The following is a 251,615-nucleotide window of genomic DNA, read 5'->3' on the forward strand; positions in this document are numbered from 1 at the left end:
ACCTATTCGGTGCAGTAGGTTATTGCACCGAATTCCAGGAAAGTTTTTGACTAACCTACTTGGTAATGGTTGAACGGGTGGTTATTATAAGGGTTGAAACTTAAAAATTATTCAAGTATTTAAACAAAAAAGTCGCCTACCGCCAATAAAAATATTTAAACAGGTACATTAGACCTACCTGCATAGCATGTGCTGCATAGGTAGAGCTATGTAACAGTGCCGGCAAAGCCAGCAAACATTTACACTGGCGATTGCTGGCGCTGTTTATATTGTCACGGGGTGAAAACCACCCCGCGAATGCCGTAATATACTCGTAGTGGACTTATTTTGTATATTTTTTGTTAGACCACTTTTTTATAAGTATATATTTTTTTTTAAATTAACTTTATCCCATATCTACGTTATAAAGAGAACCTCTGACCAAAATTTTAGCTTTCTAGATCCAACTAATGGTTTGGGCTTGGCGTAGATGAGCCAGTTAACGAGTTAGGACTTTTCTTATTATAAGTATAACTAGCTAAAACCTGGGACTTCGTCCGTGTGGATTTAGGGTTTTCCAAATCCCGTGGGAACTCTGATTTTCTGTGATAAAAAGTAGTCCTTTCCCGGAATGCAAGTTACCTCTGCACCAAATTTAATCAAAATCGGTTAAACGGATGGGATGATGGGAATGTTAAAATTTCAAACTTAAAATAAAGATGATAAGGGTTCAGGTTACTTTGAAACTTTACGGGTTTAGGTGAGCCCAACATATTCTATGCTAGACTAACCTTTTATCCCTCGAAGAATGGTTGGTAAATTTTCAATACTCACTTTATTAGGGGCGAGAGCGGAAAGAGGGTGGAAACGGTCTTTATTAGATTTTCTAGAAACGTGAGTATACAGTCAATTGCATAGGCTGCGACCGACACCTTGATATTGGAAATTTCTATGACCTCTCAATATTTTATAAGCACACTAGATGGTATCCTCGAATATGTAATAATATTTCGTTTCGATGCTCCAAGTTTCAACATAGGTACATTATAGTACTTTTGGAAGTTAGGTATTTGATAATAATTTGGAGTTTTGGGATAAAAAATATCGACTAGTGATAAAGACGTCGCGTCGCGTCGGCCTCCTATTAGGGAGCCCTTTTGTCTGTCTGTCTGTCTATCCTGTCGTGTGTGTCACTTCGAGGGAATCGTTCGAATTACGATCTAATTAAAAGTGTTAAAGTTGTACGATGGTATAGAATACTTCATGTGCGAGTTCGCCTCGCAATTGACCGGTTATTTTAATTACTAGAAAATGCCCGCGGCTTCGCCCGCGTGGATTTCGATTTTTTAAAATCCCGTAGGAACTCTTTGATTTTCAGGGATAAAAAGTAGCCTATGTGCTAATCCAGGATATTATTCTATCTCCATTCCAAATTTTAGCCAAATCCATTCAGTAGTTATTGCGTGAAAGAGTAACAAACATATACACACACACACACACATACAAACTTTCGCCTTTTTAATATTAGTGTGATAATTTTAATCATCTAGGTCATCTAGCTCTAGTGAATCAGCTGAATTTGTGGTTTTTAAAAATAATAATTATTCTACATATTTTTTATTTTTATTTTTTATACAAAAGCGTCCGCTATAAAACCACGTATGAAACTACATGACAAAGTGCTCGACGACATGATAGTTTTAAAAAGACATAATAGGTGGCGCTAGCCACACGAGTATTAGACTTTAATAAAACTATTATTTAGATATTATTAGACTAGAAATAGACCGTAGTCCGTAGGTATGTTATTTTCCATTTTCAAATTGGACTTTTTTACAAAGGGACAAAAATGGGACAAAATGACGCAAAGACTATCAACTTTGATTACCAGATTTTGGCTCTATGGCCTCTAATTTATTTACTATGCTTCTAACCGTTAGTGTTTCTACTTTTGGAATTTCTGCCTATTTTAGGGATAAGATTAAAAGTGCTACACCCGAAAGCTAAACAAAAAGTGATTTTTTGATACTCTTTTTACATTGCAATCCATAATACATTTGGTTTACCTTAAATTCTGCATCTAAATAATGATCAAACACGTTCTTCGTCACAAGAATCGAAATACATGTATTATATAGTTAGTGTGAAATCACAATAAATTCTTACTGATAAAATTACGTTGTTCTTTATTACAGTTATTACATGCATTCTTAATAAGGGTATATAAAAAAACTATATTTTAGGGGAAATCCTACGGAAACTAGGGTAAAACCATGGTAAAACCTAAATGATAAGTGGATACACTGAACCATAGACTACAATTTATTATGCAAACCGTGCAAACGTCAAAAATATGTAAGGTTAGGTTGAAAATTAATTATGTGTCAACGTAGTCAAGATTATCCGAATTAATTTATTAAACAACTTCGCAACTTTGAGTTACTTTACAGTAATATGATGATAATTTAACACTTGAATAATGGCTGTTGTGATAGAAACAACACTCGGTGATATTACAGTGGACCTGTATTTGGACCAGCGTCCTGTAACATGTTTGAACTTTTTGAAGCTTTGCAAGATGAAATATTACAATTTCAACTTGTTTCATACTATACGCAGCGGATTCATCGCTCAAACTGGTGATCCCACTGGGGAAGGTTCCGGTGGACAGTCAATATGGGGAATTTTAGAGGGGCCAGACAAGCGATTTTTCTCTGGAGAGAAAAGACCCAAAATTCGTCACACAGGTGCTGGGTTACTATCAATGGTATGTACTGATGATATGATGGTTGGATCTCAGTTTTTCATAACTCTGGCACCGGATTTGGACTCACTAGATGGAACGCATTGTGTCATTGGCGAAGTCACTGAAGGGCATGAAGTATTAACTAAACTAAATGAAGTCATCTGTGATGAAGCTCATCGTCCCTACCGAGATGTAAGAATAACCCACACTGTTGTACTCGAAGATCCTTTCAATGATCCACCTGGATTGAGAGCTCCATCAAGGTCACCTTCACCTAACCCAGAACGTCTGAAAGGCGGTAGAATTGCTCCTGATGAAGAAATAGATGAGACACAAGGTAAAAGTGCAGCTGAAATACAGGAAATGATTGAAGAGAAAGAGGCCAAAGCTAGGGCTACAATATTAGAAATCGTAGGTGACTTACCCGATGCTGATATCGCTCCACCAGAAAATGTGTTATTTGTTTGTAAACTTAACCCTGTCACAACTGACGAGGATTTAGAAATTATATTTAGCCGTTTTGGTAAGATTGTTAGTTGTGAAGTTATAAGAGACAAAAAGACAGGCAATTCTCTTCAATATGCATTTATTGAGTTTGAGAACAAAAAATCATGTGAAGATGCATATTTTAAAATGGATAATGTGCTGATCGATGACAGACGTATCCATGTTGACTTTTCACAATCTGTTTCCAAAATGAGATGGCTCGGTAAAGGGAGAGGAGTACAATATTTTGATGAGGAACCTAAAAATAAATCAAGGGATGAAGATAAGAGAAGAGGTAGATATAGAGAAGAAAAAGACTTAATAGATAAAAGAGACAGCCAAAGCAATGGTAAACGGAACAATATTAGAAATGATAGTGATAGACAGTATAGAGGTGACACTGAGAAGAATAGACAACGTAAAGACGATAGAGAAGGAGACAAACTAAATATAGATGAAAGGGAAAAATATAAACATCAGCGTAAATATGAAAAAGAAAGAGACAGACGGAATAAAGAAACAGACATGCAAATTAGAGATGATAAAGAAAAGAACAGGTTAAATAAAGATAATAGAGAAAGAGACAGGTATAATAAAGATGATAATAAAAGGGGCGTCCAACATACAGAAGTAGAAAAGAGAAACAGCAATGATAGAGAAATGAGAAGGCAACATAGAGATGATAGAGAAAAGGACAGGCTAGATAGAAATAATAGAGAAAAAGACAGGGAGCCTAGAAATGAGAAAGAAAAAAACCAACAAAATAAAGATCATACGGAAGTGGACAGGCAATATAGAGATGATGAAAAAACTGACAGACAAAATAGGGATGAGAAGGAAATGGACAGTCAATACAGAGATGTTAAGGAAAAAGATAGGCATTATCTAACTGATAAAGGCAGACAGTATAAAGGTGATAATAACCTGAAAAGAAAACATATAGATGATAGAGATAGTGACATACAAAATAGGCAAAAAGACATATCAAATAGAGATGATAGAGGAACAGAAAGGCAGCAAAAAAATGACAGAGAAATGGACAGACAACAAAAAAAAGATGATAGAAAAAGAGACAGGCAAAGTATTGATGACAGAGACATTAATAGGCACTATAGAGATAGTAGAGAAAAAGATGAACAACCTGAATATGATACTAGAAAAGATAGACAGCAGTTAACAGATAGAAATAGACCATACAAAGATGGCAATAACCAGGATAGAAATGAAAGGGAAAGAGATATGCAGGATAGAGACAATAGAGAAAAATGGGAAAGGGACGGGCAAAATAAGGATGATGCAGAAAGAGACAGGCGACATAGAAATGATAGGCAGCAAAGAGATGACTACAGAGAAAGGAGTAGAAGCAGATCAAAAACAAGTCATTTTCATGATAATATCAGTAGAAATGAAAGAGTAAAATATACTAGAGAAATAGAACATGATAAGAGTAAATCATATAAGTCTAAGTCGCCCACTAGGAGAAATCAGGATACATCAGAATACAAAGACAGTAGTGATGAGAGAAGAAACAATCGAAACTCTAGTAACAGCCGTCATACGAATAGAGAGAGAAAGCATAATGATGAAAGCAAACATCGTGAAAGAAGCAGGGAAAGCAAAAAAGATAAACAGAGACAAGATCTAGATCCAAAAACACCTTCCCCTGTAATTGTTGGTAAAAAAAATAAGAATTCAAAACAAAAGAATAGCAAAATGATTTCCAGTAAGAAACAAAATAAAAAGGGAAGTTCTGCTTCCAAAAAGAAAAGAAAATCATCTACATCGTCGGATGATTCATTTGAGTCTAGTTCATCAAGTAGTGAATCTAGTACTTCGAGTGACAGCGACAATAATAAAAAGAAGTTGAGGAGAAAAAATAGGAAATCTTCTTCATCAAGCAGCAGTACCAGCAGTTCAAGCAGTTCGTCGAGCAGTTCAGACAGTAGTAGTGAATCAAGCTCAAGTTCAGATAGTGAAAATAATAAGAAAAAGCGTGTTAAGAAAAATGTGAAACCGCCAGTTAAAAAACCTAAAAAGAAGTTATAGGATCTGTATTTATAATTATGTACTTATAGCTTAATTTTGTATTGTTGTGTATAGTGTGTGAACTTTGTATATTAATATGTTGTCAATAGTGAAGTTAAGTAAATTAATGTAACCACAAATGATTCACTCATTGAATTCTAAAGAGAATCATTTTTAATGAAAAATAGTGAATAGTAAACAGAACAACAATCATGACGTAGTCAGCAATGTAAGAAATGCTGAATGATTTAAATGCTTCATTATTTTATGGTACTTCTTTAATGCTACATAAAAAGCCAAATGTGAGTCGGACTCTCACATCAAAGATCTCATACCATCATACAAGAAATAACACCAATATATTTTATTTCATGGTGGCCATTTTAATTTTTTTACTAATTGTTGTTACAGTGGCAATAGAAATCCACATTCTGTAAAATTTTTAACTCTACCATTACAGTTCATAAGATACAGTCTACTGACAGACAGACAGGAGTACAGTGGAGGCTTAGTAATAGGCCTTTAGTATAGTAATAGTGCCTTTTGGCACTCTTCGGGGATGAAACCCTAAAAACGAAAGAAGTACTAGCACTTCATAATATGTATAGTTTATGAATAAAAACTGCATGCAAAATATCATCAATATGTTGTGGTTATGTTGATTCAAAATTCTGGCATATCCAATTGTAAACTTAAATTAATTATTTGCTATTAATGATAAACTTAATGAAATAACCCATTTATGTATCAAAATAATGAATGAATATACACCATCTTATTTTTAGACTGAAATAAACCCATGTACAGAGCCTCACAATAGGTTTCTAAAGTATTTAATATTCACTTTTTAAATACTTACTTTATTACTTACTTAAGTGGCTGGATGAGGAAGGCCGAGGACCGGGTGGGGTGGCGCTTTATAGCGAAGGCCTATGTCCAACTGTGGATGTCCACAGGCTGATGATGATGATGATGATTTTAAATATGTATTTGCTTTTTTAAAGATCCTATTAGGATTTCCTCCAAATCCTTAATGCATCTTTAAAATCCTCAAGGAATGTCTCCTTTGAAAATGTTAGTTCCACCGGATTAGGCCTGGTTTGGAAGGAATTAGGAAGTGGAGTGGAGAGATGTGTTTAGTCGAACAGTCAGATTCTTAATAGATAACGTGAAAAAATAATAACATTATCTTGTAAAAATCTGACTAGTCAACTGAACATAGACCTACTCTCCGTTCTGCTTAAGTGGAAACTGGGCCTAGGCTGTGTGGTGTCCATTAAGTCAGTCACTGTTGACGGTACTGTTTTATTAACAAACTTCCAAAAAGGAGGAAGTTTTCAATTCTGCACAAATATTTTTTTTATGGATAGACATTGATTTTATTACTTATTATTATTATTATATATAATATTATGTTAATTGAAATGAAATGAGGAACATTACTTTAATTCCACACATTATGACCTAACTAATGATTTAAAGTAAAGCCAAAATTGATGTACCCCGCACTGGGGGTTCTCGTAATATGATTTTTGGCATATTAGTACAATGTTTGTGTGTACAATGTAAAGTATTTTGCAATTTTTTTATTTTAATGAAATATAGTTAAAGAAATGTAAGGTAGGGATGTTTACAAAACTTAATTAGGTATTTTAAGGCATTAGATAAAGTGTGTAGGTATGTAAGTTTTTATATATCAATAACCAGGCTATTAAATTGATATTCAAATGAAATTTTTAGTTCTGATTTCAGTCTTTTACCCATCTAATAATTCACCCGTATATCCACCCTAAAACAGACACCCCAGGGTATTTAAAAAATAAATATAATTATGCATACCACTCGGAAAGGTATATCCACCCGAGACTAAAAAATAATATACAGATTCACAGGGGTTGTAACGTGTACCTTAGCGGTCCCGTTACATTCCTTATTTGGATCGCGTATTTTTATTAACATAACCTGAAATCTGTTTGTAGACCTTTTATACGTCATATCTCAGTGTCCCAAACTTCACCATGACGTTTCTAAGGCGTGACGTTTGGGAATGTAGTTCGGCGATCTGTCAAACCTTCTTTCATATTGGAAAAAAAACTAGTAACATTTTTGACAGCTCGTTTACCGAATGAAGTTGGCATCTTTCGGTGGCCATTTTGAAGGTTCACTTTTTCTTCCTACATAGACACGCAAACATTTGCTCGTCAATTATTAATTTTTAAAAATGTGAAAGTTAAACTAAATAAGTATAATACATATGTATGGGCCAGAGGGCTATAGAGTGGTAGGACACGGCGCTTTTAGCGGTAAGTGTTCATTTTTCTACCCAATCTCGCCATTAGAACATTGAATTTTCCAACAAGAAAATGGATGAAAATTTTAACCTAACATTTCCTTGTTACAGCCGTTGATCCTAGATCTTCGTTGATCCTAGATTGTTATCATTTAACGCCTCATTTGAGCATTTATCATGAGGATTTTCCCGTAAATTTCATTTTGGATCGTACATGTTACGTTTTATATCGGATTCCATCCCGGAATTGGTGTGATGGAATGCAGTTTTCGGCCTGTGGAATTAGTTAGATATTCGACATGTGCCTAGCTTATTCTCTATTTTAACAAATTTTGTGATAATTTGGACTTTATTTTTTTATAACCTAGTGTGTGGCCATGTGGCCCAGGTACTATAAGTTTGTTTATTTTTGATCATTGTATCTATATATATGACATATAAAATTAAGACAAGAACAAAGGGGCGATACCTATTATAAATTGTCATATTTTTTTTTCCTCTTTAATAAATAAAATTTGTATAAAACTTTAGAAATTTAATAAATTAATTTTTAATAATAAATTTTAAATTCTTTGATTTTTATTCACCAATATTTATTTCTTGAGGACATTTGGCGTCCCGGAATAGAGAGCACGGCTAGGTGGACCGAATCTCTGACTTGCGATTAAAAGTCCAGGCCTCGGCAAGTCTATCTGTGGAGATTTCTATCCAGCTGGCTGGCGCCCGAAGGTTTTCCCTATATTCATTCTATATATATATATATTTTGTCAGCTGGAAGTAAAAGTAAGGATTTAATTCTATTGTTTTATTTTTTTAAATAAATTTTATTTTAAATTTTTCACCTATTGGGTGGTGAAAAATTTTCTTTGTTACAATTGGCAGCCCCGAACAGGGACTTGATTTTTATTTGGGAACCTAGTTGTGTTGATTCTCATAGTATTAGTGAATAAATATTTTAATTGTTCTCGTTCTTGTCTTAATTTGTATTTTTTGTAATATTTTAAGGTGTATTGTATTCTTGTAACTTATTTTTTTTCTATTGTATGCCTAGATACTAAGATGTTTGTTCTAGCATAGCTAATTTAAGTGTGCTCGCCTAGTTAATAAGCGTAGTTTATTTTGAGGTTTTTTATATTACTATTATTTATGTGTTACTAGTGAAAATGCTACATACCTAAAAAGGCCATTTCTTTGTAAGAAACGGAGCCAAAAACTTGATAGGTGTCGCTGTGACCAGTTTTCTCTTGAAAATGATAGGTGCACGACGATTGAAAATCTATTTTATTTAATTTATCAATTTTTTTTTAGGCTTTTTGGAAATTTTGTTAGAAGAATCTTCTAGAGAATAGACAGCGTTTGTAGTCCCAGGTCGTGGTCTATTTGTATTCGTTAGGATGTTATTTGTTATGACAAATGCACCGTCGAATTACACAGACTTTCTGATCGTTTGTTTGGACCAGATTTTGATAACGAAGTCCTGTTACCTAGATGATATTATTATTTTACTTTCAAAAGATTTTAAATTCATTCAGCATTTTAGATAAATAAATATCAAAGATTAAAAGATTCTAGACTTGCAAATAACTTAAATAAATTTGAATTTTGCTAAAGAATATAATATTCCAAAAATATTTCATAATATACTCCTCAGAATAACCCAGTTGAACGTTTTAATAACACTATTGAGACTTGTCTAGCATGCTATGTTGAGAACGATCATAGAACGTGGTATAGGTATTTACCCCATGTTCAGGCAGCTATTAATGGCACTATTAATTTAGTTACAGGATACACACCTAATTTTCTTATGTTTGGTAGGGAAGTTTTCCTTGATGGATCCTTACATAAATTTTATTCTATCTCTGACCCTTCAGAGTTAACTATTGGTAGTCGTTCAGATTATTCGGACGCACTTCTTACTTTGAGTAATATTTTTGATAAAACTGTTAGTAATCTGGCCAAGTCATATAGACGAAATGCCAAATACTACAATGAAGGAAGAAAAAGCATTTCTTATTGTGTTGGAGACACAGTTTGGAGGCGCAACTTTGTGCAATCCAATGCTGCTTCTTTCTTTTCCGCAAAATTAGCCCCTAAATTTGTTAAATGTAAAATAATAAAGAAAATTTCAGATAATGTATATTTATTAAAAGATTTGGAAAAAAATAGTACAGGTAGATACCATATAAAAGATATTCTTAAAATTTGACAAAATTAAAACTTAAAATTAATTTTAACAGGAAAAGAATCTAGCAGAAGCTAACACAATAAGGACTCATTATTATTTTGTGTAGGATTTTTTTGACTCCTTTGTCAGTCCTACCGATTTGTAGGTTGCGGCTATGCAGTTGCTCCGCATTACCTCTCCTTTTTGTATATATTGTATATTTTTGATTTTATAGTTCTGTTTATAAGAGATCTTTTGGTAGCGGTTATGCAGTTGCTTCGTTTTACCAGGCTCTTGAAGAACTCATTTTTGGTTGCGGTTTTGCCTTTGTTTGCACCGTATTACCTAATTTTGTTGTAAATATGTATAGTTTTCTTTTAAGGGATTACGGTTTAGCACATGCCCCGTATTATCCTCCTGCTTGTTCTGCTATAGTCAGTCAGGTAGTTTTGTAAATATGTACAGATCTTTTGTGGGATCATGGTTGGCACATGCTCCATGTTATCCTCCTGCTTGTGTCTGTTTTATCGGCAAGTAGATGTATATATTTTTTTTCTATGTGGGTCTTTAGTACTCATCCTTGGCCTTGTCTCACACATGTGGACATGTTCGCTAGGTCCTTGCTTTAGGCAGGACGATGTTTTAGGTGTTGCTCTTTTGTAGCGCATCTTTATTTTGGATGGTTCGACAATGCGCGGCGAGGGTGCCTGAGTGCTTTGTTCGGTTGCATACCATTCCGAAAACCCCTTAGCTAGGTTAGTTCGTCAATACGCGGCGAGGGTGCCTCAGTGGATTGATCAGTTGCATACTAACTCTAGACTCTTTATTTTGGCTTATGTTGTGTTAGGTTGGTTTGCCATTTCACGGCGTTGATGCTTAGTGTCTTGGTCAGTAGTATACCAATCCTAATCACACACTCTTTAGAAAGTTTTCTTCCCTTCTTCGCTAGTTTGGTTTGCCATTTCACAGCGTTGATGCTAGTGTCTTGGACAGTAGTATACCAATACTATGCAAATCTAGTTTAGGAATTTTGTTTTAATGGATTGCTTCTCAATCTGTATTTATTAATGATTATTTGGTTGTTTTGGCTTACATAAATTTAGATATTTAACTTTCCTTTTGTTTGGTAGTTCCCTTTGTTTTGTCTTATAGAATTGTTTAGGGTAAAGAAAAAAAAAAGTTTTTTTTTTCTTTTCTCTAGAAAGGGGAAATTGTAACGTGTACCTTAGCGGTCCCGTTACATTCCTTATTTGGATCGCGTATTTTTATTAACATAACCTGAAATCTGTTTGTAGACCTTTTATACGTCATATCTCAGTGTCCCAAACTTCACCATGACGTTTCTAAGGCGTGACGTTTGGGAATGTAGTTCGGCGATCTGTCAAACCTTCTTTCATATTGGAAAAAAAACTAGTAACATTTTTGACAGCTCGTTTACCGAATGAAGTTGGCATCTTTCGGTGGCCATTTTGAAGGTTCACTTTTTCTTCCTACATAGACACGCAAACATTTGCTCGTCAATTATTAATTTTTAAAAATGTGAAAGTTAAACTAAATAAGTATAATACATATGTATGGGCCAGAGGGCTATAGAGTGGTAGGACACGGCGCTTTTAGCGGTAAGTGTTCATTTTTCTACCCAATCTCGCCATTAGAACATTGAATTTTCCAACAAGAAAATGGATGAAAATTTTAACCTAACATTTCCTTGTTACAGCCGTTGATCCTAGATCTTCGTTGATCCTAGATTGTTATCATTTAACGCCTCATTTGAGCATTTATCATGAGGATTTTCCCGTAAATTTCATTTTGGATCGTACATGTTACGTTTTATATCGGATTCCATCCCGGAATTGGTGTGATGGAATGCAGTTTTCGGCCTGTGGAATTAGTTAGATATTCGACATGTGCCTAGCTTATTCTCTATTTTAACAAATTTTGTGATAATTTGGACTTTATTTTTTTATAACCTAGTGTGTGGCCATGTGGCCCAGGTACTATAAGTTTGTTTATTTTTGATCATTGTATCTATATATATGACATATAAAATTAAGACAAGAACAAAGGGGCGATACCTATTATAAATTGTCATATTTTTTTTTCCTCTTTAATAAATAAAATTTGTATAAAACTTTAGAAATTTAATAAATTAATTTTTAATAATAAATTTTAAATTCTTTGATTTTTATTCACCAATATTTATTTCTTGAGGACATTTGGCGTCCCGGAATAGAGAGCACGGCTAGGTGGACCGAATCTCTGACTTGCGATTAAAAGTCCAGGCCTCGGCAAGTCTATCTGTGGAGATTTCTATCCAGCTGGCTGGCGCCCGAAGGTTTTCCCTATATTCATTCTATATATATATATATTTTGTCAGCTGGAAGTAAAAGTAAGGATTTAATTCTATTGTTTTATTTTTTTAAATAAATTTTATTTTAAATTTTTCACCTATTGGGTGGTGAAAAATTTTCTTTGTTACAATTGGCAGCCCCGAACAGGGACTTGATTTTTATTTGGGAACCTAGTTGTGTTGATTCTCATAGTATTAGTGAATAAATATTTTAATTGTTCTCGTTCTTGTCTTAATTTGTATTTTTTGTAATATTTTAAGGTGTATTGTATTCTTGTAACTTATTTTTTTTCTATTGTATGCCTAGATACTAAGATGTTTGTTCTAGCATAGCTAATTTAAGTGTGCTCGCCTAGTTAATAAGCGTAGTTTATTTTGAGGTTTTTTATATTACTATTATTTATGTGTTACTAGTGAAAATGCTACATACCTAAAAAGGCCATTTCTTTGTAAGAAACGGAGCCAAAAACTTGATAGGTGTCGCTGTGACCAGTTTTCTCTTGAAAATGATAGGTGCACGACGATTGAAAATCTATTTTATTTAATTTATCAATTTTTTTTTAGGCTTTTTGGAAATTTTGTTAGAAGAATCTTCTAGAGAATAGACAGCGTTTGTAGTCCCAGGTCGTGGTCTATTTGTATTCGTTAGGATGTTATTTGTTATGACAAATGCACCGTCGAATTACACAGACTTTCTGATCGTTTGTTTGGACCAGATTTTGATAACGAAGTCCTGTTACCTAGATGATATTATTATTTTACTTTCAAAAGATTTTAAATTCATTCAGCATTTTAGATAAATAAATATCAAAGATTAAAAGATTCTAGACTTGCAAATAACTTAAATAAATTTGAATTTTGCTAAAGAATATAATATTCCAAAAATATTTCATAATATACTCCTCAGAATAACCCAGTTGAACGTTTTAATAACACTATTGAGACTTGTCTAGCATGCTATGTTGAGAACGATCATAGAACGTGGTATAGGTATTTACCCCATGTTCAGGCAGCTATTAATGGCACTATTAATTTAGTTACAGGATACACACCTAATTTTCTTATGTTTGGTAGGGAAGTTTTCCTTGATGGATCCTTACATAAATTTTATTCTATCTCTGACCCTTCAGAGTTAACTATTGGTAGTCGTTCAGATTATTCGGACGCACTTCTTACTTTGAGTAATATTTTTGATAAAACTGTTAGTAATCTGGCCAAGTCATATAGACGAAATGCCAAATACTACAATGAAGGAAGAAAAAGCATTTCTTATTGTGTTGGAGACACAGTTTGGAGGCGCAACTTTGTGCAATCCAATGCTGCTTCTTTCTTTTCCGCAAAATTAGCCCCTAAATTTGTTAAATGTAAAATAATAAAGAAAATTTCAGATAATGTATATTTATTAAAAGATTTGGAAAAAAATAGTACAGGTAGATACCATATAAAAGATATTCTTAAAATTTGACAAAATTAAAACTTAAAATTAATTTTAACAGGAAAAGAATCTAGCAGAAGCTAACACAATAAGGACTCATTATTATTTTGTGTAGGATTTTTTTGACTCCTTTGTCAGTCCTACCGATTTGTAGGTTGCGGCTATGCAGTTGCTCCGCATTACCTCTCCTTTTTGTATATATTGTATATTTTTGATTTTATAGTTCTGTTTATAAGAGATCTTTTGGTAGCGGTTATGCAGTTGCTTCGTTTTACCAGGCTCTTGAAGAACTCATTTTTGGTTGCGGTTTTGCCTTTGTTTGCACCGTATTACCTAATTTTGTTGTAAATATGTATAGTTTTCTTTTAAGGGATTACGGTTTAGCACATGCCCCGTATTATCCTCCTGCTTGTTCTGCTATAGTCAGTCAGGTAGTTTTGTAAATATGTACAGATCTTTTGTGGGATCATGGTTGGCACATGCTCCATGTTATCCTCCTGCTTGTGTCTGTTTTATCGGCAAGTAGATGTATATATTTTTTTTCTATGTGGGTCTTTAGTACTCATCCTTGGCCTTGTCTCACACATGTGGACATGTTCGCTAGGTCCTTGCTTTAGGCAGGACGATGTTTTAGGTGTTGCTCTTTTGTAGCGCATCTTTATTTTGGATGGTTCGACAATGCGCGGCGAGGGTGCCTGAGTGCTTTGTTCGGTTGCATACCATTCCGAAAACCCCTTAGCTAGGTTAGTTCGTCAATACGCGGCGAGGGTGCCTCAGTGGATTGATCAGTTGCATACTAACTCTAGACTCTTTATTTTGGCTTATGTTGTGTTAGGTTGGTTTGCCATTTCACGGCGTTGATGCTTAGTGTCTTGGTCAGTAGTATACCAATCCTAATCACACACTCTTTAGAAAGTTTTCTTCCCTTCTTCGCTAGTTTGGTTTGCCATTTCACAGCGTTGATGCTAGTGTCTTGGACAGTAGTATACCAATACTATGCAAATCTAGTTTAGGAATTTTGTTTTAATGGATTGCTTCTCAATCTGTATTTATTAATGATTATTTGGTTGTTTTGGCTTACATAAATTTAGATATTTAACTTTCCTTTTGTTTGGTAGTTCCCTTTGTTTTGTCTTATAGAATTGTTTAGGGTAAAGAAAAAAAAAAGTTTTTTTTTTCTTTTCTCTAGAAAGGGGAAATTGTAACGTGTACCTTAGCGGTCCCGTTACATTCCTTATTTGGATCGCGTATTTTTATTAACATAACCTGAAATCTGTTTGTAGACCTTTTATACGTCATATCTCAGTGTCCCAAACTTCACCATGACGTTTCTAAGGCGTGACGTTTGGGAATGTAGTTCGGCGATCTGTCAAACCTTCTTTCATATTGGAAAAAAAACTAGTAACATTTTTGACAGCTCGTTTACCGAATGAAGTTGGCATCTTTCGGTGGCCATTTTGAAGGTTCACTTTTTCTTCCTACATAGACACGCAAACATTTGCTCGTCAATTATTAATTTTTAAAAATGTGAAAGTTAAACTAAATAAGTATAATACATATGTATGGGCCAGAGGGCTATAGAGTGGTAGGACACGGCGCTTTTAGCGGTAAGTGTTCATTTTTCTACCCAATCTCGCCATTAGAACATTGAATTTTCCAACAAGAAAATGGATGAAAATTTTAACCTAACATTTCCTTGTTACAGCCGTTGATCCTAGATCTTCGTTGATCCTAGATTGTTATCATTTAACGCCTCATTTGAGCATTTATCATGAGGATTTTCCCGTAAATTTCATTTTGGATCGTACATGTTACGTTTTATATCGGATTCCATCCCGGAATTGGTGTGATGGAATGCAGTTTTCGGCCTGTGGAATTAGTTAGATATTCGACATGTGCCTAGCTTATTCTCTATTTTAACAAATTTTGTGATAATTTGGACTTTATTTTTTTATAACCTAGTGTGTGGCCATGTGGCCCAGGTACTATAAGTTTGTTTATTTTTGATCATTGTATCTATATATATGACATATAAAATTAAGACAAGAACAAAGGGGCGATACCTATTATAAATTGTCATATTTTTTTTTCCTCTTTAATAAATAAAATTTGTATAAAACTTTAGAAATTTAATAAATTAATTTTTAATAATAAATTTTAAATTCTTTGATTTTTATTCACCAATATTTATTTCTTGAGGACATTTGGCGTCCCGGAATAGAGAGCACGGCTAGGTGGACCGAATCTCTGACTTGCGATTAAAAGTCCAGGCCTCGGCAAGTCTATCTGTGGAGATTTCTATCCAGCTGGCTGGCGCCCGAAGGTTTTCCCTATATTCATTCTATATATATATATATTTTGTCAGCTGGAAGTAAAAGTAAGGATTTAATTCTATTGTTTTATTTTTTTAAATAAATTTTATTTTAAATTTTTCACCTATTGGGTGGTGAAAAATTTTCTTTGTTACAGGGTGGATCACACGACCACGTTTTCGGGTGTGCACTATGCACCCTAGAGTGGCTGTTTTAGGGTAGACTAGCCGATGCCCGCGACTTCGCCCGCGTGGATTTAGGTTTTTCGAAATCCCGTGGGAACTCTTTGATTTTCCGGGATAAAAAGTAGCCTATGTGCTAATCCAGGATATTATCTATCTCCATTCCAAATTTCAGCCAAATCCGTCCACTGGTTTTTGCGTGAAGGAGTAACAAACACACACACATACACATACAAACTTTCGCCTTTATAATATTATAAGTGTGATAAACAAAGCCGAATTTTAACCATCACTATGATTACATCAAAGAGTACATTAGTAATTAGCTAATCATGCATACATGCATACCATATATCTACCTGTCATTTGTGTTTGTGGTGCAATAAAAGTGTATACATACCTACAAATATACATACTCATATAATATTTAAAATTCGAACGTAACGAATTTTTCGAAATAGCCGATAGCCACAGATTAGGTAAGAAGTGGATGCATGGAGCTCGGAATCAGCTTAGAACAGTAGAATATGGATGAGGACAAAATATATAGATAGATAGACGCAAGCTACCTCGTTACCAAACATAAAAATCGGTTAAGCGGATGGGTTTTTAGGAGTCCCGTGGGAACTCTTTGATTTTTCGGGATAAAAAGTAGCCTATGTCCGTCCCCGGGATATAAGCTAACCCTGTACCCGTCAGAATCGGTTAAACTGTTGGGCCGTGAAAAGGTAGCAGACAGACAGACACACTTTCGCATTTATAATATTAGTATGGATTAACTTATTTTAATAATAGTAGGATTCCAAATTTGGTTCGTAAAGTAAAAGGAAACCATAAAACATGTCAAAGTTTCAAATGGTCATCACCTGATAACAGTGATAACAGGATGTCGACGACTCGCCGCCCGGCGAGAACATTCTATTGGGTCACTTAGCTTTTGTGTAAGAATTAAAGTGGCGAGAATGGCACTCGTTAAATTTTATTGTATACCTTTAGTTACAGACTAAAGTATAACAACTCAATTTTTTTTATTATATTGCAAAAATAAAAAATAATCTTACAGAAGCAACGCATGTCGCAGCATTCAAAATGTTTATTTAATAAGTTTAAAAAATAAAAACGTGCTCCAGCAATTCCCTTTTTTAGCCCCCGACCCAAAAAGAGGGGTGTTATAAGTTTGACGTGTGTATCTCTGTATCTGTCTGTGGCATCGTAGCTCCTAAACTTATAAACGATTTTAATTTAGTTTTTTTTGTTTGAAAGGTGGCTTGATCGAGAGTGTTCCGAGCTATAATCCAAGAAAATCGGTTCAGCCGTTTGAAAGTTATCAGCTCTTTTCTAGTTACTGTAATCTTCACTTGTCGGGGGTGTTATAAATTTTTAATTCACACTTGTTATTAGGTAAGTATCTACTTAGAGCGTATCATCATGATCAACTCATCGCTGGCCCACTATTGAGCACGGGTCTCCTCTCAGAATAAGAAGAGTTTCGGCCATAGACTGTTTCCCGGGGAGGAGGTGTAATTTTATACAGGTAGGTTTTTTTTTGTTATAAAAATAAAACCTATGATGCCAATAATTTGAAATTTTGCCATAAATGGATTGAACTAACAACCGATCATAGACCTAATAGGTAGTAAGCACAATTTATGTAAATTGAGATTAAAAGCTCATTTATTCCTTAGCTACTAAGTACAAAAAATATTTTAAGGAACGCCTAGTATCTACCCTGGTAGACATAGACGTCATGAAACCAGGGTAGGACTATTCACAAAAATTTTCCTTTGAGAAAAGTTTTCTTTTCAATTTGTGCTACAAATAAATATTACCACTAGAGCTAACTAGGTTTATCCAATATCCTGTGGAAACTTTTTGATTTTTAGGGTTCCGTATCTCAGAAGGAAAAACAGAACCCTTATAGGATCACTTTGTTGTCTGTCTGTCTGTCCGTCAAGAAACCTAAAGGGTACTTCCCGTGGTCCTAGAATCATGAAATTTGGCAGGTAGGTAGGTCTTATAGCAAATATACAGGAATAAATCTGAAAACCGCGAATTTGTGGTTACATTATTAAAAAAAAAATTAAAATGTGTTTCAATTTTCAATATAAGAAACTATACCAAGTGGGTGAAAGGGCTTTACCTGTACATCCTAAAGCAGATTTTTATTTATTTTTATGTATCGTGCAAAATGTTGGAAAAAATACCCGAGTACGGAACCCTCAGTGCGCGAGTCTCACTCGCACTTGGCTGGTTTTTTGAGTATCTTTGTCCATTTTCGAGATGCAAATAAAATTATCCCTGTTCCAAATTTCGTCACTAGGGTTTAGTCGAATCTCAACCACTGCTGTACTAGTGATCTTGCGGAGGAACGGATCGACGTGATTTATTTCATGGATATCAGCTATAGTCAAAGTCCTGCAGAGTTTCAAGGGTTACTTTTTATACCAGGATATTAAGAGTTTCCATGGGATTTAAAAAAGTCACGGGCATCGCCTATAGGAACCTGGTTGTTATATCAATTTCCGTTTTTATTTCCAAGGTATTCATTTTTACTATTTATACTGCCCAATGCTTGTCGAATACGTCCCTGTACCAGTCCATTGCGCATGTCGCGAATGTATTGACAGAAACTCGGCTTTTCTCTCCAGTTCGCCCCGGTCCACAGCACTCGTCCTCTGAGTGCGGACCCCACTGTCGCTTATCGGACTTTTTGCCGTTTACTTTACCTTAATAAGCTAATATTACCGGTAAATATGTTAACCACTTCGTTAGCCGCGTTCATCGCGGTCTTGGTCGTGACCAGCGCAGAGTCTTCAACTAACTCCAAAGGTAACTTATCTTGATCAGTAGCAAATAAGGCTTGCTTTTTCTGTTTTGATGCGTAGTATTGATTAGGCGGAGGGTCGGGTCGTTCTATATTTAACAACAGGTGGCTTCGGTGCGCGTTAACTAGTAATCCAGTCAAAATAGACAAAAATAAGTCATAACTTAGCCAAAATTCGCATAGAGCTGAAAATTGCCAGAGACGTTAAATACATCATTATAAATGAAATATCAAAAATCCCCTTCGATCCTACTTCTGCAAAAAATTTTATTCAAGGTCAAAAGTATAAAATTAAGGTTTTTTCCATTTTTCTCGAAAACAGTAAGTATTATCGTGAAAATAGGTCGGACAAAAGTTGTAGATCATACAATTCTCTACAAAAATGGTCTAGTCACTTTTTCTCTTACGACTCACCATTCGTAAGATATCGCGGTTTTAATCATTAGAAAATTCATATTTTACATAATAGCACACATTTCCGCACCACCTATGAGGTAATGTACTTGGCGCATTTTTTTTAACGTGGTTTCCCCAGTAGGTATACTCCACGTTCTATTGTAATAAAGAAAGGAGCAGGCGGGAGTAAAGTTTGAATTGGCTCCAAATAATTGTCTGTTAATTTCCAACCCCATTCTTCTGGGTCCAGCTCATTGCCTAGCCACACTTGAACTTGATAATACACACGATACAAGTGTTGAAAGGCAGAAGCAGATGTTGGAGGCAGACAAGACAACTGTACTGTTTTATTGTTCCATGCAGATTTTACAAACTTCAAATATCTATATTTGTCTATAGAATCAATTTTTTTTGGAGCACCATACATTGCAAGAAGAAAACGAATTCCATTTGTAACGATGTCGTGTGGAGAAGAGTCAATCTTTGTGAATACTTCTGCGCAATGAATTAAATCATTACGTTTTTCAAACAATTTAAATACTGATGTTTTACCTCTTTTAAAAATGGCTGATGTAGTATCGCAACCAGTTATTGCATGTAAAAATAAAATATGAGCTTGACATTTCGGATATGCAGTCAGACTTTGTGATGAATATATTGTTGATTGTACTTGAGCTTTCCCAGGTTTTAAAAAGTAAATAATTTTATCATTTGGAGTCCGTGCAGTCAGTAATATCAACAAATCAACATCTTCCCCAACAACGACAGTTGTATTTGAACTTTTCCATTGTTCTATTGCTGTTTCAATTATAAGGACATCAGCATCATTATCAGCTTGTTTTATTGAAATACCAGCAGCTGCAAATTCTTCACATAGCATTAAAATGAAGCGAGACTTATTGTGAGTATTTGCAAGAAATTGTTGTTGGTTTGTTGGAACTTTCATATATCGATCAAAAACGATATCAACAGATGAAGATGTTTTTGTAGTCCGACGACGTTGTTCTGCAGCTTTAATATTTTTCGTATGATTAGTATAGCCATCAAATACAATCGTACTGTTATGACCAAAATGTCTTTGTACATACTGAACATATTTTTCAAAAATAGTATGAAATGTTTCATCTCGATCCCACACAACACGGTGTAATAGATACCCTCCATCGATGATGTAGATAGCATTTGTGTTATCAATTTCGGAGTTTAAACATTCAAAGCAATTATAAAGAGCCGACTTCATAGTTTTACGCATTCCCACTTCATCAAAGAGTGATAATGGGTAAGGAGCTAATTCATATGCGAAGAATGTTTCAAGTTCATCTTCGAATGCCTTAGTAAGCTTTAGTGCATATTATGTAAAATATGAATTTTCTAATAATTAAAACCGCGATATCTTACGAATGGTGAGTCGTAAGAGAAAAAGTGACTAGACCATTTTTGTAGAGAATTGTATGATCTACAACTTTTGTCCGACCTATTTTCACGATAATACTTACTGTTTTCGAGAAAAATGGAAAAAACCTTAATTTTATACTTTTGACCTTGAATAAAATTTTTTGCAGAAGTAGGATCGAAGGGGATTTTTGATATTTCATTTATAATGATGTATTTAACATCTCTGGCAATTTTCAGCTCTATGCGAATTTTGGCTAAGTCAAATGTCTATTTTGACTGGACTATAGCTGCGTAGTTCTTTCTTTTAGTTTAACTATGACCTTTTGAACTTCATAAACCTGATATCTGTACAGTCTTCAATGAAGAAGCATTAAGATTTTCACAAGTTTGAGGAAATTTAAATTTTTTTTAATTAGGTATAAAAAAACGAAACGGCGAAATGAATCTCTTTGACCATCGCATTTGTTGAATTAATTATTGAAACGCGCCTGCGATTTTTAATGACTTATTTATTATCCTTTAAAACAAGTAATGATTACTTTTGAGAATTAGTGATTCGTATTGATATCTCAGATCAAGAAACACGACTCTTCTGGATTTTGCGATTCTGACAAAAACTTTGAGGGAAAAATTATAAAAAACGCAGTAGGTATCTGTATTAATTTTTCCTAGATCATTTAAATATCCCTAACTAAAATTATTGATGGTCAGATCCAAGACGATCGTTTTGTATTCATTAGGTACTCATAAGGCTGCAAGACCATTTCATTCATAAAATAACACTGTTTAAGCTTAGAATAAATTTTAGATGGAGGTCCATTGGCAGAACTGCCAGAGAACTGGGACCAAACAAAGGATGACACACAATCATTATTTTTGAACAAAAGTGACAAAAATGACCTGGAACCGTATCCTCTTGCACTTAGTGAAGAAGGTAATGATCACTCAAGTAGTCAAAATAATATTGATGTCTTCTTGATCAAAATTATTATTTTCAATCATTTTATTGGCGGGCGTTTCGTTGAAATAAATATGTCGTATTCAAACAATAATGTTCTTCTTCCAGTATCTTTATTAAATAAAAAATATATAAGTATATTCTTTATAGGTAATTCGGAAGGGTATGATCAAACTGTAGAGCAGCGTTATGATTCGCCTCAGGCCACCGGAGAGCTCGACAATTTAATTATGAGGCCAGAGCTTTATGCTGAACCACCAGCGATGGAAGGGTTATCCGCGGGCTATGATTCTCGACGTCGGAAGCGTGGTAGCGGTACCAAAGTAGGTGGAGCTGGCGCCGCTACAAAGGTGGCGACTAAAAACGGATCAGGAAAGAAGAATCTCAAGTAAGCTTTTGCAAATGTAACTTTTTTTTATTTCTTTTACGGAGAGGTAGGGCTTAATAGATTTAAAAATGTTAATATTCACAGGGCAAATGACGCGCCGTTGCCAATTGATTCAGCAATACAAGAACATGACTCTAATCGTCGGAAGCGTGGCAGTGGCACAAAAGTAGGTGGAGCAGCTGCCTCTGCTAAAACTGCCACGAAAAATTCCGGAAGCAACAAAAAGAACTTCAGGTAACTTACTGTTTGCGTTATGGCATTAGTATTTATTTGTTTTTCTTTTTTAACTTGTTTGTTTTTCATTCAGGCCTATCTCAGAACGCCGTAAACGCGACTCCGGTTTAAGTGCGGCTGACGTCAGAGCTCTTTTAAATTTGTGGGAAGCTCAGGAACGCAGAAAGCAGGAATGGAACGCCAATCAATGGGCAGATCGCTATTACGGTCGCGTCAACAGTTTAGATGAAGATCAACCGGAAGTAGATGAGAATGGAGACGTATGGTACAATGAGCCAGCCGTGCTAGGACCTCGGGAGAGAGATTTTCCAAGACATTCATATTTCTCAGAACAAAACCGAATGGGCTTAGGTCGAGGAATGTCTGATATTTATCAAGTGGACCCCAACGAATTAGCACAAGTAGAGGCCCGCCGTAAGAGAATGTATATGAATAAAGTGAAACGTTTCATGGTTGCTCGGAAACGTTCCGATATGCACCAGAACAATTACCGACCTCGGGACGATCTGTATACTCTAGCAGAACTCCTACGTTCGGCACCTCGCGTTCAAGAACAAGACCTCCCTGTTTATCGCCGACTGATACTTTAAAGCAGTTGCTCGAAAATTATTAGTGTCCACTGTCCATAGAACAATCTGTAAGACAGATACATTCCAGAAAATAACATCAGGCTCGCCCTATGTTCCAAATATTTCACTACCTACTTAATAGTAATTTTGGCTGAATACGCACACCCCTTGTCCGTTAGTTCACGGATGGATACATAAAAAATTGGAGCAAGAGATTGTCTAGCATTTATTTCGCAGTGTTAGGATATAGTCTAAATTTAGTTTAGGAAATAGAATTAATTGTTCGTATTTATAATTTGTTTAAATAAAAAATATAAGGCCTAAGATTAAAAAAATAAATTTGGTAGTACCTAGGACCCATGTAAGTATGCAATTTTTTTAACTTTTCTACTCTTTACTTGATTATTACAAAACATGTACTTTTCTACCTCTGTTTTCCGCATATCTAATAAATAGATATAGAAGTAGTTTCATCCATACTTCTTGTATTTGAAATACATTCAATATTACTACCTAAATGTACTGTATAGTGAAGTGAAAGTTCACATTTTATCGTATGAAATGCCTAGACTTAGACCTTATGTGTATAAATGCCAAATGGTATATAAACTTGCTGTATTAAATTAGCATTACAATATTGAAGTTGTTTCTTTTTTAGTAGGTTCCTATTAATTAATGAAGTAAGTAAGAAATCTGTATCACCTAAAAGAAAAATAATGAACACTGCATTTTATTTAAATCAGGAAAATAGTGCTATACCTAATGTAGGTAGGTATATTATATTTTTATTTTAATCCCGCTGGTTCAAACAGAAAACTCACCATGGACGTAAGAAATAGGTAATACATCAACTACATACCCCTATAAAAACTATTTACGATGGGACAGTGACACAATCTAGAAGAAGACAAAATAAGTGATAAAATTGACAATGTTTTAGATTTTTATATGAGGAAAGTGAGCTAATAATAAGATTGACTGGATAATAATAAGATAATATTATGAATGGAGAAAGCAATTCTAGATTAAGTAGAACATCAGAAAAAATATCAATCGCCTCCATTGCATCTGCTAGTACGAGTAGCTCACCAGACGTGGACGTTGAAGATGTCGAAACCTCGACGCGGTCGACGTACGAATTATTTTTTTGTTTGTTAAGATCATTAAGTTACACCAAAATGTTTATATTTCGTTTAGGCCGGGATTTATTTCAATGCGTTATGTTTTACTTTTTCTCGGAAAGTTTTCTTCCGAGCCATATTGTGGACTTAGTCAATGCCCAAAAAAGAATACAATTAGAACATGGATTACAAACTGCGGCATACAGCAGATATAACATCATCAGATGTGGAAATCATTCCTCTGCATCAGCAGACAATGAACAAAATTATTTCTATCAGTTGCAGAAAAGATCATCAATCGTGGAGCGTACAAGTGTCTCTGAGAAAGATCCAAAAACTATTTAAGCCATATATTTTTTTCAGTGAAGACGACATCAACTTACAATGTACATCAGCTAGTATATTATACAAAAATTCAAACAGCAGTGATAGAGAACCGATGTTTGTTATCGTGGATTCAAATTGTGAAAGCAATCCTAGTTCTGTAGAGATGGTTATTAACAAAAAAAATGTGTTTATGGAAAATTCATTAAAAAAATATAAGCGTAATGTAATACCCGAAGATATACCATGTACCAGTAGAGATCAAACAAACTTCACGCTGCCTCGGCGTCAAGATGGCGAGTCTAGAGAAGAATTGGAAATGGTAGATATAAATTTACAAAGTGAAAATGAAATCATTATTGACGAAGATAATGAGACTGAATCAGAGTCCATAGTGATTGCCTACCTCCGAAATAAAGATGCTATCGTAGATAACGATGGAATAGTTACTACCAAAAAGAAATCTTCGATGCTAGAAAATGTGCCGAAAATGGAAACAATTCCTGAAGATAAACAGTTTTCCTCATTTTCAGGGCAGCTGAGAATCGGTGATTCAATAGAATCGCAACATACTGCAGCAATGGAAAAAGAAAATAATCCACACTAAAGTACAATAAAATTGGTGTCTATAAAATGAATTTTGTAGTTATTTTGAAATAAACTACGAAAGTATTTTGAAACACCTTTGTTTTTCTGTTTAACATAGGTAACTAGTAATTTTTTTGTGATACGACAAAGGTAATCATTTATCCAAGGTACCAACACGAAAGTTTGTTGGATTGTACGAAAACTAGTATAGTTTGAACCAAATAATGAAAATGCTTTTTCAAAATATTCGCAGAAGTAGGTACCTACAAAAAAAATTATTTGTGCAGAATTTTCGGAAAATTCATTGGAAATACATATCCCATCCTACCCTGGTTCCTCACGATCACTTAGTATCGGGCCTGCCCAATCTTCAGAAACAATTCCTGAAGAAGATCCCATTTTACAGAAAACCATTGAATTCATACACCAAGACCAGGAATTTCTTATAGCAGCTGAAATCGGGAATGATAGACTTTTGGAAATTTATATAAGGTAAACTAAATAACATAAAATGTAAAATTTTATTCATTGTAAATAGGTGACATGCGAAATTTATATAGGTACATAATATATATAATTTGATATAAGTAGTTAGGTAATATTTTAAAAACATTTAATTGTCATAGGAGAGGCACCGATGTTCAACAAATCGATTACCTTGGCCGAAATGCTCTGCATTTAGCTGTTTGTTCGAATAATATTCGAGCTGTTCAAGTTCTTTTAGATGCTGGAGTAGATCCAAACATAAAAGATAAAGTTGGGATGACTCCACTTTCACTTTCACTAATGAGAAGGTTATTTTTTTATCTAAGTAACATTTGAGCACTTTTAATAATTTTTCGTAGTTACATGCTTTTAAGCAACTTCTCACCACTTGCTTCACTGGTGGAGCAAAACATCGTAAGGAAACTTACATTTCTAAGAGTTCTCCATATTGTTCTCATAGGAGTGTGAAGTCTGCCAACCAGCACATGGCCAGCATGACGGTCCAAAGCCATCTTATTCTGAGAAAAAAGCCGTGCTCAGTAGACTTACAAGTTTCGATGTTCTCAGCCATTGCTATTATTTAGTAGCTAACTAGTATTTTTATTGCTGTAATATTTAGTGTTAAATTAATTACTGTGCTAGAAAATATACTTATATTTTCCAGACCGTCATTTACCGTAGCACAACTTCTCTTTGACCACGGTGCCAGACTTATGCCTAGATCTGATCCTATGGACACTGGTCTTTTTATTCGTTAGTACCTACCTAGTATGTTCATTTTACAATTAAAAAAGGTGTACATGAATCTTTATGCTAAATAGGCACAATTTTTTTATAGAATTTGTAATGATGTGTGTACCAACGGAAGAAGAAAGCAGAATACTCAAACTTCTTATAGATAACGGAGCTACTGTAAATGATTCTCATGCTCCTGGTGGTCGACAGGCCCTTCATTTTGCAGCTATGAGCAACAATACAACATTGATTCGTATACTCGTATCACTTGGTGCTGATTTGTATATGAGGAATCACAGGGACGAAACGCCGAGAGACGTGGCAGAAACGTTTGGGTGTAATGCAGCATACGAGTTTTTGTGTGAGTTAGAGGAAGATGACTCTACATCTTCGTGTAACGAAACTAATATATAACGTTATAACATTATAACTTTAGTACTAAAGAGAATTGCAGGCGGGTGTAGTACGAGTTTAACGATCCAAAATATTTTTTAACTCCCCTGGCTGAATACCTACTCTTTACCGCTGAACTTAAATTAAGTGATTATAACGTACCTATAAATACATATAATGTAGGAAGTTCAGCTTTTTATTATCATGAATTAAGCATTTTAAGTAAGACTTTTTATTTACTTAGATATCTAGAGATATTCATAATAATAATAATTAAAAGTGGTCAACCCTACTACTCCTTTCTCTCATTAGGTACTTACTCGAAGTACAGTACTTCCTCGAAATCCATGAGGGTAACTAGTTAGTTATTCATTTTACATATTAGACAAATGGATGGGTGGGACAATTTTTAATTGGAATATCTCTGACGTGGTTGATTTTATTTGATGATTATCAAATGTAAATGTTACGGTTTTTCTTGTAAAGTAAATTATCAAAAAATTATCTCATCCAAGCATAGACTAATTGTAGGTATAGTTTTTCCGATTTTCAAGACCTATGGCCATCACTATCGCGCGATGTGACATTTGTTCTTTAGTTTCAAAGATGGCGGCCTTGTCGCAGTTGCTATTCTTTGCTAAACAATAACGAGAAAATTGATCTAACCTACTATTTTTATCACTTTTCTCAGAAATTTGGTCAAAAAGCAATATTAATAATAGTTACATATTAGGCTAATTATTTTGATAATGTGATATTAAGTTAACCCATGGCTTCCAATGTGCAAGATTCGCCTGTCGTTCAGCAGACGTTCGTTGAAGAGATAGATTACAATGAAATTCAGGAATTACAGGTATTTTCAGTGTTTACAATTGCGTATGATATTTGGTTAACTTTGTATTAATCGTAAGTTCTTGAACAGGTAGTAGGCAAGGGCGCGTTCGGAGTAGTGTGGAAAGGCCTATGGCGGAACAAATTTGTAGCTGTAAAACATATAAACTCGGAGGCTGAGAGGCGAGAGTTTGCCATCGAAGTGCGGCAGCTATCGCGCGTCTGTCACCCCAATATCGTGAGGCTATATGGAGCATGTACGCAGGGGGCCCAGGTTTGCCTTGTTATGGAGTATGCTGAAGGTGGCTCACTATACAATGTATTACATATTCGACCGAAGCCCAAATATACAGCAGCTCACGCTATGAGCTGGGCCAGGCAGTGTGCAGAGGTACCTTATATCCTATTTTCTTATAAATTTCTTTAACCTAATTTTAATCCTGAATTCTGTTTACAAAGCAATAAGCATTGATAATCTAGTTTATTTTATCACTAAGTGTAAAGAAGAGTCAGTCAGTTACTTCTATCTGTCCGACAGTGTTGATCTCAAACAGTGCTCAATGGTTGTACATAACCTGTCTGTCTAAGCTTTCCATGACCCACCTGTTTAAGTGATTTTGATGAAATTTGGTACTGAGATAGCTTTGCAGCCCAGGAAAGGAGGTATAGGTATACAATAGGTACTTGTTGTCCCAGAAATTCAAATAGTTTCCAGAAGAGTTTAAAAACCTAAATCCACCTGAAGGAAGTCGCTGGCATCATCTAGTGATATAGCTATATAAGTGTGTGAATAATTATGTATAGTTAGTATAATTACCTGTGTAAAAGCTAGATTAGCTGCAATTATTAAATATATAATTATGATAAAAAAATATATAACATTATGCCTCATAGATGTAAAAGTTTTGCGGATAAGCTTCTCTACTTGTGAGTTTTTTCTAGAATCCTATTTTAATTCATGTTTCTTGATAAGAATATTTACTTCAATTAGTTATGCATCCGTAAGTATTAGTTATGCAAGATTTTTCTGTTCTGATAAATATTTTATTTAAACAACAAATGCTGATTATGTGTCAATGTATGACTTATTTGGTTAATATAAAATAATTTCAGGGTGTTGCCTACCTCCATGCAATGAAACCAAAGCCCTTAATACACAGGGACTTGAAACCACCGAATTTATTGCTAGTTGCTGGTGGACAGAAACTGAAAATATGTGATTTTGGAACTGCGGCTGACAAAGCTACATACATGACTAATAATAAAGGCAGTGCTGCGTGGATGGCTCCTGAGGTAATAATAATAATAAGCTTTTATTAAACTGCATACATGCTCCTGAGGTAATCCATATTAATCCAATCCATTTACAAGTGTAAATTAAAAATTTATAACACCCCCCACAAGTGAAGGTTACAGTAACTTGAAAAGAGCTGATAACTTTCAAACGGCTGAACCGATTTTCTTGGATTATAGCTAAGAACACTCTCGATCAAGCTACCTTTCAAACAAAAAAAAAACTAAATTAAAATCGGTTCATTAGTTTAGGCGCTACGGTTCCACAGACATCTACACAGACACACAGATACACACGTCAAACTTATAACACCCCTCTTTTTGGGTCGGGGGTTAAAAAAGAACCAATTTCAATGACCACAAGTACAAAAAATTTAAAAAATGTTTAATTTATTTCTGAATATTTTATGTACTATACAAGAGTTAATGTAGTTCTAGTGCCAATGAGGTGCCATAATTTTTTATTATAAATCTGGATATCATAAACCAGATCTCTACTAAAACATCAGAATTTGACTAAGTACTCCTATATTTCTAATTCCAGGTGTTTGAAGGCTCATCGTATACTGAAAAGTGTGATGTATTCTCTTGGGGCATAATACTATGGGAGGTCCTATCCAGAAGAAAACCCTTCGAGGAAGGGGGTTCAGCATTTAGGATAATGTGGGCAGTACATACAGGTAATAACTATGCTGTTTTTACTCAACTGCGGCAAAGCCAAAAGGAAGGGTTATGATTTTAGCAGTCTAAGTATGTATGTATGTTTGTATGTATGTATGTATGTTTGTATCCGGATTGTGTGTTCCACCATAGGACCTAAACTGCTGGGACGATTTTAATGAATGAGGTGTCAATTGATTCGTCGTAAAGGGCCGGGTGACATAGGCTACATTTTATATGAAAAAAATTTACCTAACGGATGTTACATAAAAAAAAATGGGGGTCCCCAAAAAAATTTTTTTTTGCTACTGTATCGAGTAAGAGGTCAAATGGAAGAGGAAAAAACTCTAAGTTCATGAATATAAATGTACTACAGCATTAAAATATACCAAGCGACAGAAAAACAATAATTTTACTCTAATATTTCAGCATTTATTGAGGCGATCACAGTCGGGTATTCGTTTTCAACTTTATCTTGTTATTTAATGTCCTCAACACATTTATGACCAAGATAAAGTTCAAAACTAGAACCTAACTACTCCTCTTAATAATCCCTGAAATTATTATAGGAAAATTGTTTTTTTTTTTCACTAGATATATTTTAATATTGAACTATATTAATATTTATGAACTCTGGATTTTCTTCTGTTTCATTTTGACATCCCACTCTACACCATAGCATTAAAAAATCGGAGATGAGTTTGTTCATGTAAAATGTAGCCTATTTCACCCAGACCTTAATAATAATCTAATTTAGGCGGTATACGTAGCGCTAATATTACTGTAGATATTTTAATCATTCATTTGCATTCACGTACGGTCGGCCTCAGAATTCGAGTAGCAATTCCGCGTAACTATTGCATCAAAAACCTGTCGCACTTAACCTATTTGCATAACCGTGCCACGCAAATATGATCATTAAGGTGCTAAACGATTTACGGCCTTTGACTCTATCATTTGTATGGGATTACAGAGAGAACGCCATACTAACTAATCCTCGAAACGAAGTTAGTATAGCGCTCTCTCTGTTTGACTCTATCATTTGTACGGGATTACAGAGAGAGCGCTATACTAACTTATCCACGAAATGAAGTTAGTATAGTGCTCTCCCTGTTTGACTATCATTTGTACGGGATTACAGAGAGAGCGCTATACTAACTTATCCACGAAATGACGTTATTATAGCGCTCTCTATGATTTTGTATGGGATTACGTAACAGAAAGCGCTATACTAACTGCTTAAGGGTATAGTCTGACTGAACACATGCTGCACAAACCGCAGAACGCGCTAAGTAACGGGTTAAGTTTTGTTGGAGTCAGTTTTTAGGGTTCCGTACCTCAAAAGCAAAAACGGAACCTTTATAGGATCACTTTGTTGTCTGTCTGTCTGTATTTTTATGTATAATAGTTTTTGATTTATTGTGCAAAATGTAGGAAAAAATACCCGAGTACGGAACCCTCAGTGCGCGAGTATGACTCGCACTTGTCCGGTTTTTCTGATTACTATGAGTCATAGGTATGAGTCAAAGTTTTGACATAATTTATGAGTCAAAGTTTATATCATTAAGGATAAGATTCTGATGCCATTTAAACCATCGGTTTCGTTGTGAGAACGTGTTACTGTGGTGAATAAAATATTGTTCCTATTATTCAAACAAATATTTATTGGAACAAGATAGGACAATCTGTGCTAGTGTGTTTAATTTAAATCAAAAGGGTAAAGTCTAATAAGATCTGTTATTATAAATACTTTGATCATAAGTACACCACTTTTTAACTAGTGACAATCTTTTACTGTAATGATCAGGGTTTTATTACAACAGTTTAATACTAGATTTTTGGATTTTTAATATCATTGTAGTTTAGGAATTAGACTCTTTGCAGCTATTTCGAAAAACTTTTTAAGGAACCACATAAGTTGATTTCAAAACCTTTTCAATAAGGTCCCACTTGAGAGGGTATGCCAAAGTATTTTTTTTATTTTCATTTTAAAACATGTCTTTCAGGGAACTACCTGAATTTTTTTTTATCTGACTACACATTTTATGCACATATTTTTATAATTGTGCCTTTTAACTTTACAACAGCTGTAATAATTTCTTTAAATAATAGCTATGATGAATAGACAGACCGGAAAAAATTATAAGGACTTGTTTTACTACAAAACCCGCAAACGTAGAACTATAAATAATATATTATGTGGGATATACTTTATCTTAATTTAAAATATCTTTTTTATATTTTCAGGTCAGCGGCCAAACTTAATAGAAGGCTGCCCGGAGCCTATAGAGCAGTTGATGACACAGTGTTGGCACAAGGTGCCAGTGGAGAGACCCAGTATGGCAGAGGTAAGTTATTGGTAATGTCTAATAACAATATTAATCTAAGTTTTTTTATTCAATACATGCTTGACCACATTCACACGTGATGAAAAAGACCTACTGATTTTATAAATAAAACTTAAAATTACATACAAAAACAAAAATTCGCCAGTAGATTTCTAAAAGCAGAGAAGGATAGCTTTTTTAAAAGTATCCCTGAACAAAAATATCGACGTCTTCTGGTGCACTAGTAAACTCGTAATAAACACGATTGAGACAGTTTATTGAAGCATTTACAATCCGAGTTTGTTTTGTTTAAGTTGTTACGAAATGTTTTCTTTCTCAACTTCTTTGGAATAGTGAGAGAAAGAATTTGTAGCAGGTCAAAAGCGTCCACTTTACCACTTGCTACTTTATGAAAGAAAGTCGGTACAGCGACGAATCGCTAAAAGAAAACATGCAAGCATAATGTACAGTGCCCGGCAGGAACTATTGTACATAATACTGCCTGAAAATCAGCACTGTGGTAGTCAAATACTGCAGCATCTTGCTGAGGCAGAGCGCTTTTAGCTCACAGACACAATATTGGTCTTAGTATTTTCTTAAGTTTAATTGATAATTTGTATGAATTGTAATTTTTATTTTTATTCTTTTTTTTTGTGATTTTGTTAAACTTTTATTTATTTATTTACATTGAACTTAGAAAGAGATAACGGTTTCGTAGAGCGTTGTCTCTATCGTTAAGGTCGAAACATCACATAGGTATGATTGACAGAGACAATGCTCGGTCACCGTTTTTAACATAATATTACAAAGTATATATAAATACATATCTGTTCAGGTGGTGGAAATAATGAGAGCACTCTGTGAGTTCTTCCCCGGCGCGGATACGCCGATAAACTACGATGACCTTGAAGACGATGACGAAGAGAGCGTAGACGACGACTACCTCCTGTACAGTACTCGAGACAGCTTCGAAACCGAGAACATTGCCCCAACACACAACACACCCTTCACAGACGAAACGTGCTCCAATCCCGTTCTATACAGACACGCCGCAAAACATTCACCCAACATCTCCCCAAGACCGAGAAGCTTCGTCGAGTCCCAAGTCAGCCGCCTCCAGAACTTAATGGCTAACGAGAACCAACCGAAAATTAACGATCCGCAGGAGCAAAGAGCAACCGTCAAAATCCCCCAACAGTTCAGGAGGGACACGCATTTAGAACCGGGGAGCTCAGTAACTATCAACAGAACATCTAGCTCCCCCGTACCATCTGAAAGGATTCAAATGCCGAGTGAAGGAAGCACTCCTCAAGACACTTTACGGGTATTCAGAAGCCCTGTCGTTTTCAGCGAAAGCTCATCCCCTAGAGGAATTTCTCCTATAGTGAATTATAACATCGGTAACATGAATCCTCGGCATATAGACATAGATCAATACTGGAATAGAGAGAATGATAAGCTGTCGCCGGCTAGCAGGACGCCGTCCGCATTGAGTACGAACTCTATGAGGAAGGAGGATTATAATCAGAACTACTGTGATAGACTGAGTGCAGCGAACAGTCCAAATCCATTGCAGTACAATGGAAACACGTCACAGAGGCTGCAGGTGGATCCTAGATATCAAACTCCGTTACAAATTGAAGTTGATCCTGTAAGTATCCCATAGTAAATTTTTAATTTTTACACAAGCATGAAAGGGTCTTAATTGCACTCTTTGTTGTTTGAGGATGGTTATATGGATATAATGTCATAATCATACCACCATTGTCACTCTGGAGAGCATACTACTCTTCTCTGAGCTGTTTTATCAAACATCTTATGTTTTAGTTTAATTAAGTGAGCTAAAACAAACTAATCCCCAAACAGTGCATTGGATTATGACAAAATATAAGATTTTTTTAATGCATAGGTTATAAAACGTCACAACAAATTCAATATGGTGGATATGACAAAAAAATACAAAATATCCAGTTGGCACTGTCCAAGTACTTCAAAATATGCGAGATAAAAAATATTATTCTCTAGGAATAATATTTTTTCCAAAAATATAAATGATTTATGTAAATCTATACTAATAAATAAAATTGGAGTGTCTGTCTGTAATTTTGAAATAACTACCGCATACTAAGGTCACGTGGTTATTTGAACGATAGTATAACTGAATCACACGTTTTTAAAAATTTTGTCTGTCTGTCTGTCTGTTTGAAAAGGCTAATCTTGGGAACGGCTGAACCGATTTTGACGGGATTTTCACAGACAAGTAGAGAATTGACCAGGAAGTAACATAGGCTACTTTTTTAACCGACTTTCAAAAAGGGAGTTGTGTTTTTCTACCTATGTACACCGAAATCTCCGAGATTTCTGAACCGATTTGCGTCATTTCTTTTTTAATCGATAGAGGAACTTTGCGACATTGTTTCATAAAAAATTTGGAGTCCAACTCCTCAATCCTGATGCTGCAGGGATCTGACCAATCCACGCGGGCGAAGCTGCGGGCATCAGCTAGTATAATATAAATATGAGCCATTCCTCCATGGTGGTATTTTATTTATTTTCCTTCATGGTGGAATAGGCACGTTTTTGTTTTTGAATGTTAGCTTTTATTCCGTTTATCCACCCTAAAACAGCCATCCAATGTACACTTGGAAATTTATGTATCTATATCCACCCCCACTAAAAATAATTACAAATTCGCCGTCCAGAAGGGATAAATGTACACACATTTCCGAGTATACATCCTAAGGCTGTTTTAGGGTGGATAAACGGAATAAGCCATTCTTTAGAGCAATATGAAAACACGATGCCTTAATTTCCAGAACACGTGGGAATTAAAGGACTTCCGAGACTCGCTCAACAACTACGACGGATACATAGAACTTAAAAACCACGGCGGCTTCGATAAGTTTATACCAGTGGGTGAGTGCCTTTTGCTTTATATTACCTTTTAAAATTTTTGCCATGTTTCGTGAAAATCTTTCCACAATCTATGATTGCTTTTTTTTTTAACCCCCGACCAAAAAAGAGGGGTGTTATAAGTTTGACGTGTGTATCTGTGTATCTGTGTGTCTGTGTATCTGTGTATCTGTGTGTCTGTGTATCTGTGTATCTGTGTATCTGTGTATCTGTCTGTGGCATCGTAGCGCCTAAACGAATGAACCGATTTTAATTTAGTTTTTTTTGTTTGAAAGGTGGCTTGATCGAGAGTGTTCTTAGCTATAATCCAAAAAAATTGGTTCAGCCGTTTAAGAGTTATCAGCTCTTTTCTAGTTTTCTTGTAGAAAAGAAGGTTAGATAACCGTTAGGTTCTTAATATTAAGTCAATTGACAAATGTCAAGCTGTCAAGATGGACGTTGCCTAGATATACATTATTATTTATTTGAAAATGATGTTTTGGAAAATGTTTGGAAAACTCCAAGTTTTTGAAAGTTATCAGCTCTTTTCTAGTTACTGTAACCTTCACTGGTCGGGGGTGTTGAAAATTTTTAATTTACACTTGTTATATGCGTGAGTCTATCAATAGTATCTATTCATTTTCATGTTTAGACTCATATTTCTCCAGAAAAAATAAAATTTAAAAATGAAGCAAAACTATACTTACTAGTCACAATTGAATTATGTAACTTTCTTTCTTATTGATATTTTAAATATTTTAAAAGTTCGACTGACTATGTAAAGCTCAAATCTGGATCTGGTAACTTGAGATTTAGTGTGTAGTTTCTATTTTTTTAAGAGAATAAAAAGAAGAGAGAGTGTTATTTTGAAAACTTCCAATGGGATCTAAGAAAAACCTAAATCCGTGCATCAGATCAGATCTAAATGCATATACCCCTTATCAATTTATACACAGTATCGGACTTGCCAGTATGGTGGTAAATAGCCACGGCCGTAGCTTCCCATCAGACTAGACCAGAGACAATTTGGAAATTATAAATTCCGAAATGCCAACCCTGTACCGTAAAATTAAACTATCAGTATGATTTTATTACATTCCACCACAAGTGAGTTAGGAATATTGTAATAGTAGCTGATGGCCGCGATTTCATTCGCGTGGATTTTTAATATCCCTTGGGAACTCTCTGATTTTCCGGGATAAAAAGTAGCCTATGTCACTCTTCAGGTCATTAACTAGACCCATGCAAAAAATCAAGTCAATCCATGACGACGTCTCAGTTGCGACGTGATTGAAGGACAAAACAACAAACAAACACACATTCTCATTTATAATATTGGTAGTGATTGTGTCTAAATGTAGCTATGAGTCAATCCGCACGTCCTGGCACAGGACATCGTTCCGATGGCATTGCTCATGCGCATGATGCATTGGTTTAACTTTAGACCACAGCTTTGTACCGTTTTGATAGATGCCGGGGAATTTGTTTTCATATGTCCTTTTGATCTATTTTGTGTGCTTGGTTAGATGCATCATGCAACATTGTTGGGATTAATAATGACGGGAGAATGGATGGGCACAAAATACTATCTGAGAATGATACTATTAATACTTACTTCCCGCGACTTCGTCCGCGTAGATTGAAGTTTTTTAACAATCCCGTGGGAACTCTTGCTTTTCCGGGATAAAAGTTGCCTATGTCAATTTTCGGGACGCAAGCTACCTCTGCACCTCATATAAATCAGTTAAACAGATGGGCTTTTAAGAATCCCGTGGGAACTCTTTGATTTCCTAGGATAAAAAGTAGCCTGTCCTTCCCCAGTGTGTCAGCTAGATCTGCAACTTTCATCAAACACGGTTAAACTGTTGAGCCGTGAAAAGCTAGCAAATAGACAGATCGCTTCCGCATTTATAATATTAGTATGAAGGTATGGATTTGTCAATTTTCTTAAAAATAATTTTTGTTTTTTGTTCTGATTGGGTCGAACGCAAATGTAGAATTAAAAAATTGGGAGTCCGAGGAGACTGCCGGCATTTATATAGATGCAAAGATAGATAAGCATGCATTAAAATAAGATTTACTAATTAGATGCTATCTCCCTTTTTGGCACGAATTAGTATATGACATAATTTAAGCAGTTTTGGCATAGCACACGTCCATTGCATAGTGCATTGTATTTCCTTTTGTTTGGCCAGGTGCTGGTTTACATAATGACACTGTGTGTAATACACTTAATGTGTTAATCTAAGGTCTTTAATCCTCAAAACCAACTCCTTCCATTTGACTAGAATGTATCTATGCTTCTATCTATCTATCTATGCTTCTGTATCTAGTGTCAAAGCCGGCAGTTCGGCTCCCTAAATTGATTTATAGTTGGAATTCCTAGAGTAATGAAGACCTTTGTACCATAGAACATCGAGAAACCGTGAATGTTGGCATTTCTGTGTGATCATCCGCTGAGGTATGACATGTCCTTACGTCGTCTTTTCTGCCACGTATAGATTCCAGGCAAAGGCGCTTTAACATCTAGGCCACATCATTGTTAATAAAGGGAAGTCATATCTCTTTGTGTGTTTTATCACAGTGCAAAGTGCAAAGTGGAGTGTTCCGAGGAGTATTTTAAGCTGATACCACCTTATCTGTTCTCTGATCGCACATTTAAAGAATGTACAGATGTTGTCGGCACTTGCGTGAATATTTCCGACATAGTGTCAGCTACCATTCACAATAATATAGGAGGTTGTATCGCATTGCAACGTATAAGCTAGTTTATATGAAAACTAGTATAAATAGAAACGGTAATATCTTTAACCACACTAGTTTAATGTGGGACATTAAACTGATTGCTTTGGTTTATTTCGTGCAATATTCAGACGGTAGTTCTCAGAAACGCAGCAGAAGTGATTGCCTGCAATATGATAACAAATAACAGGGCAAAATATCAAACGTTACTCATCCGTGTTTTGTCCCATTTAACTTCATTTTCTCTCGCTACTTTCATCAGTCAGTGCCAAAACGTTCGATTTAAATTTGTCGGTCACAATAAACATATAAATCGCCTTTACATTTTAATGTGATCTAATTCTCGTTTGATAAAATCAAACGAGCATCACTTAGGCCGTTTTAAGTTCGTACAATGACAGCATAAGTAATTTTTTTTAAATAAAAATTTGATAAATATTTATGTCAAAGCTTAACATTTTTTGGAGCACCACCCAGATGTCATTTTGCGCTGTACTGTCATGTTTTCTGCGCATAAAACTATACGTGACCTATTTCCTCTGCCCACGCAATTTTTCGTACAGAAAAATGAATGAACGAAAATTCGTTTCTACAAAGATTCGGCCGAATACAAGAGTTATTTTTAGCTCAGCTATTCATACGGTATGACCATAATAGACCGAACGTACCGCTTCAGTTTAGGTGCATTTATAATTTCAGCGTTTATGTAGAGCGGTGTTCTGTCCAGATGTGGCTCGGGACGGTCCCGACATGAGTCACGATTCTCGGAAGAGGCCGCGACTATTTTAGACTGTGTCCGCTTACCTTCTAGGAACCGGGTGCTGTGGGACCAACGACCGATCGCAACACTAAAGTATTGTTAGATCTCGAACGAGGTTCCTTTTGCTTGTAGCAGTTCCTTGTTGTATTCTCGCTACGCCATTTCTGTTTGCCTCCGAGAAACTTTAAACTTCCTCATAAACTTGCAATTCCAAGATCTATTATGTTAGTCAGAATTCAAAGGAGCTTTTTCAGTCTATTTTTCTTTTTCACATTATTTATAACCCGAAGTTGATACCCGATTTTCCGTGCGTTAAAAGCAATGTCTCGCTAATGTCAGAATGGGTTATGCGTACGAGCTTAGGAGGTATAGAGTAATTAATTAGCTTAGCTTAATAGGCTTGACGGACTCTGTCGTTTGCTTCCGAATTGCATCAGGATATTTATAGAAATTAAACTAGAGAATTCGCTTTTGTCCTGCAGGTTAAACAGCGAAAACATGTAAGGCATTTTCATGATAGAAAAGTTACCGATAGTCTAGTAAGTTCTCAGTAATTTAAAGGATACCATAACCATTCGCGTTATAAACTTTATATGTTTATTACTTTCTGGATAGGAAGTTTACGGAGATTTTTAATAGTTTTCGAGTGAAGCAAGCGGCATACCTCGCGGCGCGTGCCCTGCTGAGTCAAGCCCAGGCCGCATACGTCAATGCGGTAAGAACAGCACCGCCGTAAAGTAAATAAGTCGTAATATTTTCATGGGTGCCGCCGCGGCGGGCATCTCGGCCCGTTATGCGCTGCTCAAATAAACACATGTGTTGATTTTTATACAGTAAAACTCGCTTTTGAGAGCCGCTCTACCCTAGCTTTATCGATTCACGCTAACGATCACACAAAACGAATACACATCTATTGAATAGTCCATTACCGCATAAATTCATCGATCTGCTACAGAAATCTTTTTAATTTACTTAACTATGAATTTTTAACGTGAAATTTGTTTTCGGAATGATACTGACTCATTTCAGCATCTATTTACGAGTATTGAGACTTGTCTGCATAAAAGCTTCGCGGCAATCTTCAATCAAAGAGTAAACTGTTTGCGCGAAACTTCCCAATCGATTAGTCACGCTATATCCCGTATTGTTAAATTAAGCCGACACATTTGTCCGATGTCAACAGGAACGCATCGTGAGTGCACGCATGAATCAGCTCGATACAATTAATCTAATTTAAGGTTATCGGGGAGGCATGGGACGGGATCGTCGTCGCACAGTCTCGCGCCGCCGCCGCGCCCGTCGCATCTCCGCCGCTGCACTCTGGTGCATATTTGACGCGCGTCCTCTCACTCCGCTGCTTAGACCGCGGTCCGCGAATGCGTATCCACACGTAACCGAAGCGTATGCTATCAAGGACGATCGATGTTATAGCTTAGTGAGATGCCGAAATCGGACTGTTCTGTTCAAGTTTCGATAACAGTGCAACCGAATCGCAATAAGTTGGAAGTGTTTGTTGACGTTTTCATGAGTGAGTGTTTATTTTTTTTATTAGGTAATATTCAGGCACTTGCTAGGAATATAAAGCAGCTAAATAATACTGTCCTAGCACTAAGTGCATTCAAGACTAAAAAATCAGTAAAAAGTAAGATTTGTTTGACAACAGTTTCGTTCACTTCAAAGAAATAAATTAGTATGTACTATCTTTTTTTTTCTATTCCATTACAAGTTAGCCCTTAACTGTAATTTCACCTAAGTAAGTGATGATGCAGTCTAAGATGGAAGCGGGTTAACTTAGAATGGGTATGATAGTTTTATTAAACCCCCATACCTACCGCATATTGGTTTCTACACGGCATCGTACCGGAACGCTAAATCGCTTGACGGCACGACTTTTGCCGGTAAGATGGTAACTAGCCTCGGCTGTAGCCTCCAAGCAGACAAATCTATTGTATACCTTAAATAAGGAATGACAATAAATTTGCATAATATTTTTACGTAGAAAAAATTATTGCAACGTCTATTTGAAATTATTTCGATCAATTATCCAATATTTGTACAATTTGAAATATTTTTAATTCCCTACTAACTAAACAGCTTTACAGTCTTAAAGGCCGTAAAAAGGTGTAAAATTGATTTCAAACTACGGAAATATAATATATAAATATAGCTCACCCTACTTTTAAATGTCACTGTTCACACTTAGATGTAAATATTATATTATATTCCGTAGTTTAAAGGCAACTTAAAATTCATTACCACCGGACTTACCTTTAATTTCCTACTAACTGCAGCTTTACAGCAAAGGCCGTAATAAAGTGGGAAATTCACCACCAGACCTACCTTTGACGATCAAAAGAGCATGTAAAAGTCTAATTTGATTGAATATATTTTGATTTGGTTTCATTATAGATCTTTAAATAAACGGTTGCTTTAACCGTTCTCGAGATATGTATTTAAATCTGAATCATGTCTTCAGAATAACATTATGTTCTTAATAAATTTACATGTAGGTATAATTTTCCAAACAGAATATGCTACTAATATTATAAATGCTAAAGTGTGCTAGGTTGTCCTTCAATCACGCTGCAACGGATCAACTGATCGATGTAATTTTTGTATGGATATAATCAAAGACCTTGAAAGGAGATTGACTTTTTATTTCGGAAAATTAACGGGGTTTTTTTTTTTTATTATTTATTTAAACCAAAGTATAGTTTCACATATTGTTTCCACTTGACACCCTGAAACTCTCTTGAGTTTATATGGATGTTGCACATTCCTTAAATATTAAATATATTACAAATACAAATTGTTAAACAAATTGAAACTGAAAGGTAGGTACTTATGTTAACTACGTGTTACAGAACACTCTCAATATCGTCGCACCGCGCAACCGAGCAACAAACACCTAAACACCTAAATCCTCTTCCAGTCAAGAAGTAATTAACTGGTTACCGGCATGCGTTGCAATGTCTTTTCAATTTTACGACTCACGTGCCACCTATTGATGGTATTGCAGAAGTCTTCACGCAAGTGTCAATAACAACTGTTCAAAGTTTCAACATAACAATGCGCCGCATTAGTATGCCTACGTAAATAATACACAGACGTTAATTTTATATATAAGAAGATTTGCTCTCGGCCTCGGCTGCGTAAAGTTCGGTTCAAGCCAGGATTCTTGCTTAACCCATTTTAATCTGGGAAAGTCCTTTCTAAGCTGGATCAATGGTTTTGCGTGATTCGCGTACTAACAGTCAGAAAACGGGTAGTCAGTCAGCTTTTCCTTTCATATACATAGACGATAGAAGATGCAACCCTAAAGTAATTGGTCATTTTACACACTAGGCAGATATTAGCAGTAAAGCAACAGATATCCTCTCAAAACCGAGAATCACGCGGCACATTTATAATCCCAACAAACGATAGCCGACAGTGAAATAATAGGCTGTCAAAAGGCATTGCCAAATTTTCTCGGCTAGTGGCTATCTAGCGTCGAGTGACGCTTTCGACGGCCCAATGAGTCATTTCTAATTATTTTATGACGGTATATGAGGGTTAGTATGAGATTTTATATATCTCCAACATTGCGAGCGTCGCAACTCGAATCGCATGAACGTTAAAGTAAATTGGATCTTAATTGCCTCGTTTTAAACTCAAGTTCATCAATATATTAGCTGCAGCAAGCGCTCTAAGCGAAATAATTTTTTTATTCATCATAGGCGCACGCTTGACCACGATCACACCTGATGGGAAGTAATTATGTGGCCTAAGATCACGGTAGTGCTGACTCCATGAATTTCCAATGAAGTTCACTTTACTCTGACGTCACTCTGTTTCGACTTTCGACGCTCGAACTTTATTTACTTTGGCGTGAAGTGAAATCCCATACTAATCCTACTGGGCACTTTGTAGTAAACAATTAGATAGTTGCTTAATTCAAAATGTCTGCGTCGCATACGGCAACATTGAATTGACCGTTGATCAAAATATAGGCCGCTTTTGGAACAAGCAGATTCCTGCTAATTATTCGCCCGCTTACCGGGGAGTTTTGGAACATCATAAGTATTGTGCGACATGTTACTTTAACATTGAAAAAATGCGCCGAATTCAGAATCTCCTTTTTTGGAAGTCATTAATAAGGCATTATATATTATTAATTATTTATTAATACACGCTTATAATATTAATATTTCGTCAATGTTTTATTGTCTCGCCCTTTTATATAATCTATCTATCCATCTTCTTCTAATATTATAAGTGCGAAAGTGTGTCTGTCTGTCTGTCTGCCTGCTACCTTTTCACGGCCCAACAGTTTAATCGATTCTGGTAGAGGGTAAGCTTATATCCCGGGGACGGACATAGGCTACTTTTTATCCCAGAAAACCAAAAAGTTCCCAAGAGATTCCTAAAAACTCATCCGCTTAACCGATTTGTATGTTTGGTACCGAGGTAGCTTGCGTCCCTGTAATTGACATAGGCAGAATGTTAATAAAGCAATTCACAGACATCATGTCATCGTCGCTCTTGTTACATTCACATACAAATAGATACAGTTGTTTACTCTTTTGTTGTACTCACACGAGATCTCAAACGATGTAACAACCGGTCTTTGAAGTTCCCAAAATAATAATATTGTTTACGTGTCCGTTAATCAGATAGACCCTTTTGCTCTTAAAACTTGTTTGTTGATCTCTTCAGATTTACGTTTGTATTCTAAACGACCACTACGGGATTCTGAGTATCGGTGACTCTTAAACTGACTCTACATTACAACCCACATTACGCGTCTGCCGCGAGATCCGCACGTGCATTTTCAGCATGAAAGGTGCGCGTTATTTCTGCATCACATATCGCCTGCAGACACGCGAAAATTTTCGTATTCACTTGAGGTAGCCAAAGTCGAGACAGTGCAGTGAGGTTCAAGTGGAGACACTGCCTCAAACTGCTGGTTTGTGTGTGTGCTGTGATTAGCTGAATTTATGGTAGTCTTGTTGTAACAATGCATTGTAGCCAATAGAGAGCGAACGTTGACCAATCAGGTGATTACAATCATAACACTGTTGTAATTTTACCGTAATCAAGCCGCTGAATCACATCACATCATAAGGCTTTCGCCGAGAGCCGAGATACGGTTTAACGGTTTTTGTCGGGCTCAAAATTGCGTTCTGAGCATATGACTCTTGCGGCCAGCGCCATCTGCCTCTAATATGCGATCAGTTTTATTGCTAAACTTCATTTAACCGTGGAAATGTTTCTCTTACTAAAATCAAAACAATAAGTGTATGGAAAATAAATGGGGAGCGGTGAGACATTTTGCAGACGGCGCTTAGCGTGATTCAGTCTAGAACACGATTGCCTTTATATCGTTTGATGGTGGTGCGCAACCGGCCGTTGGCATCACAGAGAGGAATGACTAACCGGCTCTCTCGGCCCGCTCTACATACAATCAAAATATGTGACAAGTTTATTTCTATTCGGAACAACACATCTATATCTGTATTTTACTATTATAAACAGCAAAACATGTATTTCTGTACGTTGAATTTATTTTGAAACAAATTATTAATGTTGTAATTGATTTAGGCGCAAAGCACTCCGGTAAAGCCGAATCGCTTTCTGAAACTAAGCTTAAGTTTTACAGGTATATTGAGGCGTGAGATAATACCAAGCATGCCCAAGCGCAGCACGCGTCCTCTGTGTTTTGTTTTCAGTATACCAGAATCATCAGAATTTCATCAGTATGTCAAAAATCAAAATACATAAAGCTCAGTTTAGGTGAGTACTTATTATATAAAATCCACTCCGTCTGTTTGCGCTGGCCCCTAGACTTCGTTTATAATTGGCAGAATAGAGAAACCGTGAGAACTTATGAGGTGTTCGGAACTGAACCATATGGTTCCTCAGTATTCCCTGAATATGGCTAACTGGAATAACTACATTTCCTACAAGGTACCAGCACTGCAGCTGTAATGTATACCTATAATATTATGTAGAGATTATAAAAACCTAATTTATTGGCGTTTTCATTACTAATTATAAAGTTAAATTGCACGGACGGTATTGATATACTGAAAAAGAAGTACATATCATAAGACTCCGTTTTATTTACAACGCACAACAGACGGAAACGTTTAAGTGCGGAAACCAGCCCAGAGAGAAGAAGAAGACTCCGTTTTCTGTGCGGTGGAGAAATTGATGTCTTCTATAATGAACGCATAGACAACGTCTCGAGTTTTCACTAGTTTTCGATATATCGCTTCTCAGTGAAGAACATCTGCGGATTTTTTTGACGACATAAGTAGGTCGGGGCTTGCGCCTGCGTCATTTGCCCGGTTGCTTACCAGCGCTTACGTTTACGCGAAAACGTTACTCCTATGACCTCGATGCTCGCACAGCATCTCGTTAACTCGTGCTCTTGCCGACGGAGTAACATCGCCCACCCAGCCCAACAAGATTGTTCTTCCCCTAAACTACTAATTATTTTACGTTTTATAGTTATCATTTTTTTTCTCACAAAAAAAAAATATCGATGATATTGCATTCTGCTAGAAATATGAAAATATTATCTAATTTGTACCAATTTATAAGTTTAATTTTAAATGACTTGTTTAAGAAGATTAAAATATTCGATGCCTCATGCCCTGTTCAATCAACAGTGTATTTTTTTAATTAATTCAAAATAATGATCCCACTTTTCTGTTTAAGGTACAAAAAATATCGGATTAAAGATATGTAGTAGATATGTTTATACACTTTTTAACTATAGTAAGTATCACCTGATCCGTTTCTCGCGGAAAAACCTCGAAAGCGCGTGATACGCGTGCGTGTAAAACGGCATTGAAAAATTCGATCGAGGATGGTATGTTGTTCATTAACCCAACCGCAACATCTTATATAATCGATTTCTTTAATTTTAATAAGGAACTTTTTTCATTTATGTCTTTGTCCTTACTACCTAGTTAGGAACAAAGAAATTAATGAAAAAGTTTTTGGTGCATAATTTAAACTAGCAACCCCAATCACTTTTCTCCATCCATCCATTCATCAGTCTGTATGCTGAGTGTTTCTCTGGGGAATAGGATCTACAAAGAGGTCTAAGAACCAAACTAACCGACATAGTCCTGAGAATTGGCAAGCTAAATTGGCTATGGGTTTTTTCGCCTTCTGGAGTGGAAATCTCGTACCAATTAGTGCAATAAGGGACCTCCAGCCCGCTAATCCGATGATCTCAAAGAAGTGGCGGGGAGTGGGTGGATGAGGAAGGTGAATGATCGTGTGTGGTGGTGCACTCTCCAAAAATACTAGGTAGCAGTGGACTCATATAGGTTCATATTATGTATATCAAAATTTTATAGTGGCTTTAGCTACCTTCTCCCTGTGTTAATGTTTTTGTTACAATTTCAATTGTTAAACTTTCTAATTTGAGTATTAAACCTTAAAATCACAGCCCGAGATTCGTTAACAAATTACACAACGACACGTTTGATTCACCCATCTACAATAATTGGATCTAGACCACGATTCATGAAAATAATTGTCGAGTAATTACCCGAAGTTAATTTATAAATATAGCCATTATGGTTCGAGATGGAATCCTACTAATGCAATTTGCTCCGTTAGTCACAGGAATAACATCTACACAAAGTAGCTGTTATCTATAAGAACAACGGTGAGTCAGTGGGGAGATAAAACGCTAATTTTGAACAATAGAGTTTTAATTTAGCTAAGTTGAGAAGTAACGTGTATGCCTGTGGAACTATTCGGGAGCACACCTCTAAAATACCCGGCTGAGTCACGCGCTGTTTCACAAGTCGCAGCGATACTTTTGCCAATCGGTATAGCTTCCTGTTGGTTTTACTATTCGTGTTTTTTTTAGGGTTCCGTGCCCGAACAGTGCCAACGGGACCCTATTACTAAGCCTCCGCTGTCCGTCCGTCTGTCTGTCAGCGGGCTGTATCTCGTGAACCTAATAGATAGAAAAATGAAATTCTTACAAAATGTGTATTTCTTTCGTCGCTATAATAAACAATAAAAAAATTCAAAATGGTCGCAAAAAAAATTAAAACAAAACAAAAAGTGTTATTTCTACGTAACTACGTAAGTGTTGTTTGTTAGTGTTATTTCGATTGTACGGAATCTTTCGTGTGCAAATCCGACTCGCACTTGACCGATTTTTCTCTCTCACTAAATAGGTGATGAGTGATAGAAACGCATGAGTAGGTTCCTTCTCAATGATTGATTTGTCTATCTCAGAGTGCATTTCACTGAATGATTGTTTTGGATTCAGAGGAGTTGCTTCAGCTTTTCATATTTTTTAAATATAGAAACACTAGCTTATGCCCGCGACTTCGTCCGCACGGATTACACAAATTTCAAACCCTATTTTACCCCCTTTGGGATTAAATTTTTATAGATTCTTTCGTAGCGGATGTCTACGTCATAATAGCTATCTGCATGCCAAATTTCAGCCCGATCCGCCCAGTAGTTTAAGCTGTGCATTGATAAATTAGTCAGTCAGTCAATCAGCTTCTCCTTTTATTACAATATATAGATTTACTGTTGTAGATAGATAGGACCCCCTGAACTCTAAGATGAAAAAAAAGGAATTTGAAATTTGTGTAGTCCACGCGGACAAAGTCGCGGGAATAGGCTGGTATTAAATAATAAATATCTGTATGTATAATGTTGTAAATATTATAGGTATCATTAATTGTTTTCTTGATGAGCGGACATAGACAACTTGCTATTGTTTTGCATTTGGCAAAGTCCCTTCCCTTCATTCTTTATTAATTCCAATTAGAAGACACATATTTGTCTGCTCACTTTATTATTTTCTGTCAGGTGCCATTTGAATTTCCTACCTTTACTGAGTGTCCATCAACTTTCTTGGAACATCTACCAGACTCGTAAATAAAACCTTTCACTTCTAATAACTAAGACCACTATGGATAAGTGAACTTTGAAAGTTACATTGATTAAAATTTGTTTAAGGGCGTTTTAGAGATATGTTCATGTCTGTAAAATTTTAAAAATCTTAGATAATTCTTAAGGATGATTTATTTTATAAGCGACTAGATGATGCCCGTGGCTTCATTCGCGTGGCTTTAGATTTTTGGAAAAGCCCGTTTTTTCCGGGATAGAAAGTAGCCTAAGCCCATCCCTGGGATGCAATCAACCTCTGTACCAAATAGATAATCTCTGCGATTTTGTCCAGGTGAAATTATTTTTTAAACATCCCGAGATAAAAATTGCCTGTGTCCTTCCCTGGGATGCAAGCTGGTTTGTCAAAATCAGTTAAAAGGATGAGCCGTGTAAACCTAGCAGATAAAAAAAAGAAACATTTCGCTATTGGGTATATTAATTAGTATGGCTTGTAGGTTAACAAATTTTTTGTTAATCCTTTTTGTCTAAAAGTCATAGTTTTTTTTTTTATAAATCAAATAAGTAGCAATATTAGGTTTAATTACCTAGGTACTCGACACAAGAACGATCGGTCGTATATCTATACCATCTTGCTACAATCTCAGTCAAGCAATTCTTTGATGTGATCTGGATACGATCACGAAGGATATAGCACATTAACAGAGACTGCCCCAGATCTGATTCTACCGTAGAAGTTGGCACGAAATTGTAAACTGCCCTCTTTACAATAGGCTCTAAATACCATTAGTGCTTTGCTGACAACGAACAGACCTCTTTAATGGGTCATATATTATGAAGACAAGACCTCCGTGACGGTTATGATGAGCTCTTAAGCCGATCAACAATAATTTGCCAGAGTTGAGTGACGAATTTTATCTTCTCTGGTAGTAAAAACTGTATCAAACAGACAATATTAAAGTTAATGGGATTACTTTTTGAATCGATGAAGAATAACAAGTGTAAATTAAAAATTTATAACACCCCCGACGATCCAAAGTATTTGAGTTTTCCAAAACATCATTTTCAAAATAAATAATTATGTATTTAGGCAACGTCCATCTTGACAGCTTGACATTTGTCTATTGACATAATATTATGAAACTAACGGTTATCTAACCTTCTTTTCTACAAGAAAACTAGAAAAGAGCTGATAACTCTTAAACGGCTGAACCAATTTTTTTAGATTATAGCTAAGAACACTCTCGATCAAGCCACCTTTCCAACAAAAAAAAACTAAATTAAAATCGGTTCATTCGTTTAGGCGCTACGATGCCACAGACAGATACACAGATACACACGTCAAACTTATAACACCCCTCTTTTGGGTCGGGGGTTAAAAATAAGAATATTCTTTATTTGCAAAAAGAATGTTCTAACTAACTGTATAACTTTGATCCCAAAAAAAAGTAAAAATTATGTCATGGTAGGTGTAGTATAGCTAAAACCCTGCGGGAACTCTTAGATTAAGGAAAGCCCTCGCTCTTACATTGATTGTAAGCCATGCTATAGTAAAACTACATCTATACTAATCAAACTAATATTATAAAGGAGAAAGTGTGTCTGTCTGTCTGCTAGTTTTTTACGGCCAATCTGGTTAATCTATTTGACGAAAGGTCCAGAGATAGCTTGCATACCGAAGCAGCATTTTTACTCTACTTGAAATTGAAAAAGTTCTCAAAGTATTCAAAACAACCTTTTACGTAAACGCATTCGCGGGTATCGTCTATGTGGTACAACGATAGCTTTGATCCCAGAAACAGATAAAAGCTACTTTTTATCCTGGAAAAAGTGTTTCCACGAGATTTTTAAAAACCTATACCCATACGGACAAAGTTGCGCGCATCATCTAGGTATACTTATGATAATAAGTAATATAAATTTAGTTACGGCCTTTGAACGCGCTAAAAATCTTATTCACATTTTTAGCACCGCATAAATTATTCGCATTGTCTCATCGCTAACTTGAGCTTCATGTATTATCGTCCTTTATTTTTTATTTTATAATTGTACACAAGGACGCCTAAATCCGTGCGGCAGATATTTCCGGATCGAATGAAAGAGTCTTGGATGAATCAGACTTTTTTAAAGGCTTGGATGTACGACGTAATTCCCTGTCACCCGTTGAACGTGATTCAAACATTAAAAGTTTGGACGTTCTGTGGATTTTTTGGCACTCGACTTTAAAGTAAGCAAGACGGCACTTCAATCTCTACTCCCTAATTATACCTGTCATGATAAAATATCTCGATTTCTTTAACTCTATTATTAGTCCGCTCTACGTACATTTCCACTATCAATACAATGTGTCAACGTCGAGATTAGTTTGCTAGACGTGTTCCTCGCCTTCAGCTTCAAGTCTTTAAATATTGTCTAATAGAAAAGAAACTGTCACTTCATGGCCAGTTTCCGCGAGGTGTCAACTTCTGACGTAATCAGAGCAGTCTGCGTCCCGTCCCGACGCCAAATCGAAAACATATTAATGCCACTGATCAAAGAGATCTCTACCTACTTACTTCATTCAATTTACGACAACACTCGATCGATACAACGCACACGGCTCTCGTCGTATTATGAGGATCTTATCCATGACTCGACTTCCATTTCACGGAATCAAATATTTAAAAACCCGGTCAAGTACAAATCAGACTCGCGCACTGAGGGTTCCGTACTCGGGTATTTTTTCCAACATTTTGTACAATAATCCTTTCATATGATAGGTACCCCACTTGATATAGTTATCTTACTGTGAAAATTGAAACACATTTTAATTTTTTTTTTAAATTATGTGACCACAAACTCGTGGTTTTCAGATTTATTTCTGTATCTGCTTGTGCTATGAGACCTACCTACCTACTAAATTTCATGATTCTAGGTCAACGGGAAGTACCCATAGGTTTCTTGACAGACACGAAGGACGGACGGACGGAGGGACGGATGGACGGACAGACAGACAGACAGACAGACACGTTTTTCCTTTTGAGGTACGGAACCCTAAAAATAACCCTTTTTTGTGATGTAGCCCCAAATTCACAGTTTCCCTTTAATTGACCTTTAAGACATTGCTTCCTGCCAAACTTCATGATTCTAGGTCAACGGGAAGTACCCTATAGATTGTGATTCCCTGGACGGGACTTGACAGACAGACAGACAGACTACAAAGTAATCCTGTGAGGGTTTCTTTTTCTCCGGAGATACGGAACCATAATAAACGTTACCCGAATCACGAGCGCCCGGTGAGTAATACGTATTTGATGGATTTTATTGAAACATGCACGATATAATCTGCCACACCACCGCATCTTATAAGCTTGCCTCTTATAATAATTTCGCTCACGTGATTATATCTACCTTCATAGTGGTTATATCAACCTGTATGTTCTCAAGGTATTGTGCTAGTCAGAGATAATAAGAACAAGAGTGCAGTGATTTATGGGACTGATATAAATAACGTCGCTAAACTGCACGATGCGATTGTTTCGGCTATCCATCTTGCCAAAATAAATTTCAGTGTCATTTTCGAGCCTATCTAAATCGTTGAGTGTGTGACACCTGAGGTATTTCTTCACGAATGACGTTTGAATGTTGACGCTTACTATTTGCATCTGGGTTGTAATCAACCAGGTGGCCAATCTACGTAAGTACCATCCCAAAACATGATAAATGGAACAGATCTGATTTCAATAAACACCATTTAAAATGCCAAGTGCAAGACAACTAAAACACTATTTTTTTCCTAAACCGATACTGCTTAGAGCATAGTCGCAAAAACTAGTGTGATATTTCCAAACACTATCCAAAAGTCATATCCAATCCAATAAAAGTATATTTATTCATTCATATCCACACCATGAGTCCATTCGGATGTATTATGAGAACCTCCTCCTTTTTCGAAGTCGGTTAAAAATTTGATTTATTTCTTAATTAAGAGTTTCAACAAGCCCTTATTTTGATAATAGAGCATTATTCAAACTTAAATTTACTTATGTCTCTCATTTAATGTAAGCTGATGCATTTTTATAATCTAAAATTGTCTAATGGTTGTCTAAATTGTCTAATGGTGGCAAGTGATTAAAACAAAATTCATAGTAGGTACTTAACAAAGTTTTGAAAGTTAAAATTAAATAAAATCTGATCACAACTTCTGCCGTTTGATATGTTATTAATTCTGCGAAGTTTGCTGTCGTAAAATTCGGTGCGTATCACATATGAGTCATCCACTATGGCCCAACGATCGTCCGGAGACGATCCATCAACAACACCGCGAGACTACGCCTAAACCCTGTCAGCGGTTAGCGAGTGCGCATTAATTAGCGCACAAGTGTCACAATTATGCACATATGCATTAATTTTGCGAAGTTTAGTGTCGTGGAATTCGGTGCGTATCACGTATTATAAGTCATCCACTATGGCCCAACGATCGAGAAGACGATCCATCAACAACACCGCGAGACTACGCCTAAACCCTGTCTGCGGTTAGCGAGTGCGCGTTAATTAGCGCACAAGTGTCACAATTATGCACATATGCATTAATTTTGCGAAGTTTAGTGTCGTGGAATTCGGTGCGTATCACGTATTATAAGTCATCCACTATGGCCCAACGATCGAGAAGACGATCCATCAACAACACCGCGAGACTACGCCTAAACCCTGTCTGCGATTAGCGACTGCGCGTTAATTAGCGCACAAGTGTCACAATTATGCACATATGCGTTAATTCTGCGAAGTTTAGTGTCGTGGAATTCGGTGCGTATTATAAGTCATCCATTACGGCCCAACGATCGAGAAGACCATCCATCAACAACACCGCAAGACTACGCCTAAACCCTGTCAGCGGTTAGCGAGTGCGCGTTAATTAGCACACAGTGTCACAATTATGCACATATATATATGCGTTTATAATTACATGCAAACCATTGAGGTTTTTAAATAAACACAGCCGAATACGAAACACGATTTTAATGAATGTGATACCAATCGGTTCATTATTAAGGTCCAGGTGACATAGGCTACTTTTTATATGAACAAAATATGTTGGATGTTATATCCAACAAGTGTAAATTAAAAATTTTCAACACCCCCGACCAGTGAAGGTTACAGTAACTAGAAAAGAGCTGATAACTTTCAAAAACCAAAAACTTGGAGTTTTCCAAACATTTTCCAAAACATCATTTTCAAATAAATAATAATGTATATCTAGGCAACGTCCATCTTGACAGCTTGACATTTGTCAATTGACTTAATATTAAGAACCTAACGGTTATCTAACCTTCTTTTCTACAAGAAAACTAGAAAAGAGCTGATAACTCTTAAACGGCTGAACCAATTTTTTTGGATTATAGCTAAGAACACTCTCGATCAAGCCACCTTTCAACCAAAAAAAACTAAATTAAAATCGGTTTATTCGTTTAGGCGCTACGATGCCACAGACAGATACACAGATACACAGATACACAGACACACAGATACACAGATACACACGTCAAACTTACAACACCCCTCTTTTTTGGTCCGGGGTTAAAAAAGTTGGGAAGGTCTCCGATTTTTTTTTGTCATCGTATCGCGTAGGTATGTCAAATGAAAGAGGGCAAATGTTCTTAGTTTATAAATACATATAGATATAGTACAGTATTAAAATATACCAAGTGACAGAAAAACAATTTTACTATTTTAAACCATCGATTAAGTATAAGTAGTCAGGTTTTAGTTTTGAACTTTATCTCGTCATAGATGTACCTAACTTGATAAATGACGGAATCCCATACAAAATTACATCCCTTATTTAACCTGCTTAGGGATGGAATTTTCTAAAATTATTTAGTGAGCGCCTATATTGTAGAACGAATTTACTATCATAATTTCATGTTCGAACCCCGATGGTTTTTAGGCTGTGCGTTGATAGATCAGTCAGGCAGTCAGGACGTCTTTTTTTCGTGGTTAAATGGTTAGTCTTAAAATCTTATTTCTTTTACCCTAACTATTTTGTTGTTCAATGAGAAACGCAAATATGAATAAGTATCCTATTTTAAAAACTTTTTGAGCATACAATACAAATTAAAAACCCTTTCGGTTAGGCGGTTTTATTACGAAAACTACACTGCTTCCGCTTTACATTAAAATTTATGCTTCAGATTATTCTGGGCAGGCTTGAAGACTTGGTAAGTTATACTCCGGGAGTAATGAGCTATTAAAACGGCAAACTTGGCACGCCAGCCGCTCTATTATTTTCTAAGGGCATGTGCTGTAGTTTTGATATAATCATATCAATATACAGCAACACGGAAAGGCAAATAAGGTCATCATATTTACCACGGGACGGATGATAGCTTAGTGGTTAAAACTTGGCGTCCTATGCAAGAGAACTTGGGCTCGATCCCGGCCACGCACCTTTAACTTTTCGGCGTTATGTGCGTTAGCAATTAGATTAATAAAAAAATCATGAGAAAACCTGCATGTCTAAAAGTTCTCCATAATTTTCTTAAAGGTTGTGAAGCCAATCTGCACTAGACTAGCGTGGCAGACTATGGCCTAAACCCTTCTCATTCGAAGAGGAGAGCTGTGTACATTAGTGGGCTGGCGAAGGGTTCATCATGAACACGTTATCAATAGTGAAAATAGTTCATATGCAATTCTAGAAAATAGAGAGTTCTATCGCCGGGGAAGTTCTTTTTTAGTGAGAACCTTCACTAACTATGCAGATATCGAGCTGCTGTACACTTTTCATGGTTACCTATCTCAAATGGTATCCGCTGCAAATGCCAAGCTTTGCCTGTCACATTATTTGTTTTCATTAGGCAACAAAATATTACTCATCTATAGCTCAAACGTTGAGACACTTTCCCTTGTCTTTTACACATGTCATGTGTCGACGAGTTACTCGTTTACGTCGGAAGTAAGTTGTTTTTGCGCACTGCACTTTTGGCCCGAGCGTGCCTGCAAGCGCTCTGAATTAGGGCCGCTTGCTGCAATCGTTTAATCTGTAAATGAACCCTGCGCAATGGGCACGCGTCACGCGCTTTCGTCCAATACGATAAAGTTGTGCCCGTCCGGCACAAACACAAACACCTGAACGTCACGTGTTGTAATCAAATTGTTATTACTCACTCCAAGGTTTAATACGATAGCTGAATTCAGGAACGGAAAAACTCGAAACGTTGAAAACCCGGGACACGGAATAGGATTGCAATCGGATGTCTACGAGTGCATGAGGCAATGACGGAGGAAGCGGAGGTCGTCGACCGCCGCAGAGAGCGCTGCGCGCGCGCCCTACCGACGAAAACGGCAGAAAACCTCACGAAGGGCGGCAGCACACGGTATCCGCATTTAGCTCGGGCTGACGCGGCTGAGTCACCGCACCGCGAATAGCGGCGATTTGTTTGTTGCACCGCCCGCTCCCGGCTCTCCCGCCGATTATTTCGAGCGCGCGGCGTGCGCGGGCAGTGCTGGCCGCGCGCTGCCGGCGAGAGGACGCGCCATGCCCCCGCTGCCCGCGCCGCCCGCGCCCCACGCGCGCCTGCGCCGCCGCGACCTGTGCGACGTCACCACCATCAGGGACACGGTCAGCTGTAGTTGGATATTTTACAGTGAGTGTCGCCCGCCGTACCTTCCTGTCGTCTCCACCGCGTCTACTTCCTACGCGGAAGTGTCGTAGCCAGCTCGCGTCACTGCGCTCCGACCCTTGCTTTTCGTAGCCGCGCGGTTACTACGAGCTTTCGTAATCCAGTGCAACCGAATAGTTGGTTACCGATCGTCGCGCAGTCAGTATCTGAATAAAAATTATATTATTCCCAAACATTGTAAACAGTTTATTGCGTCGACTCTATTTAAGTGATAAATAACAAATTGATCGATCGAGATAAATCTTCCAACAGTTAAACACAGGTCTCGTTAATTGCCCATTGTGCCACAAGTGTTAACAGATGAATCGCTCATCGTAATTGACTGCTTTGTTTAGTTCGCTGCTGCCATCTATTTGCGGGAAAAGGAAACGCTGAAAGCTGAAATCTAGGTGAAACTTCTGACATCAGCAACCCAAAGTAAATTTAACTCCTGACGTAGTGAATGAACCCTACCGTTGTACTGCGACTCGTCCTTTGAGAACATCTAGTATACTCTTAGCAATTTATAACATATCAGTTTCGGTTTAAAACGTGCATAATATAAACTAGTTCAATAATAAATCGGGGTCAAGCGGAAGATTATTGCATAGTTAGAAGCGATATACATAAGTAAACTCAAGGTAAATGACTATTTGAAATAAGTATCAATAACAAACAAGCACTGATAATAAAGTTCGTAATAAATGATAATATGTTAATAAAAGAGCTGAAATCTTGTGTATCTGTACATGATTCATTGCTTTTGTCCCATTTATAAATAGTACAAAAGACAATCTTAAAGGCAAACAAAAATTAAAACTATTTAGTTTAAAAAATCCATATTTGGCTTTTCCTAATCTTTATGCATCATCATCATTATTATCAACCGAAAGATGTCCACGGCTGGACATCTCTTGTAGGGACTTCTACACGCCAAGGTCTTGCGCCGCCTGAATCCAGCGGCTCCCTGTGACTCGTTTAATATCGCCTATCAACCTAGTGGGGTCTACCAACACTGCGCCTTTGGTACAAGGTCGCCACTCCTTGGGACCTCAACGTCTATTGGTTTTTTGAACTATGTGCCTGCCTATTGTCACTTCAGCTTCGCAACCCATTGATCTATGTCGATTACTCCGGTTCCCCTACGGGCGTCTTTATTTCTGAATTAATCACGTAGAGAAACTCCAAGCGTAGCTCTCTCCATCGCTCACTGAGTAGTGACTTAGCTTTCTTATGAGGGTTGAAGTTAGATCCATTATGTTGTCACTAGCAACACGCACTGTCCGAAGACTTTGCTCTTTAAGCGCTGAGGAATTCTTGAAAGTCACCGCATTGTTATCCCAGGAAAATAATATGCATCATAGGCTGCATCATCACTTGCTAGCAGGTGTGGTTGCAGCCAAGCGCTTGCCTGCAAATTAAAAAAACCTACCATTATGTGATTAATGATTCCTACTATTATGTGATTAATTTAGAGCCTCAATAGATCTACGGTTAAATGTGCGGATTGAAATCTGAAAGGTCGCCGGTTCAAACCCCACTCGTTGCACTGGCCGTACTTACTCCTAGCACAAGTTTTGACGCTTAGTAGAAGAGGGGAAAGAGGAATAATAGTCAGTATGATAAACTATGCTAATGTTCTTCCAAAAAAAAAAAATTAAAATGGCTGTAATAGTACGATGCAGAGAGATAGAGAGATAGAATGAACTTTACAGTAGAGATTATTTTGTTACAGGCAACAGTAGTGGGTCGCCGCCCGCAGAGGGCGCCGCGCCGCCGCCAGCCGAGCCCGACCCGGACCTGGACTCCATGCACATGATGCTGGACCCACACCTGCGCCCCATCTCGCCCGACCTCACCAACGAGGAGTCGAAGCGCATCTTTGAGGAGCACAAGCAGTTGGCGCAGGAGTACCTTAAAGTGAGTTCCGACCCAATCCAACACGTCAGCCTGCTGCTTAGACACGGTCATCCACCCACTTCCCGTAATCTTCTTAATGTCATCGATTCAGCGGGCTGGTACACTCTCTCTACTTCTAAAAACGTCTGCACCATCATCTGTGGATTCGGTATTAGACCAGACAGCATTTGAGCTGGATTTTATGCCAGAGAGAGAGACCTAAAAATTGTGACACCACACTTTAGTGTTTCAATGAGAAGCTATCTCGTAGAATTATCTCGTGTGCTGCAAAATAAGTTGAAATCGAAATTAGGCCCTGGAAATGCCTTACAAGCTGACAAATCCTAAATGACCCTCGATTTCTCCTGTTTGGCACAGGAATTTGATTCTTTGATTGAGTTTTTGATTGAACTCTTTGATACCTCAATATATAAAGTAGATGTCCTTCTCCGGGATGCAAGCTATGTCTTTACTTTCGTCAAAATCAGTTAAACGGATGGGCTGTGAAAGCTAGCAGACAGATAGACACAGTTACACATTTATATTAGTTATGGTTGTTCAATATTCAAATAACGCTGTCGTTTTAGTCTATTATTGGCGTTCTTCAAATATTACACATCGGTATTGGGTTATGACACGTGCATTCTAAATCCTAGCTCGCTACTTTGTACTCACATTCGATACAATTGATATAAGCAATGTGCAAAACCCGCTTTTGCTTGAAAACGACTGCGTTGCTATGGAGTATTTTCAGGAACGTTGGGCACGTGTTTAAAGATCTAAATGATCTTGCTCGTAAACTTAAAAATGTATGTCTTTCAAACGAATTTCCACTGAACGGACAAAACAACATAAACTCGTGTCGATCAGCAGACATCGTGCATACAAAATTTCTAAGAACGCGCTATCCCGAAAAATGATTGCAAGGATTGAAAATCGTAGACAAGTGCATAACATACAACGGCCCGCATCATTGAATTTGCGTACAAATACAAACAATACCACCATTTTTATGTCACATTGGCAAAATTCCTTTGTGCAGAAAAGCGACCTAACACCGACTAAAACCGAATGTACACCAATGAAATACAGACCTTATTGCTTGACATTTAGATTTTAAACACAAGAGCAACAGACTCATGCTATCTCGCTTATAATTCGCGCGTACAAAACATGGCGCGTAGGTGACCAATAGCGGAGGGATGCGCGCTATGATAGACAGATGTTTTCGCGCAATTCAAAAATAAGATTTCTGCGCAGGTACATCGGCGTAACCTACAATAGTGGTAATACTGTAGAGTTTTGTTTTACTTTTTAGTATACCAATCTGGTGTTTGACAACTAGTCAAATCAGTATCAAACGTCAAAACACGAGCTTCTGTGAAATACTAGCATGTGACGTCACAATGATTTGACGTGCTTTTTTAGTTTAATCGGTAATTTAAAATGTTTATTGCACTTAAAACTAACAAACGACGTGGATTTTACTTATTTTGGAAGACGTAAACCTTTAGAGTTTAAATTGTCAAAAAGGCAGTTGCTCTCCACTGTTTGCTTTGCGCTGGCCTATACACAGCCATGATAATAATTCACAGTATTAATTAGAGGCTTTATTTTGTATTCCAGATACAGACTGAGCTTGCCTACCTGAGCAAGCACAAGTCGGAGCTGGAGGAGCAAATGGACGACGAAGAGCTCCGGCAGAAACGGGAGATCATACAATTGGAAAATGAGAAGGTAAGAATATAGTAATTTCACGTACTCACACAACTCATGTACCCTTGCCTTCGTTTAGGTAGATATAGTACAGTGGCCGGCAAACAACTTGAGCATTGACGCGAGTGGCTGGCGAGTGGCGCGTGCACGCGATTGGTTGATCAGTCGGTGTGGGAGGACGCGATTGGTTGACACGTGGACTTTCGCTCCCCGGATTCGCCAACTTTCTCCCACTACACTTCTTCAGATCCATGTTGTTTGCCGGGCACTATACGCGACAGTTCGAGGTGGCAACCGCGCTAACCCGGTGGAGAGTGTGCGAGTGACGTGCGGGTGTGCGGGGCATTCCCCCACCTCATACCCCGATCGCCATCTTGACTGTCGCGTCCTATATATAGGTAGGTAGCATTTCAGAAAATCCTTTTTTGTGGGGGTCTATATATTATTATACCTATTCTTTTGTTAATGGATGATTATGGACGTCAGGTTATGTAGGATTTTTAAGGAAAATAGGAACTCTGGAAATATGCTCACTTCGTTGTCTGTCTGTCGTGTCTGTCAAGAAACCTGTAGGATATTTCCCGTTGACCTAGAATCATGAAATTTGGCAGGTAGGTAGGTCTTAAAGGGATTACATTTTCCATTAGCTCCACTCCCTGAACATGTATTGTACTGGGACAGGTTTAGATATCCAACTTTCTTTTCCAGGATTCGTTAGTCAAACTGTACTGCACGCTGAAACAGCAGTTGTCGCGAGCAGACAATGACGATTGGCTTCTACAGGAGGAGCGGCCGCACGAGTGATTGCCTTCACGACACTGGACTAACGACGTCGAACTTTCAAACATCTACTACGAACGACTGAAGATGGGCACATCCATTATCGGTATTTCATAGGATATATTTCGGAGAGTGTGCACAGGAACTTTTCGATCTTGTCCCCCACTCACCGTTTTACTACCGAATCGCAAGACGTCGGGCGAGTTTATATCCTTATGCCGTCGACATTCCATCTACACGCACGAAACGTTTTGCGTCATCATTCCTCATACGCATGGTTAAGGTTTGGAAAACTCTTCTGCGAACTGCGTTTCCTACCAATTACAATCCGGGTATCTTTAAAACAAGAGTGAATAGGCACCTTCTAGGTAAACGTGTTTCATCTTAGACCACACCATCACTTTCCCTCAGGTGTGATTGTGGTCAATCGCTTGCCTATAACGAATAATAAAAATACCTGTTGATGTGAGACAAGATTTTAAATGTTAAATAGAAGCAGGCATTACATAATCCCATACAAATGACAGAGACGAAAATTTCAGTGGGCGTTAACCATTTCGAGTGACCAACTAATCACAAACGAAACTATGTTTTCGAAAATTGCGAATGTTTTTTGAAAACATTCATGTGATTGGTTGGTGACCCAAAATGGATTACGCCCACTGAGATTTTGCGTCTCTGTCATTTGTATGGAATTACGTAACAGAGGAGAGCCCTATGGTAACTTCTTTCCGTGGATTAATACGCTGTTTTTGCCGTGTCTGCCACGCTACGTGCTAGTAGATATGCCAACCTCACGTCGTTCCTAGTCGATAGTCCAACGTCCTGTCTAAGGACACAACTGCGCGCGTCCGCGCTGTGACGTCACGCTCGCACTACGCACACATTCCGCGCTCCATGTGCATACTATGTTTGTGTTGCCATTGTTCAGGACTCAGGTTGAAATCTATAGAGCGCACTTTGACTTTGCTGAGACTGAAGTTTCAGTTAAAACGAGACAGCTTGGTGCCAGCGGTATAACGCTGTCCCATTTTAACAGTGTCTAAGTCTGAGCAAAGTCAAAGTGCGCTCTAAAGATTTCAGCCTCAGTTTTCAACTGTCGTTTATTGATATTCAAAACGGAAATCTGACATTTTCAGAAATACAAGATTTGAAAAAGGTAAGAAACTATACATTTTCTTGCCTTTTTTCCTAAATTTGCGAATGCAGACTAAAATTTGTTCAAGAGCTCATACACTTGTCATTAGAACCTTTGACTTAAGTTACAGCCTGGTTTAGATTATAATCACCTGTATTTGAGATAAGGTTTAAATAAGAGTCTTACGCTGAGTTTTTGAAAATAATTCAAAAATAGAGATTAAATTAATTGAATCCCGAGAGTCCATTTAAATTAGTTTAATCTCCACTTAAATTGAATTTGATTTGAAAAACTCAGCCATAAACCGTATGTTTGTATCGTTCAACAAAACATTATTTACTGATGTGATCAGGTGTACAATAGTATTGATTCTGTTGGCAACTAAATTTTAGAGTATTCGCTTCCTCTTCTTACTAATGAAAATAAATGAAATGGGCAGACACAGTTTGACAGTTTTTAGTTTAATTTAGAGCTGTCAAAACTCGTGACTAACTGCCAGTCCTTAAATTATTAGCGTGCTCTAAAATTTAGAGTTTAAACTTTTGCAAAGTAATTAATTCAACATCAAGTTTATGATATATTTGTTTATGTATGTGATTTGTCGTTTAACCAAATCCTTCTAGTCATAATGTTATTAATTTGACATTCGTAGCTTTTAGTGCAAACAATATCTTTACAGAAAAAAAAGATTCCGACGAATTGAGAACCTTCTCCTTTTTTGAGGTCGGTTAATTAAAAAATTTATATCTCATTGAAAGAGAGAACATAATATTATATACTTCTCTATTATAGTACACTTAAAACGGTATTTTTATGCCACATTTTAATACGTCTTTTTCATTATCCGTTCATTTGATTGCATTAAAAATCGGTCAGTTGCGAGTCGGACTCGCACCCGAAGGGTTCCGTAGCATCGTACAAGAAATAACACTTTTTTAATTTTCATGGCGGCTATTTAGTAATTTTTATTATTTGTTACAGCGGCCATAGAAATTCTGTGAAAATTTTAATTCTCTATCTATAGCGGTTCACGAGATACATCTTGACAGACGGACTGACGGATAGACAGCGGCGCCTTAGTATTGGCACCATTCGGGTACGAAACCCTGAAAACGGCATTGTAGTTATTATTATCGTAAGAGTTTTTTCATTGTGTCCGTAAGCTTTGTTCTCATGTGTAGTGCGGTGCGAGGGTCTTACTTACTCAGTGGAGGCATTCTTAGGGTCTATTTGATTATTGATCTCATGTCGCCAAACGAGCCTTCATCGATATTATTTTAGCTCCCTGACACTAACAATAATTGATTGAACATGTTACATGAATTATTCTGGGAAAGTAGTATTTTGATGAAAAATTCCGGCCCAGAATGTTGCAAAGAAAAAGGTTCGGCAAATATTTTGTATGTATTTATGTCCCGCCGCGCCTCTAGGCGACGCAGTTTCATAGAAAATGTATAGCAGGTGGATTTTTGCGGTGCAATGCATCTCGATCCTGGGTCGACGCTATCCCTTTTAAACGGTAAAACATCAAAAAATGTATCAAGGTATTTAGCAAACCAATACATTCGCTGCAAAACGATTAGCGCCTCCATGCTTAAAAATAACTGCAATATACAAATGCATTGGTGTGCTAAAGGCACAGCCTTTCGATGTTCCAAATAAACATATAGTACAGAAAATACTAATCATCCAGTACAAATTAATAATTACCATGTTGGGGAGTTTTATTTTGTAATTTTTTTTGTGTGTATAATAATGTTAGGTATGTCCGAATTATTTGACTTATAAACGCTTTGATGAACAAGCCCACTGCCTAGTTCATTGTTTACGAATTTTTCTACTAATCTCCTTAAAACTGATCGCACATTTTGCAGTATTTAGAGCCGGCAGGTTGTAGACTGTTCACTATATATATCATGTTGACACCATTGCTGTCAGATTTTTATTGTGTGTAGTGCAATGGTACCAACACGGCGGCAAGGAACAAGTTATAGTGACTTGTCTGTAGAAGACGTTTTCTGCAGGCTTGATACCTACTAGTTTGCATATCTCGACATTTTATTGATTTATTTAATAAATAATATCTCAGTATGCTTACCAAAACGTATACTGAGTCAGACGACACAATATATCCATATTTTGTTAAATTCAGAGATATTATACTAAAAATATCTAATTTTTGGTGCTGATGTCGAGAGACTTCAAGTTGCAAAACACCAGTATAGTATAGTAAAATGGGCAGCGCTCCAAGCGGGAGACTAGTTAAAATCGGTAGTATTGAATAGACTATATTGAAATAATGAAGTTAAACAATTTTACTTTGACATGACAATTGTTTCAATATTCGAAATCTATCAACGTTGTCGAAATGTGCAAACTTGTACCTAATGGGTACAACACTAGAAAAGCGTTTCTTGCGGTTCGTCTCGTAATGTGCGATCAACTTAATACCTACCTACTTATATCACAATTTCATAAAGAGCACGTTTTAGTGCTGTGTGTGAAATACAATTTTAAAGGAGTGTATTAATGCAGGTTTCTAATAAATTCTAATATTTATTAATTCGGCTGTAGGTGTATTTGTAAAAAAAAAACTGAATATAAAGAGTGTATGCATATTTGATTTTATGTAAGACAGGTAGTATTAGTAGCATTAAGTATTGTTAAGTTTAATAAATGATTATAAAGTATGTTTGTGTTTTATTTGTTGCTTCCTCTATTAATTGATTCTTTATGTGAAATCTTACATAGGAATCTGTATCAGGTAGTGCCTTGTTTTTGTAATGACACATGACACACCACGTATTGAATGACTAGTGTGACGTGTGATTTCGACATCAATGCATGTTACGTACACGAAAATGGGAAACGACCCGTACACCCACAGTCTTCTACCAGTGGGTTTACACGTACATGCACTGCGTTAGAGTAGAAATACAATGTGAAAATATGTTGATACATCGTATCAATAAATAAAGAGGAAATATGTCGTTAAAACACAGCACTTTTTAAGAGTTGTAAGTGAAGGAAATAGTTCAAGTAGTAATAGTTATAAGGGCTGGTGTGGTTTTTCAATGCGAATTCCATTTCAGTTTGCGAATTTTATCAACTTTGGTGGCCCCATTTCTTAATAACAGTAAGATAGGGAATATAAAGAGTATTTCTATCAAAACGTCGAGGCTTCGACATCGTCAAATGTTAGTACATTTGACATAGGTAGCCCTATTTGTTAATTCAGGATCGAACCGAGTTACTTCTAGTTTACTCTGCTAATAATTACTACTGATCATCGATGCTGCTTAGCGACAAGTGCATGATCATCCGTGTAATGGCCCATTTACACTAACAGAATCAAAGCGACAATCTAAAATTTTACATAGCCATTGATCTCCACAATAAAATGGCCATACCGGGAATGCACGCATTCGAGAATGCGCTTGCGCGCGTCTTAGTTTTTTCTAGATAGAAATTCATGCATTAGGTACGTTATGAACAGAAAGATCAATATAACATTTTAGATTATAACTTCAGTTCAATTTGACTCTGTGTCAGTGTGGATCGGGCCTTATAGAATTTAGGGTTTTAAATAAATACTTTCCATACGTCGTCAATACGCAGGTTCTATTGTAAAATAAAACAAACTCGATCAGTCATAAAATGTATTTTCAGCTTTATTTTTCATCGTACCTGTCTATTGGAATGGTGAATGAGTCACAATACAAAATTAAGATCCCAGAATTTGGCACTCACAAACGTCGATCAAAAAAATGCATTTGAGATTCTGTGCTTAAAAAATAAATGCTTTTTCGATGCAAGACATCGATTGGACGAATATTTATATAAACAATTATTTACATTCAATCTTTCTGCAAATGACTTCACATATTATTTTGGACACAATATTTGTGTATAAGCTCCTTCGTCAAACATTATTTAAACTATATTTATACATAAAATTGTTTGTGATAAAATAAACATGCCAATTCTCCTAACCTACAAATTATATTATTAATAATCTCCTATTTATTATTGATATGGTAGTAAAATATTGAGTAATAAATAAAATTATGCCGAATTCCAAATAAGAAAGTTAACTTGAAATATTATAAATCTTTAACATAAACAATAATTCGTCGCCGACAGGACGTCGGTCTGACCCTGTTCAAAACAAAGCGAAATTAGAAGTATAATCTTTTTTTTTTTTAAACAAATAAGCGTCTCTGTATCACTGAGGTGGTGAAAATGCAATAAAAATCCCAAGATCCATTCCACTGCTAGTCAATAAATAAGAAAATTCATTTACTAGGAAAAGGGAAAAAAAATGTATGCTGTTACATCACATGAATAAAATAGACATCTACGTCGGGTTTCAATATTCAATCTATCTATAATCTGTCGATAAGTTCCGAAGAAACATTGTTATTTGTCAAAAAATATTTCTTGACATATAACGACGTCACCAAGTAACTGATAGTCTACAGTGAATATAGAAACCGGTTCGATTGTAAGACATAAATCAGTGAAACAGATCTCAAGTTTGGAAAATATAGTAAGGGGAAGACACGCTGGACAGACACTATACATTTAGGATATTAAAAATATTATAATATTATGGATCTACCTCAGCGCTACATTAATACTTAAACATACATAATATATTTAAAATAACATTATGTCTATAATAGTAACACATTTTTACATACTTATTATTCGTTGTGAAGGGCTTAAAATATAATCTATTGAGTCTGGAAGTTCAGAATGAAAAAATAATACCTATTCAAGCCTTAGGTACTATATTAGAGACGATATGCACTAAAATATCATTAAAATTGTTTCCTAGTCTATAACTTTTAAAATGACACAAGGTCACCATAATTATTTGAGACATCAAGTCAAAATACGATGTAAAAAAAATCTTTAAAATGCAGCAGTTAAAAACTGTGGATAGCCCGGCCCACACACGACTCTTTTTCGCCCGACTTTGGAATAAATAGGCATTTACTTAAACAAAATCGGGATGGTGCCTACTAGTCAAATCAGCAACTTTTTATCAGTCAAACCGCTCGCTTAGAGCTTATATGAAATACTACATAGATGTGACCTCATAAACATTTGAGGTACTTTCATAGTTTTTCAGTTGAATCGATAATTTGTAAACTTAAAATAAACATGGGACCTGGATTTTACGAATTTTGGATGAATTACTATTAAAACTCTTTTTTAAACATTATAGGCAATCATCCCAATTATACGCAATAATGCCAAAACAAAAGCATATTAAATTAGTTACATTAGCAATGATATTGTGTTTCAAAAATATTGATGTGGGAAAATAGTTCCCCAAATTCAACATTAACAATATGAGTAAAATAGAAAAACTAGGTCTACATCGATTCAGACACGATTCGTTAATTTAATATTTATAAGCCCTTATGTGATGAAAATAGGCGGCGTGGGCCTTTGCATACACCTGCGACTTTTACGTGATCACTCGGATGTTAGAATTTAATATTGTTGCAACTCGCAACCGCGCCCACTTTTAAACGCGAATAAGCATTAACGACCGAAATTAATAAATAATTTAATCTATCTGTAATAAGTCTACAAGTTACTTAACAACATTGTTATTTGTCAAACGTTGTTTTGACAACTAATTATATTGCTAGATAATTTATCGACAAGTTACAAATAGATTGATTATTATTTTATTTTAATTTAGGCCGTATGTCGATCTGCTGGATCTGCCCTAATTATTATTAATCCATACTACCCAAACTAATATTATAAATGCGAAAATGTGTATATCTGCTACATTTAACCGAATTTAACGGGCACAGAGACAGCTACCCGGAGACGGACATAGGCTACTCTTCATCCCGAAAAGTCGAAGCCTCGACTACGGGATTTTTAAAAACCTAAATCCACGCAGACAAAGTCGCGGGCATCTCTATATACTAATAAACTATTTACTCGGGAACTTTATCAGAATTCCCAACCTTTTTCATAAAATTTATCATACTAAGCAACATAATAAAGACAGAAAATCTATAACAAAGATCTTCTGGCACATTTTATTTGAGGAACATAAATATGGGGAATTAAAATAAAGGACAGTTAAAATAAAGCCTTATTAAGCTAAAATCCTATACAACAAGGTATATTAGTAAAAATAAGCTCCGAAGATAAGAAGGTATATTCGACTGTAAACTGGTAACATGCCCTATCTCGATTTTTGTGGATTTCACTTCATATTAATCCGTATTTTCGCAGAGTCACAGTTCACAGTTACGAGCTTGGAACAAAAATTTGGAAAAGCATCACTAATTAGCTGGAAAAAAACAAGATTTTTCCTTCATCAGGTAAAGTTGTTAAAGTTGAGATAGTAGCGTTTACTAATTCACAGTCGATATATGGCAATACACAGGCAGTTAGTGTCGAGTGAATGAAATCTTATTAGGACAAAAACAGCTACTTAATAAAAAAAACCGGCAAATGCGAGTTAGACTCGCGCACCGAGGGTTCCGTACTCGGGTATTTTTTTCGACATTTTGCCAATAAATCAAAAACTATTACGCGTAAAAATAAATAAAAATCTGTTTTATAATGCACAGGTATCATATGATATTATCCCACTTGATATAGTTATCTTACTTTGAAAATTTAAACACCCTATAGGTTTTCTTGACAGACACGACGGACGGATGGACGAAAAGACAGACAGACAACAAAGTGATCCTATAAGGGTTCCGTTTTTCCTTTTGAGGTACGGAACCCTAAAAATAAACATTTCTACTAATTAAATGAATCCTTCAAAACTGTTATTACTTTCAAACGTTCCGTTCCTATGAGTATTGAGTCACAGACAACAAGGTTGCCCCTATGTCTGCTATAATCAGATGGCTGGTATAAAATATAGTATAATTTATGGCTAAAAGGAGCACCGTCAATAACGAATCCGTATAACATATTATGCTAATCCATCTATTGATTCAACAAATACTAAATTCTTGCTAGGATCTGTTAATCTACGTAATATTGGTGATGACATAGGTACACAAGTGAAAATATACTATAGTAAAAAAATATGACAATAATTTACTGAAAAAGTTACGAAAATCCGTAAGTATTATAATAATCTCAATGTATTAAAATCCAAATGGTCATGGCTAGGGAGTATTGTAACATAAAAATTCAATCAACATAAAAAAAAATTGCCATTTCTGAGTAAAAGGCGACTAAATATTGTTTTTTTTTTTTCAATTTTGTGTTCATATATTATTTTTATCATTTTTATACATATTTTGGAAAAGTAATATTTTCATAAGTTAAAATAAATTATCATAAGATTAAAGCAGTTCGTATTTTTAACCGACTTCCAAAAAAGGAGGAGGTTCTCAATTCGTCGGAATCTTTTTTTTTGCTTTTACTTAAATCATTAATTAATAAGTTAAGTCGCTTCTAAAAGGTGCCGTGTGACAACATAATTTCGATCATAATAATATAATATCAGTAATATTAGATTGAATTTTTTAACTTTTTTTTTTTGAAAAATTTATAAAAATATTATAAGTAATTAAAATAAATTGTGACTATGATTGAGTTGAAACTATGTACCAAATCCAAGTCGTAGCCACCGAGTGTAGCTTCAACATAGAATCTAGAGGGACAATCTATCACACATACAATTTTGTTAAAATGGTCATCAACTTACGCCTAAGTAAACTTCAAATATATACGAGGTGTAACCAGCACGCTAGCAAAAACTTAGGGTTATTATAAAACTACTTAAACACAATCTAATGCCAATAACCATTATTGCATTATTTTGTAGTTTTGCATGCTCGCAATGTATAGCGTGCAAAAAACTAGAGTGAATGCCCCACCTACGACGCGGCATTGACCCCGAGTAGCCTATTTACGTGTCGTTCGTTGATCTCCAGCGTCAGTCAGATGTTTTATTTGCAATATATTGTGAACTTTAAAAAATACAGGGTTTTTTAATTTTTTTTTGGCGTTTTGTTTGTTGTACCTTATCAGTAATCATTAGTACTATTTCCTCTTTTCGTTTTTACTAGCGTTTTGGTTACACCTTGTATTGTATTATTCACGAACGAAGTCTCTTTTGGCAGACTTTTTATCGTTTGTTTTATTAGTAACACACGAATCGTCAAATTTTTTCCATATAACGATTACATTAAAAATATTTAAAGTTAAACTCTATTTATTCAATTAACAAGTAATTCAATATTTTCACTTATGTGTTATGATTATTTTCTATTTTTTTAGTAAATCGAATATTAGATAAAATATTGAATATCACCTTTCTATCATCTGTTGATTCGATATAATGTGAAATATTCGATTTGACGATTAACACCGAAAATAATAACCGATATATTTATATGAAAATATATCGATAATAGGAAAATTATTGAATAACTCGATATTCGAAGATGTCAAGTATGCTAAAAGGGACTTTGTACAGGAAAACCACTATAGCGAAAACATAACTTCTCACTCTACATACAACACGTCAGACACAATCCTAAGTTTGAGCAACGTTTAAGATAAACTTATTACAGCGCATGTATTGTCAACAATTCACAGGACCTTCCGTGTCAATACAATCTAATAGATATAAAATTTCAGATATAGGAATAAGGAAGTAAATCTTTTTTATCTAACGACAGAAGGAAGACTGTTATGGTCTATCGTTGTCGATCCTGCAAACAAAAAAAAAACTTGTATAAATAAAATATCTATCCATTATTATTCACTAACATCCGAAATTAATAATCAACCATATCTGTAATATTTCAATAAATTACTTAGCAATTTTATTATTTAATAAAAATTGTATTATTTTTTTGACAAATAACAACGTTGCTAAGTAACTTATCGACAGATTATTAATAGATTGATTTCAATTTCGGCCGTAAAAGAACATCTTTCAGATTGGGAGCGTGATACCAGAATGACTAGCCAGAATAATGAGAATGAGAAGAAATTAGCCAAAATAATGAGTTTGACGTGAGTTACTCACAAATTAGTCGATACTAAACTAATGTCTTAAACTGGGCCCTTTCAAGTAAAGTTTTTTATATAAACATGTGGAGAGGATACTGCCATTGGCGCCATTAGAATGCCATAAGCCTAATTTGTTGTATTAGTTTACGAATTGCGGAAAACCAAATTAAATTTGAATTTCTTGGACAGACCCGTCTCATGCCCCTTAAGTTAGGCACCATTCTGTGGAGTTGGGTTGTCAGGCACAGGGTGTAGTGTCTCACCTCAGAGGGCTTGCGGAGGCGTGGACTAGCTGCCAAGAGACTGCTGGCGGCGCGCCTGCCACTTGAAGTCCACCTGCATGAGCCACTGCTGAGAGCGCGCGCGCGAGCACGCCCGCAACACCGGCTTCCACACGTCCGACGACTCCGGTTTGTCGAGGCACATGCCCGTGTTTGTATGTTTTATTGTTCGCGTCTGTACAAACAAAAAATGGTAAACAATCATCAATTGATAACCATACCTAAGGCACTGAAATATCATGCGCAACATGAGCAAGCCTCGGACACCAAAAAGCTATTATCATCACACCTAAACGAATGACCAAAATCGAATGATCGATGGAGAAATTTTCTGAAGCAGGCCCGAGCGCACCAAAGACTGTCGTCATTGGTGATGAAATTTGTAACCAGGATAAAACACAATTAATTTAATTATGTCCATAAATTAGGAATGAAATACGGCATTTACCTTAGTATCGTAGGTCCATTCCTGGTTGCCACGCATGCCGTGGCAACGGATGAGTTTGATAGGCCCGCGGGGATGCGCCGCGTCGAGGCAATTGTCGTCTGACATTATCTGTTTGCGCTTCGTGTACGCGAACACCTGGTTGCCGCCCATACCGTGGCAATACCCCATACCGAGAGGCTGGCCTGCCTTACCGCCGAGTGTATCGAGACAGTTGGACGTCTCTGCGTTACGGATCTGAAAAGATAAGGGATTTTTTTAAATACAAAACTTTTCTGCATTAGCTTACAGGTTTGTAAAGACCTTAATGAATTCAGCGATACCTAAAACTAAGTACACTCTTTAACACGGTAAAAATCTGTATCTAGAAATCGGTAAATCAGTCGGGCGATTCAGAACCACTCGATTCGGCAAGTTATAATTCGATAAGGTGTACGATAACTTACCGAATCGAGTGTTCTGAATCGCCCGGCTGATAACATAACATAACTTTATCGAAAATCACCCAGCGCAGTTGTTGAGTTGAAGTTCGCAAATAACAATAAATAGTTTTCAAGATCTGTAGAAGCAGACATTACCTTGCGAAGTCGATGATACTCAAGAAATAAATTATTTCACTACATACTGCCTATACCAGATACCTGTATGGTAACATGCGGCATACGCTAGCTGATTCAATTGTTACATTTCTGTAACCAATCTCTAGAGTACTCACTAACAGTACTGTTGTAATCAAAAATTCATGCAGAAAGATTTGGGAGCCACGCCACACATAATGTAAATATTGAAATAAATGGAAAGAGAAAATATATCATGCACATGTAAATGTTTAATCAAATATACGTACCTCTCCAAGATAATAGTACTCCAATGGCATTTGACTTTCAGGATAAATATTCTCCAGGTACCATCTGAAGCTCTTGCATTTGAGGCGTTCCCGCAACGCTTTTCGCTCAGAGACGTCACCCACGGGCACGTTCAACGCGCCTGAACAGCACAATAAATTTAGTATTCATGCCAAATATTTGGACGAATATTTGTAAATCTAAGAACTATTCAAACAGTTTGCCAAATATTTGGAAAAATATCTGAGTAGGTATGAAAAGCGTTTAGCATATTATTTTTGAATATTGCCTATGAATCGTTCGAATATGTACTCTGATCTACTATTTTAATGTTTCGAGAATGAAAGTTTTCTAGCCGAATCGGGTAAAAAGATGCTTTTCTCAGGAAATTCTCTGTATCTAGAAAACAAAGAAGTTATGTCACATATCAGCAAATAATAAATATGTTTAACAAATAAATAAGACTCTTTAAACAAAAACCTTAAAGAAGTGTGTGAATGAATTGATTTAAAAAGAATGGGATTGTTATTATAGTTATTCAACAATGGGATTAATGGGAAGCGTTATTTAATAATGATTAAATGTTATTGATTATGGTTTTGCGGCCACATTTCCCATAACAAAAAGCTAGTGGTCTCAATAGTAAAGACGATAAAACCTACAAATCACAAATGTCAGCTAACCTTCGCAGTTAATTTGGTTGTTTAGACCTAAAATGGCGGGACTTAGAGTCATGCAACCTTTTCTGCAGCCTTATCTTATCTTTTACTTATGCTATTTCTGAAAAAATAGCATAAATTTTCCCAACCAACATAGTTCAGTATAACCAAATTAGCTTTAATGTCCTATTTAGACTTGGCTGTCATTAACGAACTGTCATTTGTTGCATTACTTTTCTATAAATTATTATTTTATTATTGTTTTTACTTTGTATTTCTTGAACAAGAATTTAAATCTCAACATCAAGAGCCGTATCTTCTCCAAATATAGATAGGACATTAACTCGATTAGGAACAACATATTATTAAAAACACAAATAATATATATTCATAATAAATTATAACGTGTAATAATGTATATACTTTGGATAATATTAAGACTGTTAAAATCATACATAAATAGCAATCAAATTATGATACAATATTATAAATATATATGTATTTGTTTATTATTTAATCGTCTTCTTAATTAAGATTAGTTTTAATAAAGATGCCTGATATCATTTTCAGCCATAAAAGATAATAAAGAAGTTAATGCTGGCGACAAAACGGTGTAACTACACAAAATAAAACTTTACAGGAGGAGCAAAAAAACCGAATGAAAGCTCTTGAAACTTTACTATAATAATTTTATTCTACTTACCGTTTTGATCGAATTTACGAAAGTACTCAATACAGTTTGATGCCTCTTTGCTAGGAAATGTATTGAAGTTTATATTAATTGATCGAAATCATGAAAGGGTTGAAAATTCAAGGCAGTTTTAGAACGTTTTGCTTGGAAATGAGTTCAGATTTATATTCAGGCGGCTATAAACAGTAAAGAAAATAAATTATTTTCTTCGTTTTTTTTTTATAGGTGATTTTTGTTAAAACACAGTTTTGTTTGCCAGCTCTAAATATTATACTACGGTAAAACATTTTATTTTAAAATAATGGTAGAACAGCAAAATCCAGTAATGCACAGTATATTTGGCCAGGTGCCTAGTTTTAATTTACTCTATTAAAGGTCAACTTTATACGTTTATGGGTCAATTGACACAGGCATCTTGAGTTGATCGCGTATTTAGGCGGCCGCATTTGGAATGCAAACATTTTTGCATGACGGCTTACAATTGGCATAGCTCGATACGCTCGATAAACTTGGGTTGTGCCATAGATGAGAGTAATGCTTACTGATCGATTTGTTTTCGAAATGAAATTGCAGCATGAGGTATAATTTTACAAAAAGCGATACTGGTAATAACTCGGTTGTACGCAAATCTCATAACTACATGAAATTGGCAGGTCTAAAAGTAACAATAAGTAGGTCCTTTTCAAAATTTTAGCTGCACAGTTTTAAGATATGTGATAATAAGTAGGTCTGACTAATAAGTTAAGAGAATTATACACCCATTAATTTTTTCCACTGTTCGTTTATTCGATCTTTAACTATGGGTATGATAAATCATACGACTGCGATTGTATTGGCGGGATGCGTCCAGTTTAACCTTTAGGTACATCCCACCAAGTCCGAATATTGTTTACAAAAAAAGCGACGGGGGTGGTGTCTAATCCGCCGTGCATTGTTTCATCAGTCAACCTTTCATCCGCGGGTTGTATATACGAGCACTGTACAACCATACACATACGCGGACACATCCCTGAGTCCGTCTTCATGAGCATTTTATTTGACACCAATGTATCTACCGCCTATGCAGATTTAATTTTTTATGATGATCTTTTTACACTAACATTTGCATTCAGACCGCCTAAATACGCTCCAAGCCGGGACTTCACTAGCTAGCTGTAACCGTATCCATTGTCTGCCAATCCTCACGTGGCCAGCGTGGTAGACTATTGGCCCAACCCTTTTCGTTCAGAGAGGAGGCCCATGAGTATGACGTGATATTATAATAGCCGACCAATCACAGAAATTGTATCCATCGCGCCTCGCTAATGAATCTCAAAAAATGGTTTTTTTTTTTTAATTTGTAAACTAGCGCTTGGCTGCAAGCCGACTTGCTGGCTATTGACGATTATAAGTGGAGGAGAAAACTGATGCCGGAGGGGCGCTCCATATTATAGCGGTTGGAATTAGAAACTACTTGATTGAATTATTTTGAAGGCTTTTAGTTTCTTGACATTATTATACACATTATAGTTACTATCATTTGTGGTAACCATAGCGTACAACGGTTACGGTAACGGCTCACCAGTGAACACCTGGCCTGGGCCGACGCACAAGCGGAAGCGTTAAGGACCTGGGTTAATATTGTAGTAGAAATGCTTCCAGTCGTCAAGCCAGACCTCGGCGAGGCGAGCATTGTTGTGGTTGACGACGCGGCCCGTGCCGCCGGGGAAGGAGTAGGGCGTGGTCTTGCGGAACACGTGCCCCACGTGCGAGCACGGCGCGATCTCCAGCGTGCCGCCGCACATCCACACCTGCCCACCCCCGAGTGTTACACTTGCAGAGGCAATACTTCTGGCCCATATCACTTGGTCACGTGACCCGATGGGTAGGTATATCCCTACCTACGGAGCCGCGACTCTATCCCTTTCTATCTCATGAGAAAGAAAGAAATGAGAGTTTACGTGATAGAAAGAGAGATATTTGGTGAACTTTAGATCACAGTGCTGTGCGAGCTGAATTCTGTATACCGTGAGGTATTTAACCAGAAAGATTGCTTCAGTAAAACATAAACTACAAGATATGATATTGAGGTTTACATAGTAACTACTACTATGTATTAAATACACATGTGAAATGTAAACGGACTTTCCCAGTTGTAATGTTTTATTTTATCAGTAGCTATTAGTCATCTTCTCTCAGAGAAATATTTAGGTATACTAAGTATATTCAAGGTTAATGAGTCGTAAACTTGAAAACAATAGATAAATGGACCTGAAGATTGCCATTGCAAGTTGCCATTTGAACGATTTTAAACCAATATAGGTATAATAATTTCGTATATAAGCTGTTACAACACAAAATTACATTAATAGTTTATCTCGAAAATAGATATCCGCGAATACTGTAAGCAATGAGCAATCAAGTTCTAAGAAAATTCGAAGTCCGTGTTTTTCTTAGATCTTGATTGCAGTATAAGTATAATTGGTTAGTGAAATATAATATGGTGAATACGCAAAATTGTAGGTAAATAATTAATATCCGTTAATATACTTACATCTGAAAACAATTCGATACGGCCATTCATATCCAGTTTAAGAAATATCCTGTTAATATGCAACACAACTACCAAGCATCAATATAATAAACACAACTTAATTTTCTTTAAACATAATGAGCATGTATGAAAAAAAAATTGTATTTATGGATATTATTAGATAGATTTAGATTTTCACTATAATATATTCTCGTGAACATAGTTACTTCTGCTATAGATACAAATAACCATATCGCCAAAAATATGTCGGAATCATAATAATCGGGTTAATTTTCACACAATCTACACACAAAATATGACCGATTAGTGGCATATAAATACGATAAATCAACTGACATTATATATATTTTATATATAATATGTATATATTTAACCCATATTTATTCTATTAAGCCATGATGAGTTGTGACAGACATATTTAGAAATATATTAATGATGAGTGTGTATTATTTAGTTAATATTTCACAACGTAATTTAGGGGTTAAGAAGTCTCACGTTTTTACCCCTAACCCAGTTAGTTCCTACTAAACATAAAATACAAGTTTAACTGACCATTCAAATAAAATGTATTCCATCATAGAATTTAAAATATATTTTCTTAAATAAATCTGCCATCTCATATAAAAAGAATTGCTGTGGATGATCACTCAAGTCAATAGTTTCCTTTTCAAAATAATGGATAATAATACTTCATTGCTTCTGCATCGAGAAGAAGCCAAGTGAAAAGGATATAAATCAACAGAATAGGGCAAAATAATCAGAAAATAAAATGTCATTTACATCATAGTGCCACTGTAAGTTGTTGCTTGTTAGTCTAATTTCACCGTGATAATATGGATCGTAACAACACACTAGTAATAAATCCTATCTACAGATATCTGTCGATAAATTACTTAGCAACATTGTCATTGTCAAAATTGTTCAATCTTTTTTGACAAATAACAATGTTGCTAAGTAACGTATCGACAGGTTCCAGATAGATGGAACATAATTTCTAAAGACATGGAATATTTAGCGATAGTATCGCTAAATGTTGTTACTGTGTTTACCATGAACGACACTAGAATGTAAACCAATGACGAGAAACAAAAACAGTAAATGAAGGCACACTCCTAATAGAACACATAGATAAAACAAAAATAGAATTAAAAAAGGATAGCAAAAAGGGCATGCGTAAGCAGTTTTTAATACATTATGTATTACCGATGTTTTAGTCCTATCTCACCCACTCTTTATAATCGTGAAAGAGAGAAGACTAATCTTTCTGGTACACAAATGAATTTGGAATACAAAGGAAATACGAATGCAGCCGCAATGGTTAATGGTAGTTAGGAAGCCGACGTTTATTAAATTATTTATTAATAATGTTAATGACAGGCGCAAAAAACATCAGATGAGGTTAATTGGTTATCCCAAGCCACAACAAAACTTTATTACTGTGCCACGGTTGCTAAAGTTTTGCACTTCCTTTGCAAAAAAACTATATCTTTAGATGTTACAGTGTGCAAATATTTTTTTTAAGTTTTATTTTATCTTGGAAACACTCGGTGGAAAGAAAATCAAGCCATTTTCGTCAATACGCTGGAAAATACCATTTCAATTGACTGACGAAGATCAGGATTATAAAAACTATGTCAGGACTCTACTTAAACAATACTGAAACGTTAGAATCACTACCTACCTATTCTCTACCTATTGACTGGTTGGAATGTTGTAAACCCCACCTCAAGAATTAAGGGACACTATTTTTGACGTTTGTATGGACAAAGGTCAGTTCTATTTAGAATGCTTTTTAGTAAGTACCTATATGGGATCCCTAATGTCATAGTTTGATAGTTGATAGCTACTGTGAGACATCGCAATCACCTCTGATTGGCCAATCAGTCACAATGGCTAAAATATACTGTCTCAGTAAAAATAAATAAACCCAGCCAATCACAACAATTGAAATTATAGCAATGATAGATGCAGCTTTTCACAACCGCCTAGCGGGACAAAACGCAAGAGAGTATTGACAGTAATTTTGATACATATGCCCGTACATAATAATTTTTATTATATGGACAACGAAACTGTTTATTTAATTCTTTTTGTCTATAGAGGCATTCCCTATCCACCGAATTTCTTGAGTTTACATTTCTTTTGTCCGGAGTAAAAACGCAAAACGTTAGCAAATCCTGCACTACAGTCCAACATCGAACCTGGGTTCATGGCGTAATAGAACTCTCCCCACTCGTCCATCCACACTTCGGCCACGCGGGCCGCGTTGTGGAGCACCACGTTTTGCACGCCGCCGGGGAAGGAGTACGGCGACTTGTCCCGGAACACGTGGCCCACGTGCGAACACGGAACGATCTCAAGCCGACCGCCGCACTGCCACACCTTCACCCCAATCTCATTTTTAGTACCCGATTTCAAATACTACTATTTTACGACGATGTGTGATAACGTAAAAACACCAATGAAACTATTTTTAATATCCAAATTTGGAAGAATACTTAGATTTCATTGACGCAGTTCTATAGATTCATACTGTAAGGCCTCAGCTTTGGCATGGTAAGAGGTGACATACTATATTTCTTTGCTTATGGCAAAAATTGCAACAGTAGATTTACCGCTTAACTGAGACGGTACATAGGGTAGAACGATGCGGATTGCACGAGGGTGATAGCGACGTTAAATTCCTTGATTTTTACGTCAATTGTCACCCTCCTGCAACCCCGTCCACGACGCACGAGCCGTCTTAGTGAAAGGATATTTTTAACTATAAACATTTTGATTATGATTACAAAATCTAAAATCAATCAATCTTTAGATTTTGCAACCCTGCAATGTAAATAAATATAACCTTATCTAAATAATAACGTTCTCCACTTTCTTTATAAAGATTTGTAGCAAGTATACGATACCCGGAAGCTCATTTCGAGGTTTTCTCCGCCCCAGATGTCCATGCCCTGGTCATACGAGCCGATCTTGTAGAAGTAGTCCTTATCGATGGCGAACAATCCACCGGCCATTGTGGGCGTGCGAAGAGGCGCTGTCCGGTCTCCTCCACGTCGAGCCATTTCGCGCTCTGGCACTCGATACCTTCAGAAAACATATCAAAAAAATTTTGAGTAAATAATTTAAAAATACATATCAAAAATTGCGAAATCGGCAGGATTCGATCCTGTTGCGTCTTCTGGGTTCGCGCCCAACGCTCTCACCACTAAGCCGCGGTATCACTTACTGCCAGTGGCGAAATCAGACTAATATTATAAAGCCGAAAATTTGTATGTGTGTGTGAGTGTGTGTACAAAAACCACGGGACGGATTTGGCTGAAATTCAGAATGGAGATAGATAATATCCTGGATTAGTACTTAGGCTACTTTTTATTCCGGAAAATTAAAGAGTTCCCACGGGATTTCAAAAAACCTAAATCCACGCGGACGAAGTCGCGGGCGTCAGCTAGTTTGTGATATGTACGAGTATGTTCACTGAGTACTGACTTACTGAGGCGAGTGTTAATGCCATCAAGTAGCGATACTGCAGCTATCGAGAAAATTACTATTTATGTATACGCAAAATGTCTCAACATTGTGACCACTATCAAAAGTGGTACAAAATGTTGACACATTTGGTGTTTTGACTTCTGACACCCAATACTTTCAGAGAGCTTGGCGGATTTTGAGACTGTTTTAAAAAAACTGTATCGTTTATCAAATATTTCCACTGTAGTATCAGATTTGTTGTATTCAGACACGAACCATTCTGAACCGTCCGTTTTTCCTATCCCGAATATCCGGGATCCTAAAACAAGACCAGAACAGTACTAAGTGTTTTCTAAAGGTCTTATAATTTATGCCACAGCAAAATTTTCCACAAATCCTTTTACCAACAATTTGGTAATCATTCCAACATAACCTCAATTACTGAAAAAACTAAAAATATTTGGGTTAGTAAAATATTTAGGTAATTTCCGATAACTCACGCAATAATACCTATTTCTTTTCGTAATTATTAAGTATATTTAGCGCGATAATTGTTTTGGTGCGAGTGGAATTTGTGTTAATCAATCAATTGTTACAACATTAATAAATTAAGCCGATTTTGATCGTCTAATTAATGTTGTATATGAAACATGGTTCGACAAGAGATCCCATTAGTAGATTCGTTTTATCGCGTTTGCCTTTTAATTTTGGTAGATATATAACACTGATAATTTAGACAACTTACCGAGCAGAAAAACTTTACTATTACGGTAGGTAGACTTTTTGGTTCAAAATCTACTTCTATGTAATATTTTTTTGTTTTTATTGGTCAGTTTTTTAAGCTTGTATAATAGCAGCATATTGTTTCTGTTGTTTACCGATAGCTTTTCCAGAAAGAAGTTGAAGAGGATTCTTCATAAAAGATATCAATTGCATAAAGGACATGCTGGTTTCAGACCTTTTTATTGGTATGAAACTCAAATAGATAACCAGTTTTCAATTAATAAGTCACAACAATGGATATTCAAAGGATGAACTAATTTCTTTTCATGATGTAATAATAAAACAACAATGACATATAATATAATAATAAAATAAATCATTTATTGTGTACCTAACAATAAATGTTTTATTTTTATTGCATATGTTATTGTATGTCACTAGATCGAACACTTCCATATCGTCGGAAACGTTTGTCTCCAACTAGGACGATAGTTGCCAGCAGTTTGGTTTTGAGTTGAAACTATGAAAGCGTTATCAACGGAACTAAGTATCTGCACGTTACAATGAAGCATGCTAGGGGAAAGTATCTCATTAAAATGTTGCGACAGTCGACTGCACTTTTATTTCTTTTTAACAAGCGATATAGTAGCAGTTTGGAATCAAAAGGCACAAAACAAAACTACTTTTACTATAAGTACTACTACTTCGTTCGCGTGGATATTTTTTATCCCGTGGGAACTATGATTTTCCGGGAAAAAAAGTGTCCGATCTCTATCGCCAAGATGCTACCTCTGTAACAACTAGATGATGTCAGTGACTTCATCCACAGGGATTTAGGTTTTTAAGAATCCCGTGGGAACTATTTGATTTTCTGGGACAGAAAATAGCATAGATTCATCCATGGGATGCAAACCATCTTTGTATCAAATTTCACAAAAATTGGTAAATCGGATGGGGTGTAAAAGCTAGCAGACAAACAGGGGCACACTTTCTCATTTACTATATTAGTATAGAATTGTTTTAAAAATCCTATTTTTTTAATTTCAAATATTGATCCAACGGTTATTGTTTTGGAAGTCAAACTGAATAAAAATCACCTTGCTGTAGCGGATTTTCTGAACAGTGTAAAATAGATAACACTGTTTTTTTAAAAACTATTGACTAATTATTTTGAAGTATAACAATAAATTTGTTATAACATCCTTTATAGTACCTACCTATCTACGAATAGCTACTCATAAAATTATCTGTGATGGGAATTGATTGTCTATCGATCGTGATAGGTAATTGCTATTTCTAGGTATAAATATAAGCGTTATCAACGTTAATAGTTGTGTACACACTTACCTACATGATAATTATTGTAAATTGTAACTGACGATCTCTATCTTACCTATTTTATCAGGTAGTTACACTAATAAGTACATTTGTTTTTGTAATCCTTTCCTATAACCTTTTTTATTAAGCCCCAACCCAAAAAGAGGGGTGTTATAAGTTTGAAGTGTGTGTCTGTGTATCTGTCTGTGCCATCGTAGCTCTTAAACTAATGAACCGATTTTAATTCAGTTTTTTTTTTGTTTGATAGGTGGCTTGATCGAGAGTGTTCTTAGCTATAATTCAAGAAAATCGGTTCATCCATTTGAAAGTTATCAGCTCTTTTCTAGTTACTGTAACCTTCACTTGTCAGGGGTGTTATAAATTTTTAATTTACACTTGTACAATACTCAACTAATTTCGTCCTTTACCGCAGAAAACATTCAGAAGAAAAAGATAGTATTTTTAGTAATACCAATTTGTTTTGTACAACACTACTGAGCGTCCCCACTAAATCGCTACATCCTATTCGGTAATAATTATTATCACTAGTCACTACCCATGTTATAAATGCGAAAGTTTGTTCGTTTGTCACAACGGAGCAACGACGAATCGACGTGGTTTTAAGTATGGGTATATAGTTAAACGCCTGGAGCGTGACATAGGCTACACTTTATCCCGGAAAATCAAATCGTTCCAAAAAAACCACGCGGACGAAGTCGCGGACATCAGCAAATAATAAAATATTTCGTTGCGATTGCTACGATAAATTTTGAATGTGCAGACAGACGAATGTATTCTGATTGTGATTCATTTTAATGATTTCTCAATCCCATTCACCTCTCACCTTTAAGTGCAAACTTCTAGTGACCTTCGTTGCTTTTTTTAGACGTAACCCTAACCAATACATGTATTGATATAAATAGACGTTTGTATAGAACATCAGCTATTGTGATCCGATGTTTGTAATTGAATAACCTCTTCCTTACCGTGTGTAGGGTTGTCAATTGTATGCAAATTATGGAAATTAATTAATTAATTTGTTTATTCAAATATAATTTAGCCCTTGACTGCAATTTGATCTGGTGGTAAGTGATGATGCAGTCTAAGATAAGAGTGGGCTAACCTGGAAGGAATATGGCAGTTTTTATTAAACCCACACCTCTTTGGTTTCTACACGGCATCGTGACGGAACGCTAAATCGCTTGGCGGCACAGCTTTAACGATAGGGTGGTAACTAGGCACGGCCGAAGCCTACCACTAGAACAGACCAGAGATTTAAAAATTATAAAATTCCAAAGCCATGCCGGGATTTGAACCTGGGACGTTCGAACGTGTGTTATAATATGCTAGATGACTTGTGGGCAAAACCTGCTTCTATCTGAAATCTTCAGACTCTATTAGGTGGCCCGAGGAATCATTTGCCCAGTCGTGGCGTGGTCGTGTGTCGTGTCGTTGTACAGGCTAATTTAAAGATGAAGGATCTTATTGTAAGTAACTACCAATATTATACGTTGCAACGTCCTGACGGGATTTTTATGATGTAAGACATGAATCCAAATAAAGAAGGAATAAAGAATAATTTAGATTAGATTAGTTCTTCACGGAATATAGGTAGATGCTTATATTGAGAATGCCAAACTGCATTTTTCTACTCTATTAAAGTAAAATATATGCATAATAACTACTAATATACTTTCCTGATTAACTTGACTTGGAAATTTAAAATGCGGAATTATTTACTGCATGAGGACCTTTGGTTTCCTATAGATGGGTATCCAGAAGGAGATACGACCGCTGCACCAATTAAGGTAAGGAATGACGCTAAGGCTCTGGCTAAAATATGCTTAACATTAGACGGTGTAGCGATTACACATGTAAGATGTGCAAAAACTGCAGCCGAAGCATGGGAAGCCCTGAAGGCAGCTTTTGAGGATAAAGGTATGGGCCGAAGGCTAGCATTAGAGCGTAAGCTTTATAGATTAAGTCTTTCAGACTTTGAGAATATTGAACAATATATAGATGCAGTTCTGTCAACGGCACAAGACCTAGCTGATATAGACAAAGTAATAGAAGATAAATCGATTGCAGCTATATTACTAGGAGGTCTCACATCGAAATATGAGCCATTGATTATGGCACTTGAAAACTGCAACATCGATATTACTTCTGATTTGGTCAAAACAAAACTATTAAATGAAATGTCTAATAATGACACCATACCAATAAATACAGTTTTCCAGGCCAAAGGAATGAAATCCAAACCAAAGGAAGTCACGGATTCGATCACAGCACTTACTGCTAATTTTTCAAATAAGGATGTTTGGTATGTAGATTCTGGGGCTACAAAACATATGACTTTCAGAAAAGATTGGTTCCGGGACATTAGGTCAATGAATACTGGAAATATAACTGTTGCAAATGGTGAAAGTGTTAAATGTTGTGGAATAGGAAATATTTCTATTAAGACACCTGGTGATGTATTAAAAACAATAAGTGATGTTGCCCTAGTACCAGATTTAAAGGCTAATTTACTATCAGTACAGAAAGTTATTGATAAAGGTTTTGTATGTGTTTTCGACAAAAGCGGATGTAGTTTTTATAAAAATGATACTTTTTGTGTTTCAGGTGATTCTGTCCTTCATGCTTCGCCCTGTGGTGGACTGTACATAATTGATTGTACTGTTAATATTCCACCTAAGATGAATAGTGAAAATATTGCGTACGAGGTGCACACTGACTGTCTGAGCAAGTATCAGCTCTGGCATAAACGGTTAGGACACTTATGTCGCATAGGCATGAATCAATTGAAGAATCATCAGGTAGGAGTAGATTTTACTAAGGTTGATAAAAATAGTTGCATCGCTTGCGTAAAAGGCAAACAAGCCAGAAAACCGTTTAAAAATGTAGCGTATAATAGGGCGTCATCACCTTTAGAACTAATCCATAGTGATTTATGCGGACCAATGTCCACGACATCTTTTCAAGGAAACGTTTATGTTTTAACTTTCATAGATGATTATACTCGCAAGATTTTTGCTTATTTTTTATCTTCTAAAACTGAGGTAATGAATAAATTTTTATTATTTCGAGCTCTAGTTGAGAAACAATTAGGTTTTCAAATAAAGGCTCTTAGAAGCGATGGAGGAAAAGAATATGTAAATAAAGAGTTTTCTGATTATCTTTCTTCAAATGGTATTGAGCACCAAGTAACAACACCTTATAGTCCGCAGCAAAACGGAGTTGCAGAACGAACGAACCGTACAATAACGGAAAAAGCAAGATCAATGTTGGCCGAAAGCTCACTCTCTAATGCATACTGGCAAGATGCTTTCCAAGTTGCTGTTTATTTGAAAAATAGGTCCCCTCATCGAGCTTTGAGTGGCAAAATACCTTATGATAAGTGGAGTGGTCGACAAAGTGATCTAAGTCACTTAAGAGTATTTGGATGTCGAGCTCTAGTACATATACCTTCATGTAATAGAAGGAAACTAGATTTAAAAGCAGAGGAAGCAATTTTCGTTGGCTACTCGGAAGATCCTAATACTTATGTTTTTCGGGATCCTGCAAATCCAAGACGTATTATTAAGTCAAGAGATGCAAATTTTTTTGAGAATTGTTTTACAAATTTAAAGGAAAATGCATCAAAACCTATAGTTCAAAATACGGAGTCAGTATTACTATTCGAAGAACATACTGAACCTGATGATGATCAATTTTATGATTGTGTTGATTGTTGTAGTCCAGAAGGAGAATCATCTGTTCCTGTGAACATGGATAAAGAGTCTCTTTGTATTGAACAAACGCAAGTAAGTAATGAACCCAGATACCCATCTAGAAATAGAAAGCCACCTGATTTTTTAACTTATCACGTCTCTACTGATGTTGATTCAGGTGAACCAACAAACTATTCTGAAGCTGTACATTCAAAAGATGGTAAAAAATGGGATTTAGCAATGACTGATGAATACAATTCACTAATGAAGTTAAATACCTGGGAGTTAGTAGACAGACCAAATAAAAAAGTTATTCCCTGCAAATGGGTTTATAAGCATAAGAAGGATGCTTATGGCAATATAACCAAGTATAAGGCAAGGCTAGTGGTCAAAGGTTTTAATCAAACAAGAGATATAGATTATCATGAGACGTTTGCGCCTGTGATTCGTCATTCTTCCCTGCGTACTTTGTTTGCATTGGCAGCAGAAGAAAATCTTAAAATGAGACATTTGGATGTTGATACAGCATTTCTTTATGGAGATTTGGAAGAAGAAGTATTTATGGAACAACCTCTTGGTTTTTGTGTAAAAGGGCAAGAAGACAGGGTTTGCCGGCTTCGAAAATCTCTATATGGTCTCAAACAGGCACCTCGTGCTTGGAACAAAAAATTGAATGAAGTCCTTTCAAAAATAGGTTTTGTAGGAACTTCTTCGGAGCCTTGTGTATTTACGAAACTTTTTGGTGATGAATTTGTTATTTTGGGTGTCTACGTGGATGACATAATTGTCTTTTATAATTCTGACGTGACGTTTGACATTGTTAAAAATGACTTGTCAAGATATTTTAGTTTGAAAGATCTTGGCAATTTGAAGTCATATTTAGGATTACAAATAGAAAGGAATCAAAATTACATAAAAGTTAGTCAATCTAATTATATATTGTCCATATTGGACAAATTTAATATGAGTGAATGCAAGTCGGCTAGTACTCCTTTAGCTCACAACAAATTAGAACGAAACGATAGTGGTGAGTCATTGCTGCTGCCTTACAGAAATCTAATAGGATGCCTTATGTTCTTGGCAGTCAATACACGTCCTGATATAGCATTTGCAACGAGCTACTTAAGCCAATTCAATACGTGTTTTTCAACGGAACATTGGAAAGCAGCAAAAAGGATTCTTCAATATTTGAAGGGTACACTAGAGTATTCCTTAATATATAGGAAAACTGGAAAGCCGTTAACAGGGTATGCAGATGCTGATTGGGCAAATTGTCCAATTGACAGAAAGTCTTACACGGGCTATGTCTTTAAATTAGCTGGTGGACCAGTGTCTTGGGAATCAAAGAAACAACCAACTGTTGCTCTGTCATCCACTGAAGCTGAGTACATGGCTCTTACTGCAGCAACTAAAGAAGCCTGTTATTTACGTAAATTTATAGAGGATATTACCGGTAAGATATCTACAATTAAGATATTGTCAGATAGTCAGAGTGCACTAAACTTAGCTCACAATCCTGTGCACCATAGCAGGACGAAGCATATTGACACTCGTTTTCATTTTATACGAGAAAAAGTTAGTAATAATACAATTACTTTAGACTATATGAAAAGTTGTGATACACCCGCAGATATTCTTACCAAACCACTTGGGCCTATCGCAACTAGTAGAATTATAGGTAGTTTAGGTCTTAGTTAGTTTTTATTTTTTTTGTTCCTGTGTGTTAATATGTTATGTTAAGTTTTTTTTTTTGTAAGACAATTTAGTTTAAAGGGGGATGTTGGAACTGGCTGTAAACTAAATTGTTTATATTTAAATATATTCTTATTCTTATTCTTTTTCTAAAATCCTTTTGTTTTTACGTTCGATGACTTTTTAACTCACTAAAAATATATATCTCAAACAGGACGTCCAAGCTTTTCTTTTTACTGATATTTTTCCTATAAAACCAAAATATCCCAACAACTTGGTTAAGAGTTATCTGGTTGAACAATCATAAGCGAAGCGTTTAACACGGCTTATCAGCAAAATAAAATTAGTGTAAATATCTTTTCGCTTATCTGACACACCTTTATCGTGGTTATCTAGAAAAATCGGTCAAGTACGAGTGGGACTCACACACGAAGGGTTCCGCACCTACGATCGCACAAGAAATAACACTTTTTTTTTCATGGCACCCATTTTGAATTTATGGTACGGAACCCCAAAAAGAAGCACAGCGTGTAGTGTAATTGATTCAATAATTTATCTCGACAAAATCAGTTTAGATCACTTCGTAATTGAATTTAATCCGATAAATTCGAGGAAAATCGGTACTCTGTCTTTTATTAATAAATGATACCACTAATTTGTCATTACATAAAGAAATCAAAATCAGCCCATTTTGAGGATTAGTGGATTAAGTTAAACCGCTTAGAAGTAAATATAGGATTTGAAATCTACTCGGTCTATTTCTTTGTGGTTATTATAGATTATTATTAGCGATAGATTCACAAAATTACTAGTACTACTTCAGGTATCTACAAACTATCAAGCGATAGATTCACAACAAGATAAAGTTGAAAACTAAAACCCGACTGCGATCGTCTTAATAAACGCTGAAATATTAGAGTAAAATTGTTTTTCTGTCACTTGGTATATTTTAATGTTGTTGTGCGTTTATATTCATTACATTATATTTCAATTGACATCCCACTCGATACAAGAGCAAAAAATTTTGGAGACCTTCACTTTTTTTGATGTAACATCCATTAAGTCAATTTTTTTTCGTATTAATATAGCCTATGTCACCCGGACTTTTATAACGTATCAATTGACACCTCATTCGTCAAAATCGGTCCAGTAGTTTAGGCACTACGGTGGAACACACAGAATCTGGATACATACAAACATACATACATACATATACATATATACATAGACTGCTAAAATCATGACCCGTCCTTTTGGTTTTGCCGCAGTCGGGTAAAAATACTAGTGCTACCTACTTTAGTTATCTACAAACTATACTCTATCCGTGGAAAGAAGTTAGGATAGAGCTCTCTCTGTTACGTAATCCCATACAAATGATAGAGACAAAAATCTCATCGGGCGCTATTTTGAGTCACCAACCAATCACAAACGACCCTATGTTTTCCAATTCAATTTTGAACTTTATATGCATAAGTGTAAGGTATTATTTGAATCGAGATCAGATATTATTTTTAAATCGCATGAAATTAAACAGCATGGATTCATTCTTTAACATTTTTGGAGTTCCTATCCTGTACCTGCTGTAGGTAAACTCTGAAGTATTTTCCCCAGTTTTTGTTTAGGCTTCTTTTATATTAAACAAGACGTGACCAATATATCAACAATTCTATATTTGCTTTTACTATACACTTTCGGGTCTAGTAAAATTTCGGGCAAGTCTTGAATGCCGGAATGCTTTCAGGTACATTTCGCTACTATGAACACTATTATGAGTACTTATAACAACGTGGGTTTGGCCACCTAGTATTTAATATTTATAACTAGCTGATACCCGCGACTTCGTTCGCGTGGATGTAGGTTTTTTAAAATTCCCGTGGAAACTCTTTGATTTTCCGGCATAAAAAGTAGCCTATGTGCTAATCCAGGGTATAATCTATGTCCATTCTAAATTTCAGCCCAATCCGTCCAGTAGTTTTTGCGTGAAGGAGTAACAAACATACACACACACACAAACTATCTCCTTTATAATATTATAGTGTGATGATGTTCTCGAGTAACGAAATCTCCACCGTGGTGGGCGGTGCTTATATACGCATCTTCAATTCGATAGTAGCTCCGTAATTTAGCTCCGATTGTAATTATCACTTTGATTCGGCCAATCACGGCAGTGACCAGTGTCGCATTACACAGTGCGAACCAATCATAAGATTGCTGTGATTTAAATAGACGTGACTTTGTGTTCTCTTTTCGAATGAATGAATTAGAAACGCACCTTCTATATGCTTTGTCGTTCACTAGTTATACATATTAAGAACGAGCTGATTCGTCCTTCCGCGATGTAGTCCGCGTGGATTTAAGCTTAGAAATCTCTTGGGAGCTTTGATTTTCCGAAACAAAAATTTGATCTGTCACTCTACGGGTCTTCAACTATACTCATGCAAAAAAAGGATGTCAATCTATTAGGCCGTTCCGACGTGTTTGAAAGACACTTCCGCATTTATAATATGGGTGATATAATAGAGATGTGTGATCACGATTGACGACATTCGTTGAATTGGTTTACACTTTACATCATAGTGACATCATTAGTAGGTACCTACGTAGATTAAAAAAAAAACTCTAACACTATGGTGGATGAATACGGAGGCAAGGTTAGGGCGCGATTGTTACGCGAGATTGTTTTGCTTGCATAACCCCCGCGTCGCATTGTTCTCGCCTGCGATACGCGTTGGCAACGCCATGTAGTTCAAGTACAACGAGTTAAACGATGCCAATGCGATTTATTATATAACAAGTTTCCGAGGAAATCGTTTGATGAAAATTGTTTTTTTTTTTTGACAGATTTCGATGTTTGATTTGTATTTTATTAAACTTTTTCATGTTTACCATCGCAGAAAGCTCGCTTTCTTTGGACTCTCAGGTTGAAATCTATAGAGTGCACTTTGACTTTGCTTAGACATAAGTTTCAGTTAAAACCAGACAAAACACCAGCGGTATAACGCTGTCTCGTTTTAACAGTGTCTTAAGTCTGAACGTCAAAGTGCGCTCTAAAGATTTCAGCCTCATTCCCAAAATTGAAGTTGAGTAATGGAAGAATTACAAGCAAAAGGGATCCAGGTCGCCAAAGACGCAAAATGGTTGGACGATAATATAAAGGAGTGAACAGGACTTAGTTACCCAGAGGGACTTAGAGGAGGGTTAAAAGAGGCGACTTTAGATAGAGAAGCTTTTCGAATGATGACCGCCAAACTTGTTTCGAAGTAGGCACGCGATGATGATGATAAAATTATTTCGCTACGCCCCATGTGAAAATATCACGTTGTAAATCAAGTAGTTTCTAACTGCAAAAACTAAGTAACTGAAAAAACTCTAAAGTTACTTTCAATAATTCGCGGTTAAACAAGTTTTTAACCCCCAACCCAAAAATAGGGGTGTTATAAGTTTGACGTGTGTATCTGTGTATCTGTCTGTGGCATTGTAGCTCCTAAACTAATGAACCGATTTTAATTTAGTTTTTTTTTGTTTGAAAGGTGGCTTGATCGAGAGTGTTCTTAGCTATAATCGAAGAAATTCGGTTCAGCCATTTATAAGTTATGAGCTCTTCTAGTTTTCTTATAGAGGTTTCTGAGTCGGGTTTTTAAAATTTTGAGTTATACTTCAAAACTCACCATCTGAAGTTCAGTTTCCAGTTGAAGCCACCCCAAGTCATGTCTGAAGCCTGGATGTACTCGAAGGTAGTGTCGGAAATGACGTCGATGATGGGGCACACCACGGTGCTCCTGTCCTCCACTATCCGCGCCAGGAGTGGTTCCAACCAGCCCTCTACAGAAATAATTTTGTGGTTGAATTTTGCAAAGACTAAGGGCCAGCGAATACCGACGGAGAGAATTAGGGCCGAGTCTTTTTGACACCTAACAATTTAAATTGAACTTTTTGTGCGTCGACGTACGGTTTAAATTGGTATAGTGAAGAAAATTGGCAGTCAGTGAGGACTGCCAACAGAAGCGAAAACTAAAAACTATGAAATAACAATGGTTTTTTTTAGAATATCTTGTTAACATTATGAAATTTTAATTAAACTAAACTAATGTTTAACTATTAAACACTAGTTTAGTTTTTAGATTTATCGGCACTTCGAACATTGTTAACATTTGCATGTCGCGACGCGACCTTTAAGTTTTACTCATCCAAAAATTAGCTGACCTGACTAAAGAAGTTTTCAAGACTTCAAAAATATGGAAGAGACTGAATGATCGCGCGACACACTTGGGCGCTTATTGGCGAGTTGAGCGCCATATCCGTTCTCAGTAAATAAGGCCATTCTTCTCTATTGGTGTGCATTGCGCCTAAGAAAATTGGCTCTGTTTGGACTCAGTGCCAAATTAGCCGCATGTACTGTTTAGGTAGGTTGTACTGTTTAGGTAGGTACTACTGTTTGTGACCCCACACATCCAATCCACAAAAAATGTTATTATAGAACTACATAAAGTCTTGTATACATAATATGTTCGGTAATAAATTAAGTTATTTTTTACTTTTTAGTGTTTGTGGTTATTGAAGTCGGTTTTAATTTTTATTTTTGATTTTTTTGTATGAATGCTACTGCCCACGTCGACCGACAGCGGTCGCGTGAGTACGACACACAAGTTGCTATAGCACGAGACGTACAGAAATACATTATCTATAACGTATTTCTATATAAATTTTCGTCAGTGCATAATATTACAGACGTTTTCCAAAAACTACAGTACTACCACGTTACGGAAATGTACCTGCGCAGAAATCACATATATACACACAAACAACTATTAGTATGAAGTATGATAATTACCTGTGCATTCACAATGTGCGTCCAAAAATGTGATAACGTCGCCCTTCACGTGTTTAGCGCCTAACAATCTTGCTCGGATCAAGCCCGAACGGTTTTCCGTCCGGAAGAGATGCGTAGGGACTGGTAATGTCTTTATGTAGTCTTCTAGTTTCTTGCCCAGGTGCTCTGATCAGAGAATATTTTGATTCATAAATAGTAAGCCCGACTAGCTTCACTCACGATAGTTTAAAGTTTAAACGCTAAAATATTATTCATGGGACAAAAATGAGAACCTTAAATTAAAATTCAAGAGGTTTGAAGTTTTTAAGTACTAATTAGGGTATTATCATCATAAGAATCTTAAAATAAAGATTTGAACTGGTGCATTGATAAAAATTGAAATCCTAATGGAGGTTTGAATGAAATTTGCTTTTGAGATAACATTATTGGCAACGTAAGAATCTTGAAATAATGATTTGAAGAAAAAAAAACGTGTTAAAAACAATATACAAGTGAGTTAGATTTTTAGAAATAAATTAAGAAAAAACAAGAGATTTGAAAGCTTTGTCTAAAAGCCGATTGACAGCAAGCACGTACACGTGAATCCGTAGACATAACTGCGTGCATTACGTCTACGTGAACGTTCACGCCACGCAAGCGGTATGCCACGTCTCATACAGTTCCATACATTACAACGCAAAAGTACGCGCTACGTCTACGCTAACGCGACGCATACGCCGCCTGTATGGCCGGCGCTTAATGTTTGAAAACCATTAGCCGTTTTTTGCAGTTCAAACTAAGAAATAATTAAGAAAGCTCACTGAAAACTAAAACTACCTTTTTCACTAGCATCGTCCACGAGTATGATTTCCTTGAGCAGCGGCCGGGGTGATCTGTTAATGGTACTCCATATGGTCCTGAGGAGGGTGGTCCATGCCTCGTTGTGGAACACTATCACTACACTCGTTGTTGGCAAGAGCTGCGGGTACTGCTTGTCTTTACACCTAGAGCAAGGAGGCCAGAGATATACAGTGAAAGTTATGTTATCTATACTAATTAAATTAAAAGTTGGTTTGTAGGTAGTTAATCTCTGGAACTACTGAACTGATTTTGTAAATTCTTTCACCAATAGAAAGCCACATTACTCCTGAGTAACATACGCTATATTTTATTTTCAAAAAAACTAAAATCTGACTGCAATCTTCTTAATAAATCCTGAAAAGTTATATAGTAAAATTGTTTTTCTGTCGCTTGGTATATTTTAATGTTGTTTAACATTTATATTTATGAACTCAATTTCCGAATTTTCTCCTCTTTCATTTGAAATCCCACTCACTACAATCGCAAAAAAAAAATTTGAAGACCCTCACTTTTTTCATGTACCTAACATCCGTTAGGACAGTTTTTTTTCGTATAAAATGTAGCCTATGTCACCCGGGCTTTTACGACAAATCGATCGACACCTCATTCATCCAAATCGGCCCAGTAGTTTAGGCGCTACGGTGGAACACACAGAATCTGGATACAAACATACATACATAGACTACTAAAATCATAACCCTTCCTTTTGGCTTTGCCGCAGTCGGATAAAAATTAGAGATCCCTACGAAAATTTTAATAAGCTACCCATGCGAAGCCGGGGCGGATCGCTATTGCTACAAGCAAGTCTTCATAGAATTAAAAATATTTAGTTGTCGGTTTATATAACGAAGGGGTTTTCGGAAGGGAAAGAGTGGATCTCAATCCAGTAACACAATAATGTAATTCAACTTGCGGAATCAATAATTTCTGTTAGTTGATGTGAATTCGTTTTATAAAGACTTTTAGGTGAGCCTTTGTTAGAGAAAAGCAAGATTTTTTCTTATCAATCTAGTTCAGCAATATCAAGATAGGTAAAAGTCCATCTTAAAAACCGGTTGTGTGTGCCAACCTTAATGGATTGAAATATTATAAATTATGCATTATATCATTATATATGTATAATTGTTCAATAAATGCATTGTATCATGTTGTTTTTAATTGCTTTTTTATGTAATGTGCAACTGAAGTTATTTTAGGACTTACATTAAAACCATCTTAATAAAATATGTATTGCAAATAAAAAACTGTAACTGCTATTTCTATAGTTAATGGCATTTAAAGTGCAATTAAAATATGATTACTAATCAATTATGTACTGCTCATTGCACAGGTAATACCACTTTTTACTGTTAGATGCATTCATGACAATTGACTTAGGAATTTTAAAAGCATTAATTAATAACCGATAATTGTTTGTTATCTAATAACTCAATGTTGTTTTGAAGACACTTCTTACTTGAAAGTTATTACAGTTTGTTACTTCTGTATGGTAGTTGTAATCGCTTTTATAGCACGACTACGTCCGCGTGGATTTAAATTTTTCAAAATGCCGCGCGAACTCTTTGATTTTTCGGGATAAAAAGTAGCCTATATGCTAATCCAGAGTATAATCTATCTCCATTCTAAATTTCAGCCCAATCCGTCCAGTAGTTTTAGCGTGAAGGAGTAACAAACATACACACACACACACACACACATACAAACTTTCGCCTTTATAATATTAGTGTGATAGTGTGATGTGATAGTGTGATTAGTGTGATTAGGTTTAGGATTAGGATTAACTGATGCCTGCGACGTCGTCTGTGTAGATGTAGGTTTTTAAAATCCTGTGGGCATTCTGGTTTTCTGTGCTAAAAAAGTAGCCTGTGTCACTCTCCAAGTTTAACTATATCCATGCAAAAAATAACAGAGATCAGTAGCTCCATTACAGCGTGATTAAAGATAACCTACAAACCAACAAACAAACACACTTTCACAATTATAATATGATGTCGCTTGGAAGAGATCAAAGATCTGTGTGTGTGTGTGCGTGTGTGCGTATGCGTGTGCGTTTGCGTGTGCGTGTGTGTGTTCGTGTGTGTGTGTGTGTGTTTGTTACTCCTTCACGCAAAAACTACTGGACGGAATGGGCTTAAAATGGAGATAGATAATACCCTGGATTAGCACATAGGCTACTTTTTACCCCGGAAAATCAAAGAGTTCCCACGGGAATTACCGTCTTCTCAGAAGTATTGCAGGTTTAAATTTTTTTTCTAGGACAATAGAATAGAGAACAGCTTACTTTTCAAATCTGACATCAGTGAGAGATCTGTTGAGTGAGATCATGTCGCTGGCCAATAAGTTGAACTGGTTCTCTTGGAATTTGTCCAACATCAGCTTCTCTTGTTCTATAGGAATGTTTACCGCCTTGCCTGAAAATACAACTCAAGTTACTTGTGAAGTGGTAATAATAAAAAGAATACCTGGCTGAAATTGTTGTGGGTTCTTCTCAGACCTGGGCGCGTTTGGAGCCTGCGTAGCTTTAGTTTAAAGTTTACGTAATTAACTATCACCACTTACATATCTGACAATTCTGACCATCCAAAGGTGTACAATAGTACCTACTTCAGATAAATGATTTGGAATTTGAGTTTTAGTTATTGTCCACCGTACTACAAGTCAAATGCATATAAATAATAGCAAACGTAATATAGCAAATAGATTGGCATAATGCAATACAAAGTAAGCACATGATAAAGACCAGATTTCAAAGAAGTATCATAGAAGTAGAAATGTCTATAATCCTAAACAATTATGTACATATTGTTTACTCTATTTAAACTATTAACAAGTTTATTTATTAAAGAAATAGTACAGATCCGTTTCTTTGTCATATTATAGGAGATTTAATAAAAATCAGTAATAAATTGAAATGTTTTTCTTATCTCTCTAGAGATCTCTCTATCAATATTTGCCTTAAAAAAATGAATCTCTGAAAACATCCTGTATAGTCTAAAACATAATAATAACTGATAACACGCATATCAATATAGGAAGAGACAAATACCGGTTTATTAGGAGTTGATGTTATTTTTTCCCATAAAAGCCCCTATTGTGGTTTTATCTTGTTGAAGCTATTTTTTTTATCATGTAGAACAAAGTGGCTTATAGATACTCTACAGTCTACACTAATATTATAAAGAGATAAACTTTGTAAGTTTACATGTAGGGGGTAATCTCTGAAACTATGATCAGATTCTAAAAATTATTTACTACCTACATTACAAATTATATTATAAGGTCATAGTTGTTAGCAAAAGCTAGTATGATATAAAAAGAGAAACTGACTGACTGACATAATATCAACATATACATATAGCGCAAGTCGCTAGGAATAGACTTCAAATTTTGCACAATCAGTTCTTTCTATAACATCCCAACTAGGAAAGAAGTTTTATATGAACAAAAAATGAGTCAGCTTACATATCAATTAAAAACATACCCATTTCCCCTGGTGAATCCCCCACCGGTTTCACAAATGGGGCTGGGGACCACCTCTTGAGCCGAGATCTGGGATAGGGTGGCAGCATCACACCATCTTCTCCAACATTATGCTCTATCTCATTCTCCTCAATATTTGTGTCCTCATCATCTATGTCCTTTTTTAATGCTGCTGCAATTGCAGCTTTTTTACCTCCTACTACTTCAATAGTCTGCCAAAAAATTTGTGACTTATAATAATTTCTCTGGACAAAGTACTTATTTGCTAAATTTTTAAGGAAAATCTTTTACTTTGAGTCTCCTTAGTTGCAAATTCTCAATCTGTGCCAGATTACTCTAAAGTGGTTTGGTAGTAGTTTATTTAAATTAACAGCTTAAAAAAATGCAGGAATCAATTGCAGACATTGCAACTTGTCAACAGTTTTCACACATGCACCCCTAATTCGTTTATAGACAGAACTTAGCTCAAAAAAAAAAAGAATTTATCAAGCTAAGATACCTTAATTATGTAGCCCAGAACATGTAAACACATAATTATTTTACCTCGTTTAATTATAATTTTAATTATATTATTGCACAAAAAGCCTGCATTTTATAAAACTTTCAAAAAAGTAGATCACAAAAATAAATAAATTTTGAGGATCAGACCAAATAATAATATATAAAAAAAAACCTTACCTTTACAGGAGCATAGTCACTATTCACATTTTTACTTTTACTGCAGTCCCATCCTTCACCAAAACAGTCTGAGTAAAAGGTCAAGAGTGCAACATCTACTAATAACCACACTAAGGATGTAAGAAGAATTATACGACATGTGTGTATCCTTATTTTGCTTCTAAACATATTAGCTGAATATAAGACCGCTGAACAAACTTATTTTCACTGCCACATGTCAATTATACAGAATTGACCTTAAGCTCTGCAACAAACAAAGTTCTAATGAAAGTAATTCGTTCGGAGAACTTACAACGCATTCTTACTTATGACATTTATCTCGTAACATCAAATTTACATTTGCATTTAAACTAAATGAAATCATAAGTTCAGGCACGATTATAAAGTAGGCTCCCGGATTCCACCTTGGCTCGTATAAAACAAGTAATAAGTTCTACGTCGTACAGATTAAAATTAGCCGAAGAAATATTACCTAATAAAACCAATGTCTCGTGTTTTTTGTTACTTAATTATTTATTATTTCTAATGACTAATTAATTAATTATTCGATAAAAGGCTAGCGGTCGACAATCTATACGCGCACGTATACGTCAATACGTGATACGTCAATCAAACTTTCTACTCTATTTTTCTCTCTGCTCCAGTGCTGCCAGTAAGCTTTAATCAAAAGTAATGCGGACTTCGTCTGTGATGGCGTTTGCTGGCGCGCGTGCTGTGCTTGTTTGGAGTGTTTTTTTTTGTTAAGAGTGGCTGGTTTTTGTGTTACCTAGTTGGTGTTTTTGGTGGTGGAACTGACTGGGAAGCGCTCTGAAGGGGCGCCGTGCGTGTGTCGGCGGGCGCCGGCGCAGACGGAGTCCACACTTGTATAAATTCAATAACTTGAAAATATCACAAACTTGACATTGGCTAATCAGAGTAAAGCCAGATTTAAAGAAAAAAAAAAAAAAAAAAGTAAATGCGTAAAAAATTAATTCAAATGTCAACTAATATCATGTCATTTTACAAATGAACATGATTGTGGCATAGAATTAAGATCGCGCGTAAGAAGTCATTTTGTACCATTTTTGTACGGAAGTATAGTTACTACTAATTGCGTCCTACTGAAAAGAAAAACTTTCGCTATTATATCAATCTTACCCGAGTCTACTGTATGCTTGAAACCATCGATATCTTGAAACGAATCGAAGAGTCGAATCCAGAGCGGTGAGAAATTCATGTCGTTGAGGTTGTCAAAAGTTGTCAGTGTCACAGGTCACAACGGTCAACGGTGTGTCAACTGTCAAAAATATTTGTGGTTCACTATGATCTTCTTGAACTTGTTGATTTGTCGAATGTTCAATGTTATTTTCGTCCAATACACCAATTAAAAGTACAGTTGCTACAAATGTTTCAAAGTTTTCTATTTTTACCATATACATATCTATTGCATTACCTAGTTTTTGAGTGGCCGTGCCAAAGTTCTAAAGGGTACCTATTGTAACCTGACGGACTGGTGCATTTTGTTTAATTGTTTTTTTATGTCTGTTTTGTAATTACATTTTAATTGATGAGTTCATTTGTGATGAACAGAGTTAAGAGTACTAATCCCAAAATGGTGAACCATTCAAAGACTATCGCTGCATCAGTTATGGATTCGGACGCGTATCGACTTATCACAAATGAAGAAAAACCGCCGGATATTAAATATGACAAAGAAAGTTCGTGGATTACCGGAGTGCAAATGTTTGTGTCTCTCCTGCTTGCTGGATTCGGAATGGTGGGGGCTAGTTTGCTGCTGGACGTTGTGCAACATTGGCCTGTCTTTGAACAAGTGCAAGAAGTGGTTATTTTAGTGCCAGCTCTACTAGGTTTAAAGGGCAACTTAGAAATGACATTAGCATCTAGATTATCCACTCATGCACACTTAGGACATCTTGAAAAAAGTTTAAGTTCTCTAGTTGTAGGAAACTTGTGTCTTATTCAATGCCAGGCTATATTAGTTGGTTTCTTAGCTGCAATGGCAGCTGTGACTATGGGCTGGATACCCAAAGGAATATTTAATGTTAATCATGCAATGTTGCTCTGTGCGTCTAGTGTACTTACAGCATCTTTTGCTAGTTTTGTCCTTGGTTTAATTATGATAGGTGTGATTGTTGTATCTAAAAAGATAAATATAAATCCTGATAATGTAGCAACACCTATAGCTGCCAGTCTTGGAGACTTGACAACATTGGCACTGTTATCTTGGATAGCTTCATTGTTGTTCCGTTCAATTGATACAAACACTGTTTTGCCATCTATTATTATCACAGCAGGTGCTATACTTGTGCCACTGTGTGGTTATATTGCATGGAAGAATCCCTTCACACAGCAAGCGTTAGATGAGGGGTGGGTGCCTGTTGTTTCGGCCATGGTCATCAGTAGTATTGGGGGTTTAATTTTAGATTATACAGTAGTTAACTATGAAGGCATAGCTGTATTTCAGTTAGTTATTAATGGAATAGGTGGAAACATGGTTGCACTTCATGCTTCCAGATTGTCAACTTTGTTACATACTGGTCAAAAGGAAGGGGCTGTAATGGGTAATGCTAGCAAACTGTTATTGTTAATGGTGATTCCAGGGCAGTTGATATTTATTTATACAATAGGGTACATAAAAGCTGGTCATACCTCATTGACTCCAATTTTTACTTTAGTTTACATGACTGCTGCCTTATTGCAGGTATTTCTTCTACTTACCATCAGTCATTACATGGTTATAGGGATGTGGAAATTAGGTTTAGATCCTGATAACTCTGCTATTCCATATTTGACTGCTTTAGGTGACTTACTTGGAACAGCATTATTGGGTATTGCTTTTCACATACTTTATGCTATAGGTGATAAGGATAAGGATGTTGGTGACTAAGTAATGTTTTAAGTAAATTACTCAATAATTTTGTTCTTTATTGTTCAATGTAATTTTATTGTTGTACTTAAAACTATGAAAAGGTTATATTTATATTTTTTATTCTAGATAAGCATATTTTATTATATTTTTCATAAATTGTACTTATGTACATAATATTATTAGGATTAATCTCAATATTGGTGCTAAAATAAAAATATACTTGCATATCTTGAAGATATAAAAAGTAAAAACTCTATAATGTATTTCTTTTGAATTAAAATCCGAGTTATAGCCTCAGATACCAAAAATTGTGATTACACCATTAAGTATAAAGTTCTTTAAATTGTTGTGAATTGTGATATTTATTACTAAGACTAGGTAAAGCCTGCAACTTTGTCAGTGTGGATTTAGGTTTTTGGGAACTCTTTGATTATTATCCAAGACCAAAAGCAGCTATGCCCTTTCAAACTATGCAAGCTATCTCTGTACCAAATTTCGTAAAAATTGGTTAAACGGATTGACTGATAAGCTAGCAGACGGACACACTTTCGCATTTAAGTATAATATTAGTATGAATGTAATGTATAAAAGACATTTTTTTCTACTTTTTAAGGAGATAAACAAAAATCAAAACCCACTAGTGATTCATGTTATTCGTAAATGTTAACTGCAAGTGCTGATAAGGATTTTACCTACCATTGAAACATAATAACTTAATTGGGTTTATCAAAGACTGAAATTCTATAATACTAATAAATAAATAGACATGTTTAAAAACTTGTATGGATAAGTTTATATTAATGATAATAATTGTATGTAGTTAAAATGCCATTTACTGCCAATGTTTCTATCTTAATTGCTTTATCATTTAAATTTATCAAACTCACAAATAAAAGATTTCAATTGTTTGTCACAAACTATTTGATTGGCTTTAAATAACACAATTTTACAAAGTAGTCTAACCATAGTACCAAACCTGTGGATTCCCAATGATCACTGCACTTTAGCCACTTGCAGGGCAGGTACACCCTATCAAGAAGTCTGCAAATTAACTGTCTAAATATGGAGCTACCCTTATCCTGACTATTATTGTACTTTTAACTACTCTCCTAGTCTTACAGTAGATCCAACATTCTTGATAGGGTGTGATGTGTCAACCACTTGGAAATGATAATGATCATTGTAGCTAACTTGTGCTCTGCCCGGCCCTTTCAAAATTATATGCAACTAGCTGATGCTGTCACGTCGTCTGCATGGATTTAGGTTTTTAGAAATCCTATGGGAACTGATTTTCCAGGGTAAAAAGTAGCCTGTCAATATCGGTATTCAACTATAACCATGCAAAAAAAAATTGATCCATAGCTCTGTTGCATGATTGAAGGACATACACACTTTCACATTTATAATATTAATATGACTATGACCTGTTTTGGAAATCCTAGTGTTTTGTGAAATATTACAAATTAATAAGATTATAAATAAAACAAAATATTAAAGAGTTTTTGTTTATTGCCTTAATCTAAATATTCACTTGACTTCACGTAACCGTCTGACAGCTGACCTGCATGAAGAAGCTGCAGTGGTGGAGAAAACCCAGGCACCTCCTGCTACTGTCCTCTTACAACGCTTGCATGACCAGATGCCTACACAGCTGCGTTTCATGGCATCCTAGAAAAAAAAAAAATTACAAAAGTGATAGCAAAATTTAAATTTAAATTGGCTTCTAACGTTTCCGCTCATAGTAAGTGTAATGCTTGTTCTAGGAGTGGTATGACAATAGTGCAACATGTGGTGTTTGAACTTTTGGATTTCAGTCCACTCCTATAACCGTTGAGCTATTGAGGCTTAAACTTTATGATCATGATTTGTCTCTTCTTTTTTTTTAGTTCTATGGACTTGGGTATAGCTTCCTTTGCTTAATCTTTAATATTGAATTTTTAAATAATTTATTAATGATCATGATTAAAGTTGGGAACAGTATATTGAACGAGAATAGAATATACCCAAATGGTGCTAATTTAGTGTAACATAAAATTGGTCATTAATTAGTTGATTATTATGTTTATGAGAATGCATGACTTTCAGTTAAAGTTACCTAGGCTGTCTCCCTAACACTTAAATAAACTTCCAGGGCAATAATAATAATTCCAAGGCATATATTTATTGAATGGATAATATTCACTGTCGAAATGGCACTGGTTAACTAATGAAGAGAATTAGTTATACTTACTATGGGAAATGAAACATTTGCACATTAGACAGCTGAAGACTTCATATATTGTTTGTTTGGTTTTACAAGGTATTTGAAAGTGTGTACAAAGAGTGCAGGGTAGGTATTAGTGTTATCATTTATCGACACATTTGCTTATATTTTAAATATCAATGAAAAATACCAAAACTAACCTTTCCACAGAAAGAACAAGTATACTTGGCGTGTTGAGTAACTTCCATCTTTTTGACCATTTTACGGAGGGAGGCACCGTAACGTGTGCCATATTTCCCAGTAATTCCAACCTTTTTCGTACGCTTTGCCTGTAAACATTGAAGCGACCAATAAAATAACCATAATAACACAGTATCGATACCGGCGAACTATCGATCGCGTATGAAAAATAACTTTGACATATTTTTAGCCAGTTCAATTATACAGGATATAACTTTTAATATTCACTGTTGGTTGTATGATTGCCTTAATATTTTGAAATTAAATTCTCACCATTGTGAAATAACCTGCCTAACACAAGTTCACAGAAAAAGAGAAATGTCACTTTGACATGACAACAGCCATGTTTTGATCTTTTTTTTTTTTTTTTTTTTCTCTCTCGTCTGGCTTTACAAAGATTAGCCAATGTCAAGTTTGTAGTTATTTGTAACAAGTTAGTTAAATTATACAAGTATGGACCCCGTCTGTGCCGGCGCTCGCCGACATACGCACGCCACTCCCTTAGGGCGCTTTCCAGTCAGTCAGTTACTCCAAAAAAGCAGAGCCCGCCCGCCAGCTAACACCGACACGAACGAAGTCCTGTTTTGATCTTGTCAGTGTCAATGTTAAGTCATTGTCAATATTGAGCGTAGCGTAGACTATACCTCTGGACTAGGCGTACACTGGAGTACAGTACAGAAAAAAATGGAAGTGGTTTTAGTTTATACTTGACTACCGGTTTTTTCTGACTCAGTTTTCTGTAATTACCTAGGTAACTAGGTACTCGATCTTTCAATAGAAATTGTAAGGAAAACGGCATAATTTTGTCATGGTTTACTTAGATGTGGTTTAATATTCACGTATAGTTAAGTATAATTAAAAGTAAAATATAAGTAAAAATCGATGTTGAATAAATCGGTATTTACTTCTATTTTTTTTACCTGTGTTTTCCATGGACTACAGTATTATGTCACTGTCAATTTCCGTGTCAGTGTTACTGTCAAATGTCAATAACATTTCCCTTTCGACGACCTACAAGTTGGTAAAGGTCGATCCTTTTGGTTTAAATAATAAAATAAAAAACCGTCCCAATTACCTGGACGGCTTAAATAAAATCAGAAATGCTGCGAACGATTTTAGTACGAAACCAAGTTTTGAACGATAGCGTAAGGAAAGCTATTCGGTGTAACATAACGAGATGTATAAGCACAGAGTTGGCCAGAAGAAAACAGCCAAAAAAGTAAGTTTATTAAGTTTTATTTACTTATCATAAATTAGGGGTCGACTAACATGTTACCAAGATTTCGATTGTTGCATTATACTAATAATTACTACGAGTGGTATTTCAAATAACCGCAAAGTAATAACTCGCAGCTTGCGGCGCGAATTGCATAACCAAACCAAAACGTCAAGTATTACCTTGACGATTATCACGGGCGAAACATGTGCAAAAAGCCGGTCTCTGTATTTAATTTTAACTGCATTGGTTTGTTTTTCTTTTTTTATTTCACACTATAATATCCATAGTCAACATTTGTTAACAAAAGTATTAACTGGTTAAAAATTTAATGTTTTAGGCTTCTTAACCCATCACAAAGGACTGTAGCGACCCCACTATGGAGCATCCAGATGAGATACTACTCAAGTCTACCATCACATGTAAAAGTCAACCTCCCTGCACTCTCTCCTACCATGGAAAGTGGTTCTATAGTCAGTTGGGAAAAGAAAGAGGGTGATAAGCTAAGTGAAGGTAAGAAATCCATATTTATACCTACTAATATTATAAATGTGAAAGTCTGTCTGCCTGATAGTTTTTACAGTCCATGCATTTAACCAGTTTTGTTGAAATTTGGCGCATAGATGCAAGCTATCTCCATTGAAAGGACATATATTACTTTTGATCCTGGAAAATCAAAGAGTTACATCGGGATTTTCAGCAATTTAGATCCACATGGATGAAGTTGCAGGCATCATTTAGATTTATACCTAAAAAAAATCTCAACCACAGACTTTATAACTGGTTATCTTATCTTTGTTATTTATTATGGTCTGTTGATTTAGATCTTTTTCTGTTATAAAAGAATACTTATGTAAATAACAGTATTCATGGTGTGATGAACTTTCTTAAATTAATGTAAAAATCTAATTAGTAAGGTAACATAAGATTATAATAAAATGTAAATAAATCAATGGATGCCATCCATTGTGCCATGATTGAAGGACAAACATACACACTTTCGCATTTGTCATAATATGGATAAGTGATGTAATGATGTTTGTCAAGACTACTGCCTGTAAAGTAAATATGATGAAAAGACTGTTGCAAGGGATTGAACTATAATTTTTATTTCAGGTGATCTTTTATGTGAGATTGAGACAGATAAAGCAACAATGGGTTTTGAAACACCTGAGGAAGGGTATCTGGCTAAAATTCTCATACCTGCTGGCACCAAAGGTGTTGCTGTAGGGAAACTACTTTGCATCATTGTTGAGAATCAGGCTGATGTTGCAGCATTCAAAGACTTTAAGGATGATTGTAAGTATGCTGTATGCTACTGAAGTTTTTAAATATTTTTTTGGTTGGAATAAAAAAAATAACATTGCATGAAGGGTTCCTTCCTTCAATCATTTTTTTAAGTTTTTTATTAAAAAGTTTTAAAGATGAAAAGTGTAAATAAAATTAAAAATGCATGTTTATTTAGATATATGAAGCAACTGCAGAGATTGCTAACTTTTAAAAGCAAAAATTTTGATAGTGCATGGATTTAAACTATGTATGTGTAATAATTTGTGTGATTGAAACACTAATTGTTGGGGCATATCAGGTTCATTTATATTAACAGTTATACAATTTGTCCTGTTTGGAATTTATCATTAAAATAACAATTTTTCATTTTTGGTGAATACTACTTAATTCATTAAATAATTTTACAGTGTGTTTCATTTAATTCTGTTAACATTTGCCTGATTTCATTAACATTTTCAACCCACAGCCACAGGAGCTCCGGCAAAACCAGCAGCAAAGAAACAAGCACCAGGTTATTTTCAATTATTTCATTTTTATAATGTTATCATACTTTTACAATTATCTAGGAAAGAATTTTTAAATGATTTTATCATACAAATATCAGTTACACATATAAAAACAGTATTAACAATGTATTTTTCCTTAGCCTGCTACTTAAAAGGTAAACAATTTGCTTCTCATAGAAATGCTCTAAATATTTATGTTATTACCACAAAGTAACAATGACTATGTCACTATGAATGAATATGCATAGTCTTTTTTTAATATATTCTGATACAAGTTAGCCCTTGACTGCAACCTCAACTGCTGGTAAGTGATAATGTAGTCTAAGATGGAAGCAGGCTAATTTGTAAGGGGTAGGGTAATTTCATTAAACCCATATAACCCTGATCGGTTTCTACGTGCATTGCACCAAAACGTTAAATCACTTGGTGGCACGGCTTTGTCGGTAGGGTGGTAACTAGCCACGGCCGAAGCCTCCCACCAGCCAATTTGTCTGCAGATATCTGTGCCCTGGAGCTTAAGGTTGTATAATGTAAATATGTATATTTAGTCCACACTTCACAGTGACCTGTTAAAGCTTGCACTAATTTTAGTGCATAATACAGAACCCTAATTTATGTATGTTCTCATTCCTGCCGCAATGCATCGTGCAATATCGGGAAGACATCGAAAGGTGGAGGAGGTTTTTAGTCCGTAGGTCACTGCGTAACACCTGCAGTGGAGTCGGCATGCCAAACAATATCCATCCATCTCACTCGCATTTGACCAGTTATTCAAATGACAGCAGCTGCAGCCCCACCAGCAGCACCAGCAGCGCCAGCACCGGCACCCGCGGCGCCCCGCCCCGCCGCTCCCGCCGCTGCCCCCGCACCCGCCCCAGCCGCCGCCCCCGCTGTAGACCAGCACGGCCGGATCTATGCCAGCCCCATGGCCAGGCGACTTGCCGAACTCAAGAGCATCAGGCTTGGTGGTGAGTCACAGCTTATATAAAGATGTATACTTACAAGTCTTTTTCCATGTCTGTCTGTCTGTCTGCACGTCTGTCAGTGAGCTGTGTGTCGTGAACCGTAATAGATAAAAAGTTGATATTACCATAGAATGTGTATTTCTATTGCTGGTAACAACAAATAATAAAATAATTCAAAATGGCCGCCATGAAAATTAATAAGTTATCTCTTGTACAATGGTACGGAACCCTTTGTGTGCAAGTTCGAGTCGCACTTCACCAATGTTTTAATATTGCAGTGACACTTGCCAATTTTTTCCCAATTCAATCAAAGATTTTTGAGCTTACTTTTTGAAACCACTTATGATACTCTAGATTTAAGTTACTTTTAGGGTGCCTACTTCCACTATGCATGAACCCTGTAAATTTTTGCATTAAAAGGGCAAAGATCTAAAATTACTATCTAAGAGTAGACATCAATGCCCACTTAAAATAATCAAAAGCTAGATAATTTAAGGAAAAAGATCAGGAATTGACTTATTGTTTGCAGTAAAAGTAAGGTAGTATTAAATTACCTTTGTGCCCAACCTCTGTATATTGGGAGGTTCCAGGATTTATACAATAATGTTATGTATTCTATGAATAAAGTAATCTCATACTGACCGGCCCACCAAGAGCCCTCTAACTCTACCAATCAACAGGGCAGGGTTCAGGACTGTATGGGTCACTAAAGAGTGGCGATCTCGCAGCGGCAGCCGCGGCCCCCGCCCCTCTGCCCCCGCCGCCCGCGCCCGCCCCTGGAGCCACCTTCACGGACATTCCACTCAGTGGTATGAGGGAGACCATCGCCAAGCGCCTGTCGGCCGCCAAACAGACCATCCCTCACTACCAGCTGTGTGCGACGGTTAACGTGGAGAAGCTGCTGGCTATGAGGAAGGAGGTTAACGAACGGTTGGCCGCAGAAAAATCTAATGTTAAGGTTAGTATTCTGTGTTGTCTGTAACTTGAACTTGACGTGAGCTTGTTGTCAATATATCATCATCATCATCAACCTGTGGACGTCCACTGTTGGACATAGGCCTTTCCTATAGAGCGCCGCCACACCCGGTCCTCAGCCTTCCTCATCCAGCCACTTCCCGCCAGCCACATATCGTCGGTCCAACGTGCTGGAGGGCGTCCCACACTACGCTTGCTTAAACGCGGTCTACATTCAAGGACTTTCCGGCTCCAACGGCCATCGCCTCTATGACAGGCATGGCCTGCCCACTGCCACTTCAGCTATTAATATATAGTTCAGTTCATTTTGGAGGTAATTTTTTTTTTTTTTTTATATAAAAAAGAATATTAGCCATGTTAATCATGACTAATATTCCCCTTTCCCCTCCAACTAAGCGCAAAGCTGTATTAGGAGTAGGTACGACAATAGTGCAACGGGTGGGGTTTGAACCGCCGACCTTTTTTAGAATTCAGTCGGCTCCTCAGCCTGTTGAGCTATTAAGGCTTTAGTTAAATACTACTTGCTGCTACTTCTTTCAGACCTATTAATTAGTTAGATTTGTGCAAAACATGATTAGACATAATTTCCACATTAGTTAGTGTTGTATCAAACCCAATACATTTATTTTTTGGTTAAAATCTAGATCAACTACCACAATATTTGTACGCCGCTACGGTTAATGTGTTGAACTTTGTAATAATTACCAACATCTTTTGTAACCCACATTATGCAACTAAAGAATTTCTATTTCTATTATTGTTTAATGTAATAAAAAAAGGTTTAAGTACAGTTATGTAATTTTACTAGAATTTTTTCATATCTCGTTCTTCACACCACCTTGTTTTAACTACAATCACTTGCAATAATGAATAATATGATTTATACACATTATTTTCCATTGTTCAGGTATCTGTAAACGACTTCATCTTGAAGGCTGTCGCAGCGGCTTGCAAGCGAGTACCCACTGTCAATTCACATTGGATGGAAACGTTTATTAGACAGTAAGTAGCAGGAACAATAAATAAAATTTTGCCAATAGTTGTTGTTCTGCATAGGCTTCTCTTCTTTCTCTTGCCCTTGTCCCATTCCATTTGGGATCTGGCCAACGTAAACGCCCGACTTTCTGCCCTAAGTTTTCATTGGCGAGATGTTAAGGCTTTAACATCCTTCTAAGCATAAGGCCTGCACAGATTATTATTACAAGCAATTTAAAAAGTTTTCATTAAAACTTTGCACTGCATCTTTTTCAGCCCGCACATTAAAGCGCAAAATCCGCCATTTTGATTTTTAATAATTTTATGTAACTATTTACTCGCGCCATCAAGACGAATTTAATGATATCATTGACAAAATCGGTTGAGCCGGTGTGTAGTTACGATGGGCATACATATATATTATGTATCTATCTTCTCTGGGATCTGTGATTCCTACCAATTACAATCTGGGTATCTTTTAAACAAGAGTGAATAGGCATCTTTTGGGTAAACGCGTCCCATATTAGGCCACATCATCACTTTCCATCAGGTGCGATTGTGGTCAAAGCGCTTGCCTATAATGAATTTAAAAAAATACAAGTCAAACACATAATCCTTCTTTGGGCTTTGCTGCAATCGGGTAAAAACAAGTATTTCATATGAACCAGGTACTCAAACGTTGATGTAAGCGTGGCAGTAGCGACGCCGACGGGGCTGATCACGCCGATCATATTCAACGCGGACTCGCGCGGCATCCTCGACATCTCCAGCAGCATGAAGGAGCTCGCCAACAAGGCCAAGGAGGGCCGCCTGCAGCCGCAGGAGTACCAGGGCGGCACCGTCACTGTGTCCAACTTGGGCATGTTTGGTGAGTTTGAATTGCATGATACAATAGTAAGTCGAGAGTCTTTAATGAGTGTGTCCTACCTGTGATGACGTATGGCGCTGAAACGTGGACACTGACAGTTGGCCTTGTCCACAAAGTCAAAGTCGCGCAACGTGTTATGGAGCGGGCTATGTTGGGGAGCTCTCTGAGAGACTAAATTCGTAATAAGGAAATCCGTAGGTGACCGACATAGTTCAACGAATTAGTCATTTAAAGTGGCAGTGGGCAGGCCCCACGTCTGCCGCTTAACTGATGGCCGCTGGGGCAGACGTGTTCTGGAATGGAGACCGCGTATCAGCAAGCGCAGTGTGGAACGACCTCCGACCCGCTGGACTGATGACCTTAAAAGGATAGCGGGAAGTGGGTGGATGAGGAAGGCGGAGGATTGTGCGTGGTGGCGCGCTCTCGGCAAGGCCTATGTCCAGCAGTGGACGCAAACAGGCTGATTGATTGATTGATAGAATACAATAGTTGTAATGTTGAAAGAGGAGTTTTTGGAAGATTCTATCAATCAACCAATGTCTAGACGAAGTCTGTATAAAACTACTGGCATGGACATCTAAAGAGAATGAGAGATGATAATTAATCTAATAGGGGCATGTTGTTGAATTTATTATACTGCATCCAATCCCGGCAGCATGTGTGAATGCACCATTATAAAATTAGTGACACAAAAAGTGATGAAAACTAGTGGAGTCTAGTGGAAAAAAGTGGAGTAAAAAGCAAGAGATGGAGAAAGAAAAGCAACCAGTATTACTGGAGAGATCAAAATAAGCACGAATTCGCTGTATTACATACCTAGGGCAGATTGATTGCATCTTCCCTATGTATGTGAAACATTAACATATACACTAGAACTAGTCCAGTTATATTAATTAAATTTTATTAACGTATGCTCTTTATCATTCTATTTGTAAAGAAGCATTCAAAAGTATTTTTTTTTTTTTAATTTTTTTTTTTTTTTGGAGACACACAGTATTAACAATAAACAAAACAAATACAAAGCACACACACCACAACTGTCTCCAACGAAAAGTTAACACAGAATTAAAACACACAATAGCCGGGTATAAGAAGGTACATAGAAAAAGAACAGAAAATAGGTAGATAACATAAATAATAAAGTAAAAACAAAAACGAAACAAAACTGACTAGTGAAGCTAGTCAGTTTTGGATATAATGTCCCTAATTGCAGATTTATATTTGTGAAGAGAGAGATGAAAAATGTCGTAATTTGAAAATTGCTGATTGAACTGGTTGCAACTTCTTCTAATAAATGTATGCGCCACAAAGTTAAAAATTTAGCCAGTTACTGAGTAGATTTGATCCTCATAAGATGTACTTGATCAGTTACTTATTGCTAAATTGACGCTTACCTACAAACTGGTTTATTTACAGGAATCACAATGTTTAATGCGATCATCAACCCACCCCAGTCACTAATTTTGGCATGTGGAGGTCTCCAGGAGATTGTCATACCAGACAAAAATGAACCACAGGGGTAAGTTGCAGTACATTTTTTTTTAAGCAAACAATACTAAAATCAAAAGTCGAAGAATGATTCAAGATAAACTTATAAAAAGTTATTTGAATTAGCCGATGTTGATGAAATTTGGTACAGAATCCCAGCGAATGATATTGGCTAATTTTTAACCCAGAAAATCAGAGTTCCCACAGGATTAAAAAAATTAAAAACCACGCCGTAGAATTCGTGGACATCAGGGTTATTCCACAAATCCCCAGTGACAATTGCCATCAATGTCATCATTCTGTTTAGTACAAAGATGGCTTGCATCCTGGAGACGGATAGAGACTACTTTTTATCCCGGAAAGTCAGAATTACGACGGGATTTTAAAAAAACGAAACTTGGATGAAGTCACGGGCATCATCTCGTATTGTATAATAAAAATACCACCCATAATGTTACTGCCGTGGGAATTTTAATTTTTTTTACACAAACATAATAATATAAAGAAAAGCATTAGAAGAAACTATACTAGATGGTGCAAAGGCGGCCTTACTGCTATAGTTATCTCTTACAGGCTACCTAATTTTTGACTTGTTTTCCAGATTCCGACTGGCGAAGTTCGTAACATTCACAGCGTCCGCGGACCACAGAGTGATCGACGGCGCGGTGGGCGCGCAGTGGATGAAGGTGCTCAAAGAGAACCTCGAGAACCCCGCCAACATCATACTGTAAACCCGCATTCATCTTATTTATGTAGTACCGTTCAAACTTATTGGCCGCTGAGAAGTTAGTCACAAATCGAGTCGCAGTTACAGTATTACGACTCTTATAAGTCGAATCGGCATAATTCGTTTAGTTTTGATTGAATTGATTGTTTGGTCACTCAAAATGGTTAATTTTGACCAAACAATCAATTCACGCCCACTGACTTTTTGTCTTTGTCATTTTTATTGGAATTACATAACAGATAGCCCTATATTAACTTCTCTCCGTGGATACGGCATAGTTAATTTTATTTTAGCTCACTGTTTCCGTGCTGTACTCTCAAGTCGAAATTCACTTCTCAGGTGCCAAAAGATTGATTCGAACTATACATACTATTGGTACAGTTGAATTTGGATAAGCGAGAAATCTGAGTGAGAGTAATGGGCAGGTTTCAGAATTTTTATAACCCAAAATCTTTTTGAGTGAGAAAGATAAACCTTAAGCAAGTGTCTTGTTTGGATTAGAGAGAACACTTTTGCTCTACAGTGTACAAGCGAGTCTGTACTAAGTTAAAAAAATAAATCATATTCTTTTATATTTTTTATGACATAAGGAAAATGCTATTATTATATACTTTATGACATAAAAAATAAAAAGCATTCATAATAGCTGCAGCGCGTGAGTGCATCCAAGCGACCTTTTGTATAGTTCTTTAGAACATTGAAATGAAAAATTTATAATACCTACGCGGTCAAACAATTAAAACAGACTAATAAACGGCTTTTCTTAAGTAAAGTAAAAAGCTAAGTAGTAAGTAAAGCTTTTTCATACTACCTCTATAAAAAGAGAAAGCGCTTCTTTTTCATCTTTTAAGCGAGAAACTGGACTAGTGAGAAACCTCTATGAGCGAATATTCTTATCCTTTGAACTATGCTTATCCTGGTTCGACTGTATATACATTTTAATTCGCTGATTGATATTTCTAGTGAAAAAGGCTAAGGAGGTACAAGTACTACCACTTTTATAATTCGCATCGGTAAGATTCATTCGCGCAGAAAAACGCAGCCTAAAGCCGCCTAAAACCGAATGTAAACCAATTGAATACAAATCTTATTCTTCAGCGTTAAGATTTCAAGTACAAGAACATAAGCTTTCTCGCTCATAATTTGCGCGTACAAAGCATGGCGCATAGGCAACGACCAATAGCAGACGGACGCGCGCTATGATTGGCTGAGATATTTTCGCGCCATTCAAAAATAAGATATCTGCGCAGGTACATCAGTCTAACTTAAGTGATATTACTGTAGGTAGTACAAGATACAGTGCCCGGCAAACAACTTGGGTATTGATGCGATTGGCTACGCGATTGGTTGATCAGTCGGCGCGAGTGCACGCGATTGGTTGATACGTCGACTTTCGCTTACCGGATTCGTCAACTTTCTCCCATTACACTGCTTCAGGTCCAAGTTGTTTGCCGGGTACTGTAATGCGGGTTGTGGACCAAAGCCCAAGTGCTAGCCTAAAATGTTACTCTAAGGCCTGAGATCTCAACAAACCTGACTTATAAAGTAAATTGAGATTACTTCGCCAGCGTTTTGCTATCGAGTATATTTTAATCAGCAAATTACAATGAATTAAATTGAAGCTATAAATACCTGCCGTATCCTTTGATTCCATTGTTTTTATTTACGAACGACTCATGTATCTAGTTGTATACACATTTTTTGTACACTTTAACATGTAAGGATATTATAGGTACACATTTTTATACAGAAGACGTGATAATTTCGAAGGATATGCGGTAAAATTAAGGGATTATTTATTTAGTATGTTTAAGTTATGCAATCAAAGAGTTCAAATGTATGATTATCACGAAGAAAATACCTCATAACCTAAATACTACGTAATCGTGTTTGGTGTTTGTGAGCGATCTATGAGATCGATTGGTGATTTTTTATCATAATTTATTTGGACTATGTGCTGGTCAATTTTTTTTCTTTAAGATAAAAATGTATGCTGCCATAGAAAAAAATTAACAAAACTTGACGAAGATTCATAATTGTTATTGTTACTTCTTTCCTGTTATGTGAAAATCATCATAACTTATTGCATTTTTAGTAGTTTTGTTTTATTACTTTTGGAGTAGAGATCTATTTGAATATATCATTATTTTTGTTGCTTTATATTGTTGAATTAGTATGGACCTTTGAGAATCACTGGCTTAACATTATTTCGATGTAAATAAATAATTGTTACCATCTATACTGTTTGATTTAATGATGCTAGATGATTTTATGGACGTTAGTGAATATATATTATTTATAAATAAAATTTGTTTTTTTTTACGTTCCATTGTACAATAACAAATCAATCCTTGTAGTTTGTTCCGATCTGTCTGTATGTGTGTCACATCCATTTTAAAATTAAACTATGAGAGATGTAAACTTGTTTAGCACAGCTATTAAAAATTGTAACCGCTACAAAGAAACGTTGAAACTTTGAAAAAAAAAAATTTTCTGGATATGATGGAGTGAAAAAGAATTGGTTTTGAGTGATACCTCGTTAAATGCGGATTTTAAAAATATTAAAATATTATTAGGTTTCTTAGATAGTTTTGAAAAAATACTATGACCGGTGTAGCATGTTGGTAGGTCTAGTACGGGACAGGTCGAGATGGCAATCGGAGTGGGGATGCCCCGCACACCCGCATAGCCCCCGCGTTAACCCGGTGCAGGATAGCGCGGGTGTGCGGGTCGTCCCTCATATCCCGATTGCCATCTCGACCTGTCGCGTGCTATAACTAGCAAGTCAGAACCTCAAAACTATATTATGCGTGTTATATAAGGTACTATCTGAGGTGTGTTCTAAGTTCTCAACGCATTTGACCACTTTTTTTAAACAGATACACACGTCAAACTTATAACACCCCTCTTTTTTGGTCGGGGGTTAAAAACGAAAACTGTTAGGTGTACCTACTATTTAAAGCAGTCTGAAATTTCGAATAAATATCTACACACTAGTGCGCACAGGGAAAATCATGAAGCTAGGAATCAGCTTAGCCGTTAGCCTAAGCAGTTAGCTGCGGAGGAAATATAGAGCTTATAAACATTTGTTCAATGCACTGATTTCCATCTCTACTGAGGCTCACGCCTGCATCACCGACCTCTATGCCTGCATAGATTTTGCTTGGTCCCATGATGAAATTTTCTTTCACCAAAGCTGGCCTGGCATGATTGCTTTAGCAATACAGCCGCCTTTGCACCCTAATGTATAGTTTCTTTCTGTATATGTATGTTTGTGTGTGCAATGAAGAATTCTAAAGAAATAGAGAATATGAACACTAGGTACTTGCTATGGTGGTTATGTCATTATGTTATTCCTCAGGGTATCATGACAAAAGTTGTGATTGTAGCACTTATCTAAATTGCGACCTGTTTGGGTCATGGCCGAAAACATTTGTTACAGTTGCGTGCAAAAAGAAATGGCAGGCGCGTCAGCTAAGTCACGGAAGAGCTGTCACACCCCCGAAATTGTTTAATTTGATTAATAAATAGGTAATTAGCCACTTTACTCTATAAATACTCGTAAATCATTGCAATTAGTGTGTTCTCATTAATTAGATTTTTATATATGTATATCTTTACTTATTTATAACTACGCGTCCGCTGTCCATCCGCCCGTCCATCCGTCTGTCTTTGATACTTGCCTACTACGATATTAGGCATACTAAGTACTTAGTTATTTCAACAAGAAATAATAAAGATCGACCAAGTGCGAGTCGAACTCGCACACAAAAGGGTTCCGTACCATCGTACAAGTTCTACACTCTTCCTATTACAGTTCTCGAGATACAGCCTACTGATAGACGGACGGACAGCAGAGGCTTAGCTTAGTATGGCTTAGGTCCCGGTTTCTGGTATAGCACCCTTAAAAGGCAGGGGCTTGCAATGACGATGAAATATAGGCAAAACAGGTACAGGCAACTTAATTTCTTGTGATGTAGATGATAGTAGATTATGCAACGTGGATGTATTTGCCATGAAGTTATGGCCATAACTCAGTGTCGTCGAAAGTGTCTATAGGCTGGGTAGGTACGTTTTAAACTTCATGGCAAATACATCTATATCACAATAACTATCATCTATATCACAATAAATTATCACCCAAAGAACCTAGGTACTTAGTATTTTCTGTAGATATTATATATATATATATATTTATTTTCATGTACCAAAATTGTAGTTACAAAGTTAAGTATTATGTAGGTCATAGAACCTTTCTATCTATAAAATTTGTTCCATTTAGAATTAATCGACAAATAATCAGAACAAGGGAACAAAATGGCCGAATCAATCACGGAAGGGCAGTCGGAGTTGGAATCGAAACCCCCGAAAGACCTTCCAGTTATCAATGATCAGGGTTTCTTTCAACACGACACTGGCGACACCTATGATGGATTCTTCGAGGCTAAGAAAAAGGATAGGAGTGTGAAAATGCATGGTAAGCATTACGGTCTATTTTTTTTTCTCTCTTGTCTGGCTTTACAAAGATTAGCCAATGTCAAGTTTGTAGTTATTTGAAACAAATTAGTTAAACTATACAAGTATGGACCCCGTCTGTGCCGGCGCCCGCCGACATACGTACGGCACCCCCTTAGAGCGCTTTCCAGTCAGTTTTAACAAAAAAAAAACACTCCAAAAAGGCAGAGCACGCCCGCCAGCTAACACCAACAGAGATGAAGTCCTTACGGTCTATTATATTATTATAACAAAAAACCGGTCAAGTGTGAGTCGTACTCACAAACGCTCGGTTCCCTACCATCGTACAAGATATTTCACTTTAAGTGCAACACTGCAAGTTAATTATGGACAGCGTCATCTATGACGTGGTTTAGTAATTACTTCGTGTCATACATTTTAATTTTATTTTTCAATGTACCTAACCAGAAATTCGAGGTTTTCGAGGGTTTTAGGATTTTTTCCTTGTGCTATAAGAAAATGCTACCTGCCAATGATTCTAGGTCAACGGGAAGTACTTTATAAGTTTTGATTCCTTTTTCTTTTCTTTTTAAAAGGTCGGAATGAGTTCAAAGCTTATGCACGTACCTACCTACTTATCTATTTAGTTAGGTATCTTAAAATTAAGAATAACAAAATAAGTTACGGGTACGACAGATAGGTACCTATATATTATCTGAAATCAATAGGTAGGTGTGGTGGCGCTCTTTAGGGAAGGTCTATGTCCAGCAGTGGACGTCCACAGGCTGATGATGATGAATAGGTAGGTAGGATACCTATTTATGTAGGAGGTAGAAAAGTTGTCTCGACATTTTTGTAAACTTATCGGAATGCTTATTTTAGACTGATGCGATAATAAAGCGTAAACCCACAACCCAAGTAAGTACATGGTAGGAGTTAGAAAGTACCTACTCGTATCTTCTCATGTGCTCTAGGAAGTCACACCTGCGCGCGTACTCGTGTCCATTTCCTTTGGAATACAAACCACACCCGTAACTAACGCCAAGGTGTCAAACGTGTAATTCAGCAGCTCCATTGCGGTAGAATGACAGCTACAATGCCGCGGTCGCAATCACCTCTGACGCGGACGGCTGCAAACCTAGCTTTGTTGCTGACTGTACATACTTATCTAGTATAATAGGCGTAGGTGGCAAGCTTCTCTAAGTATAGCTTATTCAAGCTTATTCAATTCAATGCGAACATAAAATACTACCTATGCTTAGGTCATTAGGTAGGAACTAGGAACATAATTTAAGTACCTACCTACTCACGATTCCTACCATTATGCGTAGGATTTTTTAACTTACTATGCGTTTTGGACGGCCCGGCACGAACCCGGTCCGCCTCTTACCGGTACGGGAATCTGAATCAGTCCTAAAGATACATAAGTACAGGTTCCTGATAGAAGAAATGACTTTTATATGTTTAATCCGACTTTTACTTAAACCTTGTTAATTTCAAGAGTCCAACGACTCGGCACTAAAGTCATTCAAGCATTACAAAACGTTTTTGTCTTTCAACGCAGAGCTTAATGGAGTGTACCGTCATTCCGGACTCCGGGCCATGTTGAGCGTTACGCCCTGATTGCTCCAAATGAAGTTTTATATCCCTTTCGAGAATGCCGCTGTTTCAAAATTAGTGTAAAGCTGTCTTTGGAGAGATTTAAGATACGAATAGGTACAGGGGGACGTAATAATTTACTTTAAACGGAGTTCGTTACCCGAATTCGTTAACCTTTTAAAATTTATCGATTGTTTAGTAGACGCTGTGAGTACCTAAAGGTAACTAAGTACCACTACTTACCTACTAGTGACTAGCGAGCACCTATTTACTTCTTGAATTTTCGCCTTCTATAATATAATTTTAGGGAGACCGTTTGCATCAGACCATATCGTCTGTTTGCGACTAGGTGGTACACTAAATAGAACATGGTAATGGTAAATACTATAGTTACATACATATATTCTATCTAGCACGTCTTAGTTCTAATTTTTATATACTTTCTAGAGTGCCTATATAGGTATACCCTACCTACATACCTACACAAACTGAATCCAAAAGCAAAACTTTTCACTTCTCGTTTTTCTTAATAGGTCCTGGCACATACACTACTGCGGAAGGCGACATCTACTCCGGCATCTGGGAAAATGATCGCCTTGGAAGCAACGAAGAAGTCACCATCATATTCACAGATGGTTCTAGATACGAGGGCCTTTTCAAAGACTGGTGTTACAACGGCAAAGGCAGATACATATATCCGGACGGCAGCGTTCTAACGGGCGACTTTGTTGATAACATTCCAGTGGGACGGCTGACTTTGACTGATCCCAACGGCCACCAATGGCTTGGGAAAGCCGACCAGGGCTTCGCTTGGCTTGACCCTGTCAATCATTTCTATGAAATGTTAGAAAGGTCTCGAGATTTGAAGAGACTCAGACGGTCGGAACTGAGTGCTCGCTCGATCGTGTCTAAAATTAAAACGGTACAATCTGTTATTAATGAAAATCAAGTGAAGGTCGATCAAGGGGATTAACAATCTATGTACAGAAAGTTTAATAAATGTATATTTTTCGTTTACCTACTTGATCTTTTTTATTCAAATTTTGACCCCTAACAAGCTAGCCTTGTCTGCGATCTCTTCTCTGTGGGAAGTGATGAAGAGTGTCTAAGATGGAAACCAATAGCTGATAATATGGATCTGGAAAGACAATCACCTACCTAGAAATACCTACTTGATAGGATAGACTGAGTAGTTATTGAGTCTGACCAAAAGATTACAGTAGATAGGGAAATGGCCTAACATTCGGAAAATTGGGAAGGCATATAAATCCTTGTAGGTACATTCTGTATAAAAGAAACGCTAGAATTTTGAAGTGTAATGGACCTATAGTCTTCGATTGCCAAACTTAAACTACTAAACTATAACTATTCCTGATGTAAAAAAATCGATTATTTAATCCAAAAACTATGGCAGGTAAACACTTAGAGCTTTCGCCTGTATATAATATATGTATATATATTCGTTTCGTTCTTATTATCCGCCGCTCTAGATTCAATCCACATTGGATCTATCAACGTTTCATAATCAAATAGATTCTTTCAGAGTTACTTTTAATAAACTGGTAACCAAATAGCATAAAGTTAAAAGCATTGGTTTGAATAGCAACGGTAAAAAGTTCTATGGCCGTCCAAAACGTGACGGGAAGCAGCCATCCAAAATGCATATTAAAATGTTCACCATCCATAAGTGACTTCCGTCAGTCCATCAACAGGACCGACAAATTAACAAGGTACTATGTTTAAAGGCTTGGGCACTTAGAACACGCGACGGAAACTGCATGGCAAGACGTCACCCGACGCACAATACGCATGAATGATTTTTAATTAAGGTCTGCATTCTTCCTAGTTGATATTAGTCGAAAATAGAATTTTTTCTGGTGGCAGACTATGGCGGTGGCTAGTTACCTATCGGTAAAGCCGTGCCGCCAAGCAAAGGTACGATGCTGCGTAGAAAACGATGATGGGTATGGGTTTAATAAAATTGTCAAAACCGTAACCCTTCCAAGTTAGCCTGCTACCATTTTAGACTGCATCATTACTTACCACCTGCAGCCCGGCTAGCATGGGCAGTAGATAAAAATGCTAATGTACTAAAACTGCCTATGCTAGCCGGGCAGGTGAAATAGCAACGTAGTAGTACCTACGTTCACGTTAGATCTTATAATAATACACAAAATGTAGCACTAAAGAGTTCGACTGCCTAGTGCCTGCTGCAGTGGTGCTTTTAAGCGCACTTTACAATACGAACACCTTCATACGAGTTCTCGCCCCTTTGTCGCGCCTTGTGTGACCAAACCTTTGAATTCAAGCACACAAGATCGATTGAGTAGTGTATTTGGTAATGTAGGTACAAGTATTGTACTTGAGAGTAAACAAAGGAAATGCACAGTTGTGAAAAAGGTTGGGTCGAAAGTGTTAAGTAGTAACATAACCAGTTAAAGATACAACTTAGTGACACTTTACTATTTGAATCCACTTATTCATTTTGTGTACTTTACGTAGGTACACCAGTATCGTCGAGCTCGTATTCATAAAAAAACATTTTTCGGTTTAACTGCACAGTTTTAGTGGTAGTACCATATTTTGAACTCCTTTCTAGATATTGAGGTACATACAGGTACTATGTAGCGGTAGGCAGAATTATTTTACAAGGACTTTAGAGTATTAGGTTTCCTTTATTGAAGACCTTTACTAATTTCTATGACTAAGCATGACGCTATGTTACAAGAGACAGATATATAAATACCTACCTATATGAGCTTATACTATAGGTAATTCTATAATTTTATTCTAGGCTTATCCAGCTATATCTAAAGTATCAAAGTTTTCCTAAAAGGAGTAGGTAACAAAATAGCAATCGCCCACGAATAAAACCTTAAATGTGACTGTGAAGTGTGCTTTTGGCCTCGACTGTACGCCTACAAGCTTTGACTCTTTAAAGGCCTTTTAGGTGTGAAGAAATCTTTTGATATATTAGCAAGTATACCTCACTCAATAAATTCCACTTGTTGTTTGGTTTAGGATGTACCTACCACAGAATTTTAAATAGGGTAGGTACTTATTAGCTCATCTGGCTTTTTTAGGAGTTCAAAAATAATTCAAAAGCTCAATTCCTTTGAACCTCTATTATCAAATTTCCAAACTTTTTAGCCTAGGGTCACGCCGATTCCTCTACTCGTCAATAAGGCTAATATCTATCTAAAACGTTTGATAGCTTATTGTTTTGTACGACTTCCTTACAATATAAATACATTACAATATGACTACAGTCATAATAAACTATGGCGGACTGGATATATCCGGCATTTTTAGTTATACCGCGCGAGCCATAGATAGATCTGCCCGCGCGGGCCATAATTGAAGCACAGTTTGAACTTTGAAGACCGCTGATCTCAAGCAATGTAAATTAAAACTTTTTGAAACTTTTCCAAGGTCTCTTACAGTCACAGAGTGATAACATGTACTTACATTGCTCTGAGCCCCTTAGCTTTAACTCTATAAAAATAATAGATGCTTGTTGTATAAACATGACTATGTGACTATGACTTCATCTAAGCTTAAAGCTTGCGTTAAGAGTAGGTAGGACACTTAGTGCAACGAGTGATGTTTAAATCTGAGCTTTGAATTTCAGTCCGCCCTCTGTGTGTGTGTGTGAGAATTATATGTCTAAATAGTACCTACTTGTTAATAAAAATTGAGTCTTGTAAAAATATTAAGGCATTTGGTAAATTAATAGCTACTTAAAGCGTGCTTGTAGCAACTAAATGAATTAGTTACCCTCTAAATCATTATCGATCTCATTTTATAGTGTCATTGACCCAATCCTCTATATGTGAATTCATTGAGGCGTTACGTTTTCGTAGAAATGCTCTTGTGTTTGAAATAAAATCTTTAATCTAATAGGTAGGTAGGTTCCCGTTATTGAAACCTAGACCTGATTATTCTATTTTTACCCGACCGCGGGAGATGTAGTGTTTGGCAGGGATGTATGTATGTTTACTGATTTATTAATTATTATTTATCGGTTCACACCAGTTCCCTCGTAGCTGCCAAACTATTTATTAGGAACGTATTGATAAATGAGGTTTTGTTGGACGGAGCAGCAACGGATCGATGTAATTTTTTGCATGATTAAAGTAAAAGACTATTTTTATCCGGTAAAACAAAAAGTTCCTGAGAAATGGATTATTTTACACGCCTTTGTCCTTCAATCACGCACGGATTCACGTCATTTTTTGCATAGATTTCCAGAAGAAGCAGCGTTGGTTCCGAAATGTACTTAGTACCAAAATCATCCGTTTTAGTCATTTCGTAGCTACGTAGCTTCGGTCTGATTTTCGTATCTTTTCAAAGAGACTAAGAATTTGCTACACATCTGGCAACGGTGATAAAACGTGATATAAACTACTTTTTATCCTGGAAAACAAAGAGTTCCCACGGGATTCCTAAGAACCTTAATCCACGCGGACGAAGTCGCGAACATCATCTACTAATAAAAAATAGTAATAATAAAATCAGCAAGTAAGCAACAACTTCGTTCATAAAAAAATCAACATCAAATAAAATTAAAACGCGCGGGCAACGCCCCAGAACTTGGGATGTAATTATAGAAGACGTGTGATTACATCTATTTACTATCTTAGAACAGTTACGAGCAAGTGCATCGCTCTTAAAAAAAGTGACTTCCTGTATGATAACAGTGGAAAACTGTGTTATCACGCTGCAATTAATTCACGCAACGCACCGTAAACACAGATCGAGGGAATACCTACCTTACGTATGTTCATTCATAAAGAAAATTGTAGATATCTTAAGTATACACGTTATCCATTGCCTTATTTTTTGCGTCATTGTAGTAGTGATTTTGATATGAGAACAGCGATGTATGAGGAACCTGTCGGAGCGATGTGTCCGTACACAGGCAAGTTTACGTTGTTTTCGTACGCGGCAACAAGTCGGCATTGTACAGTCCACGGGACGTACTCGTAGATTAGAGGTTCGGCAGATGTCGGACGAGGGAGTCGTAGAGCGAACGGCGCGGTCCGCGCGCCGCTCGCGCCCCTTATCTTATCAGCTACAGCCCTTATCAAGTGTTCATCGCGAAACTGATCGCTTTACGCCAGTTGACTCAACGTGCAAATAGTGATTGAGGTTCGATTAAACGATCATGTTTTGGAGATTTTTCGTGATCACACTGTTTAATTTGTGCATAATTTCCATTGTTGGATATGTGGACGGTCAAGGTGAGTTTTCCATATGTTGCGGCGATTTTCCGATAAGATTGTATCGCTATATAGATTATGTATATAGAGCAAATGAGGTTTGTTTACGCTAAGCCAACAGTCACGCCTTAATGCGACTCTACAGTCCGTTTTACAAATTTCAGTTCAGCTTTTAAATCTTGATAAGTGATTTTTGGTTCGTTACAATTTTCCCCAAGACGAATTTTTCTTTTTTTATTTCCCTACTTATGTTTCATTGTAATGGTACAGAATATAAAATACCTCATTTATTTAAAAAAAAAATTGAGCTAAACTTTGATTTATGAAAAAAATTTCCTTACTCGATTTTACATTCTATGAAAAATTCATTAATTGATTTTATAAAATTTGGCACAAAGATAGATTGCATGATGGAGACAGATAAAATAAATTTTTCATCCCGGGGAGTATTTTTCCAATGTCCGAGAAATCCCATAGGAACACCCATAGAATTAAATACCTTAATCCACACTGACAAAGTCTTGGGCGATAGCAGCTGTAGTCAATTTAGTTAATTCATTGAATCAATAAAAAAACTGATAAAAAGCACGCTCTTTGAAATATGAGCCTCTAAATTAACCCGCAGGAACACGTGTTAAATTATCAAATAAAACCCAAATCAAACCGATCAAACCTAATGCAGGATCATCAATCGTGATAATTATAGTTTACTTCTTATCAGTCCATAAAAACGCATCTCGCTTCAAAAAGAAAGATTTATTTAACGTACGGCGTAAAATAAACGTTCATACGGAAATAGAAAAGCAGACGAGGCTTCTGAACCCACCTGCGCTGCTCAGTCGTCGATCTCAGTGCTAACGGTCTAGAGTTCTGAGTTGTGCACTTAGAGTTCTTTTGCGTTCACTCCTAGTCATTCAAAGACATACCTACGAAAAGAAAGAAAAAATGTTTATTTTTTCAAGTTGTGCCACATATTACGAGTAGGTATCACCAGTTATGCCTAAGGACACTTGAGTATTAAAACCAGAGGTCAATAGCGCCGGAATAAACTATGTCTTGTGTGGCACAATCCGAAAAAAAGATCCTCAATCAGCATAATGCTTACGCTAATACACAACTCAGAACTCTGAATATTAGACCTCGGCTGTGGGATCGATACCTTAGTATTCTGAAATAGAAAATGGACTAAATAAGAATGTCAGTTTTATTTACACGACGAGATAGAGACAAATGCGTTCATGTTTGCATTTCGTTTAGCCTGTAAAGCTTAGGGTGGAGACACATTGACTGGATATTTCGATTAGATAATAATATAATATTAAGTACATATTACCTAGCCTAGGTACTTATTGCGTAGTGATGATGGTGATGATGAACCTGTCTTATATCAAGGTTCGGCCGCTGTACGTTTGAACATGGTATTCTTAAACACTATCTTTTCCAAAAGAAAACCCAGTAGGTAGATACCTACAGAGTGCAGGCCGTTCTTACCATAATGAATAATTATAGGCCCTTACATAATATTTTTTCTATTAAAATTACGAGAGACATTACAAAATATAAGGTGAATGTATTTTTTAATGAAAACATTAGCTACAATAAAACTAAAAGCTAGTCTTATCTAATTACTGTACAAATGATGTCCAACTGAAATGGTGCCAATAATACTGGCTGCATTTCCGCGCTGGACAGCCAAACTGATCCGCTGCGCAAAAAATGAGCCAGCCCTTCTGTCACCAAATGAGGTTATTATTTAATGTTGATAAACTTAACGGTTTTTTTTGTTTGTTTGGTTTTTTTAATAAAAGAATATTAGACTAAATTATCGCCATTCCCCTCTCACTAAGAATGTGCCTTGACTCTAATATTTAAGTTATTTTTGTATTTTCACAGCGACTTGTTCGTGGTTCTAAGAAAATGCTAAGTTTAGAATAGTGGATTATGTAGATAAGTAGGTACTTATAGGTATTTACGTAATGAAAATACCAAAATAATATTATTTATTTTAGGGGCTTTTTTTGTGATTTTGTAGGACCTATTTCCATATAGGTCCTACAGAATCATAAAAAAATTATTCCATAGTCAATTTTCATACGGTGCTACGTTGGGCACATTCTTCTCGACTCTATGAAACTCCCGTTTCGCTTTTTACTGTTGCGATCGATCTACATGATCAAAATAAAAATAAACTTAATCAGCTTAGTAAAAAAAAAAAAAATTACTACCATGAGGCAGCAGGAAATGTAGGTAGGTACCTACCTACCTATTTATCTAAATAGATTTCCGGTCATGGAAAACTTTGTTGAACAAAACACAAATGGAAACTTAGTAGTGTTGAACTGTGCACAGTGCTTACTTTATTAAAAGTACTTATTTCAATCAAACTTAAGAAACCTTTACTACCCATTTAAGTAAGTACCTACCTAGGTCCTACGTCACTTTTTTTATAGATAATGTTTTATAAAATGTTGCTAATTTTTGCCACAAACTCAAAAGATAGGTACCTAAGTATCTATTGGTACGCAATAAGCATGAAGCTTTTGGTCAGAATGGGTATGACAACACTCAATTGGGTTTTATAGTAGGTATTACCTAAGTCCTAACTCTTAGGACATTGCGCTAATGAATCTTCAATGTAATAACTACCAATATTATGGTACCTACATACATTCTAAATTTTACCTACATTTTAGTTACATTGTTGCAAATGAAGTTTGTTGGTATAGGCGGGTGAAGTCACGGAAATACCTGTACTAAGTGTTACTTTAAATTAAACATAGTAACGAATAAAGCCAAGGTGATACAAACATGGATGTTCACTTATTTAGAAAGTAATTAACTATCCCGACTTCTGTTTATTCGAATGGAGGAATTCGAACAGATCCAAATTCCTTTCTCAATTATTGTTTATTTCGAATCTGTAGTCTTTCTTCATTATTTTCGGCCATATAACTACTAACCTTCTAGTTCTAATTTAATAGTCAAAAATAAAATCAATAGGCACCTAGATTAGTAATAAGTATGTAGTTACTTATCCATTACTTGGAATAAGTGCTTGTTGAACAAGCTTTTTACTAAAATTAAGCTTTTACCTTAACCTTTACTTTTTTAACAACTTCTACATGAATTTCAATGTGTTTTCATTATTATTTACATATTTGACAAAGGTTTCGGTCAGCCCACAAGTGCAAAGCCAGTCATTTAGTTAGAACTACGCATATTATTATAAAATATGCATGAATAGTGTTTGTTTCTTGGTTTGTCCTTCAATCACGCCGCAACCGAGCATCAGAGAGACGAAATTTTTTTTGCATGGAGATCTGGACAGTGACATAATGCTACTTTTATGACGGAAAATCGAAGAGCTCCCACGGGATTTATAAAAAACTGAATCCACGCGCACGAAGTATTTGGCCTAAATATTAGTACTTACCTATTAATAAAAACCGATCCGTTAAAAAGATAAGATGAATTAAACGTAAATGCAATGTCTTACATATGCATTATGGACAGGTAGAAAGTTAAGTACAAATTAAAATGCAAAGGGACAAAATGTAGAGTCCTGAACTGAATAAATTTATTCAGAAGACTTAGAAAATTACGTGAACTAACTACTAAGTGTGGAAGGAATCTGACGAGACTGATATGGGTAAATGTCGTGTAATGAATAAGGACAACTTCAAAGAAAAGAACGTCGTTATAATGATTGCAACACTAGTGACTCCTACAGTAAAATTTGTACTTATATGAATATGAATAGCATAATCTGAACAAATGATACTAAGTAGGTTGGTCATATTTGTACGTATGGTGAATGTATTATGCATAGTTATAAATCCTAGTAGGTAACTAAGAATAAAATTAGGATAAAGATTACTTAAGTGCTAAGCAGATACCTAGGTACCTAGTTAAGGTGCCTTAAAATAATACAGTCAACAATTTTAAGGTGCCTTAAAATAATACAGTCCCTTTTACTTAGGAGAAACGCGTAAGCAACGTTATTTGCAGACCTTAGCTGAAGTTAGGTGTTTCACTCGTACCTAATACCTATAATGATTTTATTGTCAGTTCGCTGTAACAAGATCGTACGGGCCGCGTAAAGTGCGCCTTACGCATTTCAGCGGGAAGCTACCTTGTTGTTTACATTATAAATAAATTAAAGAAAACTAAAGTAGGTATAAGTGCCTATTACCTACTTACCTAAGACATTTTATATACTTAGTTGGTAAATATAAGTTGGCGTCACTTGACTATTGTTGGATTATACTTGACTAGCTGATGCCCGCGACTTCGTTCGCGTGGATGTAGTTTTTAAAAATCCCGTGGGAACTCTTTTATTTTCCGGGATAAAAAGTGGCCTATGTGCTAATCCAGAGTATATATATCCATTCTAAATTTCCGTCCAGTAGTTTTTGCGTGAAGGAGTAACAAACACACACACACACACACACACACACACACACACACACACACACACACACACACACACACACACGCATACAAACTTTCTCTTTTATAATATTGGTGTGATTGTACTCATTAAACGAATTAACTAACTAATTCGAACTAAGTTCGAAGTTAGGGTAAGCCCGCACTGCGAAATTTCCCCGCAGAATTTTCTGCGGATAAAATCGCGCGGTGAAATTTCGTAGTGCGAGCTTACCCTTACGCACATTACGCACGTGACATGAGGACGTACTGCAGCTGAGTCACGGAGATCTATCACTGTTATTGAAGCAACTTGATTTTAGCCCTTTTATCTCTGGCAGCAGTGAGGGTCATGTGAGCCTACTCGGAACTAATATTAGTGATGAGACGTCTGTCAGCAAGTGCCCTCACCTAAGGTCAATTCGAAGACCATATTTTGGCACCGTAGTCATTTTAATTTTTGATTCGCTCGTTGGGGCACTTCGAATCGGCAAAAAATAACTGCCATTTTGTATGGCACACCTCTTCCAGCATCCTACCTAGGTTTAAATGCATTTCAATTAGATTCTGTAGTGAGCTTTAATCAAAAATGTAGGTTGATAGGATGTAGATCACTGGCCTAACCAAGTGGGCGAAAAGTTTCACAAATCACGTGTAAATAAGGCGTTTAGTAACAATAATTAAAGCTTCGGCAAGATCAATGTAGAATAAGTATAATTAAACTGATGGCATAAACCCAATATGTCTATATTTGTGCGGATAAGTCTGTTAAATGTTCGAACATAATCCTGTGTACGCCCACACGGATTTTATCACCTCACTGCTTTTAATGATATCCGATTTAACACGCAATTAAAGTGAAATACGAGTGGGACATAAATAAAAATGCATTATTTTTTGGTAAGTAGATTATGTTCAAAGTACAAGTCTATGCTATTAATAGGTATTATAATTTACAATCTAAATATATTAATATTGTATTGGTACCTCTACCAATTTTCTATTAGCTGAAACATACTAAGTAGTTAGGTATATACCTAAACACCTGATACCACGAATTGTGTATAAATCACGATGAAAATAAATAGATACGATAAATACATATTATGTATAAATTCTATTTAAAATAATACGGGAATATTTACCAACATTTACTTACCTACCTACTATATATGTTTATAGTGTTCACTTACTCCTTTAACTCAAAATTAACAAATTCCCCGACTGCACCAATACCTCTATAAGAAAACTAGAAAAGAGCTGATAACTTTTAAACGGCTGAACCGATTTTCTTCGATTATAGCTAAGAACACTCTCGATCAAGGCACTTTTCAAACAAAAAAAAACTAAATTAAAATCGGTTCATTAGTTTAGGAGCTACGATGCCACAGACAGATACACAGATACACACGTCAAACTTATAACACCCCTCTTTTTGGGTCGGGGGTTAATTAGTAACCCATACGTGCCCATACTAATTAGAAAATACTCATTGCATAACAAACATTATCGAATGATGCACGCTGTCAAACGCAAGATTTACCGTTCAATCCAAGTATGTAAATGCATATAATTTATGTGGTATTCTTTCCATACAATGTGTGGCATACAAATAAGTAGTTAATCAATGGCAGCAGGTAGGTACCTAGTCGGCAAGTCTGCGGATTTGGGTCACGCTATATAATAAAATAGTAATCTGTGTCACTTTACAGTCACAATAGTAATTACTTGTACTATTGTTGTTATTTTGTAATCTTTATCTATGAAGGTAAAGATGGTCACTCACCGGTCACCGCAAGAATCGTAAAGAACCGCAAATAAATGCCAAATGACCCATATATACATGATACCTACTAATAGTTTTCTTGGATAATCCAAAGTTACATACCAGGTTAGCTGTAGGTGTGGTAGCCCCGTCCACATGAGTGCTTTTATAACGCACGATACGATTTTGGAATATAACAAATGTTTTTCAATAGTAGTATTGGATTTTCATTGCCCGACGTCCGTGTGAACGATGGCTTATGTTGATGCTAAAAAGGCTTTCATGAGGCTTCTAGGTACCGTCATTATGAAAATACTAGCTGATGTTCGCGACTTCGTCCGCGTGGATTGAGGTTTTTCAAAATCCCGTTGGAACTCTATGATTTTTCGGGATAAGAAGTAACCCATGTGCTAATCCAGGATATTATCTATCTCCATTTCAAATTTCAGCCAAATCCGTTAAGCGGTTTTTGCGTGAAAGAGTAACAAACATACACACAAACCTTTGCCTTTATAATATTTGATACACGTTTAAAACGGGTAAACGCTTGATGCTGAAAGTTGCTGAAAAGTGCGGACGTCTGTCTGGTTTTAGCGCTACAGCTGCAATCTGCGATCAGTTTAATTTCAAACTTTCTTTTCCTAATACAGTTTCATCTTAGCTGTTTATCTTTGTACTTGCTCTATCTGTATTATCGATCTCAAAACAAAACATGTGGCAAAAGGGCTTAGATTCGGACCGTAGAAAATGTAGGTCAGTTGGAAAGTAGGTAGGTATACTCAGGTTAACAGGGCTCTCTCCGTCACTCGCTTCATACAATCGTAGTTCCAATTTCATTTGAATATTAAGCAACCAAAGTCCATGAAATTTTGCAGACATATTCTAGAAACTAATATCTATGTCTGTGGTGTTTTAGATTTATCTAAAAATATGTAGTTTTAAAATTACAGGGGCTCAAAGATTTGTATGTGAATTTTTAAGATCGCGTAACTTTGAAACCGAATATTTTAACAGAAATCTGGAAAACCACAGACATAGATATTAGTTTCTAAAATATGTCTGCAAAAATTCATGGACTTTGGTTGCTTAATATTCAAATGAAATTGGAACTACGTTTGTATGAAGCGAGTGACGGAGGAGCCCTCTTAACATCGGGAGTTCTGATCAAACTTATTAAATGAAGGTACAGTTACACAAGTATTTTTCTGCTACGCTGCGGTTACAAAAATCGGTAGTGCCCACTTTTTGTACTACGAATAATCGCACTCCACGTAGGTACTCTACATCATTTTATTTTTAACCCCCGACCCAAAAAGAGGGGTGTTATAAGTTTGACGTGTGTATCTGTGTATCTGTCTGTGGCATCGTAGCGCCTAAACGAACGAACCGATTTTAATTTATTTATTTTTTTGTTTGAAAGGTGACTTGATCGAGAGTGTTCTTAGCCATCATCCAAGAAAATCGGTTCAGCCGTTTGAAAGTTATCAGCTTTTTTCTAGTTACTGTAATCTTCACTTGTCGGGGGTGTTATAAATTTTTAATTTACACTTGTATTAGTCATGGTTAATTAAAACTATAACTTAAATTTAATATACAAAATTGGTTATATTATATGTAATCCACCACGGGTGACACAATTGATACTCGAATAAACAATTAAACTATGAGAAAAATAATAACAACAAATAATTGTGCACTTACTGGTAAAAAAGTGTTATTTATAAAACAAGGCAGTGCATTCAAATAAAAGAAACAAGAATGATTTTCTAAATTCACTCTCCTGGGATTTGATTTAACTTGACTGAGGATGCTATCATCTTAGAGCCTCGATAGCTCAACAGTTGAGGAGCGGACTGAATTCCGAAAGGTCGGCGGTTCATACCCCACCCGTTGCACTATTGTCGTACCTATTCCTGGCACAAGCTTTACGCTTAATTGGAGGGGAAAGGGGAGTATTAGTCATGATTAGCATGACTAATATCCTTTTTAAAAAAAATTACTTAGTTCTACGTTGTCACAAAGTATCTTTTCACATAAAAAGCTTGAATGAAAGCTCTTGCGTACTCGTACCTACCTACTATGTAGTAGGTACAATAATTTAAAGACATTTTATTTCGGCATTGTCGTACCTTGCCGCTGAGATGTTAAAAATTCCGTAAGAAGTAGACGCATCCATAATGTTTATACAATTGAGAAATTTCGGCGACTTTCTCTCTTGATTAATAGCTTATTGTTTTATGTCGGCTTTTGATTTACCAACGTTAACCATCATACTTTGTCATAATGGTCTGGCTATAAATAAAAACATTACGTTCACTTATTCTATTTCGCGTTGTAGCAATGCGCGGGACTGCAATAACCGATACATAGCATAATATTGTATACTTATTTGAAAAGAGCAACCGTCGAGCTTATTGCTGATTCTTCTTCTTTCGGTAGGAAGGCCCGCATTCCGAACCAGAGGTATATATTATTTCAGTGAAGATTTGATAGCCATAAAAATTCTTTCTATTTACTAAGTAGTTATTTCTAAGTAAAAGGCACATTATGGCAGGGTTGAGGAAAATTAAATATTTGGATGGATTTCAACCGCTGCTGTATCAAACTAATAATAAAACGGTCAAGTGCGAGTTAAACTGGCACATGAAGGGTTCTTTTTTGTTTTCATGGCAGCCATGAAATTTTTATTATTGGTTGGTATTAGCAGCAATAGAATTATTGCTATTTTAATTTTAATATTATTTATATTTTTTGAATTATTTGCTTAGTTGGTGAAAATTTCAAGTCTCTACCTATATTACGGTTCAGGAGATATTACAGCTCGCTGACCAGACGAACGGACGGATAGATGAACAGCGGAGATTTAGTAAGTGGTTGGGTCTCGTTGGCACATTCCGGGTATGGAACCCTAAAAATGAAAGCATTATCAAATATGTTTTTCTCTCAGGCTATAAACGAAGGTACAAAATAGTTTAGCCACCTTCTGTGCCATAACATCTATTCATTATTTTGATGCCTGCTGTTTTCCTATTGTTGTAAGCTTAGACAATCATTTGGACGATAGAAGGGATTATAAAAAGATCAGATGATGCTATTAATATCTTTTATGGCTGTTTTATCATTAACGCCAACTTTTTAAAATTTAAAACTTAAAAGAAGTCTTCTTCTAATCAATTACATTTCTAGATTATCAGTTCCAGTTTTCGCGAAGTAAAAATATCACTGATTATATTATATTATAGATAAGATTTTTATCTCTTTCTCTCTCTCTTTCTCAGAAGAGATTTTTAAGGTAAGATTTTTTGAAACGATGCCGATGTGTGGATAGGTCTAGGTTATATTATAAGTATTTAACCGATCAACACATCGTTTCAAATAGCCGGATAAAAATCTTATTCAAAAGTATTCTACCGACCGCGGCTGAATATACTAAACTTACAATATGAGAGCGTTCAAACTTCCAAATATTTTTTTGCCATTGGCTGTATGGACATAATCTCAAATTAAGGACGCCCTTTAAGTATCTAAGCAGTTCAGTGGGTAATAACGGTGAAAGGTTCAATATTCAATTAATCGGAATCAATCTACTTGTAACATGCTATAATCGAAATTGAATTGATCATTGAAAAGTGGTAACTCTACCGCTTCATTCTGCCCTGGCCACTAAACTGACTTTTGCCATTAAATCCGATTAAAATGGATTACCCATTAGCACATTACACGCACAGCAATGTTCTGTACGAGAAATGCAAATGATTTATCAGTTTTACTCGTATAATCACGCGTACGGTACGGACTACGGGTGCGTGCGCCGGAAACTAGCCTGTAATGTGTGCTTTGATTTATTGTGTAATTAGATGATGACTGCGCCGTTCCTGAGTGGTTTTGGATTTTTAAAAATCCCGTGGGAACTCTTTGATAAGCTGTCTCTACCTTTCGGCAAAATCGATTGAACGGATTTGCCTTTGAAAATCTCGTAGGAACTCTTTGATTTTTCGGGATAAAAAGTAAGCTATGTTCATCCCCGGGATATAAGCTGTTTCTGTACTAAACATCAAAATCGGTTCAACGGACGATCTTGTGAAAAACTAGCAGAAAGACAAACGCACTTTTCCATTTACTTATACAAGCTGATACCCGTGACTTCGTTCGCGTGGATATAGGTTCTTTAAAAATCCCGTGGGAACTGATTAGAAGTAAATAAAAACTGATTAAAGGTAGCTTGTGTGTTAATCCAGGGTATAGTCTATCTCCATTCCAAATTTCAGCCAGATCCGTCCAGTAGTTTTTGCGTGAAAGAGTAAAAATCATCCATACATCCATCCATCCATACATACAAACTTTCGGGTTTATAATATTAAGTAGAATATTCAAGCGGTTCAAACCCCACCCGTTGCACTATTGTCGTACCCACTCCTAGCACAAGCTTAAGGCTTAGTTGGAGGGGAAAGGGGAATGTTAGTCATGATTAAAAATGGCTAATATTCTTCTTTTCTTTTTTTTAAATATTATAGCATGGATTTCATTTTCAGTGCAACAACAACTGTTAAACAAACTGGCATGCATCGAGCACGAGGAATGCGGAGCTTGCTTGTCGGCCGCCTCGCACTGTCGCTGGTGTGCGGACCCCTACTACAGCTCCAGTGTGCCGCGGTGCAACGATGACGAGACGTAACTTTAGCTATACCCTAAGCCCTACGATAACGCCTTTCCGGCATCAATTTTCCACTCCAATTTTTAACCCCCGACCCAAAAAGAGGGGTGTTATAAGTTTGACGTGTTTATCTGTGTATCTGTCTGTGGCATCGTAGCTCCTAAACTAATGAACCGATTTTAATTTAGTTTTTTTGCTTGAAAGGTGGCTTGATCGAGAGTGTTCTCAGCTATAATCCAAGAAAATTGGTTCAGCCGTTTGAAAGTTATCAGGTCTTTTCTAGTTACTGTAACCTTCACTTGTCGGGGGTGATATAAATTTTTAATTTACACTTGTAATATACGCAGTGCTACCATCAAATTAATAGTGAATAGGCGTCTTCTAGACAAGCACGATCTATCTTAGGTTGCATCATCACTTGCCAGCAAGTCTTTTTTTTTTAATTTTTTTTTTCCTCTGATTAAGTTAGCAATCTCACCTGGTGGTAAGTGATGATGCAGTCTAAGATGGAAGCGGGCTAACCTGGAAAGGGTATGGCAGTTGTTTTTTATTAAACTCAACTCTTTACTCTTTGGATCGTACGGCATCGTACCGGAACGCTAAATCGTTTGGTGGTACAGGTAGGGTTGTAACTAGCCACGGCTGAAGCCTTCCACCTGACAAAAAAGTCTGATTGCAGCCAAGCGCTAGCATTTAAATTAAAAAAAAGTTAAAAAAAAAGTTAAACACGTTCTCGACTCAATACATGACCGTAATACCTAAAAATAAAACAATGCCTTATGAGGAATTCTAATAGCATACAATTTACTTTAAATTACCGTAGTCATCGTGATTTGTATTGTTCCTGCATTCGGCTAGCGTTCATGCCTGATTCATGCCTTCATGAGCGATCAAGACATCTCTGACTGTGATTGATTATGAAATGAACAACGACAGGAGGTTTGAATACTTTTCAATTCGCCTTGTTTTTTTATTCAATCTCAAACATGGATCGCACGATAATATTAGTGGGGGGGCCCGAGATCGATTCCCGGCAGGGCAAAATTGGTATTTTATGATTTCTAAATTGTGTGATCTGGTGGGAGGCTTCGGCCGTGGCTATTTACCATTCTAACAGCGAAATCCTGCCGCCAAGCGATTAGGATTCCGGTATGATGCCATGTAGAAACCAAAGCGGTATGGGTTTTAAAAAAACTGCTATACCCCTTCCAGGGCTACCGCTTCCATCTTAGACTGCATCATCATTTACCAAAAACGGTATGGGTTTTAAAAAACTGTCATACCCCTTCCAAGTTAGCTCGCTTCCATCTTAGACTTCATCATCACTTATCACTAGGTGAGATTACAATGTCTGATTTAAATATGAAACGTCGCTTTTTCAGTTCACTCTTGTTTTTATTTAATTAATTAGTAAAAGTAAGTTCAAATCTAAGTACCAGAGATCAGAGAATAAGCTTTTTAAGGCTTTTCACTTATCTGTGGTAAGTATCGATCTTTATACAGTTTAGTCGCGGATGGATGCGCTCAAAATATGATCCAGCGTCCGTACAAGCCGATATGGGACGTCGCTGAGAACCACACTCTCCAAGACATGGCCCCAGACAGCCACGAGGCAGTTGTGCAAATACAGCCGCAGAAAATTACGTTCTCGTTGAAACCACGTAAGTTTACTCGTACAATATTATGTTTAAGCTAATAACAACCATAACATCGTATGTCTCCTACTTTCTTTGTCTATACTTTTACTTAGGTCTTATACCCATGCAAAATATCAAGAAGATCCGATGCTCCGTTGCTACGTCAGTGAACGACAAACCAACAAACTAAGAAACAAATGAAACTATTGAACTGATTTTTAACTCCCGACCCAAAAAGAGGGGTGTTATAAGTTTGACGTGTGTATCTGTGTGTCTGTGGCATCGTAGCTCCTAAACGAATGGACCGGTTTTAATTTAGTTTTTTTTGTTTGAAAGGTGGCTTGATCGAGAGTGTTCTTAGCTATAATCGAAGAAAATCAGTTCAGCCGTTTGAAAGTTATCAGCTCTTTTCTAGTTTTCTTACAGAGGTTTTTGTGTCGGGGGTTTTTAAAATTTTGAGTTATAATATTTCTTTCTATTATAAAGCTACTTTATCCAAAAGTAACAAAGACTATAATTATGTACCTAAAGGTAAGTAGGTATATCAAATTTCACCCGAGCGAAGCCGGGCGGATCAGAAATTATTCAAAACTGAATAATTTCTTTTCTTTTTTTTACAGGTGAATCAAAGAAAATCAAGTTTTCGTACAGACCTGCAAAGAATTACCCGTTGGATTTGTACTATTTGATGGATCTCACTTGGTCTATGAAGGATGACAAAGAGACCCTAGTTTCACTGAGAGACGACCTTCCAAGCTTGCTAAAGAATCTTACCGATAATTTTAGGTAAATATGTTTATCATGTAAATTGTAAGGTGCGCGACCTCGCACCGGAAAGCCCAGCGTTTAAAGACCCCTACCCCCACTAAGTGGGTAGACAACATCAAACGAGTCACAAGGAGCCGCTGGATTCAGGCGGCGCAAGACTGTAACGTCTGGAAGTCCCTACAAGAGTACTATATATCTACAACAGTGGACATTTATCGGTTGATAATGATGATGATGATAATGTTTTATCATTATTTTATCTACTTAGTACATAATATGCAATAAGTCAGTGGCTAACTAACAGACAACGCATAGCCCGGTCGACATAGAGATTTGTGCAGGAAATATATTCCTTGAGTAGGTACCTCTACCTACCTAATATCCTAATATGCAGTCTTTTGCTACGTTTCACCGAAAGCGAATTTTCTCACTTCCTTTTCTCATAAACTGTGCGAAAATTTGCACCCCGGGGACCGAAATAGGCTACGTTTTGTGCCGGAAAATCAAAGATTTTTCCACGGATTTTGTAAACCTAGACCCACGCGCACAAAATTATCAATATTATTACAAGTATTTTAATTAATATTATAATTAATATTATTATAAGTATTTTCATTTTTATTTCAGGTTAGGTTTCGGCAGTTTCGCGGATAAACCAATCATGCCATTCACAAGTGTTGATCCTCGGCGATTGGCGAACCCTTGCGCTGTGGAGGAAGAGGCCTGCGAAGCCACTTACAGCTACAAACACCATTTGTCGCTAACCAATCAGGTGAATATCTTTTCTCTACTATTGTAAACTTTAGGTATACTAAGTCAGACTTAAGTAATGTTTACCAAATCGGTCTAGATGTACAAGAATTCGAAAAAAGCTTGATCTGAATTAGATATATTTTAGACAAATAATTTGCAAGTTTGTATAAACTTCTACAATATTATGGGCTTATGGGTACGTGAGACTAAATAAAGCTTACAAAAACATATCGTATGGAGAATATTCTCCTTTTTGGAAGTCGGTTAAAAATAAACATTTTGTGCGCAAAGCCGAGTTCAGTCACACCCTACCAATGTCTTGCTGTGCCCTAAATGTTGTATTAAGAGAGCCGACGTAATACAATATGTCATACAGTTAATTTTATGTGCTTCCATGCGTTGATGCCATTGATCTACCTAATATTACTGTTACTAAGTCCAGTGGTGTATTAAGCTTAAGAATAACCTTGGAGCGAAGAGTTTTAAATATTTGGTCAATGCAAACCAGTCTCCATTCCAAAAGGAGGTGATACCTACATAATCTGGCTAAGGGTCTCTGCAGCTGTCCACTGCAGCGTACTGCGTAGCAACCTAAGGCTTACGTTTCCATTATCGTTGTGTAAATTTGAAGCTTTGGGTCGCAGTTCCATGTGACTCGCCTGTGTGGGGGTTTGCGAGGTCACCATTTTAGCACCTTGGGGCCCCAACGTCTGTCGGTTTTACAAACTATGTGCCTTGCCCCTTGCCAATCGAGCATCGCAACTCATTTAGCTATATTCGTTACTTTGATTCTCCTATACGAATCCCTTCATAGAAGTTATAAGTCATAGTCTCCATCCAATTATCCGATCGTTATTAGCAAATAACTATGTACCTTCTTTTCAATCCAATCCAATCAACAAGCTTGTTTCTGTCTGATACTAAACATGGCATGCACCAAACACGGTCACCCCTTCCTCATCCACCTGCTTCCCACCACCTTTTTTAGATCATCGGCCTGAAGGTCGTAATTTCCAATTTATTTATTCTGTCTGATCTTTTATAGGTAAATGAATTTATAAAAAAAGTGAACAGTAGTTCAGTGACAGCGAACCTCGACAACGCAGAGGCGCAGTTAGACGCGCTCGTCCAAGCTATCACGTGTGACAAGGAGGTGGGCTGGTCACCTCATAGCCGGAAAATTATCATACTGCTGTCTGATGGATTGCTGCATACCGCGGGAGACGGGAAATTAGGTAAGCAAAAAAAAAGCCGTTAGATATTAAAAAAAATGCATTTCACGTAGGATATAGACTAAGTTGAGAATCTATGACAAATCAAGAGTTTACCACCAGTTAAGAAATCAGATTCTAATCAGCAGAACTTTAGGCTGATTCACAACAATTGCGTATGGAGCACGTGACACGTGCGTAGTGACGCGCGTGAATCCATAGGCATAACTGCACGCATTACGTCTACGTGAACGTTCACGCCACGCAAGCGGTATGCCATGTTTCATACAGTTCCATACATTACAACGCAATAGTACGCGCTACGTCTACGCTTACGCAGCTTGTGTGAACGACCTGTTATTGTTTATAGATAAAGGATCTATATAAACAAAGAATAAGAGTAAGTTCTGGTTTGCAACTTTCAGTCTGCAAGCAGCTGATAAATTCTAGCTTGGATACGGTTTCTTGCATCTTACTGAATCGAGGTCCACTGACCCTATAGTCCGATTGTATCCAATCTAATATAACTAAGTACAATTTTGCAACCGGTATACAGTCCAAATGTAGACTGTCTGCTTAGACCTTTAATCTGTACTAAGAATTTATTTTGTCTGGCTGGGTCATTATTTAGTTGAGAATTATTTTAAAATGTACCAAAGAGTAGCGATCCGATTATGCTTACAGTTACAACTTCCAAGTCCATTTTTATCACAGCTAACTCTATTCATTACATTATACAATTTAGTAACATGCCTTCTTAGCAATGCCTCATCAATATCTTGTGCTGTTTCGAAACAGGTGGTGCCTCGATGAAAAATGACGAGAATTGTCATCTAGATAAAAACGGCTACTATTCCGAAGCCGGTATCTACGACTACCCGTCCATAGCACAAGTGTACAGACTCTTAGATAAGTACAAGGTAAATATATAACATTGTTTGAGGATACAGATTAACTTGGTTAACGTTACGCAGATTCACAGATATCGGGAAAGTAAACTGGCTGTGTTTGTGCTTTGTTTCAAGAGGCTGTGGTAAATTTTGAAGAGGAGCTTGATCAACCTGAAAGTTAGTAACTGCACTTGTTACGTGCTATGTGTTGTTACAAATAGGCAAAATAAGGCGATCCATAAATACCTACCCGATAGTTCTATGTACAATGAATAAATCGTGCTTGTATATGTAAATTGTATTCATAATACTCCAGAAACGAAGAACATTAATTAAATTAAACTAACCGATGCTCTTTAATTCTCTCGCGAGAATTAAGGTCTTTTAGAACTCTGATTTTCCGTAATGAAAAGTACCAGTTTCCAAGATGCAAGCTTATTTGTGTCTCTATGTTGTCAAGATCGGTCGGATCGAAGGTATAAAAATGTAACAGACAATATTCAGCCACATTTTTGCATTTGTAATATTGATATGGATTTTCAGCTTGTATTAAGCTCCTCCCAAAATTTTCCCACGGCCTCTCAAGCCACTTGCTCTGTGCCTACAGCTAGCGAATACGGAATACGTTCCCTTCTTTAGAGTACAAATCTAAAACAAATCTATTCATAACATTGCCTTATTTGTTGGTGAAAGCAGACACAACGCATAGTTAAGATTAAGTATAAATATAAATAATTTCTATTCAAAACTTGGCCCCGTTTGTAGGCAATTTCTGCGACATAAAATTTGTTGTTATTAGTTGAGGAATTTTTTCCCGTTTTCATAATGCTTGCTATTCAGAAATATTTTTTCGTAACAAAAGAAAATCCAATTGCCATAGATAAACACAATTTTGCTTTCAATTAAGTTTATGATTGTTTTTTTTCAATGTTGTATTATATTATGTGCAACCACCTATCTAAAATATTTAAAGTTATGACCATTGCTGTTATCTATCATCGTCGTTCATCAAAAATGACTGAAATTAAAGATGAACCTTATATCATTCTGACCTTATACAGTATGCTTGATAAATCATAATATACTTAGTTAGGAATTAGGATCATACATTCTTTCGTAGTCTCTGCAATAGCAGACACTCCTGAAAAGAGTAGCAGAGAGATATCTGTGAACTTAAAGGAATGTTTGACCGAGGATTTGAGGATCTTTTGAGTTCACAGAAGCTTTTTACGAGTTCATGTCCGCGGTCAGCTATTTTCAGAGTTTATAGTTGTTAGGTCATTGTAGTTTTAAGCAAAAGCTTTTAAATCCTCATAAATATATTCCCACGGGTATCACGCTACCTACGAGCTGATTATTTTTTTGGAACTTCTATACACTATACTTAATATTAATCCTCAATAGCTCAACGGTTATAGAAGTGGACTGAATTCCGAAAGGTCGGCGGTTCAAACCCCAGCCGTTGCACTATTGTTGTACCCACTCCTAGCACAAGCTTTACGCTTAGTTGGAGGGTAAAGGGGAATGCTAGTCATGATTAAAATGGCTAATATTCTTTATTGAAAAAAAAAAAATATTACATCGGTCTTTACGTCAACTTGCCGGGATATTACAGACATTGTCTAACACCTTGTATTACAATTAATATCAATCAATTTTCAGGTTAACGTAATTTTCGCTGTCACGGAAAATGTTAAGAGCCATTACGATAGTTTACACGAACTGTTGATAGACTTCACATACGTCGCTAAATTGGAGAGCGACAGTTCAAACATACTGAAGCTAGTCAAGATGGGATATGAAGACATCGTGAGCGTTGTCAATTTCGAAGACGACGCGACAGCCGGCCCTATAAAGGTTAAATATTTCACCGATTGCGGAGTGAAAGGAGGTTCAATGGTTGAGGCAACACGTTGCACCGGCGTCGAGTATGGCATGACGCTTAATTACGAAGCGCATGTCAGTTTGGAATCTTGTCCGGAATACAAAAAGGTAATCGACTTTTTTAGATACGCTTGCTTTGACATATCGAGAAATCCCCTACAACCAAACTGGTCGGAAGTCGGAACTGGAATTTGGATAGGTCGACCGAAAATTACTGATTCCATTGATAAAAGTATCTTTTGATGTTGCTAACGGTGAATGAAAGAATTTGTATGCACAAATTGTACTAGCTATAACGTAACGTAGCATTATAAATCAACAGACAGAATTTTAATGAAACTGTTAAGTAGAAGGTAATGTGTTTAAACTTAGGTGGGTATATTAGTAGTCTAAAAATAAAGGGAAGTTATTAATTTAGAACAACCTTGCAGTTTTACTTATCATCATATTAATGTACTTACCTAACTCAAATTCGCTCAGAGCAATTTTGAAACATTTGGCATGTTAGATACTAAGTTCTAACGGGCTTTAGTAATAGACCCCTAGACAAAATATTAGACAAGAAAGAAAATATACGTACTTATACTTCAAATACTGTGCATAATGTCCAAACTACGTACCTACTGTAAAATGCACTTAGAAATTTCATTGCGACATTATTAAAACATTCTTCAACATCAAGTGAGATGGAATGCCAAGTTCTTAAATAAGGATCTACGATGCTCGCCCCACGGACCCATGGTTTCTATCCCAAAAGGCAGAAATATGAAATCGTTTTCTATATTTTCATAGTTATTGCGCCTCCGTGCCCTTTCCGATTAAAAATACTGTTACAAATTTGCAGTCGCATCACACGATCACTATATCGGAAAGCCAACTGGGTCAAGACTCGCTGACCCTGGAGGTGGAAGTTCACTGCGGATGTGAGTGCGAGGGTAACGTGCAGCAAGGCATGGTACTGTGCCCGGCCAACTCGCATCTCGTCTGCGGCGTTTGCCAGTGCAACAAAGGATGGTGAGATCATAATATCTTTTTCTACTTCTCTACTCACATACAAATTCTAAATCTTCTGGTCTGGTCTGGTCTGGTGGGAGGCTTCGGCCGTTCGGAGCGTCCGGTACGATGTCGTGTAGAAACCAAATGGGTGTGGGTTTAATAAAAACTACCATATCCCTTGCATGTTATCCCGCTTCCATCTTAGACTCCATCATCACTTACCACTATAACACACACTATGTACTTTTTAGGCTTCCGTACTTAACAACGAAAAACGGGACCTTTATAGGGCGGGATTCATCCCCCCCTAATTAGTAATCACCTATCTATCACCGCTTACAATAAAATAGTGATGTCATCATCATCATCATCAGCCTGTGTACGTCCACGGTTGGACATAGGCCTTCCCTAAAGAGTGTCTCCACACCCGGTCCTCAGCCTTTCTCATCCAGCCACTTCTCGCCACCCGCCTTATATCGTCGGTGATATATCGGCGTCGCTAAATATTGATGTATTTAAATTCAAATTTCCAGGTCAGGTCCGTATTGTAACTGTTCCATTGAGGATGAAGCCGCATCAGCAGCTTTGTCAGCTCAATGTCGGGAACCCAACGTGACGCGCGCCATTCCGTGCTCGGGCTCCGGGGAATGTATATGTGGCAAATGCGAGTGCGACCCAGGGTCCAACGGCCGCTACTGCCAATGTAAATCTTGTCAAAAAAGTAGGTGAGTAGATTTATGAAGATAGCTTGTCTAGAAATACCATAAGATTGACTTCGGTGACAAGTTTTACAAAATTATCCGCAGTGTTACCTGAATAAATATTCTGATGCATTTTTGGTATTCGTAATTTGATCGATTGGCTAAGAATGTGGGAAACAAAGCTACAAATAGAATACAGATTTCCAATAAGGATACTTAGTTGTTTTCTCTTAAAAATCGTCTTAGTTGGTTTTCGTTGGTACATCTAATAAATCTTTTGAATTTTAACGGTCTTTTGTAACCTGCACTTTATTTGACCTGGCTTTGGGCCTTATCTACTGTTATTTCACTGTGCTCATTAAACCTTGGTCTTGTTGGTGTCAATTCCTAAAGTGTTCCCTCATTTACCTATTTGACTCCAAGTGCGAATTGCGATCAGCATTAAAGGTAGACTTCGGGACGCATCGCGGCTGACGCGACAATTATATCACTATGAAAATAAAAGACCCATGGAAATCTAAGGTTTAAGGTTTTAAGGTAAAAGGTTTTTAAGGTTTTAAGGTAAAAAAATTTATTGATCGTAGAATAAACAACGTTGAATGCGGCGGCATAGAGCGGGGCGTGTGCGTGTGCGGCGAGTGCGCGTGCGTGAGGGGCTGGAGCGGCGACTCCTGCGACTGCACGGACAGCACGGACACCTGCGTGGCGCCGGCCTCTGAAGAGGTTTGCTCTGGACATGGAGAATGTGTCTGTGGTAAGAAGTAAAAATTTAAACAACTAAATACCTCTCACAACTGTTTTCAGTTTTTAGTTTATTTGACTTGGTTATTTCATGTTCTGTTTGCAATAAAGTTTTCTAGCTCTATCTATCTATCTACCTTGGAGGATTTTATGTTATGGCGTTTGTAATTATATAAGGAGTAGAAAACATTCCCAGCACGCTGATGCCGATGACAAACCAACAAAACACTTTTACGTATTTATCATATGAGTAGTGATAGAAGATTCTTACCAAAGCATATTAGCGTGTGGCTATTAAATATTAGCACAAAAGTATTCGCCGCTCGTGCACTCCAACAAATAGTAAGAGACAATTACTTAAATAACCTGCGACAGGTCTCCGTCTCACACTTGACACTTCTATATAAACCGTGCCTAATTTCACTGTCATCAATAAAGAAACATCATATAGGTACTTAACTATTAAAAATACCAAAGTGTGTTTGGTTTGATGCACTCCGCAAAGTTGACACATTGAAGTGTTTCTTTTACATGGATCAAATGATGAAGGATGGATTAAGTCAAAGAGTTCCCACGCGATTTTTTAGAAAACTTAAATGGCCACTAGGGCCAAAGTCGCTAGCTTCATCAAGTCTATTATGAGTGGCTTACTAAGAAAGAATATTAACTATTTTCAGGTCGATGTCAATGTTATAAAGCCAACCAGGCCGGAACAGCATATTCGGGCGCCTTCTGCGAAACCTGTGCAACCTGTGAAAATCCTCTGTGCGCCAACGCGGAACCCTGCATCCTGTGCCATTTGAACAGCAGTTGCACAGACGTCTGTACCATAGGGAACGTCAACTATACGGTCACCAAAAATATGAATGAAGGTATATTTCTTGTTATAAAGTAAGCCTAATTAATCTAATAGGTGGAGATACTCCGACATGTTCTGTGAAACGGCATGTACTTATGACGATAAATGAACATTATGAAAATGTATTTTTATGATTTGGATTGTAAGTGGCACTAAAGTTAATTGTTTAAGTGCATACGTAGCTAATAAACAACGCATTAGAATATTAAGAAAGTAGAGCATTTAACCGACTGTAGGTAGACCGTACCTACTTAGATTAATTTGCTACTATTTATGTTGCCTGCGGTTTAAATTAAGTACGAAAGCCGAGTGGCTTTTGTACCTAAATTTTCTCCAAGCAATAAGGCCGCCTTTGCACACAGTTGTTTTTTTCTGTTTTCTTCTTTCTGTGTGAATCTTTACATGTGTTTTTGTGTGCAATAAAGTGTTCTATCTATCTATCTATCTAAATATAGGTAGTAGGTACTTAAGCTTGCGGTTAGTTCGCAATCAAACCTATAAAAACTAAATGGAAGAGCTAAACAAAATTAATTTAAAAATTAAACACAAACTTTTATAGCTCAATGCAACATATTTTTAACGTTTAAGTAGGTAAATACTTACAGATAAATGATTTTATCGATATTCACGTAGGTAGTTAGGTACGATATCTAACTTAGGTATCGTAGTTAGGATATTAAAACTAATTGGTTAAAATTATCGCCATGTAAGAGTACCTAGCTACACCTACCTACAGTTACCTAGTTATTAGTTGTCAGAAAATAACACACAATATGCACTAGTCTTGCAGCCTTCGATACATTTATTTCCTGGAAGAGACCACTACTTATATGATAAGGACTTTACACTTTTACCACACAGATTAGATAATAAATAGGTCCTTTACAAAAATAATATTGCTCAACTTTATATTTTTGTTTTTGTATTTTTTTGATCTATAACTGAAAATAAATAATTTCCTTCACTTATTCACTTACTTACCTTATTTACCCACTCATTTTGATGTTGTTTCAGCAGCGCCAAATAATGACGACATATCTTGCATACTGCGTCAAGAAGAAGACGGTTTGAACTGTGAATACAGGTACACGTACAGAGCAGGTATCAAATCTATGATAGCGATGGAAATGGTCATTACTGCCAAGCAATGCACGCAGCCCACGAGCGCTCAGATCATGACAACCGCGCTCATTACCATGGCATGTGTCATAGCTGCTGGTCTTATAGTCATTTTAGGGGTTAAGTCTGCCCAAGTAGTTTCAGACAGACGGGCCTACGCCAAGTTTGTACAAGAAGCTCAAGAAAGCAGGAAGCATATGCAAGAGTTGAACCCACTATACAAGTCTCCGATTTCGGAGTTTAGGTTACCAGAGTCGTATCCGAGAGATCGGCACGATATGTAGTTTGTAACAAATTAATCAGATCAATTTGTATGGCAAAGTATTTCTTAGACTTTGTAAAGAGTGGAGTTAGTAAGAAACCAGTGAACGACAAAGCATAGAAGGCGCGTTTCTAACAACTTTGCCATTCGAAAATAGGGGATATTACAAACTGATATCTTTTTGAATCGTAATTCATCCGTAGCGAGTGTGTCATGCGATACTGGCCGTTGATTAGCTGAAGTGACAGTTACGCTACTACATCTACTAGTTACATCGAATTGTAGAGAACTACTATTTATGAAAAATTGCCTATAGTTTTGTAAAATGCAGTATCGACCTGAAATGTTAAATTACAAAATTTATTGGGTAAATGGACTAAGAGTTTGAATCATTAGGCTTACCATTGATAAAAACCTGGCGTTGGTAAATCAATGGTGTTAGGTAGTAAAATTATCTTAGGTCCAGTTGTATGCTAGGCTAACTGCCTGAGTTACTTTACGATTGGGATCGCTTTGACCCTCTTAAAAAGAAAAATGGGTTGCACAAGTCAGGATTCTTATGAATACTTACTAACTTACCTAACTTATGAATTGCTTATGCAATGGACCAAAATTTTACCTTTAATCTAATCATGGATCTATGATTACTGACTCGTTAACCCACTGCTTTATTGGTGGTCAAAGTTTAATGCTAATAAATACAACTGTACCTTAGTAGATATAAAATGATGGGCATTATTGTACTTACCTTATACTATTGAATCAAATATAAATACTTAGTATTATTTTTATCATTCAATAAAACCGTGTTTTAAGTTACCTAACGTTATTTTTTGTTTGTGTAAATATTTAGAACTTCTACGTTTGTCCTACTTATTTTTGTTAAGATTTTATTAGTTGTTACAATGTAAACTATTTAAAGTCATTTTCTTATTTATCTCTAACAAAGTTAGGTATGCACCAAGTATACATTACAATCAATATAGTTACGCTATAATCTTTTTATAGTTATAATAGCTTGTTTGACTTTCTGTTGGTTACATACGATTGCTTTCCGTTAACCCGATTGAGTTGTAACTTTGAACAGTTGCTGTTGGCACTTGCGTGAAGGTTTCTGGTATAAAACCATATGGGGCGCTCGAGTCGCATTCAAAGATATTTAATTTAATGCTGTACTTTTCTTCTTCTTCTGTTAATGGCGCCCAAAGTGGGACCAGTGAGACATTGTTTTTTTTTTCTATGCATTTAAATTTTACCTACTAGTCTAAGACATCTGGATGTAGTGTATATTGGGGTACTTGTCCACTAGTCCAAATTCCGAATCAAATCCAATGAAATACAAATCTAGAAATCGGATGTCAGGTCAAGCTATCAGGCACCTGAAATAACCAGAGAAATTACGGCTGTTTAGTTAAGATGGCAAAGAGATTAAAAATATTTTACTATTTTGTACTACGACTTAATACTTTCTGTTTAATAAAGAGCGAGTGATTGTGCATTACAAATTAATTCTGTAAATAAAATTATTGTAAATGTGCATTTGTTTGTTAAACATTTTAGTATAATGCCTAATATTAAGTTTCATTAATTTTATCGCTTTAATTTAATGGATGTTTGTATTAAATAAAAATCGTGACATGATTTTGCAAAGTACGTTTATTTCGTTGAATTATTTTAATCTCAATTTCCCGAATATTTTCTAACCTTTAAATACAAAAGTTTCCTTTAACTAAGTCTACAATTATAAAAGTTTACAGAAATCGGTAAGTATAAAATCTTTAGGTAGGTACTTATTTAGTAAGTAATATTTTTTATCTTGACGTAGAGCAACTAAAATTAGTTAAAATGTTACCTACTTATAGAATAATCTGTTGAAGACATTCAGACTTTAGAATACTACTGAGTTAGTATAGATAAAGTACAAAAAAAACTCATCATATTAATCTACATACCTACCTAAAGATCCTTAAATACAGTAAATACAGGTTAATCGGCAAATAAATTGAACAATTATAATTATTAGGTATTATTATATTGAACTATAGAAGTAAGTATTCATCGAATAATTGAATAAGTTTATACTTACTACTGGAATTTGTTACTTAAGTAACAAATCAATGAAATTATCAAGTTAGAGCATCATTGCATAGAGATTGGTGTATTAATACCGGTATAAGTAGTGTTACTTTTATCGGTATTTAGGGTACTCATATAATGTTAATGGATGTGGGGATAGTATGTAACGCTACTTTGGTAACGCTACGAAAAAAATACCGGTAAATCAGTATATGAAAGTATGTATTTAATATATTTTTATTCTTTAGAAATCAAGTTATTTGCCGATTCACACAATTTTCAATTTATTTTATCACAATCACTTCGTGATCAATCGCCTTTCACCACTTTCCATAAAATGGAAGACTAAAATAGTACCTATCTACTTACATATTTCCACAAACGATTTTATCATTTTAACTACAGTAAGATAGTAAATGGTGATGTAATTTTTATATGTACAAAACAAAACCTATAAAACCTTGTAATTGAGCAAACCTACTACGGTCGATTCAAGGCATACCTAAACAATAATACAACGAGGTATTTATCGACATTTAGGATATACTGAAACCTTTTAATAAACCGCTGTTATTTTTATCTATCACAATAATCTTATAAATTAAAAAAAAAAAACACCCTATCATGAACGGAAAGTACAGCATAGACATTGTACTTTTTTTTAAGTATCTAATGTTATTATTTGTGACTCTAAAAGTACATAGATAATATTATTAAAGATATCTACACAGACAACTTAAATCACACAAGATGTTTGTGACACGTTATTTTGACTAAGTAATATGGTGTCATTTATTAAATATCAAAAAATATTATCACTTTAATATCAATAAGTACAAAATTGTAGAGAAAATTTCATATCTTAGCTAGGTGGAAGAAGAGTGTAGGTGTTGGACAACAGGACAACTAAAATGCGGCGGTGTATAAATAGTAAACGTGTAGTTTTATATACACCATTGACTTTTAATTATCATTAAAAAGCAGATCTTTTTTTCTGAATTTGATACTTAACACGTTACAAAATTTAAATGGAGTGTCCAAGATATCCATAAAAAATAGCAAGCAATATAATTGATCAAAATATTGTTAGCGTACATGGAACGCGCGGGGATGACATAACGTTTCGTTATTCGTAACGCGATAGGCAAGTATAGGTACCTATTAGTGTGTCCACACATTTATAGTATCTACTTGCATAATTTTAAAAACAAAACAAAATTCAATAAATTCAAATAAAAAAATATCGGTTGCACATTTAAAACAAATAAACTTTACTTTTATTCACCCTTACATTTTTAATGGTAGTAAAAAAGTTGTGGTGTAGGTATAGAGGTAGTCTAAAACATAATAGGTTTTATTGAAATTTTCGATTTATATACAGTATAAACAATATTAAATTATAGCTAATCGACGTAACTTAATAAACTAAATTGCATTGCAACAATCTTTTCTCACTAAAAAAGTATATAGAATTTATACCACCACCAGTAGTAGCCGTATTATCTATTAACATTCATTTTGTTTGCCACGTAATTTTAGCTCATCAAGAAACAAATATTTTGGTTGGTAGGAATACTTAGATATACATAAGTACCTAGCCAAAATATCGTAACATATTATTATTCAGAATTCATTATTATCTAATTATATTTATTAAGGCATTGTGATTAAGGCAACGTCAAATGGTCCTTGAAAATATGCTTACACATTACACAATACACACTTATTGCCACTTCTCATTGTATGACAAAAGCCAATCATTGAATCACTTTGTTTCCTTCACTTATTCGCGAAATATTAATCTAATACTCTTGCGAAAAGTTCTTAAACTTTCTTTGATCATCTTCCCTATTCCCATTTTTATTTTCAATGCATTATAAAATTTATAACAATTTATACTACATGCTTAATCATCACACGGCTATTGCCTAGGGTTAGGAAAAACACTTTTTTTTTAAACAAAAAACTTTTGTTTAAAACACGTTTAAAACTGATTACAACTTTTTTTAAAGTAAAAAAATGAAAAAATGATAATTTTCTCAATGTTTGATAAACAAACATTTTAAAAATTAACATTTTTTGCCAAACAATGCTGCCAACCCTGCTATAATCGTCCGATTGAGGCTCGTCGTGATACGCTTGCAGCGCGGCACTGCGCCGGCATTTAGAACTAGTCCGTACTAATCGTTCGTATATTCCTAGTGTAATATCCATAAACGAGTACCTGCCAGTGTACTCTACGTTAAACCTTAATAACCCTTGTCTTACCCCGAACTATAACATCTTTATTTAACACCTCACAATTGCCCTATCTTTAGAAGTAAAGAGGTATGATACAGGCGCGGTCAAACTTGTCTTTCGTGTCTTGCTGGAGGTACTACGGTCATTGGTCGGGAATCATTTTTCACCAAATCGCGGACGTCGTCTTTATTCAATGCGACGCGGTGCGGTCGATGGATTGGCTGGGGAACCGCATCAGGTACTAAGCCACGTATCAGTTCAGATATGCAGGGCCATGGAACTATCCTGTAACAAAATGACAATAATAAAGTTAAATCATCCCATCCTTATCACTGATTTTGACGTGGTACATACACAGGTTACATACCTATACGCTGCCTATACGTTATTTAGGCCCGGTGAAGGGCATAGAGTAGTTTTTATCCTGGTCTAAATAGTTCCCACACTATTTTTAAAAATCTAAATAACCTAAAAGTCTACTTGAATAAAAATCTTCTATTCTATTCTATTCTAAATCCATGCGGATCTTAAAATAACCAGATGTGGATGTGTTGTAAATAATAAAATTTAAGAAAATTCTTTACTTATTCAATTAATTTATACTTAATGCAAGATTATCTAATCAAGGGAAAAGTAGATCACGGTTTGGGAGAGTATTTTAACACCAATTTTTGAATGAATGAATATACCCACTTTTATTGTAAATACCTACGCCATAAAATTAGTGAAGAACACACGAAACAAAAATTGGTTATGTTTCAGACAATGGACATTTGATGAAACAAATATTACCGTGTTTACATAAAGCAAGTGACTGGAACACCTTGAATACTATTCACCATTTACACCTTAACAATGGTCGTTTTCTCACGCAGTGTTTGTTGAAATAAAATCCGTAGGTACTTTGTACACGTACCATCGCAATGCAAATTACAATTTTACAATGCATGATTTCGTTTTTGTTTTTAATTCTCACAAAGCTTAGCTGAGATAACGAACACAGCTTTACAATACTTAACATTTTAATAATAAACTTCAATCTGTTTATTTTAGGTAAACTTTATTCATAACTTTATTTTTTGCTACAGAAGCAATTGCGTTATCTATCAGTTAATCTTTGTGCAAAACTATAAAATTCCAGATAGGCAAAGCGTATGACTGTAGGTACCTAAACTAATAGAATAAAATTGAAGTGTCTGTCTGTAATCCTCAATAAAAAAACTTAAATCCACGCGTATGAAGTCGTGGACATCAGTTATTGCAAACAGTAAATAAATTGGAAATAAACGAAATTTTTTTAATTCATTATAAGCCAGCGCTTGACTACAATCACACCTGATGGAAAGTGATGATGTGGCCTAAGACGGGACGCGTTTACCTAGAAGATGTATATTCATCGGAATAGGCATCTTCTTAAATATTTTAAAGATACCCGAATCGTAATTGGTAGGAAACAGTTCGCGGAAGAGTATTCCAAACCATAGCCATGCGACGACATAAGGATGGAAACTCGCCCAACGTCTTGCGGTTTGGTGGTAAAATAGGGAAGGGAGGACAAGATCAAAAGTTCCTGTGTAGTGTGCACAGGAACTTTTTGATTTAGATCCCCGAAATATCCATACTTCCTATACTAATATTATAAATGCGAAAATGTGTCTGTCTGTCTGCTACCTTTTCACGGCCCAACAGTTTAATCGATTCTGATGAAAGGTACAGGGTTAGCTTATATCCCGGGGACGGACATACTTTTTATCCCGGAAAATCAAAGAGTCCCCACGGGATTCATAAAAACCCATCCGCTTAACCGGTTTGTATGAAATTTGGTACCGAGGTAGTTAGCGTCCCTGTAATTGGCATAGGCAACTTTTTATCCCGGAAAATCAAACAGTTCCCACGGGATCTTTAAAAACCTAAATCCACGCGCATGAAGTCGCGGGCATCCTCTAGTATGCTATAAAACACTGATAAGCCGGCGGCGGGATATTACCATTTGAACGGCAGCAATAGTCGGAAATAGGCAGGCATGACGGCGACGGGTTCGTTGGTGCGTATCGCCAGCACCACGCGGTCCGCCACCTCGTTCGAGCTCAGCGTGGGCACGAACCTGGAAATTAATGGCACACGGGTAATAAATGCAGGAAGTGAACATGGAATGTCCTTGAAAGTCTACCGAGCTTGTTGAATAAAAAGTGATAGGTAGGTAAGTGCAGATGGAGTTCAACATGGGCATAAATCTGGAATTTAATAGCACGCGGATATACAGGAAGTAAACATGGAATAGCCCATAAAAGTCCTCCGAGCTAACCGATTTAAAATTAAGAAACTGATAGGTAATAAACAAATTCAGCTCAACATGGGCATAAATCTGGAATTTATTAGCACGCGGATATACAGGAAGTGAACATGGAATAGCCCATACAAGTCCTCCGAGCTAACCGATTTAAAATTAAGAAACTGATAGGTAATAAACAAATTCAGCTCAACATGGGCATAAATCTGGAATTTAATAGCACGCGGATATACAGGAAGTGAACATGGAATGGCCCATAAAAGTCCTCCGAGCTCGCAGAATTAAAATTAAGAAACTGATAGGTAAGTACTATATCGAGCTCAATAATCAACATGGGTATAAATCTGGAATTTAATAGCACTCGGATAATAAATACAGGAAGTGAACATGGAACGCCTATAAAAGTCCTCCTAGCTAACAGAATTAAAAATGAAAAACTCAAAAGTATTACCTAGTCCCGGAGCCTTTTTTTTTTGCCTACCCTAAGTTTGAATTTCGAACCCAATATCATAATATTACTTATTTATAGCATACTTGTCTACTATACTAGCATCGATGTACATGCTAGGTAAGTACTATACCTAAGAGTTACAAATAGTAACATAAAATTATTTTGAAAAATGGTTTGAATAGCATTGACTATGAAAGTACCTAGTTACCTATCTTGTTATGTAAGTTTTAGTATTCAAAACTTGATATATGAAAAACGAGATAATCCAATCAACATAAAAACTAATCTGAACTTGGATAATTTTCGATTTTTCGTTGTTTCTGTGTAATTGGTCGTTTTCAATCATTTCGTAGTCTCACAACACTAAACAGGTTTCAAGGTTTTGATATCATGGTAGTCTAAGATTCTTAGCCTGTAATAAAATGTTCTTGATGGCACTATAAAAATAGTAACTAGCCCGAACTAATACTGGTTAAATAAATTACCAGAATTTACTATCCAGTTTACTTAGATAGCTAGGAGTAGGTATAATAAACCCATTTTTTATGGAACCAAATGCGGATTTAGATTCACACTTTGTGCTAATCTTTTTTGTAGATTTTAAAATATAATAAGTAGATACCTTTACCTAAACATCTTTGTTCTAAGAGGTTGGTTTCTAAAACTCACCTACGTCAAAAACCTATAATATATACCTACCCACCTACGACAAAAACTTACCTTGAGTTAACCTCTTCAAACATTCCAGTTGCACGTATAAAGTACGGGCATATTAGCGACGTGTGAACGCCCTTGACTCCTTTGACTTCTAACTCCAGTCTTAAGGCTTCATCGAAGCCGCAAGCCGCAGATTTTGATGAGCAATAGTCCACCAACTTGGCGACTCCAACGTGGCCGGCCATGGACGCTATAGTAACTATGTGCCCCTCGTTCTCCTCGATCATTGCTGGCAAGAATGCTTTCACTGTCTGAAAATCAAGATTTCAAAGTCAATGTCTAGACATTTATTTCAAAGTAATTGAATTCTGCATTTATAATTAAATATTAATCAATATGACCGAAACTTGGATTATACAATTTTTTCCTAACAAGTTAGCCCTTGACTGGCGATCTCTCCTGGTGCAGTGTAAGATAAATAAAAGCAAGCTAACCTGAAAAGGGGTATGGCTGTTGTTATTAAACCCATACGGCATACACCTTATTGTTCCTACGCTTCATTGTACCAGAGCATTAAATAGATTGGCGGCACATGTGCCTCAGCCTACCAGACCAGAGACAATTAATAAATTACAAATCCCCAAATTACCCCTGCCGGGAATTGAACCCGGGACCTCACGCTTGAAAGACCCCAGTATACCCACCACTACGCCAGCGGGAGGACTGAGGGCCTGTATTATTAATATGTATTCTGAGCTGAGGCTCCTGAGGCTCAGAATACATATTAATACAGGCTAAGGTATAATACGAAATATTTTTTAAAGCAATTAGATTCATGCCTATGATAAGTACTAAATAGGTATCTAGCTACGAATAGCAATGTATCTAGTGTAGGTGTGCATACAAGTTTATTACGTATGTGACTTTGACCTATGTGCTCGTACTTTGTCTAGTTTTATGATAGGGTAGGTAATGTCTAATATGTATAATTAGAAGACAATTATCTATATTTATTGAACATACCTATATAAATACATAACTAATATTATGGTACACAGATGGGTATATTTATGTATTACGTAATACCTTCTTATGTAATGAAATAAAGTGCGGTTCAATTTTTTTTTTTAAATAGTGCCTAACAAGTTTGATATACGAGAATACACCTACCTCCATTATAAGTAGAAAAGTAATTTATAAGGCAAGGCCTATGTAGGTAATAGTTAGCAAAAAATAAATAAATAAGTAAGTAAATATAAACGAGTAAGTAAATATAAAGTAATATAAACGAGTTAAATAAAGGTAAAACTAGATTATCTAATGAAACGAATGAAATAAAAGGATCGGCGAACAACTAATATCCATAAATTACTATTATGTAGAGCCACCTATTTTAGTACCTACCGACCTACAAGTCTGATTCTACGAAAGAGCATTTTTTGTTAAAAAATTAGTTTTAACCGGTTTTGTGTAACATTTTCATGTAGATTTGATTTATTCTTCCGTATTTTATATAAAAGGTTATCAGAACGCCTTATGAACGGCACTTAAGAGGTTTGTACCAAGATAAAGAAAAAAATAGGCTTCATGCAAAGCAATTGGTTTCAAACGATTTATTTGTAAAAAAAAAAAAAAAAAACAATCACCATACCCAAAAATGTGCTAAGATGTTGACATCAAAGGTCCTCTGTATGAGATGGTCCGGAGTGTCCAGCAGATATTGCCCAGACACCACCCCAGCATTGTTTATAAGAAGGGACACCTGTTGGGAAAAAATTAAATCAATATGTATTTATTTATTTTTATTTTTTATTTGCACCAGAAAGTTGTAACAATAAAATAAAAAGAAAGAAAAAGTGGTCAGGGCAGCACTTGCCTCTATAAGAGATCTCTACCAGTGACCCTTGGCAGTGCGAGAGTTGTACAGGGAGTAGAATAGGTACAGCAAATATAGACAGTAATTACGAAAAAAGCTTAATAGATAACTTATGTTATATTATAATAATATAGAAGTGTTACAACATTAACATAAACAAAATAAATAAATTAACATACACACAAAATGTGTCTAAGACTGTTGTAAGTTGGCGTGAGCTCTTCTCAGACTTGGAACTGGTCTGGACTTTTGGAACACTCTTAGCTTTATTAATATCTTACAAATTCCACAATTGACATTCAAAAAAATTACGCAATTAATAACTATTATCATTATCTTACAAATTCCACAATCGACAATCAAAAAGTGTACATCGGTACCCAATTTGAATAAATGATTCGAATTTGAATGATGAGATTTCCTAAGAAATCTGCAATCTAATGAGTGAATGAGCAAGCATTTGTGTGTATAACTATTTAAGATTAGGTCCAATGTGGCCCAGAATCTGAGCACCTCGACTTTAAGCAGCAGCTTGTATAAGCTGTTAAGACAGATAATAGTAAGTATAAATAAGTAATAATAATTAAGGCAGCTTTTACCTAGTACATTTTGAAAAAACATTTACTTACAGTTTTTTTTACAAGATGATTCTTTGTTAACCCCTGAAGGCAATTAATTGTAAGGTATCAGTGGTTAAAATGAAAAAGCATTCAATTACTTTCTGGCTTCTGCACATGCTCTGCCATTTATTATAGGTAGGTAGGTTAGGTACTTATAAATAAATTCATAACTCTGTTTTATATAACTACCTAAATGATTTCTTATAAACGACTCAGAATGAATGCATTGACTTTTATAGGAACTTAAATATTAGCTTAAAGTATTGATTTGGTATTTTTCTTGAAGCTAAGTATGTAGTTAGGAATTAGGTAAGTATTTAAATATTAGCTATTTACCTAAATAAACTCCGTGACCTGACCCCGAGGTCAATGTCTTTTGTGATGAGCATTAAAAAAATTTAACAAGACACATATTTTAGGTAAGTACCTGTGGTAAATATTATACGAATTTTTTGTTTTTATATTTCGTGCTACTGTAGATTTGATTTGATATACACGCTGAAATTTTAATGGTTGTTTTCCCGAAGTGAAACGATTTTGTCGTAGTATTACAATCGATTTATAAATATAAAAAATTATTAGAATCAAAAATGGCAAATTTACAATCGAGAGAAACAAAACTCGAAAGAGACCTCGAACCAAAAGTAAAACCGCAATCTCGTCGCAAGCTCCTCCTCCTGCCTCTCCCGCGCTTGGGTTGGCCCATGGACCTACGGGCTTTCTCCCTCAGTGAGGAAGAGAGAGCTGAGAGCGGTCCTCACGCCGTCGTGGTCCGTCCTTGCCGGGTGGAACCCGCTTGTGGGAAGCCCAGCAGGGTAGGTCGACGTGTGCGGAGGACGCGCTCCAAGGCATCTACTCGTATGTGGGTAAAACCGCGTGCGTGCAAGCTAGTTTATATGCCGTATCGCTACGTGCAAGGCCTTATTTTGCTTTAAACAAAACTTAACTTTAACTGACGCGGTTCGAGTGGATGTACATCCTACATCCTACCTACTGTTTACGGTTATGTCTAGCTAGTGAATTACTATTGTTTCTCACGCTTTCGAGTTGATGATTTTTTTTAAATCACACAAACATTTTTTATTTATTAAGTTTAACGATATGTTTCGTACAGTATTACTGAGGGCAAATCGTTCTGCTGCAGGAAGACAACCATTACGGCGTGTAGGTAGGATAAAAAAAGTACAGATTACGTACTAAGTTACGAATAGGTATGCAGTATGCTTAACGGTTATTTACCGAACTTAGATTTTTAGTCATTGTACCTAGGTAAATTGTACTAGGTATAGGTAGGTACCTACTACCTAGTGATGATTTTAACAGCTGGCTGTCTATTGTTCACGTGTGTAGGACAGCCACATGAGTAGATATGGATATCTACTCGTATGGTTTAAGCTATAGCTAAGCTACCTATTGGCAAAGTTTCAACTGCTTTGAACAATTGAAAAACTTGAACAAAGAATCAGTAAGTAGATATCTATAACCACAATGTCACAGAATATATTATAAATACTTAATGTATTCTTGTTTTTACAGCCTTTTGTTTAAATACCACATTAATACTTACTTAAATATTTCCAAGTTTATTTAGTCGCTTAAAAGCGTAAAACCAAATTAGTATCTGACTGCGAAAAATATTGAGCAAATGGTGTAAGGTAGGTTTAATCATAAACCATCATAAATTACAATTATCTTAAAGACTGACACGTATAATAAACATATAAAGTTTTTTATTGGTTTTTTGTTAATATTTTTGCGTTGCGTTAATTTTTTATTGGTAGGTTTTTATACCTTTTTTCGAGAGGAAAATCCCTCATAGATACTACTGGCCACGGGGGAGCATAGTGGTTATGTCGGACTTCTACCGACTAAAAACCTCACGAAGTTCCATCCCACCGCTGACGACGGAGCGCAAGGGACCGACAACGCCTCGATACTCCGCCAGGAGATGTCAGCACCTCAGCAAACCCGACACTGAGACACTACGTGCCCCCAACCACCGTTAGAGGCATGCTGAAACCACAGCACGCCAACCAACTCGAGGACCACGCTGTGAACGACGGACTGCCCCGTGTCCATCAAACACAGGTCCTCCCGAGGCTACGGTTCGCGGGGAGGGCAATTCCATTTCCTTGTTCCCCATCCTCCATCCAAACTGGTCAGGCGAGAAACCGGTGGGGCAGCCAGTGATTGGATGGGTGATGAAACACTCATCACCAACCACCCAACACAGCCACAACCTCCGCTCCTGGGGCTATGCCCCATAGGTGCGTCAACTGCACCCTCTGCTCGGGATACTCAGAGGGACGCGCGGACGACACCCCCGCCTACCAGGTCAAGTAGCCATGGCCAACAATATCCCATGAAAAGAAATATGGTAACCATGGCACCAGGGTACAGATTTTTATACTAACCCAACGTAGATTTACGAGTAATTGTTGAACTCTCGTTCACTATTAAGATCAAAGTAAACTGTAAAGAATTTAATCTACAGCAAATAACTAACTGTAAATAATGACTTTTTGGTGTAGTATCATCTGAGTACTTATATTTATACCTATAATAATGGATAATGGTAGCCACTAGACAGGATAATGACACAAAATAGAAAAACATCTTTTTCCAATACGCATTATTGAAAGCTTGAGTGTTTGTGCTTTTGAGCATGTGCCTATAAAACTACGCAATTTTTTTTAATGTATTATGTCCCAGCCACATTAACGGCCATGACCAACGTACAACGGCATTCATAATGCTGTTTGGCGTTAGACGATTTCAACTGCAATTCAGTTGGCATTAGATTTAACCGTTCAAGTGACTGGCCACTCAGTATGACGCGTTGTTTATCGCGATAACTATGGCGTTATTGGGCATTGATGTTAATGTAGCCGCAAAATTAGACTATGTCACGTACTGTTACTTTACCTAGGTTTTATACTTACTTTACCAACATCTTGGTCGACTTGTTTGGCGACTCGATAGATGTCGTCCCGTTTAGTGAGATCCACGATGTAGCCGAAGCATTTGCCTCCTACTCCTTTGACCAACTTCACTGTATCGTCAAGCCCTGAAACCAAGTAAATTATAATACCTAAGTATTATATTTGATAGAACATACCAATGGCTTCGGATTGGAGAAACTATAGCCAAATTGAATTTAGCTAATTTTTCTAGAAGTTGATTTGATATTTGAGAGAGTTAAAAAAGTAAATTAAGATTTTATGATTAGGTACACCAAAAATGTAACCTTTGTAAACATTTTTTGTGAGTACTTAAATAAAATAAGATAACTCTGCCATATAATATAATAAATAAAATATGATAAGCTGTCAGGATGTATCTGCTATTGAAAGGCCTACCTAGGTCAAAGCTAGTGCTCACTCTAGCAGCAAGGCCATAACGCCAAATTGAATGAGGAAGCAGCTATCGACGAGTTAATAGGTATCTATTCAAATACGATTTTTTTACGAACACTTTTGTTTTTCTAACCATGACTTAGACAAAAGTTTCGATTCAAACATAAACCAGTACCTACCATCTACCAATAAAAAAGATTACTTATCTCTAAGTATTTAGGGTTCCGTACATGAAAGATGCCAACGCGACCCCATTAATAAGCCTCCGTTGTCTGTCCGTCTGTCTCTGTCTGTCTGTTTGTGTGTCTGACCATCTGTCTGCCAGCGGGCTGTATCGCATGAACGGAAACCGTAATAGGTAGAGGGTTAAAATTTTCAGAGTGTATTTTCTGTAGCTGGTAGAACCAAAAATAATTTTAAAAAAATTATAATAATAATTTTATTTTATTTTATTTTTATTAATAAGGTTCGCTAGCGATTTTTACAAAAATGATCTTAAATTAAATAAAGTTAAATTACATGACGTTGTATGTAAAATCATTTTAAAGCAAACACTACATGCACATTCACACAATTAACATGGAACAATTATATTAATCACATTAGCAACATGATACAAAAAGTAGCTAAAAACTTTCCGAAATAGTGAAAACATAAAAAAAAATATTCAAGGTGCAATGGTAGTTGAATAAATCTAAAACTATAGTAAAGTAAAGTTAACCTAGGAGTAAGAATAGTAAGAAAAAAAAAATATGTTGAAAAAAAAAAATTCTGCCATTAATTAGTAGGTACACAGAGAACGTTTCTTAACACTATTAGTTTGATTGGTTGATTAAGTTACTAATAACTATTTTCCGAAACGTACCAGGTGGATTTATGTTGATATCGAGTGACTGACTGAATTTGTTACACAATTTACATAACCGAGGGATGATGGAGTTGGCGCCGAAGACAGTTCGGGTGCGTGGAGGTACAAAAGGAGTAATAGCGTGACGGGGATATCTTTTTGGTGCTCTGAAATTGATTTTATTTAGCAAGCTGGGGCAGTCTAACTTATTTCTCAGTAATTTATAGAAAAACATTAAATCTAGCAAATCTCTTCTTTGGTCTAGTGTCATCATTTTAAAATAAGTTAGTCTTTTTTTATAAGAAATTACTGTTTTGTCGATCTTCGCTGAGTATGATAGATGCCACATAAATCTTTTCTGGATACGCTCTAGCCTTAAATAGTGGGTTGCATAATGTGGACGCCAAACAATACTACAATACTCTAGTTGACTGCGGACAAGGCTATTGTAAAGTGTGATTTTCGTCTTAGGTTCTTTAAAAGTTCGACCTTGTCGCATAATAAATCCCAACAATTTTGAAGCTTTGTTCATTACATTTTCTATGTGGTTAAGATAGGTTAGTTTTCTATCTAATGTAACACCCAAGTCTCGTATTAGCTCAACTTCCTTGAGACTATTGCCATTCAAATTATAATAAGAAAATTAAATGAAAATAAGTACATAAATGTTTAAGATATCAAGATTTAAAATCTAAAATAAGTAGGTATACCGTGTAGCGATAATATTAATTATCTAATTTTCATCTAGAGGTGACACCTAGGTACTAGGTAGTTCCGCTACCTACCTAGTACCTATCATAGGTAATAAATAATATCTAAGTAATAAATAAATCTTTGGCGTAGTTATTGCTGATTTTTATGATTAACATGCAGGTGCTACCGTGCTAATAGACATCTTTATGCTAAAACATTGGTTTCACATCGTTATGTTGCAGCTACATTAAGGTTAGTGTCAATGCCCAACAACGCCATAATTATGGCGATAATAACGCGTTAAAATGAGTGGCCGCACTTGAGCGGTTAACGTCTGACGCCCATTGAATTAGGTTTAAAATCGTTTAACGCCAAACGGCACTGTGAATACCGTTTGGCGTTACATATAACAAGTTAAGTATTTACTTTAATAGGTATATGGTTGAAATTATTATCGCTATCTACTAGTACCTACCTAATGAAAGCAAAACAAAGAAAAGTCTTACCTCCAATGTTCAGTTTATTAATTAAAGAACACCAATAGGCAATCACCAATCACACTTGCTTGCAAAAATCTTTTTGATAATATAATTTAGTGGTCTGATCCCGTACCTCAAAAGGAAAAAAGAAACCCTTATAGGAACCAATTGTTGTCTGTCGTGTCTGTCAGGAAACCTAGAGCGCACTTTCTCCCGTAGTCATGAAATTTGGCAGTTTGGTAAATCTTATAGCACAAGTAAAAGGAAAAATCCGAAAACCGTGAATTTGTGGTAATAAACATCACAAAAAAAATTTTTTTTGTGCAATGCTACGGAACCCTTCGTATGCAAGTCCGACTCACACTTGACCGGTTTTTGTTGATTAAAAGTCAGCACTTGGTATATGTTCCTATAATCCACAAAACGGCTATGCACTTGCCAGGATTATCCATACTCGAAGATAAGATTCCGATTAAAATAAATTAACTACTAAAAGGCGATTATAATATCCGCGGCTTCTACGTAAAGTCAATAAATCATACTTTCCTCGAGAGCACTTTCCAGCACGTAGGTACTTTGATATGATTATTATAAAGCAACGGTGCAGCTTATTACTAGAGAATTCCCATTATAGAAGATCCCCTATTTTGTTGATCTCTCCATAAACGGTAGACCGAGAATCTCTATTTTTAATATTTTATATTTAACTATATAATTTAATAAATTTTAATAAGTTTTTCTCATTTTTTTTTTCATTGCTTATTTGTAGACGACACCTTTCTCGATTAAAATTATTAATTATCCTTTGACATGGCCAATTATTTTCAATGATATAGGTACGATCAATTTACATTCACTACATGTATTTTGAAATTTCCTTACATCCTTATTACCTTGAACAGGTATACTTAAATATTTTTTCATAGTCTGTGATCCTTGTAAGGAATAAGCTTGTTAAAACTTTGTACTTTTTATTCAATCATCTTTATATTTTACATCCTACTTATTAATTAACAGTAGGTAGCTGTACAGAAATATTGATTTTGCAACCACGCGTTGCGCGTCATCTTTTATGGGTACGTCATTTTAACCCGGCAGAAGGTCCTACCCTTATCCTACCGGCAACCATGTCACCCCACAAAAACTACTCTGTTCTCATAATGTCTCCTCTAACTTTCTTCTGCGATTTTCATGGCAGGGGCCGCGGGCACAATGGCTGATTATTATTTGTACCCTATTTCTAAACTAAATAGATCTAAATTGAGTACTGTGTTTTTCCATAGGGAACATTATGAAAGGGATAACGATACATTTAGAGCCGTCATCTTAGTTTCGTTTACAGATTCTGTTCCACAGAATTAACGATAACCTCTCCTCCATAGAGTTATATGATTATACATAGTAATCGTAACGCTTGGCCTTGGGCTACGTCTTATGTTTTTATGTAAATAACGAATGATAAATAAATCTATGAGGGAGATGCGAAAGACACAGGATATATAAGTCAGCGCCACAGTGTGGTCGGCACTTCTGTATAAACTATAAACCGTACCTTTCGGAATGCGACTGGAAATTATTAATCTCGTTTGCATTTCAATTTTAATGATCTGAATGTCGCTTTGTCCACTTAATTAAATTTAATTTTATGACAAGTGCCCCAAGGTTTCTGCACAAGAACTGTAAAAATAAATAAATAAAACGAAAAATAAAATGATGGTTATACAATACCGCTTAAAGCAATAAAAAGGTTTTATATTTATGATAGCTTTTAAATATTTTTTATTGGATTATTATATTACTCTTGACCGAGTACACTTGAAAACAAGTGGTCGATCCGTTTGCACATTGCGTGAATTACCGGAATTCTGTTCACCTTGACTGGCCACTATCATTTGGTTCTGGGGCAGTGTTTCGCAAGCACGTGAAAACAAAGCGAATGCGCGAAAACTCACAACTAATAATATAAACGTTGTAAAAATTAACTGCTGTGATAACATTTACTCTTAAACAAAACAGATTTATAATCAAATACTTTGATTATACTACTAAATGGTATGGTAGGTATCATGTAGGTATGGTATGGTAGCAGTTGCTTGGTACCTACTCAATAAAATAGGTACTTACATGTTTTATCTAAAATTTTTGGGACTGGGCAGTACCTAACTGAAACGTTGCGTCTCAAAAGACCTATTTACAAGGATATTGGCGATATCATCGAGAGCGAAGCTAGCTTTTGATGACATATTGTCCAAATGGAATAAATGACATATTCAAATCAATTCAGAATGAAATAGTGGAAATTACTATTCCAGGAAGTTCTTGTGGAACATAAAATAACCCAAGAAACAATGCAAGCGTTAATAAAATAAACAGACGAATAAAAATTAACATATTTTTCTCTAATATTATTATCGCGCACCGAGGGTTCCGTACTCGGGTATTTTTCCCGACATTTTGCACGATAAATATGCTTATAAATAAATAGAAATCTGTTTTAGAATGTACAAATAAAGTCCTTCCCTATGATACTCCACTTGGTATCTTACTTTGAAAATTGAAACACATTTTAATTTTTTTTTTCTGTGATGTAACTGCAAGATTTTTTCCGAACCTAGCTACCTGCCTTTCATGTTTGTAGGTCAACGGGAACTACCGTATAGGTTTTTTTGACAGACACGACAGACGGACAGACAGACAGACAGACAGCAAAGTGAACCCAAAAGGGTTCCGTTTTTCCTTTTGAGGTACGGAACGTAAAAAATAACTAAACGACGTATTTACTTGACTGAGATTTTCGCAAATATTTTTCACCGAGCCTTATAAAATTATTATTATACATATTTAGCTTACTTGTCCATCAAGGATGACACGTATTGATAGGAAAGGCTACCTGCCTATTTGTTCTTGGAATAGGTATTAAAACTAGGTACCATAAATGCACTGTGACAATATTAGCAGTGCCAATGCCAAATAACCTCCGTTATTTGGTATTGGCACTGCTAATATTGTCTACGCCTATCATATGGGTAGGTAGATACTATTTTGAATATTTCAACACTACATATACCTTTAGGTAAATTGGGTCATATTTGTTATTAGTTTAACTGTTCAACTATTTATCCATTGACTGTTAGAAACGTTCAATATCTTAGGTGTATATTGATTTTCGGGTCTTAAACTCTAGAGTGAAAGCACCGTTGGCTTCATGGCGAAAAAATGATACTAGCCTAGTTCGTTAACCTCCCTTGAAAATTTTGGATTGGAGAAAAAAACTTCAAGAATTTATTTGTTTTGGGTGGCGTCTAGGGGTGTATTTTATGATTTGGCGCGCTAAGCCAGTAAGGTTTGTCGCCCCATAAATCAACGAAAAAAACTTGACCGTAAAAAAATAAAAACGTGTTTCAATTCTCAAAGTAAGATAACTACACCAAGTGGGGTATCATATGAAAGGGCTTTACTTGTACATTCTAAAACAGATTTTTATATATTTTTATGCATAATAGTTTTTCATTTATCGAGCAAAATGTCGGAAAAAATACCCGAGTACGGAACCCTTGCTGCGCAAGTCTGACTCGCACTTGGCCGGTTTTTTGACAATTGATTGATGTTGTTCCAATTGTATGTTTGTTTGCTGAGATTTTTTTAATTTCATAGAAACAATGCTTACATTCATAATTAACAGAAAATCAGCATTTATATACTGAATCCTGACGGGGCTTCATGTTGTAATATTATAATTATTTTCTATTATGATGTAAAACTTGTTAGATGTGATGTTAGAAGCTGGTCATAGATTCTCTTAAAAATAATAATACTATATTAAACTAAGGCTGTAGGATAATTAGAATATAGACGATAAATTAACTAATATATTTTTAATTACAACACTAATATTAATTTATAGATGTAACTATGTAGTAAAGTATAATTAATAATATGTGGTTGACGTAGTGGGTAGCACATATAATATTACTATATCTATATTATTACTGTTTTTTACCGCTTGTGTGCTACCGTTTGTTAATCCAAAAAATAAATAAATAAATAAATAAATAAATAAATAAAACATGAATGCAAAAATAAATAAAGAATAAAGAATAAAGAATCATAAAAATCAGCAAAAAACAATAATATCACGAAATACAAGTGCGAGCGAAGCGTGCATTCATTTAGTTTATAGACGGCGCTTATTTTTACTCATATAGTAACTGTAGGAGTTTGTATCCAATAAGAATAACCATCAGGAAATTAGCATACAGGTCACCCGTTAATATGATATTCTTACTAGATTAGACAATAAACTTCCACACTATTATTGTAAATGCGAAAATGTTTTTCTATGTCTAGTGCTAGGCTAGTCTAATTTTGACGAATTTTGGTACAGAGATAGGCTTGCATCCCAGGGACGGACATAAGCTTCTTATTGTCCAGGAAAACCAAAAGTTCCAAACCAGGCCAAATCGCGGGCATCATTTATTTAAGTGACACACGTACGCACACACACACACGCTAGTCACATGCACCATACACGCTCCACACATGCACCACACACGTTTCACACACGCACCACACATGCTCTTCACACGCACCACACACCCACCACACACGCACCTGTGCCGCTATGATGACAAACTGACATAGAGAAGTGTAGGAAACTATTAAGACAAGGAGAGGCAAATGCAGATGAAATAATTGGTAATGACTGTAATTCAACTGTTATTATTGTACAGCCATCTCATACACGGTTACCACAATTATTATTGCAATGAAACATTTTCCTTCAGTTCCGCACGTGTAACTTTAAAGGAAAAGTATGTAACTAGGTACAATGTAGGTTACTACTTATAAGTACCTAACAAAAAATAGGTTTAAATTTAAAAATAACCACTAATGATGTGGAAGGTACGGTAGGTAGTAACCAATCACATGATCTGTAACATTTGATAAGGGTACCATTCATTTTTTACTTACACAATACGAACTGGATGCTCGTGCGTGTTTAAACCATCTATGACGTGCTGTGACGTGGGATTTTTTAAAGATAAATCCGATAAATCGTGTAAGATTGAGATTAATCTAGTATACCTACCTAAGATTAATTAAGATATCCGCAACTTCATCAGCGAAGATTTAGGTTTTTGAAATCCTGTGGGAACTCTTTGATTCTCCGGCACAAAAGTAGTCTACGCCCAGGATGTAAGCTACGAGTAAGTAGGTAGGTATATAGCTTTACCAAACCTCAAAATCGGTGAAAAGGATTCCGTAGCAGACAGACAATCCGTCTGTATGTCCTTGTCCTACGTTGTCCTTCTCGTACAAGAAATAACACTTTTTTTATTTTCATGGTGGCTATTTTTTATAATTTGTTGTTATAACGGTAATAGACACATTCAGTTAAAATTTTAACTTTACACTTATTACGGTTCACGAGATACAGCCCGACAGACAGACGAATGGACGGACGGACGAATAGCGGCGTCTTAGTAATAGAGTCCCGTGGGCAACCTAAAAACTGTACATTTGTGACAAATAGCAACATTGCTAAGTAACTTATCGACAGATTACAGATAGGATTGATTATTATTTATTATTTTTATTTTCAGCCGTTAAGACAATTTTGTCTAGCGAAACATGCTTATATGGATTATGGGTAGGCATAATATGACCCAAATTTCAAGTGGGGCAAAACAGAGACCAAAAGCTAGTCCTGTTACAAAGTATAAGTATGTTACAAAGTGTAGTCAACATAGCGGGTAACATCATACAGAATTAATTCGCCAATTCTTTGACAAGATTAGAATATGCGAATTTTATGGGCTGTAAAACATCACACCTATTAGGTACTAGAGGATGCCCGCGACTTCGTCCACGTGGATTTCGATTTTTAAAGATCCCATGGGAACTATTTGATTTTCCGGAATAAAAGGTTGCCTATGTCCATAACTGCAAGGACGCAAGCTCCCTCGGTTCCTTTCAATCGGTTAAGCGGATGGGTATTTAGGAATCCCGTGGGAACTCCTTGATTTTCCGGAATAAAAAGTAGGCTATGTCCATCCCCGGGATATACTTAACTCTGTACCAAATTTCATCAAAATCGGTTAAGCTGTTGGGCCGTGAAAAGGTATCAGACAGACAGACACACTTTCGTATTTATAATATTAAGTACCTACATAGATAGTGTGTACAGTAAGAGAGTTGTAAGTATATTTACGATGCTTTCTCTCAATTTGCAAATAGTAAAATGAATAGTGTTTAAATTGGTGAAAATTCTACGACTTTGTCGTGCCAGTGGTTTATTTTTGGAGTTCCGTGCGTCTAAATGAAAAAAAACGGAACCTCTATAGGGTCACTTGTGTGTCTGTCTGTCTATCTGTTCGTCGGCCAATTAGGTTATTTGGTACACATATTATGGAATCAGCTATTACATTTATACTTACAAAACCTTCTTTATTAAAAAGGTAAGTAAGTACTTACATATATATTTAAATGACACAAGGTATTAATTTTGGAAAATTGGTAAATTTTCCAAAAATTTGGTAAATTTTAGAAGTACCATAATGTACAATCATTATGTACTGTATTTCAATCGTGAAAACACAAAGAAGTATTTAAGTTCCTTAGAATTCGAACAACTCTATAAAATAATACGGAACCCTAAAAATTAACAAGATACCTACATTACCTGCTGCGTTATTCACATTTTTGTCGCATGTTACTAAGGCGTAGGTAGGTACCTCACCTTTATACTTGTACGAGTTATCCTTGATCTCTTTAGGCCAAGTATAAAAAGTACCTTCAACCTCACTGGATTACTTAGCTCCATTAATTAATTTATTAAAAGTCCGTTCTTAACATATTAATTAATTATTATTATTTGGTATACTACGCGACAGGTCGAGATGGCAATCCCGGTATGAGGCTCAGCGCGGGTCAGCACGGGGGCTGTGGGGGTATGCGGGGCATCCCCACCCCGATTGCCATCTCGAACTGTCGCGTAATTATACTGGTGCGGTTATTAAATAGGTAGGTCCAATATGGTTATAATATTCTTAATAGTCTTTCATATTAAGCTACTAAAAGCAATTAAACTCACCTTATTGTACAAAAAGTTCAAAAATCATGCCTGTGTGGTAGCTAAAACCTACACCCTTTACGTTTTCAAAACCAGACAGATCTCTTTGTTATAAACCAGTGACTTGCAAAAGAATTACCACCCAAAAAAATTCTCGTTTTTGGTGCGTTAATATCGTACTCATAAGTTTTTTTGCCTTTGACATTGATTGGCATCTATGATAATAATTATCGAACATTCATAATATTTACACATTATGTTATCTTTATTATAAACGTCACTCAGAAGAACAGGTACCTATTATTAAAATATTTTTGACAAATAAACTATTGGAATGTGCTCTCAAAACATGCGCGAGAAACACATGTTACAGCGCGTAAGTTTTTGAAAGATTGTTTAGATATAAAAATTCTAATCAATTCTCAAAAATACTCTAACGATATGGTACAAAAAATAAGAAGTTTAGTTTGGAATTTTAAACTAAATATTAACGTTTATAATTACAAAAAAATACATTAAACATTTACCATTAAGTTTGTATATCTACCTACTTTTAAGCACGTCAGGCGGGAGTTCAATTATGTTTTTTATAATTTTTTACATAATTTATTATTTTTTGTGGGTTTTGGGCATTTTTTGTTAGAATAAAACACTTACTACCGTTTAGCTGATATTAAAATTTCATGACCATTAAAAGTCAAGTGCAAAAAATAAAGTTTTCCGTGTGTCGTACTTATAGGTACCTCTATAGAGTCTTAGTATAGCAATTAATTATAATAATGAATAAATAATTGAATTAACTAATAAATCATAATGAATGGAAATCTCAAATCACACGTGTAACAGTAAACTAAGTAATTACCTTGTGAGATTAAACTTGACTTGTTTAAGATATAATCTTTACGTCAATTAATTATTGTAGGTACTGGACCATGCTTCATGCAACATGCTAACAATTAATTGAAAATTAATTTTCTTCACTAGAATTTTCTATTAGTTCCTAAGGTCTATAGATACAACTAATAAAAATATTATTTAGGTAACAGCAAAAAGTTTAAGTTTCTTAACTCGGCGTAAGTTCTTCATTATTTTTAACAATTATTTCTTTATGTAGATTTCCTATAGGTAATGAGTAAATAAATTATCAGAAGTGATAAAGTGAATGTCAAACGAGAAATTACTAAGAATTACTAAAACTATTTTACCACGTTCCGATTAGATTTTAGGCACCCTACGGCACTCAATAATTATTTTTATGGATTGTTAATTAATTGATTTTGTTTAAAAAAAAAGAAAAATAAATAAATTAAAAGGTTGAAATTAAGAATTAACTTTTGGAGCTTATTTGAAATAAAGCAACCCAATTCTAATCTGCAATCTGTGTGCGGTAAAATTCAAGTGGCGAGTTTATGAATACACCTGATTTTTTATATACTGTGTAAAAGTTTTCTTTAATAAATAAATATTATTATCATTTGGCAGGTGGGTAGGTCTTATAGCACAAGTAAAGGAATAAATCTGAAAACCGTGAATTTGTGGTTACATCATTAAAAAAAAAAATGTGTTTAAATTTTCAAAGTAAGATAACTATGCCAAGTAGGCTATCATATGAAAGGGCTTTGCCTGTACATTCTAAAACAGATTTATTTTTTTATTTTCTGCATAATAGTTTTTGATTTATCGTGCAAAATGTCGAAAAAAATACCCGAGTACGGAACCCCCGGTGCGCGAGTCCGACTCGCACTTGGTCGGTTTTTTTTGTATTCACAGATTCTGAAAGGTATTATAACCTAAATTAATTGCAGCTGTTACAAATAATACAACAAGTAAGTCATAGAGCTAAGTAAAACTATAAAATATTATGCACAGGTAGTAAAGCCAACGACGTAGCGTAAACATTAAGTATTCAGCAAAAATATTTAGGTAACTAGGTATTATATTATACTATATATAGCTCGATTACCACTCACTGACTCACTCACTCATTGACATAATTGTTCTCCTAGAAAGAGACGGAAAATGATATAATGATGTAGGGGAGATGTGTTTGGATTCGGGAACCCTCTAGGGAAAAATTATGACATTTCAGAAAAACAAGATGGCGGCCGATGTGATTTTTGCAGCTCCGTTGTTTTCCAATCGATTTTGTTGAATTTTGCAAACTTTGTAGAAAATAGTAAATGATTAACAGAAAATGTGGAAAAAATTGGAAAAACAAGATGGCGGCCGAGCCGTAGCGTTTTCAAAATTTTCATTTTTCGACCCCGAACCGCGGCGCCACAGATCCGAAACGGGGTAATCGAGGATAATTATTTTTCTTGGTTTCTCCCACGATTATCCTGTATTTTGACTGAACGGGAGTGGTTTTTAAAAATTCAAGATGGCGGCTGTCATGGCGGCCGTTTTGTTCAAGGTACGAAAAAACGCAATTTAAAAAGTTAAATATCTCAAAGTTGGCAACATCGGAGCGATTCGGCTTCTATGAAGCGGTTGTACGTATAGGCTCGAGGTATAGATCGGTGGGAAAAAATTACCCCATTTTTAGGGAAATTTCAAGATTTTCGGGAAATTGTAAAAAATCGAAATACGCACTTTTAGCAAAATCCGAGTATGAGTGATTACGTGTTTTGCTCGTACAAATGACATTTGGGTATTTTTGTCACCGGAGACTGGCAACACTGGAATTTATCAAAGTAAAAGTGATTTTCGACACGGTCTTTTTCACGGTATCCCCTTTCGCGTGGGTGCGAGCGAGAGGAAAGATTGAAACGTCATCGGGAGCGGTATATCCTGTAGTTAATAGGAAAAATATGAAACCGTGTAAAATCTTTCTGTGAAACAAGTTGGCGGCCATTTTGTATTTTTTTTAACTTTTCGAAATTTTGATCACGTTTTTGAGGCAGTTGGCAACATTTTGGAAAGTCAGTATGTATGAATCGATTGTGTATCTAGGCTGGCAGTATGGAGATATGCAACCGGTGTTGCCACTTTTGGGGAGATTTTCGAGATTTTCAACTAAGAAACTCCTGTAAAATTTTGTATGAAAATTTTTTTTTTCACTGATGGTGTCGTATAGAAAACAAAAAGTTAGTAAGCCAAAATTATGGAGAGAGCTGATGATTGAGGGTTTCGGAGACGGATGGAGGGCCCGCTTAAGGTATTGAAGATAGGCGGGGGGTGCTCGAGCAAATGTCATTCATGACGTCATCCAATTGCCAAAAAGCTGAAAAAAAATTCAAAATGGCGAAGAAAAGATGGCCGCCATACAAATTTCGCTGGTGTCCAGCTCGGAGGGTATAAAAGATGGAAGTGAGGTTTCTTGGCAAGAGATGATCAAGATCCGAAGGTCTACTCGATGAATAGAAAAAAAATCCAAAATGGCGGAATTTTTTTTTCCATACATTTTGTATGGCGAATATTGAATGCCTCATTCTCCTAGAAAGAGACGGATAACGATACGATAATGTAGGGGAGATATGTTTTGGTGCGCGATATGAGTAGGGGAAAATTATGACATTTCAGAAAAACAAGATGGCGACCTATATGATTTTTGCAACTCTTTTGTTTTCCAACCGATTTCGTTGAAACTCGCAATCTTTAAAGAATGTAGTAAACGATTAATAGAAAAAGTGGAAAATTTTGGAAAAACAAGATGGCCGCCGTACAAATTTCGTCGGTGTCTATCTCGGAGGCTATAAAAGATGGAAGAGTGGTTTCTTGGCAAAAGATGATCAGGGTCCGAAGGTCTACTTGGTGGAACAAACTCTGCATGCTCGCGGACCACTTTAGTGGTCCGCGCACCCACGCACCCTACTTTATTAACCTCAACTACCCCGTTTTTACAAAAAATGATATGGATGTCGTTTTCAGGGTTTTCCAGGGTGCTGATTATGATAACGACATTTATTTTGAAATCCAAGATGGCGGACATGCATTTTTTAAGAAAAAAATCGATATGGGTGTCCTTTTATGGTGTTTTTGGGGTGAATTTTGTATCTTAATAAATAAATTCGTTTTAATACAACTCACAAACCTAACCACGTCACGAGAGCTGCTTTAGCAGCTCGAGCACCGAGCAAAACACTAGTTATACTATATATAGCTCAATTACCACTGACTGACTCACTGACTCATTGACATAATTGTTCTCCTAGAAGGAGACGGAAAATGATATAATGATGTGGGGGAGTTGTGTTCGGTTTCGGGAACCCTCTGGGGAAAAATTATGACATTTCGGAAAAACAAGATGGCGGCCGACGTGATTTTTGCAGCTCCGTTGTTTTCCAACCGATTTCGTTGAATTTTGCAATATTTGAAGAAAATAGTAAACGATTAATAGGAAATGTCGAAAAAATTGGAAAAACAAGATGGCGGCCGAGCCGCAGCGTTTTGAAAATTTTCATTTTTCGACCCCGAACCGCGGCGCCACAGATCCGAGACGGGGTAATCGAGGATAATTATTTTTTCGTGTTTCGCCCACGATTATCCTGTATTTTGACAAAACGGGAGTGATTTTTAAAAATTCAAGATGGCGGCTGTCATGGCGGCCGTTAAGTTAGAGGTACCAAAAATCCCAATTTTAAAATTAAATTTTTTCCCAGTCGACGACGTCGGACCGTTTCGGTTTCTATGAAGCGGTTGTACGTATAGACTCGAGGTATATATCGGTGGGAAAAAATTACCCCATTTTTAGGGAAATTTCAAGATTTTCGGGAAATTGTAAAAAATCGAAATAAGGACTTTGTGCAAAATCCGAGTATGAGCGATTATGTGTTTTGCCCGTACAAATGACATTTGGGTATTTTTGTCACCGGAGACTGGCAACACTGGAATTTATCAAAAAAAAAGTGATTTTCGACATTGTCTTTTTTCAGGGACGATCATTTCGCGTGGGTGCGAGCGAGAGGAGAGATTGAAACGTCATCGGGAGCGGTATATCCTGTAGTTAATAGGAAACTTGTAAAATTATCTAATTTGCTTCTGCAAAAAGAGTTGGTGGCCATTTTGTATTTTCTTCAAATTTTCCGAAATTTTGATCACGTTTTTGAGGCAGTTGGCAACATTTTGGAAAGTCGACATGTATCAATCGATTGTGTGACTCAACCAGCAGTATCGAAATATGTAAACAGTGTTGCCACATTTGGGGAGATTTTCGAGATTTTCCCCAAAAACTTCTCCTGTAAAATTTTGTATGAAATTTTTTTTTTCACTGATGGTTTCGTATAGAAAACAAAAAAAAAATCGAGGAAAAATTTGGAAATAGCTGATGATCGAGGATGTCGGAGACGGGTGAAGGGTCCGCTCAAGGTATTGAAGATAGGTGGGGGGTGCTCGACCAAATGTCATTCATGACATCATCCAATTGCCAAAAAGCTGAAAAAAAATTCAAAATGGCGAAGAAAAGATGGCCGCCATACAAATTTCGTCGGCGTCCAGCTTGGAGGGTATAAAAGATGGAGGTGTGGTTTCTTGGCAAAAGAGGATCAGGATCCAAAGGTCTACTCGATGAATAGAAAAAAAATTCAAAATGGCGGAATTTATTTCCCCATACATTTTGTATGGCGAATATTGAATGTCTCATTCTCCTAGAAAGAGACAGAAAACGATACGATAATGTAGGGGAGATGTGTTCGGGTGGGGGAGGCGAGTAGGGAAAAATTATGACATTTCAGAAAAACAAGATGGCGGCCTATATGATTTTTGCAACTCTTTTGTTTTCCAACCGATTTCGTTGAAACTCGCAATCTTTAAAGAATGTAGGAAACGATTAACAGAAAAAGTGGAAAATTTTGGAAAAACAAGATGGCCGCCGTACAAATTTCGTCGGTGTCTATCTCGGAGGCTATAAAAGATGGAAGAGTGGTTTCTTGGCAAAAGATGATCAGGGTCCGAAGGTCTACTCGGTGGAACAAACTCTGCATGCTCGCGGACCACTTTAGTGGTCCGCGCACCCACGCACCCTACTTTATTAACCTCAACTACCCCGTTTTTACAAAAAATGATATGGATGTCGTTTTCAGAGTTTTCTAGCGTGCTGATTTTGATAACGACATATATTTTGAAATCCAAGATGGCGGACATGCACTTTTTAAGAAAAAAATTGATATGGGTGTCGTTTTGTGGGTTTTTGTGGTGAATTGTGTATCTTAATAAATAAATTTGGTTTAGTATAATAAAGTTAACCCAACCACGTCACGCGAGCTGCTTTAGCAGCTCGTGCACCGAGCAAAACACTAGTTATACTATATATAGCTCGATTACCACTCACTGACTGACTCACTCATTGACATAATTGTTCTCCTAGAAGGAGACGTAAAATGATATAGTGATGTGGGGGAGTTGTGTTCGGTTTCGGGAACCCTCTGGGGAAAAATTATGACATTTCGGAAAAACAAGATGGCGGCCGATGTGATTTTTGCAGCTCCGTTGTTTTCCAACCGATTTCGTTGAATTTTGCAAACTTTGAAGAAAGTAGTAAATGATTAACAGAAAATGTGGAAAAAATTGGAAAAACAAGATGGCGGCCGAGCCGTAGCGTTTTAAAAATTTTGATTTTTCGACCCCGAACCGCGGCGCCACAGATCCGAAACGGGAAATCGATAATAATAAATTTTTTCTTGATTTGCTTGCAATGATCCTGAATTTTGACAGAACGGCAGTGATTTTTAAAAATTCAAGATGGCGGCTGTCATGGCGGCCGTTTTGTTCGAGGTACGAAAAAACGCAATTTTAAAAGATAAATATCTCAAAGTTGGCAACATCGGAGCGATTCGGTTTCTATGAAGCGATTGTACGTATAGGCTTGAGGTATAGATTGGAGGAAAAAAATTACCCCATTTTTAGGGAAATTTCAAGATTTTCGGGAAATTGTAAAAAATCGAAATACGGACTTTTTGCAAAATCCGAGTATGAGCGATTACGTGTTTTGATTGTACAAATGACATTTGGGTATTTTTGTCGCCGGAGACTGGCAACACTGGAATTTATCAAAGAAAAAGTGATTTTCGACGTGGTCTCTTTTTAGGGCCGATCGTTTCGCGTAGGTGCAAGCGAGAGGAGAGATTGAAACGTCATCGGGAGCGGTATATCCTGTAGTTATTGGAAAAGTTGTACAACGATGTAATTTATTTCTGCAAAACGAGTTGGCAGCCATTTTGTATTTTTTTTAATTTTTCGAAATTTTGATCACGTTTTTGAGGCAGTTGGCAACATTTTGGAAAGTCAATATGTATGAATAGATTGTGTATCTGGGCTGGCAGTATGGAGATATGCAACCGGTGTTGCCACTTTTGGGGAGATTTTCGAGATTTTCAACTAGAAAACTCCTGTAAAATTTTGTATGAAATTTTTTTTTTTCACTGATGGTGTCAGATAGAAAGCAAAAACTTAGTAAGCGAAAATTATGGAGAGAGCTGATGATTGAGGATATCGGAGACGGGTGAAGGGCCCGCTTAAGGTATTGAAGATAGGTGGGGGGTGCTCGAGCAAATGTCATTCATGACGTCATCCAATTGCCAAAAAGCTGAAAAAAAATTCAAAATGGCGAAAAAAAGATGGCCGCCATACAAATTTCGCCGGCGTCCAGCTCGGAGGGTATAAAAGATGGAGGTGCGGTTTCTTGGCAAAAGAGGATCAGGATCCAAAGGTCTACTCGATGAATAAAAAAAAAATTCAAAATGGCGGAATTTTTTTTCCCATACATTTTGTATGGCGAATATTGAATGTCTCATTCTCCTAGAAAGAGACAGAAAACGATACATTAATGTATGGGAGATATGTTCGGATGCGCAATCTGAGTAGGGGAAAATTATGACATTTCAGAAAAACAAGATGGCGACTGACGTGATTTTTGCAACTCTTTTGTTTTCCAACCGATTTCGTTGAAATTCGCAATCTTTGATGAATGTAGTAAACGATTAATAGAAAAAGTGGAAAATTTTGGAAAAACAAGATGGCCGCCGTATAAATTTCATCGATGTCTATCTCGGAGGCTATAAAAGATGGAAGAGTGGTTTCTTGGCAAAAGATGATCAGGGTCCGAAGGTCTACTCGGTGAAACAAACTCTGCATGCTCGCGGACCACTTTAGTGGTCCGCGCACCCACGCACCCTACTAAATTATTATCCTAATCTACAAAAAATAATATGGATGTCGTTTTCAGGGTTTTCCAGGGTGCTGATTTTGATAATGACATTTATTTTCAAATCCAAGATGGCGGACTTACATTTTCTACAAAAAATAGAAATGACTGTCATTTTATGGGTTTTTTCGGGGTGAATTATGTATCTTAATAAATCAATTTGGTTTTATATAATAAAGTTAACCTTACCACGTCACGCGAGCTGCTTTAGCAGCTCGCGCACCGAGCAAAAGCTAGTTATACTATATATAGCTCAATTACCACTCACTGACTCATTGACATAATTGTTCTCCTAGAAAGAGACGGAAAATGATATAATGATGTAGGGGAAATGTGTTCGGATGCGGGATTCGACTGGGGAAAAATTATGACATTTCGGAAAAACAAGATGGCGGCCGTCGTGATTTTTGCAGCTCCTTTGTTTTTTAAGGGACTCCGTTCAAACTCGCAACTATTAAAGAATGTAGTAAACGGTTAACAAAAAATGTGAAAAAAATTGGAAAATCAAGATGGCGGCCGAGCCGTAGCGTTTTGAAAATTTTGAATTTTCGACCCCGAACTGCGGCGCCACAGATCCGAAACGGGGTAGTCGAGGATAATTATTTTTTCGTGCTTCGCCCACGATTATCCTGTATTTTGACAGAACGGGAGTGGTTTTTAAAAATTCAAGATGGCGGCTGTCATGGCGGCCGTTTTGTTCGAGATGCGAAAAAACGCAATTTTAAAATTCGAATATCTCAAACTTGGCAACATCGAAGCGATTCGGCTTCTATGAAGCGATTGTACGTATGAACTTGAGGTATAGATTGGTGGGGAAAAACTACCCCATTTTTCGGGAAATTTCAAGATTTTGGGGAAAATGTAAAAAATCGAAATACGGACTTTTCGCAAAATCCGAGTATGAGCGATTATGTGTTTTGCTCGTACAAATGACATTTGGGTATTTTTGTCGCCGAAGACTGGCAACACTGGAATTTATCAAAAAAAAGTGATTTTCGACATTGTCTTTTTTCAGGGACGATCATTTCGCGTGGGTGCGAGCGAGAGGAGAGATTGAAACGTCATCGGGAGCGGTATATCCTGTAGTTAATAGGAAAGTTGTAAAATTATCTAATTTGCTTCTGCAAAAAGAGTTGGTGGCCATTTTGTATTTTCTTCAAATTTTCCGAAATTTTGATCACGTTTTTGAGGCAGTTGGCAACATTTTGGAAAGTCGACATGTATCAATCGATTGTGTGACTCAACCAGCAGTATCGAAATATGTAAACAGTGTTGCCACATTTGGGGAGATTTTCGAGATTTTCCCCAAAAACTCCTCCTGTAAAATTTTGTATTAATTTTTTTTTTTTCACTGATGGTTTCTTATAGAAAACAAAAAAAAAATCGAGGAAAAATTTGGAAATAGCTGATGATCGAGGATGTCGGAGACGGGTGAAGGGTCCGCTCAAGGTATTGAAGATAGGTGGGGGGTGCTCGACCAAATGTCATTCATGACGTCATCCAATTGCCAAAAAGCTGAAAAAAAATTCAAAATGGCGAAGAAAAGATGGCCGCCATACAAATTTCGCCGGCGTCTAGCTCGGAGGGTATAAAAGATGGAGGTGCGGTTTCTTGGCAAAAGAGGATCAGGATCCAAAGGTCTACTCGATGAATAGAAAAAAAATTCAAAATGGCGGAAAAAGTGATTTTCGACGGGGTCTTTTTTCAGGGACGATCATTTCGCGTGGGTGCAAGCGAGATGAGAGATTGAAACGTCATCGGGAGCGGTATATCCTGCAGTTAATGGAAAAATTGTAAAACTATGTAATTTGCTTCTGCAAAAAAAGTTGACGGCCATTTTGTATTTTCTTTAAATTTTCCGAAATTTTGATCACGTTTTTGAGGCAGTTGGCAACATTGTGGAAAGTTGACATGTATCAATCGATTGCTTGACTCAACCGGCAATATCGAAATATATAAATAGTGTTGCCACATTTGGGGAAATTTTCAAGATTTTCCCCAAAAACTCCTCCTGTAAAATTTTGTATGAAAATTTTTTTTTTCACTGACGGTTTCGTATAGAAAACAAAAAAAAAATCGAGGAAAAATTTGGAAATAGCTGATGATTGAGGATGTCGGAGACGGGTGGAGGGCCCGCTTAAGGTATGGAAGATAGGTGGGGGGTGCTCGACCAAATGTCATTCATGACGTCATCCAATTGCCAAAAAGCTGAAAAAAAATTCAAAATGGCGAAGAAAAGATGGCCGCCATACAAATTTCGCCGGCGTCCAGCTCGGAGGGTATAAAAGATGGAGGTGCGGTTACTTGGCAAAAGAGAATCAGGATCCAAAGGTCTACTCGATGAATAGAAAAAAAATTCAAAATGGCGGAATTTATTTTTCCATACATTTTGTATGGCGATTATGAATGTCTCATTCTCCTAGAAAGAGACGGAAAACGATACATTGATGTATGGGAGATATGTTCGGATGCGCGATATGAATAGGGGAAAAGTATGAAATTTCAGAAAAACAAGATGGCGACCGACGTGATTTTTGCAACTCTTTTGTTTTCCAACCGATTTCGTTGAAACTTGCAATATTTGAAGAATGTACTAAACGATTAATAGAAAAAGTGGAAAATTTTGGAAAAACAAGATGGCCGCCGTACAAATTTCGTCGGTGTCTATCTCGGAGGCTTTAAAAGATGGAAGAGTGGTTTCTTGGCAAAAGATGATCAGGGTCCGAAGGTCTACTCGGAGGAACAAACTCTGCATGCTCGCGGACCACTTTAGTGGTCCGCGCACCCACGCACCCTACTTTATTAACCTCAACTACCCCGTTTTTATAAAAAATGATATGGATGTCGTTTTCAGAGTTTCCCAGGGTGCTGATTTTGATAACGACATTTATTTTGAAATCCAAGATGGCGGTCATGCATTTTTTAAGAAAAAAATCGATATGGGTGTCGTTTTATGGTGTTTTCGCGGTGAATTTTGAATCTTAATAAATAAATTCGTTTTAATACTTAGGTATCAACCTAACCACGTCACGCGAGCTGCTTTAGCAGCTCGCGCACCGAGCAAAACACTAGTTATACTATATATAGCTCAATTACCACTGACTGACTCACTCACTCATTGACATAATTGTTCTCCTAGAAGGAGACGGAAAATGATATAGTGATGTAGGGGAGATGTGTTTGGATTCGGGAACCCTCTGGGGAAAAATTATGACATTTCGGAAAAACAAGATGGCGGCCGACGTGATTTTTGCAGCTCCGTTGTTTTCGAACCGATTTCGTTGAATTTTACAATCTTTAAAGAAAGTAGTAAACGGTTAATAGAAAATGTGAAAAAAATTGGAAAAACAAGATGGCGGCCGAACCGTAGCGTTTTCAAAATTTTGATTTTTCGACCCCGAACCGCGGCGCCACAGATCCGAAACGGGGTAATCGAGGATAATTATTTTTTCTGGTTTCGCCCACGATTATCCTGTATTTTGACAGAACGGGAGTGGTTTTTAAAAATTCAAGATGGCGGCTGTCATGGCGGCCGTTATGTTCGAGGTACGAAAAAATGCAATTTTAAAAGTTATATATCTCAAAGTTGGCAACATCGGAGCGATTCGACTTCTATGAAGCGGTTGTACGTATAGATTCGAGGTATAGATCGGTGGGAAAAAATTACCCCATTTTTAGGGAAATTTCAAGATTTTCGGGAAATTGTAAAAAATCGAAATACGCACTTTTAGCAAAACTCAAGTATGAGCGATTACGTGTTTTGCTCGTACAAATGACATTTGGGTATTTTTACTGCCGGAGGCTGGCAACACTGGAATTTATCAAAGTAAAAGTGATTTTCGACACGGTCTTTTTCACGGTATCCCCTTTCGCGTGGGTGCGAGCGAGAGGAAAGATTGAAACGTCATCGGGCGCGGTATATCCTGTAGTTAATAGGAAAATTATGAAACCGTGTAAAATCTTTCTGTGAAACGAGTTGGCGGCCATTTTGTATTTTTTTTAATTTTTCGAAATTTTGATCACGTTTTTGAGGCAGTTGGCAACATTTTGGAAAGTCGACATGTATAAATCGATTGTGTGACTCAACCAGCAGTATCGAAATATGTAAACAGTGTTGCCACATTTGGGGAGATTTTCGAGATTCTCCCCAAAAACTCCTCCTGTAAAATTTTGTATGAAATTTTTTTTCCCACTGATGGTTTCGTATAGAAAACAAAAAAAAAATCGAGGAAAAATTTGGAAATAGCTGATGATCGAGGATGTCGGAGACGGGTGATGGGTCCGCTCAAGGTATTGAAGATAGGTGGGGGGTGCTCGACCAAATGTCATTTATGACGTCATCCAATTGCCAAAAAGCTGAAAAAAAATTCAAAATGGCGAAAAAAAGATGGCCGCCATACAAATTTTGCCGGCGTCCAGCTCGGAGGGTATAAAAGATGGAAGTGTGGTTTCTTGGCAAGAGATGATCAGGGTCCGAAGGTCTACTCGATTAATAGAAAAAAAATTCAAAATGGCGGAATTTATTTTTACATACATTTTGTATGGCGAATATTGAATGTCTCATTCTCCTAGAAAGAGACGGAAAACGATACAATAATGTAGGGGAGATGTGTTTGGGTGGGGGAGGCGAGTAGGGCAAAAATTATGACATTTCAGAAAAACAAGATGGCGGCCTGTATGATTTTTGCGACTCTTTTGTTTTCCAACCGATTTCGTTGAAACTCGCAATCTTTGAAGAATGTAGTAAACGATTAATAGAAAAAGTGGAAAATTTTGGAAAAACAAGATGGCCGCCGTACAAATTTCGTCGGTGTCTATCTCGGAGGCTATAAAAGATGGAAGAGTGGTTTCTTGGCAAAAGATGATCAGGGTCCGAAGGTCTACTCGGTGAAACAAACTCTGCATGCTCGCGGACCACTTTAGTGGTCCGCGCACCCACGCACCCTACTTTATTAACCTCAACTACCCCGTTTTTACAAAAAATGATATGGATGTTGTTTTCAGAGTTTTCCAGGGTGCTGATTTTGATAACGAAATTTATTTTTAAATCCAAGATGGCGGGCGTGCACTTTTTAAGAAAAAAATTGATATAAGTGTCGTTTTATGGGGTTTTCGGGGTAATTTGTGTATCTTAATAAAAAAATCGGTTTAATACAACTCATAAACCTAACCACGTCACGCGAGCTGCTTTAGCAGCTCGCGCACCGAGCAAAATACTAGTTATACTATATATAGCTCGATTACCACTCACTGACTCACTCACTCATTGACATAATTGTTCTCCTAGAAAGAGACGGAAAATGATATAATGATGTAGGGGAGATGTGTTTGGATTCGGGAACCCTCTAGGGAAAAATTATGACATTTCAGAAAAACAAGATGGCGGCCGATGTGATTTTTGCAGCTCCGTTGTTTTCCAATCGATTTTGTTGAATTTTGCAAACTTTGTAGAAAATAGTAAATGATTAACAGAAAATGTGGAAAAAATTGGAAAAACAAGATGGCGGCCGAGCCGTAGCGTTTTCAAAATTTTCATTTTTCGACCCCGAACCGCGGCGCCACAGATCCGAAACGGGGTAATCGAGGATAATTATTTTTCTTGGTTTCTCCCACGATTATCCTGTATTTTGACTGAACGGGAGTGGTTTTTAAAAATTCAAGATGGCGGCTGTCATGGCGGCCGTTTTGTTCAAGGTACGAAAAAACGCAATTTAAAAAGTTAAATATCTCAAAGTTGGCAACATCGGAGCGATTCGGCTTCTATGAAGCGGTTGTACGTATAGGCTCGAGGTATAGATCGGTGGGAAAAAATTACCCCATTTTTAGGGAAATTTCAAGATTTTCGGGAAATTGTAAAAAATCGAAATACGCACTTTTAGCAAAATCCGAGTATGAGTGATTACGTGTTTTGCTCGTACAAATGACATTTGGGTATTTTTGTCACCGGAGACTGGCAACACTGGAATTTATCAAAGTAAAAGTGATTTTCGACACGGTCTTTTTCACGGTATCCCCTTTCGCGTGGGTGCGAGCGAGAGGAAAGATTGAAACGTCATCGGGAGCGGTATATCCTGTAGTTAATAGGAAAAATATGAAACCGTGTAAAATCTTTCTGTGAAACAAGTTGGCGGCCATTTTGTATTTTTTTTAACTTTTCGAAATTTTGATCACGTTTTTGAGGCAGTTGGCAACATTTTGGAAAGTCAGTATGTATGAATCGATTGTGTATCTAGGCTGGCAGTATGGAGATATGCAACCGGTGTTGCCACTTTTGGGGAGATTTTCGAGATTTTCAACTAAGAAACTCCTGTAAAATTTTGTATGAAAATTTTTTTTTTCACTGATGGTGTCGTATAGAAAACAAAAAGTTAGTAAGCCAAAATTATGGAGAGAGCTGATGATTGAGGGTTTCGGAGACGGATGGAGGGCCCGCTTAAGGTATTGAAGATAGGCGGGGGGTGCTCGAGCAAATGTCATTCATGACGTCATCCAATTGCCAAAAAGCTGAAAAAAAATTCAAAATGGCGAAGAAAAGATGGCCGCCATACAAATTTCGCTGGTGTCCAGCTCGGAGGGTATAAAAGATGGAAGTGAGGTTTCTTGGCAAGAGATGATCAAGATCCGAAGGTCTACTCGATGAATAGAAAAAAAATCCAAAATGGCGGAATTTTTTTTTCCATACATTTTGTATGGCGAATATTGAATGCCTCATTCTCCTAGAAAGAGACGGATAACGATACGATAATGTAGGGGAGATATGTTTTGGTGCGCGATATGAGTAGGGGAAAATTATGACATTTCAGAAAAACAAGATGGCGACCTATATGATTTTTGCAACTCTTTTGTTTTCCAACCGATTTCGTTGAAACTCGCAATCTTTAAAGAATGTAGTAAACGATTAATAGAAAAAGTGGAAAATTTTGGAAAAACAAGATGGCCGCCGTACAAATTTCGTCGGTGTCTATCTCGGAGGCTATAAAAGATGGAAGAGTGGTTTCTTGGCAAAAGATGATCAGGGTCCGAAGGTCTACTTGGTGGAACAAACTCTGCATGCTCGCGGACCACTTTAGTGGTCCGCGCACCCACGCACCCTACTTTATTAACCTCAACTACCCCGTTTTTACAAAAAATGATATGGATGTCGTTTTCAGGGTTTTCCAGGGTGCTGATTATGATAACGACATTTATTTTGAAATCCAAGATGGCGGACATGCATTTTTTAAGAAAAAAATCGATATGGGTGTCCTTTTATGGTGTTTTTGGGGTGAATTTTGTATCTTAATAAATAAATTCGTTTTAATACAACTCACAAACCTAACCACGTCACGAGAGCTGCTTTAGCAGCTCGAGCACCGAGCAAAACACTAGTTATTATACTATATATAGCTCAATTACCACTGACTGACTCACTGACTCATTGACATAATTGTTCTCCTAGAAGGAGACGGAAAATGATATAATGATGTGGGGGAGTTGTGTTCGGTTTCGGGAACCCTCTGGGGAAAAATTATGACATTTCGGAAAAACAAGATGGCGGCCGACGTGATTTTTGCAGCTCCGTTGTTTTCCAACCGATTTCGTTGAATTTTGCAATATTTGAAGAAAATAGTAAACGATTAATAGGAAATGTCGAAAAAATTGGAAAAACAAGATGGCGGCCGAGCCGCAGCGTTTTGAAAATTTTCATTTTTCGACCCCGAACCGCGGCGCCACAGATCCGAGACGGGGTAATCGAGGATAATTATTTTTTCGTGTTTCGCCCACGATTATCCTGTATTTTGACAAAACGGGAGTGATTTTTAAAAATTCAAGATGGCGGCTGTCATGGCGGCCGTTAAGTTAGAGGTACCAAAAATCCCAATTTTAAAATTAAATTTTTTCCCAGTCGACGACGTCGGACCGTTTCGGTTTCTATGAAGCGGTTGTACGTATAGACTCGAGGTATATATCGGTGGGAAAAAATTACCCCATTTTTAGGGAAATTTCAAGATTTTCGGGAAATTGTAAAAAATCGAAATAAGGACTTTGTGCAAAATCCGAGTATGAGCGATTATGTGTTTTGCCCGTACAAATGACATTTGGGTATTTTTGTCACCGGAGACTGGCAACACTGGAATTTATCAAAAAAAAAGTGATTTTCGACATTGTCTTTTTTCAGGGACGATCATTTCGCGTGGGTGCGAGCGAGAGGAGAGATTGAAACGTCATCGGGAGCGGTATATCCTGTAGTTAATAGGAAACTTGTAAAATTATCTAATTTGCTTCTGCAAAAAGAGTTGGTGGCCATTTTGTATTTTCTTCAAATTTTCCGAAATTTTGATCACGTTTTTGAGGCAGTTGGCAACATTTTGGAAAGTCGACATGTATCAATCGATTGTGTGACTCAACCAGCAGTATCGAAATATGTAAACAGTGTTGCCACATTTGGGGAGATTTTCGAGATTTTCCCCAAAAACTTCTCCTGTAAAATTTTGTATGAAATTTTTTTTTTCACTGATGGTTTCGTATAGAAAACAAAAAAAAAATCGAGGAAAAATTTGGAAATAGCTGATGATCGAGGATGTCGGAGACGGGTGAAGGGTCCGCTCAAGGTATTGAAGATAGGTGGGGGGTGCTCGACCAAATGTCATTCATGACATCATCCAATTGCCAAAAAGCTGAAAAAAAATTCAAAATGGCGAAGAAAAGATGGCCGCCATACAAATTTCGTCGGCGTCCAGCTTGGAGGGTATAAAAGATGGAGGTGTGGTTTCTTGGCAAAAGAGGATCAGGATCCAAAGGTCTACTCGATGAATAGAAAAAAAATTCAAAATGGCGGAATTTATTTCCCCATACATTTTGTATGGCGAATATTGAATGTCTCATTCTCCTAGAAAGAGACAGAAAACGATACGATAATGTAGGGGAGATGTGTTCGGGTGGGGGAGGCGAGTAGGGAAAAATTATGACATTTCAGAAAAACAAGATGGCGGCCTATATGATTTTTGCAACTCTTTTGTTTTCCAACCGATTTCGTTGAAACTCGCAATCTTTAAAGAATGTAGGAAACGATTAACAGAAAAAGTGGAAAATTTTGGAAAAACAAGATGGCCGCCGTACAAATTTCGTCGGTGTCTATCTCGGAGGCTATAAAAGATGGAAGAGTGGTTTCTTGGCAAAAGATGATCAGGGTCCGAAGGTCTACTCGGTGGAACAAACTCTGCATGCTCGCGGACCACTTTAGTGGTCCGCGCACCCACGCACCCTACTTTATTAACCTCAACTACCCCGTTTTTACAAAAAATGATATGGATGTCGTTTTCAGAGTTTTCTAGCGTGCTGATTTTGATAACGACATATATTTTGAAATCCAAGATGGCGGACATGCACTTTTTAAGAAAAAAATTGATATGGGTGTCGTTTTGTGGGTTTTTGTGGTGAATTGTGTATCTTAATAAATAAATTTGGTTTAGTATAATAAAGTTAACCCAACCACGTCACGCGAGCTGCTTTAGCAGCTCGTGCACCGAGCAAAACACTAGTTCTACTTATATGCCTTTAATTATTACGATTTGCAAACTAAACAATTAATGTTATAATATATTATACTATCTGACCCGCCCGGCTTCGCTCGAGTGGAATTTTGAAAATCAGTGAGGGCGTGGAGTTTCCAAAAAATGGAATTACCAATTTTTATAATTACTTACACGTAACATCCCCTATTTAACCCCTTAGGGATTAAATTTCCAAAAATCATTTCTTAGTGGGCGCCTACGTCATAAAGAAAACCTACTGTCGCAAGTTTCTAACCTCAGCGATTCAGGCTGTGTGTTGATAGATCAGTCAGTCAGTCAGTCAGTAAGTACAAGTAGCGGATGTCTACGTTGTTAGATATAATAGCTTTCTGCCTTTCAGACAGATCCCTCAAGTTGTTTGTGTGCGTTGATAGATCAGTCAGTCAGTCAGTAAGTACAAGTAGCGGATGTCTACGTTGTTAGATATAATAGCTTTCTGCCTTTCAGACAGATCCCTCAAGTTGTTTGTGTGCGTTGATAGATCAGTCAGTCAGTCAGTAAGTACAAGTAGCGGATGTCTACGTTGTTAGATATAATAGCTTTCTGCCTTTCAGACAGATCCCTCAAGTTGTTTGTGTGCGTTGATAGATCAGTCAGTCAGTCAGTAAGTACAAGTAGCGGATGTCTACGTTGTTAGATATAATAGCTTTCTGCCTTTCAGACAGATCCCTCAAGTTGTTTGTGTGCGTTGATAGATCAGTCAGTCAGTCAGTAAGTACAAGTAGCGGATGTCTACGTTGTTAGATATAATAGCTTTCTGCCTTTCAGACAGATCCCTCAAGTTGTTTGTGTGCGTTGATAGATCAGTCAGTCAGTCAGTAAGTACAAGTAGCGGATGTCTACGTTGTTAGATATAATAGCTTTCTGCCTTTCAGACAGATCCCTCAAGTTGTTTGTGTGCGTTGATAGATCAGTCAGTCAGTCAGTAAGTACAAGTAGCGGATGTCTACGTTGTTAGATATAATAGCTTTCTGCCTTTCAGACAGATCCCTCAAGTTGTTTGTGTGCGTTGATAGATCAGTCAGTCAGTCAGTAAGTACAAGTAGCGGATGTCTACGTTGTTAGATATAATAGCTTTCTGCCTTTCAGACAGATCCCTCAAGTTGTTTGTGTGCGTTGATAGATCAGTCAGTCAGTCAGTAAGTACAAGTAGCGGATGTCTACGTTGTTAGATATAATAGCTTTCTGCCTTTCAGACAGATCCCTCAAGTTGTTTGTGTGCGTTGATAGATCAGTCAGTCAGTCAGTAAGTACAAGTAGCGGATGTCTACGTTGTTAGATATAATAGCTTTCTGCCTTTCAGACAGATCCCTCAAGTTGTTTGTGTGCGTTGATAGATCAGTCAGTCAGTCAGTAAGTACAAGTAGCGGATGTCTACGTTGTTAGATATAATAGCTTTCTGCCTTTCAGACAGATCCCTCAAGTTGTTTGTGTGCGTTGATAGATCAGTCAGTCAGTCAGTAAGTACAAGTAGCGGATGTCTACGTTGTTAGATATAATAGCTTTCTGCCTTTCAGACAGATCCCTCAAGTTGTTTGTGTGCGTTGATAGATCAGTCAGTCAGTCAGTAAGTACAAGTAGCGGATGTCTACGTTGTTAGATATAATAGCTTTCTGCCTTTCAGACAGATCCCTCAAGTTGTTTGTGTGCGTTGATAGATCAGTCAGTCAGTCAGTCAGTAAGTACAAGTAGCGGATGTCTACGTTGTTAGATATAATAGCTTTCTGCCTTTCAGACAGATCCCTCAAGTTGTTTGTGTGCGTTGATAGATCAGTCAGTCAGTCAGTCATCTTTGCCTTTTATATATTTAGACTAGCTGATGACCGCGACTTCGCCTGCCTGGATCTAGGTTTTCCGAAATCCCGTGGGAACTCATTGATTTTCCCTGATAAAAAGTAGCCTATGTGCTAATCCAGGATATTTCTATCTCTATTCCAAATTTCAACCAAATCCGTCTAGTTGTTTTTGCGTGAAGGAGTAACAAACATACACACACACACACATACACACAAACTTTCACCTTTATAATATTAGTGTGATAGTGTGATAAGTTAGTGCATATGGTATCTATCTGATATTTATAAGCTCAACTTCAAGATATACCTACTTAGGTTGACTCTAAGTACACACTTTTTAAAATACTTATTTAGTTCCTTGTTATTTTTGCAACATATTTTTTTTTATTAAAAAAACCCCGGGTGTAATGGTGATGCCGGTAACTTAATATTAATATTTTACTGTTTCCTTTCTAAAAAGCAAACATTCTTCTATAGTAACAGCTAGTAGCTCCACTTACCATAGTTACAATATCAGCTTAACGAATACTTACTATGCACTTCTATGGTTTCGTAATATCTTTTGCAACTGCATTACATCTAACTATAATCTCGAAAGTGAAGCCCCAGTAATATCCTATCTAGAGAAATAGATCAACCCTCTATACATATATTATGTACGGAAATCATCGCAATAATTTAGATAGCAGTTTAAAACTGGTGGAAAGCTTCTGCTCCATCAAAGCCATGCCGCCAAGCAATACAGTAAAGTTACGTGGAAACCAATTAGGGGTATGAGTTTAATAGAACTGTGCTATCCCCTAAAAGTAGCTCGCTTTCATCTTAATCTGCATTAGCACTTACCACCAAGTGAGATTGCAGTGAAGGGCTAACTTGTAACGGAATAAAAAAATAAGCCGCTAAAAATTTTCGCTAGTTACGTAGATGTTCGAAGGACCCAAAAACTTAAAAACTAGCCATTAGAGCACAGATCACATTAGAGTCAAAAATATGTAGAACAAAGCGTGCCAAAAATGTTTCTAATAAGTAACATATTGCCTACTGTAAAACCTATTGTTGAATAGTCGTCAGAAATAGTAAGCTAATAATGAAAGCTTTATAAATTAAATAAGTAAGTACATATTATGCTAGAGAACAACTTGTCTGCCAATGACCGTACTGCCGTAAGTATAGAAAAGTAAGACTGCAAACACTATAACGACATAATGACATTGTATTTTCACGTAGTGCGTAGTGGTTACTGGCTACCGACTTTACTATGAAAATCACTATGTCTAATCAAAAATAATTACTGCGAATGAATACAATAACGACATTTAACAAGACTATGCTAATTGTGTTACTTTTTCATATTTAAGAGGGGTCTCTCCGTCACTCGCTTCATACAAACGTAGTTCCAATTTCATTTGAATATTAAGCAACTCAAGTCCATGAAATTTTGCAGACATATTCTAGAAACTAATATCTATGCCTGTGGTTTTCCAGATTTCTGATAAAATACCTATTCGGTTTCAAAGTTACGCGGTCTTAAAAATTCACCTACAAATCTTTGAGCCCCTGTAATTTTAAAACTACGTATTTTTAGAAAAATCGAAAACACCACAGGCACAGATATTAGTTTCTAAAATATGTCTGCGAAATTTCATGGACTTTTATTGCTTAATATTTTAATAAAATTGGAACTACGATTGTATGGAGCAAGTGACGGAGAGAGCCCGATTTTTATTCAAGCGTGACACTGAATAATTACTATCTTTCACTATGCATGACAGCTATGGGTTAAGGTTTATACTGACCTTGTTTATTTATGTCCCATAAAACAACAATACAGCCAAGCCTTGCCAGTCTCAAGGCTATCAGACTCCCTAGACCTCCTCCGCCGCCGGTCACAAGGGCTATGCTACCTCTGAGATCCTTCTTTGGAATTCCAATAATTGACCTATATATTCCTTGTATCACATAACCAATCGCGACCATTAAAAATGCAAGAACATCGAAAACTGTTTGTATCACAGTGTACTTATCTCTCATGCATTCTGGTATCTCTCTGGTTAGTGGTCCAGGCCTCATGCCATTCATATATTCTTGGGTTTCTGTTGACATTTTGTTAGGATCGTTTGATGTTCCGAAGTAATTTATCTATTGAGCATTACTCGCTATTCGATCTATTTCTTCTTCAGTTACCTGTCCCATCAAAGCTTCGGTTTATCAAACCATTTATCTGCAAAGAAAAAAAAACATACGTTATATTTTTTTACCCGACTACGGCAAAGCCAAAAGGAAGGGTTATGATTTTAACAGTCTATGTATGTATGTATGTATCCAGATTCTGTGTGTTCCACCGTAGCGCCTAAACTACTGGGCCGATTTTGATGAATGAAGTGTCAATTGATTCGTTGTAAAGGTCCGGGTGACATAGGCTATATTTTATAAAGATTTTATACGAAAAAAAATTACCTAACGGATGTTACATCAGTAAAAGTGGAGGTCTCCAAAAATTATTTTTTGCTATTGTATCGAGTGTGATGTCAAATGAAAGAGGAGAAATTCTGTGCTCATGAATATAAATGTACAACAACATTAAAATATACCAAGCGACAGAATAACAATTTTACTCTAATATTATATTTCAGCGTTTATTCGAACGATCGCAGTCGGGTTTTAGTGATATTTCAATATACCTATTTAATTTTTATTTATTTTAAAATACTCTATAACCTTTTCAAAATAAATGTCATGTTCTAGCGTGAAATCAACGAAAATAGCCATGATGTTTTCTTATCTTATTTATTTGATACACCAACAGTTATTACATTTAAACTATGCCTATAAAATAATATAATATACAATTAAATAATATACTATAATCCAATCAATGTTATACTATATTACAATAATAATAATTAATTAGAAATTTACTTTGAATCAACGAAATAATAATACGATGTTAGTGGTGTAAATAGAACTACTGAAGGCAATTTCCATAGTTCTACAATGTTCTGACATTGAATTGGTCATAAAATATTTCTTACATAACATCAACCCATCGTCGACTTTAAATTGCTGTAAAACGAGTAGGTATAAAAATATTCCATGATATAAAAATAGCATTGATACGTTTATGATATGTGTACAGCACAAAAATACATACTTTATGGTGTATCTATGAGTAATTGTACCTACCTATTTTTGTCGGCTATTTTATATGCCAATAATATGTGTTTCACCTTTTCCAGAAATTCTACCCCCATTTTAAACTTTGTTTGAAAGCCCGTCTTTTTCGACTAAAAATAAAAAAATATAAAGAAAACTTTCAACTAAAAATAAATATATTTCGGGGTTTTGGAAATTCTAAGAGCAAGGAAGAGAGCGAAAGGGAGCAAGGGAGAGGGAAAGGGTTTCACGGGCCGGTAGAGGTTTATACGAGAAGAATATCTGTGATACGGGACTTTTAAATACCTACTCAGGTATCTAAATACTGGCAAAAGCTAATTATTTTATACATCAGACATTCGTATACAGCTTTGGTCTGCGTCCGGTGTTCTGGCCATTCGCTTTTTAATAGCTCGCAGGCATAATAATATTATATTACCCAACTCGAGCAATTCCAGCTCCGTTAGTCATCAGAGGTTGAGATACAGACAGGCAGGGTTACCAACTCCTGTAATATACTTAGCTGTAATGATTGCTATTACAGCTATCCCGCTAGGAACTGTCACGGTAAACAGTTTCATGGTATGTACATTGTACCTACTATTACCTCAGTACTATACATAACAGTACAGGTATTATTACTAACAAAGGCCGATTCTCTATTATGGTAGGTATTGTAGTAGGTGGGTACCTAGAGATCACGTAAATTGTAGAGATTATAGTAGAAGTTTGTCAAATCAAGATTGTAATTAAAAGCAGACAACAGAATCACACTGCATCCTAAATAAATTATAAACCAAGCATTTTGAAACCAAAAATCAGAGATGTGATTTTTAAATACATTATAATACTAGCTGATACCCGCGACTTCGTTCGCGTGGATGTAGGTTCTTTAAAATTCCCGTGGGAACTCTTTAATTTTCCGAGATTAAAAGTAGCCTATGTGCTAATCCAGGGTATAATCTATCTCCATTCTAAAATTCAGCCAAATCCGTCCAGAAGTTTTTGCGTGAAGGAGTAACAAACATACACACACACACACATACAAACTTTCTCCTTTATAATATTATAGTGTGATTATAGGTATCAAAAATTCGTATCCCCTGAGCGCCTTTTTTTTGATTTTTGACCTAGGCATCATCCCCATTCTTAACATACAGTAAATTTTACTTCTGTTAGTAAGACTAGGTTTCCTTTCTCTACCTCAATTTTTATTAGAGCCACTGTCCGACAGCATAAAAGTGGGGAAAATAAATTGTACTGCTAAATCGAATTACTAGCCATTATGATTAACTTTACATTACGGCTGTACAGTAGGTGTTTTTATTGCATTGACCTTGATTGATGCTGGTACTTCTAGCGCTTAGTGAGAATTACCTTACAAATCATTTTAGCTATGCATGTACCTACCTACCTACTTCATTGTTTTTTTCTTATCTTCATAATCAAAATTCAATAAAACAATATTTACTTACTAGGTAGATACTTACTACTTATATTATAATAAATACGTAAAAAATGTGTTTCCTTAATTTAAATCAATCCATTGTCGACTAAAGTGGAAAAAATAAAAATTATATTTAACGTAATATACTATTAGGTTTGGTTTTGATTGCATAAGTAGTTTTTATTTTTTTACTTTTATGCTGTTTTAATTTTAATTTTTTTAATATTTAATATTTTTTTTTAATTATTATTTTACTATAATAACCAAACATAAAATTGTAAAATTAATTTATTTTGTATTTTCTGATTTAATTGATTTATAAAGTTCAAAAAGTGTACAATAAATTGTACTTATTTTGAATAAAACATTTGACTCAACTTTTGTCTTTTGCTGTGTTGACTGTTCAGAGATCGTTTGCTGAAGCTGAATAAATCTCTTTTTATTGATTTATCGTTGATATTAATAGCTGTAGCACTTTGTAGCCGTGTAGTAGGTATTTGATATTACATTGACCTTGATTGATGGCGGTGTAGCCAGCGCTAGGTGGTTGGCGCAATGCGGTTGCGTTCACCGACCGATGGCTGGTTGCGACATCAACCTGATGTATGAAGGAGTAAAGGTTTACACATAAGCGACCACGATATTGTCGATAACGTGTTATTATTGGAATTCGATAAGTTCGCGCTCCAAAATATTACCTACATGAGCATTGAAATATAAATAGCTACAAGTTTCGATGTATGTACCTATATTTACACGAGGTGTCCATTTTCTCATCCCTGTTTTAGAGCCCTAGTTTTTTTATAAGTAGGTACATAATAATAGACACATAATAATTGGTAGAATATACAAAATTATATATTTTTTTGTTTATTTCAAGGATATTGTGAATTAGTATTTACCTAGGTACTAAAGTACCTATATATGCTTAAGCATACTTTCTTTGTAACTTAGTAACGACTTTATATGAAACTCGTTGAAGCATCGCCGAGTAAAGGCCTTTTCTTACGACAGTAACAATCAGAGCGTAATCCGCCAAGTTGGTTAGAATTACTAGAAAGAAATTCGTATGAAAAGAAACAATGTGAAGTAAGTTAAGAGAATAAAAAGCTAATTTTGACCTTCAATCGAAGAAAGGATCTATTTTGAATAATGTGTCAAAAATGATCGATACAATCTCCTTTAATTTTTTCTAACTAGGTAAGTGGGTATAATATAGGCATATGCTTGACTGCAATCCACTGCAATTACACTAAATAAATAATAATAATAATAATAGATGATGACGCATCCTAAGGTCGAGTGCGCCTGCCTAAAAGGTGCCCGCAGCTCACTCTGCTTTTGAAGGCCCAATATTGTAACTGGCGGGAAAAACAAAAGTCAGTAGTTCACATTTTAGAAGCACGTATCAGAAACGAGGAAGCGAATCACGTCGTACGAGTCTGTGGAATTTTGATTTTTATGTTGAGGTGTAGAGTGCAGACCTTTAGAATGCCTGCGATCTATAAATAATAAGGGGCAAACAGCGTCGGAAGATCTGGATTTTCCGAAAATACACTAGAGTATTGCGAATTAATATGTGCAACTATTTTTTATTACCACGGGATAACTCGCAAGAAAAAGAAAAAAAGAATCACACTGTTAATAAGTTTATGATGTGTTTTTACCAAATCAATACAAACTCATGTTCGTTAGTTATCGCATATTTTTTATCCCTCCATAAATAACATCAATAAAATTAATTTATTAAGGTCGTACATCAACATGAGCATAATTATTTTTATTTATAAAGGTTTTTAAGACATGTCACTCAAATCAAAGGTCAGTAATCTTATTGAATGGTCAAAAGAGTCCATGATATTATTAGAAGCTGTTAAAAGTCTATAGAAGACCAACTAACAAAACTAACAAATCAGTTTGAATAGTTATTTGAATTGTTTTGTTGTGATTTATGAGTGTACTTAATTATGTGCTAAGTACCATTGTGACGATACGTGAGCAGTGATCACACAACGCAATTATTGAAGTGTTCAACAATGAAGACTGTTGTACAAAAGTTAAATAATAATAAAACTATTTCATACAAAGAGAGAAGAGTAAAAAATAAAGTGCCTGAAAATAAAGAATATTGTACTGAAGTAAGTAAATCAAATAGGTACCTATTAATTAAAATTATTGACACATTCATTGCTATCTTCTGGAACAAAACGAGCTTTAGGTATATTGTGATCGGGCACGACAATAGTCCGACCTCCAATGATTATTCAGATTTCAGCCCGGCTAGCATGGGCAGTAGATAAAAATTGTATCCCCCGATTATATCCACTGATGTCATAGAAATCAGTGGATATAATCGGGGATATAATTTTTATCTACTGCCCATGCTAGCCGGGCAGTTCATCCTTTACATTGAACAATAATTGATCTATTGAGGCTCCGATAGACCACACCTACGAGTATGATTGCTAATAATAAATTACATACATATAACCACATTTTAACCCAGACAGGGCACTTAATCTCTGAGACATTTGAAATATAATGTGTGATTATGATTACAAAATCATGTTTGTGCCAACGATAACTCTAATCGACAGTCCATACTCTAATGGTAGGTTAGATTAAGATTTTAAATCTATACTAGATTACGCCCGCAACTTCGTCCGCGTGAAATTAGGTTTTGTAATATCCCGTTAGAATTTCTTAAAAGAGGAACTTTCCTGATCCGAAGTTTAAAAAGCAATTTTCTTCTTCGACAACATCTATTCTCGCGAAACTTTAAAATAAAGTGAAAATTCTAACAAGATAAAGTTGAGAACTAAAACCAGACTGCAATCGTCTTAATAAATAAACTGAAATATTATAGTAAAATTGTTTTTTCTGTCGCTTGGTTTATTTTAATGTTGTAGTACATTTATATTCATGAACTCAGAATTTTCTCCTCTTTCATTTGACATCCCAATCGATACAATAGCAAAAAAAAATTTTCAGAGACCCCCACTGTTTTTGATGTACCTACCATCCGTTATGTAATTATTTTTTTTGTATATAATATAGCCTATGTCACCCGGACCTTTACAACGAATCAATTGACACCTCATGCACTAAAATCGACCCAGTAGTTTAGGCGCTACGGTGGAAGTTGGAACACACAGAATCTGGATACAAACATATATTATGTATACATATTACATACATACATACAAACATACATTCATAGCCTGCTAAAATCATAACCCTTCCTTTTGGCTTTGCCGCAGTCGGCTACAAACAGAATAGGTTATGAAGTTCAAGGCTAAAAACAATATTTGGAATATCCGACAGACCGGTCGACTCCCCGACACCACATAACCGCCCGACATTCCGACTTCCGTTGGAAGAAAACCTTATCCCGACATCACTAAGCTTGCGGGTAAATCTTGGAGGAGGTTCGCCCAATACCGAGAAGAATGGCGTGAGGAGGTCTATGTCCAACAATGGATAAATAAGGGCTAACAAAGAAGAATATTACAAAAAAAATGAATCATGTAGTTAATCAAGCCGCAGTCTGTGATCGGCATACGATCATCGCTGTATGATGCATGGAGTGCGTTCAACCGATTGTCCTATAAAAGGCTCAAGGACGCGATAACACTGTTAACCACGCATACAGATACACCTTATACCACAAGTGTAAATTAAAAATTTATAACACCCCCGGCAAGTGAAGGTTACAGTAACTAGAAAAGAGCTGATAACTTTCAACCGGATGAACAGATTTTCTTGGATTATAGCTAAGAACACTCTCGATCAAGCCACCTTTCAAACAAAAAAAAACTAAATTAAAATCGGTTCATTAGTTTAGGAGCTACGATGCCACAGACAGATACACACGTCAAACTTATAACACCCCTCTTTTTGGGTCGGGGGTTAAAAAATGTAATAATATAATAGTAGCTTACAAACTATGTACCTACCTACGTCCTACCTAACAAAAATATACTTACAGGCTTATACGTTTAAAAATAACGAATTATCATATTTATTTTGATAGACTAACTATTACAATAGTAAAACAATAATTTATAATATCAATTGAGGACACAAATAATAGAAAAGTAAGATTTTTTTTATTCAAATAAATAAGAAATTAGTAAAGCATAGCATTCATTTCGGAAACTTGGCTTGAGGCGGAATCTGTATTAAATGTTAATAGTTCTTGTTTATTTTGTTAGTTTAAGAATTTTGTGTTTCTTTTATTTAATTAGATTATAATAGGGCTGACATGTACATATAAAATGTATAAAAAGTAAAAACCTTTAAATAATTAAAGAAAAAAAAAGAAATTAGTAGTCGGCAGTTGATGTTGCCATCTCTGCGGAAATATTACTAAGCTTGCTAGAGTACATTAAAGTGCATTACGTATAAAAAACCTTAAAAAAATAAACTTGAATTTAAAAAAAAGTTTAGGTAGGACACGATCGCTATACAAAACACAAATTCGTACATACCTACGACATAAATGGTATACTTAAAGTAATTAGGGATTTAATGGATTAAAAAAAACAACACAATGCATTTTAATGAACGAACTTACTCAGAGAATGATGAAATTATTATTTTATTTTATAACATTAATAAATGACATCATTAATTTGCATAAACTGACACTTTTAATTGTTCGGTTATAATGAGAGATGTATTCTTAACTTGACCTTGAAGGTTAATTTATATAGCCTCAATAGCTCAACGGTTACAGGACTGAAATCTAAAAGGTCGGCGGTTCAAATCCCACCCGTTGCGCTATCGTCATAACCATTCCTAGCACCGCTTAGTTGGAGTGGGAAATCCTTAGAGGGAGTCATGATTAACATGGTTAGAATTCTGCCCTTGTATTAGCTTATTACATATTAGAAATAGAAAGATTTTATTCGAATCAACTTTAACAACTGCTTTTGAATCATAAAAAGTATCTACCGCTGCACTGCATGGTTTGGAACTCGGAACTCTTTCCAAATAATCAATTTGCAAAAATATTTTGCCATAGGTAGATATTATATAGGCGCACATACGTTATTTGAATCCCTCGCACAGCCTTTGCATGATTGCTGGAGCACCTATGCTTTAAAATTATCATTATCTTCAATTGTACATAATATTATGCTTTTTGTTTTTAGGAGCATACTTTAAACCGATTTTTAAAACTCATTCCACAAATCTTGGCCCACCAAAGAAGTAAAGGTTTTAGACGTAAAAACTGTGGTTACATACATAAAAGATCGATTTAGCGATGTTTCAAGCAAAAACTAGCAAGTTAGTTCTACTCTACATTCGTTCCAATCACAGGTTCCAATAGTCGATCTCAATAGAGTTTAGAACGCAGGCGTCGCTCGTCAATTGCGACAGTACAATATGCTGCAACATCCACATTTTCTACATGACACATTTTGAATCTCACGACATGTAGTCTGCACGTAAATTCGCAGCTACTAAAGAATTTTGAAATTATTTTTAACCTTTTAATAGACGTGACTTTATTGAGAAACAGATAATTACGTATTTCCTAGGTATTTTACATTTTAATTTATCGATGTAATTAAGTACAACCTATCAAATGAATTTCATGTCCCACGGGCCACAACACAGACTAAAGGGGACAAACGGTAAGTCCAGTGTTTTAGGGGTAGGGGCAATGTAGACAGTGACTTGAGATTTGTATGGATGGGAAATAGGTGACCCGTGACCACGTCTGATTAAGAAATCATTGCTTGACCAGATCAAGAATTATAATGCAAAAAGTTATTAATCACGTATAGCTATCACTGTAATTACAGTGATGTAGCTATATAATATATCTGTGTCTGCGCAGACGTTTGTGATGTAAATCTAGATAGATAATTTTCACCTTTCAGCAAAATGACCTTGAAATCATAGTTACGTTAAAAAGGCTGTGGCTGCTGCAACGTTCAATCAAAATCAGATTCAAATGATTTTGTAAAGTTACTATCTGATTAAAGAGTGTAAGTTAAGTCTTGTAGTTTATAGTTGACCTAAATAAATACAAAAATGTTTTTTTATTAAATCAAACTTTTACTAGTTGTTTTGAGCAAAAACGAACAATCAAAATAAGTAAGTATAACAATGATTTTTCAATTTAATATAGGCTCCATTTAAACAGATTATACTTATTTACTTAATAATTGGATTCGTGTCTATTTCGTCAGCATCATGTCTGAATACTTTTAAAAACAATTCGACTAAAACGAAAAGAAGTTTATACGATACATTTTTTTTAATATGTATCTATCTCGTTCATTTTTTCGAACTCGGTTTGTCTTGGGCAATAATAAAAACTATAAATTAATTACTTATCTTATCAAAACGTCTCAAAAGAAACTAGTTAAGTATTTTCGTCACATCTGTGATTTATTGTTAGGTACAAGCCGGCGTTATTATTAAAAATAACAATGTTACGAAAATTCTAATTATGTTTTACGAGAGAATCGTTATCAAATACCGACATAATAACAGCGACCTTGCGCCACATTAGAGTTCCGATCATATGGCACGATTGCATAAGTAAGTATATTAATTAGGTATAATTTACATTAGCATAACCATAGGATCGGTCATTTAGTAAACATGAAAAGTGGTGGCTTATAATTAACAGGGCTCTCTCCGTCACTCGCTTCATACAATCGTAGTTCAGTACAATCGTAGTGCAGACATATTCTAGAAACTAATATCTGTGTCTGTGGTGTTTTAGATTTTTCTAAAAATATGTAGTTTTAAAATTACAGGGTCTCAAAGATTTGTATGTAAATTTTTAAGACCGCGTAACTTTGAAACCGAATATTTTAACAGAAATCTGGAAAACCACAGACATATATATTAGTTTCTAGAATATGTCTGCAAAATTTCATGGACTTTGATTGCTTAGTATTCAAATGAAATTGGAACTACGTTTGTATGAAGCGAGTGACGGAGAGACCCCTTTTAATAATAGAGTGAAGAAGGGCAACGCTAAAATACCATTCACTGTCAATATAGAGTTTAACAAAATTAAATTATAACTCTTAATCCAGTTATTTTGATATGAAAAAAATAAAACATAAGATCTTATAAAAAAAGTATAAAGAATCTGATACTATTTGTAGGGAATGTAGAAGATCGCAGATCTCAAACCCAGGAGTGAGAACAACTGAATGAAACTGGCGTGCTTACATCCTACGAAGCTGAATGGCTGTAACTTATGGCTAAATCCATCTTAGAATCAGCTTAGAATCCCATAGAATGATATTGTATACTTACCTCAAGATACCTAAGATACCTATTTTTTTACCTACCAGCCATGGTGGAGGAAACTACTCTGTCATATGAGGAACTGATTAGATAAGTGTAGAGAGAGATTGAGCTAATTTTAGCTAATACTAATCTCAGATAATAAATCGTAAACTTTCCATAAACTTAAGTAGATACTTAATAAAGTTGAGTATTATCAAATATGAATGATTTATCCTTGATTTGAGTAGCTCTTATAAATAGTATCATAAAATAAAGTCGCAATGTAATTTAAATCTGTGTTTTACTTCTAAACTTCGTGAATCAAAGTAGTTTTGGCCATCATTGACAAATTTCATGATATTTTTGGATGTATCAAAAAATTCATTGATAGGTAAACTCGCGTCATTTTCTAATTTATACCATAGTTAGTACCATGGATACAAATAGGATGATATCATCCATTTTGTTCATGTCAAAACTGAATATTCATACACCGCTGCGTTTGCTCAGCATTCCAATTTAACGCCACTTGTACCTCGTAACTAAGCCGGTAGGCAAGTAGGTATCTAACTATACTGTTTACATCATGCTCCATCATACTTCTAAGGCTTATTAAGTTATTTTCTTGATAGTTGCTACCCGCGACTTCATTTGTAAGGAGTTCCGTTCCAACTGTGGAATAAGAACCGGTTCATCCAATCCTAGTACCATACCAATATTGAATGCAAAGTGTGTTTGTCTGTCTACTAGCTTTCCACAACAAATTCGTTTAACCGATTTGAACGTTTGGTTCAGAGATAGCTTACATCCCGAGAATTAACATTATCATAGGTCATAGACTGTTTATGTCCCGAAAAATCAACGAGTTCCCGCGGGATTCTTAAAAACCCAAATCCGAGTGGACCAAGTTAGAAATAGCTTGCAACGTGGAGACGGACAAAGGATACTTTTTTTTGGGTAAGGTCTGACGAAATCACAAACACAATCTTTATGATAAATTATTACACTTTTATTTCATATTTAAATTTATTAACTTTTACATTTGTGTCAAATAAATGTTGTTCCTCTTACGTTAGTATATTTTTGAATGTCGTCGTTTTAAAACCACTCTTACAGGTAACCTCTCCACGTTTATTAGCCACTCCCCTTTTTATCTTATCGTTATCGGCCAATCCAAATTGTACAATGAATAAACTTAGTGACTAATATACAAATCATCAAGCTCGTTTCACAAATCATCTAAGTAATAAAGATGTTTTCATCTTATATATTGATTACAAATATTATCCTTTATTATGCTACAATTCATCAACTAAAAACTATAAGAATTTTATATACAGTACGTTTATCGATCAGATGTTGAACAACTTCAGCCAATCAATGACGCCTTCTAATATGATGTTATGATTTGAGTGGCGCCAACTATGTTTTATAGATAATTAATATGGGCCAAGCTTACAGCTCGGCCATCCTGTTTTAAGCGAGTCTCATCGCTTTTAAAAAAAAATTAAAACTTAAGTAACATGTAAACTTCACAACCAAAATGACAAAGACTTAGTTCAACAAAACAAAAAAAAAATTAAGATAGTAATTAATTAAATTAATATTCTTGCTAACTTAACTAGAAGGAATATACAGTTTTATTGATACATTGGTATTGATTATGATTGCAACTTAATTTTAGAGCACTCGCAGCACCCCTTTCCATCCGATATAATTAGAAAATAGCAGATAAACTCAATTCAATTCCAAACTATTTACCCTCGCAACTTTACCTGCCAGTCTACAGTAGCACTCAAATTTAGCCTTTAATCTAAAATTCATTTTTCTGTTCTCTTCCGCTAATATTAAAATAAAAAGATGCAGACACTCTAAATTTATAAATAATTTTTCAAAAATCATAAAGATATCAAAAATTGCGAGACTAGTAGCAACTAAAGGAGGCCTCAATTTAATCAAAGAAGGTAGGTATATGCATAAAGTCCGAAGCATCAATTATAACTCACAAGCCAATATTTTACAGGAACACTCAATAGAGATTTGGGGATGAGCATGTAAAACTAATTACTAAAAACTACTTTAAAGGGTTTCAAGTATCTCAAAATAAATTGTTAAAAGTTCTGTTCCAACTAGACTCTCCTTCCCACTAAAGAATTATATAAGAAAACTGATGAACTATATTATATAAGTCAATTATACAAATTCAAAATATGTCTATTTGTTAGGAAAATACTATTAAAGTCCGTACATACACGCATCACTTTAAAGCTAAATCTCATAAATATGGTACACAAAACGAACATACCTATTATGCTACAATTACATAAAGCTAGGACTAATTATGGTATGTAAACTACCTAGCTCTACTACATAATGTACTTGCCGAAACTCATACTGGAGGAAAAATCTTTTACAAAGTTTAAAGTTTAATCAAACAGTGTCAAACACCATAGATATCTTAGCTAGATGTAGGTATAGTTTGTTAACGAATATAACGTGTTTTGACTTTTTATATTATTGTATAGTCACCATACCTTTAAAGATTATGTTTTCTTCTATATTTATATTTAGAATCGGGAGCGATTCTTAATATGAATATGTGTAAGTGAACTTCTTGTCCTTTTGATAAAATAAACTCTCTAAACTTAAAGTTAATCGCCGCCAGTTCTCGATTTAAATCACAAAACATTTTCATACACTTTCAACGCAATAGTTTTACGCACATATTTTCTTCTTCCCTTCTTATTGGAAAATCGCGGATTCCGAGCCTTGGCGCGTCTCTCTTCTACCGGGATACATATGTGATTGTCCTTATTTCCCTCCAGATCCAAATTTTTAATGACCCTTATCCTAGGGTTCTTTCCCTCCAGATCCAAATTTTTAATGACCCTTATCCTAGGGTCTACCTCCTTCCTCCTATAGGACTTTTTGTCCATAGCCCGTAACCTCGGGGCTTTCCTTCCTTGGGACTTTGTGTCCCTGACCCATACCTAGTTTTGGGTCTTTCTTTTCCTCATTTATTCATTTCCAACATCCTTGGATCCTGCAAACATAAAACACTTTGAGTAGACCGTTCATTTAATTTTGTTTCATAAGCATCCATCATAATACAATCCGACCTAAGAGAAGTAATTTTACTTGGTAACCTAGAAAACCTATTATCATTATTATAATTTAGTTTTCTCCAGTTCCGTACCCCTCGAAGGGTGCCTACGAGACCCTATTTTCTAAACCTCTGCTCTCCGTCCGTCTGTCCGTCTGCACGTGCGTCACGGCCTGAACCGTGAACGGCGTATCGTGAACCGTGATAGTTAGAGAGTTGAAAGGAACGTGATTACGGATGTATGAAAATCCTATGCCTGGTTGCTTCCAATTCAAACTTTTTCTTTTAATGCAGATTACGCTTCCCATATTTCTTACAATTACCTATTGTTTTTTTTTTTTTTTTTTTTCCTAGCAAAATCCACATTCTGAAGTACTAATGGACAATGTTAAACAAACGCCAGGGTACAGTAGTTGCGTCACTTGTGCCTCTTAACCATATAATATCTACATGCAAAAAGAATCTTTGATTTATAATTTCACATGATACTTATATATTTTATTTTAGCCATAATATGCACCATATGGCGTACTTTGTCGTTTCGAGTAACATAAGCAGAACTACCAAATTCGACCCTGGGAACGACACAGTCGCGACTCGCCGCCGAATGATACCTATTAGTTTATCATTAATTCCTTTTCATAGAGAAAAGCGATATCAACATAATAGCAGGAAAAAAAATGAAATAAATATTCCGTTCGATACATCTCTATTCTCTACGACATCAAGATCTCTATCACAAGCTGATCGATCATAAAGATTAGAAGAAAGTAGGTACCTTATACATTATTTTATATGTTAACCGTAATGACCCGCATCTGTTCGATTTTCCTTTATTCGTTTCGTAAAAGATTCGTCCTCGTACGTCCATCATCATCATCATCGTCATCTACATCGTCATCATCATAAGGTCACTGTTGAACATAAACCTTCCCTAGTAAGCACCACACGTACTGTCCTCAGCCTTCCTCATTCAACCCCTGGTTCCTATTGATACAAACCACTAAACCCCCCCCCATCAAATGTGTACCTATCTACATCCATCCATCATACCCAAATGCCGTGCTGGTTGATGTGATGAGCGACAAAGTGTTAACCTCTTCAATACGTCATGGAACTGTAGGAATAGCCATGGAAGACCTCCAAACCGAACGTTGATATTTTGTGTAAGTGGTCCCACGAGTCAAAAAAAAATATTCTTGTCCATAAAGGAACAAGCCACGATATAGATTCTTCTATCGGAACTTAAATATTCCAATCACTGCATGTATTCCAACTAATCAGTTTGCTACTGTATATTTGAAGTTGATAATAAATAAAAATGTTAGCTTAATTAAATTCCTATGATAATTCGATTTTTGGTGCATCAACCAGCTTCACCTATTATGTAAAATTAAATATATATATTTTTTTTTAAATTACCGGCTGTACATTTTAAACTAACCTAATCAAAATATACTTTCTTACTAATAACTTAATCTTAAAAATTTTCCAGAGGATCCTTCCGCCTCAAATTAACTCAATGATAAAAATGAACAGGAAACTTTAAATGTTGTAAAATCCAGCCAATGCTTCGTACCTTGCCTTATTAATCCAATAGGTACTTCTTTGGATTTTGTCAAAACAAAATACTTTTACTTGTTGAGTGTATAATAAATAAATAATGTAATAAATCAATTAACTGTTAAAGCTAATAACTTTTACAGAAAGCGAACCTCATGATATCTCTTATGAGTTTTAAGCGTAAAATTACCACGCCGAAAACAAAACATGAGCTGACAGTATTCTTATTTGATATACATAATCCAGTAATACTATATCTATCTACATAATTCGTAAATATGTATGTATAGTTTGTAAGTTACTATTTCACTTTATGCTGTTTCAATGCTTTAAGTTATTATTTTTATCTTTGTCTCATTTTTTTAGTTTAGCCTCATTCTATTTTTAAACTTACTATTTCGCTATAATATTTACAAGTAACCTCATCGAAGACTACACGGTCTTCTGATAACCCAACAAGCATTTATCCAACAGCTATCGCTTTCACCCGAACGGAGGTTCCCTGAAATATACTGAGATAACAATACCTAGTTGACACATGGATGTACAAGAGCGGCAACAAGCTATGACCCCCTCTAGTCATAACTATATCTTTATGATTGTAACATTTCAAACAGTGAAAGTATGTATAAACGATTTCGTCCATAGGACATGCGCTCTAAAGAATGTTAATATAATTATCAGCAACTAAAAGCTTGAAGAAACTAATAGGTACAACTTGTCTTTGAAGTATGAAAATATGCACATTTATCAAGTATACCAGTTCATCAAACATTAAAGTACGCATTTATAAAATGATAACTCACTTATTAATCAAGATAACTACCTGTTTATCAAACCTACCCTACCAAATATAAATAACTACTCACCAAATGTAATACTTTATAACTTAAGTAAAAATATGAAACAAATGTGCATCAACCACATACATACACTCTTCAAATTCATCCATTTATCAAAATGTTATATAATATAACCATTCACCAAATCCATTATATACTTTGTTCATTAAATAGCTTAGTCAAACTTTACTCCACTTGCCACGATTGCAAATTTTCCAAAATAGTCAGCCGCAAACATTGCAGCTCATCTCACTTGATAATGCATCCCTCCCTCAGAAAAACAGGCATTAGGAATGTCTTTCCAAGACGCGCGAGAGACAGCCACCGTGGCTTTTCGCGAGATTTAATCCAAATTGAACTAATGCCTAAATAAATGTTTTAATTAGAGGGCGATTGCTTTTGCAACCTCTAACCGTCCAATCAAACACCGAAAGTATTCAATAATCCGAGACGTAAATAAAAAACCCGTCAGAACACCGTATTTATAAAAACAGAGACAAGAAAAAGATTCCTCCTCGCAATGAGATCGCGTGACATCCAACAAGTGAATTATCGACTTTATTACACAACTTATCCTCAACATGTTTTACATCATTTCCTACAATTGAAATCTTTCTATTTTAAATACCCTAACTACAACTTCATAATCCAACCAAAAATCACACTAGATTTATCCCTCGGTCCCACATCTTTAATGCTTTTTTTTTCTGTTTCGGTAACTAAAACAAAAAAAATATATATATACTCATGTTATAAAACGTTGTCAAAGCTTTCCTGAACGCGCTAAATAAGCAAAAACATAAAATCAGGCGAAATGCCAGACCAGCCGAAAAACCTTCAATGCTTAATCAGCCTAAAAAAAAAATTATGATCACTATTCATATTATCATGAGATACTACCCGCGCTCCTAAGCGAAATTTATAAGGCACCGCATTTCGATTTTATCAAACAGACTGATCAATTTCGAGAGCACAACAAACGTGGTTTCCTGAGAGTTTCGTTAACTAAATGCATATCGAAACTGAACTATCGCGAAGCGAGTCAAGCGAGCGTGAAAATTTTTTTAAATATATTTCTGGGATAATGTCATGCCACAAACGCGAGCGTAGTGCAAAGATATTTGCCTAAAATTTCTTTCGTACAACAAAGAAAATAGTATTTTGGTAGTAGGTACTTATTATCGCGCCCTGCCCTAAGGGCAGTACTGTAGGTATATTACCATTAAAAAAAAACTTACTCTAATTTTAATAGAACATTTGCCAGGAATTTAACCCGCCAAGCGATGTTAATCCAATAAAAACAAAATCATATTGCATTTAAATGCGGCAGTACACAGTTAATTGCGTGAATACAGGTAAACAAAAAAAAAAAAAACCCCGCTGCCCATATACTATACCTACCTGCTACTCGTAGTACTCAAATTATTGTGCCAGTATTAAAAGTAAATTAGCTGTTATCTAGCGTGGTAGACTACGGCCTAAACCCTTCTCATTCTGTGAGGAGACACTTGTTGCTCAGTAGTGGGCCGGCCATGGGTTGTTCATGGTGAGCTGTTATCAGCAAAGTTATGTTTGAAACTCAAACATTACGCGTTTCAAGTGGTAAAAATAGATAAATGAAAACATTTCTCCTCACTTTTGTAAAAAACAAAACACTTATTTATGCACCCCGTATTTTAAAACTATCTGACTACCTACCTACCATAATTTTAAATTTAGTTAAAGAATAACCAGATAAGATAAACCTACTTTTACACCCATTTTAGGATTTATATTTCTCAAAATGCTCAATTTATTAACCCTGGTCACTATTACTTTATTACAACGGATCACCTTCATTTTTATCAATTAACATTTTATATCCCCAATCACTTAGTAACCATTACAAGTAGAGACGGATTATTTCACTGGCAGGCGTAAAACGAAAAGCTATTTCATGTAACTTTTTCTACCTTATCCCAAAGCGGTTTACAAAAAATAATAATTTCACAAAACAACATTCAAGATGCCCAATGAGTGCTGTGTGATAATATCGCGTCACTGTGTGCTAGAAAAAGGAAAACATCTATCTATACAATGAGTGCAGCAAACGATTGAACCTAAATCCAGAACCTACCTTCCGTAAAACAAAACCACTATGTGAAAATAAATCCCTATCGTAACTCTTAACCAAACTAATTCGGCACACGATTACAAGTGTGAAGATTGAAATACCACGTTCCGTGAGATATTCACCTGTGAAATCATTTAATGAGAAATAAAACCCCGGCAGGACATAGTAGATACATCCTGAAAACTATTTAAAAGTAACAATAACGCCCATCATTAAGTAAACCACACTTTTTATATTGTTTAACACTATGTTCACTATCTATTCCATTGTACCCACGATACAGGATAACCTAGTGCGGGTACCACCACACAGACACAGGAAAATTGTACAAGACTGTATTTTGTAAATAAACATTTTTCATTTTTCATTGTAAAATAAGCCTTCTAAATACCTCAATGTTATTTAAACCACAATTTGAAGGTCGATCGCATTTGTATAACCAATATACAAGATGAATTATAAACATGTGGGTAATTCTAGGTATCATAACGTTATATAATTTCCATTCCAACTCGGAGCAAAGCTTTCTAACAAAATGATAACTAAATGTAGAACAAACAAAACGAAAACCCACACAAATAAAAAAAAAATTACCATTAATAGGTATCAATAAAAATAAAATCATGGAAAGATCCTACCCGTTTATCCAGAAATCCTTTGATGCCATGACTAGGTACTTTGATATATTGAGGCCCAAATATTGGCCTTGTGCTCCAAAATGTCTGTGGTCTACTAGACCTCCACTTCTTTCTCGTTCCTCTGTATATTTCCACTTGTTTCTCTGAGTCGTGAGCGTGACAAGAAAATATTATATTTTCTTGATGTCCCTCTTCTGACCTTTTGGGTAAGGTCTGACGAAATCACAAACACAATCTTTATGATAAATTATTACACTTTTATTTCATATTTAAATTTATTAACTTTTACATTTGTGTCAAATAAATGTTGTTCCTCTTACGTTAGTATATTTTTGAATGTCGTCGTTTTAAAACCACTCTTACAGGTAACCTCTCCACGTTTATTAGCCACTCCCCTTTTTATCTTATCGTTATCGGCCAATCCAAATTGTACAATGAATAAACTTAGTGACTAATATACAAATCATCAAGCTCGTTTCACAAATCATCTAAGTAATAAAGATGTTTTCATCTTATATATTGATTACAAATATTATCCTTTATTATGCTACAATTCATCAACTAAAAACTATAAGAATTTTATATACAGTACGTTTATCGATCAGATGTTGAACAACTTCAGCCAATCAATGACGCCTTCTAATATGATGTTATGATTTGAGTGGCGCCAACTATGTTTTATAGATAATTAATATGGGCCAAGCTTACATTTTTATCCCAGAAAATCAAAAAAGTTCCCATGGAATTTTTAAAAACGCTAAGTCCACGCGGGCGAAGTCGCGGGCATTATGTAGTATTTTTATATAATATGAAAGAGTTACAATTGATCACGTTTCAATAGTAAAAAACCGGGTAAGTGTGACTCAGACTCGCACACAAAAGATTCCGTACCACCAGTAAAAAATTGTAAGTTGAAATACAAAGCCTGAGTTACGATGGAAGTTCATTTAATATTTAACAAGGGTATCCATTACAGTTTTATTTACATTGGCTGCCATATAGACAAGTATACTGTGTAACTAAATGTACCTTTTCTATCATCTTCAATGAATGCTCCTTACAATGTTTTTGCACTGACTGAAATCGTAACTTGGCATAATTTAGAATAGGTATAGATACAGGGGCAAAGAAAAAAGAGCATTTTTTGTTCACTAAGAATATAGGTAGTCGTAACTCAAAATCGCTAAAAGTGAGTTACAATGTTTTTCCTTACAGGTATCGACATTTTAATTTTTTTTTGCGACGTGACTACAAATTTACGGGTTTGTAATTTTTACCCGCCAAACATGATTCTAGGTCAACGGGAAGTACCCTAGAGGTTTTGATTCCCTTGTCTTGACAGACACGACAGACAGACAGGCAACGAAGTGATTCTTTTATCTTTTCAGGTACGGAACCCTAAAAATTCCAGCGTTTCTTTGCGATTTCAATATGCGCATAGGTATAGTAATTATTACTATATAAACCTGTTTTATTGTTTTTCAGAATTACTTTTTGCAGGTTAGGTATGTAAAATATGCAGTGTAATGTATATAAGGAAACTTCCTGGCTGTAGTCTGCTAATTATATTGTGACTCATTGGTAAATATTTTCCTTGTCCTTTATAAGACATCTTGACTTATTTAAATGATCCATATAAAATGCTTATTATTTTAAAATTATACATAATATTATATCTGCTTACCTACTCATAATATTTACTGGTATTCTTTTGATATTTTTTTGGAATTTTTTGGCCCAAAATTAATAAAATATTCAAAAACATTTATCGCCAATATCTACTTTAATAGGTACTACAACAATAGAAGATTTGATCACCTTTACATGCCTTCACGTGATATTCATCCTTCAGTGCGGGCGTACTTGCATTTCTATCAGCGGAAAAAATGAGTTATTCCGACATTTTTTGCGATCTATGCCCGATACAATTAATATAACTTAATGAAATTTAAAGAAAGAAAAGAAAAGAAAGATGCCATGTCAAAAACCTGTTCTGCCTAAATGCCGGTAGGTACCGTTGACCGGCAATTTGGGTATATCTTTTTTATGCTTTCTCTGCTTTCACTACATTCATTGGCTTAAAGTTCGGTCTTATGATTTTAATGCCAGCGTATATCGTAGGAACACATTCACTGACATACAACAAGTAATTTATATTAACCAAGAGTTAGCTGGAAGTAATTGAATTAAAATTTAAATCAATAAAAGTTGGCTGGATATATTATATTAGATTTACCTTTTATACAAGTGTAAATCAACAAGTGTAAATTAAAAATTTATAACACCCCCGACGATCCAAAATATTTGAGTTTTCCAAAACATCATTTTCAAATAAATAATTATGTATTTAGGCAACGTCCATCTTGGCAGCTTGACATTTGTCTATTGACATAATATTAAGAACCTAACGGTTATCTAACCTTCTTTTCTACAAGAAAACTAGAAAAGAGCTGATAACTCTTAAACGGCTGAACCAATTTTTTTGGATTATAGCTAAGAACACTCTCGATCAAGCCACCTTTCAAACAAAAAAAACTAAATTAAAATCGGTTCGTTCGTTTAGGCGCTATGATGCCACAGACAGATACACAGATACACAGATACACAGACACACAGATACACAGATACACACGTCAAACTTATAACACCCCTCTTTTTGGGTCGGGGGTTAAAAATTTATAACACCCCCGACAAGTGAAGGTTACAGTAACTAGAAAAGAGCTGATAACTTTCAACCGGCTTAACCGATTTTCATGGACTATAGCTAAGAACACTTTCGATCAAGCCACCTTTCAAACAAAAAAAACTAAATTAAAATCGGTTCATTAGTTTAGAAGTTACCATGCCACAGACAGATACACACGTCAAACTTATAACACCCCTCTTTTTGGGTCGGGGGTTAACAATAAATTAATTAAACAAGATGATGCTCACACTTCATCCGCGTGGATGTATGTTTTTTAAAAATCCTGTGGGAACTAAATGATTTTCCGGTATAAAAAGTAGCCTTTTTGGGCCGGCAGCGATATAAATGTTCTATGTTGCCGGCCTTTCAGGACTTTGTCGATCCGCCCCTTGAATAACCCCATATTGAAAGATAGTGGGAGCACCGTCGAAGAGAGTTGGTTCCACAGTTAGCATGTGCGTGAAAAAAAAAATCTGGCACAACAAGCGTTCGAACTTCGAAGTGCACCAGGCACCCAGTTGGTGATAAGGGTGGAATTGCTTACGGCGGCGTGCGGTTCGGTTGAAGAAAAAGAAGGGTGGAATGAGGTCAAACAGCTCTTCAGAACACTCCCTATCTATCTGTATTTTCAGTCAAGTTATTGACTTGAGTCGCGGTTGTAACTTATTATACCTACATAGGTATATTATTCACAGTTTGTACGTCAACGGATATATGTAAGCATCGGCCTTGTTAACTCAATGTTACAAAAGTTATTACGTTACCAAACGTCATAAATTGATACGATCTTCTTTGAATTTCGTTTTTTCATACACTCAAATTACCTACCTACCTACTGTTTTGAAAATTTTAATAGTAATTCTTATTATTGTTCCAAACATATGCTTAGTAATTTACTGAACTAGTGTACCACCTATGTACCTCTCTAGAAATCATCATCCCACTACTGAAAACGGGCACATGAGTATTTCTACGAGTACTCTGTGGCACGCATTGATTTTAACCCCCAACCCAAAAAGAGGGGTGTTATAAGTTTGACGGGTGTATCTGTGTATCTGTGTGTTTGAGTATCTGTGACACCATAGCTTCTAAACGAATGAACCGATTTTGATTTAGTTTTATCTGTTTGAAAGGTAGCTGGATCGAGAGTGTTCTTAACTATAATACAAGAAAATCTGTTCAGCCGTTTGAAGATGATCAGCTCTTTTCTAGTTTTCTTATAGAGCCTGGTTTTGTTTATTCTGAGGTGGCACAGGTCACCCTTCAGTATGAGAAGGTTCATAGTCCACCGGGTTATATGTTCCGGTCACAGTCCACCACTCGCCTTTGAGCATACGAGTATTGTGGCGAACTCTCAGGCATGCAGGTTTCCTCTCGATGTTTTCCTTCACCTTTAAAGCAGTGATATTTAATTGTTTAAAACGCGGCCGCGATCGAAGCCTCGACCCCCGAACAGGAGTCCGACTCTTAACCACTTGGCTATCACCTCTAACTCTATCTAGAAACAACAAATGATCAAGCTAATTTAATGTAGATAGATCTAGACAGGTATTTGGTAGACAGGAAGTTTGACAAACAATATACCTATCCCAAGTAACACAAAAGTGCTGCATATCAACTGAATCACTGTCCACGTTGGAAACTTTAGCTCCAAAACATGCTATATTAAAGCTGAATAATATCTGAATAATAGCATCCTCAGAAGATATAACTCTGATTTGGGCACAAATTAAACAGCAACTAGCTGATTAACTGCGTTATAATAGCATTTAATAAGCATTAATAAAGGTAACATTCGCCCCAAGAGCTGAACATTGGCTGATAAAGAGAGTGTGTGTTACCTATTGTGCAGCTCAAACAACAAATAAGCACCCTTTTTACGCTTTTATGCAGTTAAAAGAGCACGAGCGGCGAAATTGTGAATAAATATTACTCCATATATTCTATAACATAACACTATCTCGATAATATTCTGCAGCAGTGTTATATTTGTGCACAAATATCATCACCATCATACAATGTGACATGTGTTGTGTACTTAACTGAAGTGCAAAAAGTTAATTCATTTTCGGTAAGTAAAACTTGATCTTATTTGTTACTAGTGCCTGAAATTTGATGGGGAAAGCAAGTTTATTGTCAAATATCATATACTTTTAGACCAAAATTTTCACGCGCCCTCGTAATATAACTGTTTCCTTGGAAATCTTATTATAAAATGGATTGTAATAATATAAAAATGCCAGCAATTTTTTTGAATTAGACGATAAGCTTTTTACGTATAACTAATTAAAAATCTTTTTCAAATCCAATAGATATTTTCATAGACAAAATAAGAATAAATAGTAAATAAATAATTAATATTGTAATTTAGAACATAGAAAATGGTGGGCAAGCAATGTGAACCGTAATAATGCCAAATAAATGCTTTAAGGGCTATAATAAGGTGCTAGGGATATATTAATCAGCAAAAGGCTGATACGAGTAGTTCTTGTGTCTAATAAATCAGCCATAGATTGATGTACAGCTGAATAGTTGGTAACATTACGCAAATACTTTATACCCAATGAACAGCTGTATAATCTGTCAAGAGTTAGCTATTAGGGGTCCGTGGTGAAAGTTTTTCATGAGCGAATAAGTCAGTACTTATTAATTTATTTCTTTCTTTCTTTCGTTCTTTTATCTTTAGTTTATAATACTTATTATAACTTTATTTCTCAGGGTAATTCCCAAGGGGACTTATTCGACATTTGCACTTCAAGTGCAAATGTATTCTGCTCTCAGCAAGAGCAACAAGCAGCAGAGCAGCTGGCACAAGTGATCAGCTCGAAAACCATGAAGACTCTGATGGCTAATCAAGCTTTAATTTTAGATAAATAAATACCATTTTTAAGCAATTTTTCCATTTCAATTTTCCTTTTCAGTTTGCCTATTCCGAAATAAATGCCAGTAACAAAAGTCTGCAAAAAGGATTCTTAAAAACGTTGCAAAGTATAGGCCAAAACTAGTTTTTAGAACTCTTAAAGATTGGCCCATCGTATTTCACTAATTCTTATTCTTTTTTCTACATTTTTTTACAACAACCCTATTATTTACTAGGGTTCCGTACCTCAAAAGGAAAAACGAACCCTTATAGGATCACTTTGTTGTCTGTCTGTCCATCTGTCTGTCTGTCCATCTGTCGTGTCAGTCAAGAAACCCTATAGGGTGCTTTCTATTGACCTAGAACCATGAAATTTGGCAGGTACGAAGGTCTTATAGCACAAATAAAATGTGTTCTAAAACAAACAATTACTTACCTAGTAGATATTTCAAATTTACAAAGTAAGATAACTATACCAAGTGGGGTATCATATAAAAGGGGTTTATCTGTACATCCTGAAACAAATTTTTATTTATTTTTAAGCATAATAGTTTTTGATTTACTGTGCAAAATGTAGAAAAATATACCCGAGTATGGAACCCTTGGTGCGCGAGTCTGACTCGCACTTGGCCGGTTTTTATAACGGTGATAATATAAATGATATACAAGTACGGTGAGGCGCTGAAAAAGAACTTTTCAGGATCTTAAATAACTCCATGAGCTGATTAAATGCCTACGGGAGTACAATTATTCAGCCCAAGAAGGACAAAGGGTTACAAGTGAATAGCTTTATACCTGCTTGCTGTAATTTAACACCATATACGTCCACCCAAAGGAATCATGTGGGCTAGATAAGTGCAGTTATGAGAGTGCGTATAACAGCTGATTAAAACTGTGAAAGTTCAACTATATGCAGCTTGAAGCGTTAATTGAATTCACGGAGTAACTGATAGCTTTATAATAATTCACATATGCTCAGTTAAAATGCAAACATTTGAAAGATACACTTGTGACCTTTTATTCAGAAAGTAGCTTAGTTTGAGTCCATAAAAATGCTTTATTGTTGCTGACAGTACTGAAACTTGCTAAAAGCTGAATAACATGACCTGCGCACCTGATAGTAACGCTCGCAACATTACAGGGGTGTCTTCGTGGTACTTAGTAAAGTCAATGTACAGGAGAAAGCGTAATAGTAGGCTTTTACAGTAACGGTGGACTCTAATAAGTCTTCATAAATGCTTAAAGTACCGATGTGATATCTTTTAAAGCAGTTTTGTGTTACTTGGGTACCTGCTTTAAGATGAAAAAGCAACAAGGAAGTTTATTTTATTGCATTTTTTGTTTTGCATACTCGATTTATAAGGAAGTCAATAATTGCGAGTATTGAACCGATCAAAAAATATTGTTTTAATTCTCTTTTACGGCATTAATTTATCTGCAATTCTAATTCCAAAGTAATACAAGTGTAAATTAATTTATAACACCCCCGACAAGTGAAGGTTACAGTAACTAGAAAAGAGCTGAGAACTTTCAAACGGCTGAACCGATTTTCTAGGATTATAGCTAAGAACACTCTCGATCAAGCCACCTTTCAAACAAAAAAAATTAAATTAAAATCGGTTAATTAGTTCAGGAGCTACGATGCCACAGACAGATACACAGATAACTTATAACACCCCTCTTTTTGGGTCGGGGGTTAAAAATAATAATATAATAATATAATAATATGAAGTGTCAGCAACTACATCTCTATTTAATTTATACCCTACTTCTAAACTATCTTTTGTTTCTTTTAACCCACGACCCAAAAAGAGGGGTGTTATAAGTTTGACGTGTGTATCCATGAAAATCGGTTCAGCCGTTTGAAAGTTATCAGCTCTTTTCTAGTTATTACTGTAACCTTCACTTGTCGGGGGGTGTTATAAATTTTTAATTTACACTTGTACTATGGTTAAGTAAACTAAAGGTATTTTGACTGAAATTCGGGAGAAAGGCAAATAGCAATGTGAGAACTCGAGGTTATTAAATCAAATGTTACACATGCTTTATTCTGCAACTAAAACTAATTATCTTGTACACCTACCTAAGTAGAATCATTATTTCTTCTAGTGTGTCTGTCTATTTGTCTTCATATTAAGTTATAGCTTCTATATTATTTTTTGCGCAAATCACGTCACTCGCGTTATCTCGGACTGGGTTAGCGCGGGGAGTGTGCGGATGATCGGGGCGCCCTCACCCTGATTGCCATCTCGAACTGTCGCATACTATACCTACCTAAATTCATAATTAACTGGAATAAGTATAGGTACAATAATAAATCTTTTATTCAAATCTCAATTTTTATGTAGGTAGGTACCTAGCTACTTAAGCAGGTAGGTAACTAATTTTAGTACTCAAATTATAACCAGCTTGCTTTACAGTACCTTGCTGTATTTAGGTATATACCACAACTGAAGTTGACAATGACCCAGAATCTACTTTATCGAAGCATATAAAATATATACAAACATAATATCTAAGCTACACCGATGTTGTGACACAAAATAATAATTTATGCATGCTTTTTATCGATGCCTTTTCGTGGACAAATAAATTTCAAATACTATATGCTTTATAGTAGGTCACTGACAGAGCCCAAACTATTAGCAAGCTGAAGTGGCAGTGGTCAGGCTATGCCTGTCGTAGAGACGATGGCCGTTGGAGCCGGAAAGTCCTTGAGTGGAGACCGCGTTTAAAGAAAGCGTAGTGTGGGATGCCCTCCAGCACGACGGACCGACGATATAAAGCGGCTGGCGGGAAGTGGCTGGATGAGGAAGGCTGAGGACCGGGTGTGGTGGCGCTCTATAGGGAAGACCTTTGTCCAACTGTGGACGTCCACATGATGATGATATGCTTTATTATTTAGTGCTTCTGACAACTTACCCATCAATGAAAAAACTATGTGTTCTATCGGTTTTAATTTAAAAGTTATCGCCGAGAAAGGCCCCGCTGGAAGCTCATAGTTTAAAAGGCAATAACTCATAAACTAAAACAGATAAGTAGACACATTATTTTTTCACTGATGAGTAAGTTGTCAGGAGCACTAAATAATAAAGCATATTGTGAAATCCATCCGTCCACGAAAAGAGGAGGGCCCCACTGGAAGTTCGTAGTTTTAACAAGCAATTACTTTTTAACTAAAAGAGATAGACGCAATTTTTTTCTACTGATGCGTTCAAGAGCATTAAATAATAGGGCAGGTACTCCCCGTTGACCTAGAATCATAAAATTGGGCAGACAGCAATGTCTTATCTAGCACAAGAAAGGGAAACACTCGAAAACCGTGAATTTTTGGTTACATCACAAAAAAAAATGCTATTTCTTGTAGGTACGTTCATACGGAACCCTTCGTGTGAGAGTCCGACTCGCACTTGAACGGCTTTTTTATTTTATTGTACTTATGATCTTTTTGACAAATAACAACTTGCTAAGTAAACTTATCAACAGATCCTACTAAATACAGATTGATTAATTTCGGTATATAATTTTATTATTGCTCTCGGCTGGAGCACGCGAGATGGTCATGCAATGAATAAATTGTAACTATACAAGACCGAGAATGGAAATAGTGAGATGCGTTTTCCTCTAGTCTAGAAGTATACACGTCATAATTTTTTTAATAATAATTAATTATGAAACTGTCATAATTGACATATAACCTTGGTTTGTTACATGAAGTACTCAAACCCAAAAAAATCGATCTACGATTTGTTAGATAAGTAATGTATACTTGTTAGCATTTATATCTAGGTAAAAAAATATAATTTGCGATTTTTTACGCGTAGCACAATGCGTGATTAGTTTCGGAAATTCGCAAATTATCGAAGTCCTATATAATATTTTGAAATGAAATGAATTTATTTAATAGGTTAGGTATGTCAGGCATTATTATTCTGCCAAGAGTCTACCACTGTTCACCGGTTCAGAAAGCGGATTTGATTTTTAAAAATCTTTTTATTGTGACTTACAATATTATAGGCACGCATGAGGACATATAACTAGATAATCAACAAATAATAAATGGTTTTAAGACGATAGCCGAGTGATGGGAGTCAAGAACCGGCATGGACCAGGCGGCCTTCCGAAGTATTTCCCAACCACGCAACGCACGCCGTGGCTCGCTTAACTTGATTACAGTACAGCCTACTGCACGTGGTACGTACATTCATGTTATAGACAAGTCAATTATGAACTGATATGCGTTGGATTTAGACTTAGGTCTAATCAAGGTTGGAACATAGTACTTACAGAGACAGTGATGATATTTTATTAAAAACAAATTAAAAAATCGGTGCTAGACATTGGTCTTTTCAGGGATAAAATCTAAAATTGTCTCGTATTTCTTCTCGTACGAATTCATACAAGCGTTACTAGGAAACAAACAGAACCTACGTCTCATTTTCACAGAGATATTAGCTACTTAGTATGGAATATGGATAAGTTCCTATGAATAAGGTCTAAAACTGAATCGTTTTTCTTCTCGTACGAATTCATACAAGCGTTACTAAAAAACAAACAGAACCTACGTCACATTTTCACAGACATATTAGGTAGTATGGATAAGTCCCTTTTAATAACGTGGGATAAGATTTAAAACTGCCTCGTTTTTCTTTTCGTACGAATTCATACAAGCGCAACGTGAACCGTTCAGCCTTCTTATGAATTACCCAACGTTGCAACTAGCTCCACTGACGTGACCATTGCGTAGGCGGTATAGCACGTGTTTGTATCTCATACTATAACGTTTCAAATAAGAATATCGGCTATATTAGTTACATTGTTTTATTGTTTTCAATTTCATTTTTAACCCCCGACCCAAAAAGAGGGGTGTTATAAGTTTGACGTGTGTATCTGTGTGTATGTGTATCTGTGTGTCTGTGTATCTGTGTATCTGTCTGTGGCACCGTAGCGCCTAAACTAATGAACCGATTTTAATTTAGTTTTTTTTGTTTGAAAGGTGGCTTGATCGAGAGTGTTCTTAGCTATAATCCGAGAAAATCGGTTCAGCCTTTTGAAAGTTATCAGCTCTTTTCTAGTTACTGTAACCTTCACTTGTCGGGGGTGTTATAAATTTTTAATTTACACAGTTTAAAAAAACTAACTAAAATTCCTTGCCCACTGATGTACGTACCTACTTTTTCCTGCACGGCAAGGCGGTCGTTTAATCATTTTAACGCCAAGAGTCTCTAAATTAATATTCGACTATGCAGTAGAATTCATACGTCTCCACGACGTCATAACGTAATATAATAATCTTCGTCCATAACAGTTCAATGGCACTACAATGCGATCATGACCTTCAGCACCAAAAAGAATTTCGAATGAATAATTTCCTATCCAGGCGCCATTGGCCTGGTCTTCACCTGTGGATGTAACTAAACTGCCCATAAAACTAAAATTAAATATTACATTGGATACACATCTATGAAAACTAATCAAATCGAAGTGTCTGTAGCTTTTCGAATTAAATTTTATTAGCTTACACGTCTTAAAAGTTTAATTTTTATTACTTTTATTGAGCTCATTTACGGTTATTTACGCGTTAAAAAATTAAAAACTCTGCCAATCAGGACTTGGCCAGCGCGTGGTTGACTGTGGTCAAAACCTTTCTCATTCAGAGAGGAGCCCTGTTCTCCGAGGAGCAGTCCGGCGATGAGTTGGTGTTGATTGGATGATAATGATTTTTAAAATAATATTTGTCCCTCTGTCCGGGTCAATCAAAACGGCTAAACCGATTTGGTCAGGACTTTCACATGCTGGTAGCTAGAGGTCGATTCAAGGAGTGATCTAGGCTACTGTTACGGTTTTATAGAATTTTAAAAATCTAAATCTGCGCAGACGAAGTCACCGGCCAGAGTTATACAATTTATTTTTATGTTAATATAATATAATTTGAATATTGTTCTAGAATCTAGATAGACTGGTAGTATAATATATTATTTTGATGCCCAAATGAATATCAAACAAACTTGATTATTCACCTTGATTTTAATATAATATTATGAAAGCATTCAAATAGGACTGGAAAATTTTCGAGACGTTTGCGTGCAGCTATAAAATTACAAAAAATATTTAATTGCAATTAATTACCTTGGACAAAGATTTAGTTTGACCATCCAAAGGGTTATCGCTGCCAGCATCTTAAGTACAATGCCTCGCTGCGGTGGTCTCCGTGAGGTTTTAGATTCCATTTAATTTACTTTAGTTTTAATTTAATATTTTTTTTAGTTTTAATTTAGATTTAACTTTATTTTATAAAATTGTTAACTATTATTATACCTATTTGATTAAATTAAACTACAATTGCATAGTTACTTAATTTAATTTTGTGTCATTATAATTTATTTTTTGTTGACTCTATTTCAATTGAAATTTAAATATGTACAACGTAAGTTACAGTTTTTTTTACTAGTTGAAAATTTAGTTTTTGAAATCAAGTTAAATAAAAGCCTTAAATTCAAAGACTCAATCCAAAAATAAAGATTTTATATAAGGTCGATAAGATTTTATATATAATTTATTCTTTCGACAATAATTTTATTGATCAATATAACTTTAACTGTTTAGTTACTGTAGAAAAAATAAATTGTAAGTACCGAATATTTTATTTTATTTTCAGTTTTTGGGAGACCTTAACATGTAAGTAGCTACCCTTGCGCTAGTTACACTTACGTAATAATGATTTTTCAAGGTTGTAAATATTTGCAACCCATTTAAATGTCAGGGTGCCACGTAATGCTCTCCGAGAGGCTAATTTGCTATTTCCATTTTTGCAAAAACATAAGGTTTTAATTGAGTTTTTAAAATTTTCTCAGAAATAAATGTAAACTAGCTGTAAACGCGTTGAATTCTATTTAAAGGAATAATAGAGTCACAAGTGTAAATTAAAAATTTATAACACCCCCAACAAAGTATTTGAGTTTTCCAAAACATCATTTTCAAACAAATAATTATGTATCTAGGCAACGTCCATCTTGACAGCTTGACATTTGTCAATTGACATAATATTATGAACCTAACGGTTATCTAACCTTCTTTTCTACAAGAAAACTAGAAAAGAGCTGATTTTTTTGGATTATAGCTAAGAACACTCTCGATCAAGCCACCTTTCAAACAAAAAAAAGTAAATTAAAATCGGTTCATTCGTTTAGGCGCTACGATGCCACAGACAGATACACAGATACACAGACACACAGATACACAGATACACACGTCAAACTTATAACTCCCCTCTTTTTGGGTCGGGGGTTAAAAATATCCATATCCATACCTAGGTACTAATTATTATAAAATATGCAAAAATGTTTCTAGTCTGTTTTTTTGTTGCCCTTACACAGTCCATTCGCTGAATCGATATTGATGAAATTTGGTACAGAGATAGCATGTTTCCCGTAGACGGGCATAGGCTACTTTAATAGCTCCTGTTCACAAATAAAAATAATAATATTGGTTAAGTTACCAACATAACTACAGTTGAGAGTGAAGGTAGAGCAAAAAATATCACGGTCTAGTACTTAGAGCAAAATTACAATAAGACTGGGTAAAACATTGATCAGTATCAATCACATAGGTATGAAAGTTTTGTTAAGCCTGAAAATTCTAGAAATTATGTTATCTATGAGAGGGTACGAGTGACGACAGTAGTCCAGAAAAAAATATCTACTTGCTGCCTTTCGTATTTCAGTTCGCTCTTTTACCACCGAGTTCCAGCACAAAGAAGCGTCTAAGCCTTTTGTTATTTTTACACTTATGAAAATGTTATTCATAATTTATTATTACTTTGGCAATGGCCTACAGAAGATTCCGTTCATATTGTAACTTGTTGCACAATTTCACAAAACATGGCTGCGATTGCAAATAAACGAACAGAACAGATATTTTGTAATTCATTGATATCTCGCTCGCCTTGTGGGACTCATTAAATGGCCTGATATAGGTAATTATTGATATTGTTTGGACCTCCAATCTCTGAAAAAGATTTTTATTTGACGTAATTAATGGGAATATTGAATAAAATTTATGAACTTTGATTTCCATAGTACGGAAATCCTCAATTAAATTAATTTTAAGGGATTTAAAATGTACAGGGTCATGGAATCGAACAGTGAATTTTTTTACGATTTAACGATTCGTGCTATGATAAAAGTTATTACTTATAACGACGAACACAGCGTCATCATGATCAACCCATCGTCGGCTCACTACTGAACCTTCTCTCAGAATGGGAAGGGTATAGCCATAATCCACCACGCTGGCCAAGTGTAGATTAAAATATCCCTTTTTAATTAGGGCCTATTTTCCAAATACTTTGTACCTATACTTACGAGTACAAGTAAAGCTACATAATAGTATGTTTCATTTTATATTTTTGGTAGTTAAAGGTATTTATAAAGGTACCAACCTACGTGTTCAATTTAAAAGTTGATAACCTTCTACCTGCTACCATTCAAAGGGCATCTACCTTGATACAATTTCAAAAAGGTTATAAATAAAATCAGTTCTTTATTATTACAAAGCTGGGCTCTGGAAATGCAATTTTTGAGTGAACTCACACCTCCGCAATACAGCGGCGCTGCACAGCGCGTCACTTCGCGTCAAAATATTGTCTCGTGGGTAACTACGAGAACTTGTCCCCTGACCTTATGTTGGCACATTGCAAATCATACAATAATAAACCCTAAGTTCCAAAGAATAAAGCAATGGTGCGAACATGACGGCAGGGGACAAGTTATAGTAAACAGACTTATGCGGCGACGCGCAGCAACGCGCTGTGCAGCGTGGCAGCGCCTCTTTAGTGCAACATGCGCCATACGGAATGTTTGACATCTATACATATAATAAAATTGTAGAAAAGTGGTGTCTGTACAATGGAAATATATAAAAAAAAGTAGCAGGGGTTGTTATTATATCGATGCCGAACCCGAAATTGTAATTAATTTTTTTTTGTCTGTTTGTCTGTGTGTTTGTGCACGCTAATATCAGAAACGGCTTATTTGATTTAGATACGGTTTTCACTAATATATTGTAGTAAGCTTCACTTAACATTTAGTGTTTATTTCATGTGAATCGGTTCATAAATAAAAAAGTTATGTCAATTAATTCAAAATATTCTGCCCGAAAAGTCACTATTCCACGCGAACGAAGTCGCGGGCACAGCTAGTCCCTAATATATTTATTTTGTGCAGCGCTGCTATAGGGCGGTCCGGCCTTTAAATTGATATCAGATTATTAACAGTTGAGAGTGAGCTTTAGAATAATTTTTCTCTTCCACAATCGGTCAAGTGCGAGTCAAACTCGCACGAAGGATTCCGTGCCATATAAGAATAACACTTTTTTTTTAATAATTTTTAATACCACTTTTATTTATTTTGTTGTAATTTGTTGCTATTACGGTTCACGAGATACAGCCTGCTGACAGATATACCTACGATGGACGGAAGGGCGGGCCGACTCACGGACAGCGGAGGTTTCGTAATACCACAATACGGAACCCGAAAAAAATCTTTGTGTCAAATGGAAGACTAGTATTGCGCGGCCTCCTGCCATAGACGTAGCAAAATTGCTGAATGGAGTCGATTTTTAGGTCATGTTTAACAATGTAGTTACTTACCTACTTATTTCTTTATTTTTAAACTAAGTGCGTTGTTATCTTGCCTGAGGTTTTGAATAAACATGAACTTCGAGTTACGGTATTATTGCCGTACATACCTACTCAATTAGTTTCGTTCATCCACCGTGAAGCCGACTTGTTATCTTTCCACTTTTTTCCTTCGTGTTAACTATGATTTCCTATTAAATTAATACTTGGATATTATATAAAATCTGATTACATCATTAGCAATAGTTATTACCTATACAGTTTAGTATGTAACTTTCACAGAAAGTGGTAAAGCTTTCTATTTAAAAATGTTTCTATCATTATAAAATATGATTTGACGAAATTTCTTGTAAGAAATTTTCATTCCAACTCGGATTTTGTGCAAAAAATCTGATTAACGTTGAACAAATACCTAGTAATCCTATATGAAGGGGTTTTATTTATTCTAGGAAAATGGCAAACACAGTAAGTAGATGTTATAAAGTCATTTTAACATTATTATTTTTTTACAAAAATGGTCAAGTCAAAGGGGACTGCCGACAGAAGTGAAAACCTTAGATTATACGAAGATCAGAATTATTATTTACCTACTACATCCATGGTGAAAACTTAAAACTATAAAAACACTTGACATTTCCATTAAAAATTGTTCCTCATAAGGTTGCGTTAAAGAACAAAAGCTAATAAAATTAGCATGTCGGTGACGCGACCTTGAAGTTTTTACAGCATGTACCTACCTACCCATACCAAAATCGCCCAACGCGCCTAAAGAAGTTTCACTTCAAGAACATCAAGACGAAGAATAATATAATATTAAGAGGGGTCTCTCCGTCACTCGCTCCATACAAACGTAGTTCCAATTTCATTTGAATATTAGTCCATGTGCATTCTAGAAACTAATATCTATGCCTGTGGTTTTCCAGATTTCTGTTAAAATATTCGGTTTCAAAGTTACTCGGTATTAAAAATTCACATACAAATCTTTGAGCCCCTGTAATTTTAAAACTACTTAAGTGCATATTTTTAGAAAAATCTAAAACACCACAAGCACAGATATTAGTTTCTAGAATATGTCTGCATATGGACTTTGATTGCTTAATATTCAAATAAAATTGGAACTACGATTGTATGGAGTAAGTGACGGAGAGAGCCCTGTTAAGTAGGATCATTTCAGGCAAATGAAATAAAATTACTTGGTAATAAAGATAATTAGGATGATTATAGTCCTTCTGAAACCACAATAAATTTAGATTTAGTACTCTACACTTAATAAGATAACAAAGTACTTATAGAAAATATAATATTAACACCTAAATTATGGTGGTTCGCTTTATAAAAATCGATTTCATTCAAAGTCAGAACACCACGAACCACGATCGCCTTGAAATACTTTCGAATCTCTTGTGAACTATGCGCAAAACGTTTACCTAACACAAATTAACGTTTAATCAACACTAAAATGTTGGGGACAACTCACCAAATATTTGCACTATTTAACACCAGAACAGAATCAGCTGATCACGGTCACAGAGTCACTTCGGGTTCGGTGTCTTCGAATTCGTTCTTCGGCGAACGAGAGTGGAAGACTGCTAATTAAAAAATATGATATGGTATAATTTGGAACGCGTGCCGCGCGCCTGTTGCGGGAATAGGTATAAAGAATTATTTGACTCAGTGACGGCGCGCGACGCTGATGATCGACTGACTGAGCGTACACTGAGCGTGGAGTGCGCGCGCATGCAGTGCAGACCCTCACACCCTCATCTTGTCGCGACCTTCGCCGGCTCGGCGGGCTGCCTTTGACAACACGAACAACCTGTGATTAGCCAAACAATGGTGTGAATGTCAGTATTTTACTGCGAACCAAGCGCGTGTAATAAGAGTAATAAGGCTATTACTAAAATCTCAACAACAATGCCTAGGTTTTAGCTAATATTATAAGTGTATATTACCAATTTTTTTACTCGTACAATATTCTGAGTACCTACCTACCTACTACCTACCACGTTCAAAGTTGTGCTCTACGTAACATTCACCTAAATAGGTTTAAAAAAAACCTGGCCAAGTGCGAGTCAGACTCGCGCACTGAGGGTTCCGTACTCGGGTATTTCTTCCAACATTTTGCACGATAAATCAAAAACTATCATGTATAAAAATAAATAAATATGTGTTTTAAAATGTATACGTAAAGCCCTTTCATATGATACCCCACTTGATATAGTTATCTTACTTTGAAAATTGAAACACATTTTTATATTTTTTTAATGATGTAACCACAAATTCGCGGTTTTCAGATTTATTCCTGTACTTGTGCTATAAGACCTACCTACTTGCCTTTCATGATTTTAGGTCAACGGGAAGTACCCTATAGGTTTCTTGACACACAGACAGACAGAGGCAGACAGACAGACAACAAAGTGATCCTATAAGGGTTCCGTTTTTCCTTTTGAGGTACGGAACCCTAAAAAATATTATTTAGTAGGTACTTATCAAGAATCTGCCAAATCCTTTTTTTCTGTTTTGATTAGTGAGGTGGTGAGGCAGTAAGCTTAGGTTGGTACCCCGTCATCATAATGTGACTCTTGCGACCACCTGAGCCTACGATTCTCGAATTTCAAAAAAAAACCGGCCTTAATCCTTGCCTAGGTACATTATAAATCTCTGTGCAAAATTTCAGCTTTCTAGGTCCAAGGCAAGGTCTAGGCGTGAGGCAGGACTTACCTTTTATTGAAAGAATTTTCTTGTTTGTTTACACAGTCGACGGGACTGAACTGATGAAAACTCCACGCAAATACTAACTTATTAATCTGAATCTTCAGTTTTATTGAAATTAAATGGATCTGCACTCTACAGGAATTTACTTAGTCTTGTTTTCTTTCAGATTTGTTCGTATTAAAGAAGGATCTTGCACTTAGCGGGAATTTATTAAGTAATTTAGGATTTTGTTTTGTTTCAGTTTTATCAAAATTAAGAAGGGAATTAATTCTGCAGGGATTAAAACGGGCATTCTCGTCCGTCTTGTATTAGTTACATAGTTAGTATAGTTATAATATGTTATATAGTTTTTAGTTTTCAGTAACTTACTAACATATTAAGTAGACTTGCAACGAATAGTATATTCGGCAGTATACCGAATACCGAATATTCGGCGAGGCCCCTGACCGAATAGCCGAATATTAGGCAAAAGTATTCGGCTGGATTTTTTTATTAAATTGGATTAAATTATGTACCTGTCTTATGTACCAATGACTATTTAATAAATGATTATAAAAGAAATGAGAACCTTACCCTTCTAAATTTTGATTAAGTACCACAATAATTCAAATACATAGAATCCTCAATTTTTCCAATTCAGAAGATGATTATGTACCTGTGTTATGCACCAATGACTACTTAAATGATTATAACAGAAATGAATATATACGTAATCAATCGATTTTAATTTTTCATTTTACCAATTATTTCTCTATGACAAAATATATTATTTAAGTATTCGGTATTCGGCCGAATAATATGCAGATATCCGGTATTCGGCCGAATATAATAAAAGTAGCCGAATAGGCCGAATACCGAATAGTAACCGAATATTCGTTGCAAGTCTAATATTAAGTCAACCAATTTCGCGAGTATATAAATTCAATTTTGAGCTTTGTAGGGTAAGTAATATTTAATCTGGCACTCCATTTTCCTTATTATTAGCTTAATTTTCTTAATATTATATTTTTAATTACCTATCTTAATATGTTTTTAATGTGCACTATAACAAATATTATGGATCGAATACAGAACTTTGTAATACTCTGTGTGACCTACATAATTACTTACATAAAAATACATTTAATGTTGTCGGCCCTTTAAACCTTTTTAATTTGTGCATATTTTGTATTTAGTAAGTTGTAGGTAGTAGCCAGTAGGTAGATAGATTTTATTTTTCCACAATTAAATGTTTACGCTTGACCAATATTTTATTTTATGTTTGAGCTATCTTATAAAGTACTACCTGATGTCCGAGACTTCGTTCGCGTGGATGTAAGTTTAAGAACTCTATAATTTTCCGGGATAAAAAGTAGCCTATGTGCTAATCCAGGATATTATCTATCTCCATACCGAATTTCAGCCAAATCCGTCTAGTGGTTTTTGCGTGAAGGAGTAACAAACATACACACACACACACTCACACACACACACACACACATACAAACTTTTGCCTTTATAATATTACTGTGATATAAGTGTGATGTTGTTCGGAATATTATCAATGTACCTATAGATAGATATATGAATGCTAAGTTCAAATCCATTCAGTAGTTTGAGTCTGAAGCGTGAAGCAGACAGCTGATAGACAAGAATTAAAAAAAAATACGGTTTTGAGATGTACCTATGTCGTAAAAATGGTAGTTATGCTAAAATCAGAGTATGATTACAACTTTCAAAATACATAACATATTTGGTACAGAAATTGTCCAGTTACAGTTTGATTATAAGCGTAGAAGAGAAAAGAATTAATAAGGGTGACAAAAGAGTTACATTGTGTACATTACCCATTACCTACATAGTATGCACATTGCTTATCACAAAAATTCAATATTAGGCACGTAATAATACCTATATATTTTCCTTATAATGATAAATAGAGCGTGAGTCCGTACCTACCTAACATTATGAGCTCGTATCATTCAACCAGTTTTTAATTATAAAAGAAATAATTATGCTGAAAGGCCAATGTTAATAGGATATAGTTAGTTACCTATCCGTTCGTCTAACGGCCGAGTGCTAAAACGTCACTTAACTCTTAAGAGCACTTTATATAAAGTTAGTGTTTTTTCTTTGAGAACAAAAAATATTCCTTTTTTTCCTGTCCTAAGTTTTTCGCTGAGAATAGTCAACTTACTCGTATATTTAGCCAGTTTTGTTTATGAGAGAATGAGAATTGACCATTGAACTGATAGATATATACTTTCAATGTTAGGTTGGTATAGTTTTGCTAAAATTCAGAGTGGGTATGTTAAATATTAATAACATTTATGTATTTCTTATATAAAATACATAAGTACATACTTATAAATATATATATATATACTGCGGGAAGGCTGCGCTGCCCGTAACAAACGTTGTCAAAGTAGTTACAGGTTTAAAAAATAAAAAAAAATAAAAAAAATACATATTCCGAGTCACGACACGACCGTGACATAATATGAATGCCAAAATAACAAAAAATATAATGATTTTTCCGCGCTGCAAAGTCGTAAAACAAATTGTTATTTTTTGCACTTATTGTTAAGCAATGAGTGTACTTATATGAACTCCTATACACGGCGTTTATTAAACCAGCCAGTAATTACCTACTTACAGTCTATACCTACTTATAAAATCATAAAAGGTATACCTATTATTATATCTACTAGCTGATGCCCGCGACTTCGTCGTGGATTAAGGTTTTTTAAAAATCCCGTGGGAACTCTTTGATTTTCCGGGATAAAAAGTTGATCAAATCAATTTCCGGTGCGTAAGCTATCTCTTTACCAAACATACTCTGTGTTCATATAAATCAGTTAAACGGATAGACCCTTAAGAATCCCGTAGGAACTTGTGGCGACCGACCACTGTAGGTTGGTTAGACCGCGTTTTGGTCGTCGCGCAACTGTTTGTTGTGTGACGACGGTAAATCGCGGCGGGCAAATTCCAAGAATGCCACCTGCATATTGCAGCTGCGAGCGCACCTGCTAAACACACCTGCGCGCAGCCGGTAAGAACCGGTATTTACTGGCTTTTGCGTAAACAAGTACGGTGGACGGGGAAAGATTATAAAAAGGCTTTCCCCAGATTCCCAGTGTTCAGTGCGTTTCATCAGTCTACTTTGACACTCGTTGCGTCCCCTTCGTGGACGACTCGCGATAATGAATAGAACGCATTCTGTTCCATGTAAATAATTAGTTAGCATTGTAAATACAACTTTAGTGTAAATTTTCTTATTGTGTATTATATAATGTGGGTAACAATAAACCAGGGTACATAACTTTGGGTGTATCATTTAACACCAGCGGAGTCATATATATATACTCCACATATTGGTGACCCCGCCGCGATTATTCACCACATATTGGTGACTTTCCGACAATTTTAAATCAACATTTTTAATATTTGTGTTTAAATAATTACGTAAATTATTTTTAATTTTTATTATTTTTACGTAAAATTTTAAATAATGCCGGACACACAGTGCGCGAGTGAAAACGCGACTGACTCTAAACTTTTCCGGATCGGTGTTAAAACTCCACCGTTTTGGCCTGAGAAACCAAAACTTTGGTTCGCGCAGCTTGAAGGACAATTTTCTTTAGCTAACATCACCGCGGACAATACCAAGTTTTATCACGTGATCTCAGTGCTCGAACACAAATACGCGGCCGAGGTTGAGGATGTTATTGTGAGCCCTCCCTCGGAAAATAAATACGAAATTTTAAAAACTCAGCTCATCGAACGATTATCCGCGTCGCGCGGTGAACGGCTCAAACAGCTGTTAATGAGTGAGGAGCTGGGTGACCGCAAACCTAGTCAGTTTTTGCGGCACATACGGAGTTTGGCGGGCGCCGGATATCCCGACGAATTCCTACGCACCTTGTGGTCGAGCCGGTTGCCTAACCTGCTGCAAAGTATCATTGCAATGCAGGAAAGCTTACCGTTAGATCAGGTGGCCCTCTTGGCCGACAAGGTCCATGAGGCTTCGCCCGCGCATAATACGCAGGTCGCCGCCGCGTCTTCTTCTTTCGCGTTAACCCAAGTGAATAGGAAATTAGATGATTTAGCGGCGAGATTCGAAGCTCTGGAGGCGGTGAGTGGTCACCGCACCACCGGGCGGCACCCTTCGAGACCGCGCGGACGCGGCCGCGGCGCACACAAGTCGCGCAGCCGCTCCCGCGCCGACGGCCAGGTTCTGTGTTGGTATCACGAGAAGTTCGGCGCAAAGGCAGCTAAGTGCAAATCACCGTGCCATTTTTTAAAGTAGCGCGGCCGTCTATGTCGGCCGCGATCCCCTACCACGAGTCTGATTCTCCCCCGTACCAAGAGTGTAATTTTGTCCCCTACTACGAGTGTAAGGATGACCCCTACTACGAGTGTAAGGATGACCCCTACTACAAGTGTAATGTTGTCCCCTACCAAGAGTGTAATTCGGTCCCCTACCATAAGTGTGATTCGGTGTGCGGTCGATTGTTCGTAACCGACGCAAAGACTAAAGTGCAGTTTTTAGTTGATACGGGATCGGACTTATGCGTTTTCCCGATTAGTTATTTAGGTAAACGGCAACGTCCAAAGACGAACTTTGAACTCTTTGCTGCCAATAACACCGTCATAGCTACTTATGGTTGGCTAAGCGTTACCTTAGATTTAGGTCTGCGCCGCTCTTTTAACTGGCGTTTTATAATTGCCGATGTCAGCAAACCTATTATTGGCGTTGACTTTTTATGTTTTTATAATTTACTTGTTGATGTTCGAGGCGCTCGTTTAGTTGATAAGACTACGTCGCTTACATCAGCTGCCCTGGTTGCATCCGCATGCGCTTACCCTAAGGTCAAAGTCGCGGTTACTGGTGATTCTAAATACCACCAATTGCTGATGGAGTTCCCTGACATTGTGAGGCCGACTGGATCTCCTCTAGAGCGGGAAAACACACCTGCGCGCAGCCGGTAAGAACCGGTATTTACTGGCTTTTGCGTAAACAAGTACGGTGGACGGGGAAAGACTATAAAAAGGCTTTCCCCAGATTCCCAGTGTTCAGTGCGTTTCATCAGTCTACTTTGACACTCGTTGCGTCCCCTTCGTGGACGACTCGCGATAATGAATAGAACGCATTCTGTTCCATGTAAATAATTAGTTAGCATTGTAAATACAACTTTAGTGTAAATTTTCTTATTGTGTATTATATAATGTGGGTAACAATAAACCAGTGTACATAACTTTGGGTGTATCATTTAACACCAGCGGAGTCATATATATATACCCACAAACTCTTTGATTTTTCGGGATAAAAGTAGCCTATGTCCGTCCGCGGGATGTAAGCTAACTCTGTATCAAATTAATCGGTTCAGCGGTTGAGCCGTGTAAACGCAGACAGACAGACAGACATACTTTCGTATTCATTTTATAGTATTAGTATGGATCTAGCACGGGACAACAAACATATTTTGCTTCTGCTAAACCGGATAAATCGTAAGAAACGGTTTACGGTTTAACTTCTAGCAATAAATACTATTATACTTAGTACATTCTATGGTGCAACATTTAGAATGTACACCGCCCGCCCTTCGGCATAGTGAGATGCATATGTAGGAAAAACAGGAGGGCGGGTGGTGGACCTTTTTTTTCTTCGCGGGGGAAATTTTATGAAGATACCCGCTCGCGTAATGTGGGATTTCTACCCACTAAAACCCCCTCGGTAGCCCTCCTCAGCACATATTGAGAAGCTCCGGGAACTCTGACGAACGTGCGTCGGTGCCTCTCTCGCGCTTCGCCTACTGGGTTCCTCCTGAACGATATACTTCCCTGCCCATGCATCTGGATTCAGGCACGGCAACCTGTGCCTCAGCAAGCTGCCGAATTCTCAGGGTCGCCGGCTAGAGCCACACTCTAGCCACTCGCGACCTTGAAGTCCTAGCGCCAGGGACTATTGGACAGACGGATCAGGACGTTGATCAACGCCGCCCTGATGTCTCCGCCTCCGAGTAGGATCGGCTCGCTCGCAATCCCGCGCACAGTGTACCTACCTAGATACAAATTGATTTAGTTTTGCGGGTTATTTCTTCGAAAGGTATACCTACTGAATATAAAAGCAGATTAGTTTATGATTTTCCTTCTTTTTTTAAATGTATAAGCTTTTTTAGGGTTTCGTACCTCAAAAGGAAAAACGGAACCCTTATAGGATCACTTTGTTGTATATCTGTCTGTCTGTCGGTCCGTCTGTCCGTCCGTTCGTCCGTCCGAAAATTAAAATGTGTTTTAATTTTCAAAATAAGATAACTATACCAAGGGGGGTATCATATGAAAGGGCTTTACCTGTACATTGTACAACCTAAAACAAATTTTTAATTATTTTTATGTATATAGTTTTTGATTTATCGAGCAAAATGTTGGAAAAATTACCCGAGTACGGAACCCTCAGTGCGCGAGTCTGACTCGCACACTAGTCACAAAACACAGTCCAAGTCACGTAAAACTAGACTGAAATTGCCGACAGCGACATCGCACAGTTTGACCGAGAACCTCTTGATAGTAAATGTAGTATCTACGGTTGATAATACATAGGTAAATAATACCACCAGTTACTTGTAGATGGCACTTTAGATCAAGCGAATTTTTTATTTACTACAACCATGTACTTACAACATAATATGTACATAATACATAATTAGAATCAATGATTATTCTAAAACAAAGTCGATCCACCGAGGCGAGCTTGTCTGTCTGTACGCGCTTATATGTAGGGATATACCTACCTATACGCTCAGTTTTCAATTGACTGTTTACTTATGCGAAAAGGCTTTTCATAATATGTAAGTCAACCGAACGAAGTTGATAATAAAAATATCGTCTACCTAATTATTAAGTCAGCAATAATCCAGCCACCTGTGAGCTATCATGGTGCATAATACGTAAACCGTTAGTCAATATATATCTACTCACTTTATAACTCCAAAATATACCTACTTGCATCCCAAAAATAAATACCCGTGTAAAGTCAGGGCAGGTTGCTAGCATAATACGTATATAATATTCACCTTTTTTTTTAATACGCACTTGTAATGGATAATAATATATGAGTACCTAGGTACCACAGAAATCCAAATACTAAGTCTTCCTAAATCTGTGGTACCTACCTTCTGTAAGCTTTTATTAACCGACTTCAAAAAAAGGAGGAGGTTCTCAATTCGTCGGAATCTATTTTTTTACGCAGATTTGTTATGCATATTTCAGGGAGGTACCTTATACCTAGACTATCTTTAAAGACGAATTCCAGTTACAAAACCTTTACTCAGTAAATATGATCATTGATATTTATGGTCTTTGAAAGTCACTTCTATTTTACAGTTAATCGTTTAATTATGCTAATTACGCAATTTGTTAAAGGTTACATTCTTACAAAATTTAACAAAAGATTGTAGTTTGTATACACTGAGGTAATAACTGTTTAGCGCATTATTTACGTGGTCGTAGTTTCATTTCAAAATGGCCTGAAAACTATTTACCTAATCTGTCTATGTTGAGGCATCTCGATTCTCGAGTTTTCTCGAGCCATGAGGCTGAATAACTGTTTTATCGGTCTTTCCTTTCGCTGAGGAAAATGCACTTACACATCCCGCACAAAAGCTGTTTTTTTTTACAATTACATACCCTTAATATAATATGTATGTGGGACTCAGCTGAGACATCGTATTTAAGTCAGAATCAGTTAAATATTTTATACTTTATAGTTTTAGCTGTTTCATTCATGGTTTTAGTAGTTAAAGTATAGTAAGTAGATATATCCAATAAACCATTAATAGAGCAAGATTTTAATATTTTTGAGTGAAAACTTCTTTAGCCGCGTTTTTAATACTGCAAATAATTTGAAATCCAAAAGACACCATTGTTATATTTCACAATTTCACACAAGTTGTTACTTCTGTCGGCAGTGCCCTGAACTTGATCTTGACAGTAGACTGAATTTTTCATTGTTCAAATCTAGGTATCTACTTGTACCTACTACATAATATCAGTTAGGTAATATTTTTATTTCGGTGTCTGACTTCATCTGCATAATGCATGTAATTTCGATTTTCCTGTGAGGCTACAGCAGTAGAAATCTATCAATATTTATTTTATCTCTGAAGATTGGTTCAGCGGTTTAGCCATGAGACAACAAGCAGACACACTTTCGAAATATAAATATTTTAGTGTAAAATTTGGAATTAGCACAACCGAATACTTGTGACTTACCTCTAAGATTCTCTTTATCGTAGTAGGTAATAATAGGTAAACATTTTCCTCCGTGGCACGCATTTAGGCTTATCAAACCTACAAACGCCTGTATCTAGCAACAGGCAATAAGCCATTTGACGGTGTACAACAATCACTCGGCCTCGATTAATGAGTTTTCTACGAGGAATGAATACATATGCACGCATTGGCCCTTGGCAAACTATACCTCTACGCGTACCTATACTCTTAGAATACCTACTATTTATTAGGGTGCATACGAATTAGATACATAGAGCCACACGATATATACTGTATACCTACAGCTTTGTAGTTTTAGTTCCTTGGTGCAGAGTGCAGATCTAGACCTACGCCGCAGGCAGTAGTATTACTATTTATTTCGTACTAGCTGATGCCCGCAGTTTCGCCCGCGTGGATTAGTCAGATCCCCTGCAGCATCAGGATTGAGGAGTTGGAATCCAAATTTTGTATGAAACAATGTCGCAAAATTCCTCTATCGATTAAAAAAGAAATGACGTAAATCGGTTCAGAAATTTCGGAGATTTCGGTGTAAGGTGAACTCATCCAATTTCGTGATAAAGCATAAAATGTAATAAAACTTCGCTATTTTCTTACAATTATCTTTTTATTTTTAATAGGAACATAAATCAGTCTCTTGTTTACAATAATTGGAATAATAAGTTTATTTAAGACGACTATTTTTTGAGTTATAGGTTAAAAACGAAACCTTCTTAACTCACACAACTTCGCGATAATCACTTTAAGTCCGTGATACATACATGGCTAATTACGTTATCGCGGAATTGCAGAAGTTTTTAATTTTTTTTTGTCACGAAATTAGAAAAACATTTCCAAATAAACTACTAAGCTGCATCTTTCGCATTTACTTATATAGAAATATGTTTCTGATTTCGTGACAAATAAATCAATAAAAAAAAGTTCAAAAGTTGAAAAAACTATAATCCGACTACGGAAAAATGAGACAACTTGAACCCGACTTGGTACAAGTAAAATAAACTAAAAAGAAAGAAACAAGATAGGTGTTTAGTGCTATCATCGTCTTGAGTAAGATTCAATATAAATGCCGTGGTCGTGCGTTTTGGACAGCGTAGGTATTTCTTATCCTTGATTGACGGCATTCCCAATGATTTTATTTGTCTACCAAATTAGAATATTTTCTTTTTGCTGGCGTTTCGTTATATTTCCTATTTTTTTTAGTTTCTTGTTCCTCCATTATTTACTTATATCTGTAAACAAGAAAATTTTCATTATACATAGAAAATAAAAATAGCTTATTAAGATAAAAATTCAATTCATTTAATTCCGTGACAAAAATATTGAAAACTTTTTTTATGTAGTTACCAAAATTTTATTTAGTTCTACTGGGTATAAATGTTCATATTAACTCAATAAATTACAAAACAAAACAGCTTTTAACCAAGTTTTATACAAACATCACATGCACCTACGTTAAATCCGTGACACGACTTCAATTCAAAACTTGAAAATCAGTTAATTCTGTGGATTGAGGAAATAAGGAATGATACTAAAATTACTCACCTTTTTCTAACACCAAATAGAAAATCACATAATACACTGGTCTAAGATTGAATTGTGTAAGTTTCGTTGTAATCTAAGGATATTTAGTATTTATTTCTAATTATTTGCGTAAACACAAAGTAGCAATGGCGCGCAGCGCGTGGAAACTGAGCGCGGGCGGACAAATTTGTCATTTGTTACTATCTCTCTCGCACAATTCAAACCAAACTTTGCAGGGAGAATTGAGACTTATTACCCTACTATAAGGTTCATATTAAAGATGTGTATTTGGCTCACCTAACTCAGTACCAGCTTCGAAACAAACTATCACGAAATTAGGAGTGTCACATAATTGCATGAGTTTACCTTACATAGGTAGAAAAACACAACTCCCTTCTTGAAAGTCGGTTAAAAAAGTAGCCTATGTTACACCCTGGTCAATCCTCTACTTGTAAGTGAAAATCCCGTTAAAATTGGTTCAGCCGTTCCGAAGATTAGCCTTTTCAAACAGACAGACAGACAAAAATTTTAAAAATGTGTGATTCAGCTATGGTATCGTTCAAATAACCATATGTGAGCTTAATATGTGGTAGTTATTTCGAAATTACAGACAGACACTCCAATTTTGTTTATTAGTATATACAGTGGTGGTCATATAATTAAGAACGATTTGTATTTCGAGTCTTTCTTTATCAATATCATGTTTTATGTAGCTTTGTGTTCCTTCTTAGAAGTAGTTAATTATGTTTTGACTTAGCCACATAAATCGGCAAACTGGATTACGAATAGGAGATATGAAATCACCAAATATTTTTTAATAAATCTTATTTACTTCCAATAGTAACGAATTCAAACACAGATGTAGCTGGACAAATAATTAAGAACGAATATTAAACTGGTTTGAGAATTATTAAAGATGAAACTTAAGTTAAATAAATTACATAAACATGAAAAAATAATCCTTTTAAACTGAAATTGAAAGTTAGTGGCCAAAGTTTTAAATTACTGCCTTTCAGCGGCGAGGCATTAACTCTATCAATTTTTGTCATTTTTCAAGAGAAATAGAGCTTCATTCCAACAAAACATCGTAATGCTTTTAAAATTGCTACACTGTCTTTTGATTACACTTTACACTAAAGATTTTCAATTGAATTTAAATCTGGACGTTAGCTGGCTAGTCTAAGATAGAAACTGACTGTGTTATGCAGAATTTCTCAACAGTGTAGGCTACGAAATTGGGATCATTGTCGTTCTGGAATATCCAAATAGCTGAAAGCACTTCATTAGCATACGGTAACATTGTTTCTTCCAGTATGATTTTGTATTGGAATTGATCCACGCTTAGATATCAGTCTAACAAATCATACTCTATGCCCAGAAAAGCACCCCCAAATTTTCGTGTTTTCTTCGTCATGCTTTAATGTCAGTTTTGTGTACTTGGAGTCAAATGCTTTATTCGGAGGTCATCGTACGTATCATTTTCCATCTGAATACACTGAATATTTTGGTTTCATAAGAACAAATAACATTTTTCCACTGTCTGACAGTCCAGGTTCATACGTCTTTGCAAATGTAAGACTATGACAACGTTTCAACATGGGTGCCTTCCTTGTTTTCCTTCCATACAACTTCTTTTCTACCAAACACCTTTGAATAATGCGTGACGAGATCGCTGAAGGGTTGTTTTCACCAAAATATTCTTTTCTTAGCTTGCTGGATCCTTTGAGAAGATTTTGGAACGATATTCGTATCATCTCAACGAAATTTCTTTCTCAATTTAGGTACGCGCGGAATATTTGACGTCATTTCATGCGTGTTAAAATGCTTTATAGAATTGAAAACCATTGTTTTCGAGCATTGAAAATGATCAGCTATCTTTTTAGGCGACTAATTCTTCTCACAATGTTTTATTATAACTTCACTTGTAGATTTATCACAAGTTTTACTTGTACCCATTAATTTTACAAAATAATCAAGTTTGATACTTTTACAGCATTAAACGGCGCCAAAAATTATACGAAAAGAGACTTAACCACTGAGGTTTTCTATTTAAACTTGAATAAAAAAATGAACAGTTCAGTGTTCTTAATTATGTGACCAGCCAGTCAGTAGTGGCACAAGATTCAGATCTAATGTAATAAATGTATCTGTTAATTTATTAAATAATAATGTATATAAATGAATACACTAATAATATGGAAAAGTTTTGTGATACCTGTAAGCGCCCTCTAGTTACTTAAGTTATTATTATATATTTAATTACGCTATCATACATACACACATACAAACACTCACGCACACATAAAATTCCATCCTATTACCCGCTCTCACACCCCGCTCCTGTCAGTTACCTTTGAACCGGCGTTTACGCACGTCGAGTCTGAAACCCGCTAACTGCGTGACGCCCGCTGTACAAACGCCACGCGCCGCTTGTGTAAAAAACTCATATAACGCTAAATTAATCACGCAAAAACCCGCTATTAAACTTTAAAAACGCTACGCTAAGTACATAAGTTAAAATCACATAAACTTTAAAATTAAGTGAAGTGTTCTGCGAATCTGTGCTTCGAAGAAACTATCCACGGAATACGAGAAAGGGAAGACTCCAAACCACCGGTGACCTATCCTGCCTAAATCCAGGTATTTATCCTACAATTTCTCTGGTCCTATCGCACCGTATCCAATTTCTCTTCCTAGAATCGTATTCATATACAATTCAACACTAAACACGCTATTTATTGTATATTTCAATATTCATTGCAATAGAATTACGTTCGGAACATAGGTACCGCCGCTAACAAAAATATACAAAAATCTTGTATAATTACGCATATTTATGTTTAGATCCACGCATTACATTATATTAACGCATTATATATAATTATTTATGTATATTTTTCAATATTTAAAGATTAAAACTTTTTATATCTACCTACAACAAACTCATTATAAAAATTATATCGAAATAATTATTCGCCTGTATTGAGTCTTATTCGCTTGAAATAACGTTTATTATCGCATATCAGAAATCAGAATGTCGAAATCTAACGAAACTATTGTTAGATTAGAGGCTAAGAAAGAATTCTTGTTTTTATCAATTCAACAAATATATGATTTAAGTCTGAAGGTGAGTGATCCTGTGAACAAAACGAATTTCTTGTCTCGCGTTCAAAGTTTAGAAAAATTACGTCAAGATTTCGCGATAGTTATAGACGATTTAATTTCAGCCTATTTGAAACATGACCCTGTTTATACGCCGAACTATGCCCCGCTAGGCGCATTTGACACATTATACTGTCAAATTCAATATACTCTAAATGAAATTAAAAGTGAATCTGCTGTGTCACAGTTTGACAACCAATACAGTTTGTTAAATAAAAAATTACCTCCACTGAATTTAAAAACATTTGATGGCTGTCCGTCAAAATGGACTGTCTTTTACGAAAACTTTTTGAACTTAATACATAACAACAATAGACTCACTGACGTACAGAAAGTCCAATACTTAGTCAGTTGCTTAACTGATAAGGCGCTTTTGGTTTGTTCTGGTATACCACCCACCTCTGAGAATTATCTTATTATATGGAACGCATTATTAGAGAAATATCAAGATACTAGAGTGCAAGCTACTCAATATATAGATACGATTTTAAATTGCAAACAAAATCAACCGCTCGAATCTTTTGTTGATCAATTTTGTTCCGCACAAGCGGCACTGCAACGCCTAGAAATACCAGATTTATCAGACTTTATGATTACACACATTGCACTCTCAAAGTTAAGTAAAGATGTTGTCTCATTATTTGAACAAAATCACAAACACATTAAAATACCTACCTTTTCCGATTTAAATAATTTCTTAAAAGAACAATTAAAAATACAAACTTTACGCTCCGCTCAAGTTAATACTCACACTCCAAATAAAAAACCTAATTCATATAAACCTAAATCGCAAACTCAGACTTATACTAGTACAGTCAGCAACAACAATAATTATAATTTAAATTCTCAAAATATTCAACGTAAGTGCATAATCTGTAAAAATCAAGACGCTCATCCGCTTTACAAGTGTGAGGTTTTTAAAAACCAAGACGCTAAAACTAAGCTAGACATAGTGAGAAAAAATAGATTTTGTGAGTTCTGTCTAGGATTTCATTTAAAATTCCGCTGTAAGAGCCAAGGTCGATGTGGGAATTGTGCATCTAGCTCACATCACAGTCTGTTATGTAGCTCTTTTTCTAAGCCTAGGTATGAACCCGGGACCTCACAGTCACATGCCACCGCTTACTCACCGAACCGCTATGGTGCTAACAACAATAACACTCCGATACAGATGCCACCGCAGAATGATAAATCTAATGATTTGCCAAAGATTACAGCACCACCTCCCGCACCTCACGCTCCGCCAAGTAATCCTACAGAATTAGCACTTTCGGTGACTACCTCTTCACGCAATTTCTCAAAAGACACAACTGTACTTTTACCTACCGCGAAAGTAAATGTATGTAGTAACAATACGCAATACGCTATCCGTTTATTTTTAGATACAGGTTCAATGACTAATTTTATATCGAAAGAATGTTGCCAACGCTTAAATTTGAAAATTAAATTCGCTCCGTCAGTTGTAAAAGGTATTGGTCAAACAGAAAGCACATCACTAGGATTTGTAACATTTAAAATTTATTCTCGCTTTGACTCACGCTGTTCTTATACTATTACCGCTAGGGTGATAGACACAATTACCGACCACTTACCAAACGCTCGTATCGATGTTTCCCAGTTAACTCATTTACACGCATTGCCATTGGCTGACGACGATTATCATACTCCAGGGCCGATCGATTGCCTAATCGGTAATGAACTGTTCCCCTTCTTGCTTGGGTGTGACAGAGTGGTCTCGCCTCGTTCGTCTGTAGTCGCGGTTCAAAGCACGCTAGGCTACATACTGATGGGGAGAGCAGACTGCGCAGCTCACAACTCGACTCACCGCTCAAACGATTTTAAAACTTTTTTATGTCACACAGACTCTCCGTCACTTGATGAAATTACTGAACGCTTTTGGTCATTAGAAAATGTACCTAATAAAATTCACATAAGCCCTGATGATGAAGCATGTGAACGCATCTTTAAAGATACTTACTCACGCGATGAAACAGGCCGATATACTGTTCACTTACCCTTTAAAGATGATCCCGCTAAACTCGGTGACTCATACTCGATCGCCAAACTCCGCTTTCTTCAATTAGAGAAGAAATTAAACGCTAATCCCGCTCTTCGTAAAGATTATAACGCAACCATTCAGTCATACATAGACAAAGGTTATCTTACGAAAGTAGACAACCCTTCACGCGATATAAATTGTTATTATATTCCGCACAGAGCTGTTTATCGCCCTGATAAGCAGACTTCGAAAACTCGTATCGTTCTAAACGCTTCAAGTCGAACTACCTCCGGAAAATCGCTTAACGATTTATTATATGTAGGTCCCAACTTACAAAATAACATATTTGAACTCTTAATAAATTTACGCTTATTCTCAATCGCAGTAACCGCAGATATTGAAAAACATTATTTTCAATTAAATTTAACGCCCGCGCATCACGCTTTTCAAAGAATTCTTTTTAGATTTGACACTGAGCAATCTATTGACACTTATAACTTCACCGTAGTATCATTTGGAGTATCTAGTTCACCTTATCTCGCTATGAGAGTCGTGCGTCAGCTAGCTGAAGACAGCATTGACAGGTACCCGCTCGCAGCTAATGAAGCTACTCATCACATGTACATGGACGATTACATAAACTCAATCGATGGTTTTGAGAAAGCCAAAGAAACTTATCATGAAATGGTCGATATGTTCAACTCGGGTGGTTTCAATTTAACCAAATGGATCTCCAATGACACTAAATTTCTAAATGAAGTTCCTAGCTCTCATAAAAATCCGCACGCAATTAATTTTGATTCAGATGCTCAAGACGTTACAAAAATAGCAGGAATGCAGTGGCATCCTAAACTCGATACTTTTACTTTTAAAATCAACGCTAAGGAAAGTCCACGCGATTATACAAAACGCTTAATTCTTTCGATTACCGCGCGCCTGTTCGATCCAATCGGTCTAATAGGTCCTGTTACCGCTTTTATGAAACTTCTCGTCCAAGAATGTTGGAAATTAAATCTCGACTGGGATACTCCAGTACCCAGCTCAATCGCTCAACAGTTTGAACAATTTTGTAATGAACTACCACATTTAGAACAAATCAAAATTCCACGCTACGTAGGGATGAACTCTGAATCCCATGTAACGCTCATAGGTTTTTCTGACGCTAGTGAAAAATGCTATGGAGCCGCCGTTTACATACGCGTAAGTTCAGATGAACATTCTTCTGGATCTATTCATTTGCTCGCTTCAAAATCTAGAGTCGCACCGCTTAAGAAAACATCACTCGCTCGACTCGAGCTTTGCGCATCTCTTCTATTAGCCAGTTTAATTGATTTGATACGTGAAACTCTTAGCAAGCGCTGCAAAATAAATAACATTTACGCATTTTCGGACTCTACAGTAGCTCTTTCATGGCTGCATTCTCCCGCATATAAATACCATACATTCGTTGCCAATAGGATTACCGAAATTAATTCAAAGTTATCTGCTGAACATTGGTATCATATAAAAGGACGCGAAAATCCTGCGGACATTATATCTCGTCCAGTCACGCCGAAAGAATTATTAGAACGCAAACTTTGGTTTAACGCTCCTCAGTGGACAACGCATCCTATATCGCGATGGCCTATAACGCCTTTTCAAGTAAACGCTCATAATGAAAATTTTGAAGAAGCAAAAATTACTGTTCTAGCAGTTGAAACTTCTGTTTCCGACACTCAACATCCGATTGATATCTTAGCCGAACGCTCTTCTAGCTGGTCTAAATTATTGCGCACCATTGTTTACATGTTAAGATTCTCCAAACGCTTAAAATCACGCGGTTCTATTACAGTTTTTGATCTTGAATATGTAGAAACTTACATAATTCGCTATGTTCAAAATAAACATTTTTCTCAAGATATTCACGCTCTCAAAAATAATAAACCTTGCTCGAAATCGATCTTAAAACTTAACCCATTTCTCGCAGACGACATCATCAGAGTTGGTGGTCGTTTAAGCAATTCGCAATTAAATTTTGGTCAAAAACATCCAATAATCTTACCTTCTAAAGACCGCATCACTCAACTAATAGTTGATTATTATCATATCACTAATTTGCATACAGGACCCGCGTTATTACTCGCTTTACTCAGACAGAAGTTCTGGATCATTGCTGCCAGAAACTTGGTTCGACAACGTGTACACAAATGCAATATTTGTTTTCGCACCAACCCTCAATCTACTTTTCCACAAATGGGAGAGTTACCCGCTTTTAGAGTAGCGCAAGTTAAAGCCTTCGTTCACACCGCTGTGGACTACATGGGACCTTTCTTTGTAACTCACATTCGCCGCCGAGGTATTAAAAGTCATAAAGCGTACGTCTGCATATTTACATGCATGACTACCAAGGCAGTACACCTAGAATTAGTCTCAGATCTTAGTTCTGACTTATTTCTTGCAGCTTTTTTGAGACTAAGCGCACGCAAAGGCCCTGTAAGTCTAATATACAGCGATGGAGCTACTACTTTTTTTGGAGCTAAACGCAAATTAGATGAACTTTACACTCTCATACAGTCCAATGCTCATAAAAATTTCATTGAAAATCGCCTCGCAGAACATCGTATTCAATTTAAACATAGCCCGCCTTACGGCCCGCATTTTAATGGTCTTAGCGAAATTAACGTTCGCTGTGTAAAAACGCATTTATACAAGGTAGTAGGGACACAAATCCTTACTTATGAAGAATTAAATACAATTATAATTCAAATCGAAAACTTATTAAATAGTAGACCATTATGTATTTTAAGCTCTGATCCGTCAGATCTTTCCGCACTTACGCCCAATCATTTTCTCAATCTCACTCCCGCAAAATATTTACCTGTCGAGGATTTAACGGATATTCCCGACAGCCGCTTATCCCGCTATCAATTGTTAACTAAAATTACTTGTTCTTTCTGGAAACGCTGGAGCCAAGAATATTTGACTTCTTTACAACACAGACAAAAGTGGAATACTCCATCCAACCCTGTGAGTCTTGGAGCTGTTGTTGTAATCAAAGACTCCAACGTTCATCCTCTTTGCTGGCCTCTAGGAGTTATAGAAGAACTCTATCCAGGGAAAGACAGTATAATTCGAGCAGTCAAAGTTAGAACGCGTTCCGGAAGCTACATCAGACCTGTAGTTCGGATATGCCCTCTACCTTCTCAATAGGCTGCTATTAACTCTATTTAAACGCTTTTAACGCTATAATTTTTATCTCTCTGTCTTGCAATTCGTTCTGTTTAGAGGATTACCTCTAGGCGGGGGAAGTTGTAAGCGCCCTCTAGTTACTTAAGTTATTATTATATATTTAATTACGCTATCATACATACACACATACAAACACTCACGCACACATAAAATTCCATCCTATTACCCGCTCTCACACCCCGCTCCTGTCAGTTACCTTTGAACCTGCGTTTACGCACGTCGAGTCTGAAACCCGCTAACTGCGTGACGCCCGCTGTACAAACGCCACGCGCCGCTTGTGTAAAAAACTCATATAACGCTAAATTAATCACGCAAAAACCCGCTATTAAACTGTAAAAACGCTACGCTAAGTACATAAGTTAAAATCACATAAACTTTAAAATTAAGTGAAGTGTTCTGCGAATCTGTGCTTCGAAGAAACTATCCACGGAATACGAGAAAGGGAAGACTCCAAACCACCGGTGACCTATCCTGCCTAAATCCAGGTATTTATCCTACAATTTCTCTGGTCCTTCGAGCCGGATCCTATTTCTCTTCCTAGAATCGTATTCATATACAATTCAACACTAAACACGCTATTTATTGTATATTTCAATATTCATTGCAATAGAATTACGTTCGGAACATAGGTACCGCCGCTAACAAAAATATACAAAAATCTTGTATAATTACGCATATTTAGGTTTAGATCCACGCATTACATTATATTAACGCATTATATATAATTATTTATGTATATTTTTCAATATTTAAAGATTAAAACTTTTTATATCTACCTACAACTAACTCATTATAAAAATTATACCGCAATAATTATTCGCCTGTATTGAGTCTTATTCGCTTGAAATAACGTTTATTTTCGCATATCAGATATCAGAATGTCGAAATCTAACGAAACTATTGTTAGATTAGAGGCTAAGAAAGAATTCTTGTTTTTATCAATTCAACAAATATATGATTTAAGTCTGAAGGTGAGTGATCCTGTGAACAAAACGAATTTCTTGTCTCGCGTTCAAAGTTTAGAAAAATTACGTCAAGATTTCGCGATAGTTATAGACGATTTAATTTCAGCCTATTTGAAACATGACCCTGTTTATACGCCGAACTATGCCCCGCTAGGCGCATTTGACACATTATACTGTCAAATTCAATATACTCTAAATGAAATTAAAAGTGAATCAGCTGTGTCACAATTTGACAACCAATACAGTTTGTTAAATAAAAAATTACCTCCACTGAATTTAAAAACATTTGATGGCTGTCCGTCAAAATGGACTGTCTTTTATGAAAACTTTTTGAACTTAATACATAACAACAATAGACTCACTGACGTACAGAAAGTCCAATACTTAGTCAGTTGCTTAACTGATAAGGCGCTTTTGGTTTGTTCTGGTATACCACCCACCTCTGAGAATTATCTTATTATATGGAACGCATTATTAGAGAAATATCAAGATACTAGAGTGCAAGCTACTCAATATATAGATACGATTTTAAATTGCAAACAAAATCAACCGCTCGAATCTTTTGTTGATCAATTTTGCTCCGCGCAAGCGGCACTGCAACGCCTAGAAATACCAGACTTATCAGACTTTATGATTACACACATTGCACTCTCAAAGTTAAGTAAAGATGTTGTGTCATTATTTGAACAAAATCACAAACACATTAAAATACCTACCTTTTCCGATTTAAATAATTTTTTAAAAGAACAATTAAAAATACAAACCTTACGCTCCGCTCAAGTTAACACTCAAACTCCAAATAAAAAACCTAATTCATATAAACCTAAATCGCAAACTCAGACTTATACTAGTACAGTCAGCAACAACAATAATTATAATTTAAATTCTCAAAATACTCAACGTAAGTGCTTAATCTGTAAAAATCAAGACGCTCATCCGCTTTACAAGTGTGAGGTTTTTAAAAATCAAGACGCTAAAACTAAGCTAGACATAGTGAGAAAAAATAGATTTTGTGAGTTCTGCCTAGGATTTCATTTAAAATTCCGCTGTAAGAGCCAGGGTCGATGTGGGAACTGTGCATCTAGCTCACATCACAGTCTGTTATGTAGCTCTTTTTCTAAGCCTAGGTATGAACCCGGGACCTCACAGTCACATGCCACCGCTTACTCACCGAACCGCTATGGTGCTAACAACAATAACACTCCGATACAGATGCCACCGCAGAATGATAAATCTAGTGATTTGCCAAAGATTACAGCACCACCTCCCGCACCTCACGCTCCGCCAACCAATCCTACAGAATTAGCACTTTCGGTGACTACCTCTTCACGCAATTATTCACAAGATACAACTGTACTTTTACCTACCGCGAAAGTAAATGTATGTAGTAACAATACGCAATACGCTATCCGTTTATTTTTAGATACAGGTTCAATGACTAATTTTATATCAAAAGAATGTTGTCAACGCTTAAATTTGAAAATTAAATTCGCTCCGTCAGTTGTAAAAGGCATTGGTCAAACAGAAAGCACATCACTGGGATTTGTAACATTTAAAATTTATTCTCGCTTTGACTCACGCTGTTCTTATACTATTACCGCTAGGGTGATAGACACAATTACCGACCACTTACCAAACGCTCGTATCGATGTTTCCCAGTTAACTCATTTACACGCATTGCCATTGGCTGACGACGATTATCATACTCCAGGGCCGATCGATTGCCTAATCGGTAATGAACTGTTCCCCTTCTTGCTTGGGTGTGACAGAGTGGTCTCGCCTCGTTCGTCTGTAGTCGCGGTTCAAAGCACGCTAGGCTACATACTGATGGGGAGAGCAGACTGCGCAGCTCACAACTCGACTCACCGCTCAAACGATTTTAAAACTTTTTTATGTCACACAGACTCTCCGTCACTTGATGAAATTACTGAACGCTTTTGGTCATTAGAAAATGTACCTAATAAAATTCACATAAGCCCTGATGATGAAGCATGTGAACGCATCTTTAAAGATACTTACTCACGCGATGAAACAGGCCGATATACTGTTCACTTACCCTTTAAAGATGATCCCGCTAAACTCGGTGACTCATACTCGAACGCCAAACTCCGCTTTCTTCAATTAGAGAAGAAGTTAAACGCTAATCCCGCTCTTCGTAAAGATTATAACGCAACCATTCAGTCATACATTGACAAAGGTTATCTCACGAAAGTAGACAACCCTTCACGCGATATAAATTGTTATTATATACCGCACAGAGCTGTTTATCGCCCTGATAAGCAGACTTCGAAAACTCGTATCGTTCTAAACGCTTCAAGTCGAACTACCTCCGGAAAATCGCTTAACGATTTATTATATGTAGGTCCTAACTTACAAAATAACATATTTGAACTCTTAATAAATTTACGCTTATTCTCAATCGCAGTAACCGCAGATATTGAAAAACATTATTTTCAATTAAATTTAACGCCCGCGCATCACGCTTTTCAAAGAATTCTTTTTAGATTTGACACTGAGCAATCTATTGACACTTATAACTTCACCGTAGTATCATTTGGAGTATCTAGTTCACCTTATCTCGCTATGAGAGTCGTGCGTCAGCTAGCTGAAGACAGCATTGACAGGTACCCGCTCGCAGCTAATGAAGCTACTCATCACATGTACATGGACGATTACATAAACTCAATCGATGGTTTTGAGAAAGCCAAAGCAACTTATCATGAAATGGTCGATATGTTCAACTCAGGTGGTTTCAATTTAACCAAATGGATCTCCAATGACACTAAATTTCTAAATGAAGTTCCTAGCTCTCATAAAAATCCGCACGCAATTAATTTTGATTCAGATGCTCAAGACGTTACAAAAATAGTAGGAATGCAGTGGCATCCTAAACTCGATACTTTTACTTTTAAAATCAACGCTAAGGAAAGTCCACGCGGTTATACAAAACGCTTAATTCTTTCGATTACCGCGCGCCTGTTCGATCCAATCGGTCTAATAGGTCCTGTTACCGCTTTTATGAAACTTCTCGTCCAAGAATGTTGGAAATTAAATCTCGACTGGGATACTCCAGTACCCAGCTCAATCGCTCAACAGTTTGAACAATTTTGTAATGAATTACCACATTTAGAACAAATCAAAATTCCACGCTACGTAGGGATGAACTCTGAATCCCATGTAACGCTCATAGGTTTTTCTGACGCTAGTGAAAAATGCTATGGAGCCGCCGTTTACATACGCGTAAGTTCAGATGAACATTCTTCTGGATCTATTCATTTGCTCGCTTCAAAATCTAGAGTCGCACCGCTTAAGAAAACATCACTCGCTCGACTCGAGCTTTGCGCATCTCTTCTATTAGCCAGTTTAATTGATTTGATACGTGAAACTCTTAGCAAGCGCTGCAAAATAAATAACATTTACGCATTTTCGGACTCTACAGTAGCTCTTTCATGGCTGCATTCTCCCGCATATAAATACCATACATTCGTTGCCAATAGGATTACCGAAATTAATTCAAAGTTATCTGCTGAACATTGGTATCATATAAAAGGACGCGAAAATCCTGCGGACATTATATCTCGCCCAGTCACGCCGAAAGAATTATTAGAACGCAAACTTTGGTTTAACGCTCCTCAGTGGACAACGCATCCTATATCGCGATGGCCTATAACGCCTTTTCAAGTAAACGCTCATAATGAAAATTTTGAAGAAGCAAAAATTACTGTTCTAGCAGTTGAAACTTCTGTTTCCGACATTCAACATCCGATTGATATTTTAGCCGAACGCTCTTCTAGCTGGTCTAAATTATTGCGCACCATTGTTTACATGTTAAGATTCTCTAAACGCTTAAAATCACGCGGTTCTATTACAGTTTTAGATCTTGAATTTGCAGAAACTTACATAATTCGCTATGTTCAAAATAAACATTTTTCTCAAGATATTCACGCTCTCAAAAATAATAAACCTTGCTCGAAATCGATCTTAAAACTTAACCCATTTCTCGCAGACGACATCATCAGAGTTGGTGGTCGTTTAAGCAATTCGCAATTAAATTTTGGTCAAAAACATCCAATAATCTTACCTTCTAAAGACCGCATCACTCAACTAATAGTTGATTATTATCATATCACTAATTTGCATACAGGACCCGCGTTATTACTCGCTTTACTCAGACAGAAGTTCTGGATCATTGCTGCCAGAAACTTGGTTCGACAACGTGTACACAAATGCAATATTTGTTTTCGCACCAACCCTCAATCTACTTTTCCACAAATGGGAGAGTTACCCGCTTTTAGAGTAGCGCAAGTTAAAGCCTTCGTTCACACCGCTGTGGACTACATGGGACCTTTCTTTGTAACTCACATTCGCCGCCGAGGTATTAAAAGTCATAAAGCGTACGTCTGCATATTTACATGCATGACTACCAAGGCAGTACACCTAGAATTAGTCTCAGATCTTAGTTCTGACTTATTTCTTGCAGCTTTTTTGAGACTAAGCGCACGCAAAGGCCCTGTAAGTCTAATATACAGCGATGGAGCTACTACTTTTTTTGGAGCTAAACGCAAATTAGATGAACTTTACACTCTCATACAGTCCAATGCTCATAAAAATTTCATTGAAAATCGCCTCGCAGAACATCGTATTCAATTTAAACATAGCCCGCCTTACGGCCCGCATTTTAATGGTCTTAGCGAAATTAACGTTCGTTGTGTAAAAACGCATTTATACAAGGTAGTAGGGACACAAATCCTTACTTATGAAGAATTAAATACAATTATAATTCAAATCGAAAACTTATTAAATAGTAGACCATTATGTATTTTAAGCTCTGATCCGTCAGATCTTTCCGCACTTACGCCCAATCATTTTCTTAATCTCACTCCCGCAAAATATTTACCTGTCGAGGATTTAACGGATATTCCCGACAGCCGCTTATCCCGCTATCAATTGTTAACTAAAATTACTTGTTCTTTCTGGAAACGCTGGAGCCAAGAATATTTGACTTCTTTACAACACAGACAAAAGTGGAATACTCCATCCAACCCTGTGAGTCTTGGAGCTGTTGTTGTAATCAAAGACTCCAACGTTCATCCTCTTTGCTGGCCTCTAGGAGTTATAGAAGAACTCTATCCAGGGAAAGACAGTATAATTCGAGCAGTCAAAGTTAGAACGCGTTCCGGAAGCTACATCAGGCCTGTAGTTCGGATATGCCCTCTACCTTCTCAATAGGCTGCTATTAACTCTATTTAAACGCTTTTAACGCTATAATTTTTATCTCTCTGTCTTGCAATTCGTTCTGTTTAGAGGATTACCTCTAGGCGGGGGAAGTTGTAAGCGCCCTCTAGTTACTTAAGTTATTATTATATATTTAATTACGCTATCATACATACACACATACAAACACTCACGCACACATAAAATTCCATCCTATTACCCGCTCTCACACCCCGCTCCTGTCAGTTACCTTTGAACCGGCGTTTACGCACGTCGAGTCTGAAACCCGCTAACTGCGTGACGCCCGCTGTACAAACGCCACGCGCCGCTTGTGTAAAAAACTCATATAACGCTAAATTAATCACGCAAAAACCCGCTATTAAACTTTAAAAACGCTACGCTAAGTACATAAGTTAAAATCACATAAACTTTAAAATTAAGTGAAGTGTTCTGCGAATCTGTGCTTCGAAGAAACTATCCACGGAATACGAGAAAGGGAAGACTCCAAACCACCGGTGACCTATCCTGCCTAAATCCAGGTATTTATCCTACAATACCAAGAGATATGAAAAATAATACATGCATTGAGTTATACTAGTTTATTAAAAAAATAATGATCTTTAAATAATCGTTCTTAATTATATGACCACAACTGTATATCGATTGTTAAGACCAAACGAAGCGTTGCCCGCAGAGTGCATCGAAGAACCTGGCACTTACTTATTATGTACCCACTTTACCATTCAGAGCGTTAAGAAAATGGATAAGGTCAGGTGGGGTAAGAGGGACGCGGGGGGAAGAGAAACTGTAACTAGTAAAAAGAAAACTTTAACGGCGAGCTCTATGGTCACTACGTTGATATAACAGTATTAGGCGTAGTTCATATATTCTTGAATAGATAGCGCTACAACACGGCAGATAAGCGAGTAAAAGAGAGAGAAAAAAAATCAGTTGTCAAACTAAAAAAACCAAGACCTAGCGGCGTTCCTTGTTTGTGTTATTAAAATATTAAAAACATCAGTTTTGCGGTTGATTGCTATGGTAAGTGTAATTATTACGTTTAATCTTTATTTTCTACGTATTGTATTGTTTGTAGTGTGTGTTTTTAGTGCTTTTTCGATGTCAATAAAAACATAACCTTCAAAATGGCAAGCTGGGAAAGAGGAACGGCTGTACTAGGTTAAGAGAAACATATGTTCCTCTTTCCCGGTTTCAGGGGGTAACAAACATTTTTAAAATCCACTAAAATACCGGCTGACTTTTAAGTACTGGCCAAGATTTGTAGGATAAACCTACCTATGAATATGAACAACTTTTTCTAAATAAAAAGTCAGCTGTTCCATACAAAAGTATCGATCAGCTGTGACCGAAATGTATGAAATACTTAGTAGATTTTTTTTTTCGAGTACGAAAATTGGTCCCATACAAAAGGTTAAGGTTTATCTTACAAATTTTGGCCAGGACTTAAAAAGTCAGCCAGTATAACACGTTCCGTAAATAGCTATGATTTGTTTAACTGTTTATTTGTTACAGAAAAAGCAAAATGCATCGAGCTTACGAAAAAAAGACCGATAGAAGTTCTTATCCGAAAGAAAAACTATTAGAAGCAGTTAGGGCCGTTAAAAGTGGCGCTTTGTCAGGTTATGCAGCCTCAAAACATTATGTTATAGTTATATTTCAAAACATTATGTTATAGTTTATATTTCACTACGAATGTTATTGTTTGTGACAGTATTTTTGTTGTGATACATTGTTGTTTACAATTACGCGTATAGGCCAAAGTGAGAAAAGTTCAAAATTGTTAGAAGTTTGTTTTGTTTCTTACGAGTTAATTTTTTAAATTGTAATTAAGTAAAGAAATTTACTAAAACCATATCTGTTTTTAGAATACATTTCTATCCCAACTATTCCGACCAATATTATAAATGCGAAAGTCTGTCTTTCTGTCTGTCTGTCTGTCTGTCTGTTGCGTTTCCACGCCTAAACCACTGAACCAATCTTAAGAAATTTGGAAGGTAGGTAGCTTGACACCCGGGGCTAGGGGCATAGGCTTCATTTTAACCGATCACGGGACACTAAAGGGGGTTCATGTTTTGAAAAATTGTGCCAAGCGCGATATAACCAAAACGCGGACGAAGTCGCGGGCGGAAAGCTAGTTTTTAATACGTTCATTTAATACCAGAAAAAGTTTAGCACCTCTGACCTTACCTATATGTTCCTGTTACCCCAAATTTCGTTTTTGTATGCTGTCAGCCTAAATAAGACCTTATTTTAAACGAGGTAAGGTTTTCATTCCCTTAACTGAAAAAAATATTTAATACATGCTATATAAACACTTAAAAACACGAGTTATTACTTAAAAGTATCGAGTGTTCCTCTTACCCCAAATCTCGGGTAAGAGGAACATTTTTATGACCTAGCTTTGTTGCTAAATTGTGCCGTAATTATACGAACAATCTAGTTCTGTATCAAAAAAAATGTTAGTATATTTCAAAAGCGAAGATTTGTTTCAATTAATATCGAAATAAATGTATAATTTTGATAGCTGAAGGCCAAAATGTTCACAAACCAGTAAAGTATGTTTCTCTTACCCCACTTGACCTTACTTAGAAAACATTTGTGATCAAGATAAAGTTGAAAACTAAAACCCGACTGCGATCTTTTTAATGGACGCTGAAATACCTATTTGGTATAGTAAATTTTTTTTTCCGTCGCTTGGTATATTTTAAAGTTGTAGTACATTTATATTTATGATCTCAGAATTTTCTTCTTTTTCATTTGACACCCCACTTGATACAATAGCAAAAAAATTTTTGAAGACCTCCTCTTTTTTCATGTAGTATCCGTTGGGTTTCCGTTTTTTCGTATTAAATGTAGCCTATGTCACCCGGACCTTTACGACGAATCGATTGACACCTCATTCATCAAAATTGGCCCAGTAATTTAGGCGCTATGGTGGAACACACACAATTTGGATACAAACATACACACATACATACATAGACTGCTAAAATTATAACCCTTCCTTTTGGCTTTGCCGCAGTCAGGTAGAAAAATAGATTGCTAGTCTAGAATATTAGAATGAATAAAAGCGTTATTATCTTCATTGCTAACTGCGATTGCTACATTGAACATTAAAAACTCTAAAGTCCTTGCCGCGCAAAGTAATATTGAATGCATATTAAAAGTCTACGAGTAAATTTAATTTCAGTAAATAATTGATCTTCACAAAATAATTTAACGCAAGTTATGCAACACTAGACCTCGTCAACGACCCAGATATCTACGACTTACGAGTAAAATGATTTTAGATGACCTTTTCTTTCAGTTGATTTGCTGCGTGGTTGGTTACAATAAGACTAATATAGATGAAAAGTGCTGATGTGCCCTAAATCCTAACATAGGTAAGTATATTATATGCAAACAACAGCCAAGTCTTTACTGATGTGAAACTATGAAAATTTTTGTAGGTAGGTAGGTACTACACTACACCACAAGAATATGTATGTATGCAGCACAGTTTATGATACAATATTTTTCCACAGAAAATAATCAAATCGCATAAGACGTCTCGCAGTAAATTAGTGCGACGCGTTTATTACGTTCTTACTGAAAATAAACAATGAAACAAAAACAAACTTGAGGCAGGATGCCCCA

The 251,615-nt window shown here is 36.1% G+C and overlaps 12 protein-coding genes and 1 long non-coding RNA gene across 20 annotated transcripts; 10 read left to right on the top strand and 3 right to left on the bottom strand.

Moving 5' to 3' along the window:
* The first annotated feature begins 2,325 nt into the window (after positions 1 to 2,325).
* LOC123873677 (peptidyl-prolyl cis-trans isomerase-like 4) lies at positions 2,326 to 6,969 on the top strand. The gene has a single exon (XM_045918654.1). The coding sequence runs from the start codon at positions 2,459 to 2,461 to the stop codon at positions 5,255 to 5,257; it is 2,799 nt and encodes a 932-aa protein (XP_045774610.1). The 5' UTR covers positions 2,326 to 2,458; the 3' UTR covers positions 5,258 to 6,969.
* An 11,621-nt stretch (positions 6,970 to 18,590) lies between these two features.
* On the top strand, positions 18,591 to 23,373 carry LOC123874004 (putative neuropeptide precursor protein). The gene is made up of 5 exons (XM_045919146.1): positions 18,591 to 18,801; positions 21,396 to 21,521; positions 21,696 to 21,933; positions 22,018 to 22,167; positions 22,241 to 23,373. Exons 1-5 carry the CDS (start codon positions 18,726 to 18,728, stop codon positions 22,755 to 22,757), a joined length of 1,107 nt encoding a protein of 368 aa, XP_045775102.1. The 5' UTR covers positions 18,591 to 18,725; the 3' UTR covers positions 22,758 to 23,373.
* Positions 23,374 to 23,484: 111 nt separating this feature from the next.
* LOC123874018 (potassium channel AKT1-like) lies at positions 23,485 to 26,404 on the top strand. Its single transcript, XM_045919162.1, has 5 exons — positions 23,485 to 23,868; positions 25,057 to 25,261; positions 25,396 to 25,563; positions 25,920 to 26,008; positions 26,094 to 26,404. The coding sequence occupies exons 1-5, from the start codon at positions 23,844 to 23,846 to the stop codon at positions 26,402 to 26,404; spliced, it is 798 nt and encodes a 265-aa protein (XP_045775118.1). The 5' UTR covers positions 23,485 to 23,843.
* A 587-nt stretch (positions 26,405 to 26,991) lies between these two features.
* On the top strand, positions 26,992 to 59,245 carry LOC123874001 (mitogen-activated protein kinase kinase kinase 7-like). Its single transcript, XM_045919141.1, has 10 exons — positions 26,992 to 27,236; positions 27,306 to 27,605; positions 28,328 to 28,507; positions 29,052 to 29,187; positions 31,415 to 31,515; positions 32,330 to 33,145; positions 34,311 to 34,410; positions 56,141 to 56,325; positions 57,931 to 58,041; positions 58,729 to 59,245. Exons 1-10 carry the CDS (start codon positions 27,153 to 27,155, stop codon positions 58,822 to 58,824), a joined length of 2,109 nt encoding a protein of 702 aa, XP_045775097.1. The 5' UTR covers positions 26,992 to 27,152; the 3' UTR covers positions 58,825 to 59,245.
* An 8,998-nt stretch (positions 59,246 to 68,243) lies between these two features.
* On the bottom strand, positions 68,244 to 95,791 carry LOC123874002 (polypeptide N-acetylgalactosaminyltransferase 5). 3 transcript variants are annotated; one of them, XM_045919143.1, is made up of 13 exons: positions 95,637 to 95,791; positions 95,165 to 95,408; positions 94,488 to 94,698; positions 93,288 to 93,417; positions 90,983 to 91,149; positions 90,167 to 90,331; positions 89,004 to 89,157; positions 77,329 to 77,506; positions 73,496 to 73,676; positions 70,539 to 70,678; positions 69,695 to 69,928; positions 69,229 to 69,421; positions 68,244 to 68,661 (listed from the first exon to the last, which is right to left on the bottom strand). In XM_045919143.1, exons 2-12 carry the CDS (start codon positions 95,330 to 95,332, stop codon positions 69,254 to 69,256), a joined length of 1,896 nt encoding a protein of 631 aa, XP_045775099.1. In that variant the 5' UTR covers positions 95,333 to 95,408; positions 95,637 to 95,791; the 3' UTR covers positions 68,244 to 68,661; positions 69,229 to 69,253. The 3 variants fall into 3 exon arrangements, with proteins under 3 accessions (XP_045775099.1, XP_045775098.1, XP_045775100.1); XM_045919142.1 differs by lacking the exon at positions 73,496 to 73,676 and adding an exon at positions 76,621 to 76,801; XM_045919144.1 differs by lacking the exons at positions 73,496 to 73,676; positions 95,637 to 95,791 and adding exons at positions 76,621 to 76,801; positions 95,502 to 95,578.
* Positions 95,792 to 96,429: 638 nt separating this feature from the next.
* Positions 96,430 to 99,526, top strand: LOC123874003 (solute carrier family 41 member 1-like). Its single transcript, XM_045919145.1, has one exon. It carries the CDS (start codon positions 96,711 to 96,713, stop codon positions 98,049 to 98,051), a length of 1,341 nt encoding a protein of 446 aa, XP_045775101.1. The 5' UTR covers positions 96,430 to 96,710; the 3' UTR covers positions 98,052 to 99,526.
* On the bottom strand, positions 99,525 to 100,832 carry LOC123874005 (60S ribosomal protein L37a). Its single transcript, XM_045919147.1, has 3 exons — positions 100,750 to 100,832; positions 100,437 to 100,565; positions 99,525 to 99,701 (listed from the first exon to the last, which is right to left on the bottom strand). The coding sequence occupies exons 1-3, from the start codon at positions 100,750 to 100,752 to the stop codon at positions 99,561 to 99,563; spliced, it is 273 nt and encodes a 90-aa protein (XP_045775103.1). The 5' UTR covers positions 100,753 to 100,832; the 3' UTR covers positions 99,525 to 99,560.
* Positions 100,833 to 101,448: 616 nt separating this feature from the next.
* Positions 101,449 to 111,794, top strand: LOC123874083 (dihydrolipoyllysine-residue acetyltransferase component of pyruvate dehydrogenase complex, mitochondrial). 4 transcript variants are annotated; one of them, XM_045919254.1, is made up of 10 exons: positions 101,449 to 101,695; positions 102,033 to 102,205; positions 102,809 to 102,991; positions 103,449 to 103,493; positions 104,271 to 104,456; positions 105,134 to 105,411; positions 106,336 to 106,430; positions 107,072 to 107,271; positions 108,688 to 108,790; positions 109,361 to 111,794. In XM_045919254.1, exons 1-10 carry the CDS (start codon positions 101,577 to 101,579, stop codon positions 109,488 to 109,490), a joined length of 1,512 nt encoding a protein of 503 aa, XP_045775210.1. In that variant the 5' UTR covers positions 101,449 to 101,576; the 3' UTR covers positions 109,491 to 111,794. The 4 variants fall into 4 exon arrangements, with proteins under 4 accessions (XP_045775210.1, XP_045775212.1, XP_045775211.1 ...); XM_045919256.1 differs by having other exon boundaries at positions 105,182 to 105,411; XM_045919257.1 differs by having other exon boundaries at positions 101,603 to 101,699.
* Positions 111,795 to 112,888: 1,094 nt separating this feature from the next.
* On the top strand, positions 112,889 to 116,557 carry LOC123874085 (MORN repeat-containing protein 4-like). Of its 2 annotated transcripts, none has more exons than XM_045919260.1 (3): positions 112,889 to 113,017; positions 113,769 to 113,963; positions 116,074 to 116,557. In XM_045919260.1, exons 2-3 carry the CDS (start codon positions 113,804 to 113,806, stop codon positions 116,511 to 116,513), a joined length of 600 nt encoding a protein of 199 aa, XP_045775216.1. In that variant the 5' UTR covers positions 112,889 to 113,017; positions 113,769 to 113,803; the 3' UTR covers positions 116,514 to 116,557. The 2 variants fall into 2 exon arrangements, with proteins under 2 accessions (XP_045775216.1, XP_045775217.1); XM_045919261.1 differs by having other exon boundaries at positions 113,790 to 113,963.
* Positions 116,558 to 120,524: 3,967 nt separating this feature from the next.
* Positions 120,525 to 146,738, top strand: LOC123874081 (integrin beta-nu). Of its 2 annotated transcripts, none has more exons than XM_045919252.1 (13): positions 120,525 to 120,783; positions 131,488 to 131,626; positions 133,113 to 133,270; positions 133,867 to 134,032; positions 134,642 to 134,786; positions 135,813 to 136,002; positions 136,777 to 136,898; positions 138,531 to 138,860; positions 139,597 to 139,766; positions 140,282 to 140,473; positions 141,034 to 141,203; positions 141,868 to 142,062; positions 143,064 to 146,738. In XM_045919252.1, the coding sequence occupies exons 1-13, from the start codon at positions 120,708 to 120,710 to the stop codon at positions 143,450 to 143,452; spliced, it is 2,442 nt and encodes an 813-aa protein (XP_045775208.1). In that variant the 5' UTR covers positions 120,525 to 120,707; the 3' UTR covers positions 143,453 to 146,738. The 2 variants fall into 2 exon arrangements, with proteins under 2 accessions (XP_045775208.1, XP_045775209.1); XM_045919253.1 differs by having other exon boundaries at positions 143,067 to 146,738.
* LOC123874084 (short-chain dehydrogenase/reductase family 16C member 6-like) lies at positions 145,069 to 222,658 on the bottom strand. Its single transcript, XM_045919259.1, has 7 exons — positions 222,361 to 222,658; positions 187,375 to 187,799; positions 156,584 to 156,708; positions 152,797 to 152,907; positions 151,209 to 151,456; positions 149,735 to 149,851; positions 145,069 to 148,032 (listed from the first exon to the last, which is right to left on the bottom strand). The coding sequence occupies exons 2-7, from the start codon at positions 187,679 to 187,681 to the stop codon at positions 147,852 to 147,854; spliced, it is 1,089 nt and encodes a 362-aa protein (XP_045775215.1). The 5' UTR covers positions 187,682 to 187,799; positions 222,361 to 222,658; the 3' UTR covers positions 145,069 to 147,851.
* On the top strand, positions 209,966 to 211,281 carry LOC123874086. The gene is made up of 2 exons (XR_006797829.1): positions 209,966 to 210,457; positions 211,105 to 211,281. It is a non-coding gene; the product is annotated as an uncharacterized LOC123874086 (long non-coding RNA).
* Positions 222,659 to 227,088: 4,430 nt separating the features above from the next.
* LOC123874027 lies at positions 227,089 to 227,886 on the top strand. Its single transcript, XM_045919177.1, has one exon. The coding sequence runs from the start codon at positions 227,089 to 227,091 to the stop codon at positions 227,884 to 227,886; it is 798 nt and encodes a 265-aa protein (XP_045775133.1).
* The last annotated feature ends 23,729 nt before the right edge of the window (positions 227,887 to 251,615 follow it).

The sequence above is a fragment of the Maniola jurtina genome, chromosome 17 (genome assembly GCF_905333055.1).
Source record: "Maniola jurtina chromosome 17, ilManJurt1.1, whole genome shotgun sequence".
NCBI classification, from domain to species: Eukaryota; Metazoa; Arthropoda; class Insecta; order Lepidoptera; family Nymphalidae; genus Maniola; species Maniola jurtina.

Excerpts from the sequence above, each read along its gene's own strand:
- LOC123873677 (XM_045918654.1), top strand. The coding sequence starts at position 2,459 with ATGGCTGTTGTGATAGAAACAACACTCGGTGATATTACAGTGGACCTG.
- LOC123874004 (XM_045919146.1), top strand. The coding sequence starts at position 18,726 with ATGTTAACCACTTCGTTAGCCGCGTTCATCGCGGTCTTGGTCGTGACC. Across the intron at positions 18,802-21,395 it reads GTCTTCAACTAACTCCAAAG|ATGGAGGTCCATTGGCAGAA; the intron begins GTAACTTATCTT and ends AATAAATTTTAG. Across the intron at positions 21,522-21,695 it reads TCTTGCACTTAGTGAAGAAG|GTAATTCGGAAGGGTATGAT; the intron begins GTAATGATCACT and ends TATTCTTTATAG.
- LOC123874018 (XM_045919162.1), top strand. The coding sequence starts at position 23,844 with ATGTCGAAACCTCGACGCGGTCGAC. Across the intron at positions 23,869-25,056 it reads GAAACCTCGACGCGGTCGAC|AATTTTCGGAAAATTCATTG; the intron begins GTACGAATTATT and ends TTATTTGTGCAG. Across the intron at positions 25,262-25,395 it reads CTTTTGGAAATTTATATAAG|GAGAGGCACCGATGTTCAAC; the intron begins GTAAACTAAATA and ends TAATTGTCATAG.
- LOC123874001 (XM_045919141.1), top strand. The coding sequence starts at position 27,153 with ATGGCTTCCAATGTGCAAGATTCGCCTGTCGTTCAGCAGACGTTCGTT. Across the intron at positions 33,146-34,310 it reads TACAAATTGAAGTTGATCCT|AACACGTGGGAATTAAAGGA; the intron begins GTAAGTATCCCA and ends CTTAATTTCCAG. Across the intron at positions 58,042-58,728 it reads TACAATTGGAAAATGAGAAG|GATTCGTTAGTCAAACTGTA; the intron begins GTAAGAATATAG and ends TTTCTTTTCCAG.
- LOC123874002 (XM_045919143.1), bottom strand. The coding sequence starts at position 95,332 with ATGTTTAGAAGCAAAATAAGGATACACACATGTCGTATAATTCTTCTT. Across the intron at positions 93,418-94,487 it reads GGATTCACCAGGGGAAATGG|GCAAGGCGGTAAACATTCCT; the intron begins GTATGTTTTTAA and ends TTGTATTTTCAG. Across the intron at positions 77,507-89,003 it reads TGGAAACTGAACTTCAGATG|GTATCGAGTGCCAGAGCGCG; the intron begins GTGAGTTTTGAA and ends TGTTTTCTGAAG.
- LOC123874003 (XM_045919145.1), top strand. The coding sequence starts at position 96,711 with ATGAGTTCATTTGTGATGAACAGAGTTAAGAGTACTAATCCCAAAATG.
- LOC123874005 (XM_045919147.1), bottom strand. Across the intron at positions 99,702-100,436 it reads CTTGTTCTTTCTGTGGAAAG|GATGCCATGAAACGCAGCTG; the intron begins GTTAGTTTTGGT and ends TTTTTTTTCTAG.
- LOC123874083 (XM_045919254.1), top strand. The coding sequence starts at position 101,577 with ATGCTGCGAACGATTTTAGTACGAAACCAAGTTTTGAACGATAGCGTA. Across the intron at positions 102,992-103,448 it reads CAAAGACTTTAAGGATGATT|CCACAGGAGCTCCGGCAAAA; the intron begins GTAAGTATGCTG and ends TTCAACCCACAG. Across the intron at positions 108,791-109,360 it reads GACAAAAATGAACCACAGGG|ATTCCGACTGGCGAAGTTCG; the intron begins GTAAGTTGCAGT and ends CTTGTTTTCCAG.
- LOC123874085 (XM_045919260.1), top strand. The coding sequence starts at position 113,804 with ATGGCCGAATCAATCACGGAAGGGCAGTCGGAGTTGGAATCGAAACCC. Across the intron at positions 113,964-116,073 it reads TAGGAGTGTGAAAATGCATG|GTCCTGGCACATACACTACT; the intron begins GTAAGCATTACG and ends TTTTCTTAATAG.
- LOC123874081 (XM_045919252.1), top strand. The coding sequence starts at position 120,708 with ATGTTTTGGAGATTTTTCGTGATCACACTGTTTAATTTGTGCATAATT. Across the intron at positions 134,787-135,812 it reads ATTTGTCGCTAACCAATCAG|GTAAATGAATTTATAAAAAA; the intron begins GTGAATATCTTT and ends GATCTTTTATAG. Across the intron at positions 142,063-143,063 it reads CACCAAAAATATGAATGAAG|CAGCGCCAAATAATGACGAC; the intron begins GTATATTTCTTG and ends ATGTTGTTTCAG.
- LOC123874084 (XM_045919259.1), bottom strand. The coding sequence starts at position 187,681 with ATGTCAACAGAAACCCAAGAATATATGAATGGCATGAGGCCTGGACCA. Across the intron at positions 149,852-151,208 it reads TTTGAAGAGGTTAACTCAAG|GTTCGTGCCCACGCTGAGCT; the intron begins GTAAGTTTTTGT and ends ATTAATTTCCAG. Across the intron at positions 148,033-149,734 it reads CTATTGCTGCCGTTCAAATG|GATAGTTCCATGGCCCTGCA; the intron begins GTAATATCCCGC and ends ATTTTGTTACAG.
- LOC123874027 (XM_045919177.1), top strand. The coding sequence starts at position 227,089 with ATGCCGGACACACAGTGCGCGAGTGAAAACGCGACTGACTCTAAACTT.